The following is a 288,358-nucleotide window of genomic DNA, read 5'->3' as shown; positions in this document are numbered from 1 at the left end:
GGTAAAGGAGGAAGGCAGGGTGGGATCTGACAAATGTGGGGAGCTATTCATATCTCAAAGAGTGGTATCAAATGTGGTCTATGTATTTGTATCTCAAAGAGACTGTATCTTGAAAAAGACTATGTTTAGTAAGGTGTATATGAATGCACGTGGGCTTTCACATGTAAGGAGTTTCATTTAGGACAGAGTTCACCAGTCCAGACCCTGTAAATGCCATAAGTTTGCTAGAGCTTTCCCTCCTGTTTGGATGGGCAATAGCTGGATGCCTACTCAGGAAGGAAATAAGTCTATATTCTCAGTTGCCTTTGAACTGGCTTAATGCTGAGGCTGGTACTTAATAATTCCTAAATAAATAAATAATGAACTTATGCAGATGACTTCCAATGTTTCAAGTCAGGGCAACTTAGTAATGATTTCATTTGTGGCTAACCTCATCCCTGTGTGATCACTTTTTATTTTTCAACAGTGCTTCATGATTTTCAAGATGCTTTTACCATATATGAGCACATTTAACCCTTAAACTCCTGTGAAGTAGTTGGTGTTGTATTATCCCCATTTGACAGATGGAGAAACTGAGTCACATGGAGGTTAACTGACTTGGAAAGGACAAACATCTCCTTGACAAAAGAGTTGGGGTGAAATCAAAGTTTTCTGACCCCTGACCCAATTCTAAGGCATCCTAACAAAACCAGAATTAGAAATGCCTGGTCAGGGTTCTGTAGCAATGGGATCAATACAATGTAGTGTCTTTGTTTGTTTGTTTGTTTTAAAGAATCCATAGATTAAAAAAGAAATTGAGAACCATGTCTCTAGACTTCTCATACTCTTTGGGCCATGAAAAAAGCTGTGGGTAACTTTTTAGTCAAAAGTCACAAATATCAGAATCTCAGGGGTATTGCAAAAATACTATGAAAGTATCTGGAACCAGTATTTTGGTTGGCAGAAAGATCTAAGGTGCAAAGTTTGTGAAATAATAAAATTTCCATTTCCCATAATATATCTCCATACTCTGTGTCTCCTGTACCATCCCCACTCCCACCCCTTCCCCCTCTTCATTCCCTGCCCCACAGTTCTGTTTTTCCATTAATAAAGCTTTAGATCCTGTCAAAAATCTCAGCACTTTGGGTAGCCTGTGGTTAAATGAGCTTGAAGCCACCCTCCAGGGGCAGGGCCAGATGACAGCTGAGCACCCACTGGCTCATGGTTTGCCCCTCCCAGTTGTTTCTTCCTGGTAAAATGGCCTTGGTGTTTCATCCATCCAGAAGTGCCTGAAGTAGGGGCGTGTGGCTTGTGCAAGGCCTCTTCTGAACTTCCAAAGTTAAAGAAGATGAAAAGTTTGAATTGGGGGTTGCTAACTCCCAAGATACACAAGAGCTGTTTTCATGTTCTAGAAGGTTTTACAATTTCTCTCCCCTTCATCCCCACCCTTCCCCCATTTTTTCTATAACTAGCATGAACTGTTTCCCTGATACAAGTACAGTCATGTCTCTCTTATTGTTGCCGTTAATCACTTAAGCTCCCACCTGCTTATTAGCAATATGCCCAATATCTTCTTTTTGAAGCTTTAAGCTTCAAATGCCCAGGAATGCAGTTCCTTAATCTGTTTTGGAATGAGGGTGGGCAGCAGATTGCAAATTCACTCGATTAACCTACTATTGCAAAATCGTTCTGCAATTTCCAGGACGCCAGTTCTGCCCTCTGATACAGGGGTCCACATCTCTACACAGGTCTTGTCATTCTTCCAGGAAGAATTCCAATTGGTCTTTCTGGTTCCAGCATTTTAAAACCACAGACCACCTGGACCACTCCCTGAGCCTTGGGAGATAAGATCTATAGGTAGATCACAGTTTTAGGTGTTGTCTCCCAATTTTTACATCCCTAATTCTTGAGGCCAGCTAAACTCTAATTTTGTTATTCTTCCCCCATATTTATTTTGTTTCTTTTCTTCTAAATCTTTTAATGACTGTACTTCACATTTCCAAATTCTAATTCTTGGGTATTTTATCTTCCTATCAGCCTACAGCTGTTATCCTTTTTTGGAGCCCATTTCCTACTAGCTCCTGAATGTTGGTTTTCCTTTGCTCTGGTTTTTTAAAATCAAATTCTGAAGCTTCATACATCTAGCATCCCAAACACCATATATGTGAATTCCTTTACAGATTACAGTCTCCAGAGTCAGCTGTGCCCTATATGAAACCAAAAACAGTCCGACAAACTCATACTAAGAGGAAAAGTACAAAGCAGAAAAGCTGGACTTACACCCAGATCTTAGGAGAGTGTGTTAATGTGTCCATTTAAACTTAGCAATAATTTCCATTTCATTATGTTAAGAAGCAGCAGAGCACAGCAGAGAGGGCCTGGACATCATAAGCAATTGACTAGGGTTTGAAAATTCTGGCTGTTTGAACCCCTACCTCTATTGCTTAGTAACTGTAGGGACCCAGGGCCAGGGCCCCTCCCCTCCATAGTGAAAGTGAGTTATTTCTCATAGCTGCCTACTGCCTACTTGACCAGGACAGACATTAAAGGCCATCAAAACTCTCCAGGGTGGGAAGAGAATGTACAGATGGTATGGTAAACAAAACACTGAAACTCCCCTCCCCTGATCACCATTGATTACAAATATCCACACCCCTGTCACAAGACACTGCAGAAACTCTGTTCTCACACCCTATGGAATGCCTATGTCCCAACCCTTATAAACCACCCCTTGGCACCCCCTGCTCTTTGAAGAGTGATAATTCCATTTTCTGGCCAGTGGCCACAGGCAATAACTCTCTCCTATCTGTGAGTCCTATTAAACTCATGTCTAACTCCGTGCCTGGCATGTTCTTTGGTCTTGGGGCTGAGCTGGGTTGGAACACTGACTTTGAATTTGGGTAGCTTTCCTAATGATCAAATGGAAACAAGATAATCTATATCCCATCAGTTTGCTGTAAAGGTTAAATAGGATTACATATGTGAATTGCCTAGTATGATAACTGGCAAAAATGAAATGATTAATGTTATTTATTACTAGCTAATCTCAGAAATTTCCTATAGATTTATTGTTTCTGTTTCTTCTTTATAGTTCAATCTCTGTCCTTTTCCTTCCATGACAACAAACCAGATTTTTGCTTTTGGGGATTCCAGTATTACTAATTGTATTTTAATATATCCTATAAAGCCCAGCTTAAGATGTTAGAGCCAATCCTATTATTAACGTAACCGTATCTGGCTTTCCCCCAGAAAACCTAAGATTACCTTTCCTTCCAATTATTTTGTATACATGTAAATGTATTCGTTCCTTGTGGTATTTGAAAGAGAACATAGATTTTGCAAAGCAAAATGTTCCATTACTAAATACTCAAGTAACATAGAAAGATTTTATCATATGCTTGTCCAAGCTTGATGAGGAATAGGACATTTAAACAATTAGTTTAGTGTTTCATTTAGCCTTTCAAATTGTCTTTGACAATTTTCCAAAGGCAATTTAAAAAAAAATTCAACCAGGCCTTGCTTATCTCTCAGCTGCTTTCCCCTGGCTTTGCTGGCGCTCTCCTCGTGGAGCGGCAAGACGGCTGCCAGCAGGCCAGGTGGAGCCCCTTCTAGTTCCAAGTTCAGTGGAAAAGCAAGCATACCCCGTTCCTGGTTTTACAAGTTATTATAACTATTGAAAGGAGAATAGATGCCAGGCAAGCAGAGCAGAAAGAGTCTTCCACCAATATCTTACCAGAAAATTCTCGTAAAGGCAGAAAAGCAGCACATGGGTTTCGGGGTGAGTTGAGTTTTTAGTGTTTCCAATTAAAAGGACTCATCATTCCCCAAACCATGACTGTAATTTCTCTCCTCCAAGCCTTAGCCCACTCTCATATGTTAATGCCTCCTGCTTGTTAAAATCTTTCCCATGTAATGAAAGCATAAGTCACAAATGGCTTATAAGTATTTTTCCTTTCATCTGGACAGTGACTTTTCATCCACTCACAGCAGCTTCTTCTCTTTGGGAACAGCTTTTTAAATTACTTATAAATCTGCCAAACTATACTGTTTATAAATTAAAACAACAAAATATCATTTTCATCTGTCAAATTCACTAAGATTTTTAATGCTATTCCATAATAAAAGAGGCATTTTTAATCAGTAAGTAAGCAATAGCTTATTAAACCAATGGTGCTGGGTTATTTGTTAAATGATTTCAGAACAACAACAAAAAAAACCCATAAAATTAGATCTCTACCACACAACAAACTCCATAATAAATTACTAATAGTTTTAAAGAATTCATGTGAAAAAGGAAGCCATCGAGAATTAGGAGAAAATATAGATTAATAATTATTTGCTCTCAGGGTGGGGAAAGACTTCCTAAACATAACTCTAGTGATGGAAATTATACATAAAAGGATTCAGTTAATTGAACTAGAGAAAAAGTGATGTCCCATAGCCAAAAAGGTTTATTTATGACAAAATGAATGGAACAAAACATGCCTAACATAAATGTAATGAGTTGAAAATTTTTTGCATCAGGTTTACCCCAACCAAAAAAAAAAAAAAAAAAAAAAAAAAAAAAAAACTGTCAGAAGAGAAAGCAATATAATACTTTTTGAGAATTGCATCTGGCAGAGTATTGCAAGTCAGAAGTGCAGATTCTGAGCAATTTTAAAGACTCTGAGAAGAAGAGGAGTACTGAGGCAGCTAGGAGAGAGGATGTAGAGAGAGGGTAATAGTTTTAGCAGTTACCACAAGTGAAAAACTTTGGAAAGTGAAAGAAATATCTAAAGGAATTAGGCAACTTTTGGTGTAATATGCCTTGCAAAACTTTGGCATTGACCCATTAAGGAAATTTACAGTAAAGTGCTAATTTTTTTTCAAAGGTTTACAAGATTGGTTTTATTGGTTATGATATATTTTGGGTGTTTCTATATATGGCTAGTCAGAGGAAGGAGCCAGAGTAGCTGTTATACTATTTGTCCATTTATTAATATCCTTAAAAAAGTAGCATAAAAACAATTTTAAAAGGAAATGCCACTAACAATATAGGCAAATAATTTTAATAGATAATATAACTTTAAAAGAAAAATGTTTATAAACATGAAAAATTTGACCTTACTGGTTATCATAGACATGTAAAATTAAAATGGTCTTCAAGATGACATCCCATTTTTCTCTCCTAAAATCACCCCAGAACAAGGAAGATAAGAAAGACAAACTGTATATTCAGGGAAATTAGGAAATATGTATGACTCCAAAGTACAATGTGTTAAATCAAAATATGGAGGAATGACAGAGAGGGAGAGGGTCAAAGCAAAGAGGGAGATAAAAGTCAAGCAGCTCCAGTGACTATGTAACCAACAGAATCGGGGAATTTTTTAAGGTACCAGTAATGGTATGCTGGTAAATGTTTAATAAACAGTTCTCCAGGAAGAGAACTCTGTGTACGTGTGTGTGTGTGTGTGTGTGTGTGTTTGGTGGGGGGAGGATGGTGTTATACATGCATACATAAAAAAATTTTCCAGTATAAAGTATTGTAAAGGAATTGTAAATTATAGCACACAATTTACAAATAATAATAAAATATAGAACTACCTCTATTGAAAATCCCACATAGCCAGTTGGTGATTTCTGCCAGACTCATATCTTTATATCTAGTACCCAACCTATGGTTGCAATTAACAAATCAATATAATTCCAACCTGAAAGTTGATACTTTCATTTTTGTTAACAAGTAAGACAAAAGAGAAACAACAAAGGTATATTCTGGAACAGCATTTGTCAACGACACAAGTGACTTCTTTGCTGAATTGGGTAATAGTTTCCAAATACTGAAAGAACATTTCCTCAGTTTTTTATGTTATTCACAATGCAATGACTGAGAAACACGTTTTTAAGTTAAACCTGCATTACTAGCATTTCCTCCATCACTTCCTGAAGGCCAATAATCAACAAAATGTAAATCCAGCCCAGATTTGTAGTGTTTACTGATATCCATGAGGTACACTCTTCTCACCATGTCCAAGTTCAATCTACCATAATTAAGTCACTGAAGGCAGAGCTGGGAAGAGATGCTAAATACCACACCATTGTATAGGCTTTCCACATTCGCAGCACTTCTCATCACAATTTTATACGCATTTTACTTTCATTGCTTTTTAGCTATTAATCTTCCCAAATCCATAAGGGAAGAAAGTTCTTTTTTTCCCCCCTCTGCTGCTTTTTCTAGTGCCTAGAACAGTGCTTGACATATAGGAGGCATTCAATAAATATTTACTGCATGAAAAAAAGAAGGTGTTGAACTTACTGTGTGCCAGGCACTGTCTTAAGTGCTTTAAATATGCTAGGTTGAGTTAATCCTCACCACAGCCCTATGAGGTGATAATATTACTATCTCCACTTTACAGATAAAAACTAGGAAGTAACTTACCAAATCATACAACAAGGAAGTGGTGGAGCCAAGATTTAAACTCAAGCACCCTGGCTGCAGAGCTTGTGCTCTTTATCATCATAATTTCTCTGAGTTTATCAGAACTATGATGACAGCAAAGGGAAATCTCAGGATGACAGCTGTGTGACAGACCTGAAACAGTTCAGATTAAAGCAAGTAGACAGAGAGAAAATACTGGAACTCATAAATTATCTGATAGGTTTAACATTGTAGAAATTTTTAAAGGCATTTTACACAACTATTGGAAATTGTGCAAAGAAAGAATTACAAAGAAACTAAACAAATGATGAATGAGGCCATTATTAACTCCAGGAATCAAGTTAAATGAGAAAAGAAAGGTAATCATAGTATACTACTTGACTCAACAGTGAGCAATATTTACATAGTCATGATTATGAAAACAATAAATGTGGATTGAATTTTAAAAAATAATCATGCTCATCTTATATTGGAAAAGGAAGGGTAAGAAAGCAGAAATCTGTATCTACCTAATAGAAAGTCACTGGTCTTTTTAAAAAAATCACAACAAACAATATATTAAGAGAAATATGGAGGTATAAGAAAGAAGATGTTGGAAGTGATTGCCTCCAGTGGGGAGAGAAGACTACTGCTATTTTTGTCATATGTTATTTGGCACTCTCTGACTTGCTAATCCTGAACATGTATTATCTTGATTAAAAAATGAAATTAACTTAAAACAAGAGGTTAGATTTTTTTCTATAATATTGGCAAGATTCAAAACAACATTAATGTCAACAAAGACTTGTGAGGATGGGCACTCATATATTAACAGGTGATGCTGTCAGTTGGTATCTCTCTGGAAGAAAATTTGATATTTTGTGCCACACACTTTAAAAAATGTCACTTGACCCAGAATTTTAACTTACAAGAATGTATCCGAAGAAAAAACTTTAAGAACATCTTCAAAGATCTAGCCACTTTTTATTACAACAAAAATAAATAACACAAATATCCAATATTAGGGCACTACATTTAAAAATCATAACAGAGATGCATAAAGAAAAACCATGCAACTGTTAAATATTATATTATAATTATATTAACCTATAAAGATGTTTTCCATAGTAACAAAAAGTAAAAAGCTGTCAGCAAATTAGCAAAATGGTCCTGTTATGCTCCCTTCCCATAAAAACATATCATTAAAATGTTTTAAAATACATATAACTCATAGGTATTGCTGAGTGATGAGATTATGGGTGATTCATATTTATTTGTGCTCATCCCTATATTATAATTTTCTACAATGTGTATGATTTACTTGTGAAATTGTGTAATAAATTTCAGTGTTTAAAAAATCACACCTGAAACAAAACGTAACTTCTCATTAAAGACTCAAGGAGAATATTGAAAATAAATAAGAGTGTGTTACACACAAATGAGATCTGATGCAAAAACTAAGCCTCTTTGGTCTAAAATAACGGGTCAGAAGAAAATCAGCATTTGTAAAATCATAAAAAAATGTGGTTTATAAAGATTGTAGTTATAAAGTTGATATGAGTTGTTCACAACATCCAGAACTAAAAACTGAGTTTAACCTTAAAGCTTAAAACAAACCTTAAAACTAAGGTCTACAAAGACTTGGGAAGGTAAGAGAAATTATCTTGTCAGTGGGATTAGACTCAAAGAATCTATGTATCTCAAGAGATAGAATATTTAAAATGCCATGTTCCATGGTACTTAGAATATTAGATTCTAAAATGTTAACTCAACCTGGGATGCATTTCTTCAATTTTTTATATTCAAGGGCCTTGGTTTTGCATACTTGGAAGAGCTAGTTCTTGTATTTTGAAGATTTGTCTTAACTCATGGTGTTGTTTGCTTTGCTTCTTAGGCACCAGCAAAGCCCAAGTGTCTTACTCAACTGCTTCCCTACCACCACCTCCACCATCCCATCCGGCCAGCCAACCACCGTTGCCAGCATCTCACCCAACACAACTAGTCCCAAGCCTACCTCCCAGAAACATTAAGCCTTCTCTTGACCTAAAGTAAGCAAAAGATTATCTTGTCATTTCTTTATGTCTGCAGATTTTCAAACTATGTTTGTCTGAGTACTGGGGGGTACATGGTAAACTACTACCACAAATGTGGGGAGAAGGGCTGGCTGAGAAGGCAGCTCCCATACCCCTTTTAGTCTGAGCATCTTCTGTTTCTCTGTTTTATGTTGAGTTTCCCCATAAGATTTCATTTGAAGAAAGAAAGTTTCCACAGCTTTAAAAATGTTCTGAAGCTTTCTTCAGATCAGCAGGACCACCACCACCACCACTTCTTCCACCATCTCCATCATCATGGCTTCCGCCATCATTTCCACCACCCCAGTCACCACCATCACTCCCACCATCACCATTACCACCATTATCATCCCACTACCGCTACCACTACCACCACCACCACTATGGTTTACTGACTGCCTATGATGTATTAGGCACTTTATATATCTAATCCCTATAATGGTATTGAGTGGGTAGCATTATTATTTCATGGATTGAGGTCAAATAATTATTCCAAGATCATGCCAATCTGAATGAATGCCAATCTAACTCCACAGTAGACACATGCTCTTAATTACTATGATAAATAGCCTCCTTTAAATATAAAATACAGGTTTTCTCTCAACCTTCAGAACTTTTGTCTGGGGATTTAAAATCTAGGAAACTTTTAATTCATGCACACTTTAGTTAAAATTTTATCTTGGGTGGTACTTTTTAGAAATGTCAAAATTGTATGTATTGCTACACATGGGTTGTTTATCTAGGATTTACCAGAATAGCTGGTTGAGAACAAAGAAAGTGAAAGATGGTACAGGATGAAATGTCATTTAAGAGGAAATACTCAGGTAATGGCAGGGCATAGTCCTCATGGCAAGATTAACTAGATATCCTCTGTTCCTCTTTCAGAAATTGATTTACATGATTCTCTTTTACCACAAATAAATAATATCCATCCCAACGTAATTGGCTACAGTCTGTTTTCCTTCATTTCAATCCCTTCCTACAGTGATGCTCTTTACAGTAAAATACCAAATATCCATAATCCATATAATAGAAACTATTAACAAACATATCTGTTTGGCCATTCCTCTTAAATGCTTGATGATTACAAATTATAGCAGGATTGAAAACACACTTACCATGGATAGCCACCACTGTGTTTCATTTTAATGCACTTTCATGTGTGTTTAAAGGCAACAACTGGAAGGTGTTAGAGAAGCTTAGTGGTTATTATCTTAATAAATGGTCTGTTTTGTACATTTCTATTGACTGCACACCCTTCCATTGTACATTTCTATTGACTGCATACCCTTCCAAGCATTTGAATTTATGGGTCTTACTGTAAAGACTCTCATTTCCCATGATATCCAGTTACCAAATAAGAGTGCAAGCCATTTGTCTACTAACATGGAAGTTCTGAATAAATACTAGTTTAATTATAATAACTAATTAGTTAATATGTGCTCTAATGTATACTTGACCTACATAAATTATTTTCCTTTCACATGTATTAAATCCTTTTTCCTTATTCTCATCTTTTTCTAATTGGATAGATTGAACCCATTAGATTTTTACCTTACTACTTTAAATCTAATATGATCCTATTCCAGCTACTATCTTCAGTAAGGCATCTATGTCCAGGATAATCCTAGTGAGAAATTGTAATAAATGACTTGGAACATGAATTCCTGAAAATTTAAAAGATATGTAGGCTGGTAACTGTTTGGAAGAAGAAGTGGTGGAGAGGAGAAGTCTTGGGCTTTCTTCCTACAGGGTCAGAGGTCCCACATGTTTGTTCAAACACCAACATGTTTGATGATTCACTAGAAAGCCTCACTGGATTCAGCATACAGCTGTACTCATGGCTAAGATTTATTACAATGACGCAGTAAAGATATACAGGCAGATCATGAGGAAGAATGTTACAGTCAGAGTCTAGAGAAATTCATGCACAGACTAGCAGTGCTCTCTCGCTCCAGGCCTATGAGGAGACACACCGAGAGTGCTCCTTTCTCCAACTGTAAAAATGTAACTTATGTGTAGTTTCCTCTCAGGAAAACCCATTAAAGATTCAGCACCCAAGGTTTTTACTGGGGGCTGGTCATGTATGCACCCTCTGCCAAGCAACTCCCCAAATTCCAGACTTCTAGAAGGAAAGTAGGCATACACCACAAATCATATTATTTATACAAATAGTCCAGGCACAGTAAAACATCCTTATCAATTAGGTAACTTCTGATATCACAAAAGGACATTTTTAGTAGCCGAGTTCCCAGACCCCAGCCAAGGACCAAGCTTGCAAGGAACTTCTTCTAAAGACAGCAGCCTCAGACCTGCCATGTTAACTCTTTTCTGCAAACCTACTCCCTAGAATCCATTATGTCAAGGTGGGGAAACAAATTGAAGGAGGAAGAAAAGATCTCAGAAACAGTCCTATAACCAGCACTACTGCTTCATAAAAATGCTTGTCCATTTCCCAGAAGGCAAAGTTAAAAAGGCCTGCCAATCAGCCAGGCTCAAAATTCTTACTTGTGATATTGTTTTCATCAGAGATTAACAAAATCCACCAATAGTAATAAACTTCACCTCATCCCTGCCTCAATCTTATTAAGGACTCCTAATTAAAAAATCTTGGTTCATCTAAGAGTGACCAACTCCACAAAATGTGTACCCTTGGAAGAAGGGTGGTGAATACAAAGCCGTTATATTGCCTAGATAATCTACTGGTTGCATATGTAAAAGTTAATTATTAGATGGAGGGGATGGAAGGAATGAAAGCTAAGTGACTAGCTTGTTTTTTTCAAAAGTAAAATAAGCTAAATTTTTTTCAAAAGTGAGAATGTCATGTACAGTGAAAGACTTCCAAGCTCCCATCAGAGATCTCACGTAAATTCCAAAATAAAGAAATATCTGGGTTAGAAAATGTCCCCCCAGATAGAGGAAGCTAAATAAGAGGCATTGAGGAAATGAAAGTAAAATGGGTCTTGATATTTAGGCTCAAAGCTTCCCTTTCACAGGAAAGGGAACTTTATGGGGTGTTCTTTAGGTAGAATTGTAAAAGATAGAAGTGCTTCCCCTCTCTCAAAGCACAAATATGGATGTTTTCCAGGTCCCCCCTCTGCCTGCCTATAAATGTTCCTCCCCTCTCCAATCCTCTGGTCAAGATCTGATAGGTACTTTTTTTTACATTCATTCATTCAACTGATACTTAATTTTTTTATTAGAGCTGTTGTAGGTTTACAGAAAAATAATGCAAAAAGTACAGAGTTCCCATATACTCCCCTCCTCACAATACAATTTTCCATATTATAAACATTTTGCATTAATGTGGTATCTTTGTTACAATTGTTGAAACAATATTATTATAATTATATATTAACAATAATCCATAGTTCACATCAGGGTTCATTTTTGTGTGTTGTACAGTTCTACCTTGTTTTCTTTGTTTTTAGTATTTATTCTGGTAACATATATACAACCTAAAATTTCCCCTTTTAACCACATTCAAATATATGATTCAATTCAGGAGTGTTAATTACATTCACGATGGTGTGTTGCCATCACCACCACCCACTACCAAAGCTTTTCCAAAACCCCAAAGAGAAACCAGTTAAGCATTAGCAGGTACCAATTAAGCATTAACTTCCATTCCCTACCCCCAACCCTGTCCCCAGGTAACCAGTATGTACCAGACATTATAATAGGAGCCCAGGGAATATCAAATATTTATTGAAAAAAATAAAGATCCCTATCTTCATAAAGCAGGGGTTAAGAAACAAAAACAACAAAAATATTAAGTGGGCAAACAATACAGTATGTCAGGAAGTGTCATGTGCTATGGGACAAAATAGAGCAGAGTTAGGTGATGGGGTGTGTGGGGCAGGGAAGAGAACGGTGTGTTGCAGTTAAACACAGAGGTGATGGTAGCTCCCTTTATAGAAAGTGGTATTTGAGCAAAGACTAGAAGGATGTGAGGGAGTTATGCTTGCAGATATCTGGAGGAAGACTGTGCCAGGCAGACAGAACAGCTAGTATTAAAAAGGCTTGGTATGTTCAAGGACTAGGAAAGAGGTAACTGGAGCTGGAGTAGAGTGAGCAACAAGTGGAGCAGTAGGAAAAGAGCTAGCTCCTATTGGGCCTGCCGGGTCATGATAGAGGAGACTCTTACCCTAAGTGAAATGGGAACCACTGAAGGGGTTTGAGCAGAGCAGTGACATTATCTTAAGTTTTATAAGGATCACCTTAACAGCTATGCTGAGAAGAGACAGTAGATGGGCAAAGGTAGAAGCAGAGAAACCAGTTAGACAGATAGTGCAGAACTGCAGGCAAGATATGGAAGTGACTCTAACCAGGATGGTAGCAGTGGAGGTGGTGAGGAGTGTTTGGATTCTGGATATATATTAAAGGTGCAGACAATGGAATTTGGATCTTAGATATGAAAGAAAAAGCAGATCAAGGATGGCTCCAGGATTTTGGGTGTGAGCAACTACAAGGATGATGCTGCCATCTGCTGAAATGGAGGCTGAGGGTGAATAAATTTTGAGGGTGGGGAAGATCAGGAGGTCATGAGATTGTTAAGTTTGAGGAATCTCTTACACATCCAAGCAGAGATGTTGAGGAGGCAATTGGGTGGGTATGAGAGTCAAGAATTTAAGAGAAAGTCCTGGATGAAATATATAAATGTGATGAATATATAAAGTTATATAATTTAAATTCCACATTTAAAGCCATGAGACTGGTTGAGGTGGCCAAGGAAGTGAGTATACATAGAGAAGAAAAGAACTGAACCATGGGCCACCCAACTCTCCTAGACCAGAACTGGCATAGGACACCAAAATGGAACAACCAATAAAAGAGGGAAAAAAAAACAAAAGTGTGGTGTCCTGGGAGCCATGTAAAGCAAATGTTATTTAAGAGGAGGCAGTAATCAACTGTGCCAGATGCTGCTGAAGGACAAGTTGAGTGAGGACTGTGGAAGTCAGTTTGGGTGAAATTTCTGCCAAGTGGTGGGGATGAAAGCCTATTGGAATAGGTTTAAAAGCTCATGGAAAGAGGAATTGGAAAGAGCCAGTAAAGACAATTCTTTTAAAAAGAAAAGAGAAGCAAAGAAATGGGGCAGTAACTGTTGAGAAGTGGGCTCAAGAGAATTTTTTTTATATATGGAAGAATTAGCAGCACATTTGTATGCTGACAAGAACAATTCAGTAAAGAGGGAAAAATGATAATGGTGGAGAAAGAGAGAATTCCCAGAACCCAGTACTTGAACAACTGGGATCTAGTGCTCAGGTAAGGGATTGGCTTTCCAAGGAAATAAATGAGTAATGAGGTTCATAGTTCTCTGTGCCTATAGTCTCTGTATTGCTTAAGGCAAAAGAATGAATCTTTAATTGAGATCAAAGGAAGGAATTTCAGGTCTTTATCACTGGCAGCCTGTTCTGCCTGCTTACAAGTCTGTTCCCAAAAGTAAATTGTAATTATGTCATTCAGATCAGAATGTCTAAGAGTGTAAAAGACTGAAGACAAGGGGATTGGTGAGAATCAAAAATAATAAATAATTTTGAAAATAAAGCAGTTGAGGCCCAAGGTACATTGTATTTTATATTGTATTGTTTCTCCACCTAGTGGTCAGGAATCAATCAGTTACATTTTCTGCGATTTTACTCAGGCATTTGGGGAAGAACAGAAATGGGTCATAAGAGTATGTTTAGCCTTATTAATGTTGAAATCAACATCTTCAGTGTAACACACTTTTGGGTATCATTTATTGAAGTCTCTTATAATTTCAACAGTATAACTTTTCTTGTGAAACAGAATCAGTGGCTGAATATTTTGATATACAAAACAAATAAGCTTATTAAGACTAATGAGATGCGAAAAGTGAAATAAGAAGAAATAAGAAATAAAGGGAATGACTAAGGTTAGAAAAGGAAAGATTAAAAAGTTAATACAATGAGGTTCTTCATAGTTTAAGATATTTTTGGAAGTAAAACTGGAGGAAAGGTAAGAATTTACCATCATAGCTTTTTATCATTTAGAAATACTTAACATCATCTGGAATTTAAGACTTGCCATATCAGTAGTCCACTCCAGAGTGTGTTAGTCAGGGTTCTCCAGGGGAACAGAACCAACAGGAGATATGTGTGTCTGTGTATATACTGTGTAAATATTATGAGATTTAGTATAGGAATTGGCTTACATGGCTATGGGGATAGGCAAGTCCAAATGCCACAGGGCAGGCTGCAGGCTGGGAACTCCTATGAAGGTTTTATGTGAATTTCCCAGGAGAAGCTGGCTGGCTGAAGTAGAAAATGGAAATTATTCCTTCTGACTGCTGAAATAATCAGTTCTTCTTTTAAGGCCTTCAACTGATTGGAGAAGAATTCTGTACTTGTTGAGGGCAGTCTCCTTAGTTGATTGTAGATGTAATCAGCCATAGATGCAGTCAGCTTGATGATGATTTAAACCCATGAAATATCCTCACAGTAACAAACAGGCTTGCTTGACCAAACACTGGAACACCATAACCTAAGTTGACACATGAACTTAACCATCACACGGATCATCTTACTTAACTCCATTTGAAGTCAGTTTCAAAATTCCTGTTGGGTTAAATGCAGGAAGATATGTTCCAGAGAAAAAGCTACATGATTTCATGCTCAGTTGATAAGAACAGGTATAGAATCAAGTTTTATGTGTCATTTAAAGTCCCCCTTCCTTCTCAAAACACACACACACACACACACACACACACACACACACACACACACACCCTCTGATAATTAAAATCTAAATCATGAATAGCATATTAGGTATAAAGGTCAACAGCTTTACTTCTTTAAAAGTCAGGAAATAGAGCTCTAATAGCTTTCTAAAAATGGCAATCATAATATTAAATTAACTTCACTTTCCTATTTAATTCTGCATGGTAAAGCATAAAAACAAAGAAAACTTTGATGAAAGGACTATTTGAATGGACTTATTGTAACAACTGATAAGCTTCCTTTTCTTCTCCTTTACCCCTCCCTCTGCTCAGTTTTCTGTGACTTGGTGACTAGTTCCATTGTTTGGCTCTTAATCTCTTTATGAAGCTTTTCTCAATGCCTGGAATTTTTTTTTTCATTTTTTTTTTAAGCAACTGGTGACAGCTTGATATGGATTGATTCATGACATTTGTACCTATTTCTCTTCCCCGTTTTCCTCTTTTATTCTTCACTATCACTCTTATTCTTATCATTAATATTTGCTGAATATCTTTAACGCCATACATATGGTGAATTCAGACCTATATATCCTAACAGTCATTTATAAGTGTTAATGTTAGGTCTCTGGATACATGTGTGTATGCAAACATTGTCAGGAGGTAATAAATGCTTTGCATAAACATGCAGGCACACCCATATGAATGGGCTGTGCAGATGCCCTTCATTTGGCAAGTATTTGTTATTCATCCCAGTGTTTTAGAAAGTAAACTCTAAGCCCAGTGATCTTTTTGACTTAACATTCTTTTGCATTTGTGCACTTTGGTAACAAAAATCTAGTCTCTTGGAATTACTGGGACATGATTAATTAATTAATCATCAATCAAACGAAAATAAGGGCCTACTACCAGACGGGAATCATTCTAATAACTTTCTAAAAATGAAGGCATAATGTTAAATTAATTAACAAAGTATTAGTACCCTTCCTCAAGGGGGTTATAGTCTGATAGTGGGAAAAGAAACCTGCAAGCAGTTTCTCTATAATTATAAAGTAACACAGAATAATCACTATAATGAATTGGTATATGACATGTAGAAGCAGCTTTGTGGGCTTGAGGGAGTCAGGAGTGCATCACAGTGGAGGGAGGGTTAAAGAGAGTCTTTGAGAATAAGGAGGGCCACAAGCAAAGGGTGATGAGAGGGGAGAATTATTCCAGAACAGGGAAACTGCATGGACTAGGCATGGAGGAATAAGAAACCAGAAAGTGCTCAGGCAGGGTACAAAGCATTTCAGTATTAACGTATAAGAATATGATATAAGAAAAAGAAATACAGAAATAAATACCAAAAGGTAGAAAAATAGCCAGACAAGAACAGGGCTGGTCCTAAGAACCTTGTATGCCATAAGAAAGGGTACAGATTTATTCAGTAGACAGTCAGGGTGAGGATTTTGAAGTCTAAGGAGTGACCTGGGTGCAGAAATGACCACTTAATTCATGAAAATTTAAAATGCAAAGACCTAATTTAAGTGTTTAAATTCACATTATACAACTTGTTGTTCCATTTAAACATTAAGAAATAAATTTAGACATTTATTCTTATTTAAATATGAATAAACATTTTCTAGGGGGATCAGTGATTAACGATTGGACAGGTCAAGCTGTTCAAACTAAATTCTTTCATATCAACAGTTCTGTTTATAAATTTAGCTGGTTAAATTCCCTTAAGGGTTTTTCATTGCATATAATATTTAGTATACTGAATTTTTATTTTTAAGCATTTGAAATATCTGGTTGGACAAATCTCCCCAAGAATTAAAAAAAAAATCTCCCCAAGAATTCAAATGAGCTTTTTAATCCATTAAATTAAACTACATCCAGTTCTCTTAGACATTCTAATAGCATTTGCAATAGCTTTTTCTTATACTTTTTAAAAAGTGTATTTATTATGGAAAATTTCAGACATTTAAAAGGCAGGGAGAATAGTATAATGAGTCTCCAAGTCCCCTTCACCAGCTTCAAGTATAAACTCATGGCCAGTCTTGTTTCATCTATGCCCCATACCCCTTCCTGTTATATTAATTTGAAACAAATATCAAACAACCTGTAATTCCATCCATAAATATTTCAGTATGCATTCCTAAGAAAATAGGCTTTGTATATTAATGTAAAATATCAAATCAGTATTCAAATTTCCAATTGTCTCTTAAATTGTGTGTGGATGTTTTTTAAGTTTGCTTGAATCAAGATCCAAACAAAGTCGACACATCTTCATTGACTTATGCAGTTTGTAATTCTCTTTTAAACCATGTGTTCACCCTCCACCTCTTCTTTCATTTCTTGCAATTTATCTGTTAAATAAATCAAGCTTTTTGGAGCCTATAATTGCTTATAGGCTGGATTTTGCTGATTGCTTCCCTGTAATATAGCTGATGTGTTCCTTTCTGTTCTACATTTCCTGTAAGTTGGTAGTTGGAGGTAGAGGTGGCTTTATCAAATTTACTTCAAGTTTTTTGTTTATCTTTTTTGATAAGATGCCTTCTTAGATGATGCTGTATTCTTTTATCAGGAGCTCAAAATGTCTGGTTGACTCTCCTTTGGTGGTATCAGCAGCCATTGACAGTGTCTAGAGTCCTTACTTCTCAACTAAAATAAAAAAGTCTAACATTACAAATTTTAAGTTAGTTTGACAAGTCTAATCTGGACTTTCTAATATGACAAATCTCTTAAATATTACAAATGCTTAAAATACTGAACATACATACATTATTCCAATGGTTATGAAGCTTATTCCTCAAATTTTTGTCCCATGGGCCTGACTTCACCATTTCTGTAGTTAATTCTGAATCTTCCAAGGACTAAAAAGACCCATGAAGCAAATAAATGCCTAGTGATGACCAATCTAATGAACGGATTAACTGGGACTTTATGCTATCCTAAATAAAAGCCAATACATTAGATTTTTAAAATTTCAATTTGAAAAAGTGAGTTAAAAAAAAAAAAAGAAGATGGATTACCAGTCTCTGACCACATGTGGTTACCATCTCAGGTGGAGACTGAGACACATCTATCCAGAGCAGGTGTCCCTGAGCCACACAAGTACCCTCACAAGTCACTTCCAGCCCACACTCTTCAAACAGGGTTCGTTTTACAGCCAAATACCTCCTGGGTTCAATTAACACTCTTTCTTAATTCTTTAAGTGATTTGAGCATTGAACTTGAGAGTGACGTAATCATATTTTTGCCTTAGGAAGATCACTTTGGCAGCACAGTGGAGAAGGGATGGCAAGGCTGGGGAGGAGACGGGAGCATTTCTCATAATTAGAAGCTGGCACGATGGCTACTCCAAGAGTCCCCACTAGGGATGATGAAGTCCTGTTCTCACATCTAGGAGGAGAGAAGGGAGAGATGAACAGGGAGGTGAATTATAGGAGACATCAAATATGGGGAACTGCCAGAACTTGATGATAAATTTGATTTGGGGCTGAAGAAGAGTGAGAAATCAAGGATGATGTGATGCTCTGGCAGGCATGTGCATTGTGGCACCATTCATCATGTTAAGGAACCTAGCAGGGAGAGCAGGTGTAGGCTGGGATGAAAGATCAGCCTCAGTTTCTGAAATGTTGATACAGAATTAGCACAAGGAGGAGGTAGGATCAATGAGTGCACATTCAGAAGAAGAGGCCTGGGCTAGAGATTTCCACATGGAAGTCACAGGCATTAAGATAACATGTAAAGGTAGGTATATGAGACCACACAGGAACGAAGATAAAGTGGGGGAAAAAAAGAAACCCAACATCAGAATACAAATGAGCATTGTTATTTAAAGGAGAAGTAAAAGGAAAATAAACCCACAAGGGAAATTGTGGGATAGTGGCCAGAGAAACAAGAAGTGAACCAGGTGAGAACCCTCATGGAAACAAAGGAGACTTGAGAAGGGCAAAACTGTCAATATCATCAAAGGCCACAAAGCACGGGCTGAGAGGTGGCCAGGGGATTTGATAATTCAGAATTCTAAGAGTAGCTTCAACGAAGTCATGGAAAGATAAGCTAGACTGTGGTTAGTGAAGAAATGAGTAGGAAGAGAGGAGGTAGGATCAATGAGTGTAGATAATTTTTCTAGTTTGGCTGAGAAAAAGGATTATCTTCAGTAGAATGGAGAAGTGAGACATAAATAAAGAGAAGGGAGTGCTTGTTTTTGTTATGGATAAGGGTGACTCTGATTGAGGGGGTGTATTAGTTAGGGAAACAGAATCAAAAAGAGATATCTGTAAATATAAGATTTTATAAAAGTGTCTCACACAACTGTGGGGATACACGAGTCCAAATTCTGTAGGGCAGTCAGCAAACTGGCAACTCAATGAAGGTGTTCAATGAATTCCTCAAGAGAAGCTGACTAGCCAAAGAAGTGAAGGTCCTCTGTCTCTCTTCCTTAAAAGTCTTCAACTGATTAGATTAAATCCAGCTGATTGAATTCTCTCATTGCAGAAGACACGCCCTTCATTGATGTGATCAGTCACTGCTGCAGTCAATTGACTGATGATTTAATAAACCAGCCTTCTGGTTTATTAATCAGCCACAAATGTTCTTGCAGTTAGGACAGTGCTTGCTTGACCAGATACCTGGACATCAACACCTGGCCAAGTTGACACATAAACCTAACCATCACAGGGGGTTGTAGAGAAAGTAAAAGATCCAGGAGTGGGGAAAATTATAATGTAAACGTGATGACGATGATGCAGGGAATAAAAGGGATACTTGAAGAATAAGTGCAGATAAGTTTCTGGGTTAAGGTTGTATATTTCCTCAAGAGAGTTCACACCTAATAACTGCTGTTTTATCAATGAACTGCAAAACAAGGTCATCTGATTAGAGAGAGAAGGAGGGAGATAAGGGTTTTGAGGGAAGTGGTGATGGTTTTGAAGAACCACCAATAAGGATGATGCAAGAGGGGAGTGACTGGGAAAAAATGTGATGAAATGACAGAATATTGTTGAGGGTACAGTTGAGAATGGATAGCAAGTATTTGCAATGTCCAGAGTCAGTAAGGTTGGCAACTTTCTCCAGCTATTTCAATCAACCTAGTAATAGGAAAAGAAAGCATAGATATTGCATCAGTCATTAGGGATTTCTGGAGTCCAGGTATTGGTAATGCTGTTAGAGGCAGTTGACATGACACAGTTGGAAGGAAGCACCTTGGAGTCCAAGTCACAAAGTAATGGAAGTGAAGCCAGGTGGAAAACATCTTAAGAGGAAGGAGTCAAGGATTGGAACTAATTCTCTTTGGTGTAGACACCATAGAACCAATCAGATGCCTTCAGAATCCCAGAACTGATTTAGTGCAGTATTAACAGAAAACATATTATTCCCTTGAAGCAATAGATTAATGATATGTTTCCACTCTGAACTGATAGTGTTGTACTCAAGCTCCCCAATTCTCAAATTTTTGCAAATGTAGCAGCATAAATATAAGACTAAAGCCTAATCTAATGACTTATAAAATTTCAAATCAGAGCAAATATCAAAGAGGAAAGAAAAAAATTGAAATGATCCTTTTTTATTTTTAATTATATGAGCCTCTATTTGTTCCGTTTTCACCTTTTCTTCTTTCTTGTTTTCAGACACCCTGTAAATGAAGAAAATCAAAATGATGGCTCTGATGGTAAGGGATGTTTTATTTATTTTATTTTATTTATTTATGTATTACCTTAGCTGCAGAAGGTTGAGTTAACCATTCTCCTAGGTTCATGTACCAGCGATGACAATAAGTCATTTATCATCATTGGTCCATACAAAACCTCTCTCTTTTTTACTTATTTGTTTATTCCATCTTATCCTTAAGACCCACTCCCTTTCCTCTGCCCCCCTCCTCCATTATGGACAAACATGTTAATGTATTTAATACATATTTGTTTGTACATAATCTTTGCATACTGTTGTTTGTGTGCATATATTCTAATTTATATAAACAGTGTGTTATGAGTGAATCAGTGGTTATTTTTAACTCATCATAATGTGTTTTTTTAGTCCATCCATGTTGCTATGTGTACATTTAATCTGTTGCTTTTAACTGCTGTACAGTACTCCATGGTATGCCCCCACACTTCACTTGCCTCTGACTCACGGCCACCACAAATAACACGGCCATGTGTCTTCTTGTACATATCACTATGTGGACCTCTGAGAGACTTTCTTTAAGATACACATCTAGAGTGTCTGGTCATAAACCACGGTGTGCATATTCTGACTGAGTGGAACTAGAGTGTTCTCCAGAACAGCTGCATCTGCCAATCGTCCCATCAATACAGCATGAAGGTTCCAAGATGTCTACCTTTCACCAACTCATGGCATTCAACTTCCCAATGTCTTTTAAAGTTTAATACATATAAATATCTCATCTTAATTTCCAGATCTCTGCTTACTATTTCAGTTGAGCATCTCTTCTCTTCCTTGTCAGCCTTTGGAGTTTCCTCTTCTATAAATTGCGAGTCATCTCCTCTAACGATTTTTGTTTGAGGGTTGGTATCTTTTTTTTGGTTGACTTGCAGGAGTTCCGTATACATTTTAGATATTAATCCCTTGTCAATTTCAGATAGTGCAAGTACCTTCCCCCATTCTGTCCTCTGTCTATTAATCTAGACCATGCTGTCTATCCTTCATTGAACAGAAATTAATTTTGACATAATCAAATTCATTAATTTTTGCCTTGTAATTGATGCTTTTTAAGTTTTGTTTAAGAAATCCTTCCTGTCACTAGAAAACAAAAGTGTTCTCTTTTATTTTCTTCTATAAACTTTACCGTCTGTATTTAAGTCTTTGAGCCCTTTGTAGTGCACTTTTAAGAAGTTAGTAGGGATCGTATATGGAGCCAGTTTTCCCATTACTATTTGTTGAACCATCCATCCTTTTCTCATTCATTTATAATGCCACCTTCATACTCTAGTAACTTTTTATTTATGTGTATTATATGTGTATATGTATAAATATATATATATGTATGTATACATATGCATGTAATTGTGTGTATTTATCTCTAAGCTCTCTGCTCTATTTGTCTTTTCTTGTACCAACACCACAGTTCTTAGTATTATTGCTGTAGATTGTCTTATTATCTTATTATCTAGAAATTAGCTGATATTACCCTAAACTCTCAAGCAGTCAAGTATCCCTTTTTATAGAAAAAAAATCTTATTACCTTGATTTGTTTGATACATGAAATCAAATTTGGGGGACCAAATAGGTCAAAAAGACTGAACTAGTCATGATTTGCCACTAATACTTTTATTCCACACAAGCCCATAGAACCAAATATATGTGCTTTTCAAAAAGGGAATTAAGAGTGTCTTAATTATTTGTTGGTTTTTCCATGACTATGAAAGCCAATGGAAAAATTTCATAATTAAATTACAAGTATCAGAAAAGTCATAGTAATCTAAAGCCCATATTTTCTCTTGAAATATTGTAAAATTTCTATATTTTGATGGAGCATAATGTCCATTAGGTTCTGAACTGTTTTGAATAATGCCACATTACATCCAATAATCCTGTGTACTGCACTTAATTACAGTATATTGAAATTTTATTTTCTCTTTTTTTAATCCTTTAGGAGTTGGAAATCTAGATGAGGTCAGTTTTTTTTTTCAGTTTCCTCTCATATTACAATGCTGAAACTAGAATATTTAGCAATTATTGTGATTCACTTTCTGTTGGTATAAGCCAAATAAATGAAGATTCTTATGAGTAATGATGATATTTTTCCATTTGTAATCCTGTTGCATCTAAAAGACTTAAGACATTAGATACCAATTGTTATACTGACTCATAGTAATGTTGTAGTGCTAAACATAAACATAAGTCTGGCTACACGTCTGAATTATAAAGCAGGATAGAAAATGAAATGTTTTTGTGTGTCTTTCTCCATTCCATCTCTGAAGAGAAAAACATCATTTTAAACAAGCCAAATTTACATCACTTAAATTTATGCTTGTTTTACTAAGTATTTGATCAATGTAATATGTGCGTGCTACCTCTTTGAACTGATGATTTAATTTTAATACATTAGTTTAATACATTAATCATTCTCAACATTTATCTTGACAGGAACAAGACAGTGAAGGAGAAACATATGAAGACATGTATGAATTACATTTTTTACCATAATATTTTCCCCCTAAGATGAATATAATGTTTTGTATGAGGGGTACTGAATAAACAATACTGGGGGCGGGTGGGGGGCAAAAGCTTTATTTGTACAGATGACTGGGAGGTAATGATAACCTATATTTCAATACAAACAACAAAAGATTCTTTACTTACTGAAGGGATCTACAGAGAACTCTGTGTGAGAGGCCAGGTACGTTTAACCTATTAGATAAACCAAAGCAGGGAATCACAGAGCCAGGACTCTGTATTCCTTGCTCTTGGTGAGTTCTTGGGCAAATGAATTAATTTATCTGTGTTACGCCCTCCTCACCTGGGCAGTGCTATGAGAACTAATTTAATAAGGCACCAGATGTCAAAGCTTCAGCCTGTAAAGCAAGGGAATGTTAAAAATAGCTCTAATATGGGTTTCTAGGTAACCCAGGACCAAGAAATTTCTTGGAAAGTGAGTGAAGGCAGAAATGAACATGTTTTTATTCTTATTTTATCTTTTGTTGATCTCAGATAGCTTAATTTTCTCAACCCAGTTCTAGATCAACACAGTTCTCGATTGACCAAAAGTTTCTGAACCAAAGTTTGCATGTGCACATGTGCATGTCTGCGTACCTGTGAGAGAGAAAGAGAGACAGAGACAGAGACAGAGACAGAGGCAGAGAGACAGAGGGAGGGGTAGGGTAGGGGAAGAGGGAGATTGTCTATTCATGCAAAAAGAACGGGGCCTTTGCAGGCAGTGTCTCCCGCTTGCTGGCATAAGTTGTAAGGGTAAGTGGAACAATTGGAAAGTATCCTCAGCTGTGTGCTTCCCTCTGGTTTTAAGAACAATATTATATTCAGGAACTCTGGCATCTAAGTCCAGTACCTGGCCTTTTACTTCACCTGTACTTCTGTTGTGCCTAGAAACCTCTTTGGATAGTGATTCCCAACGTGTCTGTGCCTGCAGATGCTGAAACAACTTAACACTATTTTTTTTGTAGAGAAGCATCCAAAGAACAAGAGAAGAAAAGAGAAAAGGAGGAAAAGAAGAGATTAGAACTAGAGAAAAAGGAACAGAAGGAGAAAGAAAAGAAAGAACAAGAAATAAAGAAGAAATTTAAAGTAAGAGCTCGCTTGCTGCCAGGCGAAAGAATAATAGCTTTTTATAATTTTTACACAGAAGAAGGGGCACCATTCTTGAAACAGTACATGGTTGCAAAATTACTAAATCATTGTTTTCTAAAGAGTAGTGACCTCCATCACAGTCACCTTTTTGTCCAATATGCTTCCTTATCTGTTCACTAAAACTGTAATACAATAAAATCCAAATAAAATATAGCAGCTTATAATTAGTGGGTGTCCAGGAAATTTTGTGTTGATTGAATGAATAAACACTCAGTTATCCAAACCCATCTTGGTTCTCCAGCTTGCATAGGTCATATTAGTCTTATGCTATGAGCTTTGGACCACACACATAGATATCCTGTGGCATGTATTACAGTGGTGCAAGGGGCATAATGTCTAAGAATATGATTTATATGAGCTGCTTTGATTGCTAGCGTCTGGACCTGACTTACATTTTTGCCTTTGTTTTAAGCCTTTTGTAAATGCTGACTTCTGTTACCTGCTGTTTCTTATCCCTCCCTGTCTGCCTGGATTTCTGATCTGTGTTCTCTGATCTCTGCTAATTAATTATGTGGCTTCTTTTAATACCACTGCTAACACGACTCTCTCCCATGTGAATCTGTCTTGGTGTACCATCTTTGATGACACCAGCCCTCTGATGTGGGTCTGGCACATCAGAAACATTTAAGATGACTATCTGAACTACAAAACTATCCTTCACTTTAAAAAGCCCTGAAATATGTAATTCCCAGAGGCATTTAATATATGGGTTGAATTATAAAAATTCTATTTATATGTAACTACCCACTACACTTATTGTATTAAAATAACGGTTCAACAGCATGCACAGGAAAAAACCTAAAGCTTGGGTGAATTGGATAGACCTAGAGTCAAATTCCAACTACATATAAGACATGTGTGAGGTTGGACAGATTACTTAACTGCTCCGAGCCTCAGTTTCTCATTCCTTAAGGTGAGAATCAATGATACCTGTCCTGAAAGGCTGTTGGTGAGTTAAATAATATAATGCACATAAAACACTGTAACTACTGTAGGTTTTGATTAAATTTTGAAAAAACTTACTATATGTGAATGTTCTAGTTTGCTAATGCTGCCGGAATGCAAAACACCAGAGATGGATTGGCTTTTATAAAAAGGGGGTTTATTTGGCTATACAGTTACAGTCTTAAGGCCATAAAGTGTCCAAGGTAACACATCAGTAATCGGGTACCTTCACTGGAGGATGGCCAATGGCGTCCGGAAAACTTCTGTTAGCTGGGAAGGCACATGGCTGGCATCTGCTCCTAAGTTCTGGTTTCAAAATGGCTTTCTCCCAGGACGTTCCTCTCTAGCAAGCTTGCACCTCTTCAAAACGTCACTCACAGCTGCACTCCGTTCAGTCTCTTTGAGTCAGCACATTTATATGGCTCCACTGATCAAGGCCCACCCTGAATGGGTGGGGCCATGCCTCCATGGGAGTATCCCACCAGAGTCACCACCCACAGCTGGGTGGGGCACATTCCAAGCAAATCTAACCAGCACCAAAACGTCTGTCCCAGAAGACCACAATGATAATGGCATTTGGGGGACACAATACATTCAAACCGGCACAGTGAGTAAAATGTATGATTACTTATGAATATTAAAACATACTTTACTTCTGCAAAATTCATGACCACCCACATTCATATTTTTCATGTGGAAAATATGAAAATTAAATTCTTAAATGAAAACCTTTGTAACACTGTTTTATGAAGAGATTGTTTATAGTCTGGGAGGAATTATGTGAGGTTTTTTCTTTTGTTTCTTTTGGAGATATCAGTTTTGCATAATTTCATTCATTTATTGAAATAATACTTTTTAGTGAGGAAAAAAGTACTAGTTAGTTAGGGAAAAAGTAAGGAAATCATATCACTAAGTATGAACTCAAAAGTTTGTCAGGACCAGCACTTCCAAAACCATCTTCCTTCCACAAGATATTAAGAAATGCTGGGTAAAAAAATATTTTAAAAATATGAGAGCTATTAAATATCACTGTATTTCATTGATTTTAAGACAAACATTATTTTACAATGTAAAATTCTGAAATTAGGGTATATTTTACTGTCACTGGTATATCATAATTTAATTCAAACTGTTTTCTCTTTCTTAATGGTACATAATCAATGGTGTGTCTTCCAATTCATGAAATCTTAAATTCAATAAAATCAGGTAGACACTCTTCAAAAGTCACAATGCATATTTGCATATAAAAGATCTGAGAAATTCTAATGAAAAGACATCAATTTTATTTGTTTAACTCATTGTACCACATGGAATACTTTTTCCTTAGACTGCCTATTAATTCTGTGGATGAGAGTTTAGGATTCTTGGTCTAAACTAGATTATTCCCCTGGTGTCGAGAAGCTACCATTCAATTCGAGATATTAGTTTTAAAAGGCTCACATAACATTTGTTTGGCACTTTTTGATTTACAATCTACTTCAAAACTGCTATCTTGTTTGTATCAGGGAATGTCTGTTCCAAGTTTATAGATAAGTACCTCAAGGTTAAAAAAAAAGAAAATGACTTCCCTAAAAGCACACCCACCACCACCGCTATGCAACCTTCCCTTTACTATTTTAGGTGGGCAGAGAATTTATTATAACATTATTATTTACTATATAATAGGCACTTCCCTAAAAGCACACCCACCACCACCGCTATGCAACCCTCCCTTTACTATTTTAGGTGGGCAGAGAATTTATTATAACATTATTATTTACTATATAATAGGCTAGTAAAGGAAAAAACAACTCCATCTTCCAAGCAGACATGCATATCTCATAAAGGAGCATAACACCCAGCATGGATTCTGGTACGTAAGGGATATTCCATTAGCATACCTGCTTTAGCGGGTCTCTCAAAAAGTTCCCAGAATCAACAAATCACTGCTGCTCTCTCCTGAACCCCAAGCACAGGCTTACCTGTTCTCTGCTGGTCCTGTTTGACCTAAGTAATTTTTTCTAACCCAGAATAACCAGAACATTCACCAGAAATGACTTCTGCTCATCACCCTCAATTTCTAGCTCAAATCTGAGAATGTTGGAAATAGGCAGGTTGGCAAGATACGGACATATCTTTCAAAACCGCATTCTTTAAAGGGTTTCTGAATAGTAAAGAAACATGTCCGTGATTATTTTCTTACTCTTTGCAGCTAACGGGCCCTATTCAAGTCATCCATCAAGCAAAAGCTTGCTGTGATGTTAAAGGAGGAAAGAATGAACTAAGCTTCAAGCAAGGAGAGCAAATTGAAATCATCCGCATCACAGACAACCCTGAAGGAAAATGGTTGGGCAGAACAGCAAGGGGGTCATGTGAGTGCAAATTCCTCTATGACTTCAAATTATTTTCTTTTTGAGCTAATATTAAATTATACAATGTCTTCCAGAACTGTTCATAAGCATCAAGTTAGGACAATATTAGAGTGGACAAAGATAGGAAGATTTTACATAAGTATGATTCCATCTTCACCTCATCTGTGTTATCTTTTCAGTGGAGGGCAGTATAAATTTTTATATTTTTCCAAGGAGGAACAAGGAGCATTAGTCCCTTCATTTTTTTAAGAAGAAAAAAAAATGATTTGTGTGAATCACTTTGGACTCTTTGTTATGAAGACTCTAGGTTTAGACCAAACTGCACCAAGATAAGACTTTAGCAAAGTAAGCCAAGTTGGCAGGTGAAATCACTGCCTTCCCCTCTATGTGGGATCTGACACCCAGGGGAGTAAATCTCCCTGGCAACATGGAATATGACTCCCGGGGAGGAATCCAGACCCGTCATCATGGGATGGAGAACATTCTTGACCAAAAGGGGGATGTGAAAGGAAATGAAATAAGCTTCAGTGGCAGAGAGATTCCAAAAGGAGCCGAGAGGTCACTCTGGTGGGCACTGTTATGCACAATATAGTCAACCCTTTTTAGGTTCTAATGAATTGGAATAGCTAGCAATAAATACCTGAAACTATCAAAGTACAACCCAAAACCCTTGACTCCTGAAGACGATTGTATAAAAATGTAGCTTATGAGGGGTGACAATGTGATTGGGAAAGCCATATGGACCACGTTCCCCTTTGTCCAGTGTATGGATGGATGAGTAGAAAAATGGGGGAAAAAAAGGGCACCCAGTGTTCTTTTTTACTTTAATTGTTCTTTTTCACTTTAATTTTTATTCTTGTTATTTGTGTGTGTGTGGTAATGAAAATGTTCAAAAATTAATTTTGGTACCAACTATATAATGGTACTGTGAACAACTGAATGTAGGTTTTGTATCCCTGCATGGTATGTGAATATACCTCAATAAAATTGAATTTAAAAAAAGACTTTAGCAAAGGACAGTAAAACGTGTTTACATGGGAGGTCTATAAATCAGAATTGTAAGCAAATAAATAAAGAGAAGTTTTAAACAACAGATATGCAATCAGTATTTTATTTACAACATTAAAAAATCCAAACTACACTCACCTGAACATTAATCGTTCCTCTTTTGGTAGACGGTTATATTAAAACAACTGCTGTGCAAATTGACTATGACTCCTTGAGACGGAAAAAAACCTCTCTCGGTGCCATTTCATCAAGACCTGTTTTGGATGACCAAGAAGTGTATGACGACGTTGCAGAGCAGGATGATATTAGTGGGTATGTGTGAAAACAAATCATAAAACTGTCTCCTTGTCAGAGATTATGTATTTTAAGATCCTAGAATGCTACCTTCCATATCTCCTACTATTCTCTCTCAGACTAAATTACCATTTACAATAACCCCAGTATAGGTGAAAGATCATTTGAAACTTCATAGTCTTTTATTTTGCCTCTGGTTATGTGTATCAAATACTATTTGAAATATAATGGGACATTTGCCAGAACTCATCAAATGTGTTATCATTTCAATATACTGTTTTGAAATATTCATTATGATATGATTTGAATGTAGGGATATGCCTAAAGTAAACATGATTTGTAAAATATGACACATGAAGTATAAAATATAGTTTTCTTTGCTCCAAAATCTTTTAGTCTGAATGCATTTGTTGTTTTTAAAATATAGGAGAAAAAGAATACTTTGTACTATGATTCTACTTTGCTCTACAAAAGTAAAAACTCAATTCCTTATGTTGAAATCTGAACAAATATCATAGTTGTCATTCATTTCAGACTTATGGTTTTAAATAATTTGTCTAAAATCTTCTCTTCACAATCTAGTGAGAAATTGAACTCCTGTTCTTTCTACTGTCCCAAAAGCTCTGTCCTCCTCTATAATCCCTATCTTAGTACCTCCATGTCACTCTTGCTACCTCCTTCTCCATCCCAGCACAAACCAACCCACCCCCAACAGAGAAATTCATAACTGATTCAAACATTTTGCCTTAAACTCACCCATATTTCTTCTTCTTTACTGCTACCATCAAAAAATTTTAAAAAATGGGGGAAATCTTTGACATGTCCCCAATCTAATCTCTACCTGGCAGACACCATGTTCATCTAATTTAGTGATTCTCAGATATTCAGGTTGTCCCATATGACTCAATACATCAGTTTGACAAAGCCAAACTGCTCCAAACCCTATACCTGAGACACATTCATCCTGCTAGGATGTTGCAACAGTGTCAAATCTGGAATAAAAGTTTCAAAATATTTGCTTTCAATTTGTGTTCTAATCTTGTGGCAGATCAGTGGCAAATAGTTCATTGACTAAAAATGGTCCTTGGACATACTTCAAGACAAATTGACCTAAACTGAACATATCACTCTCCTTTTTTCTACAGTTTGCCATTGCACTGAGCATTAAAACCAAATTTTTGTCATGACCAATCAGGCTTGTCCTGATACTGCCAACTACCTCTCTAGCTTCACCTCCCACCTCTCCCCCATCATTTACTAAACTTCTGCATTTGCCTTTGCTGCTCCCTCATCCTGAAATGCTCTTCTTACCACTCTCCACCTAGCTAACTGATCCTTCAGATCTTAGCTTTCATGTAGCTCCACTGAGAAACCTTCGTCAATTTCTAATCTCAATCTGACCTTCCTATCATAAACCTAAAGTTTTCCTTTTTACATCACCACACCACAACCTATTTTTGTATACGTACTTGTAGGATCTGTGTATGTGTATGTGTGTGTGTTTTTCTTGATACATGTTTCCCACAAAATTGTAAACTACATAAAGTTATAGATGATGGCCATTTTGTTCAACAGTTATGTGTAGTATCTAGGATTCAGAGATAAATATTTATTGAATGAGTAAATGCATAAACAAACATTCAAATACAAAGTTAAACTACCATAGTTAATGATTTACTACTGTTTTAGACCAATATACCAAAATACCCAACCTCAAACTAAAGTTAGCAAAAATACTTGTAGTCATTTTTTAAATGACAAAAGATAAAAATGTAGAGATGTTATCAACAAAAGCCAAATATGGAATGGAGGAAATATTAGAGAGGTATACTTACTATCTTAGCCCAGTTTCCCTAGAAAACTGAGCCTGAGACCAATATATATATATTAACATATACATATATGCTAATATTATACGGGTTGGGGAGGGAGGGCTGTCAATCTCAGGGAAGCACAAGTGAAGGAAAAGGGGATTGAAGCAAGCAAGGAAGCAGAGCAAATTCAAGAGAGGATTCAAGTACTGAGTGCTGCAGCATTGTAACAGACACAGCTGATACTTGTTCCCAGGCCATTCCCAGAGAAGCCATATGAGCTATTGCACATCAAAACAGCCTTTCAGCCGGAGGAGGGGAGTAAGAGTTACCTACTGACTCCCTCTTATTCCCCATCTCTCAATGGAAGTGTGTCCTACAGAGAATCTTAAGACATGAGGTGAGGTGCTGTCAGGCCATGCTCACAAATGGCATGAGAATTGGAAGCAGCATCATGGGCCCTACTGGATGGGCAGGTGGAGCACCAAGATGACTTCTATACCCTTGATGTGAAAGTCAAAACCTCCCTGCTGAGGTCTACAAAAATGCCATTGGTGCCATGCAACCTTTCTGGAGAGTCATTAGTACAATAGACCAGAAAACTGTGACCAAACAAATCCAGGGAGATGCATAAAGAACACAATTATGGTAACGTGTCTTCTAGCCTGGTGTTTCTACATCTCTTTTCTCTGACAAATACTCTTCCAAGATATGCTCAAGTGTATGCTTTCTCTCTCTCTCACTCACTCTCTGTGTGTATGTATATATATATATATATATATATATATATATATATATATGTATATATATATGTATATATATTTTTTTCAATTATTAAAAGAAACTTGTGAAAGGCTGCATAGCTTGTTACTTTCAGTTTATATCATAATATTAAAGGTTTTGGAAAGACCTATAGTAGGGAAATTAAATTTTGTTTAACTTGGAATTTCCCAAATTTATTTGACCACAGAAGCTTTTTCCCAGTGACATATCATATGCATCACATGATTATCTTATAAGTCATCCCTGCTAAAACTTCTTAGGATTGACATTTCAAATGTTGGAAGATGCTGCTTTAGCTTTTAGCTTCTTTATGATGAAGTTGGTCAAGGCTTTTTGTTTGATTTGGTTTCATATTTAATGATTTGAGGAATGGGCCAGAGAGGGATGTTAAGTAGGATGAGGACTATCTGGTAGTCTAAGAATCCGACTTTCCATGTCCTGTCTCAATCCACCAGATTAACACGCACCACCCACCCAGCCCACCCCTGCCAAGAGTTATGGGAACACCCTCCTGGGGCAGAGGAACAGAACAAGGCTTCTTTTCTGGACAAGCTAAGAAATAAGACTAGCCCTCCTCTTCCCATGTACCTTCTCATCCCTTCCTTCCCTTCTAAGTCTTCAGCTTCCTTTCTCCGTTGCTTCTCTTTCATCTCTTTGTGCTAGCCCTGGTCTTCCTTTGTTCTTTCTTCTCCTTGCTTTTCCATTTCCCTTCCTTGTCTTTCCTTCTTCCTTTTAATACCTCCTTTTTCTGGGAAAGGCTCAATCCTCTCAAGCTGAGGAGAAAGAAGAAGGAAAATCTCCACTCCAGTTAAGAATCCTTCATTTTTCTATGCCCACTTTGTGGGATTTGGAAACCTACACTGTGATCCCAAAAAAACATGATCTGTGCTAGGTAGTCACCTGGGTAAATTGCACCTGCGTTCTTGATAATTCAAATTTAAAAGAAAGAATTTTTAATTACCAACTATTTTTAAAATGTAAAACCTACAAATTAGTATACATACAAAGCATATGAAGAATTAAATTTCCCTCTTGTGATCTTTTACTTCATATCATCAATTAAGATTTTTCATTGCTTTCTAACAGTTTCATCTCTCAAAATGAATTACAGCCTGCCATGTCTTCTTTCCATATTATGACCATAAATCATACAATACATATCAAAATATGTGATACATGCACTGGAGTTTGCAGATCATAAATTGGCCTTAATAAGAAGAAACACACTGACCTAGTGGGGTTCAGTAAATGCTTTTTTGGGGTCATTTCAAGTTCCAGTTCAGAATGTTCTGAATATGAGTACATCATACCAATTATATTGTCAATGTATATACTTTATGTTTATCTTTTACTTTTTAAAACACATTTATCTTATCTTGGGGTTAACCTTCCCCAGTTATAGTAATAAATACATATTTATACTGTTAAACATACTCAAGAAAAAAAATAAATTTACAAAAAAAGCATGATGTTCTTAAAATGAAGCGCTACTTAACTGTAATAGATGATAATTCCCCCAAACTAATACCATGACCTTTTTCCATTTTTTAAAACCCATGCTTACCACAACTCTAAAACACATGTTCTACATAGCAGAAAAAGAATCTATTTAATAAAAGGCTGGGGTTGGAGGAGGTATATGGTTTTAATGCTCACTATCTTAAAACAACTATAGTACCACAAAACTGAGTAGCGTTTATTCCTCTCTTGTGCATATTTTAATTAAAAAATTAAAGAATAGATTTTATCAACATAATTTCAACACAAGCGTTATTTTTGAAACTATAGCTATGTGGTAGAGAACGCATAACAGAACACGCTTTGTCATTAATAGAAAAGGAAAAGATGCAGAGTGTAGCCAGCGGCTCTCCCTGACATGAATGAGAAGAGGAAAAAGTCACCGTCCTCCTCTTCTCCTTCTTCCAGATGCCTCCTGGTTCCTGGCAATCTTCGCTTGCCCTTTTCTGACTGCCCTAGGGTAAGGGAGGCTGGCATGTTCTTCCAGCTCTGCGGGCAGATGGGAGCTTATACACAGGCGCTGACAGCTGTCCTTCCCTCCTTCCAGCTAAAACAACTTCTGTAATAAATATGAAAGCTTGAAGGAAACAAACCCTCATCTATATGAGCTTCCCAACCTTTTTCCTTCCATTTACCCCTTCCCCCACCCTCTCTTTTTCTCTCATGCCCTCTTCTCTTTGCCTTTCCTTCTCCTGCTGAAGATTTTCTATTCTAAACAGACCATTTTAAACAGAAGAATTGCTCTAGAAATGAAATAAACACGTGGCAGCTTTGCTCCCACTTATTATAACCCTGTTCTTTGGGAATTGTGAATGAGATTCTCCAAGATTAATTATATTTGCCAGAAGTGACAGCCAACCAGAATGCAACTGTTCACATAATTCTGACTGCTTGCTTCATGCTCAAAGGGAAGTGTCAGAAAAAATAAATGTAAAAATGGTATGGAACCAAGTAGAGAATATTGCAGAAACTTCTTCAAAACCCCATGCCTTATTTATATAAGAAGACATTTATAGCGTGTTTTCTACAAAGTTCCATTAGTAGCAGTACATTTTCTTTCTGAATTAACTGAAGCTCTGCACCGTATCACTATCTTTTAATCTGACTTTTAACATTACAGTTATATATGAGAATAAGAATTGTCCCATACAATTGTAATATCAGATTGAAAACAGTTGCTGGAAGATTATCCAAAGGATAAAATTGGGGGTGGTGATTAAAGTAGGACAACTAGGTGTAGTCAAAAGAACGTTATATGGGAAGGCAGGGCACTGGGATTCTTGTCTCAGCAAATCGATTAATTGGAAGTGAGCTTGGTCAAGTCATTTAATTTCTTAGAGTTTTGGTTTCTTTTTTGCAAAGTGAGAATTGGACTAGATAATTTCTGAGGTTTTTCCAGTTCTCATGGTCTGCAGTTCCTTCGCACGCACAGATCTCACATTTTATTGGGAGATAAGGACAAGAAAACAGAAAATTGCAATGTAAGTGCTAATATAGGGGAAATATAGAATGTTATGAAAGTAAGTAAGAAACACAAGCCATTTGGATTTAGAAAGTCAAGGGTCAGAGCATGTAAAAGCTCTATGAATATGTTTTCAATTATTAAAAGAAGTTCTCCCTTTAAGAATAATTTAATGCTACTGGACTAACAATAAGGTGCTGTGATTATAAATATTGAAAGAGAATTGAATTTAATGAAATGGTAACAGCTCTGTATGATTCCTGTAATAATACACTTTTTTTTTTAATTTAATTAGAGAAGTTGTAAGTTTATGGAAAAATCATGTAAAAAGTACAGCATTCCTATATACCACCCCACCCCCTAATTATTAACACTTTGTGTTAGTGTGGTACCTTTGTTAAAATTGATGAAAGAATATTATAATTGTGTTATTAACTGTAGTCAGTAGTTTACATTAGGGTGCATTTTTTCCCTCATATACCACCCTATTTTTAACTCCTTTCATTACTGCAGTACATTTGTTATAATTCATGAAAGAACATTTTTATAATTGTACTATCAACCATAGTCCATTGTCTGTAATAGAGTTCACTGTGTTGTGTAGTCTTATGTTTTATCTTTTTTTATTCTAACATATATATGACCTATGGAATGATGTAAATATGTATAATCTGAAAACTGCCTCACAGGAAAATGTTAGAAGCAAATAGTATATGTCACACTGGAATTAACTTGGCTCTTGTTTTTTCATGCCTTGTTACTACTGAGCCATTATAAGAAAATTAACTATTTTTCTTCCTCTTCCTAATAACTTTTAACTAGAATGTTATGTTGCTTTTGTATAACTGCTCAATATGTTCTTCTGTTCCTGATGGTTAAATAATTCATATAATAATTTGATTTGTCCTTTTTTTTTTTCTAGCCACAGTCAGAGTGGAAGTGGAGGTAAGCCTCACACTTTATTAGTAATTTCTCTACAAGGCCCAAAATTTTTATTTTACTAATGACTGACTAATTGATTTAGTTTTCAAATAATACAAGGGATCCTATTGTGTTGGATATAACACTGGTCTGAGAGCCATTGACCTGGATTCTAGCTCTGGCCATGCAGTAACATGAGAAAAGAAAGTCGCTTCTTTCTTCCAAAGTTTATTACGAGTCCTAAGGTGACCCCACTTCGGTGTGGCGAGGATGGTCTTGGTTTATGACTGTTGTCTGAGCCCAGTTATTGATAACATATCCCTTCATTTTCAAAAGTATCCTTGTTTGGAGGATAACTTTCATGGGCGTGTTGGCTGTGAGACCTAAAGGGGTCCTAGTTTTCTCAACAAAAAAAACGAGAGTTGAACAACTACCTTGCAGTGCTAATAGTCACATTTCAGGTTCATTTTACGTATCCTTGCACATGGAAGTTACTCAAAAAACACTTGTTAAATAAAATACTTATGAAATAGAAAGATCCTGAAGAGTATAGACTAACGAATCAAACAAGAAAGGATTTAACTTTAAGAATAGGTTTTTAAAAGTTCACCTCAATTTTTTCTGTTTTAGCTACCACAATTGCCTAGCCTACAGATTCACTTTTCATTTCTATAGCTTTTTGACAGTTATATCTAATCAGTATCTATTTCTGAATGTCTCTCCACTAATGAAACCTTTCTTATCACCTCCTCAATTCCTCTCTTTTTCCATAATTACTGAACTCTATTTAGTTTTACTTTTTCTTGTATTTCTTCCTCCATTCCTTTCATCTCAAAATCACATTACTTGTTATCATCACTCATTCCTTTATTATAACTTCGGCTCTGAGAATTTTTATAAGATGATCAACAAAGCAGTTAATTTACTGTCTATATGAGAGTAAGAAAATAAAGGTTTTTAAATTTAAATTGTTAATATAAAAGAAGAATGTTTTCTGCAGTTAAATAAGGAAGATTTATTAACAAAATGCAAGTGAACATTAAGTGAACAAATTACAAAATTAACAGAAGATTTTCTCCCCACCTATCCCACCCTGATCCAAATGAAGGGATATTTCCACCTCCACCAGAGGATATTTATGATGGGGTTGAAGAGGAAGATGCTGACGATGGGTAAGAATAACCAGTGAATTGCCTTTTTGCAAATTATTTTATATGCCAAAATTTAATTTTGATTTCCAGTTAGGATCAAAAGCAAGAAAATATTGTTCTTTATTACATTACAAAAATTCTTTGAATGTTTAATTAACAGTAGTAGTAAATCAGAAAGTGTAATTATATCACAATTAAAATGAAGTAGTATACTGTTTAGAACCTCAGAAATGTGTCAAAATAAGTGAAATGAAAAAGATTAAAAGTTACAGATGTTATAGATATTTTCCCCAAAACTTTTTCTAACCATTTATTTATCAATCAGTCATTTACTTTTTTACAGCAATCTCCAGAGAGTTGATCAGTTGCATGGCTATCCCTTGTATAACAATCATAATCATGATCAATGCAAATAAATTGAGACCATATGCTGTCTGTAAAAGAACAAGTATTGAATATATACTCCCTTGGATGTTATAATCTTTTGAAATGCATATTTGAAAACTTAAGATCTATTAATTACCTAAATAATAATAAAGTTAAATTGATGTTTAAAACTTAACCATGACTGACTTAGCTTCATATTTTAAGAATCAAGAGAAACCTCACTAAATAGAAAAAATGAGCTGTGTTCAAAGACTGTGATCTATACACTTAATAACACCATATAGTTGAATACAATGAGCAATTTACTGCTTGAATGTTGGATGCTATATAATTATTAAAAATCTGATTGTCAAGCCAGTGTCTTCACATATCACTGATTATTGCATTCTGATCAATGCCTGCATACTCCAAAGTTCCACATTACAGGTTGAAGAGAAGAGTAACTCATGGTCCTGGGGGATTTTGAAGATGTTAAAGGGAAAAGATGACAAAAAGAAAAGTATACAAGAGAAATCTAAAGTCTCTGAGTCAGACGATAATGAAGGTTCATCGTAAGAATCAGCCAACCAAATGCAGTGCACAATAACTACACTAATATCAATTTAATCAAATGCTACTAATATTTTATAACCAATAACCAAATTCTGTTAGGCTTAAACCATTTTAATGTTATTCTCCATTAATCATGCTAGTTTCATCCACGCTTCCATCCTTGAACTCGCACATTTACATAAGGAGAACCCAAAGTATTCAAAAATATCTCTTTCCACACAAACACACACATATGCAAACCCATGCACACACACATACCCTCACTCACACACTCATACACCTCATACACACACACACATGCTCACACAGACACATAGTCCATTTAGTAAGACTTTTTTAAATCTTTGCATTGCATCTAAAATCTCACAATTCCAGTGCCACATTTTATTATTAATATTTTATATTGACCACTCTTCAAAATATATATTCTCTTTTAAATATTAATTTTCTAGAAATAAAGTACACAATTTGAAATTTCTTTTATTTAAATATATTATAAAATCTCTGTAATTTTGTTTCACAATTGTGATACATTACTTATATTTGAATTATATATTTCTCTCATACTAAATTCATTCTAAACATATTAAGTTTGTCTAAATAAAAGTTCAGGCATAAATTTTCTCTTTCCATCACAAAAATAATTCTTTAGTATAAATTCCATACATACAAATTTGAAGGAAATTCTTACTGTTTTATATGTGCCCAATGGATTCACCATATTTAAATGATGTTAAGTCCACATGCCATTCTTAATTTTAAACACTTTTGTGAAGTATCCAAACAACACTCAATAACGAGTACACGTGAGATAATTATAAGAAAACATAAGAAATCTCTAGATGCAGTATTACTCAAATATAATCCTTACTTATATAGAAATAAAAACAGATTATATTTTCTGCTCCAGTTACATACCACCCAATTTTTGTTTTGGGTCATTTGAATTAATTTCCTTTCACTCACTAGTTTAACTGGCCATTTCTGTCCTGTGCGGCATTCTTCCATTGATACATATGTGTGTGAGATGTGTGTGTATATTTAAAAGCCATCGTTCAGAAAGTAATAAAAGCAGAGGTCTTTTTTTTCTATTGCAACTAAATGCCACCCAATCCTGATTTCAGATCACATGTATTAATAAGTTCTCACTCTCTAGTTTACATAGATATTCCTTTCTTATTCTCCAGTTTCCTGTGTCTGCATATGTATGTACAAATCTGAAAACATTGGTCCAATGGCTATTGAAAAAATAAACCTATTGAATATCTTGACTCAAATTTTTTGGCTATCTTTGGAGTTCAAAGAAAGCCTTGCTAAATTCCAAACTGATGAACAGAAACTGGAATTTAGTGGAGAAATGGAGGATGAGAAGGGAAAGAAGACAACAGATTAGCCTCTGTAAGCATCCAGGCTTACCTGTGATGTTTCTTCTAAACAAAGGCTTCAATTTCAATGTTCATATTGGTCTGATTATAATAACTGTGCTTTCACTTTCTTTCCAGTTTCCCTTCTCCTCCTAAACAATTTGGTAAGTAAAAACAAATTTCATATTTTGTATCTTATTTCTTACAGATGAGGTAGTGGGAAAGCATTGGATTTAGTCAAAATATGTGGATTATAGTTCTGACTCTGAAAATAATAAATTGTGTGACTTTGGGCAAGTTGCTTCACCTTGAGTGGCCACATTTCTTAACAGCAACATAGAGGGACGAGGGAAATAAAAATGACTGATGGTTAAACTCTTCCTCCAGGGGATGCTATAGAAGTAGCTATAAACTGGCTGGGATTGAGCCCCACCCCTCAAATCCCTCCACCCACTTCATTCAAATCACCTCCACCACTTTTCCAGCTTGATATACTGCTCTTCCTCAATGATTTCTGAAAACACACTAGATTATATGCCATCAAGTCCCTTCTGAATCTAAATATTTTTAATATATAATTTATATAGTTGGTAATTTTTTGCACTGTAACCCTATTTCTTATATGTACAATTTCTACTGGCTTATTTTTTGTCTCCACTGAGACAAACCTTAAGATTTTTCAAAAATTGACTATAAATAAAATAAAATCTAGTTTCCTAAAAATATTCAGGGGCTTTCAAAAAATTCATTTATTTTAATGTAGAAATATATTAAAATAGCAAAACAAACACAAAAATAGTCTATTCTTCCAGACTGTTTATCTAACATTGGAACTTTATTTTCAGTTATCAGTATGAAAATATGCATGAGACTAGTGCAAATGTATCAATACCTGTTGATGCTCATGTATGCTAATCTGTAATTTTCAAAAGGTATTCAAGAAACTCAGCCCCACGAAGAGTGGGTGTAAAATAGAACAAATGTAATCAGTTAGGTTAAAAATGTGCTTTTTTGTTTTAATTTTATTTTGTCCTCAGTGTGTTTTAAATGCATGTGCTTGGAATATTAATTTTTACCCTTCCAGAGACTGATGTTATGTCCTACTTTTTAAAATATTTTTAATGGATTTTTCTTATAGTTGAGCAAGTTTCATCCTATGAAATTAATTAACCTGGAATGGGAAGAGAATACAAACAGACATACATACATACATATAGAGAGATTTTTTTAAAGGAAATCAATGCTTTGCCACCATCAGAAAGCATTTAAACTTTCTATGATAAACATTCCTTAAACCATTTACACTTTCTGCACTCATCTCTTCAGCTTGCTCTGTGGAACAAATTAGGTACAGAGAAGAAGAGTTCTTCCTGATTTTATTAACAAGAAGTTTAGGAAAAGTAAACAGATTGGAAAACTCATTGAATTGCCACTTCTCCACCATTACTTATTCTCAACTTCAGTTTTTATCAGAAGTGTCTTATTAGTAGGAAATATTCTTTCCATTGGAAGATACTGTCACTCCTTATATCACTGTAAGGTAAAAGTTAATGACTAACAATCAGCAAGTAATAGAGAGTGATATAGAGATAGAAAGATATAGATATAGAAAGATAATAGATAGATGGTAGATAGATGATAGATAGATAGATAGATACATAGATAGATATTGATAGCTTTAGCACCCCAAGTCCCATAAGAGTCTTGTTCAGTAATGATTTGCTTGTCAGCAATCTGCTCTTCTGGCCATTCATTCCACCTGGGGATCTTCAGATAGTCATATACTGATTTTGCTGTTGTTGTTTTGTGCTTGGTTGGTTTGTTTGTTTTCAGAAAATGATAATTATATTCTTGGTCACTTTTTTTTATTTGTTTCATTTTGTTTTTTGGAGGAATTTAACATATACATCGAGGGAGATGACATATCTCCTCCTTTAAGGACAATGCTTCTAGGAAAAATTTACCCAGACACCAGGAAAACTCCTGCTGTTCTTGAAGCAATCTTTATATTAAAAGCACCATTGATACTAAAGACTATTTTAATAGGGAAAAAAAAAACATTGAATGTTCATATCAAAATCCAAACTAACTGTGTTTCAACATTTGAAAATTTGTCTTTTGTTAGATATGGGAGAAGAAGTTTATGATGATGTGGATGCCTCTGATTTTCCCGTCCCACCAGCAGAGATGAGGTAATCAGAATGTTTATATTAAAATGAAATAATGAAAATAAGACTGCTTAAGAAAATTCGACTGGAATAACAACCCAATTGGGTGCATATTTACTGTCTGCTCTCATGTTCACTGTTCTCCTCTCTGAAGCTCTCTTTCTTTCCGCATCCCCAGTTCTAAGGTCTTTGCCATGTTTGGTAATGGATAGCCCTGCCCCCCTCGGAGTATCCCCCACCCACCCCCCACCTCCAGTTCTGCTTCTTGTCTCTTGATTACCCTCTGCCCCGTGACTCACTACTAACTACATTCATTAACTCATTCATTTATTCATTCATTCACTTTGTAAATATATTTGAGAGCGTATTCCTGATTCATTTTGTCCTGATTTTATTTCTTTTCCCAAAACCTTTTTCTTTTGAATATGCCTCTTAATTTTATTTCTCAGCCCTCATTCACCCTGTTCAAGCCTCCTCCATGCTCTGTTTCCTTTATAGAAAAAAAAGAGGATTTGTTTTTAAAAAGACTTTAAGTTATATCCCCCTTTTCAAAGATTCCATTCAAATTTCAAAAGATAGAAAATAAAGCAAAAACCAGTCAACAGTGAATAGTGCTATTCTTTCAATTACCTAAGATTTCGATTGAATTTTAGGTTAAAATTGTATGAAAATCTATTAAGATAGGTATATACAAAAGAAGTACCTCTTGAAAATTCTTTTGAAATAGAAAATAACATGATAGGATGCTTTCTTGTACTCTAGTAATTACAAGATGATCTGATACATATTTGTATAAAAGTAAGAACAACTCTAGCTTTTTCAAGAAAAAAGAAAAGTGAGTAAAAAGATCCGTACTTGATTAAAGGATGAAAGTTACAAAACTTGAATATAGTAAGTAGTGTCCTCTGAGCAGTGCTGGTAAAATGTATGAATGAACTCTTCATTTTTTACCAGCATAGTTAAACTAATTTTACTGAACTAGAGAAAGCATCATTATCAAAGAACATGAAAGGAAAATATGCTGTCATTCATATAAGAAGATCAAGTTCTACTGGTAAAACAAACAAGAAAGATGAAAAAAGAAGAATTGTTCTAGTTTTTCACTTCCCCATAAAAGGAAAATCTAATCTTCAACATATCCTCAAATTTCAGTATTCTTTACCATCAAGAAGTTACTTTTTAAAGTTCTATCCCTAACAGTTTTTAAGTCACTTTTCTGTTTATATTACTGTAGAAATGCCATCACATTCTATAAAAACAGCTGATGAGGAGCCCATGGTCAAATATCAACCTCTTTCTTCAAGCAATTAATAGAGTGATTAAGATGGAGATTGAATATTAGCAATGTTCCTTAAGGAGTCCCTTCTTACAATATCTAAAATCTTACCTTTTACCTAATTTTTTTTTTCATTTAGCAACATTTACCACCATCTACCCTGCTCCATTTTAAGTATAATGTGTTCTTTAAAAAAAAGAAAAAGCTTTCTCTATGACATTGGCCAACCCCTTAATTATTTATCTTTAAAAATTAAAGGTTTTGAAAATATAGGAGATGAGGAATAGGTTGAATCATATAAAATTGATGATATTGCAAACATGTTTAAGCTACAACTCAGTGATTTTACTTAGTTTAACTTAATAGATAATCTCTATTTACTTCCATTTTTAACCCAGAATTTGTGTTCTTGTGAAGACTCTCTCCTGTATAATGAAATTTCATCATTTATTACACTGAATCATACTAGATTTCTAAGAAAAAGTTTTAATGGAAAACAATATTTAACAAAAATTCAATGTTATGAATTGTTTCATTTCATACTATATTTTTGAAATAAAGTGTCATTTATTTATGTGTTCTGCTATCCTAGCCAGGGAATCAATATTGGAAAGTCCAAGACAGAAGAAAAAGACCCTAAGAAGCTGAAAAAGCAGGAAAAAGAAGAAAAAGACTTCAGGAAAAAATTTAAAGTATGTCATATTTAAATATGATACAGAGTTCAGAACACTGATGATTGGCTCATCCAATTACTTTTTTTTAAGTCAATTTTGTTGAGATATATCCACATACCATACAGTCATCCAAAGTATACAATCAGTTCTTCACAGCACAATCATATAGTTGTGCATTCATCACCCCAATCTATTCTTGAACATTTTCCTTGTACCAGAAAAAGTGAAAATAAAAATAAAAGTAAAAGTAAAAAAGAACACCCAAATCTTCCCTCCTACCCTATTTTTCATTTAGTTTTTTGTCCCCATTTTTCTACTCATTCATCCATCCACAGGGAGTGTGATCCACAAAGCTTTTACAACCACACTGTCACCCCTTACAAGCTACATTGCTATACAATCGTCTTCAAGAGTCAAGGCTACTGGATTGCAGTTTGATAGTTTCAGGTGTTTACTTCTAGCTATTCCAGTGCATTAAAACCTAAAAAAGGCTGTCTATATAGTGCATAAGAATGCCCACCAGAGTGACCTCTCGACTCCATTTGGAATCTCTCAGCCACTGAAACTTTATTTCGTTTCATTTCACATCCCCCTTTTGGTCAAGAATGTTCTCAATGCCATAATATCAGGTCCAGATTCATCCCCAGGAGTCATATCCTGCATTGTCAGGGAGATTTACACACCTGGGAGACAGATCCCATGTAGGGGGGAGGATAATGAGATCACCTGCCAAGTGGCTTAGCTAGAGAGAGAGGGCCACATCTGAGCAACAAAGAGGGACTCAGGGGGAGTATCTTAGGCACAATTATAAGCAGGTTAGCCTCTCCTTTGCAGTAATGAGCTTCATAAGGGCAAGTCCCATGATAGAGGGCTGGGCACATCAAATCGCCAGTCCTCAATGTTTGTGAGAACATCAGCAACAAACCAGGTGAGGAAGCCCAACACCTCTGCATTTTCCCCCAGCTCCTCAGGGGGGCCCTGCATATGTATTTTTATTCTCTGTCCAAATAACTTTGGGAAGTGTCTCTATTTCACACTAACCTATGTAAACCTACCAGGTCTCATTTCCTATTAGAAGTCCCATGTAATTATGGTATTTGAACAAACTGTACAAGTTAAATTGTTTAGGAAATATAGATTTTACACCAATTAAACATCTCTTCCCTTGGTCTCACATGGAATTTGCAGTTTTAAAACACAGTCAGTATTGTCCTTTACCCTTTGGCCTGATTTGCCCTAGTCCTAACCACATCTGCTTCATTCATATCTCTAGTTGAAGTCCCGACTCTTTTTCAGGTTTTTAAACAGTTGCTATATGTGCTAATACTGACATTCATATCTGCTGAGCTCTAACTCTGAGTTTCAGGTGTCACACAGATACCCAAAGTTCCAGGGATTGATCAGGTTATATACAAAGGGTTCAGCATCTCAGAATCTGGAGATAGCCATTACAATTCAGGAACGGATGTGACTGCTGTAAGAGCTTACAGTCTAGGGACCGTTACAATAAGCATTCCCCTTCATCAATTATTTTTAATGTACATTTTTAAAGTATGAGTATCAATATTGCCATTTATCTTTTCCATCATCATTCTTCTATTTTCTACAAATTTAGTTTAGATTTAATTTATTCCTATAGCAAATTAAGCAAGTTGTCATACATATACAATAAGCATTCTGTGATAATAATCATCTAAAAATAGTTGTCCTTTAAGACTAGATAGGAAGGTAGTCTAAAAATAGTTGTTATATTAGCTTGGTGAGTTTATGAGTGACTTTCACCTCTCCAACTTTTCTTGAATGTACTTATGTTATCTATTGAAAATAATGAGCTATTTATTTAGCAAAGACCTTCTTAATAAATCTGTCAGCAAATGTATTACTGTGATGATATATATCAGCCAATAATTTAAATTCTTTTCTTTGTTTTTCTAGTATGATGGTGAAATTAGAGTCTTATATTCAACCAAAGTTGCACCTTCCTTAACTTCTAAAAAGTGGGGAACCAGGGATCTACAGCTGAAGCCTGGTGAATCTCTTGAAGTTATTCAAAACACAGATGATACAAAAGTTCTCTGCAGGAACGAAGATGGAAAATGTAAGTCAATCCTTACACTACATATATACAACCCTCCAGTATTTCTTAAGAGGCAAACAAGTTTAATGATTGCCACTGTTTTCATTAACTCTTTCACTCTTCGCTTTGTGCATTGTGGAAAACATTAAGAAACAAGAGATTTCACTGTGCTGACATCAGTATATCTTATTTAATCTCTTTTCATTTACTACATGTGTATATAAACTGTAGTGCCAGGGTAATGCCAAATTAGTGTTTCTCAAATTGCAGCTATTTGTAATTTCCACCAGCATCAGAAAACTCTTGAGCGCATACTAAAATTGCAGTTGCTTGGACCCATCCTTGACATGCTGAATCATGAGCTCAGGGAGTCAAGTGGAATCAAGCATAACTCCTTCCTTAGCTTGTTCTTATATACACTAAAGTTAATAAAGTAGTAAGTAGATCTTGTTCTGTACTGGTTTTGAAGTTATATAGCATATTTCACTCTTAGAATTTCCAGTTTCCCTACCTTGCATATTCACTTACTCCCATTTCCTATCTGAACACACTTAATGTGGCATACTATCCTAAAGAAATATGAGTCTTTGCCTTCTTTGACTTTATCAGCTATTAAAGCTGACAGATGGAAATATTTTTGTCAGTTTTTATAAGAAGTTTGTTTCATTTAATATCCATATGCTGTCCTATCTTTGGAATTGGATAGCCAAAATGGCTGTCCCAATATCAACTTGGTTAGTCTACAGGGAAAACATGGACCCTGAGTTGAATTGTAATAAAATGAAGGTGACTCAGGGTCAGGAACTGAAACAAAGTTTCAAAAATAAAGCACAGTGACTCAAGGGTAGAGAAAATGGATCTCCATGAATGTTATGGAGAAACTGTGATTAACTTTTAAAAGAGAAAACGGAACGTGGGAACAAAGGTTAAAAGTCAGGGGCGGTGTAGTATTAAGACTTAAAAACTCACTGAAGATAATTGGTAGACAGTGCTTAGGAGACAACAAAAAGAAGCCCATTCAGACTAGCATTTGGGGGGTCTACCCTAAGGAACAGCCCTAAATGTAGAAAAAATTATACATATTTAAAAGCCAACAAAATATGAAGTGCATTCATTAATAAAAATTGATTAAATAAATTATAATAAATATACTCAATGATGATGGTTGTAACTTAAGGAAATTCTCATGACATAATATTAAGAGAAATGTAGAAGGGGCACTTCCCAAACATGGGTTCATTGCTCAGTGTGGCCAATAGAAGTCACACCAAACCAGGTTGAAGAGGAAAAGAGGGTTTATTATTTACACCAGCAGGAGACAGGGGAAGTTTTCCCAAATATGCCTCCCCAAAGTGTTTCTTCAATTGGGTTTTATACTCAGGTTCAGAGACAAAGAGAGAGAATCATTTAATTAACATGCAGCAAGAGTGATAGACCAAAGGCTTATGTATATCTGGGAGGTTTGGGGAAATTGCCCAGTGATTCTTTAGTTGGCTAACCCCATTAGAGACAAAGGGAGTTAACCATTTCAGTTAACATGTAACAGGTTTGGAGAACTTCAGTTACTTAGTTATTTCCTGTTTTCTTCAGGAGCTAGGAGACACCTGTGAAAGGTGAAAACTTTACATTTACATATTGTTGCAGACTTTACAATTTCCTGCTTACTTACAGTTTTGGGTTATATTTTAAAAGTTACTGTTACAATTTTCCCCTTAAAACAATATTCATTTTCAATTTGGGGAATTGGTCCATTGTTTGTTCTGGCTGCTTCCTGCTGACAATTGGGGTGAAGTACTTAAGGGTGAAATTTCTGACTTATAACTTGTAGATATTGTCAATTCCCTTCAGGGGAGAGTGGATTATTGTTAGTCAGAGTTCTGGAAGATGAAAAGGGTTTTGCACATTTGAGTTATTATTTCAGTAGCTAGAAAGAAGAGGCATTAAATAGGACAAGAGTAGTTATAATGATTAGGAAGACTATAAGCACGGTTTGAGGAAGAGTCCGTAACCATGACCCTATTCCTGAAGATAGCCAACTGAATAGATCAGAAAAATTAGAATTATCGACTGGTGTACTCATAGTTAGAACTTGGTCATTTAGGTGTTTGATTAACTAAATTATAATAAATATATTCAATGATGAGGATTATAACTTAAGGAAATTCTCATGACAATGTAAAGAGAAATAAGAAGGCTACTTTATGGGGATAGGATTTAGAGACATGTTAAAAAAAATTAACTAAATAAAACATAGTAACCCAAAAGAAATTACACCAAAATGCTAATAGTGGCTAATTAGGGTGACAGACCTGTATGATATGTTTTATTTTTGCTACTTTCCACATTTCATATTTTTCACAATAGAGAATGGTCCTAGTGTAGTTGTCATATGATCCTCTCTCCAGTGGAGAAGTTTCAGACACATTTTGCCTTTGTCATGGTAGAAGAAACTCTTGCAATGCTGTCCTGAAACTCCTGTCCTTAGCAGCAAATCCTATCTACAGCAATGCTCCTCCAGCTTCAATGCGTATACACATACCCATGAGTATCTTGTTAAAACGTAAATTCCAATTTGGTAGGTCTGAGATGAGGTCTGAAATTTGCTTTGTTACCAAACTCCATTGTAACTGCTGCCACTGGTCCATGGAGTACACTCGGAGTAACAAGGTTGTAAGTGACCTCATCAGCAAACATGTATGGATGTACATGAGCAGGAATAGATATACCACCAGTAACAGAAACTCAGATAAAGGACTCCTACCTTCCTAGTAATCACTAGACCTTAAGAATATGGATGAGCAATAGCTCTAATCAGGACAATTTAACAATTTTCTGCTATTTCCTATTTGGATATCAATATTCTAAGTATTATTATGAATACTGGAGGGTCCTTGTCTTCTTCAAATTTATCATCTTTTTAAAATGAGATTTGGAAATATTTCATAAACGTCTGGTAGATTACAACTTCCATGTAAATTTTATCTTCTTTTACTGGTGAAATATCAACACACTTTATGATTTCCAAGCTCAATGATGATTAATTCAATTCTTAGATGGTTTTCAGGTCCATTTCAAAAAGGATGGAAACTAGACAACTATATTATATCCTTTGCACTTAGGTATTTGTTGTTCTGTTATTAGAAAACTTTGGGCTTGATTTTGTCTTAGTTTGGATGCCCTGAAAGCAGATCTTGAGATAAGGATGTGAATACAAGTTGTTTGTTTGGGAGGTGATTGCAGGAAGTACCTGCAGGCAAATGGAGAAGTGAGATAGGGAGGGGAAGGCAGTCAAGAAAGTCTTGTTGTTAAAAAAGTTACCTCTTGGCCCCACCGCAATCAAGATGACGGAGTGAGATGCTTCAGGGCTCTGTCACCCCATAGAAACTTTGAACAACCAGTAAGAACTGGCAGAAACATCTTTTTCAAAGCTCCATACAACAGTTAAAGGACTGCAGTAACAGGGCAAGCACTGAATCAAGGAAAAGGCTACTTAAAAGTGGTGAACTCTCATGATATCCCAGTTGGCACCTCCCTTACCACTCACTAGGACAGATTCCTTGTCCCAGTTCTGGAGGGAGCAGAGTAACCCTTTGCACATTCTGGGAGCATGTATGTCTGGTCCAATCTGTGAGGTGGTGGCCTGAGGGACTCATCACTCCTGACCTTGCCCTACATGTAGAAGGCAGCTCAACAAACTTTCCTACAAAATGCTGTAAGAGGGTAGTCAACAGTCTGCCTGGTGCAAAGGATTGCAGTCTGTAGGATTTACAGCATAGTTCCTGGATACATGAGGAAATTATTTCCTAGGAAAGAGGGGGCATTTGTATCTGTGTGAATGGGGGAATTCCTAGGGCCACTCACACACCTGCCTAAGAAAAGAGGCATATGCAGAAAGCACTGGGGACTATTTGGGATCATGGAAAAGTTTTGGTAATGGATGGTGATGATGGAAGCACAATACTGTGAACATAATTAACAGTACTGAGTTATATACTTGAATATAGTTAAAAGGGGAAATTTTAGGTTTTATATACGGTGCTAGAAATAAATTTTTAAAAAAATCCATGGAACTGCATAACACAAAAAGTGAACCCTAAGTTAAACCATGGACTAAAGTTAATAGTACAATTATAGAACTGTACTTTTGTCAATTGTAACAAATGTTTCACCTCACTGCAAGGTGTTAATAATAGAGTGGTTCTCCGGTTTGCTAATGCTGCCATTATGCAAAATACCAGAAATGGATTGGTTTATATAAAGGGGGTTTATTACGTTACACAATTACAGTCCAAAGGCCATGAAAATGTCCAAATTGAGGCATCAACAAGAGGATGCTTCACTGAAGAATGGCCAATGGCATCCAGAACACCTCTGGCAGCTGGAAAGGCACATGGCTGGCATCAGCTAGCGCTTTGCTCCAAGGTTGTGTTTCAAAATGGCTTTCTCCAAAATGTCTCTCTCAGCTTTTCTTGGTGAGTTTTGTCCTCTCTTAGCTTCTCCAGAGCAAACTCTGGGCTAGCATCTCAAAGGGTCAGCATCTCCAAATGTCCTTCTGTTTGCATCTCAAAGCATCTCTAAGCATCAGCAAGCATCTCTTGGGGCATTTTTTGTCCTGCTCTCTGTGTGAACTCCCTTTAAAGGAGTCCAGTAAACTAATCAAGACCTACCCTGAATGGGCGGGGTCAAATCTCCATGGAAACATGCAATCAAGAGGTTACACCCTAATCATAAAAATTAATAAATCTGCCCCCACAAGATTGCAGTAAAGAATATGGCTTTTGGAGGACATAATGTATCCAAACCGGCAAAGGTGGTATATGAGAGTCCTGTTATTTTATGCATGATTGTTCTATAACCCACAGCTTCCCTAATAGTACTTCTCCTGAAGTAAGAAGGGTGAGGGTATATGGAAGGGGTACCACAAGCATCTGCTACTGCCTTTCAGGTCAGGCATTATTCCAAGATTTAATGATCATATTTGGTTAATTTCATGTTTATTTTTCCAATCTTCCTATTTGTTCTTCCTTGGATCAGATCTTAGACATTCTTAATTTCCTTAATTTCTGATCCATTCCTCATATACCTTTATGGAACTTGGGGTGATTGCTACATGGGTTTATGGTGGCTTAGAGCTGTACACCCCAGAAAAACATGTACTTAAACGTTACCCATTCCTGTGAGTGTAAACCCATTGTAAATAGGACTTTTGATGACATTACTTCAGTTAAGGTGTGGCCCAACTTAATCAGGTTGGATATTAATTCTATTACTGGAGTCTTTTATAAGTAGAATGAAATTCAAACACACACACAGAGAGAGAGAAAGCCATGGGAAGAAGCAAGGAGAGGCCATCATGTACACTCCAGTGACAGAAAAGCCAAGGACAAAGGGTCACCAGCAACCAGCCCCAGAACACCACGGTCTTCTGAGAGAAAGCATCACCTGGATGATGCTTTGATTTTGGTCTTTTTCTAGCCTCAAAACTGTGAGCCAATAAATTCCCATTATTTAAGCCAATCCATTGTATGGATTTGTTTTAGCAGCAAGGAACTAAAATGGGGTTCAACCATTCCTCACCTAGATTATTGCAATAGCTTTTCAAATAACTTGTATCATGTCAGTAAGCCCCAGCTACCAATCCCAGTGAAGAGGGCTTACTGCTTGGAGGATGGCAAACATTTCTGCTCACTCCATGGACCCGTGGTGTCACGGTCGCCAAGGAAGACACCACACACAAGCACTGGTTGGTACAACACTTTATGGGGCATTGGTCTCCCATGGCCAATGGTTCCCTCTGTATGGCAAACCCAGGACCATGGTTTACACACACCCTGTTTATGTGGCAATATGGGAAAAGACCTCATTTTTGTTGTTTTGTTTTGTTTTATGACACACATTCTTAAAGAGCACAAAGAAGTTCATTGTTCACCAGAACAGGAAAGGATCATCCTATAAAGAAGGACCTGGGCTGAGCATGACCTTACTGCCTAGCCTTGGAATAAGGGAATGTTCCAAGTCCAAGGCTATGATTAGGGCAAGCCCAGGGAGGGGTGGTAGGTCATGCAATGGCTCCTACCCCAACAATATGTCTGTCTTTACTCTTTCTCTTGGCCAATCCACCCACCATATTGTTACCAAAATATTATTTTTTAAAACTCAGGAAGTCCTTAGTATAGCTTACAAAAGCCTATAAAACCCTTTATGATCCAACCCTACCCTCATTGACTGCTGTTTCCCCACCTGCAGCCGATGTTCCAGAAATACAAACTACTTACTTATCATTCCCTGAATAGATAATGCTATTTTACCCTCTTATACTATTTTATTTGATTTGGAATACCCGTAGTTGTCTATTAATAGCAATCAGTTGTCATCTAAAATTGGAAGTTCCCCCACTGTATCACAATTAATCTCTGGCTGCTCTGGCTGGCCACCCTATCACAATTAATCTCTCCGTAACTCTACTGTTCCAGTTTGTGAATGCTGCCGTTACGCAAAATTCCAGAAATGGATTGGCTTTTATAAAGGGGGTTTATTTGGGTACAAATTTACAGTCCTAAGGTCATAAAAGTGTCCAAACTAAGGCATCAACAAGAGGACACCTTCACTGAAGAATGGCCAATGGCATCCAGAACACCTCTGTTAGCTGGGAAGGCATGTGGCTGGCATTTGCTCCCAGGTTCTGGTTTCAAAATGGCTTTCTCCAAAATGTCTCTGGGCTTCTGGCTTCACTCCTGTCTCTCAGCAACTGTGCATCGTTGCTGCTTGCTCCCAGGGCGTTTCTCTCTCTAAGCATCTCGGGGTCCTCTCTTAGCTTCTCCAGGGCAAACTCCAGTCTTCATTTCTCAGCTTACAAACATCCTTGTGTCCGCATCTCCAAGTGTCTCCAAGCATCAGCAAGCATCTGAGTCTGTGTCGGCTCTTAGCTTCTTTCTTAAATACCCCAGTGAACTAATCAAGACCCACCCTGAATGGGCAGGGCCGCACATCCATAGACATAATTTAATCAAAGGTATTATGCACAGTTGAGTAAGTCACATCTCCTGGGAAACATTCAATCAAAAAGTCCCATCCTAATCAAAAGTCTAATAAGTCTGGCCCCACAAGATTGAATTAAAGAACGTGGTTTTCTGAGGGACATAATATATTCAAACCGGCCCATCCACTGAACTATCCTTTTGTCACTGTAATTGTCATTATTGTTTTACCAATCTATCACTCTTATTATACTCTGAGCTTAAGAGTAGCTTCAATGACATATTCTCAACATTGTATTCCCAGCACATTGTACAATGTCTAGCACCTTGGATAGAACTTGCTGTGTTGAATTTTACAATTTGGAAACTGAAGTTGGACAACCAGATGAAGTTTGACATGTATACACTCACAGGAAGTCTAGTAGTTAATTTAACTGGTTGGAAGACAGAAATTCTCAATCTTAGCCACAGCAATGTGGTTAGCTTGTTGTGTGTCATTGGGGACCCTCTAAATCTTTCAGTTCTTATTTCTGTATCTTCTGATTAGCACCAAAGACATTTGCAAGCCAATGTCATGGTGACCCCAACATTTTTCTTATCCTCCCTTCTTCTTTAATCCACCAAGGAAAAGAAAATACAGCTTACTTAAACCTAAAGCTGGTGATGATAGAAATGAATGGCTAAAGCATTAACAATAATCTCTTACCATTGTGAAGAGGGGGACAAGCCACTTTCACAGACAGTATCACATTTGATCAAAGCTCACCCACTGACTTGTGGAAGTGCACACCATGAAGGCATGGGAATCTTAAATATGTAATTCTGGCGCATCACCAAATGTTTAGAATTTCTCACTAACTTTTGTGCATATTCCACAACTCAGTGCCTCATAAGCTGTGAGTTTTCTCATGTCTCATTACTGGGGAAAAATTTCTACAAAGAGTGTGGAATGAGGCCAAAATCATCTCCATTTCAATTGGGCATCAGAGGAAGAGAGACTTTAGGTTGCTTTTATGAAGATTTTCCCAAATCCAATTGATCATTTATTTGCTTAAGTAATTTTTTTTATTTATAAGATGCTCACTGAAGAAATTTTTGAAAATTTAGAAATCTCACAATCACCCTGATTTAAAGCCCCAGAAATAATTACAGAGGAAGAGGAAAAGGAGGAAGAAAACTTTTTATAAAATTAGGGTAATTTATATTCAGTATTACAGATGGCATTTTTTTTTCTTTCTATTGTATTATGAACATTTTCCCTTGAAGTTGAGTATTATTTCACCCTAGGTAAATTTATATAATATGATTCTATTATTTTTAAACTGCATGAGAACAAATTGAGTAAATTTGACTTTATTTCTGGATTTGCTAAGAACAAATGAAATAATGAGGAAATTGTATGTTGTCATTTTTATTAAGTAAAAAATTGAAAATATTAGAACAAAGATAATTATAATTTTTCCAAAAACTACTTTTTATTTCCTTCGTGATTTCCCATTCACAACACCCTCCTGAAAGGTGAGTCATTAGTCGAGACACATCTGCAGGTTAGCAAAGATTTTGGGAAGAAATTAACTAGCACACATGGGGGATAGTTGCTAACATTCTTAACTAGCTCTACTCTTTCAAATATTTCAAAACATTTGTTTCAAGCCATTGTGTTCTGCTCCATGAATGTGAGGTTTCCAAATAATAATTTCATATTATCTTTGAGAAACCTGGTGCGCTGGCACGCACAATATTGTAGGGCTGACTAAATAAGGCAGCCATTTACATAGTACAGAACCATGATGCGCTTTTTGTTTATTTCATTTGTTTGTATTTTTCATGAACATTCCTTTTGATGGATTTACATGGAATATGTGAGCAAAGAGCATTTTCCTTCTGCAAAAAAAATTATTTCTAGGAACTATAGTTTACAGATAATATAAAAATTCATGGTAAGTAACTTGTTTTGACACTGCTGTGAATCTTGCTTTTAATTGATGAGATTTTAACAGAGATTTTTAAAAGTGTTAGACAGCAAAACCTATACTGTTTTAATACTATAAAAATTCTATATAATTGCAATTTATAGCTAATGAGCCCCAAATTATCACATCATTTCAGGGAACTAAAATAGAGCAGCATAGTCACATCCCACACCTCATCTCCTTGATACATATTACTTAAATAATATTCATAATAATTGATGTTTATGTAACACACACACACACACACACACACAAATCCTCACAGTGTTCAACAAAAGAAAAACCTGTTCCTTAGAACTTTTACAGGCAAGAATTGCAGGGAATGAAGCAAGGACTTAGAATCTAAAAGAATATGCTTTTATAATTAATTTTGTGAACTTGAGATAACCAAGATATATATCATGAATTATTAACTGACCATGTAAGGGACTGTTTTATAGTGTTTTATCTAGGTCACAAAATTTTTAGCACAATTTAATTTAAAAATTAGATTACCCAAAAGCATAGAAAAATAGTAAGACCTTTAATTTCCAAAAACGGTGATTATATTTTCTTTGTTTTTTTTTTAATTTCCTTTTTTTAATTTTTTATTTTTTCTTTATTAGAGAAGTTGTAGTGTACAGAACAATCATGCATAAAATACAGGATTCCCATATACCACCCCACCATCAATACCTTGCATTGATGTGGAACATTTGTTACAATTGATAATAGCCCATTTTTTAATGCAATTTTATTGAGATATACTCACATACATTAACAGAATGAAGGACAAAAACCACATGGTCATTTCAATTGATGCAGAAAAGACATTTGACAAAAAATCGTTTATTGACAAAAACACTTAGAACTCTAGGGATAGTAGGAAACTTCCTCTACATGATAAAGGGCGTATATGAAAAGCTGACAGCTAACATCCATCCTACTTAATGGTGAAAGACTGAAAGCTGTCCCTCCAAGATCAAGAGCAAGACAAAGATGCCAATGTCATCGCTGTTATTCAACATTGTATTGGAAGTTCTTTCCAGCGCTATTAAGCAAGAAAAAGAAATAAAGGCATCTGAATTGGAAAGGAAGAAATAAAAGTTCTCTTATTTGCAGATGATATGATCGTACTTACAGAAACTCCTGAGAAATCCACAACAAAGCCCCTAGAGCTAATAAGTGAATTCAGCAGGATGAATTCATCCACAGTATACAATCAGTGGCACATGGTATCATCTTATAGTTGTATGTTCATCACCACAGTCAATTTTCAAATGTTTTCATTACTCCAATATAAAGAAAAAATACTTAAAAATATACAAAAAAATTAAAGAAATAAAAAAGAACACCGAAACCATCCCATATCCCTTCTTCCCCCTAGTATTTATATATTTTTTGTCATTATTTTATTACTCATTTGCCCATACACTGGTTAAGGGAGTGTCAGTCACAAGGTTTTCACTATCAAACAGTCACACAATAAAAGCTATATAGTTATACAATTATCATCAAGAGTCAAGTCTACTGGATTACCATTCAACAGATATAAGTATTTCCTTCCATCTGATAATAGCCCATTTTTATAATTGTAGAATGAATTAAAGTCCATGGTGTAACAGAGTGTTCATTATTTGTGTAGTGTAGTTCCATGGATTTTTTTTAATTTTTTATTGTTACCATATATGCAATCTAACATTATCCCTTTTAATCATATTCAGATAAATATTTCCGTGCTAATTGCATTCACAATGTTGTACTACCATCACCATCATCCATTACCAAAACTTTTCCATTATTCTAAATAGGACCCTGTACATTTTAAGCCTTAACTTTCCATTCCCTATCTATCACCACCCTGTCCCCTGGTAACCTATATTCTAGACTATGACTCTATTCTAATAGTGAGATTGTACAATATTTGTACTTTTGTGTCTGGCTTACTCCATTCAACATGATGTCTTCAAGGCTCACCTGTGTTGTTGCAAGTATCAGGATTTCATTACCTTTTACTGCTGAATAATACTCCATTGTAAATAAGTACCACATTTTATTTATCTGTTCTTGATGGACACTTGGGTTGCTTCCATCTTTTGTCATGTGAATAATGCTGCTATGAACATCAGCGTAAAAATATCTGTTTGAGTCCCTGCTTCCATTCTTTTGGGTATATACCTAGTAGGGGGATTGCTGGATCATAATGGTAATTCTATTCTTAGCTTCTTGAGGAACCATCAAACTTCTTCCACAGCAGCAGTTATGGAACCATTATACCTTTATTGGATACGTGGTTTCCAAATATTTTCTCCCATTGCGTAAGTTGTTTTACTTTCATGATGAAGTCCTTTGAGGAACAAAAGTATTTAATTTTAATGAGGTACCACCTATCTATTTTTTCTTTAGTTGTGTGTGCTTTGGTGTGAAGTCTAAGAAATGATTGCTTAACACAAGATTATGATGATGCTTCTCTGCATTTTTTTCTAGGAGTTTGATAGTTCTAGCACTTATATTAAGGTCTTTGTCAGATCCACCTTGAGTTCATTTTTTTATATGATGTAAGATTGATGTCCTCCTCCTTCTTCTTCTTCTTCTTTTTTATTTTTTCAAATAGAGATCCAGTTTTCTCAGCACCAATTGTTGAAGAGACTTTTTTTTTCCAAGTGAGTATAGTCTTTGCCACCTTGTCAAAAGTCAGTTAGCCATAATTGTGAGTGTTGATTTCTAAGCTCTATATTCTATTCCGTTGGTCTATATGTCTGTCCTTGTGCCAGTACCATGCTGTTTTGATTACTATAGCTTTGTAATAAGTTTTTTTTTTTTAATTCAGTTTTATTGAAATATATTCACAAACCATACAGTCATCCATGGTATACAATCAACTGTTCACAGTATGATCATATAGTTATGCGTTCATCACCACAATCTATTTCTGAACATTTTCCTTACATCAGAAAGAATCAGAATAAGAATAAAAAATAAAAGTGAAAAGAGAATACCCAAACCATCCCCCCATCCCACCCTATTTGTCATTTAGTTTTTACTCCCATTTTTCTACTGATTTTTTTTTCAATCTTTTAACTTTGTTTATCAAAAAATTAAAAACAAACAGGCAAACAACAACCAAAAAAACCCCACAACATTTCAAACAAAGCAATGGATTAAGGAAAACAAATAACCTAAAATAATTACTTTGCTTCCAATATGTTCCTACCATACCCCAAGAAAATTAATAAACCATGTCCAAACAGAGGAGTAAGAAAAACAAATAATCTAAAATAACTACATTGCTTCGAACATGTTCCTACCATACCCCAAGAAAATTAACAACCCCTAAGAAAACAAAGGAATAAGAGAAAAAAAAACCTAAAATAACTCTATTGCTTCCAACATGATCTTACTATATCCAAGAAAGTTTATAAACCATAATCATTCCTGAGCATTCCCATAACATTGAGATTACCCTCCATAGTTTATCTGTTTTTATTAGATTATCATTCCCCCTCCACTAATTGGTATCTCTAGGTCCCCTACATTCTACAGTATAAAACATTGTATATTTTTCACAGAATTCACATTAGTGGTAACATACAATATGTCTCTTTTTGTGCCTGGCTTATTTTGCTCAGCATTATGTCTTCTTTTTTTTTTTTTTTTTTTAATCTTCATTTTATTGAGATATATTCATATACCACGCAGTCATACAAAACAAATCGTACTTTCGATTGTTCACAGTACCATTACATAGTTGTACATTCATCACCCAAATCAATCCCTGACACCTTCATTAGCACACACACAAGAATAACAAGAATAATAATTAGAATGAAAAAGAGCAATTGAAGTAAAAAAGAACACTGGGTACCTTTGTCTGTTTGTTTCCTTCCCCTATTTTTCTACTCATCCATCCATAAACTAGACAAAGTGGAGTGTGGTCCTTATGGCTTTCCCAATCCCATTGTCACCCCTCATAAGCTACATTTTTATACAACTGTCTTCGAGATTCATGGGTTCTGGGTTGTAGTTTGATAGTTTCAGGTATCCACCACCAGCTACCCCAATTCTTTAGAACCTAAAAAGGGTTGTCTAAAGTGTGCATAAGAGTGCCCACCAGAGTGACCTCTCGGCTCCTTTTGGATTCTCTCTGCCACTGAAGCTGATTTCATTTCCTTTCACATCCCCCTTTTGGTCAAGAAGATGTTCTCCGTCCCACGATGCCAGGTCTACATTCCTCCCCGGGAGTCATATTCCACGTTGCCAGGGAGATTCACTCCCCTGGGTGTCTGATCCCACGTAGGGGGGAGGGCAGTGATTTCACCTTTCAAGTTGGCTTAGCTAGAGAGACAGGGCCACATCTGAGCAACAAAGAGGCATTCAGGAGGAGGCTCTTAGGCACAACCATAGGGAGGCCTAGCCTCTCCTTTGCAGCAACCGTCTTCCCAAGGGTAAAACCTGTGGTAGAGGGCTCAACCCATCAAACCACCAGTCCCCTATGTCTGTGGTCATGTTAGCAACCATGGAGGTGGGGTAGGCGAATACCCCTGCACTCTCCACAGGCTCCCCAAGGGGGCACCGCATCTTTTTTTTTCCTTGTTTTTTTTTTTTTTTTAACTTTCCCTTCTTTTTTAAATCAACTGTATGAAAAAAAAGTTAAAAAGAAAACAAACATACAATAAAAGAACATTTTAAAGAGACCATAACAAGGGAGTAAGAAAAAGACAACTAACCTAAGATAACTGCTTAACTTCCAACATGTTCCTACTTTACCCCAAGAAAGTTACCTAATATAGCAACATTTCTGTGAACTTGCTCCTACTATATCCATCAGAAATAAACAGACCATAGTCATTCCTGGGCATCCCCAGAACGTTAAATAGCTTATCTGTTCTTCTTGGATTATTGTTCCCCCTTCCTTAATTGCTCTCTATTGCTAGTTCCCCTATATTCTACATTATAAGCCATTTGTTTTATATTTTTCAAAGTTCACATTAGTGGTAGCATATAATATTTCTCTTTTTGTGCCTGGCTTATTTCGCTTAGCATTATGTCTTCAAGGTTCATCCATGTTGTCATATGTTTCACGAGATCGTTCCTTCTTACTGCCGCGTAGTATTCCATCGTGTGTATATACCACATTTTATTTATCCACTCATCTGTTGAAGGACATTTGGATTGTTTCCATCTTTCGGCAATTGTGAATAATGCTGCTATGAACATTGGCGGGCAGATATCTGTTCGTGTCACTGCTTTCCGATCTTCCGGGTATATACTGAGAAGTGCAATCGCTGGGTCGAATGATAACTCTATATCTAGTTTTCTAAGGAACTGCCAGACTGACTTCCAGAGTGGCTGAACCATTATACAGTCCCACCAACAATGAATAAGAGTTCCAATTTCTCCACATCCCCTCCAGCATTTGTAGTTTCCTGTTTGTTTAATGGCAGCCATTCTAACCGGTGTTAGATGGTTATCTCATTGTGGTCTTAATTTGCATCTCTCTAATAGCTAGTGAAGCTGAACATTTTTTCATGTGTTTCTTGGCCATTTGTATTTCCTCTTCAGAGAACTGTCTTTTCATATCTTTTGCCCATTTTATAATTGGGCCGACTGTACTATTGTCATTGAGTTGTAGGATTTCTTTATATATGCAAGATATCAGTCTTTTGTCAGATACATGGTTTCCAAAAATTTTTTCCCATTGAGTTGGCTGCCTCTTTTTTTTTTTTTTTTAATCATCATTTTATTGAGATATATTCACATACCACGCAGTCATACAAAACAAATCGTACTTTCGATTGTTTACAGTACCATTACATAGTTGTACATTCATCACCTAAATCAATCCCTGACACCTTCATTAGCACACACACAAAAATAACAAGAATAATAATTAGAGTGAAAAAGAGCAATTGAAGTAAAAAAGAACACTGGGTACTTTTGTCTGTTTGTTTCCTTCCCCTACTTTTCTACACATCCATCCATAAACTAGACAAAGTGGAGTGTGGTCCTTATGGCTTTCCCAATCCCATTGTCACCCCTCATAAGCTACATTTTTATACAACTGTCTTCGAGATTCATGGGTTCTGGGTTGTAGTTTAATAGTTTCAGGTATCCACCACCAGCTACCCCAATTCTTTAGAACCTAAAAAGGGTTGTCTAAAGTGTGCGTAAGAGTGCCCACCAGAGTGATCTCTCGGCCCGTTTTGGAATCTCTCTGCCACTGAAGCTTATTTCATTTCCTTTCACATCCCCCTTTTGGTCAAGAAGATGTTCATCCCACGATGCCAGGTCTACATTCCTCCCCGGGAGTCATATTCCACGTTGCCAGGGAGATTCACTTCCCTGGGTGTCTGATCCCACGTAGGGGGGGGAGGGCAGTGATTTCACCTTTCAAGTTGGCTTAGAGTTGGCTGCCTCTTTACCTTTTTGAGAAATTCCTTTGAGGTGCAGAAACTTCTAAGCTTGAGGAGTTCCCATTTATCTATTTTCTCTTTTGTTGCTTGTGCTTTGGGTGTAAAGTCTAGGAAGTGGCCGCCTAATACAAGGTCTTGAAGATGTTTTCCTACATTATCTTCTAGGAATTTTATGGTACTTTCTTTTATATTGAGATCTTTGGTCTATTTTGAGTTAATTTTTCTGTAGGGGGTGAGGTAGGGGTCCTCTTTCATTCTTTTGGATATGGATATCCAACTCTCCCAGCCCCATTTGTTGAAAAGACCATTATGGCTCAGTTCGGTGACTTTGGGGGCCTTATCAAAGATCAGTCGGCCATAGATCTGAGGGTCTATCTCCGAATTCTCAATTCGATTCCATTTATCTATATGTCTATCTTTGTGCCAGTACCATGCTGTTTTGGTAACTGTGGCTTTATAATAAGCTTCAAAGTCAGGGAGTGTAAGTCCTCCCACTTCGTTTTTCTTTTTTAGAGTGTCTTTAGCAATTCGAGGCATCTTCCCTTTCCAAATAAATTTGATAACTAGCTTTTCCAAGTCTGCAAAGTAGGTTGTTGGAATTTTGATTGGGATTGCATTGAATCTGTAGATGAGTTTGGGTAGAATTGACATCTTAATGACATTTAGTCTTCCTATCCATGAACATGGAATATTTTTCCATCTTTTAAGGTCCCCTTCTATTTCTTTTAGTAGAGTTATGTAGTTTTCTTTGTATAGGTCTTTTATATCTTTGGTTAAGTTGAATCCTAGATACTTGATTTTTTTAGTTGCTATTGAAAATGGTATCTTTTTCTTGAGGGTCTCTTCAGTTTGTTCATTTCTAGCATATAGAAACATGACTGACTTATGTGCATTAACCTTGTATCCCGCTATTTTGCTAAATTTGTTTATTAGCTCTAGTAGCTATATCGTCGATTTCTCAGGGTTTTCTAGATATAAGATCATATCATCTGCAAACAATGACAGTTTTACTTTTTCTTTTCCAATTTGGATGCCTTTTATTTCTTTGTCTTGCCGGATTGCCCTGGCTAGCACTTCCAGCACAATGTTGAATAACAGTGGTGACAGCGGGCATCCTTGTCTTGTTCCTGATCTTATAGGGAAGGCTTTCAGTCTCTCTCCATTGAGTACTATGCTGGCTGTGGGTTTTTCATATATGCTCTTTATCATGTTGAGGAAGTTTCCTTAAATTCCTACCTTTTGAAGTGTTTTTATCAAAAAGGGATGTTGGATTTTGTCAAATGCTTTTTCAGCATCTATTGAGATGATCAATTGATTTTTCCCTTTTGACTTGTTAATGTGTTGTAATACATTGATTGATTTTCTTATGTTGAACCATCCTTGCATGCCTGGAATAAACCCCACTTGGTCATGGTGTATGATTTTTTTAATGTGTCTTTGGATTCGATTTGCAAGTATTTTGTTGAGGATTTTTGCATCTATATTCATTAGGGAGATTGGCCGGTAGTTTTCCTTTTTTGTAGCATCTTTGCCTGGTTTGGGTATTAGATTGATGTTAGCTTCATAAAATGAGTTAGGTAGTGTTCCATTTTCTTCAATGTTTTGAAAGAGTTTGAGTAAGATTGGTGTCAGTTCTTTCTGGAAAGTTTGGTAGAATTCCCCTGTGAAGCCATCTGGCCCTGGGCATTTATTTGTGGGAAGATTTTTGATGACTGATTGGATCTCTTTGCTTGTGATGGGTTGGTTGAGGTCTTCTATTTCTTCTCTGGTCAGTCTAGGTTGTTCATATGTTTCCAGGAAATTGTCCATTTCCTCTACATTATCCAGTTTGTTGCCATACAGTTGTTCATAATATCCTCTTATAATTTTTTTAATTTCTTCAGGATCTGCAGTTATGTCACCTTTTTCATTCATTATTTTGTTTATATGGGTCTTCTCTCTTTTTGATTTTGTCAGTCTAGCTAGGGGCTTGTCAATCTTGTTGATCTTCTCAAAGAACCTACTTTTGGTGATATTTATCCTCTCTATTGTTTTTTTGTTCTCCATGTCATTTATTTCTGCTTTAATCCTTGTTATTTCTTTTCTTCTACTTGGTTTAGGATTGGTTTGCTGTTCATTTTCTAGCTTCTTCAGTTGATCCATTAGTTCTTTGATTTTGGCTCTTTCTTCCTTTTTAATATATGCGTTTATTACTATAAATTTCCCCCTTAGCACTGCTTTTGCTGCATCCCATAGGTTTTGGTATGTTGTGTTCTCATTTTCATTCGTCTCTATATATTTAGCAATTTCTCTTGCTATTTCTTCTTTAACCCATTGATTGTTTAGGAGTGTGTTGTTTAACCTCCAGGTATTTGTGAATTTTCTAAGTCTCTGATGGTTATTGACTTCTAATTGTATTCCATTGTGGTCAGAGAATGTGCTTTGAATAATTTCAATCTTTTTAAATTTATTGAGGCTTGTTTTATGTCCCAGCATATGATCTATTCTGGAGAAAGTTCCATGAGCACTAGAAAAGTATGTGTATCCTGGTGATTTGGGATGTAATGTCCTGTATATGTCTGTTAAATCTAATTCATTTATCAGATTGTTTAGGTTTTCAATTTCCTTATTGGTCTTCTGTCTGGCTGATCTATCTATAGGAGAGAGTGATGTGTTGAAGTCTCCCACAATTATTGTGGAAACATCAATTGCTTCCTTTAGTTTTGCCAGTGTTTCTCTCATGTATTTTGTGGCACCTTGGTTGGGTGCATAGACATTTACGATTGTTATTTCTTCTTGCTGAATTGCCCCTTTTATTAGTACGTAGTGGCCTTCTTTGTCTCTCAAAACATCCCTGCATTTGAAGTCTATTTTATCTGAGATTAATATTGCTACACCTGCTTTCTTTTGGCTGTGGCTTGCATGAAATATTTTTTTCCATCCTTTCACTTTCAGTTTCTTTGTGTCCCTGTGTCTAAGATGAGTCTCTTGTATGCAACATATTGATGGTTCATTTTTTTTGATCCATTCTGCGAATCTATATCTTTTAATTGGGGAGTTTAATCCATTTACATTCAATGTTAAAACCGTGAAGGCATTTCTTGAATCGGCCATCTTATCCTTTGGTTTATGTTTGTCATATTTTTCCCCTCTGTCTATTAATATCCTTTATTGTACCCATACCGAATCTCTTTAGTACTGAACCTTTCTCCAAGTCTCTCTGTCCTTTCTTTGTTTCTCTGTCTGTATGGCTCCCTTTAGTATCTCCAGTAGGGCAGGTCTCTTGTTAGCAAATTCTCTCAGCATTTCTTTGTCTGTGAAAAATTTAAGCTCTCCCTCAAATTTGAAGGAGACCTTTGCTGAATAAAGTATTCTTGGCTGGAAATTTTTCTCACTCAGAATTTTAAATATATCGTGCCACTGCCTTCTTGCCTCCATGGTGGCTGCTGAGTAGTCACTACTTAGTCTTATGCTGTTTCCTTTGTATGTGGTGAATTGCTTTTCTCTTGCTGCTTTCAGAACTTGCTCCTTCTCTTCTGTGTTTGATAGTGTGATCAGTATATGTCTCAGAGTGAGTTTATTTGGATTTATTCTATTTGGAGTTCGCTGAGCATTTATGATTTGTGTATTTATGTTGTTTAGAAGATTTGGGAAGTTTTCCCCAACAATTTCTTTGAATACTCTTCCTAGACCTTTACCCTTTTCTTCCCCTTCTGGGACACCAATGAGTCTTATATTTGGACGTTTCATATTATCTGTCATATCCCTGAGGTCCATTTTGATTTTTTCAATTTTTTTCCCCATTCTTTCTTTTATGCTTTCATTTTCCATTCTGTCATCTTCGAGGTCACTGATTCATTGTTCAACTTCCTCTAGTCTTGTACTATGAGTGTCCAGAATCTTTTTAATTTGGTCAACAGTTTCTTTAATTTCCATAAGATCATCCATTTTTTTATTTAGTCTTGCAATGTCTTCTTTATGCTCTTCTAGGGTCTTCTTGATTTCCTTTATCTCCCGTACTATGGTCTCATTGTTCATCTTTAGTTCTTTGAGTAGCTGCTCTAGGTGCTGTGTCTCTTCTGGTCTTTTGATTTGGGTGCTTGGGCTTGGGTTATCCATATCGTCTGGTTTTTTCATATGCTTTATAATTTTCTGTTGTTTTTGGCCTCGTGGCATTTGCTGAACTTGATAGGGTTCTTTTAGGATTTGTAGACCAATTGAAGTCCTTATCTCTAATTTATCAGATCTACAGCTTCGTGGAGTACACTTTCTCTAACTAACCAGCAGGTGGCGTCCACGAGCCACCTGTTCTCCACAAGCCAGTTCTCCCCTGCTTAGCCTTTTTGGTGAGTGGGGGAGTAAGTCTTGTGGGGTCCAATTGGTGTACCAAGCTTGCGTGTGTAGTTGGTGTTGCCTGCCCTGTGTATGGGGCGTGTTTCTGGGCAGTCAGGGAGGGGGGGTGGCTCTAACAATCAAATCTCCCTGGTGATCCTAGAGTTTTAAAGCTGCTGCAATAGTCTAATCCTTCAGTTCAGTCCTGCCACAGTTTGTCTCTGCCACTGACCCACAAGTCCTTGGTATTGGCGTATGGCTCCTGAGACTTGCAAGTGGGCCCCTCTTCCAGGCCGTGCACCCCGGGTCCTCTGTTGAGGGATGACTGTGCTATGTCACAGGTGAGTGCCGTCCCCCCAGGGCAGTTCTGGGCTGCTGGGCTGTGTAGGGAGGCTCCCAGTCTGCTGAAATGATGGCTGAATGGGGCTTTGTTAATTCACACTGCTCTACCTTCCCAACTCTGGGACAATCAGCTGAGGTTGCAGGGAAGGTTAATGTCCACGCCCAGTTTTGTGGTGTGTGCCTGTTATTTGAAGCACTTCCGTCACACTGGGTTGTGTGGGGCAGTTCTGGGCTATGGGGCTGGCGATGGGCAGGAGTGTTTCCTGTCCACCAGGATGATGGCTGTGAGCAGACACCCCCCTTTTCTTGGGAAGTTGTGGTGTTTAGTGAATTTTCTCAGCCACTGGATTATTGCGTTTTGTCTCAGAGCTCTCCTAGTTCTGCTCTTGACTTGACCTGCCCAAATAGCAAGTCTTTGAAGCTTTCTGTATTGGGCTTCTTAGAGTAATTGTTTTAGAAAAAGAAAAAAGGATTAAAAAAAAAACAAACAAACAAAAAAAAAAACACGGGCCCTCCTCAGAGATCTAATGGGTTATTGAAATGCTAAGAGACAAAGCAACCAGGGCCATTAAGGAAAGGTCCACAGGGCAGAGAGATCAGCTTTTCTTCGGGATTTGCATATGCGCCTCAGGGCCCTTCCCCTTTCTATGTTCACCAGAACTCCAAAAATCCTCCTCTTTTATTTTGGAGTTTTTCGTGTTGTTTTTTTTCTATGCCTGTCTCCTCTCTGCTGGGCTGGCTGCTCTCAGATTCTCTGGTGTCTGGTCTCAGTCTATCTGTGGTTGGAGTTTGAATCAGTAGAATGAGTTTCCGATAAGGGCAGCCACTGCAGTTCTCCCTTCTCCTTCCCGGAGCTGACAGCCCCTCCTCCCCCGGGACTGAGCCTGGCTGGGAGGGGCGCGGGTCCCCTGGCCGCAAAAACTTACAGATTTCGCTGATCTCAGCAGTTCCACGTTTTCATGAGTGTTGTATGAAGTATGCCCAAAGTCAAATTGCTCTGTGGTGTCCAGTCCAAGCAGTTCCTGGCTTTCTACCTACTTTCCTGGAGGAGTAACTAAAACATACAGCTCACCAGTCTGCCATCTTGCCCCGCCTCCTGTAATAAGTTTTAAGATCAGGAAGGATGAGTCATGCAACTGCATTCTTCTTTTTCAAGGTGGCTTTAGCTATTTGGGACCCCTTACCCTTTGATATAAATTCAATGGGTGGCTTTTCCGTTTCTGCAAAGAAGGTTGTTGGAATTTCGATTGGGATTGCATTGAATCCATAAATTGCTTTGGGTAGTATTGACAGTTTAATTATATTTAGTTTTCAAATCCATGAACATTTATTTGTCTTCTTCAATTTCTTGTACCAATGTATTATAGTTCTCTGTGTACAAATCCTTTATATCTCTGGTCATACTTATTCCTAGATATATGATTCTTTTAGGTGCTCTTATGAATGAATTTTTTCTTGATTTTTTTATTTCAATTGTTTGTGTATAGAAACATTACTGATTTTAAGTACCCCACCACCCTGCTGAATTCACTTATTAGCTCTAGGGGCTTTGTTGTGGATTTTTCAGGAATTTCTGTATGATCATATCATCTCCAAATAAGAAAAGTTTTATTTCTTCCTTTCCAATTCAGATGCCTTTATTTCTTTTTCTTGCCTGATAGCTCTGGAAAGAACTTCCAATACAATGTTGAATAACAGTGGTGACATTGGCATCTTTGTCTTGCTCTTGATCTTGGAGGGACAGCTTTCAGTCTTTCACCATTAAGTAGGACGGATGTTAGCTGTCAGCTTTTCATATATGCCCTTTATCATGTAGAGGAAGTTTCCTTCTATCCCTAGAGTTCTAAGTGTTTTTATCAATAAACAGTGCTTTGTCAAATGTCTTTTCTGCATCAATTGAAATGACCATGTGGTTTTTTTCCTTCATTTTGTTGATGTGGTGTATTACATTGATTTTCTTATGTTGAACCAACCTTGCATGTGAGGGATAAACTCCACTTGATCATAGTGTATAATTCTTTTAATATGTAGTTGGATTCAGTTTGCTAGTATTTTGTTGAGGATCTTGGCATCTATATTCATAAGATATATTGGCCTATAGTTTTCTTTCCTTGTGTTATCTTTATCTTTGGTATGGGGGTGATGTTGGCCTCCTAGAATGAGTTAGAGAGTGTTCCCTCCTCTTCAATTTTTTGGAAGAATTTGAGCAGAATTGGAGTTTAGTCTTCTTGGAATGTTAGAATTCCCTTGTGAAGCCGTCTGGTCCTGGGCTTTTCTTTGTTAGGAGGTTTTTATTTCTGATTCAATCTGTTTACCAGTAATTGGTTTGTTGAGATCTCGTATTACTTCTTGAGTCAGTATATGTAATTTGTATATACTAAGAATTTGTCCATTTCATCTGGAATATCTAATTTATTGGCATGTAGTTGTTCATAGTATCCACTTATAGTGCTTTTTATTTCAGCAGTGTCAGTAGTAATGTCTCCCTTTTATTTCTGATTTTCATAATTTGTATTCTCTCTTTTGTTCCTTGTTAATGTAGCTAATGGTTTGTCAATTTTATTGATCTTTTCAAAGAACTAATTCTTGGTTCTGTTGATTCTATGTTTGTTTTCTATTTCATTTATCTCCATTCTAATCTTTTTTATTTCCTTCCTTCTGCTTGATTTGGATTAGTTAGCTCTTGTTTTTCTAGTTCTTCTAGTTTTTAGGTTAGATCTCTGATTTGAAATCTTTCTTTTTTAATGTAAGCATTTAGAGCTGTCAATTTCCCTCTCAGCACTGCCATTGCTGTCCCATAAATTTTGGTATCTTGTATTTTAATTTTCATTTGCCTCAAGGTATTTCTTAACTTTGCTTCTGATTTTCTCTTTAGCCCATTGGTTATTTAAGAATATGTTGTTTAATTTCCACATATTTGTGAATTTTCCATTTCTCCATCTGTTATTGATTTGATTTAGCATTAGTTGTTTAAATTCCTGTATCTCAATTGAAGTGTAAGTTTGTTCCTTTGACTGGACCATGACTTTGTTTTTCTTAGTGTAGGTTGTAGTTTTCTGTTGTCTAGGCATTTGGTTTCCTTGGTTACCCCAATCAGGTTTTCCAGACCAGAATGGGTTCAGGTCTCAGAAGGAGACAGTGGTGTCCGGCGCTCTCTCCGCCCCGCCTCGAGTCCTCGGTCGGCCGGCGATGGGGACCAGAGAGACAGGGGGAGAGAGGGCACGGACAGTATCTTACCCGGAGCACTTGTGATCACTCGGGACCCACAGTGGTGAAGCAGATAAACTTTTATTGGAACTAGGCAATCATCATCTTTACAGGTTCCACCCGGGACGAGGCGCCTCGGGGGAGAACAACCTCGATGCGGCCGTCAGGTACGGCTCCTTGTGGGCTGTCTCCCCGAGCTTTGCCCGGGAACTTTCTTATAAACCTTGCGTGTATCCAATGGGCTAACGCCACGCACACAAGCATGATTGGTGAATACAGCGGGTGGTTACATACATCAGAAGCTGGAAGCAGGATGTGGGCGCCATCTTGGCACCACTCGATGGGCGGGGGGGACTTTGGAGCAGGTTTACAGCGCATGCGCTATGCCCGTCCCGGGAGACGGCTCTCCACATCTCCCCCTTTATTATTTATATCGACCCAGTGTCCCCAGTGATGAGTGTGCTCCCGTGAACCCAGATGGCTCACAATTTGTTCCGGTGCTTTGGGGAGTCTGGACTAGGTCTCAGCCATTTAGCGGCGGAGCCTCTAGCACCGACCAGAATGCTCACCTCATATGGAGACAGGAGAGTCCGTGAGCTGGAAACAACATGACTCTCCCTGCAGTGCTTTGCCTTGCAACTGGGGGACAAAGGCGGGGGCAGGGATAGCATTAACCAGAGTCGGAGGCGTCACTAGGCGTCCCTATGCATTGGCTAGAGTCAAGTCTGGCCACAACTATGACTCTGCCTTAGGGACCTACCTGAGACAAAAATTATGACTGCTGGCGTCGCCCGTTATACCCGGGACATAGCTGCGCGCTTAGCTACAAACCTCGCTCCCGAGTGCCCCGCCCGAGGCGGCCAGGATGGGGTATGGCCATCAGAATGGTCGCTGTTGGGGGTATCAAAGGTGGAGGACATAGCCATCATAGTGGTAACACGGTACTGCCGCGCTTGCTAGCAAAGATTTAACAATGACTAATCCCACCAATAGTCCCACCATCAAGAGAATCCAATTAGTCAAATTGGGCCAAGAGAACCAAGAGGTGACTTGGTCCCACAGATTTTTTACAGTCTCGCCCAGTGTGGAAAGGTCGAAACTAACAGGCTTCAATTCCCTAATGTTCTCAAGTCCCTGAAGGCCGGAGGCTTGGTCCAATGGCCCAGGCCGTATATTCGTTGGCGTTTCTGACAGCTGCTCCCCGGCCTCCCCAGGTGATGCCACGGTTCCCACCAGTCTTTCCGGAACCCACACTGGTTGACGTCCTGGTTCCTGGGGAAAAACACAAACAGAGCCTCCGGCCCAGCCGAGCACCGGGTCAGGGCCTTTCCACTGTGACGTGGAGGGAGCGATATGGCCCTTAACAGTCTCCCATATAAGGACTAGAATCGGGTCCAAACAGACACCCGTTTGGCGCGCTCGGTCTATATCACGACCAAGTTTCATCCAAGAGGGCAGATTAAGGCTGCCAGAACAAGGAAACCAGGGGGCAAAAGTGGCCACATCATCAAGAAATCGCTGGAGAGAACTTCTCTTAATTGAGATACCCCGCTGTTTCAAAAAGGTCTTTAAGGGGGTTAATAGGGGTGAACTCCCAGACTGCCCCATGCTTGCAGTCGGCACTATCTCTTAATCACTCGGAGAGCTCTTCCGAGTCCCCGGGGCTACCTGAACGCCCACGGGCCCTAGTCCTCGTATGGAAAGGGGGTGCTTACCTTCTCGCGGTGATCAGTCGCGGAGGTCAAACCACGGATCCCGGGAGCACGTCTCCGTCGGGTCGAGGGGAACGCGAATGAGTTCCCCGTACGGGCCACCACTTGTCCGGCGCCTTCTCGCTCGGTCCCGCGCGTCCTGTCCTCGGCCGGCAAGGAGAACAGAGGGAAAGAGGGAGAGACGCAGACAAACTGACACTTGAGGTACGCAATGGCAGTGAATGCAAGCCTTTTACTGGAGCCAGGAAGAAAATTTTCTCTGTTACATATTCCACACGAGGCCCTATACCCCGTGGGAGAACAACCTCTATGCGGCCGTCAGGCACGGCTCCCTGTGGGCTGTCTCTCCGAGGCTAGCCCGGGTAATTTCTTATATACAATAGTCACAACCAATGTGCTGGCAGTACGCAAGCGTGTACAATAGGCTAGCAGCAACCGCTGCCTCATGCGTCATATGCGGAAGCAGGATACGGGCGCCATCTTGGCTCAAACGATGGGCGGGGGCTACTCTGGAGCAGGTCGCGGCGTGTCCACTAGGCCCTAACCCGGAAAGCGGCTCCCCACACAGTGGTATCAGGTTTCCCTCAGGGTGTATCTTAGAAGACTGGTACACCCTATGAGGCCTCAGGCCACTGTGCTTTTCTGCCCAGCAGGTGGCACTTGTCAGCCTGTCACCTCAGAGACTGGTGTAAGGAGGTGTGGCCCGTGGCTGTTTTCCCCCAGGCTCTGGGGTCTAGTTCTGATTGGAAGGCAGATAGTAGAGCTTGGCACCACCTCTTTCCTCTTAGGGAAGACACACCCCTGGGGAGATATCATTTGCATTTGAATAGTCTTTCAAACTCTGCTATCTCCACCCTTGTCTGGGTCAAAGCGCTGGGAACTGAAAATGGCTGAGGCTTTCTCCACTGAGCCAAAAAAGGGACAGAAACCCCCTTCAGGGCCATTCCACAGCCACCCTCAGTTTCACTTATTGGCCAGAGATAGCACCTGGTCTTCTGGGCTTCCCCTCCCTCCCAGAGAGGTCCTCCGGCTTTCCAAGTTCAGTCATCACCAAAAGCCGCTCTCTGCTTGTTGGGGATTTGTAGCTTGTATTGAGTAGTCAATATTTGTCAATTAAAACCTGTTAGAGCTGGGCTGAGGTATATTTGCTTGTTCAGAGAGTGCTGCTCTCTATCACAGCAAGGCTTTGCAGTTTGGGCTGCCAAGGGGGAAGGGACTCTCAGCTTGGGTCAGCAGTTTTTACTTACAGATTTTATGCAGCAATCTTGGGCATTCCTCCCAATCCAGGTTACTGTATGATGTATGGGGAGTCATGTTTCTCCCCCAGCAGTTATTCCAGATTTTTTACTATTTGTTCCTGGTTGTTTATTAGTTGTTCCAGGGGGACTAACTAACTTCTACTCCTCTCTATGCTGCCATCTTCTCACTGTCTCTCCCTCATTTTTGAAAAAGAATCTCACCAGACATAAAATTCTTGGCTCGCAGTTTTCTTTGGACACTTAAGTATTTCGACCCACTGCCTTCTTGCCTTCATTGTTTCTGATGAGAAATTGGCACAAAATCTAATTGGGACTCCCGTGTATGTAACATGTTGCTTTTCTCTTGCAGCTTTCAGAAATCTCTCCTTGTCCTTTGCATTGATAGTGTAATCAATATATGACAGGATGTATTTTTCTTCACGTTTATTCTCTTCGATGTTCTCTGAGTTTCTTGGATGTGCATATTCATGTCTTTTGCTAAGTTTAGGAAGTTCTCTGTCATTATTTCTTCGACTATGTCTTCTGCCCCTTTCTTTCTTCTCCTTTTTGGACTCCTATGATATGTATATTGGTGTGCTTGATGGTGTCCTGGAGGTGTCTAGGCTATTTTTGCTTTTAATATTTCTTTTTTCTTTCTGCTTCTCAGCCTGATTCATTTCAAGTGTCTTGCCTTCAGGTTCACTGATTCATTCTTCTACCAGCTCCAATCTGCTGTTGAAACCCTTCTGGGCATTTTCATTTCAGTTATTGTGGTCTTCAACTCCAGTAGTTCTGATTGGTTCCTTTTTAGAATTTCTACCTCTTTGCTTAGACTCTAATATTGCTCAGTCATAGCTTTCCTGATATCCTGTATATCTTTCTCTGTACTTTCCTTGATCTCTTTGAACATATTTAAGATCATTTTTTAAAGGCTTTGTTTCATATGTCCACATTCTAATCTTCTTTTTTGGTGTTTTCTGTTATTTTTATCCTTTCTTTGGATGGGCCATCATTTCTGGCTTCTTTGTTGGCCTTGTACTCTTTTGTTAGACACTGTACATTTTAGTATTTTAAAATGTCAACTCTGGGATTTACTCCATGGGATATCTGTTTCTTGGTTTTGTAACCAGCTGGTGATAAGCCAGAGATTTTCTTGAGCTTCAGCCCTCCTATCAGGAAGGTATGCCTAAGGTGAATGCCATGTGCAGGGTTTTCCCTATCTTTCTCATCTCTGTCTATCCTGGGCCTTTGCTTGTTAGCTTTTTTTGGAGTTCCTCTATTTATAGGAGTTTGGTTGTCCCCTCTGTTTCCCAGGAGACAGACCTCCCTTTCCCAGGTGCTTGAAGCTGGCAGACCTTTTTCCCAGACTGTCCACCTCTACAGTTTTTTATATTCCTTTCACTCTCTGAAGTTGCATCTGCCTGGAGGGCAAATTCTGGGAGAAGGGTGACCCTGGAGAGGACTTTCCCAAGTCCATCCTCCCCAGCCAAAACAGGGCCTGGGTCCCAGGAAGGTAGTGCAGACTCCGAAGTGCCATGGGGAAGGAATCAGCAAGGGCACCAAGAGGTTTCCAATGGTCCCCCAAAGCTGATCTTTCCTGGCCTACCCTGCAAATGCAGCCTCAGCTAATTGTCCCCCACACAGCTCTTAGGAAGCATTGTGTCTTTTTAAATCTTCACCACCTCCACCCTGTCCAGGGAGAATTGAAACAGTAGCTTCCACTGCCTTTGTCAGAGTGAATTATAACCACAGCTACCCTCAGAGCCAAGACCCAGCTATCCAAATTTGCTAATCCAAAACTGTGATCGGTGATCAGCCATTTCCACCCCTGTTCTTGGGTAACAGGACTTTTATGTCGCCTTCTGTTACCTACCAGTGAGCTAACCAGGAACTGGACCCCACAGTGGTTTGCTGGGAGACTGGGTGATGGGCGCCAATAGCTGCCACACGGAGACAGCAATTTACTATTCTTCACTATAATTTATCAGCTTTTTCCTCCTGCTCTTCCCTGGATGTTGTACAGTGTTCTTGTGGCCTATGGAGTTTCAAAATAGTTATTTCAGACAGTTTCTGCCTGTTTAATAGTTGTTCTGGTGGAAGGACTAAGTCCTAGATCTTCCTACTCCATCTTCCCCAGAAGTCCCAGGTATTTTCTCTCTGTTTTGAACCATATTTCTTTTAATCTTCTGAACATTTTGTTTAAAAAATAAAAATACATTTGATAGTAGTATAATTCCTGTCCCTGGACACATTTTACAATTTCGCATACATTTCTCTAATTTTTCTCTCTTCTCATCTTAGATCAGAGGCTTTACAAGGCCCTGACAACTTACAGTGAGATTGATTTCATTGTTAAAGGTTTCAGTACATATATTTCATTACTTTTTAATTATTTACATAAACATGAATATACTCTGGGAACGTTTAGTATTGTATCATTTTGTTTTCCAAATTGTTTTAAAAGAAAATCCAGAATGAAAACAGAACCACCAAATTTGGTTGATGGAGAAAAAAAAATTGTGACTATTATTATCTGTAGAGAATTGTTCAAGTTTTATTTTAGCCCCAATGATAGATACAGGTAGAAACAGATTTCAGTTATTTTGACCTTGACACAAAATCCGCAATTTGTTCTAAAAGCTTCTTAACTTCAGAGATTTTTCTCTTTCTAAAGACACAAGTAAAATTGAATTTGTTAGAGATGAACTTATTCCCCATTAAAAATTATGTTAAATTATGATTATACCTTAATTTAAGAAGAAAATCTGTGACCATGAAATGAATTGTATATCAAAGACTACCCAGGGATGATGGATATTAAGTTTTTTTCATGTTCTTACTTTAACAATTTTTGCTACCCTTACTTTAATTGAAATAAAAAGGAAGGTGTAACATGGTCCAATTACTCTTGCTCTGATTAAAATATTACTTTTATTATGCTTTTATCATTTTCACACATGCTTCATTACTTCTTTTTTACAAGAATTCAAAGATAACTATTCCCTTTCCAAATATTATGCTTATAACCAATTTTCATTAAAAAGTGGTGAACTTCTGGATAAAATATTTTGGTGGGGCTTTTTTGTACCCCGGAATATTTAAGGGAAAGACCATCTTTTAAAGTTTTAATCTACAATTTCAAATGTATGAACCTAACTTAAAAAAGAAAAACTTTTCATGTTAAATCAGTAACTATGAGACATCAATATGTTTAACTTTTTTATCTCTTGTATTACTCTTTACTTATGGGCTCTCTCTCTCTCTCTCTCTCTCTCTCTCTCTCTCTCTCTCACTATATATATATATATATATATAATTTTTAACATATTAACTGTAATTTAGAACCAAAACTAGATCTAGAGTTGTTACCAAAGTTCGTGGATTCTTTGCCTGATGCACTCAAATTACCAATTCCTGAGAAACAGGGGTTTCAAAGAGAGAAAGAGTTTATTGATAGGCATGAAGCAGGAGAACAGATGGCCTGTCTGTCCAAAATCTGTTTCCCCGAGCTGCAGTAATTCTGATAGCTTTATAGCATCAAAAGATGGGCAGGTTTTAGGATAATAAGTACAATGGCTCCAAATGATGTAATTAGATATGATCTAATTATTAAGCATGCACAGATTGATTATATGCTTAGACACAGAGTGTATGTAAGAAAATGGCGGCCTTAATATGATGATGAGTGGGATTTTTAGTATTATAATGAAGTATAGGTGACTTATAGGTTAAAGTTTAAGCTACTTCTCATGCCAGGTGGGCCCATTTTGGTTAGATTCAGCTTTGGTTATCAAGATAATTTTGGACTTGGGTAGGTTAGTTCTGGGCTGATCTAATACCCTTCATTAATAAATATTAGGAGCTGTCTTTAGTGACGTAAGACTTTAAAGTAGAAAAACTGGATCAATGGGTATGAATGAAGGTTAGTCACAAGGTTTTTATAATCACAAGGGCACAAGATAAAGGCTATACAGTCATCATCAAGGCAGCTGAATTACAGTTTAGAGATTTCAGTTATTTCCCTCTCTGTACTCTAATATGCTGGAAAATAGAAAGGAATATCTATATAATGATTCAGAAATCATAATCATCCCTTAAATCCTAACTTCTCTGTTATGGAGTGTATTTAGATCAACATATTGATTCAGTAAAAGCAATGATGTAGAGACTATACTGACAAGACAATAAATGATAGTAATCTCAAGCATACAACAGATTTTAAAAGCTAACACATAACTAACAATTCCAAATGTTGGTAATGTCAATTAGATGTTAGCAGATATTTTCTCAAGAAAAAATAGTTTATAATTTTCTTAGGAATATTTTGCACAATGCGGGACAAATAGAAAATGTTCAACATAAATCTTGGCTTCCTTGCATAACTAGGGAATTTCTAGAATTCCTGGTTAGTATTTTAATAATGCTTTTATGCCATGAAAGGCAGAAATTCAAACATTGCTTAGAATGCATGCACCCCCACACAGCCATTAGCACTCTGTCATCAAAAAGGGGAGTTGAACATAGTTCTGAGTCTGCACAATATAATGAAATTTCAAAGGGTGAGTCTTTGATCTAGTAGTATTTTAAATACCTATCAACTACCTTTTAAATGAGAGAAACTACATTCACTTAATTCTTCTTAAAACAAATTGGGTCATGTGGGTAATACCTTGAAGAAATAGATTAACATTTGAAAGAACCCGGTACATTACCTGCAGTAGCTTGGAGAAGAAAATAAATTTTTTTTTTCTTAAGGGGGGAAAAGAAGAACAATTGCAAAGGGAGTAAAAAGAGACATGCAGGAGAGCTAAAAGGGAGACTTGGAGAAGAGAGGAAGGAGAGAGAAATTGATATGAATAAAAGTGGGTGATATTCAGAGATTGATTTAATATCTTCATATTTCAATTTCTTAAAAGAAATATTAAAGAATTTTCAATCCTGCATTGTTAATAAAATTCCCTTTTTTCTTCACAGATGGTTATGTCCTTCGGAGTTATTTGGTGGACGAGTAAGTCCATTTCCTTCTGATACTACACTTATTAAAAAATTTTGTGCATTTCTTTAAGAAAGATTCCTGATATAGTTTAAATAATATAACTTATTGAACTATCATAAATAAGTTCTAAAACAACATGCTATATTAATATCAGTTTGATAGTATCTATAATACGGTTTACATTTTCATAAAGTGCCACTCTTAGATAGATAAGAAGCCCTTCACTTTAATAACTATACTATTTATAGTTTTATACATTCATTGGGCTCTCCCCTCAGCAGACACTGTTGACAGACAGATCAAACTACTAACACTTTCATTAATACTTTACATTTCACTTGCTGATGAATGCAGTTTGGTTGCTGATGAATGTAGTGTCTACACAGTAGGTGCTAATCTTTTCTGTTAACAATTTATAGTTTGGCTCATTGAGGGCTGTTTTCCATTCACACCAGGCATAGTAGAGTATTATGTTGCCTTTTTTTGGTAGGAGGCCAGAAAAAGATAGTAGTCAATGATTCTTCTGTTCTTATGAATAAGACATTCTGTCTGTCATAAATGAGACTGTCACAGTCTGGTACCAGTGAACCACTAGAGTCCCCCATGAAATGTTGTAAGATTCCTTTCCAGGTAAATTAGTGCCAGAAATGAGCTCCATTATCAGGTTAGTTTGCATGCCAATAAAAAGATTGACAGAATTCAGCATAATCAAAACATCAAGCAAGATTCACTATGTATCCTTAGACAACCTGACACCAATCAGGAAAAGACAGGTCAATGTTTTTAAGTGCTCTGTCAGCAGACTAGCAGTGAATTTAAAAAATCATCATCATCATAACAATGTTCATCATCATGAACTTATTAATAATGGTGGTAGGCATGGGACTTTTCAATAAGTTTTGTTCTAGGAAAGATACAAATTTCAAGGAAAGTACGTGTGGCAAATAATAGGGCATCATTATCACTGATTATTACTGGATGATTAAGAGACAATTTAGAAAGTCTACTCTCTAAGTAATTATTGTATCACTGTCTGTTGAAGAGGATACTTAACGTTTTTTGAATGAATGATGGAAAAATCTGTGCTTTTTTTATTTGTATCAGATTTCCATTGACCAAGGAGTCCCTCAATCTAGAAATAGCATCAAAACAGGAGACGTAGGGAGCTCACAGCATCTGGCATAGTTGACATCAATTTGAAGGGGCTTCTTCTGGTTCCACAATAAAAGCACAGAAAAAGTATAGGAATCAGAAGTGTGTCTGATCTAAGTGACAAAGCTGCTTTACGTTTCTGAACATTGAAATACTTTCTATCTTAATTATATCAATCTTTCCCCCATTAGATTATAAAATGCTTGAAATCAAAGCCTGTGTCTTACTCATATTTATGTCTCCTGGTACTTAGGAAGAACTCAGGTTGTTTGTTTAATAGAATATGTCACAGAGATGCAGGACAAGGCAAAACCTAAAATGTGTAAAAGTAGCCAACACTGCTATGATCACTGACTATAATCATAAATAATGTTTTTGGAATTATACAACATAAGAATCACCATAATAGCCACATCTTGGCTACTAATATTGTAATTAATATTTATATATTTTATAACTAATATTTATAAAATTATAATTAGAAACATGAAAATGATGCAGCTTTTTCCTATACCAACTATTACTGGATTTTATTCATCATTTGAGGTTCAAGTGAAAGTATAAAGCTACTATTAAAGGATGTAAAGAATTTATTATAGTTTTTGTATTAAGACACCCCCCCACCCCCAGTGGAGTGTTATGCTTCAACAAGCTTTCAGTTGGCTAATTTCAACACGTGATTCTTACCCAGTACATCTCCACATGTGCTGGCCCATGTTACTCTCTAAAGATGAGTAAGGCACTCTCCCTGCTCTTGAACTACATTTCAGTTTTTCTACATATATAATACTGAATAAATTATGGGGTTTTTTTGAAGACTTAAATCAGGGATTAGATTGAACCAATGGAAGAAGATATATAGAAAATACGAAATTTCTTTCACTTGTAAATGGATAGCATGTAACTTCTCACCCTTAAATGCCTTAATTGTGTTATATAAAATAATGCTATAATTCTTTTATTCTATATATTGCTTTAATGTTAAGAAGATATTTTCTTTAAAATAAATCATTTTCTATATTTACAGTGATGGAGAGATCTATGATGATATTGCTGATGGTAAGTCTCCTATGGCACCCACCAAAGAGAATAGTAACAGTTTTGAATAAAAAAAATATTAAAAATAGTTTGCTGGATTAATTGGAGACTTCAAAGTTGATCAACATTTAAATCTCTTGAAAAAATTAGGAAAAGTAAATTCCCTGGTATAGTAGAAATAAAAAACATTTTGACATAGGTCTGGAAATCAAGAAAGAATGTCTTAATTTGTTTTATTTGAAAACAGAAGTATAAAAATAGTTGGTGAATTTCTCATTGTTACCTGAATCTTAATAAGAATTTTTCTTTTATGCACATAAATATGTGTACTGGGCTAATAAATGGGTACTTATTTTGCAACCTATAGTACTGACTAGTATTCTCTGAGCATCGTATAGAATATTTCTAAATTATGATCCCAAAATTAAACTTAACTGAAATGAAGCAGAGCGTTAATCATGTTGCCTTCTCTTCTCCCTTTAAACTTGTGCTTCTTGCTGATATTTAATATTTTCACCCTCATTCGGAAGGTACTACCCAAAAATACATTTAATTAAATGCCAGATAAAATAAAATAGTCCTGGTTCTCATTTTAATAAAGAATAAATAAGTCCATACACTACTTTACTGAGCAGTGAGAGTTAAATATGTTACCTTCCATTTAAGTAGTTTGTCACAAAATGAAGCACTTCTACTTCTTTTATCCTGATACCAGATGAGTATGTAATCACATTTCCAACTTTGGAACACTTAAAAAGTATGTTTTCTATAACTATATTTAATTTTTTTTTCTTTCAGGTTGTATCTATGACAATGACTAGCACTCAGCTTTGGTCATTGTGCTGTGCTCATTAAATGAAGTCTGGGTTTTAATTGGCCTATTACTGTGTATCACAGAAAATGAATGCACAAAGAAGCTGCTTTCCATTTGTTATGAAATTCTGACTATCTCTATGCGGGCTTGAAATTTTGGACATAGAAAATGATCTCTCTGCTTAATCAGCATCTCAGAAGATTGCATCAATGAGATGTAAGAATTATTAAATCCCATTTATCTCAGTTACAATTATAAAGGCACATCTTCTGGACTATCCCTAGACAACTCTTCCTCCCCATCCCCCCAAAAGGAAATAATTTGGGAAGAAATAACTGTTCCATATAAAGAAATAAAAGGAAGAAAAATAAATATAAGGCAGGAAATTTTAATATTCTGTAAGAAGGAAAACTATAGTTTGCACCTCTAATCATGGTAGTATCTGATATTCTTTGCCATCCAAATTATTAATCTTTAAATGGTAGACCTATTTCATCTGCTGGTGGGTTAAATGTTTTCCATAATTAAGGTAACAGTAGACCTTTTGTATAAAGTTTATCCCTATTTGTTAATTAAGAATATACATTAATTATTCGATACAAATGTATGCATTTAGTATGCACATCTAAGATTAAAACTGTAGAAGAATCTAAAAAGTTTTCTTTTAGATTCATATGCTAACAGCTTAATTCTTCACTCTATTTAAAATACTTTTGTAATCAGACTAGATATGAATGAGAACTACCCTAAAATTACAAAGAATGGAAGAATGGACCTTGAAATTAATTACCTCGTATGGCACCTCTTTACTATAAAATCTCTTTTAAAGGCTTTTTCCCCCATTACCTGTACAGAACTTTTTTTGCCACTTTACTGGAAAGTTGGCCAACAGAAGGAATACAAATTAAACTAATTCCCCAAACAACCCAAAAACAGAATGTGAAGCACTTGGATTTCAAATGCTAAGAACACTAAACACCATGGTATGAAATTCAAAACCCAATACCCAGGAAAATAGCATATTAGGCAATTAATTTTTTCACAATATCCAAAATATAAGGTGAGCAAACCCTAATGCTGGCTCTGTTACTAACAGACTATGTTGTGATATTGGTAAATTATCCTCTCAGTTTCCTAATTTGTAAATTACAGGATTAGATTACGTCAGTTCCCCAACTTTTTTCACTACAAATGACCTCAAATTTTTATAATCCTCCTCCCACTCCAGTTCATGTTTCCAAGTCTTTTGTCTATCTTTTAAAATGCATTGATTAAATGTGATTAATGCATTACCCATGTTTTAACAGTGCAAAGGTCTTTTGGAGCTTTTGAAGAGTTGCCCCACTGAATTGAAAAAATTCCAAATAATTGTAAAGAAACTCAAAGCCTTCATATGGGTAAAGTGAGATTTTTATTAAGTGCTTTGAAATTTGAAATTAGCTTGTCAACTTCCACTGCTTAATTTATAGATATTTGGGGGTCTGTGGCCCCCAGATTAGAAGTCACTGATCTCAAAATCCCTCTCCCATTACAAAATATTTTGTTGCCTGTTTTTTCATAGGGTAAACCATATATGCCTGTATGATGAATTTCTTTTAATCTAGATGAAATTACATGATAAAGAAATATTCTTTGTTTGTTAAATTTGTTATCAAATATACACAATGCACTGACAGTCTATTTCCAGTATTTTTTTCTTCTGATTGAGACTATCATAGATTCAATTAGCATGTCAGTTTTCAAAATTCCAAATTAGATCAAGAGAAAATTTTAGAGTTTGGTTTATACACCAGGAAACAAACACATACATACCTATGAAAGATTTATGTAATAGATAATCATCTTAACACATAACATATGTTTGGAATATTAATTTTAATATCCTAAATATTATTTCTGTTATGGATTTAAGTATGGAACTTTGTCATGTGAAAAGAGCTACAAATAAAAAAATACCTTACGCAGATGACCTTGTCTCCTACTTCAAATAATTGAGGCTATCAATCTTTCCCTTAACTTGATCCCACATGCAAGAGTCTTTCTCAGTGCCCATCCTTACCTCTTTTTGCTTCAGTCTCAGAGGATAGGGTACTTCCTATTCAAGGGCAAACTTGCCACACCAGTGCACCTGATACTGTTGCCACCAGTTCTGCCATTGAAGTTGAGATGATCAAGTGCAGTTTCTTCAATTCCCTACAACCTTCCACCTTAACCCATATCAAGACACTATCCCAGAGAGTACACTGTCACTCCTCACATTAAAGCCCTTGACCCTATTTTTTTCCTGCCTTCTCTGGAGTCTTCCTCCACAATCCATTTCCCTCCCCTTCCTTTGTTTTCCCCTCTCTGTCTCTCCTTTCCCAGTCTCTTTCCCTTCCTCCCTCTCCTTTAACTTTAACTTCTACTGTAGTAGATTCCTTCCTCCAGGCTTGCAAATATTCTCAAGTCTTTCCTATCCAAAACACAAGACAAAACCTTGCCTTGAATCCAAATACCTCTCTAACTACAGCCCATTTCTATCTTTCTTTCTCATCCCATTGTCTTTAAATGGTAGGATACATCTGGTGGCCAAGAAAATATGCCTTACAGGCCTCCAACTATGGGGAATTCAATTGACCAAAGGCCTTAGCTGCTTGCAGAGCTCTAAAATCCATCACCATGTGTGCCAAGGCCTCACTTCCCACAGGCTTCTCCTAGCCAATTCTCAAGCTTGGCAGGGATGCTAAGGCAAGCCTCTTCCTGGACAGTAGAAAACACCTCAGGTGGCCAACTTTCATTTGAGAACTACCTGATAGCCTTGCTGAATCTTCCTTACCGTTCACAGCCCCCTTACCCTGGGATGCTTCCACCCAACCAGCCCTTCCTCTCTCCTTCAGTGGGGTCATTTCCTCTTACACATGTATTTTTCAAAATAAAATCTGATTTTCAGGGGATCTGAATTGAGCACAGTACAGCTGGAGACCTTGTAAAAATACACATTTTCCTCCTCGGATCAATTGAATCAGAATCTCTGGGGAAAGAATTTTGGAATCCATTTCTAATTAACTCTAAATGTTTGTGTAATGCTTAGCCAGATTTGAGAATCCTTGGCCCCTATTCTCCCTGTGTCACATTCTCAAGTTATATTCACTCTAACTTATTGCAATTTGGTCTCTGCTGCAATTGCTGTAAGGTTGTCTCTATGTGGATATACCACAAGAAACTAACTCATGGGATTCACAGTTAATCTCATCCTTTTTCTGCCTTAAATCAATTGTTCCTCCTGTAGATTCTATCTCCATTACATTTCTGTCTCGTATTTTCTCTCCTCATATCCAATGAAGCATCATTAAATGAAGTCCCAGAGAGTAAGGATTCTGTCTTATTTATGTTTATATCCCTATACTTTACATCGTATTTGACACCTAGAAGCCCTTCATTATATATTTGCTAATGAAAGAATCAATGATTGATGAGCCTGCGAATGTGTTAATTATCTGGACTGCCACTGTAATTTTTCCTTAATTACTGTTTCAAATGATAAGGAGTTAAGTAAATTGATGCCTGAAAATTTCCTATTGGTTTTATCAACATGAGTCATTGATGATCTTAAAAAGATTCATGGAAGCAATCAAGATGAAGCTGATTGCAGTGGTGTCACCAGTAGGGTTCTCTGGAAACAGAGGCTGAGATAGTTTGGGTATAAGGTGTCTATTAGGGATCAACATCTGTAAAAGGAAGGGGAGGAAGCAGAATTGAACAGAGAGAGAAATTGAACTGCAATGAAGGTCTGATAAAGCTTTAGTTAACCAAATGGGAACCCTGGAGTACAAGCTGCCTATCAGAGTGATTCCCCTTCAGGCCATAATGCCTAGACCTTTTTACTCCCACCTTGCTCATTACCATATGTGGACAACCCTGGAAAAGGCATGACCTTGTGCAAGATAACTCTGCAGTTGAAGCAGACCCTGAAGGGGCAGACAGCTGGAGGCTGTCTGCAGGCCACGCCCTCTCAGCTGGGCAGCAAGTCTTTGATATAAGTTTGGACAGCTTATATCCACAGATGGACTGACAGGTGACTGGGACATTGGACAACTGAAACAGACAATATGGACAACTCCTTCCAGAAATTTCCAAAAAACAAAGAACATGATGTAAGTGATAGCCAGATAGGAAAATAAAGTGAAGAAAAGTCTTCTGTATTGTATTTCTTTGGGGGAATTTGTTTGTTTTCTAAGACAGAAAAGACTCGAGTTTATTCAAAAGCTTATGGGAAGGATTCAGCCAAGACTGAAAGATAAAAAATATACGGGAGAGATAAGAGATAATCAAGGATCTAACTTTTGTGAGAAGATGGAAGCGTGGATAGATTGTAAAAACATTTGTAAATATTTTTGTTTTTTTAGAATGAAATATACATTCTAACAATTTCTTTTTAGAATGAAAAAATGCTAACAATTTCTTATTACATCTATGAAATGCTTGGCATGTTCTAGGCACATCAGGAGGGCTCAGATATCACCTATTTATTATTATTTTGTTATTATTATTATGACTAATTTTGAAATACCTGCTAATGCTGCCTAGATTATCACAATCAGATCACATACTGAAGGTTTATTTTAGTGACTATATACATCCTTGTTTTCTGCCTCCTACTTGAGAATACAGCTAAATTATGTCACCTTGAACAAGATTATAAAATTTGCTAAGACTCAGGCTATTAATTTATAAAATGTGAAAGTACCTACTTTATAGGGTTGTTATAAAATTTAGTTGAAACAATGTCTTAAGCATTTAGTACAGTGTCTGACTTATGTGAACAATTGTTATCATTACCCTGCTTGGTAGTTTGCTACTATACATTCTGAACGTGTCAACTCAGTGGAATTCTGTTGAGAGTTGTATTGTTTCAAAGATGACAAATTTGCTGTGAGTGCCTAATATTTGCCCTCTGATATATAAGAGTAATATAAAAACACTTAAGATGAAACACACAACTTAAAATTATAATAAATAAAAGCAGTATCTGAGCCAGGTCCAGTTCCTACAGTTGAATATTAGGCTTTGGTATGGCATATCTCTTTTACTTGGCATTTCCTGCAACTCTACGTTAAAAGGATAAAGTTGTCCTGGCTTTCATAATACAGGCAACGATTTTCTAATTTGTGGATAGTTTTCATTCTGTTTCCTTAAGGAAAATATTAGGCTGTATATGGGTTCTCCTAGTGAGGCTAGAATGGAGTCACCATCTTCAGTTTTAACTGCAAACATGGCAAAGTGATGGATGCTCCACAGATATCTCTCATCTCTGGGGGTTCATATGAGCTCAGCAATTCTTCTATAACTGTTTCCACAGAGAAATGAGTTAGAAGAGTTTTCCAGATGTCTAGAAAGCATATTTTAAACAATCTATTAATGGTCTTCCTGCTCAAATTTGGAAAATGGTTCAGTCAGAGATCTTGGGCTGCAAGCAACAGAAACAATGTATTGCCCTTGAGTAGATCAACCACAAATCAAAGTCCCTAGAGAGAGAACTCCATTGACTGTGCTTGAGTCATGTGCCTGGCCATGGGGTGGAGTAAGGGAGGATTCTAACCCTTCAGCTCCCATAGTGAAAGTCACCAGGAATTATCCTTGTAAACAAGACTACACTCAGTGGTGGAAAGATAATTTCCAAATACAAAAATCAGAGTGCTGAGGAGCAACCAAGATGATGGCATAGAGAAGCTAGTGGAAGTTAGTTAGTCCCCCTAGAACAACTAATAAACAACCAGGAATAGCTAGTAAATAATCTGGAATAATTGCTTGAGGACAACCATGACTGTCCACACATCATACACCAACCTGGATTGGGAAGAATGCCTGAGATCACAGCATAAAATCTGTAAGTAGAAACTGTGGACCCAAGCTGGGACCCCCCTCCCTCCATGGTAGCCTGAACTGCAAAGCCTCGCTGCAGTGGAAAGCAGCATTATCTGAATGAGAGAATATACCTCAGTCAAGCTTCAACTGGGGGTTTAATTAGCAAATGTGGAGTGCTCAATACAAGTTAAAAATCCCCAACAAGCAGACAGAGGCTTTTAGTGATGACTGACCTTGAAGAGACAGGGAACTTCTCTGTCCTTAGAAGGGGAGCCCAGAGGACCAGGTGTTGTCTCTGGCCAGTAGGTGAAATGGGTGGGGAGCATGGGCTGGCCCTGAAAGGGGGATTCCTGTCCCTTTTTTTCTCTCTCTCAACCCAAGCGGCTCAGTGGAGAAAGCCTCAGCCATTTTAAATTCACAGACAATGAATTCCAGACAAGGGTGGAGATAGCAGAGTCAGAGAGACAAAGAACCTATTTAAATGCAGATGATAACTCCCTAGGAGGTGTATCTTCTCTGAGAGGAAAGAGGTAGTGCCCAGCTCTACTACTGGCCTTCCATTCAGAACCAGACCCCAGAGCCAGGGGGAAAACAGCCAAAATGGAAACTAAGCAGACCGCACCTCCTTACACTAGTCAGGAGTGACAGGCTGACAGGCACCACCTGCTGGGCAGGTTAGGAAAAGCACAGTGGCTTGAGGCCTCACAGGGTGTATCAATCTTATAAGACACACCCCCAGGGAAACCTGATACTGAATATTGCCTCCTTCTGATACCTGAGATCCTTCTGGTCTGGGAAAACCTAACTGGGGTAACCAAGAAAACAAGATGCCTAGACAACAGAAAAGTATAATCTACACTAAGAAAAATGAAGTTATGGCCCAGTCAAAGGAACAAACTTGCACTTCAACTGAGATACAGGAATCGAAACAACTAATGCTAAATCAATTCAAAAAGTTTAGGGAAGATATGGCAAAAGAGATGAAGTGTATAATGAAACACTGGGGGAACATAAGATAGAAAATGAAAATGAAAGTTTGAAAAAACAACTGGCAGAATCTATGGAAATAAAAGGCACAACACAAGTGATGAATGAAACAATGGAGACATACAACAGCAGATCTCAAGAGGCGGAAGAAAACACTTAGGAACTGGAGAACAAGACACCCAAAATCCTACACACAAAAGAACACATAGGGAAAAGAATGGAAAAATATGAGCAATGTCTCAGGGAATTGAATGAAACATGAAATGCATGAATATACATGCCATGGGTGTCCCAGAAGGAGAAAAGAAGGGAAAAGGGACAGAAGCAATAATAGAGGAAATAATCAATGAAAATTTCCCATCTCTTATAAAAGACATAAAATTGCAGATCCAGGAAGCTCAGCATACCCCAAACAAAATAGATCTGAATAGGCCTACACCAAGACACTTAATAATCAGATTGTCAAACGTCAAAGACAAAGAGAATCAAGAAAGCAGCAAGAGAAAAGTGATCCATCACATACAAAGGAAGCTTGATAAGTCTATGTGTGGATTTCTCAATAGAAACCATGGAGGCAAGAAGGAAGTTGGGTGATATATTTAAGATACTGAAAGAGAAAAACCACCAACCAAGAATCCTGTATCTGACAAAACTGTCCTTCAAATACAAGGGAGAGTTTAAAATATTCTCTGATAAACAGACAATGACAGTTTGTGAACAAGATACCTGCTCTACAGGAAACACTAAAGGGAGGACTACAGACAGAAAGGAAAAGAAAGGAGTGAGAGGTTTGGAACACAATTTTGAGTGATGGTAGCACAGCAATGTAAGTACACTAAACAAAGGTGACTGTGAGTATGGTTGAAAGAGGAAGGTTAGGAGCATGTGGGACACCAGAAGGAAAGAGGAAAATAAAGACTGGGACTGTATAACTCAGTGAAACTTAGAGTGCTCAACAATTATGATAAACTGTACAAATATGTTTTTACATGAGGTAGAACAAATGAATGTCAACCTTCCAAGGTGTTAAAAATAGGGTGATATTGGAGGAAAAAATACAAACAATGCGAAGTAGAGACTATAATTAACAGAAACACTGTATTATGCTTCCTTTAATGTAACAAAGGCAATATACCAAAGCTAAATGCATATAAGAGGGGGACATAAGGGAGGGGTATGAGACTCTTGGTGTTGGTGATGTTGCCTGACTCTTTATTCTACTTTACTTAATGCTAACTTTCCTTTTGTTGTTTCCTATCTGCCATGTTTTTTTGTTTTTTTTTCCTCTCCCTTTCTTTTTCTTTTTGTTTTGTCTTTCCACCTTCTCTGACTCTTTCTCCTTTGTGGAAGAAATGGAGATGTCCTTATATAGATAGTGGTGATGCTGGTGAATACATAAATATGTGACTATACAGGGAACCATTGATTGTTTACTTAGGATGGAATGTATGGTGTGTGAACAAAACCATCTTAAAGAAATGGGTTGATGAAGAAATCTTGATGGCACTATATTGAGTGAAATAAATCAGACACATAAGGACAAATATTGCATGGTCTCACTGATATGAGCTAATTATAATATGTAAACTCATAGACATGAAATATAAATTACCAGCATATAGAACAAGAGTAAAGAATGAGGAGCGGTTGCTTATTATGAGCAGAATGTTCAACTAGGGTGAACTTAAATGTTTGGAAATGGACAGAGGTGTGGTAGCACATTGTGAGAATAACTAACAGTGCTGAATGGTGTGTGAATGTGGCAGAAAGGGGAACCTTAGAGTCATGTATGTCACCAGAAAGAAAGTTGGACTTTAAAAGATGGAATGTATAAAACAGTGAATCTTGTGGTCGGCAATGCCCATGATAAACTGTACAAATATTAGAAATCTCTTTCATGAATCAGAACAAATGTATGACACTATAACTAGAAGTTAATAATAGAGGGGCATATAGGGAAAAATCTACCTATTGCAAACTATATGCTACAGTAGTCATAGTATAACGTTCTTTCATCAACAGTAACAAGTGTACTATACCAGTATTAAGAATCAATAATTGAAGGGGGTGGTTAGGGGTATGGGAGGATTTGAGTTTCCTTTTTTTGTCTTTATTTCTTTTCTGGAATAGTGGAAATGTTCTAAAAATTGAAAAAACAAAGTAATTGTGGTGATGGATCCACAGCTGTATGATGGTACCACGGGCAATTGATTGTACACTTTGGATCTTTGGATAATTGTATGATATGTGAACAATATCAATAAAAAAATTTTTAAAAAATTTGCTATTGGGCAAAGGGAGCTTAACCTCATAAGTGAAGAAAAGAAGGTATATAAAAAAATAACCAAGGTATATTTTGTTTACATGTTGTGATAGATTGAATTATGTAGCCCAACAAAGAAATGTTCTTAATCTTAATCTGTGTGTGTGAACTCATTATAAATAGGACCTTGGGAAGATATAATTTTAGCTAAGATGTGGCCCAACTGATTTAGGGTGCACCCGAATCTGTATTACTGGAGTCCTTTATAAGCTAAAAATATTCAGACACAGTCAGTCAGAGAAAGACACAGAAGGGGGCCAAGGATGTCACTGTGTGACGAAGGCCTGCTATCACCAGGACACTACCCACCCCAAGAAAAAGCATGGCCTTGTGGATGCCTTCATTTGGGACTTCTGCTCTCTGTTTAAGTAAACCCATTATGTAGTATTTGTCATAGCAGCCTAGCAAATTAAGCCATATACTAAACACTTAGTAGTATTTCTCTTCTACAAAAAAAAATAAAATATGTTCTCTCTGTTTTCTTGAAGAATTTGGTCCACCATCCTTTCTCGCTTTTGATAGAGACATTGGTAGAGAAATGGTTCTGTCCTATAAGAAACACCATAGTGCCAACTTGGTTTCAAATGGCCACCAATATTTAGCCTTGATTTGGGGACACCATAGAGAATGCTAAAGATTGTGACAAACTGAAGAACATTAAGCTCTCTCTATAGGAGTGAGCTGTTAATTAAGCTGGATATCTTCTGTTTGGCCCTTCAAATCTCCAGCCTTCTCCATCCTGCCCCTTGCCCTTTAAGACTAGCTTTCATGGACTACATCAAAAGGCTTCCTTGACATCTACCTTCCAATTTCATTTGTCCAATAGGGAGAACTAACAGGAATTCAGAGGAATCAAGGGTGAAGTTTGGAATATTTATTCTTCCAGATTCCTTCCTTAAGGAGTGCCACAGGCTGGCTGTCTCCTTCACCCAAAGGTCAAGCTGCAGGATTGCTCCCTCTCCCTCGCTCCTTCAGGACTTTAGCATTCCCTGGAATTACCAACCCCAGGGTACTTCTGTTTGCCTTGTGGTTTCCCTACACACTGCCCACACATTTTTAAAAACTCCCTTTATTAAACCTTCCTCAAATTACCCAATTTGAGTTTGCCATTTGTTTCCCACCTGGGCCTTACTGATATATGATATATGACTCAACATCAATGGAAGATAAGCCCATTGTTGCCAGATTCTCCAATTTTTCAAGCAAAGTTGGATATGAAGTTTATTTATAGCCCCCTCCCTTTTTTTTTTTTACCCACTGTTGATTCAATTTTTCTTAAATACACTCTTCAGATCAAATACAGCATGCCCACTGGCCATAGCTGGCCCGTGCTGTCAGTTCGCAATCTCTGCCATTTATGAGAGAGAGTAAATCAGATGAAGCACTAGCCTGCCAGGGCCTCTGTGATGGAGATCTGCTCTTGTCATCCTCAAACCAGGAGCTGCTTTGTCTTTTCCTTGATCGAGGACAGTTGTCAAGGCTGCTCAAGAAGTGTTTTCTAATTTGAAAAAAACAGCATGACCCTGTAATTGTTAGTAGCCTTATCATTTAGCATCATCTATAGAAAACACAAATGAAACCATTACTTCTCAAAAAAAATTTTTTTGTACGAACAAAATTTATTTAATGTTTATGAGGGCCAGATTCCATCTCTGGAGGCAACATTGAGAGGTCCAAAAGAAATACATATATGTAAAATTTAGCATCTGAAATGTTGCAAATATCATGGCCTGGAACAAATAAAAGTTAAATGTGGCTTAGGACTTGCCCAACTGAAATATTCAATAGCTAATATAATCTGTTTGTGGTTACATTCTTATCAATAAAGAAGAGCAAAGAAGTATTTCCATGACCACTAATATCAGCCTTCTCATCTCAGTTCTTGGAAATAGGTACTTGAAATGTTACAATATCTTTCAAAAGCTTTGTGTAAAGTTGATGAATTTTTATTCAGGCATGTATACTGTATCTTTGTTTTCAACTTGTCTATCTCAACACATATGTCATCAGATATGGAAGCTTAACTCTCCATCACATCTCTAGATGGCAGTGTTGAAGGTAATCCTTTTTAAAGTTAGGAGGAAATTTAGGTTATTGTACTTTGATTAATATGATATGCTTGTCAGAGCTTCATCCTAAATAGCAGATGTGTTAAGAAAAGCACTAAAATGCTATTGCTGCCCACAAACCTTGGGGGATTATAGTTTTCTTTTGGTTTCTCATCTTTAATATGTATAAATCTAAAAGAGGTATACTCAGCTATGATGGTTACCTGACCTCAGAGATCTAAATAAATGTACAAGACTAGAAAACCAAAACCACAAAGTATTCAAGGGCATATAATGTTCTGTGCATTTGTATAGAAGCAGAAACAACAAAAGCCTCTCCTACTAATAACATAGCTCTAGAAGTACACATACCAGGGGGGTTTCTTAGGTTGGGTTCCCTAGGGGTAGTGCTTGAGGACAAGAATTCTTGTGGGAGAGATTTGTTGAGGAAAAGCTCTTAGGAGAAACTTGTATGAAGTGAGGATGCAGGGTAGGGCAGGAAAAGAAGTTGGCAATGACAAGGATTCAGCTGAAGCCCAGCTTCAGCTTGATTCCAGCGGAAGTTCCAGGCATGAATGGAAACTTTGAGTTAAATGGCGTTGAGGCAAGGGAGCAGGGCTTTTACACCCTGCTCTGTCCATCCTGTTCAGGTAGCCTTCCCTTCCCTCCCCCAATCAGCCAGGGATCTCTGGGCAAGATTGTTCTTTTGGGCCAAGAGTAAATCTCTGGAGAAAGGTGCAGCTGTGAGCTTTTAGCAGCCAACTCTCACAGCATCTGAGAGATGGGTGTACCAGCCAGTAAAGATTATCAGAAATGGCAGAAGTAAATTTTCTGCAGGGAGAGTGAGTCTCTCATAGAATAGACTAAAACCTTTCAGAACCAGGTTGGGTGAATAAGGTGAGTGAACAGCAGGACCTTATCCTTTTGTGAAAATAAGCTATGACTATAAAGTTTCTTTATAGTTTCTTGTTCATCATAAATCACTTCAGTATCTTTAGTATCTAAAGATAGATTTCATTGAACTTAAAATTTCTATTTATAATAATAGTATGTTTCCATTCTGTTCCCATCACTTTTTAAAAAAAACAATTTTATCATAAATAAAATCTTACAAATACATTTAAAGCTCCATGTGTACTTCATCCCAGTTGTATGTTAATCCATCCTGCCCTCCCTTCCAGGGAAAACCAGTATCCTGATTTGGTATTTATTATTTTCATTCATTTCTTGACATTTTCATTACCTAAGTGTGAATATCCCTAAAAAATATCAAGTATTTTGAACTTCTTGAAATTTGATATTACTTGTATTATACTGTATGTACTTTATTGCATCCTGCTTTTACCACTCATCATTATGTTTGGGAAAAGTATATCATTCTAATAGATGAATAAACCACGCATATTTCTATTTTTATATTGAAGTGCATGTTAGAGTGTTCTCAATGTTTTGCCCTCATAAACAGTGCCACTATGGTCATTCATATAGTAATTTCCTTGTGCACATGTGTGGATTTCATTATGGCTTATATCCAGGGGCAGAACTGCTAAATTGTAGACTATGCAATTTCTTTAAAGAAATTTAAAGACTTTAAAGATATTGCCAAATGGCTTTGTTTTTGAATATTATTTATGAAACTCTTACCTTCCCTACCTCATAAAAATATTCTCCTTTATTTTATTCTTAAAAATTTTAAATTTTTTTCTTTTCACTTTAAATTCTTTGAACCCACGTGAAAATACAGTTCTTTTTTTTCTCCCCAAGAAGATGGTTCCTCAAGATCATCTATTCACAGGTCCAATTCTCTCCACTAATATGCAAGGCCAACTTTTTATCATATACCAAGGTTCTCTCTGCTATGTTCCATTCTCTATTTATATAACCCTGGGCTGGTACCACACTCTCTTATTTATGATATTTTTGCACTATGTCTTAATGCCTAGCAGGGCAATCCTCCCACCTTGTTCACCTACTTCAAAAGTGTTTTGGCTATTTTGCCACACACATACAACTCTGGGTTCAAACTGATAATATTTCATGTAGGATTTTATGACTATGATCATAAGCTTAATCTACAGATCAGCTTGTGTCTCAACTGTCTTTGTCTAGTTTGAGTTTTAAGTTCAATAGAAACATTTTAGGAATGCTCCCTGTAATTTTATTTTTTGGAAAAAGTTTAGTAAGATTTGGACTACAAATATTTTTTTAAAGCTTTTACCTATAAAACCATCTGAGATAGGTATTGTTGTGGGTAGATTTTTAAGTACTGATCATTGAGTTTTTTTTTAATTAAATTCAGTTTTATTGAGATATATTCACATACCATACAATCATCTATGGTGTACAATCAACTGTTCACAGTATCATCATATAGTTATGCATCCATCACCCCAATCTATTTTCCCACCTCCCCTGATAACCTAATCCAACAACTTTAACATGCTGCCACATCGCTGTTTCTTTCCCTCCCTCCTTATCTATCATCCATCGTCTATTGCTGTCTTCTGAACATGAGAGCTAGCTGCACACACCCTTGCACAAACACTATAATTCACATATATGCTTCCCATGAATAAGAACATTCTTTTATGCAATCCCATTAAGCGCAGCTAAGAAGTACAAGAGATTCAACCATGATACAAAGCTTACATTCTTTATTTCCTTTTCCTTATGTCTCAACTGTGTCCCTTTGAGCCTCCTGTCCTCCATCCTCCAATCCCATCCAGGTTCATCCTTGGCATTCAATTGTCATCTATTTAGACTGTTTTTTTTTTTTCAATTGTGGACACATATATACAGCCTAAATCTTCCCATTCCACCCCCTCCCTAGACTTCCATTAGTGGGATTAATCACATTTAGAATGTTGTAATGCTCTTTCCCACCATCCATTACTAGAAATTTCCCTTCACCCCAAACAGCAACCCTACACTCATTTCTTAACTCCCCATTGCCCCTTCCCCCATTTCTCTTAACCCATACTCTACTTTTCATCTCTATGGTTATATTCTCTGATAATTTCTTTGTGTTTACTGTGGGGCTTAAAATTAACCTCTTAAATCCATGACAATCTTGTTTTTCTTTGATACCACCTTCATTTCGATAGGACACATAAACTATGTTCCTATACTCCTCCATTCCCCCACCTTTATATAGTTGTTTAAAATTACATATTTTACATTGAGTTCAAAACCACTGATCTGTCATTAGAGTTTGTATATTTTATATCATGTAGGAAGTAAATAGTGGAGTTACAGTTCAAAAATTATTGACTTCTATTTGTATTCCATTGTGGTTGGAGAATGTGCTTTGAGCATATTCAATTTTTTTTTTAATTTGTTGAGGCTTCTTTTATGTCCCAGCTTATGGTCCCTTCTGGAGAAAGATCTGTGATCACTAGAGAAAAATGAGTGTCCTGGTGATTTGGGATGTAAGGTACTATATATGTCTGTTAAAATTCTCTATATTTCTTTCTCCTTTCTTTGTTTCTCTGTTGGTAGGTCTCCCTTTAGAATCTGAAGTACAGCAGGTCTTTTATTGGTAAAGTCTCTCGGCTTTTGTTTGTCCGTGAAAAATTTAAGCTCTCCCTCAAAATTGAAGGAGAGTTTTTCTGGATAAACAATTCTTGGTTGGCAATTTTTCTCACTCAGAATTTTAAATATGTCATGCCACTGCCTTCTGGCCTCCATGGTGGCCGCTGAGTAGTCACAACTTAATCTTATGTTGTTTCCTTTGTATGTGGTGAATTGCTTTACTCTTGCTGCTTTCAGAACTTGCTCCTTCTCTTCAGTATTTGACAGTCTGATCAGAATATGTCTCAGAGTGAGTTTAATTGGATTTATTCTATTTGGAGTTTGCTGGGCATTTATGCTTTGTGTATTTATATTGTGTAGAAGGTTTGGGAAATTTTCCCCAACAATTTTTTTTGAATACTCTTTCTAGACCTTTACCCTTCTCTTCCCCTTCTGGGACATCAATGAGTCTTAAGTTTGGACGTTTTATTTTATCTATCGTATCCCTGAGATCCATTTTGATTTTTTTGATTTTTTTCTCCATTCTTTTTTTTGTTCTTTCATTTTCCGTTCTGTAGACTTCTAGGACACTGAGATGTTGTTCAACTTCTTCTAATTTTGTATTGTGAATGTCCAGTCTTTTCAATTTGGCCAACAGTTTCTTTTATTTCCATAAGATCTTCTATTTTTTTATTTACTCTTGCAATTTCTTCTTTATGCTCTTCTAGGGTCTTCTTTATGTCACTTATATCCTGGGCCATGGTCTTCCTTGTGTCCTTTTAATCCTTTGCCATGTTTTCATTCCTCAATTGTAGTTCTTTGATTAATTCTGCCAAGTACTGAGTCTCTTCTGATATCTTGATTTGTGTGTTTGGAGTTGGATTCTCCATATCATCTGATTTTATCATATGCATTAAGATTTTCTGTTGTTTTTGGCCTCTTGGCACTTGCTTTGCTTAATAGGGTTCTTTCAAGTTGTAAAAAAAAAAGATACCAATCTAATTTTTCAGAAACACAGTTTGGTGATGTACACTTTCTCTAACTAACCAGCAGATGGCGTCTGTGAGTCACCTATACCCCTCAAGTCAGTTCTCAACCTTGTTCCTGCAGTGTGTGGTGAAATGATTCTTGTGGGGTTCAGTTGGAGAACTCAGTTTGGGGTGTGTTGCTGGAGCCATCTGCCCCGAATGTGGGGCGTGTGTACAGGTGGCCAGGGAGGAAGGGCATCTTTAATATTCAAATCCCCCAGGTTCCCAGAGATTCAAGGCCACTGCAAGAGTCTAAGCCTTCATTTGATTTCAGCCCAGACCCTCTCTCTCACTGTCACACAAACCACCAGACTTGGTATAGTGTCCCTGGGTTCCCCGAGCGGGTCCCCCTCCCAGCCGCAATCCTCCAGGAGCTCTGCCGAGGGAATGCTGTGCTACGTCACAAGTGCACGCCGTCCCTCAAGGGAAGCCCCGGGCCGTCAGGCCGTGCAGGGGCACTCTCAGCCTGATGCAAAGATGGCCGAACGGGGCGTCTCAACCACCCCCCCTTGCACAGTTCCTCCTTCCCAGCTCCGGGACAACTGGAGGGGTTCTGGGCTGTGGGCACAGCCCCGGGCAGGAGTTTATCCAGCCCTCCGGGGAGCCAGCTGCGAGCTGTGGGGTTTCTTTCTGTTTCCGGCTTTCCCCTCTGTTCCCCCAGCCCTGAGGGTATCTGCAGCAGGCTGTCCTCCAGGCCAGACACCGAGAGGCCGGCCCAGCCCCCTCTTGCTGTGTTTTACTGTGTGGTTCCCACTCCCGCAACTGCAGCTGCTCCTGGGTTTTTCCCTTTTATTTTTTTTTTAAAAGAGCCAGTCCGTCTGCAAGCACCAAGCCCTGGTTTCCCCGCAATGCTGCACAGCTGCGGGTCTTCCAGCCAGCTTACTGACTCATTTCAGAATGCAGACTCCCAGTTTCACCAAGTATGTGGCCCCTGTGATACTAGCAGACCTCATCCAGCTGGCGCATCGCTGTAACTGGTATTCTGGGTCACTTTCTGGTTTTTATATAGCGTTTTTCATGGCAGTGTTTTTTTGCTCTGTCTCACCTTGCTGCCGTCTTAGTTTCTCCCTGATCATTGAGTTTTAATTTTAAATATATATGTTTATTCTAGTGTTCTGTTTGGTTACTTTTCAAATCCATCCGAGCTTTTTAATTGTTTGTTTTGTATTCATGTTTTTTATGACATCTTTTATTCTTTTAAACATTTTAACATAATCATTTCATTATTTGAAATTCTCAGGGGAAGTATCAACCTCTTTTGTGATTCTGCTGACTCTTGCTCACGTCTGGGTGTGACTTGTCTTTCGTGATTCCTGGGATACTTGGGATAAGGATGCATCTTTCCAGAGATGATTTATCTGTACATCTTTCAGGTCTCCCAAGTGTACCAATCCAGGACTTTAAAATAATATATTAACCTGGGAATTTCCCAGACTTTACAGGTAAGTGTAGATGTGGACTTTGAAACTGTGCAACATGTTTGAATTCTCAAGGGAGCCTCTCTTTCCCCACTCAGAATCTAAGATAAGGCAGACAGTTCTCTTTATCATGACCCTTTGCTAGAATGACAATTTATTCTACTTGTGAAGGTGAACATAGGTTTTATTTGTGAAGAAAGTCGCTGTTTCAGCTCCCCACCTTTGTGCAGGCCTCTATTCTTGCCTTATGTTCCCCAAACTAGCTTTAAAAAATACAACTGTCAATATTGTCAAAAAAAAAACCCTAGGAAATAATAGTGTTAGCATAAACTTAGCATTCTGGTTTCTGTTTTCCTCTTCTTTTTTTGGCCTCTCAGGATTTCCCTCACTTTCTCAGGAGGTTAATGATACATTTAAAGAAATGTTTATTTTCTCTTCTCCTGCATTTCTACATGTTTCATACATCGGAAGTTTTTTCAGTGTAAACTTCCCACCAAAGTGCTGGGTTCCAGAGACCCCAATATCATTCATTTATCCTTCAGGTACCTTTGTCATTACTATTTGGCACCGTGATTCTGAGTACATACCAGTATATTTTATCATATGAAATTAGACATTGTAAATATGATCATACAAATTTAAGAAGAGGAACAAGATTCCACCCTAGTCTTCTTGGTCACATTGTTTTGGTGTTTCCAGTCTTGTTTTTATTTTGTAAGCTAATTTTTAAATACTTTTCTATATAGCAGTGTCGCTTTGACAAAATTTTAAAGAATTAAAAAAAGGAAAGAAAAGACAGGAAATTTCTAATCAAATCAAGCCTGGCCATGAGTGTAAAATTATGAGAAAAATTATTTTACTTGTCAGAGACAGTCAAAAGACAGAATTCCAGCATAAGAACATAAGATGCTAATTGTGAGCTTTATGTACATATCAAAGGCTATGATATTTCTCTACTTACTTAAAGATGGATTAAATTTGAAAAAAAAATAGCATCCACATTTTTACAAGGCATTTTTACCTTTATTGTACTGTTAACATTTGAAAGAGAAGGTATTTAAAAAACTGTGTCATAATTTATCATAACATTATTTAGTCACCATTGAGTCAGTTTTTCTGAAAGTCTAAGTCAACCCCAACATCTTGTTTTGGTTGAAAATATGTTAAATTCATATGTTACATGTGGGGACTAATAACACCACTCTTTTTATGGTGTAAGGGATATCCTCAATTGCAGCAAACTGAAAAAGGTACAGCAGAGAATGGGTATAATGGCTAAAGATTTTTTTTTAATTCAATTTTATTGAGATATATTCACACACCATGCAGTCATACAAAGCATACATTCAGTTGTTCACAGTACCATTATATAGTTGTGTGTTCATCACCAAAATTAATTTTTGAACATTTTTATTACCACACACACAAAAATCATAAGAATAAAAATTAAAGTGAAAAAGAACAATTAAAGTAAAAAAGAACACTGGGTGCCTTTTTTTTTTAATATTCAAATTTTTTTTTAATTTTTTAACTTTTTTTATCTAAAAATTTAAAAACACACACACACTCACACACATTTCAAACAAAACAAAGCAAAGGATTAAGGAAAAAAAAAACCTAAAATGACTACTTTGCTTCCAACATGTTCCTACCATACCCCCCAAAAATTAACAAATCATAATCAAAGGCATAAGAAAAACCAAATAACCTAAAATAACTACATTAAAGCTAATTTTTACTGCAATAGCTTCTTTTCACTTTATCAAAAAATTAAAAAAAAAATTCAAACCAAACAAAGGAATAGGAAAAACAAAAAACCTAAAATAATTGCTCCCAACGTGTTCCTACCATACCCCAAGAAAATTAACAAACCATAATCATTGCTGAGCAGTCCCATAACAGTGAGATTACCCTCAATAGCTTATCTGTTCTTATTAGATTATCATTCCCCCTTCACTAGCTTCTGTCTGTCTCTAGGTCCCCCACATTCTACAATATAAAATATTTATTTTACACTTTTCACAGATCACATAAGTGGTGACATACAATATCTCTCCTTTTGTGCCTGGCTTATTTCACTCAGCATTATGTCTTCAAGGATCGTCCATGTTGTCATATGTTTCACGACCTTGTTCCTTTTTACTGCCACGTAGTATTCCATTGTGTGTATATATCACATTTTCTTTATCCACTCATCTGTTGAAGGGCATTTCTCTACTCATCCTGGACAAAGGACAAAGGGGAGTGTGGTTCACATGGCTTTCCCAATCACATTGTCACCCCTCATAAGCTATAGTTTTATACAATCATCCTCAAGATTCAGGGGTTCTGGGTTGTAGTTTGATAGTTTCAGGTATTTACTGCTAGCTATTCCAATTCATTAGAACCTTAAAAGTGTTGTCTATATTGTGCGTAAGAGTGCCCACCAGAGTGACTTCTCGGCTCCTTTTGGAATCTCTCTGCCACTGAAGCTTATTTCATTTCCTTTCACATCCCCTTTTTGGTCAAAAAGATGTTCTCCATCCCATGATGCTGGGTCTAGATTCCTGCCTGGGAGTCATATTCCACATTGCCAGGGAGATTCACTGCCCTCGGTGTCAGATCCCACGTAGAGGGGAGGGCAGTGATTTCACCTGCCAAAGTTGGCTTAGCTAGAGAGAGAGGGCCACATCTGAGCAACAAAGAGGCATTCGGGAGGAGGCTCTTAAGCACAATTACAGGGAGGCCTAGCCTCTCCTTTGCAGCAACAGTCTTTCCAAGGGCAAGTCCTGTGGTAGAGGGCTCAGCCCATCAAACCACCAGTCCCCTATGTCTGTGAGCACATCAGCAACCATCCAGGTGGGGAAGCCCAACACCCCTGCATTCTCCACCAGCTCCTCAGGGGGGGGCTCTGCATATTTTTTTTCATTTTTTTTTAATTAACTCTTTTTTTTAAATCAACTATTAACTATTTTAAAAAAATTTAAAAAAACATACAGTAAAAAGGCATTTCAAACAAACCATAACAAGGGAGTAAGAAAAAGGCAACTAACCTAAAATAACTACTTTACTTCCAATGTGTTCCTACTCTACCCCAAGAAAATAACCTAATATAGCAACATTTCTGTGAACTTGTCCCTACCATGCCCACCAGAAATTAATAGGAATAGTACGGTAGGGAGTGGTTTGTGCTTGGCTTCTTTCATTTAGCACAATGCTTTTGAGTTCATTTATGTTGTTGTGTTGTTATTACTGAATAGTACATTCCATGTTGATCCAATTTGTTTATCCTTTCTACAGTGATCTTTTGAAGAGCTTGAACTGGTACATTATTTATCTCAAGATTTACTTTGACACTTAATATCCAAACTGCATGACAGCATTTTTTCTTGTTCAAAAACACATTACAGTCAAATAGAAAATTAGACTAAAGGACATCTGAGGAGTAGCTATAATGGTTAACTTTGCATGTAGTAATGTTTCTTAAAGCACGGCCCCTGTACTGCCTATTTCAGAATCTCTTGGGGTACTTATCAAACATGCAGATTCCTGGGCCCTTCTCAGTCTCAGTAAGTTACACTCTTATTGGGGAAATCAGAATAACTTAAGGAGGTATCAGTACTACAGGTGATTCATCTCACCTTAGTGGGTGTGCATCCTAGTTCACAAACCCGGCTCAAGCGTTAGCCATCTACCATCTATTGTTCTCTCCACAGTGTCTACCGTTACCACAGGAGATTCAGTCCCACTGGAAAGTCAGCTCTGGAAATATTCCGCTGCTTCCAATTTATCCAGTGGAGCAATACAGCTTTCTTTTGTTTAGTGCTAGCATGGTATATCTTTTTCCATCCTTTTACTTTTGACCTATTTGTTTCTTTATGTGAAAAGGGTGTTTCTTGTAGATAGGTAACTGGTTCTTGCTCTTTTATCCAAACTGACAACCTCTGCCTTTAAATTGTGTTGTTTACCATTTGCATTTCATATGATTATTGATAGAGGTGGGTTTAAAATGCCACCTTGCTGTTTGATTTTCATTTGTTGCATCTGTTCTTTCTTCATCTTCTGCTTTTTTGGATTTTTTTTTATGATTCAATTTTACTCCTTTAATTGGCTTATTAGCTACAATGGCTAAAGATTTTGCTGCTTCAACTTTTAAAGCAATGTGTCTGAATTCTGTATCCCAGCCTACCAGGCAAATTAGAGGATACTTATAAAAACAGAGAAATTTTCTCCGGAAAACAATGTGTCTATCCATGCAGGAGAAAATTTATGGCATCCAGCCAATGTTCTCAAACTATAATGGGCATAATTATCACCTCTATGGTCTGATATTTTTGGCACGTAATCACCCAATCTCCCTTTTTATTAGCACCTTGTGCTGGATTATCTGTTTTCAACTTGGCAGTAGAGCCCTAGTGTGAAGCCTGCATGTGCAGTAAAGAGTTAACCTAGTAGGCCTGAGTCTGCTGTCCTTAGAAAAGCCTGCTTGCAAGGTTGGCCTCTGGCTGGTATCTGAAAACTTGGATTTGGAGAGAATTTCCATCATTTCCAGAACTCATAAGATTGGCTCACAGTGCCTAAACTGTGCAAACGATATAGTTAATGTTGAACAGATGCTTTCCTTCTAGGACACTGGAATTTTGGTACATGCTAGGCAGAGAGTACCTACATGACCATCTCCTAATAAAAACCCTGGGTAACAAAGTTTCTAATGAGCTTCCCTGCTAAGCAAATTTCACATGCATTGTCACAATAAATTTCTGGAAGAATTAAGCTTATCTTGTGTGGTTCCACTAGAAAGGACTCTTGGAAGCTTGCACCTGGTTTTGTCCCAGATTTTGTCCCATGTATCATTTCCTTTTGATGACTGTCTTCATATCTTTTACTAATTCATAGCCACAGTAAGACTATATGCTGAGTCCTGCGGGTCCTCCTAGGAAATCACAAAACCTGGGAGGGACTCCCAATAAGGGTTAGAGTTGGCCAATCAGGGAAATTGTGCAGCATTTGGGAGTCAAAAGCAAAGCAGACTGGAACATTGGGTATCTGTGTGACACCTGAAACTCAGAGCTAGAGCTCGGCAGATATGAATATCAGTATTTACACATACAGCAACTGTTGAAAAAAAAAAAAAAGCTGAAAAATAGCCCAGACTTCAATTAGAGATATGAGTGAAGCAGATCTGGTTAAGACTAGGGCAAATCAGGCCAAAGGGTAAAGGTAGGAACTGTGTGTTAAAACTTCAACTTCCATGTGAGACCAAGGGAAAGGATGTTTATTTGGTATAGGGTCTATATTTTCTAAACAATATAACTTCTTCAGTCAGCTTGTTTAAACATCACAATTACATGGAACTTTGAATAGGAAGTGAGATATGGTAGGTCTGTATAGGATAAAGTGAAATAGCAACACATCCCAAGGTAATTTGGGCAGAGAATAAAAACATATATTCGGTGTGCCCCTGAGGAGCTGGGGGAAAATGCGGAGATGTTGGACTTCCTCACCTGTATTGTTGCTGATGTTCTCACAAACATTGGGGACTGATGGCTTGATATGCTGAGCCCTCTGTCTTGGGGCTTGCCCCTATGAAGCTTGTTACTGCAAAGGAGAGGCTAAACCTGCTTATAATTGTGCTTAAAAGTCTCCCCCTGAGTGCCTCTTTGTTGCTCAGATGTGACCCTCTCTCTCTAACTAAACCACCTTGGCAGGTGATCTCACTGCCCTCCCCTCTACGTGGCACCTGATTCCCAAGGGTGTAAATCTCCCTGGCAATGCAGGATATGACTCCCGGGGGTGAATCTGGACGTGGCATTGTGGGATTGAGAACATCTTCTTGACTGAAAGGGGGAGGTGAAATGAAATGAAATAAATCTTCAGTGGCTGAGAGATTTCAAATGGAGTCGAGAGGTCACTCTGGTAGACATTCTTATGCACTACATAGTTAACACCTCTTAGGTTTTAATGTATTGGAATAGCTAGAAGGAAATACCTGAAACTACCAAACTCCAATGCAGTAGCCTTGACTCTTGAAGATGATTGTGTAACAATGTAGATTACAAGGGGTGACGGTGTGATTGTGAAAACTTTGTGCATCGCACTCCCTTTATCCAGTGTATGGATGGAAGAGTAGAAAAATGGGGACAACAACTAAACGAAAAATAATGTGGGATGGGGGGATGATTTGGGTGTTTTTTTTACTTTTATTTTTTATTCTAATTCTGATTCTTTCTGGTGTAAGGAAAATGTTTAGAAATAGATGCAGGTGATGAATGCACAACTATATGACGGTACTGTGAACAGTTGATTATACACAGTGGATGACTGTATGGTTGTGAATATATCTCAATAAAACTGAATTTTAAAAATAAGGAAAGCGGAGGTTATTATTCTCAGAAATCCATGGCAGTCAGTCATAGTGATGGGCAGATACAGAGATGCCCGGTGGATCCCAGATCATTCTTACTTTCTTCTCACTCTGAGGCCATCTCATCTTCTTGACTGCTGGCTGCACTGACCAATAGCAGCCCTAAGCCCACCATCATGCTCTTGGCTGTCAGCCTGAATAATGGCAGGTTCTACAGAGGCAATGGAAGAGTTCTCCATACTCATCAATGTGCTATCCTACTTGGAAGACAGATACACACAGTTTCTTGGACTTTTCCACTCTTGCATATCTACCTAACAGAAATGTATACATAAAAAGACATGTTCAGAATGTATATAAGAACATTATTTAGCTCCAGCTTAGCTGGAAATAGCTCAAAACTCAAAAACACACAAATGTTCATCAATAATAGAATGGATAAATCATCATACAAAGGAATTCTACATAACACTGAGAAGAATGAACAAAACTAAATGCAACAGTATAGATAAATCTCACAAACAAAAATGTTGAATGAAGGGGGCAGACAGAAAAGGGCATATATTGTATGACTGCATTTACAAAAATTCAATAATCAGCAGAACTAATCTCTGGCATTAGAAGTTGCTGTTTATCCTTGGAGGAAGGGTAATGACTGAAAGGAGAGATAGAGGAGACTCGTAATGTTCTGTTTCTTGACCTGAAGCTCGTTGTCTGGGCTTCCTCACTTTGTGAAAATTCATTGAGCTTGAAACATATGATTTGTGCACTTTTCTGCATATATGTTATAACCAATAGTACATTTAAAAAATCCTCTTCATGGCAAACAAAACCCTGTATTTTTTCCTCTGAAATATCTTTCAAGTTTCTCTCACTCTATCCTTTCTTGTGCTGCGGCCACAAAGGATTTTTTTAGCTCCTCCAACATTCCATGGTAACACCTGTCTCAAAGTTTTTTGTGCTATTCCTTTTTTTCTGGAATGCTCATTCCCCTCTACCAACCATGCACTTCATCTCCTCTTCACCTATTTATCGTTTGCTTATTATATTACAGCTCGGTATGATTCATTTATGCATCCATTCAACAAAGTTAAACACCTACCACATACCAGGCATTTTTCTATACACAAGGAATATAGCAGTGATCAATCATACAAAAACTTCTGCTGTCACTGAACTTACATATCAGTGAATGGAGACTGACAATAAACAAACTAGACATCACAATTTTAATAAGATAGACAGTGAAAACCTCACTGAGAATATGCCATTTGAACAAAGACCTGATGGGGTAAAGAAGGTGAGCCATGCAGATATCTAGGAGAAGAGAATTCCAGGCAGTGGGAACAGCAAGTACAAATGATTTAAAGTACCTGGCATATTTGAAGAACAGTAAGGAGGCCAGTGTGGCTAGGGTGGAGGTAACAGAGAAAAGAGTAGGAGGAGATGCAGAGAGAGGAGGGAGTGGGTGATGGGGGCAGATCATGCAGTGCCTTACAGACCATTACAAACACTTAGAATTTTATCTTGAATGAGATGGGAAGCCACTGGAGGAGTCTGAGCAGAGGAGTGACCTGATCTAATTTATATGCTAAAATAATTCCTCTGAATAAACTAAAGAGGAGAAAGGGTAGAAGTTGGACACCAGTAATATTCAAGGTGAGAAGACAATGGCCTGGACCAGGGTAGTAACAATGAGAAGTGGTCAGATTCTGGATTTGTTGACATTGGTTGTGAGATGTGAGAGAAAGAGAGGAGACAAGGATGATGCCAAGATTTTTGTTTTCAACAGCTGAAAGAATGGAGTTTCCGTTTATTGAAATGGGAAAATAATGATAGGTACAAGAGGTTTTTTTTGGAGGGGGGGAGGGAGGTGGAATTTGAAGAGCATTCTATGGAGACATCAGATAGATATAGAAGACAGGAATTCAGGAGGCAAAGGTACAGGCTAGAGATAGAAATTTGTGCGTTTTCAACATGTAAATGGCACTTAAAACCATAAGATCAGATGAAATTACCCTCCAAGTGAGTGTAAATAATGCATAGATCCTAGGGTTGAGCTCTGGGGCACTCCAGTGTTTAGAGGTCAGCCAAGAAGACTGAGATGGAGTAGTCAGTGAGGCAGGAGAACAACCAGGAGAGTGTGTTCATGCGGAAGCCAAGTGAAGAAGGAATTTTAGGAGGAGAGAGTGTTCAACAATGTCAAATGCTGCTGATGGTTCACAAAGAGAACTGAGAATCAGTCCCTTGGTGTGGCAATGTAGAAGCCACTGCTGACCTTGAAAAAAAGCAGGTTTGTTGGTAGTTAGATTGAAAGGCTTTGTTTTAGATTGGATATGTGCATTTTATTTCTAGGAGGGAAGGCAGAGTATGTGGGCACAGAAGAAATAAGGGATAGATAAGGTAGTGCAAGCTTGTGGAAATTTTCTTCTAATTACTTCTGTTTTTTCTCAGTACAGCATGAAGTGAAATCAGTAGCTGGGAATGAGAATGAGGTTTGAGGAGAGAGGGTATGAAATAGTTGTCTAAGAGAATTCAAAAATGAATGCCTGCATCAGTGATTTTGACCCATTGAAAAGCTTTGTGTAGATCCTGATATTTGATGAATCTCATTTTTAATGCTTTAAACCTAACAGAGAAAAGAGTATAGCTTCATTTAGAAATTCACCTCATGGTATACGTGGCCAGCAAAAAGAAAGAAGGAATGAAAAGAGACATCATTTTAAGGATATTTCCTGGACATTACAAACACCAATTCCACTTACATGCCAGTGTGCAGAATTTAGTCAATGATTACATCAAGCTGCAAGAGAGACTGGGTGGAGTATACCTAGCTAAATGTGGAGTCTACCTCAGAAAAATGGGAAAATAGATATAGGGGGAAATTAGTACCCTCTGCCAAAGATGTTATTAGAGTTCCCATCAAATATAAGGTAACCTGAGGAATAACATCTTAAATTACTAACTCAAACAATTCGTTAACATGAATCTTAGTATAATATAAGACTGACAACAAATGAATGAATTTGTTTCATTCTAAACAATACACTCATGTATAGAAAATGAAAAAGCAACTTTAATAGAAACAATCAAAACAATTGAAGGTTTTCTAGTGTGCAGTTCTATTAAATTTGGTTGGTTTTTATAAATTCATCAAGTACTGAGTCCTGTAATATCTTCAGTCCTAGGACTTCACAACCACATTTAAATCCCCTATATTCAGGCTGAGCATTGCTTGCTGTTTGTTCAGATAATTTAAAATATCTGAGCAATTTTTACAGAAAATTTTTAAAATTCAATAGTCAATAAATTGCTAAAAGAGAATCAAATACTAATTTTAAAAATCTCATAATTATGTCCAAAAACTGAAATATAAATTACCATTCATAGGAATACTACTGGAAGAAATATGAGAAAAGGAAAAAGCAAAAACACAATTTAGAAATTTACAATGTGGGGCCAGAAAAATTAATGCAGAATTTTAGATTCAATTTGTAAAAACAGAGTAGCAAAATTTTCTTCAAAATGTTAGGGAAAAAGAAGAATAGAGCCCCCACAGGTGCCATCCGCCGCCATCCGCCCTCTCTGCCCCCCCATCCCCAGGTGAGGGGGGTGAGTTCAGGAAGCAGAGACCCCGAGGAACCCATCAGGGTCACCATTTGCAGCGCAACATGGCAGGAGCTGGAGGAGGGAATGATATTCAGTGGTGTTTTTCTCAGGTGAAAGGAGCAGTAGATGATGATGTAGCAGAAGCAGATATAATTTCTACAGTAGAGTTCAATCATTCTGGAGAATTGCTGGCAACAGGAGATAAAGGTGGTAGAGTTGTCATCTTTCAACAGGAGCAGGAGCGCCTTTGACCTGAGGATCTCAAAGTGCTTTACAAACACTAATGAATTAATCCTCACAACACCCCAGTGAGAACAAAATCCAGGCTCATAGCAGAGGAGAATATAATGTTTACAGCACCTTTCAGAGCCATGAACCAGAGTTTGACTACTTGAAAAGTTTAGAAATAGAAGAGAAGATCAACAAAATTAGGTGGTTGCCCCAGAAAAATGCTGCTCAGTTTTTATTGTCTACCAATGATAAAACAATAAAATTATGGAAAATCAGTGAAAGGGACAAAAGACCAGAAGGGTATAACTTGAAAGAGGAAGATGGAAGGTATAGAGATCCTACTACAGTTACTACACTACGTGTACCAGTCTTTAGGCCCATGGATCTAATGGTTGAAGCCAGTCCAAGAAGAATATTTGCCAATGCTCATACATATCACATCAATTCTATTTCTATAAATAGTGATTATGAAACATATTTATCTGCAGATGATTTGCGGATTAATCTTTGGCATCTGGAAATTACAGACAGAAGTTTTAATATTGTGGATATCAAGCCTGCCAATATGGAAGAACTAACAGAGGTGATTACAGCAGCAGAATTCCATCCAAACAGCTGTAACACATTTGTATACAGCAGCAGTAAAGGAACTATTCGGTTATGTGACATGAGGGCATCTGCTCTCTGTGACAGACATTCTAAATTGTTTGAAGAACCTGAAGATCCCAGTAACAGGTCATTTTTTTCTGAAATCATCTCCTCTATTTCTGATGTAAAATTCAGCCATAGTGGTCGATATATGATGACTAGAGACTATTTGTCAGTCAAAATTTGGGACTTAAATATGGAAAACAGGCCTGTGGAAACCTATCAGGTTCATGAATACCTCAGAAGTAAACTTTGTTCACTGTATGAAAATGACTGCATATTTGACAAATTTGAATGTTGTTGGAATGGATCTGACAGTGTTGTTATGACTGGATCTTATAATAATTTCTTCAGAATGTTTGACAGGAACACGAAGCGAGACATAACCCTAGAAGCATCACGGGAAAATAATAAACCTCGCACGGTTTTGAAGCCACGCAAGGTCTGTGCAAGTGGCAAGCGAAAGAAAGATGAAATAAGTGTTGACAGCCTAGACTTCAACAAGAAAATACTTCATACAGCCTGGCACCCTAAGGAAAATATCATTGCTGTAGCAACCACAAACAATCTGTATATATTTCAAGACAAAGTGAATTAGGGTTGGCGTTCCCAGCAGAAGATCCCACTTCCTGCTTAGTTGAGATAGTTGAATCTAGTATTCGTACCTATAAAAGAGAGAGGTCCATTGTGGCACCCCTTTCCAGTGTTTAACAATGTGCCATCTGACAACACATTTTTATAGCTACATGGAGAAAGCTCTGTGGATTCATCACTCTGCTGTTCTCCATGTCTGCTAGCCATTTAGGTAAGGGTAGGGCACTTTTAATTTAAATGACTTCTTGCACCATCTTGCCTAATGGACTAGATTGGACTGTATCAACATTGATTTACTCCACTTTTTATGCCTTCCATTGTGATGACGTCAAACACAGTGAAAGCCTTCAGTCATGCTATGGGATTTAATTGTGTATCCTCATTACTGTATCATTTGTGGGGTACACCCTCCCCCCTTTTTAAATTAAATACAGCTCATTCTTACTGTGGCTTGTAGCATTCCTCCTCTCTGGCCTCCTGGACTCCTTCCATTCATCTCTCTTCCCCTTGCCTCTCCACCCAGTCTTGGTGGTGGTGTATTAAAAAAAAGAAAGCAAGCAAGCACACAAAATTAGTAGTCATTTTGGGGTCAGTGGTAAAGGGGGTATATGTTGCGAACAAATGTTTTTAATAACAGTTGGCTGTAATCACTCCTTGCCATGTCTGGCACTTGAAAATAAGGAAAAAAAAAAACTACTGAATAAAAGTGACAAAGAATGGAGAAAAAAAAAAAAAAAAAAGAAGAATAGAATGGTGTGATATTAGTTAAAATTAAATTTAAAATAAGTGACCAGCTTACTCTTGATTCCGTTATCAAAAAATAGAAGATTATGTAGTCCCCTTTCAAAAAATGATTATTGATTTGATTTAGTAAATTTTAAATATATAAATTCATTGTATTTATATCATAAAGGAAGCAAAACTCACTTACATAGCTTAATTTACATCCTTTTTTTCTTCAACCTAAACTATGAAGTAGAATTGAGTTCAAAAGATATGCAGTATGAACTGGTGCACAAGTTGGGGTAAAGACATAGTGGCTTAAACTCCTTTGATTTAAACCGAATTCAAATCTGTAAATAACTTAAAGAATTCGCTTTTTAAATTAAAGAGCCAGTTACTACTATTTTTGGAACTCAAAGAACTGGGAATGTACCTAATGGTCAGAAAAAGAACCCAATGAACTTAGACACAAGATTATCACCTGAGACTACAATGAAAACTTTTCCACATTGTGGATGAAATCCCTTCTCTGCAGAAGTTCTTGGTGGTTAGGATTTTGCCTGAATCAAAGCAGAAAGAGCTGGAGAAGAGTTTGTGATCTCAGGAGGGTTTGACTGAATGGAAAAGAAAGCAGTAACTTTACTAATAGAACTTATATATCGAAAAAAGAATTTGTTCATAGAGAAGGTAGTATTCACTGAAAATAGAAATGGGGGAGATTTAGCCTCTCAGCATCTGGTAATATTAAACAGCAAAGCTTCTGAGAAAAAGACAGCTCTCCACATGCAAACATTCTAATTATTATTGAAGTGGACTCTGCTATGGGGCAGAGATACTTAAATGGGGTTTTCCATGGGCTTCAATAAATTTCCCTCAAGATTATCCAACAGTACCTCTGACTCCATGCTGACCAAGTAACCTGGCTTCTCACTCAGTTTTCCAGGTATACACTGCATCTGGAAAGAGGGCATTGCAGAAAAATGGAAATAGTTTTTCAGTCACATCACTGTTATTCCATTTACAGATTGTTCTCTTGTTATACAGATGATCCTTATGAGAAAATGTTATAGTGGGATCTTCAGGGAATTCTAAAATTGGATCTGAAAATCACTGTCACCAACCTTGTAATGATTTTTTGTTCTTTGAAAGCTGGGAATACAACAGGCTGTGATTGTTTTAAAGCTGGCTAAGATACAGAGGGCTCCTCCCCTGTTGGGCAAGCAGTATGTCTGCACAAAAGGTGGCTAAAGACATAGCAAATCATCTTATTGAAGCACTTTGCTAAGGAATCCAGTTTACTTCCTTTTCTGGGATTGCTCTTTTTTTTAATATATTTCTTTGTAAGAAAATCAAATTTTAACAGCATTCATGAGGAACAGAATATGCCTAAACTAAAAACAATTAAAGATGTACATTGAAATCTCCCACCATGATGACTATCTAGTCAGTTTCTCCTTCAATTTCTATTACTTTTTGTTTTATATATTAAGACTACTCTATTAAATACATATGAATTTATAATTAAAATTTTTCCTTTTTTATTATTCTCAGAACTTTTCAATTTTTTTTGTTTCAATTATTTTTTTAAATCAGTCTATTTTGTCTGATATTAACACAGCTACATCAGCTCTCTTTTATCAAATATATAAGTTTTCATCTTTTAATTTTTAGCTTTCTCAGTCATAGTGTATGTCTTAGTTTGTCAGGCTGCTATGACAAATACTGCACAATGGGTTGGCTTAAACAACAAGAATTTATTGTCTCATGGTTTTAGAGGCTAGAAGGCTTGGGGTTCCTTGGCTTGCCTCCCTGTTTTCCATTCTTTCCATGGTGATACCGTTTCCTTTCTCTCTTCTTTTCTTGTTTCTAGCAACTTCTGGCTTCTGGCTCCTCCCTGTGGCTTTTTCTTTGTAAGGCCTCCAGTAGTCTGGATTAATGCCTACCCTGGTTCATTTCAGCCATACCTTCACTAAAAATAACATCTTCAAGAGATCCTATTTACAATGGGTTCACATCCATAGGAATGTGGATTAAAATGAAGAGCATGTCTAGACTGGGATTCATAATTCAATCCACCACAGTGTATCTCTAGTAAACAGCATATAGTTGTTGTTGTTTTTTTAATTAATCTAACCATATCAACTGGTGAGTCTACTTAATTTACATTAATGTACATATATTTGGACTTGTTTCCCATCTTACATTGCACTTTCTGTTTGTCAGGTTTCTTTCTATACTTCTTTATTCTCCTTTCTTGTCTTTACTGGAGACTAATTTATTTCTTCCCTTTTTTCTTTTTCTTTTTTTCCTTTTTTTTTTCTTTTTTCATTTTCTGCTTCACTCATGTTTTACACTATATTTCTCTTCTTTTAATAGTTATCCTTGCATTTTTTCTGCATACTAGACAAAGTTTAAAGTTAATCAGTAACCCCTTTTTATTAGTCAGGGTTCTCCAGAGAAACAGAAACAAGACCAACAGGACACACACACTCACACACACACACTCACACCACATACACACATATATGTGTAAATAGCATGAGATTTATTATTAGAGGAATTGACTCACACAACTGTGGAGATTGGCAAATCCAAATTCCATAATTCCAATGGATAGGCCACAAGTTGGGAACTCCAATGAAGGTTTCAATGAATTACCCAAGAGAAGCGGGCTAGCTAAAGTAGAGACAGAAATTCTTCCTCTGACTGTTGAAATCATCACTTCTCCCTTTAAGGCCTTCAACTGATTGGTTGAGACTTCTCTCATTGCTAAAGGCAATCTCCTTGACTATTGTAGATGCAATCAATCATAGATGCAACCAATGATTTAAATCCACAAAATTCCCTCACAGTAAAAATCAAACCAGTGCTTGCTTAATCAGCAACTGGACTCCATAACCTAGACAAGTTGACACATGATCTCAACCATCACACCTTGTCTTAAAACAAAATAAGATCTTTAAAACAATTTAACTAAGGTCACCTATTCCTAAATAACAAGCTATTATCATCCAGCATTTTATTTCTTTCCTTTTTTAATCCTCCAGATTAAAATATTATTATTTAGTGCAAACTATTTTTGTTTAAATTTGTCTACATGTTTTACCAATTGTTTGACATCCTTCTTTCTTGTATGCCAGACCATCCTTCCAAGGCCATTTTCTTCTTAAAGTACATATAAGGATGTTCCTTTAGTGAAGTCTTTTGGTGATAAATATTCCCAATTCTTATTTATCTAGAAATGTGTTTATATTTCCATATCATTTTAAGATAGTTTTTCTAGGTAAAAGTTTTTGGTTGACAGTTATTTTTGTTCAGCACTTTAAAAATACTGTTACTCTGACTTTTTTTTGAAGCACAAAAGTTTTTAATTTTGAAATCCAATTTATGTATTTTTTCCTTTTGTCACCTATGCTTTTAGTGTCTCATATAAGAAACCATTTCCTAACCCAAGAACATGAAGATTTATTCCTACATTTTCTTCCAAGAGTTTTATAGGTTTTGCCCTCACATTTAGGTCTATAATACATTTTGTATTAATTTTTGTAAATAGTCTGAGACAGGAATTCAACTTCATTCTTTTGTATGTAGATATCCAGTTTCTCAGTGCCATATATTGAAGACTATTCTTTGTTGCCTTGGCAGCCTTGTGATAAATCAATTGACCACAATTTTAAGGATTTATTTCTGGACACTCATTCTATTCCATTGACCTATATGTCTGTCCTTATGCCAGTGTTACACTGTCTTTATAACTATGTAGAAAAGTTTTTTTTTAACTTTAATCTTTTTTATTAAAATAACATAATTGAGGAACCATAGGACAATAACCTTATTTTTTTCAGATGCAATAAAAACAAAATTAAAACCCAAATCATCAAGAAAACCTATATTCTTGGCTTCCTTGCATATACACGATGTGACTGTAGAGACAAGGCTGGCTCTGCAGTCCCACCCTATTGGGGCAGCTCCTGGAAGACTAAATTCAGTGTGATGGAAGACTGCTCCCTGAAAGGAGGGCAGAGACTGGAAAAGACAGACCATTCACCTCATCTGGAAAACCATCCCAATGAACTGGAGACCTCACAGGCTGCACAAAAGAAATGAAGTATCCAAGAAGTTAAGTTCCATAGTACCAAAGCAGGTTCCTTCAGGAGGCCAGGGTCTCAACAGTCCTGGGGTGTTTGATGCATTAAACCAACACTCTCTTTGAAGCACAGTCCTTCTTGTGATTGCATTCCTCATAGGAACTTATTTCCAACGTCCATGTTCCCCACAACATCAGGCTGGATTGCCTGCTATCTTTACTTCCCCTTCCAAGTGTCTTTTTTTGGGGGTGGGGGGTGAGGGTGGAGCTTAACATGCTCATTTAGCCAGTAGCCAGGGCCCAAGATGATGTTTTGTCACCTGCATCCACTTGTGCATCTGGAGAAGGACTGGCTCATGAACATGGGGGGAGAGAAGAGGGATCAGGACGAACTAGCATTGCAAATGGCTTCCTTCTCCCAAGACCAGAAAGGGTAGAAAAGAAGGTCACATGAAGTTAAGGCCCTGTGAGTAGTCTAGGAGGTCCTTAGCAGCAGCTTCTCTTAAAATGATCTCTCTGCCCCATAGAAAGGGAGTGGAAAAGTGGTGCCTGCTGACTCTCCTTCCTCCCTGGAGGCCTGAGCGCAGGTGCAAAGTTCAACTAGAAGACAGGCAGTCTAGGGGATGTGGTCAATGTGCAGGCATTGATTCCCTCGGTGTGGGCCTCCCAATGCAGACATGGCTCAGAAACACTCTGGTTAACTTTCGGTAGAGTGTTGAAGCAGCCTGATGGAAGACAGAATCTGGGGGAAAAGTGGTCTTTCTTCCTTGACTTTCTTCACACAGTTGGACACATCGCTTTGGAGAAGTTCTTGTATAGCTTACTGAGATCTGGGGAGGCATACCTTTGGCCCACCATGATGATGATCTGATCCTGGTGAACTGTGAATAAGGAAGCTCCCCTGTCATCAGCTCATATAATACAATGCTATGGGAGTACACATCAGACTGGAAGCTGAATGGGTTAATGTCCTGCATTCAGATAACCTCTGGGGCCATCCGTCTGCTGAAAATCATTCCAGCATGACTTGACTGTGGCCAAACCAAAATCTCCAATTTTCACTGTCAGGCCTTCATGGAGAAATATATTGTTGGATTTCAAGTCTCTGTGGATGGTGTTCTTTGCATGTAGATAGTCATTCCCTGAGCCAACTGCCAGGCAATGTCAATTAGCTGAAACATCTGAAAATTGGTTTCCTGGACATGCTGGTGTTTGAAGAGGATGGTGTCCTCATACCACTTAGTCATGATTGCCAGGCTGTCCTTTGTCATATACCCCATGAAAAGGAGGATGTCTGTGGGTTGTGTTTTGCACAGGACAGTTACCTCATTCCTGAAGGCATGGAACTGCTCTGTTGTTCGGTTGACAATCTTTAAGATCTTAACAGCAACCTCTCCCTGCCACTTGCCCTTATAAACAGATCCAGTGAACCTGACCCAAACTAGGTCACTTCACTGGCTTCTCCACCCCGGTAATAGCTTGAATCTCTCTGTCCACTAGGACTGATTTTCTCCTGGATGCTGGTGCCCACCCTCTCTGTGCTGGCACAGGGGTTTTGTTGATCACAGGGCTGTGATCAGCCTACTGGGCTCAGGTTATTGCAGCTGCTGGACAGGACTAAAGGTGAGGTTGTCCACAGGTAGGGAGGTGCTGACCATGTGGACATTTAGGTGTGGATGTTTACCTCTGCCTCTGGGAGAGTAAATCCTCAGAGCGGGGGCTGGAGGTGTTGAAGGTGAAGGTGTGGGGTGTGGTGTATATGTGCTGGGAACTAACAGGCATTTGGGAAACAGACCCTCACATGTGACACATTTTTAAAGAAGGTAGTACTATCACTAATAGAATTTGGAAACAATAAGAGCTGCCTGATATTACTCCAGTCCATATACATAGTAGGTACTCTGGTGCTACAGTGCTCATGGAATTTGTAGCCACAAGTCTGATATTGAAACCCATTTGGAAGGCAAGCTTCAAGAAAATTTTCCAAGCAAAGTTGTGTATTGTGAGGGGAACATGACCCAGAAAACCTACTTGAATTTATTCTCCAAAGAAGCAGCATCAGTACTCCAATTTAAATATGATTTTTACCTTTGTGCTCCTGAAAGAGTCTGAACACTACGCAACACTATAGTTGAAGGCTCCTCACCTTGAACATGTTCATAAGGCAGTCAGGCAAGTTCATTCCTTTTCACATACTCACCACTAGATCTTATGGAAATAAAAGAAACTGTTGATTAAATTAACAAGATTCTGGATACTCATAGTACAAGACTAGAGAAAGCTGAACAATGACTCAGCAACCTGGAGTACAACAAAATGGAAAATGAAAGAACAAAAGAAAGAATGGGGAAAAAATTGAAAAAATCAAAATGGACCTCAGGGATATGATAGAGAAAAGAAAACATCCAAGTATAAGAATTTCTGATTCTGTTCATTGAATCAGAGAAATGGATATTGGAGAAATGGATATTGGACTTACCTCCCCACAAAAAACAACTATTCAACTGGACAAAATATACAAAACAACTGTTTATAGGCATTGGACAACAGATAGTGTGCTGCTGTGACCTTGATATAAAGGAAACAGACAAGGTGAGCTGCACATTCTCTTTGGCTTTCTGCCTATAACAACTTCCAAAATATAACACAAAACTGTGAAGCCCAAACAGAGAACAACAGTCTCACTGGATGGAAGAAAGAGAGATTGAAGTTCAGAGACAATGAGAGAATTGAAACTTGAGGGCAGAACACCAGGAAGGAGGAAGTTTTACAGGGTAGGAGCTCCAGAAATCCATCATGGATCCCCTTGATTATTTAGCTAAATGTTAAGCTAGGCAAGCACAGGGTGAGACTCTGCAAGGCTTGACAGAAAACAGCTCCTAGGATTTCTGAATTGAATGGAGATTCCAGAGGTTTCAGAGTCCCAACCAGCAAGAGAGACTTTGGTGAACACTCTGAGTAGTTGTTGCTACCTTTGCTTTAAATAGGAAAAGACAATTGTCTTTTAAAGTTATTAAGAAATAAAAAAAATCTTTTATAATTTAGTCACACTAAAGGTCTAGAAATAATATTCCAAGAAATTGTTGGGGAAAATTTCCCAAACCTACACAACATAAATACACAAAGCATAAATGCCCAGAGAACTCCAAATAGAATAAATCCAAAGAAAGCCACTCCAAGACATATTCTGATCAGACTGTCAAATACTGAAGAGAAGGAGCAAGTTCTGAAAGCAGCAAGAGGAAAGCAATTCACCACATACAAAGGAAACAACATAAGACTAAGTAGTGACTACTCAGCGGCCACCATGGAGGCGAGAAGGCAGTGGCATGACGTATTTAAAATTCTGAGAGAGAAAAATTTCCAACCAAGAATTCTTTATCCAGCAAAGCTCTCTTTCAAATTTGAGGGAGAACTTAAACTTTTCACAGACAAACAAATGCTGAGAGATTTCGCTAATAAAAGACCTACCCTACTTGAGATACTAAAGAGAGGCCTACCGACAGAGAAACAAAGAAGGGAGAGATGTGGAGAAAGATTCTGTAATAGTAGATGAAAATGCATTTTTTAAAGCCATATAGTGACCATTGAATATAAGTTTGGCTTTATTATCATCACAGTCATCATAAGACACAACCCTATATTAAATTATTTTTAATTCCATCTTTCAGAGAGGAATAAACAGACATTGCAGAATGGTGACATTATGAAGGAGAAAACATGCTTGGTATTACATCCTATTCCATGCTATCATTTCTTTCACTCTATTTCAAATGGATAACTCAGGTTAATGTTATGGCATTCTTTCTGAAACACTAGAAGTCAGAAGATGAAGATATTTGCCTCACTTTTCTGACTTGCTGATTGTAAATGTGGTCATCTCACTTAACTTGTGTGATGACTCTTAGTTTCCTAATTGATAAAACAGGCATTAGACTAAGAATAATTAAAAACTATTAAATTTAAGCCTGAAAATATAGACTTCTTTTGAAAATCCAAAGGAATACTCATACTTTTTGAGAGTATTGAAAAATGTGTATTCTCAATTACGTTTTATTGGTTGATGTAGATTAGATGCCATTGTCTGCAGATAGGCATAGGATATATAGAGCAAAGGCATATAGGGAGCAGTGTTGGTGAAAATGTCTATTTATATATAGAGAGACATCTATTATTGTAGTCATTGAACTACTAAATTTAAGTGGCAATTATTAACTTCTATTTAATACACTAAAACAAAAGAACATTAATTGTGGACCCAAGATTTGCTATTTATTGCAAAGTTAATGGAAAATACTGAACCATTTTAGCTTCTGCGTTCAGATAGAAGGTCTGGCAAAAAAAAAAAAATCTATTTACTCTCTGATCTCTAAGCTTGTATGGTTTACAGTGAGAATTCCTATAAACAGAACAAAATTATCTCAATGCATTTAGTTCCTTGGTTCAGATAAAAATAATTTGAATAGCAGGGATTATGTGTAGGCATGTTTTTAAATATACAAAGGAGGAAGGAGGGGAAGTATTGATCTGTATTCAGATTTACTGTGCAACCTGTGTATGATGAGAATAGTGCAACAATATCCTCATCTGTAAAATTTATAACACAGCCACTATTTTGTGATATCAAATAAGATAACTATAAATATCTGAAAATTAAATACTATTCTGAAACTTTAAAAAAAATAGAGAGCCATATAGGGAAAAAATACACCTATTGCAAACTAGTTACAGTTAGTAGTATTTTAACATTCTTTCATCAACTGTAACAAATGTACTATACCAATACTATGAGTCAACAATGGAGAGGGATAGTTAGGGGTATGGGAGAATTTGAGTTTCCTTTTTTTTGTCTGTATTTCTTTTCTGGAGTAATGAAAATGTTCTAAAATTTGAAAAAAAATTAATTGTGGTGATGGATGCACAGCTGTATGATGGTACCGTGGGCAACTGATTGTACACTTTGGATCTTTGGATAATTGTATGGTATATGAACAATCTCAATAAGTAAAAAATTTTAAAATTAAAAGAAAAAGAATACATCATCAAATCCAGGGTCATGCATTTTTAAGTTTATGTCTTCAATCCATTTTGAGTTAATTTTTGTATGTGGCTTGATGTACGGTTACAACCTTTTTTGCATGTGGTTATCCAGTTGCTCATGCACTATCGTAAAAACTATCCTTTTCCAATTGAATGGTCATAACACCTTGTCAAAAAGTAATTGACCATGATGAATAAGTTTGTTTCTGGACACAAAATTCTATTAATCTCTAAATCTATCTTCATGTCAATACCACACTCTTTAGATTACTGCAGATTTGGAGTAAATTTTGTCTTTTGGAAGTGTGACATCTCAAACTTTGTGCTTTTTAAGATTGATTTGGCTATTTGTGGACACCTGGTATTCCATGTGAACTTCACAGTCAGCTTATCCATTTCTGTAAAAAAAAAAACAGCAGTTCAAATTTGGAAAGAGATTGCATCATAGATTGCTTTGGGGTATAATGACATTCTTAATAAAATTAAGTCTTATGATTCATGATTATCAGATATTTTTCCAGTTATTAAATATTTATTTTTTCCAACAATATTTTGTAGTTTTCAGTGTAGAATCTTGCATCTCCTTTGTAAAATTTATTCTTAAGTATTTTATCCACTTCGAAACAATGTTATTGGGATTTTTTCTCGTTTTCACTTTTGGATTTTTGTTCCTATTATAAGGAAATAAAACTGATTTTTTTATATGTTAAAACAACAACAACAACAACAACAACAAATCATTTCATACAAAGCTCTTTTATAGTGTTTCTGATCATTGATGTCTGAAGTCATTGGGGTATAATTCTGTTGATTGTGCTTTCTACTGATTCTTACTCATGGAAAATTTTTTCATATGAGTTTGATGTTCTTTGTATGTGAGTTTTTATGTTTGATCTTAATTTGTGAAGATTATTGGAGCTGATATTGTGCATGCTTTTGTCCAGAGAGAGTTTGCAGCTGCTTATCCTGAAAGCCAGGGGGTGCTACCAACCTGGGTCCACTTTAGTACGGTTTCAGAATCTTTGGCTGAATGCAAGAGCCTCGTGTTCTACTTTTCTGCCTTGTGATAGTAGCTTAGTCTTCCGATTTCAGTTATATTTCTGGCATTAGCTCTTTGGGTAGCTCTTTTTCTGTTTTCTGTTTGCTTTCTGTTTCCTGCCCTGATTTCAGGGCACTGTATTTGTTGTTGCTGTTGTTTGACAGAGAATTTTAGAGATTTTCTAATAACAATAACAACAACAAAAACAGGGAAAAAAGAGAACTAATGATATTTATTATACAGATTAACACTGGAGCTGTCATTTGGTCAGGAGACTAAGTTGGCATGAAGCATATTTGGTATCCTGAGGGAAGACTGGGGGTTCTGCAAGATTGGGGATTCACAACACTCCCCAGGATTTCTTTCCATTTTGGTATACAACCATAAAAAATGTTGAGTTAAGTGGATTTAATGAGTGTATTATAAGCTACACCTCACAAAATGGACATGTGGCTTAAAAAGAATCTTAAAAAGAAACTTTGCAGTTAATACAAATAATGAAAGCACAAGCACAAGATTTTAAAATATGGTAGAGGTTATATTTCTACTCCTGATAGTAGCATATCAGACTCATTATAAGGAAAAAGTAATGTCACAATGTTAGCCACAATTTTTAGAAATTGAAATTATTATGAAGATTATATGAAATATGAATTTATGTACATTTTGCTTAACTATTAACTTACTCTATTATCATTTTTGAGATGTTAGCTAATGATAGTAGAAAGGTAGCTGATTAGCAAAATATTTAAAATATAAGCATTCAGAACATGAAGACAATTTTCTGTAAGTTTTTCAGTGATGTTAGAAGTCATGCAATATTGAACACCTTACTTTCCGCAAAGATTTCTTTTTAGCCAAAAAACAAAAAGGCATATTTCATTTGATAAGCTAGTGGTATTTCCTGTTATGATTAAAAAAAACAAAAAACGGCTGAATAAAAAAACACAAGGAAAACAATTTGTTGACAAACTAAAATGCAGTCTCATTGCCAACCATGAAAGACAAAGGGAAAAAAAAAAAAGCTGAAGATTAGAAGAAAAAGGCATTTGAACAAACAGGCAACATGGAAGCTTTGCTGTGCAGTTGGATGGAAGCATAGATGTTTCTACACTTGTTTCAGCTTATGGTGTTTGTCAATTCTGTTTAGTAACAAAATACACAAATCACTACTATTTTTCTGTGCCACCCAAGTAAAGATATACCAAAGAATGTGTGTCCTTGCTCGTAAACAACTTCTGTAATAAAAGCAATGTTTTATGAAAAACTGATGAAGCAGTTGTTATAACTGCAATTTTAAAAAGGAATTTGAGCAGAAGTATGGATGGAAATAGGAGTGCATGTGATAATTTTGTATAAAGGACACCTTTATAACTTTAAAATAGTTTAATTTCCACATACTTTGAAATGAGGAGAGTAACTACAAAAATCTTTTGTACCATACAGATGCTTGATATTTATTTAGTGGCAACATTTTGTTTCCATGATGACAGGTGGCTTCTTGTAGCATGCTTCTTTTTTAAAAATTAAATCTAATCTTTCCTTTTAAGGTATAATGATAACCAAGAGAGTTACTACTTTTCAAAAGAAATTTGTGCTAGGAAGAGAGCGTTTAAAAAACAGAAATTTTGAAATGTTTCCACAGTTTTGTGATTTTTTCCTAAAAACAATTAAAAATATAAATGTGTCACCTATAAAACCTTTCATATCTACACACTTAAATTTCATGCAAACAGAATTTTTTCATTTATTTAAAAATCTTCCAGATAAAGTGTCTCAGTGGGTTTTGAAACCATTTGTTAAAAATTCGTAAATGCTACATTTCCAGTTTACAAGGAAAACTGACAATAGGGAAGATGGACATTTACTTGCCAAATTAGGTAAAAGGCCTTTTTTTAATTGATTGGTGGAACTGAAAAAAGAGTGTTAGGATTTAGAAACTGCAGTCAATAGAGTAGTTCTTCCATTTTTAACTTTGTATTTTGTGAGCTATCAGCTACTAAAACCCAATATCCAAATAAACTCTTCTTAAAACTAGACCACTGAATTGCTATTTCACAAATTATTTAACAAAAAATTTAAAAATAATGAAGTATTCAGTCCTATTGCTTTTATTTCTACCATTAATAAAGTAAAATTAAAAATTATTTTTAACCATTTTAATTTAATCTTCATGTTGTATGTTTCGCTTTACAAAGAAAGTAAATATACATGTATTGCGGTACATGCTCAAATGTTCTTTTTTTAGTAATGAGATATACAAACAAGTTTGATAGGTCCATTGCTTAGCAGATTATTAAAATCAAATGTTTATAATTGTAGTTTAGGATCGCCCCCCCTCAAAAAAAAAATCCCTAAAATACTTTTCCTAAAAAAAAATATATTGCACAAGTAATACAAATTTGTTTTAGAATAATTAACACAAGAAAAAGAAGTATAAAAAGCACTCATTGTTAAAATTTTAGTGCATACCTTTGATGATTTCACTTTTTGGATATTTATGTATCTTCCTTTTTCACAAACATAGGTTTATTCTTCATTTAAAATTGTATTCATAGAAGACATTTATACCTTACAGAATTAAAAAAAAAATTTAAAAGAAGTTTTGGGGAAGAAATTAAAATTTAAAAGAACTATACCAGAAGGCTACTTTCTGCTGTAATCAAGGCTAAACCTTCATAATCAACCCTGTGTAGGATTTTAACATTATAATTTAGTCCATTGACTGTCATTTCAATGACCTTTATCTAGATCTTAAATGTGTGGTTTAACTATGAAGAGAAGTTACCAAGAAATAGATGACCAAATTCTGTGGTTTTCAACTTGCTTTATCTTCATGTGGCCTAAATAACAAAGCTGATAAATTAAAGGGAACTAAGATTTTGGCAAGGCTTTTGTTTCTGTTCAACATTACAACTGCATCTGAAACTGATATAACATGGTTTAAAATGTAGACTTATTAACTGTGTCCAACAACAAAGAGAATAGAACCCAGAGAGTGACCACCAATAGAATCATTATATCTTTGAACTCAAACAATTTATCTTTTAAAGATGTGATCTTGGATCCAATTTCATATAACCTTTTTTTTTTTCAATGACTAATACTATGAGAAAAACATTCATTGACACTGCAAATGAAACCTAGTTGGGAAATGATAACTAAGAACAGGAAGTAATGTTCTCAATGACCAGATGAGACTCAAAATGACTCGGAAAATTGGAGAAGTAGTAAGAAGCAAAAAAAAAAAAAAAAAAAAAAAAAAAAAAGTGGGCTAAAATAAACAAGTTTCAAAAAGAGGAATGGCTGACTAGTGACAGTAACACAGAAAGTAACAAGTAACAAGCTGACTAGGATCAATAATGTAGTGCTATTGTTTAAAAGCAAACACAAACATTGTGAATTGTATTCTTTACTAAAAGAAATGTCTGCTAAACTCCTGCTTTCTAGTTGGGCATCATTCCCGAACACTAAGGACCTGTTCTTTTTACTCTGAGAACAAATGGGAAGAACTTACCCACTCAAATGACTGACATAGTTAACAGAGGAAAATCTAGTTTCAATGCAAGACTGAAGTAAGAAGGTATTTTTCTCCTCGAAGAGATGAAGTAAATCAATAAAGGAGTAATTGAATAAATAGGAACATACAATTATAAAGCTGAAAACCTATTGGATTCAGGCTCTCTTGTACCTCAAGTACTTTAATAAAAAAGTGGATCAGTTGTACTCCACTTTTCTGAAAGACTGAAAGAGAAAATGAATTTGAATTTTTTGGAAACGAGTTAATTTAGAATAGATAGACATAAAAAGATAAAAAGGGCTGATAGAAAATTGTAACAATTGTAGGAATCTGGTAGAATTTCCATGGATGGATATCCATTTTTCTTTTTAAATGGTGAAATGTGATTCGTGGAGAGAAAAAACACAAAGTTTTTAATGTTCTGGCCAGATCTCAAGTTTTACGATTTTTGCTTTAGGCAGTAACTAGAATGATTTGCACAAGTACTTAAAAGCTATAGAAGAGGGAGCAAGTTTGTTGTTACTAAAACTACTACTGGTAATGTCAGGAGACATATCTTTGAAGTATGGTAATTGTGTTGTATCCTTAAATTTAAGTGTATATGAACTGCAGATATCTGAATGCAGGATAGGAATATATACACAGAGGGTAGTATCCTAAGGAAGCAGGGATCCTATTTTATTTTCCTGATGATGCCACTCTATGCTGCTTTTATTTTTCTTTTTTAAACTTTTATTTTACAAGTGATACATATTAATTATAGAACACTTCAAAGGTAGAGATGAGCAAACAACTAGAAACATACGTGTTAATTCCACAATTGGGGGAGCGCTATAATTTCTCAGACATTTTAGTACACACATATAAAATTGAATTTTATAAAATATATGTATTTTGAACGTTTATAAAACAGAAACTTATATCTTTGTAATCTCTTACTTGATTTAAGATCATGAACAGTATTTCCTACCAGATCTACATCATTTTTAATGGCTGCCAAAATTTATGTAAACAATCCCACACCCTTGGTCATTTAAGTATTTCCAATTTTCCACTATTATAAACAACTGCAATACGAATCTCCAACATTGCTTTTTAAAGCAAGAAAAGCATTGGAACAAGGAAGGAATCCAGGGCGTTTACTCATCCAGCATGTATTTATTGATCACGTGCTGGGAGCTGGGAAAAGAGAGGTGGTTAAAGCAATATCTCCACTTCAATTAACTTCCAGTTTCATGGAGTAGAAAGAGAGGAATTCCTATTGAGGACTAGAAGGCAAGAAAATGCCTCTTTTAAAAGTGAGTACAGTTTAAGAGAAAGTTGCGGGTTCATGGGCCAATTGCATATGTATTAGGTAGCTAAAGCATTTTCTAGAATTAAATAACCTTACAGTTAACAATTGTTAGGTTTATGTATAAAACTATTAATCCACAGCCACAGTAGCGACTGCTACAGGAGCTACACAGACAGAAAACCCGGGCACACTCCTCGGCAGCCTTTCTCTTAGGTTTTAGGAAGAGAGGAAACACCCTTCCCCGGCCTCCTGGCGCTAGCGCGCGCCCGCCAAACAATCCCACCGCCTGGGACGACCACTCTCAACTCCAGCTTCTTCGCCACTGTCTCACGCCCTAAGCCAGGCGGTCAAAAACAAAACCTCCATCCAATCATTCCGACTTGGAGAAGCCCTAAGTGTGGTTTTGAATGTCAAGGGCAAGACTGCTTAACACGGTGGTCAGAGGGAAGGTGGAAAACAAACTTCGTTACGTGTTAACTTCGTTAGAGGAAAGTGACTTTTCGGGAGGGATTTAAGTGAGGTTAAAACTGTGCAGCAGCACTTTTGATAAAAATCGTTTTATCTGAAGAACAAGGAGGCGGGGCCGTCTGGCCCAGGCTTGAAGGCAACAGAGTACGGCAGGATGCTTTCAGCAGGTGGCCAGCCGGCTGCATCCCGGCCTCCTCCACCCCTGCTCGCCTCAGTTTTGACCGTAAGGTTTCCGCGGCGGCTGGAGGGGAAGTATTTTCCACGCAGCAAATTCGCATCAATGGGATTCCCCTCGTGGGAAAGGCCCCCCCCCTCCTCTCGGCAGAAGCACCCGCGGAGTGCCGGCCTGCCACAGCGCTCTCCTCGTCCCGGGTGGGCGCAGCGAGCTCCGCAGAGACCCGGGGCGAGCCGCCACCCTGAGAAGCGCCGCCGAGGAGAGGGCGGGGGAGACGCCGCTGGGGCCCGGAGAGGGCGGGCGCGGCGCGCGGGGAGGGGAAGGGGTTCTCGCGCGATTGGGCGAGGTTTCCGGTGTTGTGACTGAAACCCGTCAATATGGCGGCGATCGGCCGCGGCCGCTCGCTGAAGAACCTCCGAATACGAGGTAAGCTTGCTGCAGCCCTCAGCCCCCACCCTTCGGCGCCCACCACCCCTGGCACTTGCTTCCCCCTGGCCCTGGGTGGGGGGAGCGAGCCGGGGCGCTTGCCGGATCCAGGGCTGCCGCCGCTGGCCTGCGAGCGGATCCTAACTGGGGCTGTGTTTCTGTGTTTCTCGCAGGGCGGAATGACAGCGGCGAGGAGAATGTCCCGCTGGATCTGACCCGAGGTAAGTCGGGGCCCCCCGGGTGCCCGCGAGGGCGTGCTGTTGGGGAGGAGCCGGGGTCGGGGGCAGGGGGCAGGGCAGGGGCGGGCCCGGCATGGGACCCGCGGGTGCGGGGGCAGAGCCGGAGCCGGAGCCCGGCCTGCGAGTCTGCCGGAACCGAGCCCCGGCCTCCTCGCCGGACCCGTCCCCATCCCCCTTCTCTGTGCCGCTTCCCTCGCCTTCCTCCTGGCCTCGGGAGCTGCGGGTGTTGGGAGCATCGAGAGGGACTCGGCGGCCGGCGACCCCCTGGATTCGCTGAACCCCCCCGGAGCATTTTACCCCTATCCCGGAGCTCGTATATCTGAATCCTGGGGGCGGCCGAAGGGAGGTAAAGGCTGTTATTTAGGTTGCAAGAGGATGTCTGAGAGAAGAGCGACCACATCCTGCCTGCCCGTCCACCGGAGCAGCAGCTGGACCTGCTCAGTGCTTGCTAACTGCGCGACTGCTTTTCTCTTTGCCCCACCGCCTTGGGGGACCCGCAGCGTTGATAACTCTGTAGTGAGACCTAGAGCCGATCCTCGCTGCTAAGTGTATAAACTGTATTCCCTTCTCCTTCCTTTTCTCGGGCCGCGGGGACAGTAGTTGGCAAAGACTGCCCCCTTACCCTGCTGCAGGTTCATTGTTTACCTTCTGCAGTGGAGATGGGTTTGTTTACACCTTCTGAACTGGGTAAACCCCGGTTATATATTTAAGGGCCTAATCCTGCTAAGAGCGAGTATTTCTTTTATCAGTCGACCTATTGGAGTTTATTTGGCAATGTCTCGTTGACGATTTACTAATATACAAGGTTTTTCTTTTCCGCAGTAAATTCTTTGGTATACTGATTCCAACGAAGTCATTTTTCATATCTACCATAGCTTAGGGTAACCTGATTCATTGAAGGTATAGAATCACTTTCCTTTTTGAGATCTGAAAAAACACCTTAGGAAGTTAGAAAAAAAAAGTTGTAAACATTTTATATAAAATAAAAATTTTGTTTTTTTACCCTACGTTGTACTTGACATGATTACAATTACAGAATTTGTTAGTTGTGGGCTTATTGTTGAGGCTCATCTCTGTATTTAAAGAATAATACATTCTCTTTAATTTTATTTTGTGTATCATAGATTACTCTTAGAAACTGGAAGATTAGTTTCTTTGAGCCACGAGAGTGCATTTCTCTAACAATATTTTGTTCTGAAAGTTTGAAGACTTAGGTTTCTGTAAACATATATCTTTTACAGGCAGAAGAGTTTCTAAAATACAACATCATAGGGTTTAAATAATAGAAATGGCAATTAATTATATCACCAGTGCACTAAATCAGAACATTTTTTTTCAGCAATAGGTTTTGAGAATTAGTGTAGATGTAAAGCTTTTGACTTTTATACAACAGTTTGGGAACTTGATTGTATATGAAAAATACGTGTAAAATATATGTAGGAAAAGATTTCCTTGAAACTTCCTAACAAAATGAACATAATTTCCACAGAGCAGAAACTTGGCAATTCAGTCCTGTAACAGATGTAGTTTATTAGTGATTTAATTTATCTATGAACATATGTTTTTTAGATGAAAGTGCAGAGAGCACTTATTAGATAGATCTTAAGTCTAATTTGTGCATTAAAAACCTGCTTAAATGTAGTGCTGAAAATAAGTAACAGTTGTGCTTTAGGTTGAGTTTGCTAAGGTTTTATGTATAGTGATTTCTCTGGTTGGTGCCAGAATTTGGGTTGTACGAGAATATGGTTGTATAAAATTATAAAACAAAATTAGAGTATCAAATTTGATGATACAGTTAGTTTGCTGCAGTTTCACTTAAGTACAGAGACAACTCTGTATTTTTACTGTTTAAAATGGTATAATACTTTAAGCATTTAGTAAACTTCTGCTATGTCCATAGGCGTTTCCAGGGTAATACAAACTGCAGAAAATCCTGTTTCTATTTGCCCTGACAATATCTACTTCAGTTTGGAATGAAATATACACAGCCAATTGAAACTGATGGCAAAAGCAATGTACAGTTAAGAGTGACAGGTATATGAGGACTGTATTCCTAAATCCTAAGGAAGTTTAGAATTTAAAAGGTAATCTGAATTAGATTCATTATATAGTGATACTATTGTTTAAACAAACTGTTACTCTGACAGACATTTGATTGTTAAAAGAAGGCATGTGGATCTAACATGAAGAAAGTTCGTGAGAAATTAAGCTTTGGTAATAACGTTGAGAAATGAGGGGCAGTCTGGGTTACAGCTACAGGGCAGCAGTTTGTGGATTAGATTACAATATGTAATGATGATTTGGCTTACCTTGCAAAATTGAGGTCTAGGAGAGTTTTCTTTGGTTTTGGTACTAAAGCTTCGTGCTAAGGTGCTGATACTGAAATACAGTTTTAGTGCTGTGGCTCATACATAATGTGCCTCAGTTAAACATTGTTGATTGAAACCTTTTGACCTAGTTTGAGAACTTCATTGTAATAGATTATACAGTCATCTTATTGGTGAATGTTGCTTTCATTTTTGTTCAGACTACTTAATTTGTGAAACTCCCTGAAATTTGCTGTTGATACCATTATTCTATTTTGCATTCCACATCGGTTTTGAAATCCAAATGCTTCCCTTAGCCACTTTCACTGCTAGGATAGAACATTTTTTATCATTCTGCTAATGTATTTCTTCCTGATACTGAATAACTTGCCCTCCTAGTATAGTTAAATTGTCTTGTTCAAGGTAAAGCCCCAGAACATGGACATGTCTGTATTCACATTCATAATGATCAAAGTATAATTTTTACAAAATATTATTTTTGAGTTTTGCATGTTTTGGTTATCCAGCTCTTTACTTTGCTATGTGAGGAAAAAAAAGTTGACTGCCTTGATGTTTAACACTTAGAAAAATAGGACAGTTATCTAAATGATGCAGTTGAATACTAGCTTTTTGTTTTCTCTTTTCTTCTAGTTAGATTACTCATGTTGTTTCGTTGCTCACTTCAGGTAGACAGAACAAATACTGACTGGATGCATGTTACATACCAGATGCTGAAGTAGGTGCTCAAGTAGTAAAAGGAGAAAGGTGTTACCCTTTCTTTAAGACATAAAGAAGTGATTGCAATACGGAACAGTAAACAAAGTAATCAAACTGTATGAGGAAGAGAATTAGCCCAGAGGAGAAAGTGATTAACTGTCTAGTAGATAAAGAATCAGAGAAAGCAACACAATTTCTGAGCTGCTAAAACAAATACCATACAATGGGTTGGCTTAAACAATGGGGAATTTATTGGTTCATGGATTTGAGGCTAGGAAAATCCAAAATCAAGGTGTCAGCAAAGCCATGTGTTTTCTCGGAAGACTGTGGCATTCTGGGGCTGGCTACTGGAGATCCTTGGTGCTTGGCTATTCTGTCACATGACAGTGCAAATGGCAGCATCTTCTCCTTTTTCTTCTAGTCCCATTGACTTCCAGCTTCTGGATGCTCTCTGTGTCCAATTTACTTATAAGAACTCCAGCCATATTGGATTAAGGCCTCATTCAGTTTGGGCACATCTTCAAAAGTCCTATTTACAAATGGGTTCACACCCACAGTACCAGGGGTTGGGACCTGAACATGCTTTTTGTGGGGGACATGATTCATTCCCCATCTTCTCATAAGAATGTTGTGGACATTATGGGAGGAAGTGTGGGCTCTCTAGGTAGTAATCTCACTTTTGGAAAGGGAAAGTTAGGTAGAGGAACTGCCTAGGAGGCTACTGATAGGACAGTAGTGGTGGCTACAGAAGTGAAGTAGAATATATATTGGAAGGGAAGAGTCATCTAATATGCTTTCTTCATATTCCCCATACTCTACTCTAGAAAAGTTTTATTTCTTTATTAAGAAGGTAGGGGTTGTCCAATGTGAATTCCCTCTTTTTCTCCCCATTATATTTGACTTATTTCTATCTTCTCTTCCTCTGAGTCAGAGAATAGAGTATCTCTATTCCTTTCTAAAGGTAACTTATCCATTTTGTGATTCTAATATTGTTTCCTCTTAAGATTCTTTCTACAACTAAGATGATCTTTTCTTTATTTCTTCTTTCCACTGCTGGCTCAGTTTTTTCATGTTTAGCAAGCATTTATTTTGTCCTTTATAAGAACCAGAAGCTGTGCTAGTCATGGGACGAAGATGGGAGATGTGGGGGAGATAGAGACAAATATAACAAAACAATTCTTTTTCTGTAGGCGCCACAAAATAGTTTATGCTTGTTGCACAACTTCATTCCTTAACTACTCTAATCTTGTAAGCACACCCCTGCCCTGCATACTGAAACCAGTTTCTTCAAGGAAGTTAGTAACCTCATGCAAAAATCATTGGCATATTTAAGTTCCCCGTTCTTCTATTAGTACTAATACTGTATTAATAGTTTTGTGCCAGCCACTAATATGTGTTATCTATTATTTCTGTTTTACAGTTGAGGAAATAAGCTTTGAAATTTTAGGGACTGAAACTGAGAAAAATAATTAATTTAGCTGGGGTCAAACCGCTAGTGAGTCCCTGTGGATCATTCTCTTGTAACCATTACACTGTTGCTCTTCTTGTAATTCTTCCTGCACTTGACTTTTGTGACCTAGTCTTTTGATTCTTTTCTTACCTCTCATACTACTCCTTGTCTGAGTTCCTTAAGCAAGCAAGCTCTAAGATTTTGTTCTTGATTTTTTCTCTTACTGATGCTACAACCCTGGGCAGCCTTTCCACTTGCATGGCTTCAAAGATCCATGAATTCAGATGCTTACTATAATTACGTTTTTAATCAGGCTTTTTCTTCTAAGCATGCAGAACAGTTTGGCATACATGTCTGGTAATCATCTCAAAATCATGGTGGGTAAAACTTTGTACCCCCAAACTTTCTCTCCTTTGTTCGCTTTCCAGGTACCCCTACTATACTTTGTTATTTAAGCTAGGAATTTCACTGCTTAACCTCTTTGTTCTGGCCACGTTCTTCTTATTTACCTCCAAAATATCTGTTGAATCCATTTCCTCCTTCTCTTCTTCACTGATCTAGTTCAGGCCCTCATTTTCTCATTTGGTTGATGGTAAACTCTCGCTTATGTTTTCTTACCTTTTTTCCAGTCCCTCTGCTGTATGGCTGTCAGGATTATTTTCTTGAAATCTGGATCTGATTTTGTTATTCCCTTAAATGAGAAACAAAACAGAGCAAAAAAAAACCCAAAAAAACAAACCAAAACAAAATAAAGCACGCACACATGTTACAGGTACAGTTTTGCTCATAAAATAATTCCAAACTTCTTAACTTGGCTTTCAAGGCTTTTTATGGTTTATTTCTGCATTATTTTTTTCTGCTCTACTATAGCCATACTATTTTCAATATATCTCTCTCTCTACATTGTTCATTTGTGTAATATACGACCTCCCTTCATTACACAAACTGCTTCTCAAAGAGGTTTGGGGAGAATTTGCTATCTCAACACCCACCACCCCCGGACCTTTCTGCCAATTCCTGGTCTGTCTATTTGGAGAGTCTTTTATGCCCCTGATGAGAAACATTGCTTTAGTCAAACATGACTTTTCTATTCTTTGAACAGGGCATGCAGTTTCATATTTACTTGACTTTGCGTAAGTTTTTCCCTCTGCCTAGAATTCCATTTCCAATACTCTATTTAAGAAATTCTAATTCTGTAAGGCCTAGGTCACATACCACTCTGGAAGTGCTTCCTTACATACCAGTGGGAAATGATTGCTTTCTTGTCTACTTCCCTACGTCTTTATTCCTTTCTAAATAGCGCGTATCATTGCCCTATTTTAGGCTTTTATCTAGTTCCTCTCTCCTTACTAGACCTTAAGTTTCTTGAGGGCAGGAATTCTTTTTATTCATTTTTAACATTTCCCTTAGCATCTGTCATTTAATAATCATTGAAACATTTATTAAAGAATTGGGAGAACGTAGTAGTATAATGTTAAGGAATATAGAAATAAAAGATCGTTTTAAGCTTCCAGTCCTGAGGTACAACAGGATTGATGGCACAGTGAAATATGGAAGTTGTTTTGGGAGGAATGATAATGAGTTCAGTTTTTACTGTTGAATTTCAGGTGATTGACATTGCCAGAGATGTACAAGCAGATTCTGGACTGGAGGTTTAATAATAGTTCGAAACTTGTGATCTGTGAGCTTTCTGATAGAAAGTGAGAGAGGGAAGGATGTAAATGGAGAAAGAGCTAAAGATTTGGGTGTTAGAGGATAAGATGACAAGGATATATGTGGTAAGGTATGAATCAATAAGAAGAAAGGGACCAAAAGAGGAGAATAAATTAGGAAGATTATGATCTCTGAAGCCATGAGTAGAGTTTTGGGTTGAAGTAGTTGCAAGACTGTAACAAAAGAAATCAAGCAGTGAGATTGGGGGGTGGAGAACTCAGTTCTAGTCTTCTTTAATCTGAGGATGATCTTGGCATGCTAAACCTTTCTGGGCTCCAGTTTCCTCATCTCTGCAATGTATAATTCTTTATATTTGTAGCACTTTCACTTTTCTTCTTTGTGATTTGCTGATATCACAGTATTCCTGGAATATTGAAAGTTAAAGAGAAAGCTTTTATAGTCTTGTTAAATCACTGTGAGAAGTATTTCCATAAACAGTAATAAATACAAGTAAGAGTGGTGGTATTTCATAGCGCTTTAAATGTAAATTACAGTCAACTCTCAGTTTCCTTTTAAGAGATCTTCTGCAGTGACTTGCTGCCTCCCCCTCCCAGGTCTCAGGCTACTGAAATAGGTCTGTGAAAACACAGTGGGATGAGTGAATGGTTTGCATGCCTCTGACTATCGCCAAGCTAAATACAGCCCACTCTCAGTTACCTGCACGAAAAAAGTGAATGGGAGTCATAAATGTACAATTTAAATATCATATTTATATGTGGTTTGGGAAGATTTTATGTTCTTCATCTTGCCCCAGCAGTAGATTGCTGTATCTTTTGTGTTTTATTTCAGTTATTGGTAGCAATTTTTATTTCCTAAGCAAATACTATTAGAACAGTGCAATAAAGTAAAACGACTTAAAATATTCTTAGGTAAGCCACATACGGATAATTGAGAGTTGACTGTTAATGCTTTTTGGATCATCCATTGTTTTGTGTTATCTGTACTTTTTGGTTAGGGTGGCTAGGTTAAAACTGAATGACTACTTAAAAATTATGCCTCTACAATGAATGTAATTATGAAATTATATAGATGCCAAATTCAATTGAAAGTAATTATGTAAAACTGTCTAAATTTATTATTCACATGTCCAAATTAATAGGGTTGAAAGAGAGGGTAAGTACATTTTAAAAATTTCTCTTATAAAGTAACCTAACTAGAGAGGTTACATAAATTGAGCAATGTACCTGGTAATGATGACATTTATATAAAATATAATAAAAATGAGGATATGTTGATGCTTCAAATATATCCTATTTAAGAAGTCAATTGAGTTTAGTAAGAAATGTCAATGAGATTTTTGTAACCTTAATTACCTGGATTTCAACGAATCTGGCTTCTTAATTTCTTTGCCATTTGTTACTCCAGTATGTGGAAGGATTTGGATTTGTAGTGGCTTTCTTAATGTTAGTCAGTCTATTTTTGATGAGTGTATTACATAGTCAGGTTAGTAAGTGCTGTCATGAAGACATAATTCTTGGCTTCAAGGGCATAATATACTTGTATCAGATTGTAGTATAAGACAGTAATATTTAAAGTACCTGCCAGTTATCTTAATAAAGGGATAAAAATGCTGGAGGAATTCAGAGAAAAAAAAAAAGGCAAATAGGTGAAGAATGACGTAGGGGAAGACCTCATAGAAGAGATGACCTGTGAGACCTTTGAATAAGAGGGTAGCGTTTGAATAGGTAGTGCTCTGAGCCAGTTTTTTTAGAAGTCATAACTTAATTTTGTGAACTAATATATTCCTGCTATTATTTAGCACTTGGGAATAATGTTGAGAGAAAGTTGAGATTCTTATGGAGATACATCCCTTAATTATTGAGGAGCTGATTCTGTTTCAAACTTGGGCTCTTCTGACCTTTGAAGGTAGTGCTGGACCAGACTGAGAGTTTGTAGGCATATTGTGAAGTAATCATTTCTATATTGTGGGTTTGAAGTATATAAATGCCTGGCTGCATTCCAAACCCAAGCATAAATTGTTTTCTTCTTCCATTATTTTGTAGTATCTCTTCCTCTTCTCCCCTTTATGAATACTGTTATTGGAGGGTAGTATGCATGTTCAAAGGGCTTTGTAAATTTATCATCAAATTTATTTCTATTTGTATGCAGTCTGGATAAATAAAAATTATAGGTGGGGTGGATAGTGTTTTTGTTATTCTCCATGCTAGTATGATCATAGTTTCTGATTACAAAATTTAAATATGTGGCCCAACAGTGAGACAGAATATTTGAAATTAAGAGTATCCTGGAAAGCGTAGAATGTTTCATTGCTAAATTCAAATACTCTTCCTGGCCCTCTAGTGATTGGATAAAAGGATAAACAGTATTTGGGAAGTTATTGCTGTATTAGAGCATCAAAACAGGACTTGAATTGCCATTTGCAGGGATTTTATTAACCTTGATCTGAATCCAGCGTAATTTCATGTGTTTCTTGTAATGAATAAAGAGTGAAGAGGCACGGAAGTTGTAAGCAGATTGCCAAGTAGTTTACTTTTAGTTACTGAGAAGGAGCAGCTTGCCAGATAAAAGTGCAATTAACTGTTTTAAATGTGTACAAATAGATGTTTTTATCAGTAGTGTCATACTTGGACGAGTCACGTCTTAAAATAGTACTGCTAATTATTTCCGTGTTTAGTGTTCATCCCTCATGTACTAAAACTTGTAATTGCCCTGTATTTTTCACTCGCAATTCTGTATAATGCACTCCCTAACCTTTACCACACAACCATCACCACCCCCCCCCCCACCCCCCAAGGAGGGAAGAAAAAATTCTGAGAGAAATAAAGTTGCAGGAAGAGAGAGAAGACTCCAGTGTTTGGAAACACATTTTGAGGTAGTTGAGCTGTGAATTCTAACATTTAGTTATTTGGCAGTTCTCTGTGTATGACCAGGTGGTAAGTGGAATATTACGGAACTTTGAATTCAGCACATGGATTGTAGAGAAGACATTTTAAAGCATGTCTATTAGATGTGATATGATATGATAGTATAAAATCACGATATTGGGATGTTTGCATACAAATAGCGATTTCTACCTATGCCTTGTGGTTTTATTATAGGCTATAATTTCTAGTATTATATTGAATGTCATAACTTGGTACAAAGTAGCTCAGATTAATTCTTATGTTATAAGGTGTTATATATCATATAAGAATATTTCTTACGTCAGATTTTATAGCTATATTTTTGAAGTTAGGTTTTAGATTAGCATAGCCTTAAAAAATCTTAAAATCACTTTGTATGTTTTAATAAGAACCTTAAAATTGTCTTTTTCTTCTTCCTCATGGTAGAATTCAGTATTAATGTATTCAGTTTTCAACATTGTTTTGCATATGTAAATATATATTATCTATTTAACTAAAAATGGAATAATTTAAAAAGATTCTGGCTGTTCTTCAAAAGAGAGTAAAAAGGAGATGATTAAGAGATTTATTTAAACTGTTACAGTTGTCTTTTACTGTTGCTTCTAACAGTTATTTTGTTTTATTAAAAATTTAGACTTCAATTTTGATGCATGAGTAGAATATGGTTAAATCAAGAGATATAGGGCTTGAATGAGGGCATGAAACATTTTGCTGAGGGAGAAACAATAAGGATATAGAATTTTAGGATAGTAATGTATGAGGGTCTTGAAAACAATACAGCGATATTAGAGCCTCTTTTCTTGTTAATGTTAAAATACCTGGTATAGTGAAAAAGCAGCAAAATTTTTTTTTTATTTTTTATAGAAGGATAACAGATCAAAAAACAAGTTTGTTGTAAATGTACAATTCTATGGATTTTGAGAAATTTAACACATTGGATAACCAGACTGAGATCAAGATTCTGAAAGTTGCAATACCCTAGAATCCCTCATTCTGCCTCCTTTGAGTCACTACTTTCTCCACTAATTATATCTATATTGTAAAAGTACCATAGAGAAAAATATATAGTGCCACTAAATGTTCATCTGGCATATTTGAATAAGAGTGGAATTGGAGATGGTATGTGTGTATAGGAAATATTATATTTATTTTATGCGTATTTGGATGATAGTCTAGAAATCATTTTATCTGCCCTTCCATTAAAGTAGGATCTACAATATCTGACAGGTGTCATCTTCTACGCAAACCTTCCATTAATGAGTAGCTTACTTACACAAGGTTGTCTGTTTCTTTGTTGAACAGCAGATAGTTACTGAAATTATTATATCAAATTAGCCAATAATCTAAAAAATGAATAAATTTCACTGATTGGTTCTATTTCTTTCCTTTGAAACAATTCTTTCATTCTTTTGTTTGATAAGTATTTGCAAATAAGAAGTAATAGGCATATCCAGGTTGGCCAGTGCTGCATGCTATTAGAGAGAGGTTCTTAACAACCTTTTCCTCTTGTCACGTAGGTCAATCACTAAGCATTTATTCAGCACCATTATGTGTCCAAAATTAGTTTGGTTGCTAGGTGCTTGAGACATGGTCTTTGATTACAAGGAATAGCAGCAGCGGCAGCAGCAGCTACCATATTTTGAACCATATTATATGTCAGGGACTGTGCTAAAAACATTTAATAAATTTTCTAATTTAGTCTTCCTACATACCTAGAAAATACATATTAATATCCCTATGTAACTCATGAGGGCAGTGACTAAAGGAGTATTTTCTGTATTGTAAGAGTGTTGATTTGGAATTCTCAGAAAGAAAACCAGAAACTGAGCTCCAAAATATAAATTTTAAGTATTTTGGATAAATTATTTCTAGAACTATTACATATTTCCTTCCTTTTTTAAGAAGAATGTACCAACTATATTTGAACTTTTTCTTTTTGGCTAGGGTCATCGTTCTGAATATTATTGTTCTGGGTAGGAGGACAATTTATTCCTACCTTGTGTAACACTGGATTAATCTTCCTTTTGAGTCTTGTGTGCTGCTTCATTGTTCTCATTTTACATTGCAATTATTGTTCTTATATTTAGCAATCCTTTAATTTTTGTTTTCACTTATTGTGCTATAGGATGGAAACTTGATAATTGGACTTAATATTATATGTAAAATAAGGATAAATAGGTTATGACTATGAGTTTTAAAGGGCCCTCTTGTGAATAATGTATATCCCCTTTTGTGAATAAACTTGGTGGTGATATCTAATTTGAATTTTTTAGTGTCATTTTTGGAGCGTTTATGTTTGCATCCTGATTGTTTTCCAGATAGCTAATTGTCTACAAAGCATAGTTCAAGGCAGGTAAGGTGTGACATGATATAGAGTTGGTACATATGTATATCATACAGATAGTAGGATTATATGAAGACAGGTAATAAGGTACAAAATATGACTAATATTAACAAAGTAGCATCTAATAATGCCCTGATTGCATGAAACAGAGACAGCCTGCCTCTGTAGCCAAGAACATGGGTTTTGCAGCTAGACAGATCTGGGTTTGAATCAAGACTGTCTCTTAAAGTTTATGACTTTGGAGTCATAAAATTACTCTTTCTGAGCATGTTTCTTCATCTCTGTTGGGAATAACACTTATTTGAGAAGTGAATGAGATGTTTATAAAATACTTATAATTCTTGGCACATAGAAATAAGTCGATGATAGATGTTCTTATTTTTATGGCAAAAGAAACAGAAAGATGAGGAAAGGGAGAGATCAGTGTGAACTGGAAAAAATCATAGAAAGGGGGGCATTTTTCAACTTTGATGCATGGGTAGAATATGGTTAAATCAAGAGATATAGGGCTTGAATGAAGGCATGAAACATTTTGCTGAGGGAGAAACAATAAGGATATAGAATTTTAGGATAGTAATGTATGAGGGTCTTGAAAACGATACAGCGATATTAGAGCCTCTTTTCTTGTTACATGTTAAAATACCTGGTATAGTGAAAAAGCAGTAAAATTTTTTAAAAAAATTTTTTATGGAAGGATAATAGATCAAAAAACAAGTTTGTTGTAAATGTACAATTCTATGAATTTTGAGAAATTTAACACATTGGATAACCAGACTGAGATCAAGATTCTGAAAGTTGCAACACCCTAGAATCCCTCATTCTGCCTCCTTTGAGTCACTACTTTCTCCACTAAGGTAGCCACTATGCTGACTTCCAACACCATATATTAGTTTTATTTGTTTTTTGACCTTTATATAATGTACTCATACAGTACATACTATTTTTTATCACCCATAGTGTTGTATATAGCATTAAAGTTATTTTAATCAAGTCTGCTAATGTATTTCAGGTATGTCATGATATGGATGGATTCTTTCCTTTTGATGAACAGTGAATTTATGTGGGTGAATACAGTTGGGAATAATTGCAGTAATATGTTTTCTTTAAACATTTTAAATCATTTTCTGACTACCTCCGTCTATTGCCTCTTTAGATTAACCATTTTCATTTAATAGGTTTTACCCAGTTAACATATCTAGAAAGGTGAATTTTTTTCTTTCTTTTTTTTTTTTTCTTCTTGAATGACTGTTTAAATAAAAATACATATAGAGAATCAGATTACTACAAAGTTCAAAGCTTTGGTTTAGAAAGAAAGTTAGAAAAACTATAATTCCAGTCCATAAGAGCTTTGTTGGGGCCTAATTAAATTGGTGAGATGATTACTACAGAGAAAAAAGGAGGTTAATAAACATTATTTAGTTTATATGTTAATGTGGAAATAGCAGTATGTTGTTTATGTGTTAGATTTACAACATGTATTTATAAATGTTTATCAAAATTGAAGAGTTGTTCGAGTACAAAATAAAGATGCTTCTCTTTGAAAGAACATACATATTTAAATGTCTGTCTTGTCCATGTCTCCCTTTTCTAAAAAAGAGCTGTAAAGGAACCATTATAATCTATGTTATCAGCTCCAGGTTTCATTTCCTTTCATGAGGAAGTCATGAAGTTATGTGACTTATTTTCTAATATATAGGTTAAAACTTCATGAGACTAAGTGAGGGTGCCTATAATCTTATTAACACATTGAAACAATCTCTATGATTATTTCTCTTTCCCTTTGTTTTTCTCAATTTGCTTATTGGTTTCTGTTTCTCTTTTTCTATTATTAGAATTTTTTCCCATACCTCTTTTCTTTTTTTAAATGCAATTTTATTGAAATATATTCACATACCATACAGTCATCCAAAGTGTACAACAGTTGTTCACAGGATCATCATATAGTTGTGTATTCATCACCACAATGATTGAACATTTTCATTATGCCAAAATATAAAAATAAGAATAAAAATAAAAGTAAAAAAGAACACTCAAAACATCCTATACCCCCTTCCCCCATTATTCATTTGCTTTCTGTCCCCATTTTTGTACTCATTTGTCCATATACTGGGTAAAGGAACCATGAGCCATAAGGTTTTCACAGTCACACGAGGTCATACTTATAATTGAGGGTGACTCTCAGGAGCAATTATAAGTAGGCTTAGCCTCTCCTTTGCAGTAACAAGCTTTATAAGGCAGGCCCCAAGATCGAGGGCTGAGTCTACTATACTGGTTGTTCCCAGTGCTTGCGAGAATGTCAGGAATTCCCCAGGTGGGGAAGTTTTATATTTCCATTTTTTTCCCCACTCCCTCAAGCGGGCTTTGCAAATACTTTTTATTCTCTGTCCAAATTACTCGGGGATGTATTGGGCTTCACACTCTCCTGTACAAACCAACCAGATCGCACTTCCTGTTCAAGGTTCCATGTAATTATGGTGTTTGAGTGGACCATCCAAGTTAAATTATATAGTGTGGTACAGAAAGTATAGATTTTGTACCAAATAAACATCTTTTCCTTTGGTCCCACACAGAAGCTGAAGTTTTAAAACATAGTTAATATCATCCTCTGCCCTTTCGTCTGATCTACCGCAGTCTCAACCAAGTCCACTTCTTTCATATCTCCAATTGAAGTCTGATCTCCTTTTCAGCCTCTTTAAGAGTTGCTGCATGGGGCAATGCCGACCCTCATAGCTGCCAAACTCTGGCTCTGAGTCCCAGGTGCCACACAGGCACCCGAAGTTTCAGAGACTGACTAAGTCATACAAAAACAGCTCAGCATCTCAGAATTTAGAAATAACTGTTGCAACTCTTGAATAGATGTGACTGCTGTAAGAGCTTACCATCTAGGAACCTTTGCATAAGTCTTCCCCTGATGACCCGTGCTCCCAGATTCAATTCTCAAGAGTTTTCACATTATTGTTAGTCCGTATTAGTGAGGTGTTGTAATGTTTGTCTTTTATTTCTGGCTTATATTTCATTCAACCTACTGTCCTCAAGGTCCACTGACCTAGTTGCATAACTCATAACTTCATTCCTTCTTGCCGCTACCCACTATTGCATTGTATGTATACACCACATTCACCATTCGGTTTATCAGTCATTGTACCCTTAGGCCACCTCCATCTATTGTAGATTATGAATACTGCCACCACAAATACCAGTGTGCAAATGTCCACTCGTGTCCCCGCTCTCAGTTCTTCCAAGTATATGACCAGTAATAGTGTTGCAAGACCATATGGCAGCCCCATACTTAGCTTCCTATTGAACCACTACACTGCCCTCCAGATGGACTGCACCATTCTTCTTCCCCACCAACAGTGAATAGGTACCTCCCTCTCCACATTTTCTCCAGCACTTGTATCCCTTTGTTTATTTTTCAAAAAGTTTTATTCAAACACCATTCACCCCATCCTCAGTAAACAATCAGTGATTACCCATATAATCACATAGTTATGCATTTACCACCATGAACTATATGGGGACATTTCCATTTCTTCTGCAGTGAAACTGGAAGAGGAGAAAAATAAATGAAGAATAAAAAAACATAGAAGAAAAAAATAAAATAGAATACAGTGAAAGGTCATACAACAACGACACCAGCAATCCCATACCACTCCCTTCCTTGTATCCCCCTCTTATAGACATTTAGCTTTGGTATATTGCCTTTGTTACAATTAATGGAAGCATATTACAATGTTACTGTTAACTATAGACTTTAGTTTGCATTGATTGTATTTTTTTCCCCATACCCTATGTTTTCAACACCTTGCAATGGTGACATTCATTTGTTCTCCCTCATGCAAAAACATTCTTATGTTAGTATACTTAATCACCATCGTTGACTACTTCAGGCTCCGTTAAGTTACATGGTCCCAGTTTTTATCCTCTTTCTTTCTGGTATCACATATGCCCCTAGCCTTTCTTTTTTACCCATATTCATACTCATCTTTGTTCAGAGTACTTTTGATATTGTTCTACCATCACAGAGTATTGTGCTATCTATTTCTGGATCTATACAGTCAATCCTGTTGAGCATTCTGTACTCCTTCAGCATCAGATGCCTGATCTCTATCATCTTTCTATCTCCTGATAAACTGTGTTCTCAGTACAACTTCCAAGTTTCACTCATTAATGTTAGTTCATATTACTGAGACCATATACTATTTGTCCTTTTGTTTCTGGCTAATTTCACTTGACATAATGTCTGCTGTCTACCATTTTGTCTTTTGGATTTTATGTCATATCTTATTTTTATTTTTTTCTCTTTTTATCCTTACTGATAGTCTTCATTTTTATGCTCTTCTCTGAACCTCTTTCCTGTCTTTTCCTATCTGCCTGTAGTGCTCCCTTTAGTATTTCTTGTAGAGCAGGTATCTTGTTCACAAATTCTCTCAGTGTCTGTTTGTCTGAAAATATTTTAAACTCTCCCTCATTTTTGAAGGACTGTTTTGCTGTATATAGAATTCTTGTTTGGCAGTTTTTCAGTATCTTAATATATCACATTACTGCCTTTTTGCCTCCATGGTTTCTACTGAGAAATTCGCACATAATCTTATTGAGCTTCCCTTGTTTGTGATGGATCACTTTTCTCTTGCTGCTTTCAGAATGCTCTTTGTCTTTGACATTTGATAATCTGATTATTAAGTGTCTTGGAGTAGGTCTATTTGGATCTTTTCTGTTTGGGGTATGCTGTGCTTCTTGGTTCTGAAACTTTATGTCTTTCATAAGAGATGGGAAATTTTCAGTGATTATTTTCTCTATAATTGTTTCTGTCCCTTTTCTCTTCTTCTGGGATGCCCATGACACGTATATTCAGGGACTTCATGTTGTCATTCAGTTTCCTGAGACGTTGCTCGTATTTTTCCATTCTTTTCCCTATCCTTTTATGTATAGGATTTCAGATGTCCTGTCCTCCATCTCACTGATCCTTTCTTCTGCCTTTCCAAGTCTGCTGTTGTATGTCTCCATTGTGTTTTTCATCTCTTCTTTTGTGCCTTTCATTCCCATAAGTTCTGCCATTTGTTTTTTCAGGCTTATGAATTCTTGGTGGTCACGCAGTGACTTCTTTATATCCTTCATCTCTTTTGCCACATTTTCCTTCAGCTCATTGACTTGGTTTAGAAGATTTATTTGAACGTCTTTAATTAGTTGTTTCAACTCCTGTATCTCATTTGAAGTATAAGTTTGTTCCTTTGACTGGGCCATAACTTCGTTTTTCCTAGTGTGACTCGTAGTTTTTTGTTGTCTAGGCATCTGGTTCCCTTGATTACCCCAGTCAGATTTTCCCAGACCAGACAGGCCCAGGTCTCAGGAGGGGGGTGTAATCAGTATCAGGTTTCCCTGAGGATGAGACCCAGGAAGTTGTCTGTGCTTTTCTTGTCCTCCCCAGCAGTGGCTCTTGTCATCTCACAGCTCCCCACTAATATAAAGACATGTGGTACCTTTAATTCTCAGTAGACCCTGTCCTATCCAGGGGCCGAGTGTTTTTTTTTTTCCCCCAGGAATTGGGTTTTGAATTCTCTGAGGAAGGGTAGCCTCTTGATCTGCTCCCCCCTCCCCCCCTTTCTTAGGGAAGATACATCATTTAGGGAATTATCTCCTTCACCTGATGTCTTCCTTTGTCTCTCTGACCCTTTTAACTCCACCCTTGCCTGGATCAGAGCTGACAATTAAATGCCTGAGGCTTTCTCTAATGAGCTACTTAGAATGAGAGGAAAAAAAAGAAAAAAGAAAGAAATCCCCTTTTCAGAGCCAGTTCCAAGCCCCCCATTTTTGCTAGTTGACCGGAGTTGGTACCTGTTTCTATGTGCCCATTTTCTTGGGGCACAGCCATTTTTCAGTATTTTGAGCTCAGCTGTCTGCAAAAGCTTCTGTTTTCATTTATTTATTGCTGTTACTTTTTTTCTGTCACTCTCACCTCCTCTCTGCCTGGAGAGACCTCAGGGTTCCTTTCCTGCTTGCTCCGGGCTTATCTGTGCTCGCAGCTTGTATTCAGTAGTCCATATTCATTAACCAAAACTGCCATTGGAGCTTTGTTGAGTTACTTTCCCTTGCTCCTAGTAGACTCTTCTTTTTTCCACAGGGAAGTGTTCCAACTCAGCCTGCCATGCCATGTGGGAGGGATGCCAGCTCTGCAGTTTGGGGGGGTTTACTTACAGTTCTATCCTGTGATCTCAGCCATTCCACCCTTTCCAGACTGGTGTATGATGTGTGTCCAGTCATGGAAGTCCCCCAACAGTTGTTCCAGACTATTTACTAGTTGTTCCTGGTTATTTACTAGTTGCTCTCGAGGACTAACTAAATTCTACACCTCCCTATGCTGCCATTTTGCCCCACCTCCTCTTATCTTTAATAGGATGTTCTATAGAAATGGAGTATATTTTTATTTTTCTGTACTTGATGGTGTTTATGTTCCCTAATTTAAATTAAATTTCAATTGTCTGTTAAAGGCTTTTTTTAAAAGTTAATCTCAGTTGATTTTTTCCACTGAGAGTTGGTGATGTTTTTTTTTTTGTTTGTTTTTTTAATTACTTTTATTTAAAAATTTCTAAAATTTACAAACATTTTATACCCACCAAGCGGCAGCTTCCTCCTCCTAGTGACTTCTAATCTACTTTCTGTTTTTACATATTTGCTGTTTCTAGTTATTTCACACAAGTGAAATGATACAGTATTTGTCGTTATATTGCTTGCTTATTTCATTCATGGTTCATCCATGTTGCATGATGTCTTAGAACTCCATTCCTTCTTACGGCCTAATAATATTCCATTGCATATATACCACATTTTGTTTATCTGTTTATCTGTTAATGGACGCTTCATTTGTTTGCATATTTTGACTATTGTAAATGATGCTACTATGAGCGTTGGTGTACATGTATCTGCTTGAATCGCTGTTCTCAGTTTTTTTGAGGGTATACCCAGGATATACCCAGTAATGAAATTGCTGGGTCTTATGGTAATTCCATATTTAACTTTTAGAGGAATTGCCATACTACTTTCCACAATGGCTACACCATTTTACATTCTTACCAACAGTACACAAGGTTACAGTTTCTCTGCATTCCCTTCTGACACTTCTTTACCATTTTTTAAATAATAGCCTTCCTAGTTTGTATAAAGTGGTATCTCATTGTGGGTTTGATTTCCATTTCCCCAAAGACTAATATGTTGAGTAGCTTTTCATGTGCTTATTTATCATTTATATATCCTCTTTGGAAAAATGTCTGTTCAGCTCCTTTGTCCATGTTTTAGTTGGGTTGTTTGTCTTTTGTTCGTTGAGGTGTGAGAGTTCTTTATATATTTAGGATATAAAACTCTTATCAGATATATGACTTATAACTATTTTCTTCCATTTGAGGTTGTTTTTTCACTTTCTTGATAATGTTCTTTGATGAACAAAAATTTTAAGTTTTGAAGAAGTAGAATTTATCTATTATTTCTTTTGATGCTTATACTTTTGGTGTCATATGAATCCAATGTCTTGAAGACTTGTCCCTATGTTATCTTCTAATAGTTTCATGGTTTTACCTGTTACATTTAGGTATAATCCATTTTGAATTAATTTTTATATATGGTATGATGTATCTAGTTTCTTTTGCATGTGGGTATCCAGTTTTCCCAGCACCATTTATTGAAGGAGTATTCTTTGCCTATTGCATGTACTTGCCACCCTTGTAGAATATCAATTTTCCATAGATGTGTGGGTCTATTTCTGGACTTCCAGTTCCATTAGTCTATATGTTTATCCTTGTGCCAGTACCAAACTGTTTTGACTACTGTAGCTTTGTAGTAACTTGAAATTAAGGATTGTGAGTCCCCCATTTTGTTCTTCTCTTTGAAAATTATTTTAATTCTTCAGGGCCCCTTGCAATTCCATATAAATTTTAGGTTTGACTTTTGCATTTCTGAAGGAGATACTCTTGGAATTTTGATAGGTATTGTGTTGAGTCTATAGATTGCTTTGGTATTATTTACATCTTAACAATATTAAGTCTTCTAATCCATGAACATGGGATTCCTTGCAGTTTAGTTAGGTATTCTTTAGTTTCTTTCAGCAGTTTTGTTTCAGTGTGCTGTCTTTTCACCTCCTTGGTTAAAATTATTTCTAGATTTTTATCCTTTTAGATGCTATTGTAAATGGTTTTTTAATTTCCTCTTTGGGTCCTCCAAAGCTAGTAAATAGAAATGCAATTAACTTTTGTGTATTGATTTTATACCCTAAAACTTTGCTGGAGTTTATTCATTTATTTGTTTATTAGCTTTAGTAGATTTTTTTTTTTTTTTTTTTTGGTGAATTCCTTTAGGTTTTCTATATATTGGGTCATGTCATCTGTTAAGAGATGTGGTTTGACTTCTTTCTTTTCAATTTGGATGCCTCTTTTTTTTTTTCAATTAAAGAAATTGTAGGTTTACTGAAAAGTTTTGCAAAAATATAGAATGCTTCGTGAATTTGTGTGTCATCCTTGTGCAAGGGCCATGCTAATCTTCTCATATTATTCCAGTTTTAATATATGTGCTGCAGAAGTGAGCACTAATTTGGATACCTTTTATTTCTTTTTCTTACCTAATTGCTCCGGCTAATTTCTAGTACCACATTGAATAGCAGTGGTAAAACAGACATCCTTGCCTTATTCCTTGATTTGAGGGGGAAAACTTTCATCTTTCACTATTGAGTATGATGTTGGCTGTGGGTTTTTCACAAGTGGCTTTTATCATGTTGAGAAAGTTCCTTTTTCTTCCTGGTTTTCTCAGTGTTTTTATTAAGAAAGGATGATGGATTTTTGTCAGATTGTCTTTTCTGTGTCAAAATTATCATTTGTTTCTTTCCCCCTTCATTTCAGTAATATGATCTATTTCACTGATTGATTTTCATATGTTGAGCCACCTTTGCATTCCTTGGATAAATCCCACTTGGTCATGGTGTATAATACTTTTAATATGCTTTTGTATTTAGTTTGCTTATAAACTAAAGGATTTTTGCATCTGTATTCAGAAGGAAAATTGGCGTATAATTTTCTTGTGCTTTTTCAGTGTTTCAGTATATTACTGGACTCAGAATGAATTAAGTGTTTCAGTGTTTCTTCCTCTTGAGTTTTGAAAGAGTTTGAGATGCATTAGTGCTAATTCTTTAAATATTTGATATAATTTACTAGTGAAGCCATCTGGTCCTGGACTTTACTTTGATGGAATGTGTTTTGGTTTGCTAAACTGCCGGAATGCAATATACCAGAAATGGGCTGACTTTTTTAGTGGGGATTTGTTAGGTTGTAAATTTACAGTTCTAAGGCCATGAAAAGGTCCAAATTAAGGCATCAAGAGGAAGATACCTTCTCTGAGGAAAGGCTGCTGGCATCTGGGGTTCCTCTGTCAAATGGGAAGACACATGGTGATGTCTGCTGGATTTCTCTCCTGGGTTCTGGTTTCAGTGGCTCTCGCTAGATATCTCTAGCTGTTTCCTTCTGAGCATCATTGGGTCCTCTCTTAGCTTCTCCAGGGTAAACTGGATTTCATCTCTTAGCTTCTTTCAGCTCTGTGAGTTTCATTTTTCTTTTGTCCTCTCATAAAGGACTCCAGAAAGGAGATTAAGACCCACCTTGAATGGGCTGGTTCACATCTCCATGGAAACAACCTAATCAAAAGGTCCCACCCATAATATGTATGCATCCATGGAATGGATCCTGGGGTATATGAAAGCTCCAAACCACCACAGGATGTTTTTGATTATTGATTCAACTTCTCGTTATACATCTGTTGAGACCTTCTTTTTCTTTTTTCTTTTTTTTAAATTTTATTTTGAAATAAATTCAAACTTACAGGAACAGTTACAAAAACAATACAAACCCCATACACAGAACTCCAGTATACCCCGACTCCCGCCCCGATACCCCTGTCCATCAACTTTAACATCATGTCACACCACCATTTTTCTTTCCCTCCCTGCCTCCCTCCCTCCCTCCCAATCATCCATCATCTATTGCTCTGTCTTCTGAACATGAGAGCAAGCTGCACATATCCTTGAACAACCAATATGATTCACATATACATTTCCCATGAAAAAGAACATTCTTTTATGCAATCCCATTAAGCACAGGTAAGAAGTTCAAGAAATCCAACGTTGATACAAAGCTTACATTCTATATTTCCTGTTTTTTTTGTGTCCCTTTGAGCTTCTTCTCCTCCGTCCTCAGATCCCATCCAGGATCATCCTTGGCATTTAATTGTCATTATCTGTTTAGACTGTCTTTTTTTTTTTTTTTTCAATTGTGGAAACATATATACAAACTAAAGCTTCCCATTCCACCTCCTCCCTAGCATTCCATTAGTGGGATTAATCACATTTAGAATGTTGCAATGCTATCACCTTCCCATCTATTACTAGAAATTTCCCTTCACCCCAAACAGAAACCCTACACTCATTTCTTAACTTCCCATTGCCCCTTCCCCCACTTCTGGTAACCCATACTCTACTTTTCATCTCTATGGTCATATTCTCTGATACTTTCTTTGTGTTTACCGTGGGGCTTAAATTTAACCTCTTTAATCTATAACAATCTTGTTTTTCTTTGATACCAACTTAACTTCAATGGGACACATAAACTATGTTCCTATATTCCTCCATTCCCCCACCTTTGTGTAGTTCTTGTCAAAAATTACATATTTTACATGGAGTCCAAAACCACTGATTTATCATTACAGTTTATGTATTTTAGATCCTGTAGGAAGTAAATAGTGGAGTTAGAAATCAAAAATACAGTAGTATTGGTATTTATATTTACCATGTAATCTTTACTGGAAATCTTTATTTCTTCATGTGGTTTCAGTCAATTGTTTAGTGTCCCTTCCTTTCAGCCTGCACAATTCCCTTTAGCATTTCTTATAGGACTGATCTACTGGTGATGAAGTCCCTCAGCTTTTGATTATCCAGGAATGTTTTCATCTCCCCCTCATTTTTACCCTCCAGTTGTTTGTGACTTTTCTAAGTCTCTCATGGTTGCTGACTTCTATTTGTATTCCATTGTGGTCAGAGAATGTGCTTTGAATAAATTCAATTTTTTAAAAAATTTATTGAGACTTGTTTTATGTCCCAGCATATGGTCTATTCTGGAGAAAGATCCGTGATCACTATAGAAGAATGTGTGTTCTGGTGATTTGGGATGTAATGTTCTATATATGTCTGTTAAATTTCTCTATATCTCTCTCTCCTTTGTTTATCTGTCGGTAGGGCTACTTTTAGTATCTGAAGTATGGTAGGTCTTTTATTAGCAAAATCTCTCAGCATTTGTTTGTATAGTCATGGTTTTCATCAGATTTGGGGAGTTTTGGGCCATTATTTCTTTAAATGTTTTTCTGTCCCTTTGTCTTTCTCTTCTTCTCCTAGCCATCCTATGACACATATATTGGTTTGCTTGATGGTTTCTCACGGGTTCCTCAGCCTCTGTTCATTGTTCTGATGTTTTTCATTCTGTTCCTCAGACTGCATAATTTCAATCATCTTATCTTCAAGTTTTCTGATCTTCTGTCTGCTCCAGCTTGCTTTTAAACCCTTTTATTAAAGTTTTCACTTTATTTCTTAAACTTTTAAGCTGTGGAATTTGTTTGATTCCTCTATAATTTCTAACTTATTGAAATTTTCTTTTTTTCTTAATTTCCTCTAGTTTGTCCATGCTTTCCTTTATTTCATTGATCCTTTTTAAGAGAGTACATCTAAGATCTTTTATTATTAATTCCAATGATTGGGTTTTCTCTGGGATAGTTTCTGTCAAATCCTTTCTTCCTGTGACTGGGCCATAGTTTCCTTTCTCCTTATATCTTTGTAATTTTGGGGTTGAGGACTGGACATTCTGCATATTATATTGTAGTCATTCTGGAAACCTACTCCCATTTTTCAGTCCTCAGGAATTTCTAATTTTTACATTTCAAGGGGCGACCATCTGTTTTTGAGTTTTCCTCAGGGATCTGTCAGACAAAAAGAAAAAAAAAAGGAAAGAAAAGAAATGAAAGACAAGCAAGCAAAATAAAAGAAGGTGCACTGCCCTCTTCAAGTCTTCTTATAGATGCGATTGGGAAGCTGGAAGCTGGAATTGATGTTTTGGTAGGAAAAGATTTCCATCTCATAATGATTCTCCCCAAGAATTTAGAACTATTTCATAGTAAATTGGTTAACTATTTGAAAGCAGTTGTCATCAAGTGCTTAGCATAGATTTATAGGATAAAGAAAATTTTATTTATTTCAGCATTCAAAGACAATACAGTAAATGTGGAACAAATTATGAAAAAATATTGAATTATGCCAGAGGTGAAGAACTTTATGATGAATTTCATTTTCTAAATGATGATAATTTAAAACATTACTATTCAATTTATTTTAAAGATTTTTAAAAATGTTTAAAACTTACATGCATATATATTCTTTTGAAGTTTGGGAAACAATGAATTTGAAATTCCCTGATGATGGAAACATTTAATAACCTTGAAAGATCCTTGCTGATTATGAGTATACAGTATTTAGTTTATTGAGCTGATTTAAACTGATTATGGATTATTAGCTACCAAAATAATACCTGTTTTTAGTGGCATAGTTCGAGTGATTGCTTATGTGAGTCCATTAAGACTGACAAAATGCAGTGAGTCTATATTTTTAGCCATGTTTTTCAGTATTGTATTACTTACTGCTTTTGCATACTGGCACATCATTTTGTTCAACTGTATTAAATAACTTGTCCTAGAACAGAGCTGAAGTAGTATGTATTGTAAACTGGGCTATCTAACATGATCAGAACTTGGTCTAAAATGACATTTTGATTATTAAAACATTACCAAATTTGAAGCGTCTATCAAATAATGTGGTGGTATAGCAGACATTCCAGGAATTATTTATTTCTAAGTAAATGTTTGCTTTTGAGCAGTTTCCTTGGAAGATTATGTACTTGTTCCAGTGATGTTACCACTGTTTAAAACATTTAAAAAATTCTGCTTCTGAAAATTGCTGAAGGTTATAATATAGTCCTTTAAATATGCTGTTTGGTTTGTCGTTTGGGAATGAATTGGAGTTTGGGAAATGTCAAATGTAAAATGAAATCAAATTGGGGGAATTCAGTGATTCATTAATTTATTCACTCAATTTGAAAAGAATTTATTGAATACTTGCTGTAGTCTAACATTGTATTAAGTATTGGAATGTTGTGCTTAACAAGTTAGATAATTTTATTTTTTTAAACTACTAGCAATATGTGATTACTACCATTATAGTCTAGTCCCTGGCTACCTTTGCAATCACTCTCATTTCCTGGCTCTTCCTTTTCAGTTTGTTTGATGAAATGGCTTCCTTTCTATGCATTCCTAATCATAGTCTCTTTTCAGGACCCTTGCACCTCAGTTACCTTCTATCTGGATTATTCTCCACCCAGTAATCGTATGGCTTGCTCCTTTGCTTCATTTAACAGTCTGTTCAAATGTCACCTTATAAGTGAGGCCCTCGCTGATAATTCTACCTAAAGTAGTTCTCATCTCCTTCACTTTCTGTCTTTTATGTTGCTTTTTCTTCCTTAGCCCTTGTCACTACCGACATTACAGTATATATTTATTTTTTTTGTTTTCCTAGAACGTTAGTTTCATGAGGACAGGTATTTTGTTTTGTTAACCGTTGTATCCCCAGTGTCTTGAATAGCCCTGGAACATTGTATGTGTTAGATAAGTACATGTTGACTGAATAAATGACATCAAATTTGTGTTTTAGCTTACAGGCTCCAGACCAGTTTTTTCATTGCTTACTCAATATCTTAACCATGTGGTCAAGCACATCAAACTTTCTATGTTTTGAACTTACTAATTATCCTATTATTCGAAAAATCTTTGTATTTCCCATCTGAGTTAAGAGCAGTACTTTAATTGGGCCAAATCAGAAACCCGGGAGACATCCTAGCCTCCTTCTTTGTCCTTATTTCACACATCAAATTTGTGACCAGATGGTAATGATTTTATCTCTGAAATACTATGAAATCTGTTTTTTCAATTTCTGATGCTATGTACTTATTCAGACCCCTAGTTCCTTTTCCTGAATGATTGCATTGGCTTCATAACTTCTCTGCTTCCCCAGTCTCCTCTCTTCACTGTAATCGACAATAAGTTTTCCGTGAAGTAAATCTTAACTTCCCTACCAGGTTGAACATCTTCCTTCTTTGGACTTCTATAGTATATTACATACTTATTTTCTTATAATATTCATATAATTTCTGCCTTCCTCAGTCACCACTGATCAATGTTGATTAACCTTTACTGGGTGCTGGGTACTGTTTTGCTGCTGATACTATGGTAAAAAGATTGAGTCCCTGCCCTTGAGGAGCTTTTATTCTATTGGGAAAAATACACACAATAAACATGTGAACAAAAAATTTTAGGTACTGATAAATGCTCTGAGTAATGTACAATTGGGTATGTGAAAGAGAATTGATCAGTGGTTAGTAGGTCAGAGAAAGCTTCTCTGAGGTGGTGATACTTAGTTGACAAGAGGCTGATGAGTAGGCAGCCATTTGAAGATACAGGGGGAAAAGTCTTCCAAGTAGAAGGAAGGAACATCTAGTACAAAGCCTCTGGGATAGGAAAGAGCCAATATGGAAAATGAGAGGGCAAGTGGAGGAATATATCAGACTGGTAAGCAAGTAATAACTGGACAGTGGTACACTTGCAAGGAGAAGCCATTGTAGGGCTTTAAGCAAGGGACTGATGGGATCTGATTATTCCTTAGAAAGATCACTCTGACTGCTAAATGGATAATGGACTGTAGACCCTGGAGCAGACTGTGTGTGGTATATGTCACTAAATCAATGTTAATTGAATGAATAAGTAAATGAATTAATACCTTTCACTTTGGTCACAAGGAAGGCAAGGTTATCTAGTTTGAATCACTTGAGACTCAAGTCTCATGGTTTTAAGAAAGCAGGACAGCCTACATTGTAGAAATTATGATTGTATTAAAATTTTACTTTTAAAGTTATGTGTGAATAACCCTAATTACTTTAATATTTTGAGTACCAAAAAAAAGCTTGAATTATCATTAATTTTAATGACAGTTCCTACTTCGTCACTATGGATGGAAATGCCGTATTCATTCATTCATTCATTTATTGAGTGTTTACCATAGGCAGAGTATTCTGCCAGGTTCTCTGGCATTTCAAGGGTGAGGTTACAAGATAAATCGCACCTTGTTCTTAATGGAACTTTCAGTTAGTTGCTGGTCCTTAAAACAATGTAGACTGAATGGATAGTTAAGTTAGACAGATAAATCAGGAAGCCCAGAAGGGAATTATTAGCCTAATGTAATCTCAGTAAAAAAAAAAAAAAGATTCTGTTCATTTGATTTACTTTCCTGATGCTGCTGCTTTATGCTTTTATTTAGATGTATCTATCCTTGGGAATGTGGAGTAATAGGGACAATAGGAGAACGGGTGAAGTTAATGTTACCTTTGTTTTCTTTCGTATTTGAAAAATTCTGAATTTGAGCTCTTCTAAATTTACCTTCCTTGGTGAAAAGAAACTTTTTGGATCCTGTGAATGTAAGTTGAATATTTATAAGTCAGTTATGTAGCAAATAACAATAAAAGCTGTGGTAAAATTCTTATTCTTTTATATCTTTATTTCTTCCCATCTTTATGTGTTGATTTTTCCCCCTCTTGAACAGTATGATTTTGTCCTCCTGCCAACATCCGTGGACTGTGAATACTTTGGAAACAGTTGTTTTCCTTGAATCTTAAGTAGAACGGTTCATAGGAATTTACCTTATTTTTCAACTTTTATTAATTTTTTAGGTTTGTTTGTACATATCCACTTTTTAAATAAATGAAGTCTCTGCAATCTGGTCTCTTATCATTTAGACTTTCAGCCAGTTGTTAAAGCTAAAAATCTTTATTGTTCTTTATTTCTGCTTTCTAATTCTGTGTCTGAACATTTATTCATCTAACATATATTTATTTTTATGTGCCAGACAGTGTGCTAGGATTTTTTTTTGTGGGAATCATAGCATAAACATGTTTGTATCTTCGGTAAAGTAAAACCATCTACTTCAGGGCTGGCAGATACTGTGTGCTTTTGTGGCAAGGTCACTCAGCACTCACAGCACACTTTTCCCTGAGCTACACTGGTACTTCCTAATCCTGCTCAGTGTAGCAGTCCCAGAAGCATTACAATTGACACTAAGAGTTGAAACCTATTTTGCCGTAACAAGTACAATTGAAGGATATCTTGGTTTCTGTTTGTTGATTGAGGGATGATTTGCACTTTTATAAAATAGATGAGGGCAACAACTATTCATTTAACTGTGTTTTTTGTTGTTGTTGTTAGCATTTCCCAGATAAAATGTTGTTGGTTAAGTCATTTGGGGCATTGTAATAGTCTAAAATAATAAAAAATAAGTGAAAGGTTATGAAAATTTTGGACTAGTGATTTGCCTTTAAAACATGATGGAAACTGTACTTTCTGTATGAATTTTTTGTAAACCTACAACTGCTCTAATAAAAATGAAAAAGAAAAAGTAAGACGTGGCCTATATGTGGTTCTTATTTGATATTTATCCCTTGATCTATACCGAGCATTCTTCGTTAGCCAAGCTTTGTACTAAAGAAGGGCTTCATAGAGTTATGAAATAGTGTCATTGAAGATTTCTGGTGTGTAATCTTAAAGCTGAAGCTGTATAAGCACTTAGAGCTTATAGTTTGCAGAAACTTTAGAGTAAGATTTTGAAAAAAGGAAGAGATGCAGTAAGACTTTGAAAACAGGAAGAGATTTCTCTTTGTACTAAAGCTGGATCAGCTGTTAATGTACTTTGAGGAGGCTTATGACAATATTAAGAGGACTATTTGAGAGAAACTAGTCGGTAATCCCCCATTCACTAGTTTTATTGTATGTTCTTATGCACGTGCACACGTAAAATAGGAATTGCAAATTATGTAAAAACCTCACTATTTTGGATCTCGGTAATTTGTACAGGTCTGGATTAACTACAGTTTACCTTTGCAATACTGTGAAAAGATTTTTAAATTATATCAAGTCTAAATATTTTACTTTAAAAACATTAGCTTATCATTCCTTATTTCTTGAAAACATACATTCCTGAAGATTACTGTGGGAAAAAAACTGACTTTGTAGTAGGGAAGATCTAGATTCAGATTCTTTCTCCAAAACTTGCAGAGAAATATCAGGCATGCTGTTTAATTTTCTAGGCCCATTTTCTCATTGTGGGAATGGATATAATATCGCCCATCTTAGAAGTTCATTATGAGTATTAGATGAAAAAATTTGTTCAATGACCCTAGCATGGTATCTGGCAAACAGTTAGGTGAAAACACAGTAAATATTAGTTTCTTCTTCTTCTTCCTATTATTAACATTTGCCCTCTTTCCTGTCCTTGCTCCTTTAAAAAGTATATTAAGCAGCAGTTTTTAACTTAATTTAATATGCTGCATATGTAGCAAATAATAACATTGCCATCTAGAATTACTCTTTCAAATTCATTAATTCATCCTGTCCTTTTCTTCTCTGAATTACCGAGCTTTTTTGTTTGTCTGTTTTGTTTGTTTTGGGAAAGTGTTAGGTGACTTTTTTTTTCGCAGTTGTGTTTGGTGTTTACTTCATGAACAGTAAAGAATATAACTATGGAATGCCAATATTGGTTATGTATTCCTCAAAATATAATTTTGAAGAAAATCATAATTTTAGTAACAATTGAAATTAAACTTTTTTTCTTACAGTAAACGGTGCTGTGAGACATGCAGTCAGCATGATTTATGTTGGACATCAACACAGTTGAAAGAGCAATGGACTATATAGAAGTTTGGAAAACAGGTTTTAATTCTGGATCTGCCACAAAGGTCTTAGTGATCTTGGAGAAATTAACCTCTCCAAGCTTTAGTTTCCAAACCGAAGAAAACCAAGTAGATTTGAGTTAACTCATTTTCTAAGATCTAACGTCTCTTAAAAAGTGTGAATCTTTGATTTTAAAGTATGTAATAAAAATGTTTCCATTAGAAATTTTGGACAGATAGGCAGCAAATCTTCATTATAGATATTCCTGTTTCTTTTTTCCACCTGTCCTTTTACTTTTTAAATTTAAATTAAAAAACTTGGATAATATTTGACCAAGACTGCTAAAAAGAAGTTGAGAGTGAAATTAAAAAATAATAGAAGAAATTTATATAGATGCATCAGAAGATATTAAGAAAAATACAAAAAAAAATAGATGAAATAGATTTCCTGACATGAATAGGTTTTTCCCCTAGGCTGGATAAGTTAGCCTATCAGCCAGTTGATTGATCAGAATTCATAACTTCTCACTGAGAACAAATAGAATATTTGGGGTTATTGGAGCTCTTTGAGAAAGGATACCAAGAATGTGACTTAAGAAGGAAGGACAGATGGACAGACGGATACTAAGAATGTGACTTAAGAAGGTAGGAAGAAAGAAGGAACACTGTAATTCAGGTTTCTAACTACTATATAAGATTGCATTTATTTATTTTTGCTCTGTACACACATGCTTTATTACTAACTCATATTTTAATGAAAATAATGGAGAACATATTCTTTATTTTTCCATTATCCTCCTATCTTTCATGATAGATTGAACTGGGAAGTATTATTGTACTTCTGACATAGTTGAGAATTTTTCATTCTTTTTAACTACTTTTTTTTTTTTTTTTCTTTTTTACCATATGTTTAGTTTTCTATACTGATGTTGGTAACCACTCTTTCTCAATCTGGTTTTGCCACAAACATATCAAGCATAATATGCATAGTGTATTTACCTTTTTGGTCCTATTCTCATTTTAAAAAAAAACAACAAAAATATAAAGTATATGTTTTCCTTTTTTTTTTCCCAACAGAACATCCTGAGCATGTATATTAGTATATGTAGGTTTACTTTACAATTTTCAACTGCTGATTAGTGGCCATTATAAGGAATAATAATGAAGGCTAAAAGCTGCAAAGTGATAGTACTGTGTAAGAGAGATGCCAGTGACAGCACTGGTGGTGGAAAGGTCTGTATAAAACAAATGCTAGATGTAATTCAGTGTTGAATTTGCTGCGTAATATTTAGCTTTTATACATAATATATTACAGACTTTTAAAAATGTGAAAATTGCTGTTAATATGAGTATGAAAATTTCTTTTCCCCACTGAAATAATTGTTTTGGATAAGTTTTTTTTTTTTTTTTTTTAAATGTAATGTTTCTTAGGAATACAAGTATGGTAGAGGAGAACTATTTTCAATTACTTTCTTTTCTACATCAGGATTTTCCCTCCAAGTATTGTAAAAGGGGCTGTTCAGAAATGTAAGTATAGCTATTGAAAGTTGCGCATAATCTCATCTCCCAGCAATAAATCTTTTAACAGTTTGGTATATATACTTTGAACTTTTAAAAAACGGTTTGAAATTTTTTCATTTGAAATTTTTTGATACATAGAGAGGAATATGTGTAATATATATGAAAGTTTTAGAAGAGATATAATAAAACACATAAAGCTACCACCCAGACTTAAAAAATATAAAACCATTGGTGTCTCCTCGGTGCCTCTGCCCTAACCTATCCTTTTTTTTTCCCCTAGCTATTGAGAGGGTTAGTGAAGTCCTAGTTTTGGCTTTACTGTCAACTCCCATAACTAGGCAAGTCTGAGTGGAGGTAGGCCCAGAGTGGCAATTCAGAACAGAGTGGCTCCGGTGTTAATTAAGAAATCAGTAATCTTACCTGCCACATTGAGTGTCACCCAGGCTTCTCTAGGTTGATGGTCAGATGTGAAGTCAGTAGAGCCATAAGATGACCTTGGGCATCTTCAGTCCTCTTTACTTGCTGCGAGCAGGGGCAGGAGAAGCTCCCCTTCAGAAGACTCCCCTTCGGGAGATGGTGCAGTTCCTGGCCCGGTGTCTGGGCTCTTAGGGCAAGGCCCCGGTAGGTCCTGAGATCAAGGGTTGTCTCGAGGTTTCTGGCAGTCTCTCTGCCAGTGGCTCTCTGACCCAGTTGAAGCAAGGCTCTTGAGGCTTGGAGTCACGATTCAGGTGACTTTGAGGGGGCAGGGTGCCTTTTAACAGTGACTGCAATAAGTTGAGCCTGTTCTCTGGTTTTTTGCTTACCTCTCTTTGCTTTCTTCTCCTCTTCCTCCACCTTGTCTTGATTGCTAAAGGCAGAAAAAGGCAGAGTTTCTAATTGGTCATTAGGGGGAGTTTGAGGGCTCATGGAGAGCTTTTGTAGCTTTCTGTAAATGTCAGGAGCAGACTGGCTGATGAAATGATTGCCCAGCAAAATCTGACCTTCCTGGGAATCCAGACGTATATTAGTATACCTTTTTGGGCTTCCACTAACCTCCCCTAGAACAAGGCTAGGTTTTCCTCTTTTTCCTGAGTGATCTCCTTTAGCTTATTACAACTAACCGGCTTGGTGGTACATTTTCCCATGCCTTTTAGCAAACAGGTTTTAAAAGGGAATCTGACCTGGTTTGGATCTATTATGTCCCCGAGAAAAGCCATATTCTTTTAATCCAATCTTGTGGGTGCAGACTTGGTTCAGGTGGGACCTTTTGAATGGGTTGTTTCCATGGAGATGTGACCGACCCAATTGTGGGTGAGATCTTTTTACTGGATTATTTCCATGAAGATCTGACCCTGCCCATTCAGGGTGGGTCTTAATTAGATCACTGGAGCCCTTTAAGACAGCCCATGAAGAGAAGGAGCTCAGAGAATCTGAGAGAGACATTTTAGAGAGAAGCTAAGATATGTAATCCAGAGTTTGCCCTGGGAGAAGCCAAGTGCCAACAGAGATGCAGACAGAAAGATGTTTGGAGATGCTAAGCTAAGAGATGAAGCCCAGAGTTTGCCCCAGAGAAGCTAGGAGAGGACTCCCAGATGCTTAGAGAGAAATGCCCTGGGAGCAGCAAGCAGAGAGATGAGAGAAGCTAAGAGAGACAGAAGTCCAGAGACATTTTGAAACCAGAACCCAGGAGCCACTAGCCACATGCTTCCCAGCTGATGAAGGTGTTCTGGAAGCCATTGGCTTTTCTTCAGTGAAGGTATCCTCTTGTTGATGCCTTAGTTTGGACACTTTTATGGCTTTAGAACTGTTAATTTTGTAACCTAATTAAATCCCCTTTATGAAAGCCAATTCATTTCTGGTATTTTACATAACAGCAGCTTTAGCAAACTGGAACAGGATCATTAAGAAAATCTTCTGTAATGGAAATTGAGACATGGGCATAATACAAGTGACAAGTTCTCAGGTTCTTGCCTTGATAAAGAGCTATAAAATTCCTGGCTACTTTACCTTACATTTACAGACTGGAGTATGGTATTGTAACCAACAGAGCCATTGAAGGGCTGTGCTTCCTCCATCTTTTAGCTTATACTGACTGTTGGTATTTCCCATTTTCTCTGGAAAAGGGAATAGAGAGGGGCTTACGGACACAGGTCAGGGTCTTGAACCTCGCCCTTGCCCTAAAGAATTGCAAGACAATGTTCTTGAGGAGTTGGGGAATCAAACTCCATACTTCCCTGAGCGATGCCCAAACCTATGCTTTTGGGGAGTTTCCAAACATAGGTTAGACTTTAACCCTGCCCTTGCCAGGAAGGGTTAGTTGGAGAATCAAACCCCGTACTTTCTGAGAGCTGCCTGGGCCTGTGCTTCCGGGGGGTTCTCAAACACAGGTCAGGGACTTAAACCCCACCCTTCCCTGGAAGAATTCCAGGAGAATGCTCTCAAGGAGTTGGGGACTCAAACCCCGTAACTCAGAGACTTAAACCCCGTACAACCTCTCTGCTATCTGAATGCCTTGGGAACACAGGGAGTAAAGTTGCCAGGTGTTCCAGGGACACCTTTGTTCTCTAGTTTCCTGTTTCTTTAGGCATAAAAAGCGAGCATGCTGTAGAAACAGTGAAGCTTTATATTCAACAACAATTGATCTCAATAGAGACTAAATGATACAACACTTTGTTTGGTACAAGAATCCTTAGCCCAGAATCCTGTATTCTATAAACATCTGGGCATAGGGTATTTCTGACTACTTTCCCTGCCTTTTACAGACTGGAGGATGGTATTGTATTTGAGAGTCCCAATGGAGGGCTATGCTTCCCCCCATCTGTTAGCTTATACTGACTATTGGCAATTCCCATTTTCTCTAGAAAAGGAAAAAGAGGTGCCTCACTAGTGCCAGTGTGACCACTTGATGTTTCCTTCTCTGCCGGCCCAATCTCTTGGGAACACGGGGTGTAAAGTCACTGGGTATCCGTGGGACACCTTTCCTGAGAGATGTCTGGACCTTTACTTCCAGGGGGTTTCCTGGGCCTTGCCCGGAAGAATTCCAGGACACTGCTCTTGAGTAGACCTTCCTTTCTGCTGGCCCAATCTCTTGGGAACACGGGGAGTAAAGTCATCAGTCATCCCTGGGATGTGTCGCTGGGTGTCCCCAGGATGTTCCTCCCTGGGAGATATCTATACCTATGCTCCTGAGGTGGGGGGTGCTTGCCCCACATGAGAGAAGCCTAGGACAGTGCTCCCAGGAATACCTTTGTCTTCTAAGTTTCCTGTTGCCTGAGGGCTAAAAAGTGAGCATGCTCTAGAAGAAGGGAAGTTTTATATTTGGCTGCAGTGGGTCTCAATAGAGACTAAATGATCAAGACCTGGAGGGGAGACACTTCCATTGGAAAATGCTCAATTCCCAAGAGCATAGACCAGAGGTGACTCCCTAGCATGTCAAAGACAACACCTTGTTTAGTACAAGAATCCTTAGCCCAGAATCCTCTGTTAAAAAAATGGAATGTCCCAGAAGGCATGTAAAGCCAGACAGGAGAAAAAGGGAGACTCATGGAGGCAAGGGTGAGGTCCTCTGTTGAAGAGGAGAAAAGAACAGATCCAGCAGGAGGAAGGTCTGGGTCCTCAGAGGGGAGGAAAGGAGAGAGTATGGGGAAGTCTCCAAGAAGCGAGGGGAATGGGGAGAAAGACGGGGGATTTGATTTGGCTTCCGTTAGACTCTGCTCAACGGGGGGAGAAGCCCCCAGTCAGGTCTCAAGGGCAGTATCATCCATTGCTCTGAGTCTCCTTGAGTCTGCATGGCATGGAGATGCGCTCCTGCCAACTTCAAGGAGGGAGCTGGAGAACTCAGAGTAGACCGAGATTATGTCCTGGAGAAGCCAGATCAGAGTCCTTAGATTGTTCTCAGAGGGGAGGAAAGGAGAGAGTATGGGGAAGCCTCAGAGAACTGAGGAGTGAAGAGAGAAGGAAAGTGACAGCATGAAGCCAAGCTTCCCTGTCAGTAACCATGACTTATCAGTCCAGATGGTCGGAGAGAAAGTGACAGCATGTAGCCAAGCTTCCCTGTCAATAACCATGACTTACCAGTCCAGATGGTCGGAGAGAAGTGTCCCCTGGTCTGGCTTGCCAAAATTTGTTGCTTGCGTTGGGCTTTTAGGTGCTTGGCCATGCCGCGAGAAAGAATTCAAGGGCACTGCAGGTGCAAAGTTTTGTTAAGAATACATGTGAGAGTACATGCAGGCACTCTCACAAGAAAAGAGAGGTGAGAGGCAAGAGGACTCCAACTTATCCTTTTAATTCCCTTGAGTAATTATTATCTGGAATAAAAAAAAATTCCCTTGCTTTTCTTTTATAGTTTTATTATACATATATTTGGATCTATAAAGATTGTATTGATGTTTGCTTGTTTTTGATCTTTATAAAAATGGTATACTCTCAGTTCTAACTTGCTTTTTTTACATTTAATACTGTTTTTCTAAGTTTTAAACATGTTGATGCATTAACTCCAGTTTGTTCATTTTCTTTATTCTAAAACAGTGCTGTCCAATTGAACTTTCTACAATAATAGAAATGTTTTATATCTGTCCTGTCCAGTATGGTAGTTACTAGCCATGTGCTGTTGAGCAGTTGAAATGTGGCTAGTGAGGAATTGATTTGTAATTTTAATTTTTTCTGATTTAAGTTTAAGTAGCCACATTAATATTAAATAGTCATTAGGCAATTCCACTGTAGAAATATACCACAATTTATTTATCCATTCTTTTGATCATGGGCATATGGATTGTTTGTAGTTTCTTGCTATCATCAATAATGATTTTATACACAGTCTTTTGCATGAATCCTGGTACTTATGTGTAAGTTTTTCTGGGTTACATAGTGTGTAGAATTACCAATTATATTACATATATATGTTTGTATATGCATATATGTTTATTCCTAAGTGGTTATACTACTTTATCTTCATAGTAGCAATATGTAGGAGTTACTGTGATCTGCTTTTGTCAACACTTGGGATTATTAGATTTTTATTTTAAATAGTTTGTTATGAAAAATTTCAAACATACACAGAAGTAGACACAAAAGTATAGTGAACTCCTATGTAAAACCCTTCCCTACTTCAACAATTATAAACGTTATAGGGCCATTTTATGAATAGTATTCTAAACTTATTAAAACTTACTCTAAATTTAAACAGTTGTTAATGTTTTACCATATCTTCATTTATGTATACATCTTTTTTTTCTTTTTTTGCTTTCTCTCCCCTTTTGGATGATTTTAAAGCAAATCCTAGATAGCATATTATTTCATTTGTAAATACATCATTATATATCGGCAAGGGATAACGACTTGAAAAACATATAACCACAGTACTATTAATACAACTCAGTAAATTGACAGTAATTTCTTTATATCATCTAATATTCAGTTAGTGTTCAAATTTTTCTAGTTGCCTTACAGATGTCTTTTTCAATCACAATCCATACAAGGTCCGCACACTGAATTCTGTTGATATATGGCTTAATTTGTTTTTTTTTTTTTAAGAAATAAATTTGTTTTACTTTAATTGAGGGCCTTTTTTTTGGAAATCTACATAATACTCATTCCATAAACTTTGATATGAAATTGTCATAGTAGTCTTTGGACTGTATCCTTATTGATGTCTTTTTTTTTTTTAATTTTATTTTGAAACAAATTCAAAGTTATAGGAACAGTTGCAAAAACAATGCAAACCCCATACATGGAAATCCAGCATACCCTGACCCCCCTCCCCCAATACCCTGATCCACCAACTTTAACATGCTGTCACACTGCCGTTTCTTTCCCTCCCTCCCTCCCTCCCTCCGTCCCTATGTATCATCCATCATCTATTGCTCTGTTTTCTGAACATATGAGAGCAAGCTGCACACATCCTTAAACAAACACTATAATTCACATACACAATTCCCATGAACAAGAACATTCTTTTATTCAATCCCATTAAGCACAGCTAAGAAGTTCAAGAAATTCAACATTGATAACAAAGTTTACATTCTATATTTCCTTTTTTTTTTCCTTATGTCTCAACTGTGTCCCTTTGAGCCTCCTGTCCTCCATCTTCAGATCCCATCCAGGATCATCCTTGGCATTCAATTGTCATCTATTTAGACTTTTTTTTTTTTTTTTTTCCAATTGTGGAAACATATATACAGCCTAAATCTTCCTCTTCTAACCTGTCCCTAGCATTCCATTAGTGGGATTGATCACATTTGGAATGTTGCAATGCCATCACCTTCCCACCATCCGTTACTAGAAATTTCCCTTCACCCCAAACAGAAACCCTACACTCATTTCTTAACTCCCCATTGCCCCTTCCCCCACTTCTCATAACCCATACTCTACTTTTCATCTCTATGGTCATATTCTCTTATAATTTCTTTGTGTTTACTGTGGGGCTTAAAATTAACCTCTTAAATCCATAACAATCTTATTTTTCTTTGATACCAACTTAACTTCAATAGGACACGTAAACTATGTTCCTATACTCCTCCATTCCCCCACCTTTATATAGTTCTTGTCAAAAATTACATATTTTACATTGAGTCCCAAACCACTGATTTGTCACTAGAGTTTGTGTATTTTCTATCATGTAGGAAGTAAATAGTGGAGTTACACGTCAAAAATTATTGACTTCTATTTGTATTCCATTGTGGTCAGAGAATGTGCTTTGAATATATTCAATTTTTTTTCTTTTTAATTTATTGAGGCTTGTTGTATGTCCCAGCATATGGTCTATTCTGGAGAAAGATCCATGATCACTAGAGAAAAATGTGTGTCCTGGTGATTTGGGATGTAAGGTTCTATATATGTCTGTTAAAATTCTCTATTTCTCTCTCTCCTTTCTTTGTCTGTTGGTAGGGCTCCCTTTAGTATCTGAAGTAGGGCAGGTCTTTTATTGGCAAAATCACTCAGCATTTGTTTGTCTGTGAAAAATTTAAGCTCTCCCTCAAATCTGAAGGAGAGTTTTGCTGGATAAAGTATTCTTGGCTGGAAATTTTTCTCTCTCAGAATTTTAGATATGTCATGCCACTGCCTTCTCACCTCCATGGTGGCTGCTGAGTAGTCACTACTTAGTCTTATGTTGTTTCCTTTGTATATGGTGAATTGCTTTTCTCTTGCTGCTTTCAGAACTTGCTCCTTCTCTTCACTATTTGACAGTCTGATCAGAATATGTCTTGGAGTGGGTTTATTTGGATTTATTCTATTTGGAGTTTGCTGGGCATTTATGCTTTGTGTATTGATATTGTGTAGAAGGTTTGGGAAGTTTTCCCTGACAATTTCTTTGACTACTCTTTCTAGATCTTCACCCTTCTCTTCCCCTTCTGGGATACCAATGAGTCTTAAATTTGGATGTTTTATTTTATCTATCATATCCCTGAGATCCATTTTGATTTTTTTGATTTTTTTCTCCATTCTTTCTTTTGTTCTTTCATTTTCTGTTCTGTGGTCCTCTAGGATTCTGAGTTGTTGTTCAGCTTCCTCTAATCTTGTATTATGAGTATCCAGAGTCTTTTTAATTTGGCCAACAGTTTCTTTCATTTCTATAAGATCTTCTATTCTTTAATTTACTCTTGCAATTTCTTCTTTATGCTCTTCTAGGGTCTTCTTTATGTCCTTTATATCCTGTGCCATGTTCTTCTTCATGTCCTTTATTTCCTGTGTCATGCTCTCATTCTTTGATTGTAGTCCTTTGATTAATTGCTCCAAGTACTGTGTCTCTTCTGATGTTTTGATTTGGGTGTTTGGGATTGGGTTCTGCATATCATCTGGTTTTATCATATGCTCTTAAGATTTTCTGTTGTTTTTGGCCTCTTGGCATTTGCTTTGCTTGATAGGGTTCTTTCAGGTTGTAAAAAATACCAATCTAATTTTTCCGATCTGCAACTTAGTGGCGTACACTTTCTCTAACTAACCAGCAGATGGCGTCTGCAAGTCACCTGTTCCCCTCAAGTCAGTTCTCCCCAACTTTGTCTTTGTGGTGTGTGGGGAAATGATTCTTGTGGGGTTCAATTGGTGCACTCAGTTTGGGTGTGTTGTTGCTGCTGCTGTCCGCCTTGAATGTGGGGCGTGTGTCTGGGTGGTTAGGGAGGCAGGGCAGCTTTAATAATCAAACCTCCCAGGTGTTCCCGGAGATTCAAGGCTGTTGCAAAAGTCTAAGCCTTCTTTTCAGTTTTGCCCCAGATTTTCTCTGCCGCTGACCCACAATTCCCCGGCATTGACGTAACTTCCCTGGGTTTTCCGAGCGGGCCCCCCTTCTCAGCTGTGATCTTCCAGGACCTCTGCTGGGGGCAGGCCATGCTATGTCACAAGTGCGCGCCGTCCCTCAAGGGAAGCCCCGGGCCACCGGGCCATGCAGGGGTGCTCCCAGCCTGATGCAAAGATGGCTCAATGGGGCGTCTCAACCCCCCCCCCTCCTTTCGCACAGCTCCGCCTTCCCAGCTCCAGGACAACTAGCTCTGTATGCACCCAAGGCCACTGTCCATGGCTGATATTGTGGCGTGTGTGCGGTGCTGTGGGATATACTCCCCGTCACACAGCCAATATTGTGGCATGTGCTTGGTGCCCTGAGATACACTCCCCATCACACTGGGTTTCCTGGTGTGGCTCTTGGCTGTGGGTACGGCCCCGGGCAGGAGTGTCTTCGGCCCGCCAGGGAGCCGGCTGCAAGCGGTGCAGTTTCTTTCTCCTTTTGGCTCTCCCCTCTGCCCCCCGACCCTGAGGGAATTAGCAGCAATGTATCCTCCACGCCAGACACCAAGAGATTGGCACAGCCCGCTCCTGCCGTGCTTCACTGTGTGGTTCTCACTGTCGTAACTGCAGCTGCTCCTGGGTTTTTTTTTTTTTTTTTTTTTTTTTTTTTTTAAAAAGAACTAGTCTGTCTCGAAACGCCAACCCCCGGTTTCCCCACACTGCAGCACAGCTGTGAACTTTCAGCCGGGTTACTCGTTTCAGAATGCAGACTCCCGGTTTCACCAAGTGCATGGTCCCTGTGGTTTTAGCAGACCTTGTCCAGCTGGTGCATCGCTGAAACTGGTGTTCTGGGTCACTTTCTGGTTTTTATCTAGTATTTTTCACGGAGGTGTTTTTTTTTTTTTTTCCCTGTCTCACCTAGCTGCCATCTTAGGTTCTCGCTTCTTAATTTGTTTTTAATCTGTAATGGTCTCCACTGCAACCACCATTTATTTGCTGAAGAAAGTAGGTGGTTTACCTGTAGAATTTCTTACTTTCTGGATTTAGTTGATTGCGTCTTCATGTTATAATGTGTTTCCATTAAACAGGAGGCTCTAGAGGCTTGATCAGATTCAACTTTATTTTTATTTGATTGTTTTGGCACGAATACTTGGAAAGTGTTTGACTTCTTAAGTTTGGTTGTTCTATTGGGTAAAAGTTGTTTTTTATCATGGCCTTATTTGGTTGTCTCTGATTACTAATCTTTTAAGAGTTTATGGAGCATTTATTATTTTTTTCTGTAAAATGCCTGTTCGTATATTTTGCCCATTTTTAAATTGGGTTGGTTTTTCTTCTATTAAAAAAATTCTTTATATAAATTCTGGATACTAACAACTTTTTACATGTACTGAAATTATCTTTTCCTAGTTTATGGGTTGTCTTCATTTTTCCCAATGAATAAAAATTTTTAATATTTATGTGGTCAAATTTATGAATTTTTATGGGTAGAATTTTTTGGTGTTTAGGAAATCTTTTACAGAGATATTCTTTTCCTTTTTCTTCTTAAAATTAGAATTTTAGTTGTGAGTCTTTTGTTTGGTTCGAATGATTTTTGTTTGGTTAGAATCAGAGGTATAATTTTATTTATTTTTTCATACGGATGCCCCTAAATCCCAGTACCATTTATTTTCATAATCTATACTTTCTTCACTGATTTGCAATACCAGCGCTGACCTAAGCCGAGTCTAATTTTTGTATTTCTAATTATATATATGGTAGAGATACTTTCCATACATATAACAAATCTAATTATTGGGCCCTGTTCTGTTCTATTGGTCTATTTGTTTTTCCCTGTGTCAGTAATATACTATCATTATTACTGTAATTTTATAAAATGTCTTGGTTTTTATAGGACCAGGTTACCTATTCTTTTCTGTTAATTTCACAGTTATTTAGGCCCTTAGCTCTTCCACATAAATTGCAAAAATGTCTTTTCAAATTCCACAAATTCCACAATAAAAACCTTTTATTGATTGGATTTGCTTTTCTATGAATTGATTGTGATATTCAATACTTCTGACCATGAACATTCTCTCTCTCTCTTATTTTGGTTTTCTTTATTTCTTTTGATGATATTTTGTAATTTTCTCCCTAAAAGTCTTGCACTTTTCCTTCCTTCCTCTTTTCTTTTTTTCTGTCTTTCTTTTTTTTTCAAAGATTTATTCCTGGGTACTTTGTACTTTTTGTCCTTATTGCAAATTGTGTGAGTGTGTGTGTGTGTGTGTGACAGAGAGAATGTTTTATATAATCAAATTTTATCTTTGTTGCTGGTTTATATTCAGCAATCTTGCCAAACTTTTGTTTTGTTCTAATAATTTGTAGATTATTTTAGGATTGAGGATACTCATAGGTGAATAATGATAGTTTGAGTCTCCCATTCAATTTTCAAAGCTTTTTTTTTTTTTTTTTTTTTTTTTTTTAACTTACTGTCCTCATCTTACTTCATTGTTTATGACATCTGGTAGCGGTGAATTGTGTTATATGGTTGGTGTGAAGGTTAAGAGAGATTGCCTATGTAAAAACTTTAGCACAGTATTGTAGGCTCTCAATATGTATTAATAATTACCATATTGTGTTAGTGGGTGGTATTTGTTTTGTAATATAAGATATTCTTATTTTAAGATTATAAAGAATGAATAGTGTAAGAACTTAATCTAAACTTGTTAAATACAGTGTTCTAGTTTGCTAATGCTGCCAATGCAAAACACTAGAAATGGGTTGGCTTTTATAAAAGGGGGTTTATTTGGTTACACAGTTACAGTCTTGAGGCTGTAAAGTGCCCATCAACAAAGGGTACCTTCACTGGAGAAAGGCCATTGGCATCTGGAAAACCTCTGTTGGCTGGGAAGGCATGTGGCTGGCATCTGCTTGCTCCAAGGTCAAAATGGAATTTTCCAAAATGTCTGCATCAGCTTCCAACGGCTGTCTTCAAAATGTCTGTCTCAGCTCCAGCTTGCTGTGAGCTCCATCTGTCTGAGCATATATAGTGTTCCAGTAAACTAAACAAGGCCCACGCTGAATGGGCAGGACCACGCCTCCATGGAAATTATCCAGTCAGAGTTATCAACAGTTGGGTGAGTCACATCTCCGTGGACACTAAGCCAATAGGTTCCAACCCAATCCACAGTAATACGTCTGCCCCCACAGGAATGCATTAAAGAGTATGGCTTTTTCTGGGGGACATAATATATCCAAAGTGGCACAAGTGGTTTCTATACCTTTCATGTCTCTACCTCAGTTTTTTAGCATATGGACTAAAGTTTTAAAAAAAAGCTGTTGAATATCCTTTTCTGATAATTCTAGTATCTATGTTAATTCTGTGTTGGTTTCAATTGATTGAGTTTTCTGCTCAGTGTGAGTCATGTTTTCCTGCTTATTTGTATGCCTGGTAAGTTTTGACTGGACTGTAAATTTTGCCTTGAGGGTGCTTTATATTTTTCCTATTCCTATAAGGCTTTTTGAGCGTTGTTCTGGGACGGTTTGGTTAATTGGAAACAGTTGGAATATTTCAAGTTTTGCTTTCAGGATTTGTTAGCTGGGATCATTTTTTTTTTTTCAATCTGACTTTTTTGGGAAAAGGCATTGTTCCCTGTCATGTGTAAGTGAGAGTACTCTTCCTTCTTTTGAGTGGTTCTTTCCCTAGCCTTGGGCAATTTTCTCACATGCATGCCCTGATCAGTACTTTAGTGAATACATGAAGAATCCACTTTCCCAAGATCTCTGAAATTCTCTCTTCTACACAACTCTCTCTTCTCCAGGACTTGTTTGTCTCCCAGACTCCAAGTTCTGTTTCTTCAACAAGGGAGAGTTATAGGTTCCACCTAAGTTCCACTTCCCAGCACCACAGCCTGGAAACTCTGTCAAGACATTAACCTGGGACAATTGTAGGACACCTTGTTTGTTTCTCATCTCTCAGGGATTGTTGTTCTTCATTGCCTAATATCCAGTGTCTTGAAAACAGTTTTGGTGTCTGTTACTATGTTGTAGCTGAAAGTAAAAGTTATGATGTTGAAATTTAAGAGTTAGTAGTTAAGTAATTCCAGTTGTTGACACCCAGAGTTAGACCAGAGATGTTAGTGGAGTAGAAAGTCATTGGATGAGTCATCCACATGGACTTTAAATCACCTAAGTACATGGTGGGATTTGGGGTGGAGAGTAAGACTTTAAGCCAGGGGCAAAAGTTGTAAAGTTTTGATACTGCATGTTTTATGTGTTTGGTTAGGAAAATATTCTTTTAAATTTATGTTTGTCTTTTCTTCCAGAACCTTCTGATAACTTAAGGGAGATTCTCCAAAATGTGGCCAGATTGCAGGGAGTATCAAATATGAGAAAGTTAGGCCATCTGAATAACTTTACTAAGGTAAGTAAATTCGAATCTTTATTAATATTACCATCCAAAATTCTTGGTTCCATAACCATCAGTAACAAAAAATTTGTACATGTTCTTTCAGTGTTAGTACTTTCCTTTGCTTCTTTTCCTGGACTTTGTAATATGATTTTAATTTAAAAGTACATTTGAATAATAAAAGTATTACATGATTGTGTAGAAAATTTGGTAGGTTCAAAAGAGAGAAAAATCACTGAGAAGTCCATAATTTAGTCTTAACTATTATTTATATAATGATATAGTTCTTTTGCCTTTTTTCTACTCATTTTTACTTGATAATGTACAATAAAAATGTTTGTATATAAGTACGTATGTGTGTCATATTTTATAGACATAACCACAATTACCAGAGAAATATTAGAACTTTCTCTTCCTACTTATGATGCTCTTATTCCCACTATCTGAATCTAAATTAGAACTCAAGATAAATATGGGGTCTTGATCACAAATAAATATTGACTTGATCTTTAATAGCAGCCAAGAATTCCCATGGATTGGTCTGTTGTTGGGTCTGGTGATTCTGGATGGACAACTCTTGGGGACACTAAAATGCCTTTTGTTTTAGGTGATTCTGAAAGTAGAAACAGAATGGATCTTTTGAGATAAGGAAGTTCTCTTTTTCTTCTTTTCAGTTCATTATCTATAAATGTTCTACATTTTTTTTATATAGACCAAATATTTTTTTAATTCAGTTTTATTGAGATATATTCACATACCATACAGTCATTCATGGTGTATAATCAACTGTTCATAGTACCATCCTATAGTTGTGCGTTCTTCAACCCAATCTATTTTTGAACATTTTTCTTAACACCAGAATCAGAATCAGAATAAAAAATAAAAATAAAAAAAGAACACCCAAATCACCCTGCCCCCCAATCCCACTCTATTTTTCATTTAGGTTTTGTCCCCTTTTTTTTACTCATCCATCCATACACTGGATAAAGGGAGTACAATCCACAGGGTTTTCACAATCACACTGTCACCCCTTGTAAGCTACATTGTTATACAGTCGTCTTCAAAAGTCAAGGCTACTGGGTTGGAGTTTGGTAGTTTCAGGTGTTTACTTCTAGCTATTCCAATATATTAAAACCTAAAAAGTGTTATCTGTGTAGTGTGTAAGAATGTCCACCAGAGTGACCTCTTGACTCCATTTGAAATCTCTCAGCCGCTGAAGCTTTATTTCATTTCGCATCCCCCTTTTGGTCAAGAAGATATTCTCAGTCCCACGATGCCGGGTCCAGATTCATCCCCAGGAGTCATATCCTGCATTGCCAGGGAGATTTATACCCCTGGGAGTCAGGTGCCACATAGAGGGGAGGGCAGCAAGATCACCCGCCAAGGTGGCTTAGTTAGAGAGAGAGGGCCACATCTGAGCAACAAAGAGGCACTCCGGGGGAGACTCTTAGGCACAATTATAAACAGGTTTAGCCTCTCCTTGTTCTGCTACATTTTTAATGTAAGAATAATTGTATGTTTGAACCCCTTGCTTCTCAGTGACACCCACACCAGCAGCATTGTCATCACCTCGGAGCTTGTTTGAAATGCAGTTTTAGTCTAGTCCCACCCCAGACCTGCTAAATCAAAACCTACATTTTAATAAAGACTTTTGTATGAATTTGTGAGTATAACATTTGAGAGGCACTGTTTTGATCATTCCAAAATGCTTAACTAGTTGCTTTCTAGTAGTTGGAGAGTGGTGTGAATTTGGTTTTATTTCACAGAAATAAGAGGATAGCTTATAGTCACTGTGTAACAAAATTATTTACTTAGTGTAGTATTGTACAATAACTATAAAATAGGCTGTTCTTTTTTTTTACTAGTGAAGCAAGTTCATATGCATTTATTTTTCCTTAGTGAAGTTTTGAAGTATTCCAGCATTTATTTATATATAAGGGATGAGAAAATATGGAGGGAGGGATTTTTTTAAAATAACTTTCAAAAACATTAAGTAGGAGCTTGAGAAGAGACTTTAAAAATTATGCCTATTTATGTTTTTATTTTTATGAATGTAAATCTTCAACTACCTTTCTTCATTGTGCTGGCAAAATAATATCAAGTCTTTAAAACCTGAAGTTGTTCCAAGGTTACAAATTGTACCTTTTGTACTCCCTTCTATTAAATTTTCTAGTTTCATTTCATCGTTCTTTACTCAACTCAAATAAACCAAACCATTTCCCTGGTTTTAATTGTTATAAACAATTTTAATAGAGCTGTTTTTCCTGTTTGAACTCATTGCTGTCATTGTCAAATTTGGACACCTAGGCATCTACTAACATTTCTGTTTGCAACTAGGATTTTGAAATTTGGTGATGGGTTTAAGAATGGCACTGATTTCTGATCGTATCACTCTGGCACAGCAGGGGTCCTAAAACAGTCTTGAAAATCTAGAGCATTGCTGTCCAGTAGAAATATAATGTGAGCCACTAAGTAATTTTAAGTTTTCTAGTAGCCACATTTGAAAAGTAAAAAGAAACAGGTAAAATTAATTTTAACATACTTTAATCTAATATATCCAATTATATAATATAATTAATATAAAATATTAATGAAAGGTTTTACATTTTTTATACTAAATCTTTGAAATCAGGTATGTATTTTATACTTACAGTACATCTCATTAATTTCTAGTGCCACATTTCCAGTGCTCATAGTCACCTGTGGCTAGAGGCCGTGATATCGGACAGTGCAGGTATAGAACTGTTTAGAATAGGAATGGTTAACTCCATTTCTAGGAATCTGGTACATACACCTCTCTCCCTTGTCTGTCCTCCATTTATTTCTGTCTAGGTCCCAGGCTCTCTTGGTTAATGTCAATTTCTCTTTCTCTCTCCTTCTTCCCTTCTTCCATTTCCTTTTTTCTCTGTCTCTGAATTTCTCCTACAGTATTTCACTGTTACTCTCTCCACTTAGTCTCTCCCTGTTGATTTGTGCTCTCCCACTCTCTTTTGTTCTTGTCTGCTCTCCCTTTCATCTCCTCTCTCTCCTTCCTTTGCCCTTCCATCTCCTCTTTTTCCATCCCTCCTTCCTTCATTCCTACCTTCTTTCTACTTAATTTCTCTCCTTCCTCTCTCTTCTCCCCACCTGTTCCTTTCTCCCTTTCTTTCTTTTCTCCTTTTTCCTTTCTCACTTTTCCTCTTCCTGCTCCTCAGACCTTCAGCTCTTCAGTCTTTCTGTGTTCCCTCCTTTATCTCTGATCTTCTTACTCCCCTTCCTTATTTGCTCTTTTTCTTATTTTTCTTGTCAGAAAAATCTGACAAAAGAGCTGTCTCTCTTGGTTCTGACCTGATAACCTTCTTTTCTGACAGCCTATGAAGGTACATTGCTAGTATTTTAGAGACTCGGTGTTTCCAGAATAACTTGTAGTAGTACCCTCCTTGGCCCTTATCTTTCAACTTATCTCTTGTGCTTGCAGATGCTATTTTTAATTGTTTTCATAGTCTTGTGTTTTTTGGCTTGCTGCTCCAGGTTTTTTTTACTTCTTCCATATCTTCCCTTGGCGGCTTTTATATTTCTTCACACACACAGAAAGCAATTTGCAAATATTTATGAAATGATCTGCAGTACTTACTGTCTCTAAAGTTTACAGGATCATTTTCTTTAATCTCTTGGAAATAACACTTTGATTTCAAAGTTACCTTTTAATATTATGATTACCTTATTTTTTCATTAGAACTAGACTGGGTCTTGAAATAATAGCCCTCATCTTCCTTCCCATAGCAAAAATTTTAAAACTAATAATAGCAAATGATTATTGAGCACTTATGTGGCAGGCACTGATAGTGAGTATAACATATAATCATCTAACTGAAATATCCCCATTTTATAAATAAGGAAACTGAGGAGTAGAATGGTTTAGTAAATTGCTTAAAGTCACATAGTTGATAAGTGATGTAGCCATTATCTGAACTGAGGCAGTTGGACTCTAAAGAGCCTCTGTTTCCAACCACTGTATTTTACTGCCTCATGCATGGTGTTGTACGTAGGGAATTTGATTTTTAAAGTTTGTTTTTGTTTCCTTTAGTGCTATATATAAGCATATATCACATACAAATTACTGTATATCTTTATAAGTTGTTTTATGTTATATAGCTCAGTATCAGAACTTCTTGTTTAGTAGATAGCTTCAAAAGTAGGCAACACTTTACCTTATATTTATAATGTGCAGCCATTTCTGTGATTACATACAGTACAGATCAGAAATAGTCTACTAATTTCACAGCCTTTTTTTAATTAAGCGAGTTTTCCATATCAAGTGCAAAAGACCAACACTGTGATGCCTATAGTTGCTAAAGAATCTTTGCAGTGATTGAGCTGTATATTTTAACATAACTGAATAAAAGAATTCGAAGTTATATTCCATCTGCTCTTTTAAACATAGAATGTCAAATATAATTTAACCATTTCTTCATGGATTAGAATTATCCTAATATCTGTTATCTCACTTTAACAAATTGATTTTCAGGGTACCTCTTGTGTAGAATGATTTATCTCTGTAATGAAGGTCTTAGACTTCTGTGCTTTTCCTTTTTTGTTTGTTTGTTTTAAGATATCCTTTCTTTGTAATTTTCATGTTTCCTTCTAGTCTTGGGGCCATCTTTTTTTTTTTTTTTTTTTAATCTTCATTTTATTGACATATATTCACATACCACACAGTCATACAAAACAAATTGTACATTCGATTGTTCACAGTACCATTACATAGTTGTACATTCATCACCTAAATCAATCCCTGACACCTTCATTAGCACACACACAAAAATAACAAGAATAATAATTAAAGTGAAAAAGAGCAATTGAAGTAAAAAAGAACACTGGGTACCTTTGTTTGTTTGTTTCCTTCCCCTATTTTTCTACTCATCCATCCATAAACTAGACAAAGTGGAGTGTGGTCCTTATGGCTTTCCCAATCCCATTGTCACTCCTCATAAGCTAAATTTTTATACAGTTGTCTTCAAGATTCATGGGTTCTGGGTTGTAGTTTGATAGTTTCAGGTATCCACCACCAACTGCCCCAATTCTTTAGAACCTAAAAAGGGTTGTCTAAATTGTGCGTAAGAGTGCCCACCAGAGTGACCTCTCGGCTCCTTTTGGAATCTCTCTGCCACTGAAGCTTATTTCATTTCCTTTCACATCCCCCTTTTGATCAAGAAGATGTTCTCCGTCCCACAATGCCAGGTCTACATTCCTCCCCGGGAGTCATATTTCACGTTGTCAGGGACATTCACTCCCCTGGGTGTCTGATCCCACGTAGCGGGGAGGGCAGTGATTTCACCTTTCAAGTTGGCTTGGGGCCATCTTATAACAGTTCTTTCATTTGCTGTTCTAAATCACTTAAGGATTTAAAAACCAGACAGCCAAACTTTTTAGAATTTGTTTGAGATAAGAGGAACTAAGCCCGGAGTAGGCGCCTGAGTAGCTGTCCTATGAGTAAAAGCACATGAACTTTGGTTTGATAAAATCTATTTTGGCTGCTTAGTGATGTAGTGGGAAAAGCATGAGCAGGGGTTTGAAGCCTAGCTGTGACCCTAACAAGGCAGTCTTGGGCAGATTTCTGTCTTTAGAGATAGTCTTGTTGCCTTTGGAGTCAAGGTCCTAGTAAAGTGCCTGGCATATGGTATGTGTGCTGTAACAGAACCTTTCAACCTGGGATTTGTTTGTTTGCTTTTGCTAACTTTTCTAGTTTTTCAGCTGACTCTATGTAGGTGAGACTGCTTAATTTGAGTTGTAGGTAGATAAGCTGTTACTATAAATCAGGATCTATTACTATGTTGGGCCAGATAATTCATTGTTGTGGGAGCTGTCCTATGCATTGTATGATGTTTAGGAGCATCCCCAGCCTCTACCCACTGGATACCAGTAGCACCACCTCCAATGCTGCAGGTGTGACAAGCAAAAATGTCTTCAGACTTTGGCAAATTTCCCTGGAAGACAAAATCACCCCCAGTTGAAAAATACTGCTATAAATAAATGTCTACAGCTTTTATTACAAATTTTCTCCAAATGCCTAGCACACAGTCAGTACTTAATGAATTTAATCATAATGTTATGTCTTTGAATTCCATTTTTGTCAATGAACTGTGTTTATAAATGTGTGGAGAGCTGGTACTACCTATAAAAACTGCAAGTTTATTTTCTTATAGAGTAAAATTTAGATATTCACAGAAATCTCTAAAAGCTTCATAGGATAAGAAAATAGGAAAAATAATTTTGATACTAGGAGAGCAGTCGAGTTGGTTGACCACCTTCCTCTCTGTTACCAAAACAGTTTATGTATATGTATACTCAATTTAATCTATTCTCTTATTGTTTTTTGTTGTGGGTTACTATCTTATTAAACTGAGTCTGTTAAACACAAGAAATATATAGTATTTATTTTGTACTTTTTTATCCCTCTCTGCCAAAAACCTGGCATACAACAGATGCTTAATTAATAGTAGTATTGTATTAGATTGGGAAGATTTTGCATTTTAAATATGAGTTTTTATTTTTACTAACATTTATTTTGTTATTAAGTGTAAACCTAGCTGTTAGGGTTAAGTTAACTTAGCATCAGTGGGGGTTAAAACATCGTATATGGTGAACTTCTCAAAACTCCTTTTAAGCTATAAAGAGAAGGAGCTAGTGATGTGATCCTATGACCATGTGAATGACACACACCCATGCTTACCTTCTGACATCATTTCACTAGATAAAGTATTATGTATAACAGACTGCTGATGAAAGTCTTAGTATTCTATTTTTAAAACTGACATGCTTATAATCAAAAGACCAACTTTTTAAAAGATGAAAATATTTCAGCCATTTTGCACTCTAAAAGTTTTTTTTCCTATGTTTAATCTAATAAGAAATCTTTACTTCATTCTATTTTTAAAAACTTTAAAACTAGTATAAACTAATACAAAAAATTAAAGCAGTACAGAGGTATTTACGGTTAAAAGTGAAAGTCTTCCCTCACATACCCTACCTATCCTCCTCCTCAACCTGACCAAAAAATTCCATTCTCCAGAGGTAACCATGAGCAGTTATTTATATCCTTTTATGTATATGTACATATACATATAAATCATAAATTTATATGTATATGTATGTGTGTGTGTGTGCACATGTCTGTATTTCATTGAGTTGTGAGAATTAAACAAGCTAAAAATAATATCCTTATTATAAGTAATCAGTTTATTTGCCATATATTATATACATAAGGTTTTTTTAAAAACATAAATTATTTCATGATCATGATCAAAGATATGTAAGTATATATATGTAATATTTATACTTGCTCTTTTCCCCATACTGATATATCATGGAATGCATTTATTTTCTATACGTATAGATCTGCTTTCTCTTTTATAGTTGCATATAGTATGTAGGGGGATATATATATTTATGAATATATGCATATATATATACACACAGATACATATATATACCTATGCATGCATACATATATCATAATTTCTGTAATCACTCTACCTTGAAAAATGTCTTTTCAAATTTTCTTGCTTTTTAAAACAATGCAATAGTAATGCTTTTTTTGTACATTTTGTACAGAACAGAATTTTCGAAGTGTGATTACTTTGCCAAGAACATTTGTACTTTTATTTTAATTCCTTGTTTTAAATTGCCCTCTGAAAAGACTGCCATGGAATTCTAATCTCTGTGATGAGATTTTGTTAAGTTTGGGTTATTCTATCTTGTTTATTTAGGATAATTATTCATTTAACCTGCAGAGCAGTAGTAAAATGGGAATAGCATTAATACTGCCCTATTTTAACTGACATTTTTTACTTTTAAAAAATTGGTAAGTTTTAATAAGCATTTGAGACAAATTGCCTGAAATGTAATACAATTCTATTTTAACTTGCTGCGGTAGAGGCAGAAGAGCCCAGGGCTCCAATGTCCTGACAGGGGTACTATGGGTGTCCTATGCTCCCAGTCCCACATCCCAGCCCTGCTGCAGCCTGTGTAGCTGTTCCTGCATGTGGATAGTGCATGTGTGGTTTGGGGCTTGGATCTGCACTGCCCACAGCCTGTCTCTTCTGGTACTTCTGGTATAATAAAGATCTATGCTCCCCCCCATATATGTATTATATATGTAATATTTCTGAAAGTAAAAAATTTAATACTTTTTAATATTTATTATTTGTGCAAGATAGCCGTATGGATTAATTATAACGAATAAATTGATACACTGGTGATAGATGTCGATTTTCATAGGCAAAATAGACCAATGACATGTTATCAAAACCTTTACACCATTTTAAAACAAAATATTGTGTAATATTATTTCTCTTCCTTATATAAAAAATAAATTTAATTTTGGGCTTCAATGATGATATTGAATGCTTAAGTTGGTTTATAAATGGCAGAATCGTAATTCAGTGTAGCTTGTATAAAAACGAAATTATTTCCCTACATAATTAAGAAGACCAAATGTTGGGTCTTAATTTCAGGCAAAATAACCCAGGGTTGAAAATGTGTCAATAGGATTCTGTCTCTCCATTTCGTAGCTCTGCTTTCTTTTATGTTAGCTTCATTCTCAAACAAAAACTTTCCTTACGACTAAGAAGTCTTTAGTCTTACAGCCTTTAGTCTTAAAAGGAAATGGCAGCCTTCATTTTAGCATCTTGTACATGAACTCTGATCCTGTTTGGTCACATTCAGCTAAGCATTGTGACTGATAGTCAATTAAAGTACCACATGAGGTTAAGATGACAGAAGCTCAGTGGTAAGTGTGGTGTCTAAAAACTTAGCATTCGTGTTAACGTTCTCCAGGGAAATAGAACCAACATATATATATATATATATATATGTAATGTAAACATTATAATATTTATTATAGAAACTGGCTCATGTGACTATGGAGATTGGCGAGTCCAAATTCCATAGGGTAAGCTGCAAGCTGTGAAACCCTAATGAAGGTTTTCGATGAATTCTCCAGGAGAAGCTGGCTGACTGAAGTAGAGATGGAAATTCTTTCTGATTGCTGAAATCATCTGTTCTTCCTTTAAGGCCTTTAACTGACTGGATGAGACTTCTCTCATTGCTGAAGGCAATCTCCTTTGTTGATTGTAGATGTAATCAGCCATAGATGGAATACACTGACTAATAATTTAAATCCATCTACAAAATACTCTCACAATAAGAAATCAGGCCAGTGCTCTCTTGACCAGACAACCAGAAACCATGATCTAGCCGAGTTGACACATGAACTTAACCATCACAGTCTATCCCTTATCAACTCGTCACACATACACATCTCCTTAAATCATACTTAATCTCTGAATAAAAGCCGTAACAGTCATTTTGGCCTAACAGAACTCAGCTGTCCTGTGTACAATTGGAAATGCAATAACTTTTTCCAGAGAAGAGAGAGCAAGTCCTTTGGTAACAGTCACTCTTAAATTTGTTATTCTGTAACTTAAATACTATGACATAAAGTTAATGCAACTTAGGTACTATGATAAGGAGATAAGATAGGGAAGAAAGCAGAGTTATTTGCTTTATGTGTATGTGCAGACATATTCATAACAAAACAAGGGAGAAATAGTCATAACCATTCCAGTCTTCATTTCTGTAACTGGTCACATTGCTGTAGCTCATATTTATAACTGCTTTCTTCCACCATTCCATATTCATTTTACCCTCAACAGACATCTCAGCTGGTCGTGGTTCTTTGCCTGGGGGGGTAACCCAAACCTTCTCCTGAAGTTTCTGGGCCATTAGTAGCCTTACCTGGATTGAGTATTGCAGTTTTTTCTTTTGACTTTAATCACAGGGCATGGCAGTAGTAAGACACCCTAAGAGATCTCCTGTATTTCAGAAAGACTCTTCATTACCTCCATTGTGTAGTAGCTGCCCTGTGACCCCTAGATAATCAGGCTCAGATCACTCCAGCAAGTACAATAATTCCCTTCTATGCTTGTTAATTTGGAGTTTTGAGGATTAGAAAGTGGCCAGGTGGCAGTCTTAACTTGGAGTTTGATGGAATCATTGTATCTTCTGGTGGAAACATTCATCCTTTTGTAACTAGACCACAGACAGCAGAGCTTAAGGTTGTGGAGACAAGAAACAAAAAATTTTCTGGTAAATCACTGTGGGTATTAGTGAGTGATGACACTGCCATTTCCACCCCTTGATTCCTGGACCCATGAATCCTGGCTATGGGAGAAATAGCACCACAGAGTGGATGCTGATTTAGAGCATATACTGCCCTGGAGAACATTGTCCCAGCCCTGAAAGGCATTGCTACCCTGTTGGCACCGTAATTGAGTCTTCAAAAGGCTATTCCACCATTCTTTCAATCCAGCTGCTTCAGCATGTTGGGGAGCATGGTAAAATCAGTGAATTCCATGAGCATGTGCCCATTCCTGCACTTCATTTACCATGAAGTGGGCTCTTTGATCAGAAGTAATTTTATGTGGAATACCATGACAGTGACTGAGGCATTCTGTAATGCCAGAGTTGCTAATTTCAGCAGAAGGATTGTGTGCAGGGAAGGCAAACTTGCATCCATAGTATTTCTGTATTCCAGTTAGAACAAAATGCTGCCCCTTCTGTGATGGAAGTGGTCCAGGGTAGTCAGCCTGCCACCGGGTAGCAGGCTGATCACTGTGGGGAATGGTGCCATATCGGGATCATTGTTGGTCTGCTGCTGGCGGATTGGGCACTCAGCAGTGGCTGTAGTCAGATCAACCGTGGAAAGTGGTATTCCATGTTGCTGAGCCCATGCATAACCTCCATCTCTATCACCATGACCACTTTGTTCATGAGTCCATTAAGCAGTGACAGGAATGGCTGGGGAAAGAGGCCAACTGGTATCCACAGAAAAGGTCATCCTGTCCGCTTGATTATTAAAATTTTCCTCTGCTGAGGTAACCCTCTGATGATATCCTTCAGCTGACTGGCTGAAGTAGAGACGGAGATTCTTTTCTCTGACTATTGAAATCTTCTGTTCTTCCTTTAAGAACTTCAACTGATTGGATGATAAATTTTCTCATCCCTGAAGGCAGTCTCCTTTGTTGATTGTAACTGTAATCAGCCATAGATACAATCAACTTACTGTTAATTTAAATCCATGAAATATCCTCACAGTAATAATGAGTCTAGTGCTTACTTGGCCAACCACTGGACACCATAACCTAGCCAAGTTGACACCTGAACTTAACCATCACAATACTTTAGGTAATTGTTATAATAACCAATTTTTATATTCGAGATAGCTTTAATGATTTCTAAACATTGTGACTTGTTCTTTTTTTTTAATTCATTTTATTGGGATATATTCACATACCATGCAGTCATACAAAAGAAAGCGTGCATTCATTTGATCACAGTACCACCACATAGTTGTGCATTCATCACCAAAATCAATCCCTGACACCTTCATTACCACACCTACAAAAATAACAATGATAAAAATTAAAGTGAAAAAGAGCAAATAAAGTAAAAACACTGGGTGCATTTTTTGTTTGTTTGTTTTCTTCCATCCCCCATTTTTCTACTCATCCATCCATAAACTAGACAAAGGGGAGTGTGGTCCATATGGCTTTCCCAATCACATTGTCACCCCTCAAAAGCTACATTTTTATACATTCGTCTTCAAGATTCATGGGTTCTGGGTTGTAGTTTGATAGTTTCAGGTTTTTACTGCTAGCTACTCCAATTCACTAGAACCTAAAAAGGATTGTCTATATTGTGTGTAAGAGTGCCCACCAGAGTGACCTCTTGGCTCCTTTTGAAATCTCTCTGCCACTGATGCTTATTTCATTTAATTTCACATCCCCTTTTTGGTCAAGAAGAAGTTCTCCATTCCACGATGCTGGGTCTAGATTCCTCCTCAGTAGTCATATTCCACGTTACCAGGGACATTCACTCCCCTGGATGTCTGATCCCACGTGGGGGGAGGGCAGGAATTTCACCTGCCAAGTTGGCTTAGCTAGAGAGAGAGGGCCGCATCTGAGCAACAAAGAGGCATTCCAGAGGAGGCTCTTAGGCACAATTATAGGGAGGCCTAGCCTCTCCTTTGCAGCAACAGTCTTCCCAAGGGCAAGTCCTGTGGTAGAGGGCTCAGCCCATCAAACCACCAGTCCCCTGTGTCTGTGAGCACATCAGCAACCATCGAGGTGGGGAAGCCCAATACCCCTGCATTCTCCAGCAGATCCTCAAGGGGGCTCTGCATATTTTTTTCATTTTTTTTTAATTCTTTTTTTTTCTTTTTTAATCAACTATATAAAAAAAAATTAAAAAAAAAAGCCATTTAAAACAAACCATAACAAGGGAGTAAGAAATAGACAACTACCCTATGGTAACTACTTTACTTCCACCATGTTTCTACTCTACCCCAAGAAAATAACCTAATATAGCAAAATTTCTGTGAACTTGTTCCTACCATACCCATCCAAAATTAACAGACCATAGTCATTCCTGGGCATTGCCAGAACATTAAATTTACCCACAATAGCTTATCTGTTCTTATTGGGTTATCATTCCCCTCTCCTTAATTGCTCTCTATCACTAGTTACCCTACATTCTACATTATAAACCATTTGTTTTACATTTTTCAATGTTCACATTAGTGGTAGCGTATAATATTTCTCTTTTTGTGCCTCGCTTATTTCGCTCAGCATTGTGTCTTCAAGGTTCATCCATGCTGTCATATGTTTCATGGCATTGTTCCTTCTTACTGCTGCGTAGTATTCCATTGTGTGTATATACCACATTTATTTATCCACTCATCTTGATAATGTTGAAAGACATTTGGGTTTTTTCTGTTTCTTGGCAATTGTGAATAATGCTGCTGTGAACATTGGCATGCAAATATCTGTTCGTGTCACTGCTTTCAGATCTTCTCGTGTGTATACTGAGAAGTGCAATTGCTGTATCGAAGGGTAACTCTGTATCTAGTTTTCAAGGAACTGCCAGACTGACTTCCAGAGTGGCTGAACCATTATACAGTCCCACCAACAATGGATAAGAGTTCCAATTTCTCTGCATCCTCTCCAGCATTTGTAGTTTCCTGTTTGTTTAATGGCAGCCATTCTAATTGGTGTGAGATGGTATCTCATTGTGGTCTTAATTTGCATCTCTTTAATACCTAGGGAAGCTGAACATTGTTCCATGTGTTTCCTGACCATTTGTATTTCCTCTTCAGAGAACTGTCTTTTCGTATCTTTTGCCCATTTTATAATTGGGCTGTCTGTACTATTGTCATTGAGTTGTAGGATTTCTTTATATATGCAGAATATCAGTCTTTTGTCAGATACATGGTTTCCAAAAATTTTTTTCCCATTGAGTTGGCTGGCTCTACCTTTTTGAGAAATTCCTTTGAGGTACAGAAACTTCTAAGCTTTAGGAGTTCCCATTTATCTATTTTTTCTTTTGTTGCTTGTGCTTTAGGTGTAAAGTCTAGGAAGTAGCCACCTAATACGAGGTCTTGAAGATGTTTCCCTACATTATCTTCTAGGAGTTTTATGGTACTGACTTTTATATTGAGATCTTTGATCCACTTTGAGTTAATCTTTGTGTAGGGTGTGAGGTAGGGGTCCTCTTCCATTCCTTTGGATATGGATATCTAACTCTCCCAGCCCTATTTGTTGAAAAGACTGTTATGTTCCAGTTCAGTGGCTTTGAGGGTCTTATCAAAAATCAGTTGGCCGTAGATCTGGGGGTCTGTCTCCGAATTCTCAATTCTATTCCATTGATCAATATGTCTATCTTTGTGCCAGTGCCATGCTGTTTTGACAACTGTGACTTTATAATAAGCTTCAAAGTCAGGGAGTGGATGTCCTCCCACTTCGTTTTTCTATTTTAGAGTGTCTTTAGCAATTTGAGGCATCTTCCCTTTCCAAATAAATTTGATTACTAGCTTTTCCAAGTCTGCAAACTAGGTTGTTGGAATTTTGATTGGGATTGCATTGAATCTGTAGATGAGTTTGGGTAGAACTGACATCTTAATGACATTTAGCCTTCCTATCCATGAACATGGAATATTTTTCCATCTTTTTAAGGTCCCCTTCTATTTCTTTTAAGTAGAGTTATGTAGTTTTCTTTGTATAGGTCTTTTACATCTTTGGTTAAGTTTATTCCTAGGTACTTGATTTTTTTAGTTGCTATTGAAAATCGTATCTTTTTCTTGAGTGTCTCTTCAGTTTTTTCATTTCTAGCATATGGAAACATTAGTGACTTATGTGCATTAACCTTGTATCCCACTACTTGGCTAAATTTGTTTATTTGCTCTAGTAGCTGTATCATTGATTTCTCAGGGTTTTCCAGATATAAGATCATATCTGCAAACAATGACAGTTTTACTTCTTCCTTTCCAATTTGGATGCCTTTTATTTCTTTGTCTTGCCGGATTGCCCTGGCTAGCACTTCCAGCACAAAGTTGAGTAACAGTGGTGACAGTGGGCACCCTTGTCTTGTTCCTGATCTTAGAGGGAAGGCTTTCAGTCTCTCACCATTGAGTACTGTGCTGGCTGTGGGTTTTTCATATATGGTCTTTATCATATTGAGGAAGTTTCCTTCAATTCCTGCCTTTTGAAGTGTTTTCATCAAAAAGGGAGGTTGGATTTTGTCGAATGCTTTTTCAGCATCTATTGAGATGATCATTTGATTTTTCTCTTTTGATTAGTTAATGTGTTGTAATACATTGATTGATTGTCTTATGTTGAACCATCCTTGTATGCCTGGAATGAACCCCACTTGGTCATGGTGTATGATTTTTTTTAATGTGTCTTTGGATTTGATTTGCAAGTAGTCTGTTGAGGATTTTTGCATCTATATTCATTAGGGAGATAGGCCTGTAGTTTTCCTTTTTTGAAGCATCTTTGCCTAGTTTTGGTATTAGATTGATGTTAGCTTCATAAAATGAGTTTGGTAGTGTTCCATTTTCTTCGATGTTTTGAAAGACTTTAAGTAAGATTGGTGTGAGTTCTTTTTGGAAAGTTTGGTAGAATTACCCTATGAAGCCATCTGGCCCTGGGCAATTATTTGTGGGAAGCTTTTTGATGACTGACTGGATCTCTTTGCATGTGATGGGTTGGTTGAGGTCTTCTGTTTCTTCTCTGGTCAGTCTAGGTTGTTATATGTTTCCAGGAAATTGTCCATTTCTTCTACATTATCCAGTTTATTGGCATACAGTTGTTCATAGTATCCTCTTATAATTTCTTCGGGATCTGCAGTAATGTCACCTTTCTCATTCATTATTTTGTTTATATGGGTCTTTTCTCTTTTGCTTTTGTCAGTCTAGCTAGGGGCTTGTCAATCTTGTTGATCTTCTCGAAGAATCAACTTTTGGTGTTCTTTATCCTATTTTTTTTGTTCTCTATGTCATTTATTTCTGCTTTAATCCTTGTTATTTCTTTTCTTCTACTTGGTTTAGGATTGGTTTGCTGTTCATTTTCTAGCTTCTTCAGTTGATCTATTAGTTCTTTGATTTTGGCTCTTTCTTCCTTTTTAATATATGCGTTTAGTGCTATAAATTTCCCCCAGTACTGTTTTTGCTGCACCCCATAGGTTTTCGTATGTTGTGTTTTCATTTTCATTTGTCTCTGTATATTTAGCAGTTTCTCCCGCTATTTCTTCTTTAATCCACTAATTGTTTAGGAGCATGTTGTTTAACCTCCAGGTATTTGTGAATTTTCTAAATCTCTGATACTTATTGACTTCTAATTGTATTCCATTGTGGTCAGAGAATGTGCTTTGAATAATTTCAATTTTTTTAAATTTATTGAGCCTTGTTTTATGTCCCAGCATATGATCTATTCTGGAGAAGGTTACGTGAGCACTAAAGAATGTGTATCCTGTTGATTTTGGATGTAATGTTCTATATATATATATGTTAAATCCAATTCATTTATCAGATTTTTTAGGTTTTCCATTTCCTTATTGGTCTTCTGTCTGGTTTACCTATCTATAGGAGAGAGTGATGTGTTGAAGTCTCCCACAATTTTGTGGAAACAGCAGTTGCTTCCTTTAGTTTTGCCTGTGTTAGTCTCATGTATTTAGTGGCACCTTGACTGGGTGCATAAACATTTCTGATTGTTATTTCTTCTTGTTGAATTGCCCCTTTTGTTAGTATGTAGTGGCCTTCTTTGTCTCTCATAACATCCTTGCATTTTATTTTTTATTTTTTTTTATTAATGAGAATTTATTTGAACAATTTACAGTTCACGAATTTAGGAACATCCAAACAAATGTGGAAGGGCTCTCCAACCAGGGAAGTGGGATATTGGGTAAGGAGGAACAGGGCAAATGGGGAAAGAAATGAAGAAATGACTTAATTGGCAGATATTGAAGTTTCTGTTTTACATATGGAGGTTTTGCAAAGTCGGGAGCAGATACACAGTTATTAGTATAGTTACTTGTCCATTCTTGCTTCAGTTTGCTAAAACTACCAGAATGCAATATACCAGAAATGGGTTGGCTTTTGACAATGGGGAATTATTAAGTTACAAGTTACAGTTCAAAGGCCATGAAAATGTCCAAATGAAGGCATCAGTAAGAGGATACCTTCTCTGAAGAAAGAAAGACTGCTGGCATCCTGGGTCCTCTGTCAGATAGCAAGGCTCATACTGGCATGCTGGTACTTTGTTTCTGGGTTTCATCATTGATTTTAGCTTCTGATTCCAGCAGTGGCTTTCCCTCCGAGCATCTGTGGGTACTCTTGGCAACTCTGGGCATTTCTCTTTCTTCTGTCTTCTTTCTTCTTTCTTCTTCTCTCTTTCTCTTTCCTTTCTCCCCCCCTCCCCATATTTCTACCTTTTATCCTTTCATAAAGGACTTCAGTAAAGGATTAAGACCCATCTTGAATGGGCTGGGTCACATCTCAATTGAAACAACCTTATCAAAATTCCCACCCATAATTGGTCTGCCCCCACAGGGATGGATTCAAAGAACATGGTGTTTTCTGGGGTACAGGACAGCTTCAAACCAGCAGAATTTGGATAAGCTATCTCTACTGGTTCCAAACTGGTTTATTACCAGATGTTGCTTATCTACAATTCTGTAGGGTTTATTCCATGGTTTCATTTGCTTGGACACTCATGCAGATCAATTATTTTGTCTTCTGGAAAATCCTTTCTCAGAAAAGTGTCCCTCCAGCAATGCCCAATGCAGATAGCCATTTTACTTTATTTAATATTCCACCTTTTTGTCATTTTCCAATGGTCTCATTGGAAACTTGACCAAAACACTCCAGTCACCACCATTGATTTTTTTTTTTTTTTTTTTCCTTAACAGACGGTTGAGTGGGCTCAGTCATTTGTTTCGTTCCCTTTTCTTTTTCACTTTTCACGTTTGTTTCCCCTTTTCAGTAGCAGTAACTTTCACTGGTTTGCTGTTCAATTACATTTGAGACCCTTGGGGTGAGGTTACTTACTCTATTGAGTACATTACAGGCATAGCCCTGTCTCTGAGTCAGAGTGTCTGTTGTTTTTGTTTTTAGTCTCCATTCACTAGAAACAGCACCATTTCAATCACATTTTTTTTGATTACCTATCTTAAGAGGAAACATCTGTCCTGAGAGAGAGAAGGAATTTGAACAGAACCTTGAAACACAGTTTTTACAACAAGAAATAAAAATATATAGAATGACAATCACAATTAAAAATATAAACCTAAAGTATACTAGTTGTCCCTGTGTTCCATTAAATCAAGAATCTAGGTAAGAATAGGTCTGAAATATTTAAACTTACTGATACCATGAGAAATCTTAACTTGGTCCTCTAAAATATTTAGGCTATTTGTCATTATGCCAGAATAATTAACATAAAAGCAACATTGCCTACGGGCAGTCCAGGTATCTAGAGCCCATCTGTTTTGCAAGACTATTGATGTTAAGTTGACATCTTCAGCCAGGAGGGCCTGAAGAACATTGAAGGTGGTGATAAAGCTCTATTTTATAACTTCAGATATATTTATAACTGCTCAGCCCAGGCCATATGTTGCTAGGGAAGGTGTGATGGTGTTCTTGAAAGACTAGAACTCTGTATTATGGTAAGTTATGGGATTGGGGTTATTAGCCATCTTTTGTCAGTTGGAGGTCTAACGTTCAAAAGATCCCGGGTTTGCTATCTGACTGGCATTTAGGGTAGATAATACATGAAAGATCATAGGATCCAGTCCAATATACAGGTAGGTAAACCTATGCAGTGATCTACTTTTTACAAAGGGGATGCCAAGTAGCTCAATGAACAGAAGTAGAATCAGATAATCCACAGGAGTGTGCTGTAGTTTTCCATTGAAACACAAAATTTTCTCTACATTCACCATCCTTTTGATTAAAGTTTCGATCATAAAACAAGGCCAGTTTAATTAGATTTGGTTTGAATTATTTACTTAGGTACAACAAGAATGGTGATTTACCATATTGGCTTTTTTCAGTTTGTACTGCTGAAGTTTCATGAGGAGCATCAGATTGGGCTATTAGAAGTCTCATGAGGCTAAGAAGTCAAGCCAAGAAGATGATAACCACAATCCATCTTCAGTAGCTATGCAGTTGGATGAATTCCTCTTCTTGAGGTCCCCAAGTTGTCACATGGCCCATATGCCTGCCAGTAAATAACCTTCGTTACTCATTTTTAAGGCTGGGAACCCTGGAGCCAGGTATCAGGCAAGTTTTTCAGCAGGATTTTGTTAGCCTTGGCTCCATGAAGTCAACTATAGTTCCTTAAAAGTCTCTGGCCAAGTCTGATTAAGGGAGCATCATTCTCAAACGTAACATTCCGGTCAAAGGCCTGTTTATATAACCAGTGTTTCCAAATATGTCCTGTTAATAGGGAGGACAGATTCTTATGAACATATGCAAATTATTATATTGCTATAAAATTAATCAACAAGGGTTTCTGACTTCTAGAGGAGTCAGGCAAGGAGGGGAAGATAAATATTTTATGTATTATAGGTAATTTAAGGGAAAAGAGTAAGAGATCCCTTCTGTCTAGGATAGAGAACATTAGAATATCGGTAATAATCTAAACAAAACCTATAATGATTCTTTATCAGTTCATTCAGTCCTAGGTATTTAGTCCTTGTTATGCTCGATGTTATATTAGCAATCTCATGAACCCATTAGCTTCTTCACTAGAATTCTGGAGATCTTGAGTCAGTCTAGTAGTATAATCTCAAAGTATTTAAGCAATGTCATTAGAAGCCTGCTCCCCAGGATACCTGGTATAGTCTTTTCCATGGGTCTCTCGGACATTCCCATATGTTGAAGATGAAACACGCTGGCCTGTCTTTTCAGGGATGTGTTTTCAGGGATTCATCAGGATAAAAATTATCTTCAGGAGCTGTGAGAGAAGCAGAGAGCACAAAGGAGCTCAGTGGGTACTTTTACCTGGTCTTCTCACTACTTCTGGGGGCCACTGGGAGTCCCCTTTAGATTTCCACTCTGGCACCAAAAAGTTTTGAGGCTGAAAAAAATGTCATCATCAAGGATATGCTTTTGTCCAGAAGATTGGCTGCTGGTAATCTGTGATTCCTTTGCCACATGGCAAGGCTCATGGTGGCATCTGCTGATCTGTTCCTTCTCTTCTAGGTTTCCTGGCTTTTAGTTTCTTGCTTCCCTAGCTTTCTCCAACATCCTTGAATTTAAAGTCTGTTTTATCTGAGATTAATATTGCTACTTCTGCTTTCTTTTGGCTGTAGCTTGCCTGAAATATTTTTTTCCGTACTTTCAATTTCTTTGTGTCCCTGTGTCTAAGATTAGTCTCCTGTATGCAGCATATTGATGGTTTATTTATTTTTTGATCCATTCTGCCAATCTATATCTTTTAATTAGCGAGTTAAATCCATTTACATTCAACGTTATTACTGTGAAGGCTTTTCTTGAATCAGCCATCTTATACTTTGATTTATGTTTATCAGATATATTTTTTCCCTCTCTCTCTTAATGTCCTTTCACATACCCATACTGAATCTCTTTAGTACTGAACGTTTCTCCATGTCTCTCTCCTTCCTTCGTTTCTTTGTCGGTAGGGCTCCCTTTAATATCTCAAGTAGGGCAGGTCTCTTCTTAGCAAAATCTCTCAGCATTTGTTTGCCTGTGAAAAATTTAAGCTCCCCCTCAAATTTGAAGGAGAGCTTTGCTGGATAAAGAATTCTTGGTTGGCAATTTTTCCCTCTGAGAATTTTAAATTTGTCATGCCACTGCCTTCTTGCCTCCATGGTGGCTTCTGAGTAGTCATTACTTAGTCTTATGCTGTTTCGTTTGTATGTGGTGAATTGCTTTTCTCTTGCTGCTGCTCTTCTGTATTTGACAGTGTGATCAGAATATGTCTTGGAGTGGGTTTATTTGGATTTATTCTATTTGGAGTTCTCTGGGCATTTATGATTTGTGTATTTGAGGTGTTTAGAAGATATGGGAAGTTTTCCCCAACAATTTCTTTTAATACTCTTCCTAGACCTTTACCCTTTTCTTCCCCTTCTGGAACACCAATGAGCCTTATATTTGGATGTTTTATTTTATCTATCGTATCCCTGAGATCCATTTGGATTTTTTCGATTTTTTTCCCCATTCTTTCTTTTGTTCTTTCATTTTCAATTCTGTTGTCCTCCAGGTCACTGATTTGCTATTCAGCTTCCTCTAGTCTTGTACTGAGTATCCAGAATCTTGTTAATTTAGTCAACAGTTTCTTTTATTTCCATAAGATCATCTATTTTTTTTATTTACTCTTGCAATTTCTTCTTTATGCTCTTCTAGGGTCTTCTTCATGTCCTTTATATCCTGTGCCATACTCTTCTTCATGTCCTTTATATCCTGTGCCATTGTCTCGTTATTCATCTTCACTTCTTTGATTAATTGCTCCAAGTACTGTGTCTCTTCTGATCTTTTGATTTGGGTGCTTGGGCTTGGGTTATCCATGTCATCTGGTTTTTTCATATGCTTTAAAAGTCTCTGTTGTTTTTGGCCTCTTGACATTTGCTTGACTTGATTGGGTTCTTTTAGGATTTGTAGACTGATTAAAACCCTTAACTCAAATTTGTCAGATCTGCAGCTTCGTGGAGTACACTTTCTCTAACTAACCAGCAGGTGGCGTCCGTGAGCCACCTATTCCCCTCAAGCCAGTTCTCCTCCACCTTGTCTTTGTGGTGAGTGGGGGAGTGAGTCTTGTGGGGTCCAGTTGGTGCACCAAGCTTGTGTGTGTAGTTGGTGTTTCCTGCCCTGCATATGGGGTGTGTGTCTGAGCGGTTAGGGAGGGAGGGCAGCTTTAATAGTCAAATCTCTCAGGTGTTCCTGGAGATTTAAAGCTGTTGCAATAGTCTAATCCTTCAGTTCAGTCTTGCCATAGTTTGTCTCTGCTACTGACCCACAAGTCCTTGGTATTGGCATATGGTCCCTGGGACTCGCAAGTGGGTCCCTATTCCAAGCCGTGCACTCCTAGGTCGTCTGTTGAGGGATGACTGTGCTATGTCACAGGTGAGTGCCGTCCCCCCAGGGCAGTTCTGGGCTGCAGGGCTGTGTAGGGGCATTCTCAGTCTGCTGAAGGGATGGCTGAATGGGGTGTGTTAATTTCCCCCTTTTCACACAGCTCTGCCTTCCCAACTCTGGGACAATTAGCTGAGGGTGCGGGAAAAGCTGATGTCTACGCTTGATTTTGTGGTGTGTGCGTGTGTTGTTGGAGACACTTTCTGTCACACTGGGTTGTTTGGGGCAGCTCTGGGCTATGGTGCTGGCACCAGGCAGGAGCACTCCCTGCCCACCAGGAAGATGGCTGTAAGGGGACACCCCCCTTTTCTTGGGAAGTTGTGGTGTTTAGCGAATTTTCTCAGCCACTGGACTTAATTGCCTTATGTCTCAGAGCTCCCTTAGCTCTGCTGTTGTCTGGGCCCATATTGCAAGTCTTTGAGGCTTTCTGTAATGGGCTTCTTAGGGTAAATTTTTTAGAAAAAAGAGAAAAAGATAAAAAAGAAAAAAAGGAAGGGTCCTCGCAGATCTAATGGGCTATTGAAATGCTAAGAGCCAAGGAGATTAGGGCCATTAAGGAACTGTCAAGGAAGCAGAAAAACCCGCTGTTCAGACAAAGAAACTCATCTTCTGGATTGCATATGAGCCTGACTCTGCCTGAGCCCTGCCCTTTTCTGTTCTATGTTCACCAGAACTCCAAAAATGCTCCGCTTTTATTTTTGGGTTTTCCTTGCTGTTTTTGCTATCCCTAGCTCCTCTCCACTGGGCTGACTGCTCCCGGGTTCTCCGATGTCTGGTCTCAGTCTATCTATGTTTGGAGTTTGGATCAGTAGAATGAGTTTCAGATAAGAGTCGCACCTGCAGTTCTCCCTCCTTGTTCCCAGCATGGACAGCCCCTCCTCCCACGGGACTGAGCCTGGCAGGGAGGGGCACAGGTCCCCTGGCCGTGAAAACTTACAGATTTTGCTTATCTCAGCAGTTCCATGTGTTCATCAGTGTTGTATGAAGTATGCCCAAAGTCAAATTGCTGTGCGGTGTCAGGTCCATGCAGTTCCTGGCTTTCTACCTACTGCCCTGGAAGAGTAACTAAAACCTACACCTCACCACTCCGCCATCTTTGTGACTTGTTCTTCATGTACATAATAAGTGTATGTGATAGGGCAGACAGTATATTTTTACCGCTATGATTGCAATAGTGGTGAGGAAACTGCTATATAATGGTTGAAAGTTAATGAGCAATTCAGTCAATAAGAAACTGCTACCTAATGATTGAAAATTAATTAATTCAATCAGTAGTAGATGCAGGATCAGATTACAGTTTTAAAATATACCAGTTCAGTGTAGTTTTTGTTCTTTCTGCCACTTTTTTCCTAGAATAAGAGTTAGAGGGTTTGAGTTGTCTTCGTGGATTTGGTTATTTCACGTAGGTGATGACTGGTGAGGTAAGTTTGTCAGTCACCTGAAGAATTTTGAATTAAAATAATTTATCCCTATTGTTAATATTTTGAAATTTGTGATACATGAACTCCTGTTGGTGAAAAGTAGAATATTTCCTTGTTAATCTGAAATTCCTAATTCTATCAGTGTCTTCTCTTATTTCTTATTCCTGATACGTGTGAATTATTTACACATAGAAAATTCAGTCTGTGCTTGGGAGTATTCTAATTCAAACGGGATCCTTTCATTTGAGACACTGAAATGCTGGAAATAATCTGAAAACAGTATTTAAATACCATTGTAAGCATAGCTCTATCATCTATTATTACCAGAAAATAAGCACTGAAAATGACAAATATGTCAAGTGTCTATCATTGTTACTATTTTTAGTAATCACCTATGATTTTCCAGGTTCCAACTTATTGAACATTTTTCTCAGAAACTTTTCTTGCAGATGAAATTGTGCATTGTTATTAGATGGCAGAAAATACACTCCCTTTCAAATGCTTCTCAAATTGTATATTTTGGGGGAATCATATTAATAACCTTGATTTTTTTTTTTTACTCTACCTTTTCATCAAAAATGCTATCTCTAGCAAATATAAAATGATGACCATTCATATTTCTGTGGTCTGAGAAGGTGGATAATTTGGAAACTGTGTTTCGCTGAGTCTGTAGTTTTCTACAAGGTTGGCTGGCAAATGTGAAAGAGAGAGTACAGGCAAAGAGAACCAAATTGACATTTAGCAGAGAAGCCAACCCCTTTTTTATCCCCTGCAATTTTATTGAGATATATTCGCACACCATACAGTCATCCGCAATGCACCATCAGTTCACAGTATCATCATATAGTTGTGCATTCATCACCACAACCAATGTTTGAATATTTTTATTACTCCAAAAATAAATAAATAAATAAATAAATAAATAAAAGTAAAAATAAGATCACCCAAACCATCCCATACCTCCCCCCATACCCTCCTATTATTCATTTATTTTTTTGTCCCCATTTTTCTGTCCATACATTGGATAAAGGGAGTGTGAGCCATACAGTTTTTACAATCACATGGTCATACTGTATATGTTATATGATTATCTTCAAGAATCAAGACTACTGGGTTGCAGTTCACCAGTTTCAGGTATTTCCTTCTAGCTATTCTAATACCCTAAAGACTAAAAAGGGATATCTATATAATACATAAGAATAACCTCCAGAATGACCTCTTGACTCCATTTGAAATCTCCCAGCCACTGAAACTTTATTTTGTTTCATTTTGCTTCCCCCTTTTGGTTAAGAAGGCTTTCTCAATCCCACAATGCTGGGTCCAGGCTCATCCCTGGGACTCATGTTCCACTTTAACAGACAGATTTGCACCCCTGGGAGTTGTGTCCCATGTAGCAGGGCGGGCATTGAGTCTACCTGCCAAGGTGGCTTACAGAGAGAGAGAAGCCAACCCTTGATAGGCTAAGACTTTTTGTAGTTTATTTCTAGGATTTCAAAATATTTTATTTTAAAACCAATTAATACTACAACAGAAAAATGGAAATTGTACCTTTTTAGAATTGAGTTGATAAATAATTCATAGTTTTAGGGAAGTAACATTTTCTTACTTTAAAAGCACAATATTTATTATGTTGATATAAACAAATTCTAAGCTTCACTTTTCTATTAACTTTAAGAATTAGCATATGTCCAGGGTCTAAGTAATCATAAAATCAGGATAAGCAGAATCTATTTTTTTTTTATTAATTTACAGTACTATAATGATAATGCTAATAATCTGAAATAGCTGGGGAATCCCAAATAAATACTAAATTATTTTTATTAGTGATGAGTACAGTTTTAATTTTTTGAAATTCACTATGTATAATGTGTTTTTAGTTAGCTAGAATATGTACTTCAGCTGAACTGTTAAACCCAGTGGTTCTGGAGAAAATAATAAAAATACAAATGATAAGTAAATAAATAGCTAATTCACTTCCTTATTTTATGTGTGTATAGTCATAGTGTGGTCCTCCACATTCTTGATCCATACAATTTTGAGGCTGGAAAAATGAAATCAGATGGCAATGTTTAGTTGCTTTTTACTTCTAGCTCTTTTCTTTTTTTTCTGAGTACATAATTTTAAAACAAAGTTGTGATAAAATTTTTCACAGTGGACTCAGGGCTCAGACAGGTTTGGTTCAGTTTCTGGGGGCACTTTTTTTAACTCTGTGGTCTTGAGAAGTCAGATTAGCATCTCTAAGCCTCAGTTGTCTTCATTTATAAGATATTATCTACTTTCTAAGGTTGAGAAGATTAAGTCAATACATGTTACTTCTGTTAGTATGTACTTTTTCTTTCTTTTTTTTAAATTTTATTTTGAAATAAATTCAAAGTTGTAGGAACAGTTGCAAAAACAATACAAACCCCATACACAGAAGAACTCCAGCATACCCTGACCCCCCTCCCCCGATACCCTGATCCACCAACTTTAACATGTCACACTGCCATTTCTTTCTTTCCCTCCCTCCCTATCATCCATCGTCTATTGCTCTGTCTTCTGAACATATGAGAGCAGGCTGCACACATCTTTGAACAAACACTATAATTCATACACAATTCCCATGAACAAGAACATTCTTTTATGCAATCCCATTAAGCGCAGCTAAGAAGTTAAAGAAATTCAACATCTATACAAAGCTTACATTCTATATTTCCTTTTTTTTTTTTTCCTTATGTCTCAGCTGTGTCCCTTTGAGCCTTCTGTCCTCCATCCTCAGATCCCATCCAAGATCATCCTTGGCATTCAATTGTCATCTATTTAGACTGTCTTTTTTTTTTTTGTTTTTCAATTATGGAAACATATATACAGTCTAAATCTTCCCATTCCACCCCCTCCCTAGCATTTCATTAGTGGGATTAATCACATTTAGAATGTTGTAATGCCATCACCTTCCCACCTTCCTTTACTAGAAATTTCCCTTCACCTCAGACAGCAACCCTACACTCATTTCTTAACTCCCCATTGCCCCTACCCCCACTTCTGATAACCCATACTCTACTTTTCTTCTCTATGGTCATATTCTCTTATAATTTCTTTGTGTTTACTGTGGGGCTTAAATTTAACCTCTTAAATCCATAACAATCTTATTTTTCTTTGATACCAACTTAACTTCAATAGGACATGTAAACTATGTTGCTATATGCCTCCATTCCCCCACATTTATATAGTTCTTGTCAAAAATTACATATTTTACATTGAGTCCAAAACCACTGATTTGTCATTTGAGTTTGTGTATTTTATATCATGTAGGAAGTAAATAGTGGAGTTACAAATCAAAAATTATTGACTACTACTTGTATTCCATTGTGGTCAGAGAATGTGCTTTGAATATATTCAATTTTTTTTTTTTTTTTGTATTTATTGAGGCTTGTTGTATGTCCCAGCATATGGTCTATTCTGGAGAAAGATCCGTGATCACTAGAGAAAAATGTGTGTCCTGGTGATTTGGGATGTAAGGTTCTATATATGTCTGTTAAAATTCTCTATATCTCTCTCTCCTTTCTTTGTTTCTCTGTCGGTAGGACTCCCTTTAGTATCTGAAGTAGGGCAGGTCTTTTATTGGCAAAATCTCTCAGCATTTGTTTATCTCTGAAAAATTTAAGCTTTCCCTCAAATTTGAAGGAGAGTTTTGCTGGATAAAGTATTCTTGGTTGGAAATTTTTCTCTCTCAGAATTTTAAATATGTCATGCCATTCTGCCTTCTCGCCTCCGTGGTGGCCGCTGAGTAGTCACTGCTTAGTCTTAATGTTGTTTCCTTTGTATGTGGTGAATTTCTTTTGTCTTGCTGCTTTCGGAACTTGCTCCTTCTCTTCAGTATTTGAGAGTCTGATCAGGGTATGTCTTGGAGTGGGTTTATTTGGATTTATTCTATTTGGAGTTCACTGGGCATTTATGCTTTGTGTATTTATATTGTGTAGAAGGTTTGGGAAGTTTTCCCCAACAATTTGTTTGAATACTCTTTCTAGACCTTTACCCTTCTCTTCCCCTTCTGGGATACCAATGAGTCTTAAATTTGGATGTTTTATTTTATCTATCCTATCCCTGAGATCCATTTTGATTTTTTTCTCCATTCTTTCTTTTGTTCTTTCATTTTCTGTTCTGTGGTGCTCTAGGACTCTGAGTTGTTGTTCAGCTTCCTCTAATCTTGTATTATGAGTATCCAGAGTCTTTTTAATTTGGCCAACAGTTTTTTTTATTTCCACAAGATCTTCTATTTTTTTAATTTACTCTTGCAATTTCTTCTTTATGCTCTTCTAGGGTCTTCTTTATGTCCTTTATATCCTGTGCCATGCTCTCATTCTTTGATTGTAGTCCTTCGATTAATTGCTCCAAGTACTGTGTCTCTACTGATATTTTGATTTGGGTGTTCGGGATTGGGTTCTGCATATCATCTGGTTTTATCATATGCTTTAAAATTTTCTGTTGTTTTTGGCCTCTTGGCATTTGCTTTGCTTGATAGGGTTCTTTCAAGTTGTAAAAAATACAACTTGTGGGGTGTGTGTCTGGGTGGTTAGGGAGGCAGGGCAGCTTTAATAATCAAACCTCCCAAGTGTTCCCGGAGATTCAAGGCTGTTGCAAGAGTCTAAGCCTTCATTCCAGTTTTGCCCCAGATTTTCTCTGCCGCTGACCCACAAGTTGCCGGCATTGATGTAGGGTCCCTGGGTTTTCCATGCGGGCTCCCCTTCTCAGCTGTGATCTTTCAGGACCTCTGCTGAGGGAAGGCTGTGCTATGTCACAAGTGTGCGCCGTCCCTCAAGGGAAGCCCTGGGCCACCGGGCCGTGCAGGGGGGCTCCCAGCCTGATGCAAAGACGGCTGAATGGGTCGTCTCAACCCCCCGCTTTTCACACAGCTCCACCTTCCCAGCTCTGGGACAACTAGCTGTGTGTGCACCCAAGGCCACTGTCCACGGCCAATAGTGTGGTGTGTGCGCGGTGACCTGGGATACGCTCCCCGTCACACTGGGTTTCCTGGCGTGGCTCTGGGCTATGGGTATGGCCCCAGAGAGAAGTGTCTCCAGCCCGCCGGGGAGCCAACTGCATGCAGCGTGGTTTCTTTCTCCTTTCGCCTCTCCCCTCTGCACCCTGGCCCTGAGGGAATCGGCAGCAGTCTGTCCTCCATGCCAGACACCAAGAGGTTGGCACAGCCCGCTCCTGCCATGTTTCACTGCATGGTTCTCACCGTTGTAACTGCAGCCACTCATGGGTTTTTTTTTTTTTTTTTTAAAAGAACTAGTCCATCTCCAATTGCCAACCCCCGATTTCCCCACACTGCGGCATGGCTGCGGGGCTTTCAGCCGGCTTACTCGTTTCAGAATGCAGGCTCCTGGTTTCACCAAGTGCATGGTCCCTATGGTTTTAGCAGACCTTGTCCAGCTGGTACATCACTGAAACTGGTGTTCTGGGTCACTTTCTGGTTTTTATCTAGTATTTTTCATGGAGGTGTTTTTTTGCCCTGTCTCGCCTAGCTGCAATCTTAGGTTCTCCTTGGTATGTACTTTTTACGAATACTATGTGTATAACCTTTCCAGATTACGTAATACAAATTCACTGCAAACATTTATAAAATACAGAAAGGCACAAAAAAGAAAATAGATCTCATTCTGCTTTGTCATTCAGTTAGTTTTGATGTATCTTTTTAGAAAATGTTTATCTTTTAGAATCTTCCGCGTTAACAGTATTAAATATTATATTCATAATATTAAATGGCTTCTAAGTTTTCTCCTTCATGTACTTTTTTTCCCAATTCTTTACTATTGCAAATAATGTCATAAACATCTTGTACTTTGAATCCACTTTACATTTTAGATTATTTTATTAATGTGTATAGTAGAACTGCTGAGTCAGAGTATGTTAATTTTTCTGATCCTGCTGCATTTTTCCAATTTGTATTACAAAGTATTTTCAGTTCGCAATTAAGTCAGCAGTGTTTTTTTTTTAAATTCAGTTTTATTGAAATATATTCACATACCATATAGTCATCCATGGTGTACAATCAACTGTTCACAGTATGATCATATAGTTACGCGTTCATCACCACAATCTATTTCTGAACATTTCCCTTACATCAGAAAGAATCAGAATAAGAATAAAAAATAAAAGTGAAAAACGAACACCCAAACCATAACCCCCATCCCACCCTATTTGTCATTTAGTTTTTATCCCCATTTTTCTACTCATCCATCCATACACTAGATAAAGGGGGTGTGATCCACAAGGTTTTCAGAATCACACTGTCGCCCCTTGTAATCTACATTATTATATAATTGTCTTCAGGAGTCCAGACTGCTGGGTTGGAGTTTGGTAGTTTTAGGTATCTAGTTCTAGCTGTTCCAATACATTAAAACCTAAGAGGTGTTATCTATATAGTGCATAAGAATGTCCATCAGAGTGACCTCTCGACTCCATTTGAAATCTCTCAACCACTGAAACTGTTTGTCTCATTTTGCATCCCCCTTTTGGTCAAGAAGATACTCTTAGTCCCATGATGCCGGGTCCAGATTCATCCCCAGGAGTCATATTCTGCATTGTCAGGGAGATTTACACCCCTGGGAGTCGGGTCCCACGTAGGAGGGAGGGCAGTGAGTTTACTTGTTAAGGTGGCTCAGTTAGAGTGAGAGAGGGCCACATCTGAGCAACAAAGAGGCACTCAGGGGGAGACTCTTAGGCACAGTTATGTGCAAGTTCAGCCTCTCCTTTGTAGTAATGAGCTTCATAAGGGCAAGTCCCATGATCGAGAGCTCAGCACATCAAACTGCCAGTCCCAATGTTTGTGACAACATCAACACCAGTCCAGGTGAGGAAGTCCAACACTTCTGCACCTTCCCCCAGATCCTCGGGGCTGGGGTGGGGGAGGCTGTAAATATATTTTTTATTATCTGCTCAAATTACTTTGGAATGTGTCACTATTTCACTCTTACATATACTAACCTACCGTACCTTAGTTCCTGTTCAAAGTTCTGTGTAATTGTGGTGTTGGAACAAACCGACTGTAGTTGTACTGTTTAGAAAATATAGATCCTGTGCCAAACAGACATCTCTTCCTTTGATCTCATATGGAAGTTGAAGTTTTTAAACACAGTCAGTTTCAACCTTTACCCTTTGGCCCGGTTTGCCCTAGTCTTAACCAGACCTGCTTCATTCATATCACTAATTGAAGTCTGGGCTCTTTTTCAGCCTTTTTTTTTTTTTTTTAACAGTGGCTGTCTGCACTAATACTGGCATTCATATTTGCCGAGCTCTAGCTCTGAGTTTCAGGTGTCTCAGAGACACGCATTGTTCCAGAGACCAATCAGGTTATATACTAAGGGATCAAAATCTCAAAGTTTAGAGGTAAGCATTACAATTCAGGAATAGAGTTAACTGCTGTAAGAGCTTACAATCTAGGGACTATTAAAATAATTATGTCCATGTTAGGCTATTTTCTAAGATTCAATTCTGAGTTTACACATTGTAGTTAGTCCATATTGGTGAGGCTTTAAAGTGTTTGCTTTTATTTCTGGTGTAATTCACTCAAATACTGTGTACAGGATCCATTCACCTCGTTGTGTGTCTCACAGCTTCACTCCTTCTCATAGTTGCTCGATGTTCCACTGTATGCATACACCACAGTACACCATTCCGTTCTTCAATTTGTATTACAAAGTATTTTCAGTTCGCAGTTAAGTCAGCAGTGTGTTTTTAATGGGTGCTGTACTTAAAAAAACAACTTGCTGATTTATAAAGTTATTTCAAAATGGCATTTTTCAATTTATTTGATCCAGATTTTAGGAAACATTAATATATGTCATGTTACTTATTAAGTTTACTTCTAGAGTAGGTTCCTTGTCCATTTTTTTTTTAACTACTTTTTTTTTCCTAGGTACTGAGCAGCACCCAAATTATTTGAACCTTTTAAGTATAAAGGCCTTAACGTTTTGCTGCCATATTTGTTGTATTTTTGGTTAATGTGCTATTTAACTTTTAATTTTAGATATATGATTGTTTTTAGAAGTATGAAAATTTATTTCTCTTGTTTCAAAACTTGGGTTTTAAATTACTATTTTAAGTCTATATGTAAACAAAAATTGTCATCATTCTCAGTTTTTGCAATTTTTTGCAATAAAACTGAGTAAAAATAACAATTTTTGCAGTCTTTGAAAATCTAAAGCCTCTTTGTTTATTATATTTCAGAATTTTAAGGGTTTTGTAGGAATATCAGAACAACGATTTTGGACAAAGGCTTGTGAAGAAAAACTTTTAAGATTGTTTTGCCTATGTACCTATATGCACAGCATTTTACTGCCACATAAGTTAGTAATTTGTAGTCTCCTTCCCTACCATGAGAAAGTTAGAATATTTGAGAGTAGCAACTCTGCTCTTATCCCCCACCCTATTCTGTTTGGAACAAATCTGGTCCCATTTCCCCAACACCAAATGAAAAATGTACAAAGATCCTACAAATAGGATCTTTTCAAAGATCCTACAAATAGGATTGTGGACTTACATTGTTAGCATTGGTTTATATAATATCGTGCCATTTGAAATACATTCTTAGAGTCAATTCCTTTCATGGAGACAGATGTGATAGTCACTTTAGTTGGTTTATTTTGAAAGGTTAAGATTTTCATAAGCTCACTGAGGAAGTTGAGACTTTTAGAGACCATTGTAGTCTTCAGTGTTAATTAAATGATGGACCTTCTCTTTGGTCCATTTCACTTAGGGATGAGAAATAGCTTGAGATACTTCTATGTAACTTTTAGGCAAGAGTCAATTTCCAAAATTCAGACCTAGATTAAAACATTATTTAGTCATCCAAGTGGGATATAGTCGGTATTATCAGACTAGTGCTTACAATGAAAACATTGTTTTAAGGCAGCAGGGAATTGCAGAGGGAATAAAAAATGCTTAATCCAAAGCTTCAGAGAAGGGAGAATCTGTAGAGGTGAGCTTACTTCTGAGACATGTTTTCTCTAGGGACGTTTGCTGATTTGGAGTATGTGCAGAAAGCTGATGGTTAAAGCTCTAGACTTGAATATTGTTGCTGAAGACAGAACACCAACATAGAGCTTTTTGGATGGAGACCTATGAGATTCTGCCATCAGTAACTTGTTGAATCCTGGGACCACATAGGATAGAAAACTAAAAGCCTAAGCAGAAAGGCTTTAAAAACCAGGGTGGAGCTTGTGGTGTTTTTGCAAGACAAAAATTAGATTTATTCTCCTGGGACAAGGCCCTTGAACAGCAGACTTTCAGTTGAAATCTTCGAGGGCAAGGAGAAACCAGAGGTAGAATGAGTTTTGTCAGGGCAGAAAGTTAACCTAGACTCAGTGGCCTAATAGAGAGGGGTTCAACCCTCTCTGGAAAACAATATCAAACTTATCTGGAATCTTTGCCAGTTTTTTATACAGCCAAAGATTATAGGACCCACCAAAAGACAGAACTATGTGACTAGTTTGAGGGCACAGCCCTTTAGACTGCTAAATCTGCCCAAGACTTCTGAACCAACTACAAGGAGTTAGGGTCCAACCTACAAACTTAGAGAAAAGAGTTCATATAAGACCATCCTCCCTTTTGACAACAGTTGTATGTTTGGGGATTTCCAAAGCTACCCTAAGGTGCAACAGATTACTGAAAGGACTCAGCACTTGCTAAAAGCTTTTATACTCATGGTTATGATTTGTTATAGGGAAAGGATACAGATCGAAACCAGCAAAGGAAAGAGACTACAGTGGACAGAGTCTGGGAGAGTTACAAATCCAAAGTTTCTGTTGTCCTCCAGATATATTACCCTCCCAGAATACATATGTGACAATTGGCATAGATTATTGCCAACCAGAGACGCTCACCCAAGCTTTTGTGTTCAGAATTTGTTATGGAGTTTAATAGCATAGGCATGATTGGTTGATTGCCCATGTGGTTAATTCCAAGTTATCTGATGCTTGTGACCCAAAGCCCCACCCTAAGTCACATGGTTGGTCTTTCTGGCATGGCCAGCTCCCATCCTAAAACTGTTTGGTGTGGCCCGCTCCATCCTAAATTCTGGTGTGGCTAGCCCCTTCCCTAAACAAATACACTTCTATTAGGTCATGACAGATTATTTTCTGGAAGCCAAGGGCAAGGGTCAGACCACTCTTTGGGCAAGGTGAAATTATTTACTCCTCAAGAACAAAAGAGAAACCATAATAGAAACAGAGCCAGTGATGATCCAGATCGTGCAGGTCTATGACAAAATGTGTTCAAGGAAATTAAGTAAATATGGGGAAAATAGTTGAACAAGAAGATTTTCATTAGAATATTGCAATGTCTAAAAAAACTGAGTGGAAATTCTAGAAGGGAAAAATGTAATACATAAAGTTAAATATTGGATTAATAGAAGATTAAACATATCAGAAGACAGATCAATAGAAAATACCCAGCTGAAGGAATGAGATAAAAGAGAATGGAAAAAAAACAAAAAAACAAAAAAAAGAACTGAACTACCAGGAGAAAAAAGAGAATTTGGCAGTAGCAATTTTGAAAAGTTAATGTTCCAGAATGTTCCAAATCCCTAAGCATGCTAGATACAAAGAAAACCACACCTGGACACATCATGCTGAAAACCAAATACAAACTGAGAAATCTTCAAAGGAGCCTGGGCAAAAAGACATGACCTTCAAGGGAGCCAATGATAGGACTGACAGTTTACTTCTCGAAAGAAACAATGGAAGCTGTCTTGAGGCTAATGGAAGAAAATGGCAGCTAACTAGAATTCTATATCTAGCGAAAATATTTTTCAGAAATAAAAGTGAAATAAAGTTGTTTCCAGGAAAACAAAAACCAAGAGAATCATGGGCTAAAATTCAACAAATAAAACACCAAAATATGAGTCAGCAACAACCAACTACAACAAACTAAGAGTTCTTCAGGTGGAAAGAAAAAAATCCTTTTAAGGAACCACTAGACATGAAGAAATGAAGAAAGGAATGAAAAATAATGAAAAGAGTAAATATGTGTGTAATGTAAACTATTATTGGTGAAATACTGACTAAAAAAAGTATTAACAGTAATGTCTTATAATGCTTAAATGATAGGTAGAAAATTGTTCATAACAACAATAAAATGAAAGGTGAGAGGAGTAAATAAAGCGTTCTAAGAGTCTAGCATTATTGAGGATGTGGTAAAGTAATAATTTCTGTTAGAGTGTAATAAATCAAGAATGCATATTGTGATCTATTTGGTAACTATGAAGAATAATTTTCAAATATTAAAATTGTTGAGGGAGAAATGGAATAATATAACAATAATTGATTAAACTAAAGAAGACAAGAAAGGAGAGGTAAAGAAACCTAAAATCAGTATGTGAAATAAAAAACAGTAAGATGATAGATATAAATCTGCCTATTTGAATAGCAGAAACATGTTTTTCAAAATCATATTTGTAACTTTGTACATGAAATATATATAAATATGTATATGAAATGTAAAAAAATCATATTAAAGGGTTATACCTCATTTTACAATCTAATAGTATAATTTATATAAATAGACAAAAAATTCACAATACATACACACATTTGTTTTATTTTCTGGCAGCTTCTTTGTGATATTGGCCACAGTGAAGAAAAATTGGGTTTTAACTATGAAGATATCATAATTTGGTAAGTGTGATTCTATCCCCTCCCCATTAATTTCCCATATTTTAATAATTTTAATTTTAGAAATTTTAAATTAGAAATAGGATAAGGTAGCACCTCATATTTGATTTTTTTAGCAACAGGTGTTTGAAATCAGAATCTTCAGTAGTTTTATTTGTTGGCATGTGGGTCTTAGTCATATTTTATAATTAATAGATACAAAGAACCAAAGCTAATGTTGAAAAATGGACTTCTGTGATTTAAACTTCAAAATTAAAACTGCAATTCACAGACTAATGGTTCTCATATTATTCCTAGGAGCAAGAGGAATCTATACAATTATTCCTAGGCCTTACTTAAGAGAAAAGCACCACCATATACATGACATTGTATAGTTTTTCATATTAATCTTTGCTACTCTTAAGAATTGAAATTGATGTACGTGGTCTGTACCTGCTAACATTATAATATAAATATTTTTATTTATGGGTTTAAACTACTGATTCTTTAGGAGGGGTAGAAACAGGTGGGCAGATAGAGGGGCATAGATTTGAAGTAGATATGGTATAGCTTGAAAAGGACATTAATTTCCTATTGCTTAGATAAAGTAAACCACAAAAAGTAGAACAAAACTCAGCAGTGTTTTCTTGATTGATGAGAATGCACCAAGGAAGCAGGGATTAAAAAAAAAAAAATGACACTTGTGAAGTTCCGTAGCTTAGTGTGAATGAGATTTATATGTGTAAAATGCAATTAGATTGAATTAACCATGCAAGACTTCAGGTTTTGCATATTTCAGCTGTTGAAGAATTTGGTACTATAATTTTATGTGTATTCGAAAGCCATTCAGCAAAACTTCTTTTTGTTTTTATATAGTTTGCGGTTAGCTTTGTTAAATGAAGCAAAAGAAGTGCGAGCAGCAGGGCTACGAGCTCTCCGATATCTTATCCAAGACTCCAGTATTCTGCAGAAGGTGCTAAAATTGAAAGTGGACTATTTAATAGCCAGGTAATTTTCCTAGATTTGTTCATGTTTTATGCATTTTTAAAATTTAATACACATACTATAAAGTGTATAAATTTTCAGTGTAAAGCTTGATGGATTTATGTGTACATGTCTGCCTATCAGTCAGTCAGATCGATCCATAAATATATACCCAAACGCACTCATGTAAGCTACAATCTAGAACAAGATAGAACATTTTCAGCACCCTAGGAAATCTCCCTTCTGTACCCAATGAGTAGTAAACAGTATTCTGCCTTTTCTCATCTTAGTCTAGTTATTCCTGTTATTGAGCATCATATATTAGAAGTATACAGTAATTCTTTTCTTTCCTCAGTATTATCTGTGAGATTCATCCATGTTGATTGTTCTTTTTTATTGCTTTGTTGTATTTCATTTTACAAATAGAGTACATTTATGATTCCCTTCTGTTGGTGAATATCTGGGTTGTTTACAGTGTTTGGCAGTTTGAAGAAAGCTGCTCTGAGCATTCTTGTACAAGTCTGTTGATGGACATATGCACTCATTTCTTTTGGGTATATATGTAGGAGTGGAATTGCTGGATCATAAGGTATGTGTATGTTTAGCTTTAGTAGAAGCTGCCAAACAGTTTACCCAACTGATTGTGCCAATTTATACTCCTACTAACAGTGCATGAGAGTTCTAGTTGCTCCACATCATCATCAGCACTTGCTCTTTTCAGTGGTGTTGTGGGCTCATATTCTGTTTTTAATTTGCATTTCCCTCATGAGCACCTTTCATATGCTTGCTGATTGCTTGGATTTCTGGATATCCTTTGTGTTTTTTGCCCATTTATAAATTGTATCATTTCTTTTAATGTGCAGAAACTCTTGAGGTCTTCTGATTATGAGTCCCTTCAGGTATATATATTTAGGATAACATCTCCAAGTCTGCCTTGCCTTTTTACACTGTTAATGAGTCTTTGATGAACGAAAGCTCTTAATCAATGAAATCCAGTTTACCAGGCATTCATTTTATAGTTAGCATGTTTAGTTTCTTGGGAAGATACTGTCCTATGTTTTCTTCCAAATATTTTATTCTTTTACCAGTTAAGTCTTTGATCCATCTGGATTTGAATGTTGTATAAGGTATGAAGTAGGTAACAAGTCATTATTCATTTTTATCTTTATGGATAGCCAATAAAGATTAGCATCATTTATTGGAAAAATTTTCCTTTCATGTCTAAAACTCAGTGTCACCTTTGTTGTAAATCAAGTAACTGTTAAGTATGGTTCTGTTTTTGGGTCCTCTGTTCTCTTCAGTGGGTTGGTCTGTCTTTACTCCAGTTTCTCACTATTTTAATTATTGTAGCTTTACAGTAAATCTTGATAACTGTTAGAGTGAGTCCTCCAACTTTTCTTCAAGATTCTCTTAGATATTCTGGTTTTATTTCCATATAAATTTTAGAATTAGGTTGTCCATTTTCACAAAACTTGTCATTTCAGTAGGAATTGCATGGAAACTCTTGATTATTTTGTGGTTAATTGACATCTTAATGGTATTAAATCTTCCCAAACCTGTATTTATTCAGGACTTTAATTTCTCTCAAGAATATCTAGTTTGCTTTGTAGAGATCTTGCACATATTTGTTAGATTTAATCTGATATCTTTGTGATAGTATTAATATAATTAAAATTTTATTTTCTATTTTTTTGCTACTAGTATATAAAAAAAAAGACTAGTTTTTTAAGTGTATACTGACCTCTTATATAGCAGCCTGCTAAAATTCACTCCTTAATTCTAATTGTTTGTAGATTTTTTTGATTTTCAGTGTACGTAAGCATTAATTGCAGATGATGACTCTTTTATTTCTTCCTTTCCAGGCCTTATATCTGTTATTCTTTCTTTCTTTCTTTTTTTTTTTTTTTTTGCCTTATTGTACTTGTTAGGCTCTTCATTACAGTGTTGAGTAGAAATGGCAATAAAGGACAGCTTTTTTGCCCTGAACTCTGGTGGAAAATACTGAGTATTTCTCCATTATGTATGATACTTGCTTTAAGCTTTTAATAGATTTTCTTTATCATATTAAGGATGTCCCCTTCTATTCCTAGCTTGCATTCCTGGCATAAACACCACTTGTTTATGATGTCTTGTCCTTTAAATATAACTAAATTTTAAAAGAACAAGACATATTACTGCATTTTTGCAGTTATGTTCACAAGAGATATTGGCCTTTAGTTTTCCTTTCAGGTAGTATCTATGTTTGGTTTTGGTATTGAGAGTATGTTTGCTTTATAAAATTAACAGAGAAGTATTGCCCTCTTTTTATATTTTCTAGAAGAATTTATGTAAGATTGGTATTATATTTTTCCCTATATGACTAGTAGAATTCAGTAGTGACAATGTCTGGGCCTAGAGTTCCCTTTTATAGAAAGTTTTAGACTTAAGGACTCAATTTTTTAAAAAGACACTATTCATATTCTGCTTCTATTTGTGTCAGCTTTTACTTGTAAATTTTGCAGCTCTACATTCATATTTAGAATTGCTAAACCTTCATATTGGGTTAATCCTTTTATAAGTATGAAATGTCTCTCTTTATCCCTAGTGATACTTCTTTTATGAGTGTTCATGTTATCTGATTTTAATATAGCTGCACTATCTTTCTCTTGATTACTATGTGCATGATGTATCTTTTCCCATCTTTTTACATTCTCTCTTTTTTGTCCTTACAGTTAAAGTTTGTCCCCTGTAAACATACGGATTTTTTTGTTGTTTTAAATCTAGTTTGGCTATCTTTGTCTTGTAATTGGAATATTTAGTCTCTTTATATCTAGTGGTTTATTATATTCATGGTTTTTGGACTGTCTAATATAATTATACTCGCACACACATTGTATGTGTTTATGAATTTGTCATCTTGTTATTTCTTTTCTTATATTTTAGTTTATTTGCTCTTGTGTTTTCTTTGTGACATCTATTCTTTGTCTCCTTTTTTCCCTTTTGAATTAATAAAGAATTTTTTCCCTTCTCTATTAGTATCTTGATTATAAAGTCTTTTCTTTTAGTACTTGCCCCAGACATTACAATGTGTATCCTTGATTTATTGAAATCTAGCACTTTTATTACAACCAGAACAATGCAAGAAACTTACTGCAATTTAACTATATCTTCTTCCCTTTGCCTTTTGTGCTCTTTTTATATATTTTACTTTTACTTACATTTTGAAACACCACAAGATAGTCCTGTTATTGTTTCAAACTGGAACTGTTTATATTTAACTACATTATTTATCTGTTCCCGTGGTCTTTCTTGCTGCATTTCCATACTTTCATCTTGAATCACTTTCGTTATGCCTGATGAAGTTCCTTTACCATTTCTTATAATGTAGGTTTACTGGAAGTGAATTCCCTCATCTTTTAAACACAATGTAAATGCCTTTATTTTGCCTTCATAATTGAAGGCTGTTTTCCCCACCAGTTATTTTCTTCTAAGCCTTTAAGTAAGTTATTTTCTTCTGGCTTTTTTTCTTTTTTTCCTGTTGAACAATGAGTAGTTTATCTTTCTTTTGCTTCTTTGCAAGTAATGTGTCTTTTTACCTCTGACAACTTAAACGTTTTTTTTTTTCTGTCTTTGCTTTTCTGCTTTTGGATTTTCATTTGCCTAGGTGTGGCTTTTGTTTTTTTGTTTTTTTTTTATTACACAAACACACAAACACATTGGCATTTATAGAACTTCTTGAAGCTGTAGTTTGATTTTGCACCAGTCTTTGAAAATTATTGACAATATTTTTGCATGTGTTTCTGTTATATTCTATTCTATCCTTCTGGGATTCCAACTATATTCATGTTGGATCTTTTCACTGCCTCTCCTGACTCTGACTCCCTTAAATGTATTTTTCAGCCTTTTTTTTTTCTTTGAAATCAGTGGATGTTAATGTGGGTAATTTCTACTCTTCTGCTTTTTTCTAATTCTCTAGGATTTCTATTGTCAATTTCTTTTCTTGATTTTGGGTACCTTAGCCCTTTGCTAGTTGTTTTTTAAAACCATGCCTCATACTATCTGGTCAGTTGTGAACGTTGTAAATTCAAAATTGTTGAAACTCTGGATCATGTTATTTTTCTCCTAAGAGAGTTAAGTTTTATTCTGGAGTGGTGACTTTTCACATCGATTCTGCTAAAACTTGATTTTAGCATTGCCTTTGCTCCTAGGAAGTGGCTATTTGGAATCTCAAGTGAAAGTGGGAGTTTTTAGCAGAACTTTGTCACATTGGCCAGCATGAGCCCTAGCCTGTTTCTTAGAGTATTCCATACCTGCTGAAGTTTTTGCTCTGCTCCTTAGCTTCTCAGCAGCAGCTTTCTCCTTGTTTTTTTGGAGTCTAACTCTGCTTTTGTACAATATTGAATTTGGCAAATACACATGCGAGGAGATTGAATGCAAAGTTTTGTTCACTTCCTTGTGTTTTCTCTACTTTGGGATTTTTCCCTTAAGTCCTAGTTGCTTTGGCTACCCTGAACGTCAGCCTCTCTTGCCAGTCAATTTGGACTAATGCTTTCTGCTAGGACTCTATTTCTGTAATGCTAGGAATCGGCAAATTCCCCCAAGGAAAGAGCCTGGGTTCTTATGTTTTTCTTTTCAGGGATTGTTCTCCATTGTCCTTTTAACAGTTGTTTTATAAAGTGTTTTGTTCAGCCTTTATAGTTGTTTTTGGCTGGAGGGTTGGTCTAATCCAAGCCTCTCTGTCATGGCCAGAAATGGAATTCTATTTCTGCTTACTTTTTAATAAAATTGCCTGAGACTAATTGTATCAGTTAGAAGAATGCTTTTTGAATAGCAGACTTTCTATCTATAAAGTATTAATTTAGAATTGCTAACTGCCTAAACATAAATAGAAATGAATTATGCTACCATATAGATCAGAGACTTTAGAAATTGAATAATTTAGTAAATTTTATGAGGAAGTATCAGTTAAGTGATATTTAATCAATTTTTTAAGTGAATTCAGATTTCAAATTCTGTTTAGGTAAAATAGAACTGTAGTGGATAATGCATAAGACTTTTAGCTTTGCCATAATTTATAAATTTTAGGCACTAGTTACAACTACCTTAAACTGAAACATAGGCTTCAAATATTTACCCTTTACAATTTTTATAAAATATCTGTGAATTTTATCTGTAGGTGAATATTTTTTTCCAATAGACTTCTTGTATTTAATTCTGTAAGTATGCTTATAGTTTTTTTTGTATAAATAGAAGTAATTCTGTAAATTAATTTTGATACTGTTTTTTCCTGCAGTTTTAAATGTTTTTATTTATTTATTTATTTATTTTATTTTTGTAACAAGCATTTACCACTAGAAGATAGATATGTTAGCTAAATAAATATTTGCTGGTACTGAAAAAGCGTACATATTATAGTTTTAGAATACCATATTGATAGTACAAAGATGGGTCTAATCTTATGAAACTTTATCCAAAAAAAGTTGTTTAATAGGATTTTTATCAATAATTAGTATTTTGTGTTTTTTTTTAGGTGCATTGACATACAGCAGAGCAACGAGGTAGAGAGGACACAAGCACTTCGGTTAGTCAGAAAGGTATGTTACGTATCTGAGTAAAGGCAAATTAATGGGTTTTGTAAAAGATTTTGCATTTTTAGATTATAGACTTTTGTGAAACCTTTATATCAGAATTTCAAAGACTGAATTCATTTTAAACATTTTTATTTTGCTAAAGTTATAAATAACTTAAATAGATTTATTAAACTTTAAGGTAGATATAAGTTTTTGTGTAATTATTCTGTGATTGGGTATAACTAGGACAGTATTTCGTTAAAAATGTTCATTGTAAAGAATAGTTATTCCTGCAGTAGACATGTAAATGTAGTTACTGCTTTGATAAGTTATTGGAGAAAGAGAATTACTTCTTCCCCTCCCTAATTTTTCTTTTAATTATATGCATGGAGTTAATACTGATTGAAAGAGGATTACTTCTTCCCCACCGTAATCTTTCTCGTAATTGTATTCATGGAGTTAATACTGTTTAAATGGATGTCATAAAGAGTTACAAGTTGGTGGTTTTCAAGATAAATTTGGGTACAGTCCATTTGGCAGTAGCAGTAAACAGTTCAGGCCATTGTGTAGAATATGAGGTTACAGTCTACACTAGGCAAGAGAGGGTATTGAGGATAATCTATAATGCTTCTCAAGAGAGACTGTTAAAGAATGCTTTTTTAATTCCTTAATGGCAGAGTAATAGCATGAACTGGCAGTATACTTAACTGGGATATAACCTGAGTGATATAAATACAATGTTTCATCTTAAACATTCGTATGAATCCTGCAGTCTGTGTTTTAAAGTAAAGATAATCTAAAATTTTTTAACAGTTAAAAATTTTAGCTCTTCTTCTTCTTCCCCACCTTGGAATTCAATAAATGCTCCAGAATGATGGTCTGTTGAGTTTGTATATAAACTAGGTTCCTTTTTTCTCCTTTACCACCAGTTGTCTAGTTTGCAGTTAATAATAGTACCCACAGGTACTCCTAGTAAGAAATAAGAAGTAAAAGGATGAGTTAAATCTTAAAAGAAGTTTGCAGTTCTAGTAAGAATGATATTGCAGATAGATTAGGAAACATTTAATAGGTTAGCTGTTTTATTGGGACCATCATTTGACTTATCAAATATAAATTTAAAAATTAGGATTATGGTTTTTGCTTTTATTCATACAATACTTTTTACCACCATGACTGAGAATTTCAGATAAGAAAGCAAAATTTGTTTCTAAGGAGCCTCAAACTTTTTGATTTCAGGATCCTTTTATATTGGTAAAAATTACAGAGTTCCCCAAAGAGCTTTTGTTTATTTGGGTTTGTTCTGTCAGTACTTATCATATTAGGATTAAAATGTGAAATTTAAAGAAAATTATTAATATATTAAATATAATAGTAAATCCACTAATGTAAACATAATTTTTTTTTCTGCGAATTTTTTTTCATGCAAAAAGAAAACTACTAAGCAGAGTGGCATTGTTTTTTATTTTTGCAAGTCTCTTTAATGTCTGTTTTGATAGAAGATGGCTAGATTTCATATTTGTTTCTTCAGTCTGTTATTATAGCACATGTAATGAAGCCTCTTGATAACTTCAGAATAATCTTACAAGAGAATGAGAGTGAAAAAGACAACTAATATCTCTGTTTTAGTTTCCTTATTGCTAAAGCAAATACCATACAACAGGTTGCCTTAAATGACGGGTATTTATTGGCACATGGTTGTGAGGATAGAAGGAGTCCAAAATCAAGGCGTCTTCAAAGCAATGCTTTCTCCCGGAAGACTGACATCTGGGCTGCCAGCAGTCATTGGTCCTCGGCTTTTCTGTTGTGGCTTCTCCCTTCTCCTCCATTGACTTCCAGGTTCTGGCTCCTTCCTCTGGCCTTCTCTCTCTCTGTGACCTTCCCTATAAGGCCTTCAGTAATAGGATTAAGACCCATCCCAACTCAGCTGGGCTACAACTTAACTGAAGTAACCTCATCAAAAGGTCCCATTTATAAGAGTTCGTATCCATAGGAATGGACCAAGTCTAAGAACATGTTTTTCTGGGATACATAGCTCCAAACCACTGTATTTTGTGTTATTATAATAATAATTTTAACTTTGCCGAATCTCTGAAAATATCCCAAGGACTGTCAGTTTCCTAGACCACATTTTGAGAGTTGCTGCCCTAGAAATTGCTTTTAGAAGAAAGCACAACTCCAAGGGGATTAAAACAATTAAATTTAGCCTCTTTGGATTAATTAGTAAACACTTTTAGTTTTGTGAAATGTCTTTAAGAAGTTAAAATTTAATTTATAAAACAGCCCAGTAAACATAAACAGACCTTGAAAATAATTTAATAGAACTGTAATAAAAATGTCATTCTTTTATCTTCTGAAGTGCGTAGTAATTTAAAGCAGCTATCGTTTGAAATCCAAGAGCAGGAAAATTGCTTCTACTTTGTGGTATGATAGGCTCAACTTGTGATGAGTGCTGGTGCTGGGTTCTTCCTTGATTTAGTTAAAAAGGATTGAATTAAAGGGAAAGCACACTTGCTTTGTGATCAGTGGCTACTGTTATAATTTCATTAATCCTTTTAGTAACCAGAGCACACATTTCTATTTTTTCCCAACAACTTCATGGCAACTTGAAATAGTAGATTAATGTTTAATTTTATAAATGGTAGGTCACTCTTTTGTTTTTGCATGTAATTCAAAATGTTTTAAAATTTTCTATAGAAGTATTATATTTTAAAAGAAACACAAAATCATTTGTCACTTTAGGATAATTTGCCTTTATGACTAATTTAAGGAATATCCATGTCACTTTTCCTTCTCTTCCACCCTTATTCATTTGGAAGGTATTTTCTTTTGTTTCTTTGTTTTACAGTGTCTCTTTTTTTTTCCCCTCCCCCCACCCCTTCTTCAATCCAGGTGATTCTTCCTGGTTTTTGTCTTTCTCTCTTTCAAAGGTGGTGGTACTCCCACTAGTCAGATGTTGCTACTCTTCTCTAAAGATAAATTTATCCTAAAGATATCTAAAATAAAGATATCCTTCATTCTAAATTTATTTAAGCCATCACTTTCTTCATATCATTTCTTTATTATGTAATAAAGGATTAATAATGTCACAAAATTTCTACAGTTGAAAGAGATTCATTTGGGGAAATCACTTGCCCTTGTTACACAGTTGGTGGCAAAGCCAGAGCTAGAACCCAGTTTTCCAAATTTCCAAACCTGCGTTAACTCCACAGTTCTTTTAGTATTAAGTTGCCTAGCTTGTCATTCAGACTGTTTTTGGTCTGAAAACTATTTCTGTCTGACCTATCTTATTAAATCACCATGTGTGTACACATACTACCCACCAGCACTACCATGATCATTACTTCCTTCCAACTCATTTCATTTCTGTCCCTTTCCAACATCTTATAGACTCAGTCTACTCATCCTGTAGACTCATCTTAATTTCAGATACTCCCCTTAGAGAACTCAGTGCTTCCCTAATTCCTTTATATTGGTTCCACAAGTTTATTACTTGTACATGTTCTTTAATTTGTTTCATCTGTGTCTTTTCTATCATGCTCAAAAAGATGATTAAACTTTTTTTTTTATTTTAATAGAGGCTACACTTCATGACTTTTCCCTCATTAAATATTTCATTGATTTGTGAGAAAACAATTCTCTGATTTGCACAGAATTTGTTTCTTTGCATAAATTTCCCTGGAAAATAAGAGTGATATGTTTTGTAATATTTTAAATTTCACGTAGCCTTTCAATAGAACATCTGTTGAAATTAAGTGCGTGCTTATTAAATACTTAAGATTCATATAGTAGAGGTTTATGCTTGAAATTCTAGAAATCATCTTGTCCTACACATACTCATTTTACAAATGAGGAAACTAGGCACAGAGATTATTGATTTGGCTAAATAGCATAGTTTATTAATGGAAGATTGAGCCCTAAAAGCCAATTTGCTTGATTTCCTAGCCAGCTTTTTTCTGCGTATATTATATACATTTTACTCTTTTTGGAATTTTTCTTCTCAGTTTTGATAAGGAGCACAATAATTATACTTGCAGGTATTAAGATACAAATTAGTATCTTAAGAGGTTAGAATTTTCTCACCCAGGTAAGATCAGCTTCCTATCACCCCACCTCAACCCCCAGTTTTTGATTAATGAAAAATACTGATTTATAAACAGATGTGAAAGCTTTTGTAACTTCCACTGGTTGTGGAACTGTATTACACAATTTCAATTGGATTTTTAATAGGACTTACACCTCGTAAATTGACATAAACCAACTACAATTACTCTAGCCAAAACAGAGCTTTGCTTTGACCAGTAAGATTTAGCTGTTTATCTTTCATTTATTTATATGCATCATGTAATTATTTTACATTATATTTCTTAGTTTTCCAACAAGTTTATAAATCCAGTGACATCCAGGATGGGTCAGTTATTCCCAATATTTTAGAACCTGTTATTTTGAAATACTTCATCTAGCAAATAGTCTATATTTATTAACTCTAGTAATTCGCTACCTTTTTTGTTTCCTTTGTATTATCCAAATTCAGCATTTATTCTGTTTTCAATATTCCAAATGTTAATGACAGACCTTTTATTTAATTTGGTATTCAGCCAGAGATTTATCACCAGATACATGCTCTGTTTATCAGGATTTTTGGAATATTGAAAATAAATATGGATTATAAATATTCCTTTGGGTATAGCAAGAATTGACTGGTGATGGGGGTAAGGTTAAAAATGTGGAGATCATTAGAGGTCTATTGCAGTTGTCAACATGAGAGAGAATGGGGACCCAAATCAATGAATTTGAAGAGGGGTGAGGATAAAGATGTTAATGAGATAAATTTGTTGGACTTGGTAATGATTGTATGTGAGAAAGGTATTGGGAATGTAATAGTACTATAGTATTTGCTGGTTGTCACCACTGACTGCTTTGTGGACAGACTGAAAAGTTGTGTAAGGTATTGTTCTTATTCTAGAGGAACTTCGAATCTCAGAAACATTGTCTTGTTGGTCAATTTATATTCTGAACTGTTAAAAAAATTTAATACATGCTTCTATAGTAATGATTGTTACCACTTGTATCAGTTTTTAGTTATATTAATCTTTTGAAATGACTGTAGGAAAGCTTTAGATTAAAATGGATCTTGAAATACTCTATGGTTTTAAATACCTAGTTTTGAACAAAATAATTTTAAAAAAGGTATTATGAAGTAACTAACTGCTTTTTTTGATTCCTTCCTGTTATAGATGATTACTGTGAATGCTTCCTTGTTTCCTAGTTCTGTAACAAATTCATTAATAGCAGTTGGAAATGATGGACTTCAAGAAAGAGACAGAATGGTTCGAGCATGCATTGCTATTATCTGTGAACTAGGTCAGAATCTTTTTCAAGTAGCACAAATGTACTATTTTGGAAAGAGTATTTAACATTTCTTAACACCTTTAATACATGACTTCTTTAGTTATTGGTACAAAGATATGAAAAGGTAGGGCATTTTTGATAGGGAAGTAGAGCAGTGATTTATTTTAACAAATAATTTCAAAGTGACGTTAAAATTCTATAAATTTTAAAATTTTACTCATCATGAAATTTAGAGGAATTGACCAAATTCCAGGAATTAGATTCAAGTGTCTTGGAATCTGGATCTCAGAATTAATTAACCACACTTATCCTGATGTGGGTTAAAAACAAAAACAACCATCACATAAAAAAAAAACTAAATTTTAAATGCAAAAGATTAAAGAGTTAATTGGGGAAAAAATGTAGTTTGGGGAAAAGGAGTTTTGAATTATCAAAAGAAAGCACATAGTGATTTTAACAGCTACTGATTTTACTATAAAGAGGCAAAACACAAGCAGTGCCAGAACAAACAAGGAAAAAATAAATGTAACAAAGATGACAGATAATTAGCATACACAAATCATTAGTAAAGCAGGTGATTCCCAAAGAAATGCATGGCTAATAAACATATTAAAAATGTATAAATTCACTTATAATCAAATAAAAATAATTTTAAATGACAAGAAAAGAAAATGTTTTTCTCCACTAAAAGTAGAAATGGTGTAGATCACATTCCCTCTTAATATAATAAAAAATAAATTAATAACAAGTTTAATGAAACAAAAATAGAACCAAATCCTACCACTGAGGATGTAAATGTATTGTCCACAGTACCTATTGATCCAGAGACAAAATCAGAAATGTAATTAAGGAAATTTAGAAAATAATGAAAAAAACATTGACTACATGCCAATGTATGTACTGTGTACCCAGAGTTAACTTTACATCATAAAATGGGTTTATAATTAAGCACAAAATCATGAAAGTAAGTAAATGATCCAGTCTAACTCAAGAAATAGAAAAAAGGAAGGGGAAAAAAAATCAAAGGTAAGCTGAAGGAAATAATAAAATTAAGAATTATAATTAATTAGAGAGCAAGGTAGATAATTAAGCTATGTTGCTTGGAAGAATAAAAACAATGAAATGCATAAATGTTTGGAAAGCTCAAATGTAAGAAAAAGAAAAGATTAATGTAGAAATGAGGAAGAGAATATATTAGGACAGTTTTAAAAATTATATGATAGTATTTTACATATATTTGAAAATCTCATTGAAATGAATGTTTTCTTTTGATTTTTTCACGAAAAGCTGTAATTTCCAAGTGACTTAAAAGTAGAAAATCTGATAGGTCAAAAACCAGAAGTAATTAAAAGCGTTGTTGAAATAATTGCCTCTAAAGTGACTCTTCCAGGTAGTTTTATCTTAAACTAAATCTTTCAAGAAACAGATGACTCTCATATTGTATAATCTGTTCCAAAGCATTAAAAAGATGGAAACCTACCAATTTCTTCTATGAAACTAGCATTTGATTTACATATATATACACCTACATGCATACACAGAAAATTTGAAAAATTAGAAGACAGACCATTTATCTCAAAGCAGCACTCAATCTTATTCTTAATGGCCGGAGCTTTACAAGTAGCACATTATTTTGACTCTAAATCGGCACTGTTTTAGAACTTTTAGCCAGGTTAGGAAGGCAAAATAATGTAAGAAGTTTTCATAAGGGAAAGGAGAAAATAATACTTTGCAGATGATATCTTGTATCTAGAAAAATCTGAATCAGCAATCAACTGTAAAACAGAACTTAATAAGTAGTTTCAGTACAGTGGAAATGTAAAAATAGATTTATTTTGTGTTTCTTCAGTAGTCAGTAAATATAATGAAAAACATGATAGTATTTCCAAAGTAGAAAAAAAAAAACTGTGTACAATAAATAAACTTAATAAGAAATGTGTATGACTTGTGTATGTGTGTTTTGGGAGAGTATTTTTGACTTTTGGACTTATCGAATTGATTGTCAAGAAGGCAAAACTATTCTATGAGATAGAAATCGGACTGAGATTGCCTGTGTGATTAAGGGGCGCTGAATAGAAAGTAGTGTGAGAGAACTTTCCAGGATTATGAAAATTGTATATCTTGATTAGGGTATTAGTTAAAAAGTACAGACATTGGTCAAAATTCACTGACTTGTATGTGTATTTGTGCATTGTACTGTATGTAATTATTACCTGAGTTTAGAAAAAATAGGAGAAACCTAATTCTAAAATTCAGTTGGAAGAATAGAGAACCAACCACAAAAACATTTTTGAAAAACAATAAATATTCTCAGATATTAAAAAAAAAACTAGCAAACTAGGTTATTAAGAGACACTATAATGAAAAGAATCAAGAGTTGCAGACCTTATATTCAGAAAAGTTTAGTATTCCAGAAAATCAGTTTGTGAATCATGCTGGGGTAATTGATTAAACATTCAAAAAGAAAATTGAGTTCATCATCTTAAGCCACACTTAGTTTCCTGAAGATGACAACTGAATGTAAATCATGAACTCATTTAAAACACATGCATACATGCATACACATAAAGAAAATACCTGATCTTTTTGGTATAAGAGGAGTTTTAAACTTAAAGTTATCATTATATTAAAATGTGTGTGTATCATAAAAATAAAAAAATGAAACATTTTCAACAAAAGTTAAACTGCTAGTAAAAGATTTGAGACAGATAAAGGGCTCTTATCTCCACTGCTGTAGGAACTCCCTGCAGCCATAGGAAAAGAAAAACCATTTCAGTAAAATATGGACAAGGTATACCAAAAGACAAGTCAGAGACACAAAATAATCAGGTTTTAGAAAGTGTAGTCAGTTACTCATTAGCTATATTTTATCCACATGCCCTTTAAATGTTTATCTAGAAATTTGTCAAGTCAGAAAGAAACAGCATTAAAACTTAAAATGCAGATTTCTGATGACTTTTGATTAATTCCCCCCAATATAATATATAAAGTTTTTTGTCTTTTATTTTAGCACTTCAGAATCCAGAGGTGGTGGCCCTTCGAGGTGGACTAAATACCATCTTGAAAAATGTTATCGATTGCCAATTAAGTCGAATAAATGAGGCACTCATTACTACAATTTTGCACCTCCTTAATCATCCAAAGACCCGACAGTATGTACGAGCTGATGTAGAATTAGAGGTAGGAACTTTATATTCCTTTCTAGTTTTAAAATATGACTTTAAATACTTGCTCTAACTTTCAAATTCTAAAATTAATAGATGTAGCACTGTTTAATTTTCAAATTAAATTAACCGAGACTGACTTATTCCTAGCAATATTTTATAGTTCCTTGAGTTTGGATTAAATTGAAAAAAATATTCTCAAGCATATATCATTAGTGGTGTATAAAGATTATTTTTGTATTATCTATGAAAAGTTTGCTAACAAATTAGAGTACAAGTAAGGTTACAATAAGACATTTATCTGTTTAAGACCATTTATTTTTTTAACCACTTTAGTAAATTAATTGTGTGTGCATGGCTCCTGCTATTCTACACTATTTATTCATTAAACCAGGCTAAAATTCTCAATACTGAGTAAGTACTTTCTTAACAACTAATTACCATATCCATTTAAAATTGAATACATATTTTCTTTTTAAAATACTCTATCATTTAAAATTTTCACTAGTTCAGACAGCATTTTTTACAGTTAGTATAAAATAATAAGGCCATTATATTCTCTTCTTTATAAGAAATTGTGTAGTGAAGGTTGGAATAGAACTATTTATCACACTAAATTCTCAGCTTATTTGTATGAATGTATTTGTTGTTTATTGCAGAGATCATTCAGGGTAAGTTTAAATCAAGGATTTCTTTGTGTTTAGATATGAAATTATACAAGATATAAAAGTTTTATTGTTCCCTAATTTGTCTTTCTAAATCATTTTGTGAAACTTGTCTTAAATGTTAAAGGTCTGGTTTTATTAGGGTTATGAGAAACATTTGAGATTATAAAATTGAAATTAGCCTGTATCATTAATTAACAGAATTAAGTACATTATTCTCCTTAATAAGTGATTTCAAGTACATTATTCCTAGATGACCTCTGGAAATAAACTGCATTTTTGATATTTTACAATATGTGTTTAGCTTTTATTTCCCTTTATCATGTAGAAAAATCTTTAAAATTGGGGGTGTGATTATAATAACTAATATCTTTGGTTATATCGTATTCTACCACAAACATTGGCTCTTTTTTTCCCTTAAGAAGTTCTCCAGAATAGCATAGTGATTGAGAGCATAGATTTTGGGATGTACAGGTCTGGGTTTGGTTTATTATTCTATAACCTAGAATAACTTTATGACATTGGGCGAGTTACTTAGCCTCTCTTGGACTCCTTTTCTTCATAGGTAAAATAGGTCATTGTTCTTACTCAAAGAATTGTTTGAAGATTAAATGCTATCATCATCATCACCATCATCAAAATAGAAGTAGTGGTAATAGTGGCTAACACTTCTGTAAAGCAATGTTATAGAAGGAAGCAGAATTGAAGGAGGCAATATTCCAGGTGCTTTTGCGTATATTCTTTCTATTCTAAATAAAATTTTTTACTCTGTTCCTGGTTCATAATAAATATTCAATAAATGCTGGATGCTTTGATTATTATTCCCCCCCCACTTGTCTAGATATACTACATTTTATTTATCCATTGAACAATTGATGGATGGTGCTATGAACATTCATTTACAAGTTGTTTTTTTTTTTAAGCATATGTAGTCTTTTCTTTTTTTAATTCAGTATTATTGAGATATATTCACATAACATACAATCATCCACAGAGTACAATCAATTGTTGACAGTTTCATCATATATAGTTGGGCATTCATCATCCCTACCAATATTTGAACAATTTCCTTACTCCAAAAAGAATAAAAATAAAAATAAAAATAAAAGTAAAAAAGGAGCACCCAAAGCATTCCATCCCCCCCATCCCATTCTATTTTTCATTTAGTTTTGTCCCTATTTTTCTACTCATCTGCCCATACACTGGATAAAGGGGGTGTGAGCTACAAGGTCTTCATAATCACACAGTCATACCATGTGAGCTACATAGTTAAGCAGTCATCTTCAAGAATCAAGGCTACTGGGTTGCAGTTTGACAGTTTCAGGTATTTCCTTCTAGCTATTCCAAAACACTAAAAACTTAAAAGGAATGTCTATGTAACGCATAAGAATGCCCTCCAGAGTGACCTCTCAAATCCATATGAAATCTCTTAGCCACTGAAACTTAAAAATTTTGTTTCATTTCACTTTCCCCTTTTGGTCAATAAGATTTTCTCAATCCCACAATGGCAGGTCCAGGCTCATCCCCAGGAGTCATGTACCAGGTTGCCAAGGAGATTTCCCCCTCCCCAGGAGTCATGTGCCACATAGTGGGGAGGGCAGTGAGTTCACCTGCCAAGTAAGCTTAGAGAGGTGGGGTGCACATTTGAGCAACAAAGAGGTTCTCTGGGGGAGACTGTTAGGCACAATTATAAGTAGGCTTAGCCTCTTCATAAGGTCAAGCCCCAAGATTGAGGGCTCATCGTACTAAATTGTTAGTCCTCAATGTTTGTGGCAATAGCCTTGATTATTATTTCATCATCATCATCATCTTCTACTTCATCATAGTCTGCTGTTAAGAAAATATTTTCCTCGTTTTTATTAGTTAATCATTCAAATCAATTTTATTTTCATTCTAAATCAGTAGTTTGATTTTCTCTTCTACATACAAAGAAATTACTTTCAGGCCCAAAACCAGGCTTCTATTTCTACCAAATTTGTTGTGTTTTGACTTCAGAGGTGCAAAATGAGGATTTAATAAAATAATGTTTTTAGGATAGACAGTGTATAGGTGTTGTAAGTTAATTGTAATTTTTTAAATAATATTTTTTTAGAAAAACATGTTCTTTGATTTCTACTTCTGAGTAGAATTGATGGAATAGTTCATAACATCTTTTTTTTGGAAAACCACAAAAGGTATAATTATGAGAATCTTTTGTGTAAAGGGTTATAGAGATGTGACAGCAATAAGGACCAAAGGGAGTGAAATTCTAGAGTAGGAAGCCTCTTTGAGAGTTGTGCTGAAGATCTACAGCTCCCCTTGGAGGCAGTTGCAGATTCTAGGCACAGATGAGACTGAGGATATGGCCTGTAGCCGGGTAGAATGCTAGAGCATTTGACAGTCAGTTGCACATGGAGTGACAAACCTAAAAATGTGAATAATCCCTAGAACAGTCTGCTTTAGCCCCTTCAGACATCTTCTGAATTAAGCTATGCAAGGCAGTAGCTACTATGCCAAAATCTCAAAAAAGCATAGTGGAATATGTCACAGTCTCCATGCATAGGAGACAAAGCCTTCTAGGAAGAAAGGCCTGGGCAAAAAATTGAAACTAGGGAGTAGTGAATTTGCACTGATTATCTGCAACTGCTTTTTTTCCTCTGGCCACTTGCTGATCAGTACACAGCAGCTGAGAATCCAGGTAGGCCTTTGCTACAATCACAAAAACCAGAAGAGTTTTTAGTAGTTGTATGGTGCTAAAGTGACAAAATTAGATATTTTATAGCTGATCTCCTTTTCATGACATTTCCAAAATTTTGAAACTCTGCTGAGTGGATAAATAAAGATCCAAGTATAAAACTTAAAAAATATGTAGAAAAAAGCCCAGTTTGCCAAGGAGAAAAATATTTGCTAAGCTTTCCAAGGAAAGTACTGGAGGGCTATACTTAAGGAATGTAGGTGAATGAACGTTATACTCAGTCTCATCAAAATTGCAACTTAGGACTAGTTGGCATAGAAGCTCTCTGGAGGATTTAAGTTTCTGAAAAATAAACTTAGTGTGTGAAACTTTTATAGAGACTCAGATAGGGACCCTAGTATTCTTTAGGGTGTTCAGGACTATTGTTGACTTGGGCTTACCATACAGTGGCCATTTGGCATATCTAGCTGAAGCTTTCATAGGAGTAATCTCCAGGATAGCCTCTCGACTCTATTTGAAATCTCTTAGCCACAGAACATCAAACGGATGTGTCCCCCTTTCCCATTATGTCGACACCCCTTTTCAACATGAACAGGTTAGGGTGGTCACTGCCTAGACATCCCTGAAGATCGAGAAAGTGATTAAACTAGAGGAAGGGGTAGCAACAGACAAGATAGAATTTAACAAAGGTTTATGAATACTGAATCTCTATATAATTTTCTTTTTTTTAGTTGCTAGGATATTAGAATAGCTAGAAGGAAAGAACTGAGGTGGTAGAACTGTAACCCGTACATTCTTTGAAATTTGCTCTATAGCTACTTGTTAAATTGTAATTTGGAAGCTATCAGCTTTTTGTGTATGTATTTCATGTAAGGAAATAACTGAAACTATGGTACTATAACCCATAATATTCTTTGAAATTTCCTGTGCAATTGCTTGCTGAATCGTACTTGGAAAGTTATCACCTTTTTGCATATGTTATATTTCACAATAAAGAAATAGCTGAAACTATGGAACTGTAGCCCATAACATTCTTTGAAATTTGCCCTCTAACTGCTTGTTAAATTGCACTTGGAAAGTTATCACTTTTATGTATATATGTTATATTCCACAATAAAAAAATGAAAAAAAAATGCAGTTTAGCCTTAGCATAACTCAGTTTCAGGAAAATTCTGTCTATCAGATGAAAGGCTGAAACATTTCTGGTGGAAGGATAAGATAATTTGGACACTTTAAAAATGCACGTCTGACATTCTATCAAAAATTTTTAGTCATGGCAGAACCATATAGATGAAAACGCAAAAGAAAAAAAATGAACTAGAAACAGACCTACAGGTGATCCAGATATTGCAGTTAGAGTAAGAAGACTCTAAAACAAATGTGATTAATTTGTTCAGGAAATGGAGGAAGAGAGGAAGAAAATAGAAGAAACAATGGGGAATGTCACCAGAAAATTGGAATATATAGTTTTAAAAATCAAATGGAAATTCTAGTTCTGAAAATTATAGAATCTGAAATTCAAAACTCAGTGAAATAAATATTTTAACTTGGACAAGAAGATATAATAAATAAAATGAAAGAAAGGTCAATAAAAATATCCAGTATGAAGCACAGAGGGTAAAAAAAGAAAGGAAATAAACAGAAAAGAGAACAAAGGATAAAACATACTTGTTATTGCAGTCTTCGGAAAAGAGAAAGAAAATTGGGGACTCAAATATCCAAAAGGACAATGGCCAAAATTTTGTTTCTAAGACTGATGAGACTTGATGTTCACAAAACTCAGAAAACTCCAAACAAGCTAATACAAGGAAAACAATACCTGGGTATAACATGTTAAGATTGCTGAAAACCAAGACAAAGAAAAATCTTAATAACAGCTTGAGAAAAAAAAGTATATTACTTTCAAGGGAGCAAGTCTATCAGCTGATTTCTAAACAGAAAGAAAATAGAGACCAGGACAATAGAATGGTATCTTTTAAGAAAGAAAATAACAGCCAGATCTCCCAGAGAAAACATCCCTCATAAAGGTAAAAGGACCCGTGGTTGACCAAGATGACAATGTAAGATGTTCTAGGGTACCATTCCACCATAGAATCTTTGAATAACAAAACCTGGCAGAGCCGTCTTCCTCAGATCTCTGGAAAACAGAGTAACTGAAGAAGTAACTGGGTGAGTGATAAATCAAGAAAACATAGCTTTAAAAATAGTAGGAGACACTCTTGGTACCATTGCCATTCATTCCAGGATCTCCTTTTGGTGTGGTGTGGGTCACTGGCCCTGATCCTGGAGGGAGCAGAGTAACCCCTTTGTGCATACTGTGATGCCTGTATGCCAGTGCCAATCTGTCAGGTGCCAGCATGAAAGACTGAAGCAGTCTTTCCCTCCTAGAACTTGCCCTGCAGGAAGAAGCAACTGTGCACAGCTAAATCAGTGTAAAAAAACAATTAAATCAATGTGGCCTGGAGCAAAACATTACCTGCTTTAAGTATACAATACTGTACTTGGGAAGGGGAGAGAGGGGCAATTTGAATTCCTCTTAACAGAGGGATTTCTAAGACCACAAACAAGCATAAGCTCAGGATAATATTCAGGTTCAGGAAAAAAAAAAAAAAACAACCAGAAAGGATTGTGCGCTTCAACTTTCACCTCAGTATGATATTCTTTTTTTTTTTTTAATGTTCATTTTATTGAGATATATTCGCATACCACACAGTCATACAAAACAAATCGTACATTCGATTGTTCACAGTACCTTTACATAGTTGTACATTCATAACCTAAATCAATCCTTGACACCTTCATTAGCACACACACAAAAATAACAAGAATAATAATTAAATTTAAAAAGAGCAATTAAAGTAAAAAATAACACTGGGTACCATTGTCTGTCTGTTTCCTTCCTTCCCCTATTTTTCTACTCATCCATCCATCAACTAGACAAAGGGGAGTGTGGTCCTTATGGCTTTCCCAATCCCATTGTCACCCCTCATAAGCTACATTTTTATACAATTGTCTTCAAGATTCATGGGTTCTGGGTTGTAGTTTGATAGTTTCAGGTATCTACCACCAGCTAGCCCAATTCTTTAGAACCTAAAAAGGGTTGTCTAAATTGTACGTAAGAGTGCCCACCAGAGTGACCTCTCGGCTCCTTTTGGAATCTCTCTGCCACTGAAGCTTGTTTCATTTCCTTTCACATCCCCCTTTTGGTCAGGAAGATGTTCTCCATCCCACGATGCCGGGTCTACATTCCTCCCCAGGAGTCATATTCCACGTTGCCAGGGAGATTCACTCCCCTGGGTGTCTGATCCCACGTAGGGGGGAGGGCAATGATTTCACCTTTCAAGTTGGCTTAGCTAGAGAGAGAGGGCCACATCTGAGCAGCAAAGAGGCATTCAGGAGGACGCTTTCAGGCACAATTATAGGGAGGCCTAGCCTCTCCTTCGCAGCAACAGTCTTCCCAAGGGTAAATCCTGTGGTAGAGGGCTCAGCCCATCAAACCACCAGTGCCCTATGTCTGTGGTCATGTTAGCAACCACTGAGGTGGGGTAGGCCAATACCCCTGCATTCTCCACAAGCTCCTCAAGGGGGCTCTACATGTTTTTTTCCTTGTTTTTTTTTTTTTTTTTTTTTTAACTTTTTTTTTTTACGTCAACTGTATGAAAAATAAAAAAATAAAAAAAAATAATTAAGGAAAAAAAACATACAATAAAAGAACATTTCAAAGAGACCATAACAAGGGAATAAGAAAAAGACAACTAATCTAAGATAACTACTTTACTTCCAACATGTTCCTGCTCTACCCCAAGAAAGTTACCTAATATATCAGCATTTCTGTGAACTTGTTCCTACTATACCCATCAGAAATTAACAGACCATAGTCATTCCTGGGCATTCCCACAACGTTAAATTTACCCATGATAGCTTATCTGTTCTTCTTGGATTATTGTTCCCCCTTCCTTAATTGCTCTCTATTGCTAGTTCCCCTACATTCGACATTATACACCATTTGTTTTACATTTTTCAAAGTTCACATTAGTGGTAGCATATAATATTTGTCCTTTTGTGCCTGGCTTATTTCGCTCAGCATTATGTCTTCAAGGTTCATCAATGTTGTCATATGTTTCATGAGATTGTTCCTTACTGCCGTGTAGTATTCCATCATGTGTATATACCACATTTTATTTATCCACTCATCTGTTGAAGGACATTTGGGTTGTTTCCATCTCTTGACAATTCTGAATAATGCTGCTGTGAACATTGGCGTGCAGATATCTGTTCGTGTCACTGCTTTCTGATCTTCCGGGTATATAGCGAGAAGTGCAATCGCTGGATCGAACGGTAACTCTGTATCTAGTTTTCCAAGGAACTGCCACACTGACTTCCAGAGTGGCTGAACCATTATACAGTCCCACTAACAATGAATGAGAGTTCCAATTTCTCCACGTTCCCTCCAGCATTTGTAGTTTCCTGTTTGTTTAATGGCAGCCATTCTAATCGGTGTGAGATGGTATCTCATTGTGGTCTTAATTTGCATCTCTCTAATAGCTAGTGAAGCTGAACATTTTTTCATGTGTTTCTTGGCCATTTGTATTTCCTCTTCAGAGAACAGTCTTTTCATATCTTTTGCCCATTTTATAATTGGGCTGTCTGTACCATTGTCACTGAGTTGTAGGATTTCTTTATATATGCAAGATATCAGTCTTTTGTCAGATACATGGTTTCCAAAAATTTTTTCCCATTGAGTTGGCTGCCTCTTTACCTTTTTGAGAAATTCCTTTGAGGTACAGAAACTTCTAAGCTTTAGGAGTTCCCATTTATCTATTTTTTCTTTTGTTGCTTGTGCTTTGGATGTAAAGTCTAGGAAGTGGCCGCCTAATACAAGGTCTTGAAGATGTTTTCCTACATTATCTTCTATGAGTTTTATGATACTTTCTTTTATATTGAAATCTTTGGTCCACTTTGAGTTAATTTTTGTGTAGGGTGCGAGGTAGAGATCCTCTTTCATTCTTTTGGATATGGATATCCAACTCTCCCAGCCCCATTTGTTGAAAAGACCATTATGACCCAGTTCAGTGACTTTGGGGGCCTTATCAAAGATCAGTCGGCCATAGATCTGGGGGTCTATCTCCGAATTCTCAATTCGATTCCATTGATCTATATGTCTATCTTTGTGCCAGTACCATGCTGTTTTGACAGCTGCGACTTTATAATAAGCTTCAAAGTCAGGGAGTGTAAGTCCTCCCACTTCGTTTTTCTTTTTTAGAGTGTCTTTAGCAATTCGAGGCATCTTCTCTTTCCAAATAAATTTGATAACTAGCTTTTCCAAGTCTGCAAAGTAGGCTGTTGGAATTTTGATTGGGATTGCATTGAACCTGTAGATGAGTTTGGGTAGAATTGACATCTTAATGACATTTAGCCTTCCTATCCATGAACATGGAATATTTTTCCATCTTTTAAGGTCCCCTTCTATTTCTTTTAGTAGAATTATGTAGTTTTCTTTGTATAGGTCTTTTACATCTTTGGTTAAGTTTATTCCTAGGTACGTGATTTTTTTAGTTGCTATTGAAAATGGTATCTTTTTCTTGAGTGTCTCTTCAGTTTGTTCATTTCTAGCATATAGAAACATTACTTACTTACGTGCATTAATCTTGTATCCCGCTACTTTGCTAAATTTGTTTATTAGCTCTAATAGCTGTATCGTCAATTTCTCAGGGTTTTCCAGATATAAGATCATATCATCTGCAAACAATGACAGTTTTACTTCTTCTTTTCCAATTTGGATGCCTTTTATTTCTTTGTCTTGCCGGATTGCCCTGGCTAGCACTTCCAGCACAATGTTGAATAACAGTGGTGACAGCGGGCATCCTTGTCTTGTTCCTGATCTTAGAGGGAAGGCTTTCAGTCTCTCACCATTGAGTACTATGCTGGCTGTGGTCTTTCATATATGGTCTTTATCATATTGAGGAAGTTTCCTCCAATTCTTACCTTTTGAAGTGTTTTTATCAAAAACGGATGTTGGATTTTGTCACATGCTTTTTCAGCATCTATTGAGATGATCATTTGATTTTTCCCTTTTGAATTGTTAATGTGTTGTAATACATTGATTGATTTTCTTTTGTTGAACCATCCTTGCATGCCTGGAATGAACCCCACTTGGTCGTGGTGTACAATGTTTTTAATGTGTCTTTGGATTCAATTTGCAAGTATTTTGTTGAGGATTTTTGCATCTATATTCATTAGGGAGATTGGCCGGTAGTTTTCCTTTTTTGTAGCATCTTTGCCTGGTTTTGGTATTAGATTGATGTTAGCTTCATAAAATGAGTTAGGTAGTGTTCCATTTTCTTCAATGTTTTGAAAGAGTTTAAGTAAGATTGGTGTCAGTTCTTTCTGGAAAGTTTGGTAGAATTCCCCTGTGAAGCTATCTGGCCCTGGGCATTTATTTGTGGGAAGATTTTTAATGACTGATTGGATCTCTTTGCTTGTGATGGGTTAGTTGAGGTCTTCTATTTCTTCTCTGATCAGTCTAGGTTGTTCATATGTTTCCAGGAAATTGTCCATTTCCTCTACATTATCCAGTTTGTTGCCATACAGTTGTTCATAGTATCCTCTTATAATTTTTTTAATTTCTTCGGGATCTGCAGTTATGTCACCTTTTTCATTCATTATTTTGTTTATATGGGTCTTCTCTCTTTTTGATTTTGTCAGTCTAGCTAGGGGCTTGTCAATCTTGTTGATGTTCTCAAAGAACCAACTTTTGGTGATATTTGTCCTCTGTATTGTTTTTTTGTTCTCTATGTCATTTATTTCTGCTTTAATCCTTGTTATTTCTTTTCTTCTACTTGGTTTAGGATTGGTTTGCTGTTCATTTTCTGTCTTCTTCAGTTGATCCATTAGTTCTTTGATTTTGGCTCTTTCTTGCTGTTTAATATATGCGTTTAGTGCTATAAATTTCCCCCTCGGTACTGCTTTTGCTGCATCACATAGGTTTTGGTGTATTGTGTTCTCATTTTCATTCGTCTCTATATATTTAGCAATTTCTCCTGCTATTTCTTCTTTAACTCACTGATTGTTCAGGAGCATGTTGTTTAACCTCCAGGTATTTGTGAATTTTCTAAGTCTCTGATGGTTATTGATTTCTAATTGTATTCCATTGTGGTCAGAGAATGTGCTTTGAATAATTTCAATCTTTTTAAATTTATTGAGCCTTGTTTTATGTCCCAGCATATGATCTATTCTGGAGAAAGTTCCGTGAGCACCAGAGAAGTCTGTAAATCCTGGTGATTTGGGATGTAATGTTCTATATATGTCTGTTAAATCTAATTCATTTATCAGATTGTTTAGGTTTTCAATTTCCTTATTGGTCTTCTGTCTGGTTGATCTATCTATAGGAGAGAGTGATGTGTTGAAGTCTCCCACAATTATTGTGTAAACAGCAGTTGCTTCCTGTAGTTTTGCCAGTGGTTTCTCTCATGTATTTTGTGGCACCTTGATTGGGTGCATAAACATTTATGATTGTTATTTCTTCTTGTTGAATTGCCCCTTTTATTAGTATGTAGTGGCTTTCTTTGTCTCTCAAAACATCCCTGCATTTAAAGTCTGTTTTATCTGAGATTAATATTGCTACACCTGCTTTCTTTTGGCTGTAGCTTGCAGGAAATATTTTTTTCCATCCTTTTACTTTCAGTTTCTTTGTGTCCCTGTGTCTAAGATGCATCTCTTTTATGCAACATATTGATGGTTCATTTTTTTAATCCATTCTGCGAATCTATATCTTTTAATTGGGGAGTTTAATCCATTTACGTTCAACATTATAACCGTGAAGGCATTTCTTGAATCAGCCATCTTATCCTTTGGTTTATGTTTGTCATATATATATTTTCCCCTCTCTCTATTAATATCCTTTAATGTACCCATACCGAATCTCTTTAGTACTGAACCTTTCTCCAAGTCTCTCTCTCCTTTCTTTGTTTCTCTGTCTGTAGGGCTCCGTTTAGTTTCTCCAGGAGGGCAGGTCTCTTGTTAGCAAATTCTCTCAGCATTTGTTTGTCTGTGAAAAATTTAAGCTCTCCCTCAAATTTGAAGGAGAGTTTTGCTCGATAAAGTATTCTTGGTTGGAAATTTTTCTCACTCAGAATTTTAAATATATCATGCCACTGCCTTCTTGCCTCCATGGTGGCTGCTGAGTAGTCACTACTTAGTCTTATGCTGTTTCCTTTCTTTGTGGTGAATTGCTTTTCTCTTGCTGCTTTCAGAACTTACTCCTTCTCTTCTGTGTTTGACAGTGTGATCAGAATATGTCTTGGAGTGGGTTTATTGGATTTATTCTATTTGGAGTTTGCTGGACATTTATGATTTGTGTATTTATGTTGTTTAGAAGATTTGGGAAGTTTTCCCCAACAATTTCTTTGAATACTCTTCCTAGACCTTTACCCTTCTCTTCCCCTTCTGCAATACCAATGAGTCTTATATTCGGATGTTTTATATTATCTATTATATCCCTGAGGTCCGTTTTGATTGTTTCAATTTTTTTCCCCATTCTTTCTTTTGTGCTTTCATTTTCCATTCTCTCGTCTTCCAGGTCACTGATTCGTTGTTCAGCTTCCTCTAGTCTTGTACTGTGAGTATCCAGAATCCTTTAATTTGGTCAACAGTTTCTTTAATTTCAATAAGATCATCTATTTTTTTATTTAGTCTTGCAATGTCTTCTTTATGCTCTTCTTGGGTCTTCTTGATATCCTTTGTATCCCATTCTATGGTCTCATTGTTCGTCTTTAGTTCTTTGATTAGTTGCTCTAGGTACTGTGTGTCTTCTAATCTTTTGATTTTTGTTCTTGGGCTTGGTTTATCTGTATCGGCTGTTTTTTTCATATGCTTTATAATTTTCTGTTGTTTTTGGCCTCTTGGCATTTCCTTAACTTGATAGGGTTCTCTTAGGATTTGTAGACCAATTGAAGTCCGTATCTCTAATTTGTCAGATCTGCAGCTTTGTGGAGTACACTTTCTCTAACTAACTAGCAGGTGGCGTCCACAAGCCACCTGTTCTCCACAAGCCAGTTCTCCACTGCTTTGCCTTTGTGGGGAGTGGGGGAGTGAGTCTTGTGGGGTCCAATTGGTGTAGCAAGGTTGCGTGTGTAGTTGGTGTTGCCCGCCGTGTGTATGAGGTGTGTGTCTGCGTGGTCAGGGAGGGGGAGTGGCTCTAACAATCAAATCTCCCTCGTGTTCCTAGAGTTTTAAAGCTGCTGCAATAGTCTAATCCTTCAGTTCAGTCCTGCCACAGTTTGTCTCTGCCACTGACCCACAAGTCCTTGGTATTGGCGTATGGCTCCTGAGACTTGTGAGTGGGTCCCTCTTCCAGGCTGTGCACCGCCTGGTCCTCTGTTGAGGGATGACTGTGCTATGTCACAGGTGAGTGCCGTCCCCCCAGGGCGGTTCTGATCTGCTGGGCTGTGTAGGGAGGCTACAAGTCTGCTGAAATGATGGCTGAATGGGGCTTTGTTAATTCACACTGCTCCACCTTCCCAACTCTGGGACAACCAGTGGAGGTTGCAGGGAAGGCTAATGTCCACACCCAGTTTTGTGGTGTGTGTGTGTTATTTGAAGCACTTCCGTCATACTGGGGTGTCTGGGACAGGTCTGGGCTATGGGGCTGGCGACGGGCAGGAGTGTTTCCTGTCCACCAGGATGATGGCTATGAGCGGACACCCCCCTTTTCTTCGGAAGTTGTGGTGTTTAGTGAATTTTCTCAGCCACTGGATTATTGGCTTTTGTCTCAGAGCTCTCTTAGTTCTGCTCTTGTCTTGACCTGCCCAAATTGCAAGTCTTTGAGGCTTTCTGTATTGGGCTTCTTAGAGTAATTGTTTTAGAAACAGAAAAAAAAAAAGATAAAAAAAAAAAAAAAGCCCTCCTTGCAGATCTAATGGGTTTTTGAAATGCTAAGAGACAAAGCAATTAGGGCCATTAAGGAAAGATCCAGGGGGCAGAGAGATCAGTTTTTCTTCAGGATTTACATATGAGCCTCAGGGCCTGAGCTCTGCATTTCCCCTTTCTATGTTCACCAGAACTCCTAAAATCCTCCACTTTTATTTTGAAGTTTTTCTTGCTGTTTTTTGCTATGCCTTTCTCCTCTCTGCTGGGCTGGCTGCTCTCAAGATTCTCTGGTGTCTGGTCTCAGTCTATCTGTGGTTGGAGTTTGGATCAGTAGAATGAGTTTCCGATAAGAGCTGCCACTGCAGTTCTCCCTTCTCCTTCCCAGTGCTGACGGCCCCTCCTCCCATGGGACTGAGCCTGGCAGGGAGGGGCGCGGGTCCCCTGGCGGCAAAAGCTTACAGATTTCACTGATCTCAATTTGACATGTTCATGAGTGTTGTATGAAGTACGCCCAAAGTCAAATTGCTCTGTGGTGTCCAGTCCATGCAGTGCCTGGCTTTCTACCCACTTTCCTGGAGGAGTAACTAAAACATACAGCTCACCAATCCGCCATCTTGCCCCGCCTCTTGATATTCTTAATAGGAGAGCTGAACTCAGAAGGAAAGCACCAGCCAATGTAGAGCCAATTTGCAAAGACAGTGAAAGATGTTTTTTGCTTTGGCTTGTTTTTTTTTGGAGATTTCTGTCATATCACTAGCTGGACACAAACTTAAATAATAGATTAGGAAGTAAATCCCAGTTAACACTTCAAAATATTAAAATGTACAAAATACAACAAAAGATTAAAAGGCAAATGAGGAAGCAGGAAACGATGGTCCATCCAAAGGAACAAGATAAAAATCCAAAAACCATCAATAAAGAAAACCAGACTTTGAACATAACAGACAGACTTTTAAAAAATGATGTTCAGTATGCTTAAGGAGATAAAGGAAAACACAGAGAAAGAAGTAAAGAATATCAGGAAAACAATGAATAAACAATACGATAAACACATTAAAGACATAGAAATTTTTAAAAAGAGCCAATCAGAAATGTTGGAGTTAAAGATCACAGTAACTGAAATGAAAAAATTCCCTAGAGCATTTTAGCACAGATTGGAGTTGCTAAAGAAAGAATCATTGAATTCAAAGACAGAATAACTGAAATGATTCAGGCTGAGGAGCAGAAAGAAAACAGAATGATAAAGATGTTCAGAGAGTCAGAGACCTGTGGGATACCATCAAGTGCAACAATACATGCATTAAGGAAGTCCCAGTAAGAGAAGAAAGAGAAGAGAAGAGGTAATATTCAAAGAAATAATGGCAGAAAACTTCACAAATTTAATGAAAAACATGAATATGCACATTCAAGAAGCCCAACAAATCCCAAAAATGATACATTTGAGGAGAAACACACCCAGACACGTAGTAATCAAACGGGTAAATGTGAAGGACCGGAAGAGAGTTATGAAAGGTGCAGGAGAATAAAGAGTGTTATGTACAAGGGAGTTCCAATAAGATTAAGTGCTGATTTCTTACCGGAAACCATAGAGATAAGAAGCCCATGGGATGAAATATTTAAAATCCCGAAAGAAAACAATGGCCAGCCAGGAATTTTATATCTGGCTAGACTGCATTTCAAAAATGGGGGTGAGATTAAGACATTCGCAGATATGCAAAAGCTGAGGGAGTTCTTCCCCATTAGACCTTCCCCACAAGCAGTGCTAAAGGGAGTTCTTCAGACTGGAAGGAAAGGACACTAGACTAGTGAATTGGAGTGGCATAAAGAAATAAAGGCTGCTGATAAAGGTAATCGTTTGGGTAACTATAAATGCCAGAAGTACTATTGTACTTTTTGGTATGTACTTAACTCCACTCTTTACTCATTACATGTCCTACAATGTAAATTCATAAAAAGTACTGATTTTGGATAAACAATGTTTAAAAATAGAATTTGAATCAACTACAACATAAAGGTGGGGGATGGAAGGGGATAGGAATAGTTCATGTGTATGCTATTGAAGTTAAATTGGTATCAAATCAAATGTAATTGCTACAGATTTAGGATGTTAAATTTAAGCCCTATGGTAACCACAAAGAAAATATCTGAAAAATATATAAAGAAGTGAGAAGGTACCAAAAGGAGTACACTTTCAAGTAAATGTGAATGTAGTAAATCAAGTAAATGTGAATGTAGACATTAATGAAAGAATTAAGGGACATAAAAGGTATAAGACTTAGAAGGACTCAATAGCAAAATGGAAGCAGAAAGTCCTGCATTATCAGTGGTTACTTTAAATGTAAATGGCTTAAATTCTCCAGTCAAGAGGCAGAGATTGGTACAATGGATAAAAAAGCATGACCCAACTTATAGGTTGTTTACAAGAGATGCACCTTAAATTTAAAGACACAAGTAGTTTGAAATGAAATGGATAGAAAAAATATACTATGCAAACAGTAACCAAAGATAGCTGAGGCTATACTAATAATATCACACAAAATGGACTGTGAGTCAAAATTTGTTACAAGGGATGAGGAAGGTCACTATATACTGATCAAGGGATTAATTCAGTAGAACAAGAAGACATAGCAATTATATATGTACTTAATAGTAGAGCCTCAAAATATATGAAGCAAATATTGACAGATTTGAAGGGAGAAATAGACCTTTTTACATTAATAGTAGGAGACTTCAGTACACTACTTTCAATAATGAATAGAACATCTAAATGGAATATTAGTAAGGAAATAGAAACTTGAATGATACTATAAGCCATGTAGAACTAAGAGACATGTAGAACACTCCATTCAGTGGCAGAATACACATTCCTCTGTAGTGCACGAGTCATTCTCCAGGATCAACAGTATATTAGTCATAAAACAAGTCTCAATAAATTTAAAAATGTTGAAATCATACAATAGATTTTCATACATGTATAGTTATAATATAATCTATCATTTGTAACAAAGTTTCCATACTAATGCCAAGTGTTATTAATAAAATGGAAAACTACAGGTGTGAGGGATGATATATGGAAACACTGTTTTCTGCATGATATTTTTGTAAACCTGTAACTTCTCTAATAAAATAAAAAAGGACAAAAGAAAAGACCTGAGGGAATTAAAAATAAAAAACCTACTCTTTTTTGTATTGCTTGCTTTTATATCATTGGGACACTAAAGCAGCCCAAGGTGAGGCCACCATGGGGAGGAACTGAGCCCTTTTGTTAATAACCAGCATCTTGTGGGTGAGCCATCTATTGGAAGCAGATCGTCTAGCTCCTCAAGAGATTGCAGCCATGGTTGATATTTTGACTGACCTTATGAGATATTCTGAGTCAAGTCCATACAACTGAGCTTCTCATAGATTTCTGACTCAGAGAAATTGTGAGATGAAACATGTTTATTGTTTTAAGGAGGGGGGGGGCAGACACAAGAAAGGACTAAAGGGAGCCTTAGAAGAGAAATAAGAAAATATAAGGAGCAATATAATGTATCAGAAAATGTGAATATGAGTAAATATAAGAGAATACTGACTGTTAAAAGCAATAGTAGTAATTTCTTATGTATTGAGAATTAAAATTCGTATCCACAGTAATGCAGTATGCAAGGAGGGAAGGGTTAGAGATACAGTAGTTCTAAAGATCTAAAAGAGAGTACATTTAGCAAGATTGCTGACTACAAGGACAAAATACAAAATTAAATTTCTTTATAACCCTAACAAAAAGGAGGATGAAATTTATAAAATGAAACCATTTAAATAATGTTCTAAACAGGCTAAACTTAATCATGTGTAGGTCAGGATAGTGGTTATCTTGGGGTAGGTAGTGATATCAAGGGGATAATAAGGGGACTGATAATTCGTTCTCTTCCTGTGGTGCTGGTTGCACAAGTGTGTTTAGTTTGAGAAAATCCATTGACTTTTACATTCATGATTTGTGCACTGTTTGTTTTTTGTTTTTTTTTTTTTTGCTGCTCAGAGCCAAGCTCCTGAGATGCCCAGTGTTGACCCAGGGGTGCTCCAGGTGGGAGGTGGGGTGGGGGCTTACCCATGAGGTGGGCGTAGTTGAGCAGAAGTGAGAAATCCACAGAGCAGTGCAGGGCAGGGCTGCGTGCCAGCTCCTGGGAGCCATTCACTCCCTGGCTCTGTCCTGACCTCATGGGCTGGGCAGGTACGTCCAGGCTGAGTTTCCTGGCCAGCCTACCTCTTTTTTATGTATTTACTGGTTTTCTTTCTTTTTTTTTAATAATTAAAAACTTTATCAAAAAATTAAAAAAAAATTCAAATATAACAAAACAGAGGAATAAGAAAAACAAAAATCCTAAAATAACTACTTTGCTTCCAGTATGCTCCTAACATACCCCAAGAAAATTAATGAACAATTTTCATTCCTGAGCATTCGCATATCATTAAGATTACCCTCAATATCCTATCTGTTCTTACTAGATTATCGTTCCTCCTTCACTAGTTGCTGTCTATCTCTAGGTTCCCTATATTCTACAATATAAGACACTTGTTTTATGTTTTTCACAAAGTTCACATTTGCAGTATCATACAATATCTGTCCTTTTGTATCTGACTTATTTCATTCAACATTATGTCCTCAAGGTTCATCTGTGTTGTCATATGCTTCATGTGCACTGTTTTTTAAGTTATATTTCATTTAAAAGTTGTTAGTAAATTCAATTTATACATTAAAAAATCACTCAACATACTCCTTCCTCTGTTTTTTTTTTTGTAGAAATAAGTCTCTCAGACAATACACCCAATTAAAGATGTAGAGAAATCAAATTAATTTAACTTGTTATAGGAAGAATAATTTTCTTAATAAGGTTGTCTCTTCTTTTTTTATTAGCGAATTTTAGCACCCTATACTGATTTTCACTACAGGCATAGTCCAGATACAGCTGAAGGACAGCTCAAGTAAGTACCATTTGTTTCTAATTCATGAGGGATGTGTCTGTTGACATTAAAGCTTTTAGATTTGCCTGATTGCATGTAGACCCAGTGAAATGTGAGTTTAAGGAGATTTCCTTTTTCATGGAATTTCTCTTAAAATATTTAGCTGTGGTTTTAAAATATTCAATTTTTTGGAAAAAATGGGAAACTTAAAAGTTTTAGAATTAATTTCTCATTTAAAAAATGTAAGAGGCTACAGTAGAACTGTAGAACTGTAGATCTTTCAATTGTTTCTCGATTGTATGTTTTTAGCATAATTAACATTAAGGGACCCAATGATGGAATTAACAATTGGGGAATAGAATGAAGCTGTGCATTAGTAAGTTGAGTAAGCAGGATTTTGAGAGTAAAGTTTACAGGGAAATAAATGGAAATAGAGAAAAGACTATTTTCTAGGAATAAGGAACCATAATTTTCTGAGCCTTCTTAGAGAGAAAAAGCACATGTTCACTGTGTATTCAAAGATAACTTTATCATTAAAATGATTCAGGGATTATGATAATGTACTATCTACGAAGATTTTACAAGCAAAGCAGTTCTGATAAATATGCCATAAGGTGTTTTTTTAGTAGGATTGTTCAATTGTAGTCATACTCACTTATTTTGATAGATTGTACATATTTTTAAATTCCTCACTAAGTTTTGCAATCATCTTGAACAGGGGAGTATTTTTGTTTCTTCATTTTTCTCATGAGTTGAAAATAGGAGCCCCATGTTTTCAGTCATGTTCATCCCTTTGTACTTAGTATCATGCCCTGGGCTAAGAAATGGAAAGAGATCACCTCTGTTTATTACTTCACAAAGCTTTATTCCTTTTAGTAATTAAAATTATGAATTGGTATTCATAAGCCCCTTTCTCTTCATATCCCGATGAGATTTGTATATTCTCTTTATTGATGGGGAGTGTGTGCCTTTTTTTTGTTGTTGCTGAACAAGTTGTCACAAAATAGCAACTTAAAACAACTCTTGTATCAGCTCACACTTCTATGGGTCAGAAGTCGAGCATAACTTTTATCTGGAGGTTATGGTGAAGAATTTATTTCCAAGCTCATCCAGGTTGTTGGTAGAATTCATGTCCCTGAAGTTCCTGTTTCCTTGCTGGCTGCCAGCCAGGGACTAATCTCAGCTTCTAGAGACTGACCTCATTCATTGGCACATGACTCCTACTTCAAAGGCAGCAACATTGCCTGGAATCCTTCTCATGCTTTGAATCATTGATTTCCTCTTTAGCCACCAGCTAGAGAAAGTTCTCCCATTAGATCAAACCTACCAAGATGATCTCCTTATCTTCAGGTCAGCTGGGCCATATAATCATGACAGTGATATTTCATCATGTTCACAGTTACAGGGATTAGGTCATAGAGTCTGGAGGGAAGGCAGTTTTACAGTTCTGCCTACCAGAGTGACCAAGAGATGATCCCAAATACCGAGTTGAGGGGAAAAAGTACCTTCCACCGAAATCCTTCTTTTCCCATTTGGTTCTGCACTTTACTTCCTATTTTGGAGTATGGCCAGATGAGGGTACATCAAGGCCAGAGAATAGGGAAATGAGTGCTTCAAAAAATATTACAAATTTATATCTGATAAGGTAGAGAATGAATTGCCGGGCAACTAAAATAAGTATAACATCAAGGCCAGAGAATAGGGAAATGAGTGCTTCAAAAAATATTACAAATTTATATCTGATAAGGTAGAGAATGAATTGCCAGGCAACTAAAATAAGTATAGCACTAACATTTTTGAGAAGGAGCACTAAAAGCTCCATGTCTTAGGTGTTTGGTTCTCACTTCTCCCCACCCCCCCTTTTTTGATGTCTATTATATTTTCATTTTGACTGGTGCTACAGAGCTTAGTCTTATTTTTTACTAGCTTCTCATGCATTTGTAGACTATCTGATTGTACACTATCTAATTTGATTTTCTGTCATTGCTCCTTGGACCCCTTCTGCTGTTTTTGCTTTCCCAGTTTTCTAGATTTCTGTACCCTCACAAACAGTAATAATTTTATAAGGGAATGAAAAATGGTGGTACAGATGGACAATTGACAGGGTAGAGATGCTGGTTGGGTTGGCATAAAAACTAGAAGATTGCTAACAAATATTGGAACAGCTGTAAGCCACACATGGAAATTGTTTAACAAATATAAATAGCTGTTATTTAATTAATTGTTATAACTATCACATGGAAAGGAATAAGTGAGACGCTTGGATACACAGTTGTCAAGGAAGAAAGTAATTAGTGATATTAATAATAGCTAGTTATTTAAAAGCATTTTATTGAATACATGGGTTGTTAAATTTGTTTAGAAATGCTTAAATAAGTTTGGGCAATGATTTTGAAGTAAAGAGAAATGTACATGGTAATTGTGAGGTTTATGTGATAATATTCTTTGTAAAGGGCAACCTTGGAACAGAGATGCTTATTAACAGACTAGAGTTCTCTTATGCTCAATTAAAGATATTAATGAGCCATCTAAGAATAGTTTGCAGAAAGAGCAGGGAACATAGGAGGAAAGAAAAGCAGAATTTGTAACTTATTTTTAGCCATGTTAAATTTTATTAGGGGTCAGTATATAGTTTGGTAATTTGCTTTGGGGTAGATTGGATCTTTATTATTTTTTTAAGGCAGTTTTATTGAGAAATATACACACACAATACAGTGCATCCAAAGTATGAAATCAGTGGTCCACAGTATTATCACATAGTTTTGCATTCATGACTACAATCATATTTATTTTACATCTTGTTTTAATTTCCTGTGTAAACATTTAAATATTAACTAATGGTAGCTCTTATTCTGATACAGGACTAGGGAAAACTTTACTTTTTTATTTAACATTGTATTTCTTTGGTTTTTTCCCTTCTTTTACCAGAGAAGACAGAGAGGCACGATTTCTAGCCAGTAAAATGGGAATCATAGCAACATTCCGGTCATGGGCGGGTAAGTTATTCTATACTGCTTAAATCATCTAAAAGAGAGAAAAACTTGACTATTTTTATTAAATGTTGAATTATCATCGCGTCATCTAATATATAAGTTGAACTTACCTTAATTTATTTGTTATTATTAGAGTCAAAGTGATTTGTACAAAAATTACTAAAATATGAAAAAAATTGTGATAATAAAAAGGAAACAGCTATATTATACTCAATATACATATATTTGTTGAGTATTTGAAAATCATTGTGCTAATGATTACCTGAGCAATTAAAAAAATTAAAATGATCTATACAAAAAATAAAACCTAACTTTTTTTTTTTAGCTGTATGTGTCTCTGAATTCAGTTACCTGCAAATATGTAGTAATAGCATAAATGTCAGATAAGCAAGATAGGCCATTAATGTTTCCAAATTACTTGAAAATAGTGATTATGTATATTTTCTCCTTTTGTGGAATAAGAAGCAAACAGTTTTCTTTAGATAATACCAACACTAAACTTTTTTTTGTTTTGTTTTGTTTTTTATTTTAATGCCTGCCTTCTTCCTTCTTGACTTTGCAGAATAGTTAAAGGATAATATAGCAAGTAAGCGGAGTAAGAAAATTTGAACATTTCTGTGTACCTAGGTAGCTCTAAGATACAGATATCTTTTCTATGCAAATGGCTATCCCAGCCATAGACTTTGCCCCTAGTCAGTGTATTTCCAGGGACTTTCTCTCGCTTCTTAGCACCTTGGTGAAAACCCCTGTCTTGCTATGCTTCATGACTGCATATTTCCCCAGCCTTCGTGGACAATGGCAGGATTCCATGAGGGCCAAGCCTTCACACGTCCCATTCATTTTTCACCAGCCTCCCTCAGCCCCCACTCTTTCAACATAGAAACTTAGTCCTCCTGCCAAGCTTAACCATCATTGCCCTTACCTCAGAACTCTAGTATTGCTTTGTTTTTTGTGGCTACAGCCATCACCCTTAACCATGCCTCAACTTCCTTGCCATTAGAACAGTTTGTTGTGCCAAAAAAAATTCTATCCTGCTTTAGCTACCAATACAGCCTAGCATCTATCTTCTCATTCTTCTTGTTTCCAGAGTCTGCTATGCTTGTCACTGTGTCTTTCATCTCTGCCACTCTCTTTCTTTGCTGCTCTTAAACTTTCTTTCCACTGCTCTTCAACTTCTCCTGGACCCTTAAGCACTGATCCGTCATTAGAAACTTAGAAGGTTGGGAGTCTTCCACCCTCCTATTGAATTAAGAGAAATATTGGCATTACAAGTTAGAATTTTGAAGACATTTTTTCCCACATAATTTCCTAAATAGTGTTTACATTATGTCACACTGTTTATGAATTTAACGTGTGTACTTGTAACATTATTTCTATGATGTATTTCAAATTCCGAATATCTGATCGACAAATGAGCTTTTAAAACATAATTTCTGCATGAGTTTCAGCAGCCTGTGTTCTGTTTGTACAGAGTATGCTCTGTCAAGTCTATGTCTTAAACTGTAGTCTTTCAAATTCCCAAAACATCAATGTTTGAAAAATATGTTTTGATTGATTTAAGCAAATACATCTACCTATTGTTTTATTTTGAATTTTGAACCTAAATTCAGAAAGAAAATAATGGATTACTCAAATATATGTGCTTAGCTAGAAGTAACGGAATTTCAGAGTCCTATATGATATTTTAAAAGAATGTCTCCCAACACTTTATCAAAAATTTGAAACACAAAAAACTTGAAAAACCTATAAAATGCACACCCATATACTCCCACCACCTAGATTTTGCTATATTTGCTTTAATACATATCTCTCCATTTGTATATCCGTCCCTATATGTGTTCATTGTCCATCTTATGTTATTCTAATGCAATTAAAAGTAAGTTGTAGACGTCACTATGCTTCACTCATAAACATTTCAGCATGTGCGTGATTAAATAAAGTTCAATTTTGTTAACAGTTCTTTTTTCTTTTTCTTTTTGAGGAAAAACTTACATATAATAAAATACACAAATCATGAATCTACTATTTGATGAGTTTTGATAGATTCTTATACCCAAGTAACCCAAACCCCTATCAAGATATAGAACATTATCATCACACCAGAAAATTCCTTCATGCCCTTTCGAGCTAATCCCTACCCCATTCTCCCAGGAAGCAACTACTGCTCTGATTTTTTTCATTGTAGATCAGTTTTGCCTGTTGTAGAACTTTACATAAGTGGAATCCTACAATATGTACACTTTTGGGTAAGGTTTTTCATTCAACATAATGATTTTGACATTCATTCATGTTGTTGTATGTATCAGTAATGTGGACCTTTTAATTGCTGAGTAGTATTCCATGGGTGCACATACCACAGTTCGTTTTGTCCTCCTCCTGGTAGTGAACACCTGAGCTGTTTCCAGTTTTGACTGTTCTAAAGTAAAACTGTGAGCCCTTTTGTACAAGCCTATTTGTGGATATGAACTTTCATTTCTCTTAGGTAAATAATCATGTGAATTATTGGGTCATAGGGTGGGTGAATGTTTAGTTTTATAATAAACTGTCAGACTTTTTTCTAAAATACTTGTACTATTTTATACTCCCACCAATGGTGAGCACCAGCTGCTCTTCATTCTCATCAGCATTTGGTGTTGTCAGTTGTTAATTTTAGCCATTCTAGGGTAGGTGTGTGGTAGTGTTTCATTGTGTATTAATTTTTATTTCCCTGATCTCTAATGGTGTTGAACACCCTTTATGTGTTTATTGGCTCATCATATGTCTTCTTTTGTGATGTATGATTTTAATACATTTAAAATTATCTGTCAGCTCTCTAAATTAGAAATTTTTGATCCATGTAATTTATTTAGAGGCCTGTTGGTGATACTCTTTTGTGCATTCATTAAATTGTAGACTTAAACTTACAGAAGATAAATGCCAAGCAAAATTTTCTCCTTTAGGCTGAGGGAACCTTAAACAAGGAAGACATACCATTGTCTTAATTTCTCCAGTGTTCTTCTTATTCCTAGAGAATCATTCATCAATAAATGGGGAACTATTAGGCAGCCAGATTCATGAACTTCAATTCAGTTCTTATGTATGAAACAGTAATAGATGAAGAAATTTAAATTATAAAATTATGATATTAAATCTCTAATAACTAGGGAAATAGAGAATATCTAAAATATACTGTCAATTGTGATAGCCAAATAGTATAATAGTATAATTTTAGCCTGGAAAAAAGGCATGGATTTTATATTATGGATATATTACTATACTAATTTTTTTTTAAATTGCAGTCAGTGATTTTTTTTTTCTTTTTATCCTCTTTAGGTATTATTAATTTATGTAAACCTGGAAATTCTGGAATCCAGTCTTTAATTGGGGTACTTTGCATACCAAATATGGAAATACGGGTAGGTATTCTTAACTGACAGAATAAATTTGTAAAAAAAATTAGTATAAAAATTATTTCAAGTCATGCTTTTTCCTTATGAATTTTTAATCTTCTTATGGAACTTCTAAAATATACATGAATAAATATTTACTACTTAAAGCTTAATATGAATCATTTGAAATGCTACTATTTGGAATAATAACTATTAAAATTGGATTAGAAAGTCCAAAATTAATTATGCTTCATTCCTTAAGCCTTTTACTCAAATTTGTTTTTATTACGCAAGCATTTTCATTATAAAAGATTCAAACAGTACAGAAATACATTTAGCAAAACAGTGAATATGGTATTTATGCATCTTATGCTCTCTAAGTTGTTTTTCATAATGTTATGAATTTTTATTTTTGAAATGATGGTTTTGATTAAAACTGAGTTATTGATGTTTATATGCTTTTTTATTAGATATATTCCTAAATCTGTTAGTGTGTAGGAATTTGTATTAAACAAATACAGCTAAAACAAATTGAATTTGGAGACTAAAAAAAAACACAAAAAACTTTTCACAGGGCTCTTCCCTTTTCCCTCAGATATTTTTGTTTGTTTTTATTTTGTTCCTCCTCTTTTTTTGTTTCTTCTTTATATAAACCAAACCTACACTTGGAATGAAATTGTTAGCCAGGGGCACCTTCCTTAAAATATGATATGAAAAGCATTTAGATCATGGGAATGGGAAGATATCATTATAGATCAGAAGATCTATAAGCAGGAAATGAAGATTGGGGCACTTCAGTTGATTTCTTACTCTGCAGCCTGGTGGGTAAAAATCACGGCCTTTGAAGGCTAGCTCACTAAGGTTTGACTCCTGGTTTTATTATTTATTTCTCTGTGACCTTGGACAAATTATTTTTAACCTTTAAATCTGTTTCTTCTTGTGTTCAATGGGCATAATGAAAGATTTGTTGAAAATATTAAATGAGGCATATAGTATGCATTCCGTAGTTATCCCTTCTCTAATATAGGCCTGATATAATAGTTTATCAAAATATAGTAGTTCTGTTTTTATCATTTTATTTATTGTTAATAGGTCATTTTATAAATCCTTTTATAAAAGGAAGATTTATTTCATAAAAATAAGTGAACTATATTTGTTATTATAGCGAGGTCTGCTTGAAGTGCTTTATGATATATTTCGTCTTCCTTTACCTGTTGTGACTGAAGAGTTCATAGAAGCACTGCTCAGTGTAGGTAAGTATTGAAATACATTTGTATCTATTCATATATTTTAATTTTTAAAGTTACTTGACTAATAGAGACAGAATCCCTAAAAGGAAAAATACTAAACTAAATATTGAACATCAGCTTCTTTTCTAATAAATGTGGCATGAAATTAATAAGTTTAAAATTTAAAAAGAAAATTTAACTTCTTTATCACCTTAGCTCTTAAAAATGAGCAGTGAGATAAAAAAAGATGTGTCAAAGAAGAAAGAGAAGAGACAAATAAGAATGATAAAAAAAATGTGTGTAATTCCCAGATTAGGTTTTCTAACTCTTATTTTAGTCAAATGTCCCCTAAGTTTCAAAATGAAGGAAGTTAGATTAGTGTATGTTTATGTAAATAGTTTTGGGGAAATCGCTTTTTAAGTTCTTTACAGCCTGACAACCCATGTTGGTATACCGATCGAACTGTTTCAGGGATGTACAATATTCATCTAACTACTGATTTTACCGTTTTAGATCCAGGTAGATTCCAAGACAGTTGGAGGCTTTCAGATGGCTTCGTAGCAGCTGAGGCAAAAACTATTCTTCCTCATCGTGCCAGATCTAGGTAGAATTTAGATACAAAAATATTTCCAATTATTACAATTACTTGTTTTATGTATTGCCAAATTTAGGAAAATCTTATTTAAACTGTTTCTGTGCTTTCTTTCTTTCCAGGCCAGACCTCATGGATAATTATTTGGCACTGATACTTTCTGCATTTATTCGTAATGGACTTTTAGAGGTGAGACTTATAAACCTTATTTTATTTATTTTCTCTAACAAAATTAGTTCAAAGCAACAAAATAACATTTTCTTTTGATTTTTAAAGGGTTTGGTTGAAGTAATAACAAACAGTGATGACCATATTTCAGTTAGAGCTACCATCCTTTTAGGAGAGCTTTTACATATGGTAAGTTAAGCAGCTTATGATTTTATGTTTGATATCTTCAGTGTTTTGATTTAGAAAACAGGTTATATTAATAGTGTTGCTTTGAATTATCTCAGAAATAAATTTGCGTCTTTTAGTGAATGCTTATCTTTGCATCACAAAGAGCCTTTCATGCCTCATAGCCCTCTATCTACCTTCCTACTTATCTATATATAGAGGTAGGTTTGGGTGCTGGTTTTATATATGCAACAAATATAGAATTTTAAAAATAATGAATTTTCACTTTGATAGTGAAATTTTTCACTCTTCACAGACTTCCTACCTAAAAAAGCAAAAAGTAACAAAACTATAGGTGTTATTTCAACCAGTTAGGAATGGAATGGATATATGGCAGCCAGTGCCTGAATTTTAATAAGCTTTGTACAGAAATTCTAAATATAATTGTCTTGTTTGAACACAGTCTTTACTGTACACATTGTGTTTGAAGTTTGGAGGGTGGGAATCCTTTTTTTTTTTTTAATGCCATGATTTTATGATATCATTAACTTCTGGAAACCAGGAACTAAGAAAGTTATCTGACCATTCAACAGTCCCAGTAAATCTAACAATAGGGGAACTCTGTTTGCAAGATAGAAATCCATATTTTTAGGTCACCTACTAATTAATAAAATACTAAATAAAAAGAACCACTTTAAACCAGGTAAGGGACAACTATGTCACCTCTTTTGAAATTATGTTATGGCTTACCCTTTTTGAGAGAGTGCTTTGTTATTGTTGTTGTTTCTGTTCCCTCTCGCCCATCTTTTATTTTTTTTTCACATAGCAGCTGGGCTGTGTGAAGGCAGAGATTTAAACAGGGTTTAATGATAATTGTCATTTTTGTCAATGAATTATTTAGCCACTGTCTCTGTTCTCCTTCAGCCCATCTGTGAAAGAATGCAGTAGTGGCTTTAGGCATTCAGGTCTGATTATTTTTACTTTTAGTTCTCATGATATTATTTCAAGTAAAGATAACCCTATTCAGAATTATTTGCTTTTATATGTAGCAGTCTCTGTTTTATAAATTACATCCTTTTCTCTCTCCCCATACATCAAGAATTCTTTAATTCTCATGAAATACAAAAGCTGATCATTTTGAATATAGTATTAGTTCATTGCTTCTTATTCTTGTATATTCTGGCTTCTACATTTCATTAATTTACTTATCCTCATTGGGTTGTGGGATTTTTCTTTTTGGAAAATAGGAGGTAAGTTTCTTGTTTTAAAGATTGTTGATATATGAGATAAACCTGTGTGAGAAGATGTTTTTTAAAACTTAAGTGAACTCGTAAGTTATGATATTATAGTATTGGTAGATAATCCTTTTAGGTTATTCAAGAATTGAGTTTAACTGGTACCACTTAAAAATCACAATCGGATACCTGATTGTGAAGGTAGATAAGGTAAAAATTATAATAAGTATCTGTTGGGGGAAATAAGTCAATTTCATGGGTAAAACCTCTATTCAGAGTCTTTAGTTATCATGAATATAGTATCATCTGTATATAATCCATAAAAAATATTTGTATTTCTAAAAACTCTTATAAAATGTTATATTTCATTTTAGGCAAACACAATTCTTCCTCATTCACATAGCCATCATTTGCACTGCTTGCCAACTCTAATGAATATGGCTGCATCCTTTGATATCCCTAAGGAAAAACGACTGTAAGTGTCAGAGCTCCATCAATGCTTATGCTTGTATATTGATACATTAAATATATATTGATATATTAAATATATCTACTAAAATACTCTTCTCTTTTTTTCTAAGAGGAATATATATAAATTATGCTTGGAAATTCTTTTAGGGAAGCCTTATAGAGAGGAAAAATTCATAGTTTTCAAAATATTTAGTCATTTCTGTTTTAGGCTACAAAGTGTTATAAAATAGTAAAATCTCATTTTCCTAACATGTTTCTGAACAAGGACGTAGACTTTCTGCCAGATCACTAAAATGTTGATTGAGGTTTTTTGGAATATTTTATGTTTTTAGCACAATTTTGGCTTTTATTATGTGTCTATGAATTATTTCAAAATAACAAAGTACAAAGACAATATATTGTCTTATATTTGCGATTAAAATCATTGAAATTTAGTAACCTGTACTCGCAACATAGAAGTAAGCTGAACTTTTAGTGCTGAAGGAGATATTGCAAACATAAAGTTTATAAACAAAGGTATGATAACTGTCGCTCTGCTGGAATTCCAGTGCTAACAAATATAAAAAATAAGGATGGGGGAATTCAATTGGAAAATTCTAGTAGGAATCTTTTTGATTTGGTAAAGATTGTGTCTAGACTACAGATACTGTATTTTTTCCCCATTTGGATCAGAAAAATCTATATATATGGGTCACAAGTTTTTCCTTGATACAGTTTGTGAAATGTAGTTTGTTAGCTATTCAGAACTGTAGACTTTTGTTAACAATTATAATACATTCTCTAATGTATTATAAGTCGGTTTTGTTAATACAAAAATACAATATGGACTTCACTATAAAAATATTTTGTTTATTAATTTTAATATGCAATGAAAATATTAACACACTGAAATTGTGTTATAAACTGAGGACATTGTGACCATCTCAATTCTGACTGTAGGCTTACATCAGTAATAGTAGCTCTCAGCTTTTATTTTAGTAGTTTCTTGATGTAAAAGGTACTCTCCCAAAGCCTGGTAGTCCTTAACTCTGGGTCATTATGGCCAAGAATTTCAAGATTCATCAGGAATCAAAATTACGTCCAAAATTCCAGTGATAGTAGTACTCTTAGAATAATCTTTTTTCAGCTCAGTAAACTCTCTTTACTGGTAGAATACATACTTGTCCATTAGCATATCCCAAGGTTTTTAAATTCAAAATCTTACTCGTTTTTAGCAGAGGTTCTGAAGGTTAGACGTAATCACTACAAATTCTTCAAAACTGCACTTTTATGCACCACAACCAAGGAATTAAATGTAATTTTGGAAAAGATACCATTTACAGTTGCAGATCAATAGGGAAAATGGAGATTGTTCATTATTTGATAATCATTGATTATCCATATGGGTGGGAAATAACATTGTAGCCCATCCTCAGACCATAAAATCAATTTCAGGTTGATTAAGGAGTTAAATGTGAAAAACAAAGTTTTAAAACTATTATAGCAGAATATATAGGAGTCTAGGTTTATGACCTGGTAGAAAGAGTTCTTAAAACCAGTATCCAAAAATTGTCCATCATAGAAGAAAAGATTTGTAAGTACATGTTTAGTTGAGTCTAAATAATTAGTGTTTCTTCATAGAAATCAGAAATATTCTTAATTTTCTTTGTGGCTTCAAGTTTGATTAAATAATTCACTTTTTTAAAATTAACCGTCTCTACCTTTGAATTTATTTAAGCTTTAATAGAATAATTTATCAAAGTAATATCTAAAATTATTCTAGTCTGGCTACACTATTACTTGATTTTTTTTTTCTCATTAGGCGAGCCAGTGCAGCCTTAAACTGCTTAAAACGCTTCCATGAAATGAAGAAACGAGGACCTAAGCCTTATAGCCTTCATTTAGATCACATTATTCAGAAAGCAATTGCAACACACCAGAAACGGGATCAGTATCTGCGAGTTCAGAAAGATATATTTGTTCTTAAGGTATTGACATGAAATCATGATTTTTAACTTACGCAGTTTTCTAAATTGCAACCACTGCATTTTAGCATACATGTACTTGCTCAGATTTGCAATTTTATTCATGTGTGTGCATTTTTAATGGCTTCCAAGTTTTACAGTTAACCTAGTTTAGAGCTATGTTTTGATTAACTTTTTAATGCTAAAATCCTTGATGTTCTATCCTTAAATGGAAAATCTTTTTTTGTTGTTTTTAAAGTTTGAACTTAGTATACTGATATAAGAATAATTTGCCTTAGTTTTCCTTAATACTTTCTGTTGATGTTAGGATACAGAAGAAGCTCTCTTAATGAACCTTAGAGATAGCCAAGTCCTTCAACATAAAGAAAATCTTGAATGGAATTGGAATCTCATTGGGACCATTCTTAAGGTATGACAGGATACTTTCATTGATTGTCTTCATTTTGAAATAATTGTCTCCCTCAGTGTTTGGGAATTGATAAATACATATATAACATATTATGTTTTTCTAGTGGCCAAATGTAAACCTAAGAAACTATAAAGATGAACAGTTACACAGGTATGTAAGAACTATTTTGTATTTAAATTTAAAGAACTTAGAGTTGAATTATGTCATGCCTGATGCCTACCAAAATTAATCATTAGTGTTTTAAAGTAAAGCTCAATAATATATAAATACATTGTTATATATAGTCTTTTTTTATAACCAAAATACACAGGCTATTTCTTATTCTAGTTATTTACATTCTGGTTTTATTTTTGGAACAGATTGAGTGTTTGAGATCAAACTTTTTCAAATTGTAGTATTGTCAACTGTGTAGTAGTCTCAGACCTAGTACATGAGGGTGACATAATAAGAACAGAGTGTTTCCTTCCCAAAATAGATGGGTGTTTTAAATATACTATTTTTATATCCACTAACATCTGGCTTTGGAGGGCTATCCATTCATTCTTCCTTTTCTTTACCCTCCTCCAACATTTACCGAGTTGATGTTCTCTACATCTTTTATAAAACATGCTAATTCTCATAGCCTATGCTTCGACTGCTAGACTCTTCACTAGTATGTCCACACATTTTTACTGCTTCTGAATGTAAACTAACCAACCACCAGTACTGATCACATTGGATAAGAGGGCCTTACTTTATGTTTTAGAAGTTCATGTGATTAACAGTTATTTGATTGTATTCATGATATTTAACATAATAGCTATATCAAGTTTTAAGATGGCATAAAAAAAATAATGTACCTTGAGAACTTCATATTCTCTGAGAACAGAGAAGAAGATGCCCCACTTCCTAAAACTGGACCTGGTGCCTCTAATGCATCAGATTGTAATGCATGAAGTTGAATTGGACTAAATTAAATGGAAGCTTAGAACATAATGTTGAAAATTATAACTTTAAAAAATCATAAATTATGTCTATTGTGTCGTAAATTCAGTTGCCTAAATTTTATCTGCAGCTTTTATGCCTGGCCTTTGCCTAATTGTGAAATACTGAAATACTGAAATCATAGGGTAGAAACATTTGTTCAAAGCCATGGGGCAAAGTTTTGCATAGAATACAATAAAAGAAAATTTATGTCCAGCTGGCTTCCACATATTTTCCATCTTTATCTTCTAGCTATATTGTATCTCTACTTTTCCACTATTTTCTCAGGCATTTCACCATAAAATTCTTATTCCACAAAGGTATATTTTACAATGAAAAATTTTTTTCTGTTATTTTTTGTTTGTTTTTAAAATTTATCAAAGGCATTTCTTGCCATTTACCCCAATGGTTCAGACCCAAACATATTCTAAGTTTTATTATATCATAAGCTATGATTAAGATTCTAAAATAATTGTTCATTTTCTAACGTTGTTGCTGATTTTATTTTGATCTTAGGTTTGTACGAAGACTACTTTATTTTTACAAGCCCAGTAGTAAATTATATGCCAACCTGGATCTGGATTTTGCCAAGTCCAAGCAGCTCACAGTTGTAGGTTGCCAGTTTACAGAATTTCTTCTTGAGTCTGAAGAGGTAAGTACACTGAGTATTTTCTAGGGCACTTGTTTTTTATTTTGTAACCCACTGTTTTGCTTGTATTTAGGAATATGTATAAGCTATATTTAGAAACAGGGAAATAAGTGCAGACCTAGGTTTGAATTCTAGCTAGTTTTATGACTTTGGGCAAGTTTTTTGCCCTCTAGAAGACCTACTTTACTCTTCTGCAAAATGGAAAATAATACCATCTTCATGCAGCATTGTGTTGAATGGGATTTAAAACAATAGGTACTCAGTGATTTATATCTATTATTAGCAACTTCATCATCATCATTAGAGATTTTCCACTTGACTGAAGTCACTTTTTCTAAGTAAAGGCATTAAATGTTTTTCCATCAGAAGTTCAATCTATTTGCTTTTAGGATGGTCAAGGATACTTAGAAGATCTAGTAAAGGATATTGTTCAGTGGCTCAATGCCTCGTCTGGAATGAAACCTGAGAGAAGTCTTCAGAATAATGGTTTATTGACTACCCTTAGTCAACACTACTTTTTATTTATTGGTACACTTTCTTGCCACCCCCATGGAGTCAAAATGCTGGAAAAATGCAATGTATTCCAATGGTGAGCATCCATAGATTCTGTTTTCAGTATATACCTAAACTTTATTTTTAATGTGATCAGAAATGGTATGCTTTTTAGTCTGTGTACATGTGTTTGAAAAATTTTATTAAAAGACAAAAAATCAGATTTAATTAGAACTCTTGTGATGCTTTGCTACCCTTTTTTATGTAATACTTGTCATTAAATGCTTTCAGAAATGCCTTGTTTATATCAGGAATTAATATGTATTTGTTGAATTCATAAATTAATGTGGTAATTTCTAATAATAGTCATTATTTTAATTCTGTTTTTAGTCTCCTTAACCTTTGTTCCTTGAAAAACCAAGATCACTTGCTGAAACTGACAGTTTCTAGTTTGGACTATAGCAGAGATGGATTGGCTAGAGTCATACTTTCCAAAATCCTAACTGCAGCCACTGATGTGAGTATAGCATAGACAATTGAACCAATTAATGCAATATTTTATAGATTTCAGCTAGAAAATTAAATATGAATTTAAGAATATGTGATGGAATTGGGTTGCATTAAAATTTTAGTTCCTCCAAGGTACTCCATATGGTACCCATATTTTTATACAAAGATGAAGAGCCAGCTAGATAGAAAGGGAAGTATATCTTTATTTTTACATAGCACTACAAAAACTGTTCATATCAGGGGCTAGACCATCAATTTCAGACTTTCTGTCCTTTTAAAGTAGCAAGAATTATCCCCAAAGAAAATCGAATAGGCTATCCATAATGAAGTGGGTTTTTTGTTTTGGTTTTTTTGTGTGTGTTTTTTGGGGGGTAATGTTTTCATTTATTCTTGTAGGCCTGCAGGTTGTATGCAACAAAACATTTAAGGGTATTATTGAGAGCTAATGTTGAATTCTTCAGTAATTGGGGAATTGAGTTACTGGTGACCCAGCTACATGATAAAAACAAAACAATTTCTTCTGAAGCTCTCGATATCCTCGATGAAGCATGTGAAGACAAGGTGAAGGTTCATTTTTTACAACAAAATACTTAAACATGAATTTTTATGAAATTCACTTTTAATACAGTTATGCAAAATTATACTGTTTATAATATGAGCATTGTAGAAACAAAGAATTTGCTATCTTTTGTGATTGTTAATTTGCTTAATAATCTGTTCTTTTAGGCCAATCTTCATGCACTTATTCAGATGAAGCCAGCTTTATCCCACCTTGGAGACAAGGGCTTACTTCTCCTCCTCAGGTAAATTTTAAGTAAATTTTTCTTGTAATTTATTTTCTATTGTATTCTCTCTGGCAGTGTATATAAATTGAATTCAAATCTGAATAGCAAGCACCCTAAAGAATTTACTCTTTGATATCTGAAATGGGCCTATTTTAGAACTTTGAGCTCTTATCTTTTCATTGCTTTCCTAAATGTTTCTTTTTATATCTGTATGTCCTCATGTGGTTCAAAACATTTTCTTAATTGTGATTGGATTCTCAAATTATGAAAATTTATTTGTGATTAAAGGTCAGATTATAGTTGATTTTTTGATATTAGGGAGCTATTCCAGAAGTGTTTCAGCTCCTTAAACATTTTTTAGACTTAATGTTAAACTATTGCTTGTTTTAATTTACAGATTTCTCTCCATTCCAAAAGGGTTTTCCTATCTGAATGAAAGGGGTTATGTAGCAAAACAGCTGGAAAAATGGCACAAGGTAACTTATTGAATAAGGTTCAGTTTGTAGTTTTTTATATCATCAAAGTTTTGAAACTAATTAGGTTAAATATTTAAACATTCATATGAAGTCAAGTTCTAAATTCTGTGTAATTCCTAGTATTTATAATATTTTATCCATTAAAAAAAAACTAGTTTTTTTTATTATAGTGAACTGTTGACTTTGTATACATTCTGTTGAAATTTTGCTTGTAATTTAATTGATATTATATACTAGTTTAATTTGTTAACTCTTCTTTTATTCTTGGGTTCGTTTTATAGTCTGCACCATTGCGTGAACACTTTTAAGCTACAATTAAAATTATTTTGCTAAATGATGGAAGATTAAAAAACTATTCTCCCTAAGCTCATATAATCATCTAATTAAAGATCATTTTTATGTTTCTTTACCGAAATCTGAGAATAAACTTCTTGCTGTCAAGAATAAACTTCTTGATGTCAAGTAAACTTCTTACTAGGGGAACCTAGGAAGAAGGGGTAGGTTGAAGGTTTTACATAGCTTTCTAGCTTTTCTTAAGCTGGTCATCACTGTGGCTTGCTTATTGATTGATTGATTTTTGTTTTTTTGTTTTTTTTTTTGAGGCATTTTGCATTGCCAGGTCATCTTTGAGGCCTGTGTTCAAAATAATTCATGTCCAATGCAAATGCTAAAGGATTTTTAGATTTTTTTAATGTTTCAAATCATTTATACAGCTGTTTCTCCTCCTTTGTTTAAATAATTATAAATTATATTATTGTTCGTATTAAGCCAGATTAAAAAGAGATTTTCATTTTTGAAAAATACTGTAATTTTAAAGTATACACCTTCAGGCATGGAATCTCTGAGTAGTTTGTGAAATGGAGAACTGAGAAGATGTGATAGTTTTTTTTTCCTAAATAGAAGATATTTAAACCAATCACTGTAATTGACTTGATTGTCTTAGTATACAAATTATAATATCAGGAAATTGCTTAGCACCTGTGATGCCGTGCTTTCATGTAGTTGGCACAAAGCATAAGTGCTATAACAAAGACATATATAGTATATAAGGGAGCACAAAGGAAGGATTAATGGTTCTGCATTAGAGATCAGCAAAAGGAATGTAGGATAGGCTCAGTAGAGGGTGTGGTATTTGAGGTGGGTGTTGAATTAGAAGAATGGTATTCAAAAAAGAGAGAGTAGAATAAATCTCTATAGATTATTAAAATTGTACAGGTTTGTGTAGAAAGCCCTATTCCATGGTAGTTGGGGCTAGGATAAGTGGCAAGAGGAGCTGGAATAGTAAGTTAGAGCTGAATTGTTGAAGGCTTGTAAGCACATTATATCATACCAAAAGGTATAAATTTTATAGGTATAGGGGAACTACTGTAAGTTTTAAAGGTGAGCACAGTCAGAGCTGAGCTTTAGGAAGGTATTGGTTGCAATGTTGAATTGGAAGTTTGATCATCGAAGGGAAATTCTAAGAATGTTGAGACCAGTTTGGAAACAAGAGTGGATGAGGGCCTGAACTTCATCAGTGATGGTGAGGTTGGATAGGCAGGAATACATTTTCTGGGCATTTTTGAAATAAGAAAGACAAGATTATGGGCTGATTGGATGCAGTGAATGAGGAATCCAAAATGATTTTTAAGGTTTGTGATTTGAATGACTATATATAATGAATCACCATTAAGAGATTGTGATTTTAAAAAGTGCTTTGCAGGATGAAGATAATGAATTTTTAATATGTCAAATGGGTGTTGCCTGTGGGGTGACCCAGTGATGGTATCCAGGAAATTTTTGGAAGTGTGGGTCTGTAGACTGAAGATGGCAGTTTGGGAGTCATCAGTGTATAGTAGTTGAAACCTGAAATGAGTCATATTAGCAGGGAAAATATAAAGAACATAAAAGAAGAGAAGACTGAAAATTGCTCCCTAGAAACCACTCTGATTTAATGAGGGGAAGCAAAGGACACTGAAGAAAAAAATTATCAGAGAATGGTGTCACTTCAGGACGATTCAGGAAGGAAGGAGTGGCCAGTGTTACTGATTGGAGAAGTCACATTAGATAAACACTAGAAAATAGGGTGTTAAATTTGGCAGTTAGGTTGCTGGTGAATTTTGCTAGATTAGTTTCAGGAGAAAGGCGTATAAAAGCAGAAGCTGAATTGCAGTTACATGTGGTTAGGTGGTAAATGGGAGGTGAAAAATAAATACAATGTAGTCTACTCTCTCAAATTAATTAGAGAAAGGGAGAAAGGAAGGGAACTAATATATTGATTGCTTAGCATTGAACTCAGTGATTTTCTTGTATTATCTTATTTAATCCTCATAACAACCCTATGAAATATATTTTATTATTGCTATTTTGCAAATGAAAAAGTTGAGATTGAGAGGAGTAAACTAAGTTATCCCACGTCACAGAACTTGAAAGTAGCAGGCCAGGGTACTTTGATTCCAAAGCCTGTGCTCTTTCCATAGCGTTTGATTTTCTCCCCAGTAGCTTGTGGTACACCAAGATGAATGGAGACTGTTTTTGTTCTTTCTTTTTTGTGTGTGAATGTTATTTTTGTTTTTAAGAAGGGAGTAGGTTAGAATATATGAGACAAGGGAAAGAGCTATTGAAGGGGCAACTAACAATACAAGTGAGGATATAGTTGATGAAATGAATTCTTGGCAAGGGAGAGGAATATATCAAAAGTACAGATGAATAAATTAAATTAGTCTTAAGACATAAAGATAGCTCCTCCAGTGAAAAAAGTAGAAGATTCCTTGCAGAAGTATGTAAATCAGTTTGAAGATAGGAGGAAAGAAATCTTCTCTTTCTACTGTTTATCTCTCAGCTAACCCAGAGAGCTGGCTCTTAAAGGCAGTTCTGAAGTTACTAGTCTGGTTACACAGTACACATTAAGTATCCTGTTGGTGCTGCTGTGACCACAAAAGTGGATATCACAAGTAATAGAGTGTCTAAGACAGATTGCCTCTTGTTTTTCTAGACTCCAGATGACCACTGTTTTCCAGTACTTTCTACCAATTATATTGATTGGTTTCAGAAATTTTGGTAAAATGCAAATTCTTTCCTCTTTCTAATTGCTATTAATTATTCTGTTTGGACAGTATACCTGAGATTGGTTTATACCAGGATTCGGCATACTGGCCCTCGAGCCAAATCTAACCCACCACTTATTTTTGTATGGCCCACTAAGAATGGTTTTCACATTTTTAAATGGTTGAGAAAAAAATCAAAAGAAGAATAATATTTTTAGACGCATGAAAATCATATTTCAGTGTTCATAAATAAAGTTTTATTGAAATACAGCCATACTTTGTTTATTGTCTGTGGTTGCTTTCTCTCTACAGTGGCAGAGTTGAGTAGTTGTGAAAGAGTATGGCCTACAAAACCTACAGTATTTACTATCAGGCTCTTTACAGAAAAAGTTTGCCTGACCCTGGTATAAGTGTTAATTCTGTAGATATTCGACTGGAGAAGAAGGAAAGAGACCTATTATAATAAATATATGGACAAATACTTAATATATATTCATGACTCAGACCCTTGTAGATAAATCAGTGTAACACCATCACATAATTATGATGGCAGTTGGTTATTACCTTTGATCTTCTGAATCATAGATTCCTTTGCCAATTGTGACTATAGTAGTTGGATTGTTTTTCAAAGTATTTTACTTTACAATTGCTTTTGTACTTCTTTGATGTTTTAATTTTCTCTAATTGTTATTGTGTGGATGTGTGTGTTTTTGAACAACTACACTCAGAAGAGTATAAAAGAAGTAACTGTTCTTTCTCACTGCTATACCTTTTGGTTTGTCCTGGGTGGTCATTTCTCCCTGCCCCTAAATGAAATGTTGGACAGATCTTAAAGCTTTTCTTATTAGCTAGTAAACAATTGGTCTCTTTTTCAAAGTAATAAAACATTCAGGTCAGTGTAATATTAAAATTCCAGTCTCATTCAGTTTCAAAAGGTCCCCCAGCCAAGGCCTGATACAGACTTAAAGACCTATAGTTGAAAGAAGGATATGGTCAATTTCATCACTCTCTGGTGTGTATTCTCCTTCTCATTTACTAGCTGCAGTTTTGGGTCTCTCCATGTTTGGAGCAGAAGGTGGGAGGGGGTGAGGGCTCAGGGAACAGTCTTATTCAATTAGTAAAATTGTTATCTGGGGTTATTAGCTTTGAGTGTGTGAGATTTCAAATGTTGATTCTTTTGCTTGAGTGTTACCTTCATGGATTCCTCAAAGACCTCACCACTGGGGATCTCTCATTTGCAATTCTCTTGACAAGGGCAATGGCTTCTCTGGCTGCCTAATTAAAATGCCTCCTGGTAGTTAAAGGTCCTCAGTGGGGTCTCCTTGCTTCTCCAGGCATGTCCTTTTGGGCCCAATCCTCAAGACAATCCACATCTGTTTCATTAGAAAATCAGGCCATTTCGCATTCATAACTCCCCACCCCTTTGCTAGTGTTTTCCAAATCAGTGCCTCTGGTCAAAATATTAACTGGGCAGTCGGTACCACATGAGTATAACTATTCCTATAGAAAGCTCAAAACACCTACACTAATTTTACTTTTTACTGAGATTTTCATGTATGGAGGAAAGTATGTTGGGGGTGATAGTAGTAATAATAATGATATAATGATGTTCCAGTTTGCTAAAACTGCTGAAATGCAATACACTAGAAATGGATTGGCTTTTTCAATGAGGACTTATTAATTTATAAATTTACAATTCTAAGGCCATGAAAATGTCCCAATTAAGGCATTAACAGGTAGATACCTTCTCTGAGGAAAGGCTCATGGCATCTGAGGTTCCTCTGTCACATGGGAAGGCACATGGCTGACTTCTGAACCTTCTCTCTCGGGTTTAGCTTCTGGTTTCAGTGGCTTTCACCAAAATGTCTCAGGGCTTTTGTCTCAGCTGCTGTGGGTCCTTGCTTGCTTCTCCCAGGGGCAAACTCTGGATTACATACCTGAGCTTCTCTTTAAGTGTCTGTCAGTTTTGAGTGCTCTGTCTCTCTCTGAGCTGTAAGGATTCCAGTAAACTAATTAAGACTCATCTTGAATGGGCGGGGTCACATCTCCATGGAAAAACTAATCAAAAGATCCCACCTACAGTAAGTCTGCACCCACAAGATTGGATTAAAAGAGCATGGCTTTTCTGGGGCACATAACTGTTTGAAACTGGCACAAGTGATGATAGTATAATTAAAACTCTTGTAACTATTGCAGAGTTAAATGTGGAACCTCAAGGAAAAGCAGGAAAAGTAAGTTTTTAGAGGCTATATGTAAGGAGTTAAAGTAACACACTAAATGCATGTAGTCTAAAACATGTAAAGAAAAAAACAAGTCTCCCTATGCCCCTTTTCTGTCTTTTCTGAAGGTGATGTCTGTGAACATTTTCTTTTGTGTACATTCAGAAGTGTTCTGTGCATCTATAAGTACATATTCTTTATTTAAAAATACAAATGAGTTCATTCCATTTACAACTATATGTAACTTTTTCATTTCATAATATAACTGTGAGATCTTTTCAGAGCAGTACGTTTAGATCTACTTCATTTTATTTAATGGCTGCAGAGTAGCACATTATATGATGTACCTTAGTTTATTTAACCTTTTCTATATTGATGAATATTGATATTTTCAACTTCTTAGTTTTGTAAACAGTGGTTTTGCTGGGTGTTCTTTCCTTACTTGTACATCTTGGATAAATTTCTAAAAACATAATTGCTGAATTTAAAAGTATATGTGAGTTTAAATTTTTGATGCTGTTAAAATTGCTCTCCAAAGAGGTTACATTAGTTCCTTCTGGCAGTTCAAGATGGATGTCTTTTGCAATAAAGATGGCAGTGTGATTGACTCTTCAGCTGAAAGCATTTAACTTGAAGATTTTCAAGTCTTAGTAGGAAACATTTTTTACATTTGACCTTATTTAAATCAGAGGGGTAAATATTATTTCTTATGAAAAGGTTCTAAAATGATAGAACAGTTAATTTCATTTTTAAAGTTTCTAGTGAATATCTTAAGGGTTTACTGTTAACCTTTTTTTTTGTTTTTAAGTTGGGAAGGAGATTCAAATAAGATGAGAAATAATATTTTTTACTCACTTTTTTGGACCCCAATAATTTAACAGAAGATGGGATAGAAAATTTAAGCAGAAAGCTTTTGGGTAGAATAGAATATTGGCATTCGTAATATCTTGTCTACTTTTCCAAAAATTTTCTTAATTTCATGAGTTGTTCGTTTTTCTCATACAGCTTTCAAGATTTGCTAAGTACCTGACATTAGTAAATATCATTAAGCAGTATTGTTAAATGATGCTATATAAAATTAAAACAATATTGTCTTCTAGGAATATAATTCAAAATATGTTGACTTGATTGAAGAACAACTTAATGAAGCACTTACTACTTATCGGAAGCCTATTGATGGTGATAACTATGTTCGTCGGAGTAACCAAAGGTAGAGTCCACCTAATGGAACAATTTATTGCTAGTCCTCAAAAATCAAATTTAAAGTCAGTTTATAATAAATCATTATTTTCTAAAATTTTCTGAATCTTTAAATGTTCCATTTCTTACACTGGCATAGGAAAAATCTTCTCAAAAGATTGCTCAAAATTTCCATTGATAAACATTGAGATATACTCTATACTTTTAACCCCATCTACCTTTCTAGCCCTAGCACTCTTACCAGTACTCTGAGACCAGCAAGCTATTATTTTTTTCAGAGAAATCCTTATCCCCATTTTCATACTTTCATTTATTCTGGAGAATTATATCTAATTTTATTTATCTGGTACATTATTAATAGTGTTTTAATTAGCATATTTAAAGGAGCAAATAGGTATATCAGATCATCTTTATTATTACTAGATTACAGCGTCCTCATGTCTACTTGCCTGTACATCTTTATGGACAACTGGTACATCACAAAACAGGCTGTCATTTGTTGGAAGTGCAGGTAAAAACATAATTTGGTTATTTTAAATAGCTGTGATAGTAAAAAGAATTCTTAATATTGCTAAAAAATATTATCTTGCAAAATCTTCTTAAAAACGTTAAAGTTAATAGCATAATTGTTTTTACTTAAAAACGTTAAAGTTAATAGCATAATTGTTTTTAAAGTCATCTATCTTGTAATTGTCTTAAGTATTCTTTGTTTGTAATCCTTAGAAATATTACTTGCTTGTATGCGTTTCTCTTATATATAAACATGTGACCTTTTGCATAACTAACTTGTTATGTAGAGTAAATAACCCAGAGAAGTTCCAAGTTCTTTCCTATGTAGTTTATTGGGAAGGTTCACTTCTTGGTAAACAACATACTGAAAAATGGAGTTTCTTTCTTCCTCTTGTTGGGAAGTTAAACTGACTGATAAAGATTCAGTTCTCCTTGATGAGCAACAAAGTGTATTTTGCTGTTTGTTAGTGCCTCACTATTCTCATACTTCGTGTAATGTAATCGCTTACACAAGCAATTATTTTTTAGTATGGTGTGTACTCTGAATTTATGGCTGTGACTAAGTCTTACAAATAAGTGTGTTCAGTGACTATAACCTTTTTCGTATTTTAGAAAAATAGCTATAGAAATTTTGCATGAGTTTCTGAACAATAATAATCTGTTTACTTTCTTTTTGTATCAGTGTTCATCTCAGGATCACAATGTCTTTCATAACTGTATTCTAGTTTTATATGTTCTTATGTCTATGAAGACTATTGCGGAAGGTATCTTTGTATAAATGCTCTAAAAGAACTTCAGGAAATATTTAAATAATTTGCTTAGTGTTATTACCTAATACAATCTGGTAAAATCTAAGCACTGTTTTATCATTTTCTATTTAAAAGAAGTAATGATAATTATGGCTAACATTTTTGTAACACTAATACCCAGGCACTTTGTTAACCACTTTATAGGTAATAATTCACTGAATCATTGAACCTTATGAGACCAGTGCTATTATTATCCCTGTTTTAGAAATTAGGAAATTGAGGTATGGGGCAGTTAAGGAACTTGCTGAAGGCCACACAGCGAGTAAGTGGTAACTCTAGAGCATGAACTCAGAACCCATGCTCTAAAAATTATTTTAGAATTTTAAATATGCAAAAATAACTGAACTCAAATGTTAAATAGATTTCAAGAAGAAAAAAGAAAATGATGTTAAAAACATACTATATTATTACTTATGAAGTATTTTTTTCCTTCTCTACAGAATATTATTACAGAACTCTGTCACAACATTCGTACACCAGATTTGGATAAATGGGAAGAAATTAAAAAATTGAAAGCATCCCTTTGGGCCTTGGTTTGTAATAAACACTTAAATAAGATCTTCATAATTTTTAAGATTTTCTTTTTGATTTTCCCCATTAATGTTTAAATAAATAAAAATTGTTTTATTTGGAACTTGTTCTTATATTAGGGTTCCTAGACTGGAATTGTTCCTGCAATTTAAATATTATTTTTATGCCAAAGAATAGATGGTTTTGCTATTAGTTTTTATGGTTTCAGTTTTCTTGCTAAGATAAATGGAACATTAATTAATTCCTAATGTTCCTTACTGAAATTTTCGTTCTTTACAATTTTCTCCCTTATAAATGGGCTTAAGCTTGTTGGTTTGTTTGCTTTTTAGTAACTTCCCAAATCTCTTGGAAGAGTTACTCTTATAAATATATTTGATATAAATGATTTTATTTTTATTTCAGGGAAATATTGGCTCATCAAATTGGGGTCTCAATTTGCTACAGGAAGAAAATGTAATTCCAGATATATTAAAACTTGCAAAACATTGTGAGGTTCTTTCCATCAGAGGGTATGTCATTTAACTCAGAAATCTTTCTGATGTGTATCTTGTTAACCACAAATGGATGTGAGAGGAGAGTATTTTATGACTCAGTGTAGTCCAGCTTTGTAGTCTAGCATAACTATTAATTCATTGAAAGTCTGAATGATGTAACATTTTTTAATGCAGTAATAGATATTTTAAGGAACTCTTGTTTAAGGTTGTCATTCCTTTTTTATTATTATAATATTGAAATTTATCTTTCAAATAAACAGAAATGTGGTATCTAGGTGTGTATGCGCTAAATAGTCCAAATATTGCAAATTTATGCCAGTAAAGTTAACAGATGTCTTTTGCTTTAAGGTGTTCTTTTTATTTCACTGTATTTATTATTTTTATTAGAAGGGTTTTCATGTTATTTATTGCTGCTCATTTACTCCTAATTGGTTTTAATACATTATTTTTCCACATGCTAAATGATTTTTAATGGATTTTACAGAAAATTCAAATATGTATATAACAAATTAATTATTCTGTGGTTGCTTTAGAAATTCCAACTTGAAATTATAAACTGTTGTTATTACACCTTTTACAAACAGGACCTGTGTATATGTGCTTGGACTCATAGCCAAAACCAAACAAGGCTGTGATATTCTAAAATGTCACAACTGGGATGCAGTGAGGCACAGTCGCAGACATCTGTGGCCAGTGGTTCCAGATGATGTGGAGCAACTCTGTAATGAGCTGTCATCTATCCCAAGCACCCTAAGTTTGAATTCGGAGTCAACTAGCTCCAGACATAATAGTGAAAGTGAATCTGCACCATCAAGTGAGTATTGTGACAGGTTCATATAAACAGCCAAAATGAACATTTGTAGTTATAATTTCGAATTTTTAATGTATTTGTTATATTCCTAATTTTATTTTTTCTGAGATAATTATTTGGTAGTACTAGCTTCTTGGAGAGTGCTTATTTTTTCACAACAGAGAGCATAGCCACCAGCCTGCATTCTTCTCTACCTTTGCTTTCTAAATAGCTTTTGGGGGGAGAACCTAAGATGGCGGCTAGGTGAGACAGGGCGAAAAAACACCTCCTTGAAAAATACTAGATAAAAACCAGAAAGTGACCTAGAACACCAGTTTCAGTGATGCACCAGCTGGACAAGGTCTGCTAAAACCACAGGGACCATGTACTTGGTGAAACCGGGAGTCTGCATTCTGAAATGAGTGAGTAAGCTGGCTGAAAGTCCCGCGGCCGCGCTGTGGTGTGGGGAAACCAGGGGTTGGCATTTGGAGACGGACTAGTTCTTTAAAAAAAAAAAGAAAAACACAGGAGCAGCTGCAGTTACGATGGTAAGAACCACGCAGTGAAGCATGGCAGGAGTGGGCTGTGCCAACCTCTCGGTGTCTGGCATGGAGGATAGACTGCTGCTGATTCCCTCAGGGCCAGGGGTAAAGGGGAGAGCCAAAAGGAGAAAGAAACTGCGCTGCTTGCAGCCAGCTCCCCAGCGGGCTGGAGACACTCCTGCCCGGGGCCGTACACAGAGCCATGCCAGAAAACCCAGTGTGACGGGGAGTGTATCCCACGGCACCACGCACACACCACAATATTGGCCGTGGATGGTGGCCTTGGGTGCATGCACAGCTAGCTGTCCTGGAGCTGGGAAGGCGGAGCTGTGTGAAAAGCGGGGGATTGAGACGACCCATTCAGCCATCTTTGCATAAGGCCGGGAGCGCCCCTGCACGGCCCGGCGGCCTGGGGCTTCCCTTGAGGGACAGCGTGCACTTGTGACGTAGCACGGCCTTCCTTCAGCAGAGGTCCTGGAAGATCACAGCTGAGAAGGGGGGCCCGCTCGGAAAACCCAGGGAAGCTACGTCAGTGCCAGGGAATTGTGGGTCAGCGGCAGAGAAAATCTGGGGCAAAACTGAAAAGAAGGCTTAGACTTTTGCAACAGCCTTGAATCTCCAGGAACACCTGGGAGGTTTGATTATTAAAGCTGCCCTGCCTCCCTAACCACCCAGACACGCCCCACATTCAAGGCGGACAGCAGCAACAACACACCCAAACTGAGTGCACCAATTGAACCCCACAAGAATCATTTCCCCACACACCACAAAGACAAAGTTGGGGAGAACTGACTTGAGGGGAACAGGTGACTTGCAGACGCCATCTGCTGGTTAGTTAGAGAAAGTGTACGCCACCAAGTTGCAGATCGGAAAAATTAGATTGGTATTTTTTACAACCTGAAAGAACCCTATCAAGCAAAGCAAATGCCAAGAGGCCAAAAACAACAGAAAATCTTAGAGCATATGATAAAACCAGATGATATGCAGAACCCAATCCCAAACACCCAAATCAAAATATCAGAAGAGACACAGTACTTGGAGCAATTAATCAAAGGACTGCAATCAAAGAATGAGAGCATGACACAGGAAATAAAGGACATGAAGAAGAACATGGCACAGGATATAAAGGACATAAAGAAGACCCTAGAAGAGCATAAAGAAGAAATTGCAAGAGTAAATTAAAAAATAGAAGATCTTATGGAAATGAAAGAAACTGTTGGCCAAATTAAAAAGACTCTGGATACTCATAATACAAGATTAGAGGAAGCTGAACAACAACTCAGAATCCTAGAGGACCACAGAACAGAAAATGAAAGAACAAAAGAAAGAATGGAGAAAAAAATCAAAAAAATCAAAATGGATCTCAGGGATATAATAGATAAAATAAAACATCCAAATTTAAGACTCATTGGTATCCCAGAAGGGGAAGAGAAGGGTAAAGATCTAGAAAGAGTAGTCAAAGAAATTGTCGGGGAAAACTTCCCAAACCTTCTACACAATATCAATACACAAAGCATAAATGCCCAGCAAACTCCAAATAGAATAAATCCAAATAAACCCACTCCAAGACATATTCTGATCAGACTGTCAAATACTGAAGAGAAGGAGCAAGTTCTGAAAGCAGCAAGAGAAAAGCAATTCACCATATACAAAGGAAACAACATAAGACTAAGTAGTGACTACTCAGCAGCCACCATGGAGGTGAGAAGGCAGTGGCATGACATATTTAAAATTCTGAGAGAGAAAAATTTCCAGCCAAGAATACTTTGTCCAGCAAAACTCTCCTTCAGATTTGAGGGAGAGCTGAAATTTTTCACAGACAAACAAATGCTGAGCGATTTTGCCAATAAAAGACCTGCTCTACTTCAGATACTAAATGGAGCCCTACCAACAGACAAAGAAAGGAGAGAGAGAAATAGAGAATTTTAACAGACATATATAGAACCTTACATCCCATATCACCAGGACACACATTTTTCTCTAGTGATCATGGATCTTTCTCCAGAATAGACCATATGCTAGGACATACAACAAGGCTCAATAAATTAAAAAGAAAAAAAAATTGAATATATTCAAAGCACATTCTCTGACCACAATGGAATACAAATAGAAGTCAATAATTTTTGACGTGTAACTCCACTATTTACTTCCTACATGATAGAAAATACACAAACTCTAGTGACAAATCAGAGGTTTTGGACTCAATGTAAAATATGTAATTTTGAAAAGAACTATATAAAGGTGGGGGAATGGAGGAGTATAGGAATATAGTTCACTTGTCCTATTGAAGTTAAGTTGGTATCAAAGAAAAACAAGATTGTTATGGATTTAAGAGGTTAATTTTAAGCCCCACAGTAAACACAAAGAAATTATCAGAGAATATGACCATAGAGATGAATAGTGGAGTGTTGGTTATGAGAAGTGGGGGAAGGGGCAATGGGGAGTCAAGAAATGAGTGTAGGGTTGCTGTTTGGGGTGAAGGGAAGTTTCTAGTAGTGGATGGTGGGAAGGTGACAGCATTACAACATTCTAAATGTGATTAATCCCACTAATGAAATGCTAGGGAGGGGGTGGAATGGGAAGATTTAAGCTTTATATATGTTTCCACAATTGAAGAAAAAAAAAGTCTAAATAGATGACAATTGAATGCCAAGGATGATCCTGGATGGGATCTGAGGATGGAGGACAGGAGGCTCAAAGGGACACAGCTGAGACATAAGGGGGAAAAAAAAAAAAAAGAAAAAAAGGAAATATAGAATGTAAGCTTTGTATCAATGTTGAATTTCTTGAACTTCTTAGCTGCGCTTATTGGGATTGCATAAAAGAATGTTCTTGTTCATGGGAATTGTATATGTGAATTATAGTGTTTGTTCAAGGATGTGTGCTGCTTGCTCTCGTATGTTCAGAAGACAGAGCAATAGATGAAGGATGATAGGGAGGGAGGGAAAGAGAAATGGCTGTGTGACAGCATGTTAAAGTTGGTGGATCCGGGTATCAGGGGAGGGGGGTCAGGGTATGCTGGAGTTCTGTGTATGGGGTTTGTATTGTTTTTCCAACTGCTCCTATAACTTATTTCAAAATAAAATTAAAAAAATAAATAAATAAATAGCTAATGGATAATCTTACATGCAGACTTATATAATAAGCCATGCACTGGGAGAACCATTTCCCCTTTTTTTGATTGTCAGAAAAGAGATAAGTCTAATTAGTAAATGTTTATTCATCTACCTTCTTCATTTTACTTATTTTTCAGAGGTGTAGAGATTGTTGAACAATAATATATTTGTTAAGGGATATTATTTTCACTTCTTTTTGAGAGAAATGCTAAATTTTAAAAGTTAATTAAATAGTGAAATTAAATTTATGTATAAAATGATTTGTGGTTTTAAGTCCTATGCTATTAGGTGTACAAAATTTATAACATAATCCTTCATTTTAAGAAGATAGTGCAATATTTATTAAACCATATCTCATCAAATCTAAGATACCGTGAATTATAGGGTGCCATCAATATTTTATGTACCACTAAGAAAGAAAAAGAAATGCTGCCTGTTAAACTGGGATACACTAATTTCCAGATGATTCCTGATTTAAGAGATGAATGTGGAAAATGTGCATCTTAGATTTGACAAAATATGGAAATACAATGTAGTATACAAATTTATTTAGGATTTTATTTTGTTCTCTTTCAAAATATATTTGAAGTGATTATGATTATTTATCAGAGAAGCCAGAAAAAAATAAAGTACTTTAGATATCAGTAGGTACCTGTGTTGAATGTTCTATTAGAATTGAGCACTGAATTTAGATGAGCTTCATAGTACCTAAAGCACAATGGGAAATAAATGTAGTTGATGTAAGCATGAATTTAAAAGAATGTGATTTGTTTCTCTGTAAGTATGTTTTGTTTAGATTTGGGACTTCAGTTAACTACCAGGAATCTGTATCAACCTATATAATTTGGCCCATAGACTACTTTTCAGAGCTGTCAAGACTAATGCCAAATAATGACTATTATTCAGAAGCTTGCATTTTTCCTAAATATTTTCTCAAAGTAGTTGTGAGGCATAAATGGAATATCTGTGCCTGAAACGTGTTGTTTTCTCATATAATTTATTGAGTTGGAAAAAAAAAAGCATTTTTAAAGTTCAACAAAAACTAATGTTATCTGTCAGTAGAATAATAAGCAGTGATTTTGAGTGTCAACTCTAATGTCTAGTGGGCCTAAATTTGAATTGCAGTACTGCCATTTAGTCTTTGGCATCAATATTTCCCTTTAGATGAAATCCACATCAAGTAGGGAATCAAAGAGCCATGCCCCCCAGGCTGTCCTTACGTATGACCAATCAAGTGAGCATTCATGATCAGATCTCCCTTTGCCTTTAATTTTATCCCAAGTTTTTGAAGATTGTAGAACAATCAAAAGATACTTCATGTTAACTGTGCCATAATGAGTTCTGTAGTTTTTCTTTGGAAATAACAAGAGGTCCTTATAATGATAATTTCACACTTTATTCAGTGCAAACTCTGGGTTTTAATGAAGCTCTTTTGTGGCATAGTATTTTAAACCTTTATTTCTGAAATTTCTTTTTTGCAGATGACTATTGAAATTTTTTTTCCTGAGATGTGATCTGTCACTAACAGTTCTCATGATTTTGTCATTTTTTTTTACGTACTTTTATTAATTGACCCTTCAATCACAGGTATGTTCATAATGGAGGATGACCGGTTTGGCAGCAGCTCTACAAGTACATTTTTTCTTGACATCAATGAAGATGCAGAGCCAGCATTTTATGAACGACCTGGACCTATAAAGGATAAAAATTCATTTCCTTTCTTTGCTTCCAGTAAACTTGTGAAGAATCGTATCTTGAATTCACTAACTTTGCCTAATAAGAAACATCGTAGTAGCAGTGATCCAAAAGGAGCGAAACTGTCATCTGAAAATAAGACAAGCAACAGACGAATCAGAACACTTACAGAGCCATCCAGTGTTGACTTTAATCATAGTGATGATTTCACACCCATATCCACAGTTCAGAAAACATTACAATTAGAAACTTCATTTGTTGGGAATAAGCACATTGAAGACACTGGTAGCACTCCAAGTATTGGAGAGAATGACTTAAAATTCACTAAGAGTCTTGGTACAGAGAATCACAGAGAAAACACAAGCCGAGAGAGATTAGTTGTAGAGAGTTCAACAAGCTCACACATGAAGATACGTAGTCAAAGTTTTAATACAGACACTACAACAAGTGGCATAAGTTCAATGAGCTCAAGTCCTTCACGAGAGACAGTAGGTGTTGATGCTACAACCATGGACACAGACTGTGGAAGTATGAGTACTGTGGTAAGTACTAAAACTGTTAAGACAAGCCACTATTTGATGCCACAGTCTAACCATCTGTCTCTCTCCAAATCAAACTCAGTGTCCCTGGTGCCTCCAGGTTCTTCTCATACACTTCCTAGAAGAGCACAGTCCCTTAAAGCACCCTCTATTGCTACAATTAAAAGTCTAGCAGATTGTAACTTTAGTTACACAAGTTCTAGAGATGCCTTTGGCTACGCTACACTGAAAAGATTACAGCAACAAAGAATGCATCCATCCTTATCTCATTCTGAAGCTTTGGCATCTCCAGCAAAAGATGTGCTGTTTACTGATACAATCACCATGAAGGCCAGCAGCTTTGAGTCAAGGTTAACACCAAGCAGGTGAGAAAATGTACTTTTAAAAGTGAACGATAATAGTTGCATTTTAGATTTAAATGGAAAACAATACCCGGGTTTTTCATCTACATAAGCCTCAGAACTGACTTAATATAATTGTTTACTATGGTAGGTTATAAGCTCCTAGTTACCCGATATGATTTGAAATTGATTCTTGCAGCTGCGAGGGGGGAAAAAGAAACTCCTTTAGGCCCTGAAAATAAACATACATGCTTTGCAAAGACACACAAGTCACAAGCTTTTTTTTATTTATTTCTCGCTTCTGCAAGGATCGATTTTAAAAAGAAGCATGTCGGGGGAATCAGGAGCTTAAGACCTACAATAACAAACAACCTTTTCAGGTAGGTCAATTTAAGGCCCAAAAGTTGACCCCTGTTTTTTTGTGTTTTTTAAGATAACTGAAAATTTCAGTAAATTGTTTTCAGTTTGTTTTAAGAAGCTGTGATTATTAAATAGGACTGTAATAAGCACTACATGAATTATTTGACCCTCGGGATTCAGCAGCAAGTTTCCCTACACTCAAGGATATTTAGGGGATTTTTATGCTGTATTTAAATAATTAAGATTTTACTTTCAAAAGATATGCAATGTTAAATTTGATTGTTGGAAAGATTTCTGTACCTATAATTTGTTTATTGGACCAGATACTTCTTTCTAAACAAGCTTTCCTTAGTTTTAGATTATTCATTTACATTTTAACATATGGATTAATACACCTCAAGTACTTAGGATAGTGCCTGGCACGTATTAAGCACTCAGTAAAGTTGGATACTATCATCATCATTATCATTATTGGTAGTTATTTTTTAATGCAATCCTTCTGGCTGTTTAAGATAACATAATATTAAGTATAAGAACTCCATAAATTATGAAGTAATTTCTTATCTGCATGGGACTTATCAGCTTTGTCACCCTTATAAATGCAGAACAAAGCCAGGCAAACCTCTCAGCAGCTCACCATTAAAAACCTATGCAGTAAAGTTCATGAATTTTATCCAAAGGGAGTCCCTCTAGCCCACATTCAGAGCTGTTGGTATTTATTTTAACAAGCTTGGATCAGGTTTCCAGGCCTATAGAGGCAACAAATTAGAAGCTTCTGCTGGTAAGCACATTGCAACAGGAAAGGACAGCTAATAGCATTGGTAAGCAAGGGAGGAAACTTAAATACTGCATAGTGTTTGAGAACTCAGAGACCACAGCAGTCTGGTACCATTCATCAAGGGCAGTGAGTAGTCTAGCATACCTAAATAAGCAGTAAGAGTACCACTACTTGAGAGCCTAGTCCAATAACCAGAGTTCCATTAATTCTGAACCATCCAGTTAGGTTAATTATATCTTTTTGAAGAGGGAAGGAAGAGTTTAATATGCTTTAGAATCATTTCTGTACAAATTTGATTATAGCATGGATAAAAAATTGGGGTGCTTAAAGATTCATAGGGATAAACCTGAAAAGATGCTATCTCAAATCACTTACTCTCTAATCATTCTGGATTCTTAGGATCTTATTTTCTGTATTCTTTGTTCGAATAGGAGAAGGATACTTGAAAATTTTACTTCTGGAGGTTTGCTAAATTATTGGTGTTATAAAGGATGAATAGAAGTTTTTAACTTCTCAGGGGAAAACAAACCAAAAAAAAGGCAGTTGTTCTAGTTTGCTAATGCTGCAGAATGCAAAACACCAGAGATGGATAAGCTTTTATAAAATGGGGGTTTATTTCACTACACAATTACAGTCTTAAGGCCACAAAGCATCCAAGGTAACACCTCAGCAGTCGGGTACCTTAACCGGAGGACGGCCAGTGGTGTCCGGAAAACCTGTTAGCTAGGAAGGCAGCTGGCGTCTGCTCCAAAGCTCCGGCCTCAAAACGGCTTTCTCCCAGGACATTCCTTTCTAGCAAGCTTGCTTCTCTTCAAAACATCACTCCCAGCTGCACTCTCTTTCTTCCCCCCAGTCAGCTCATTTATATAGCTCCACCGATAAGGGCCCACCCTGAATGGGCGGGGCCACGCCTCCATGAGAACATCTCATCAGAATCATTGCCCACAGCTGGGTGGGGTACAGTCCAAGCAAATCCAACCATCACCAGAACGCCTGCCCCACACAAGACCACAAAGATAATGGCATTTGGGGGACACAATACACTCAAACCGGCACAGCAGTATAGAAAAGCAGGTACTGCTTGTGCAAAGTCATGGAGGCATAACAAAACTTCACGTTCATCAGATCTGTCATTGATTCTTCAAAACTTAGGGCCTACTGTGTTCAAGATTCCATGAGGAAAACATTGAGTATGTCAGCATTAATTTTCTTGTTCCTTTTTCTGTCCCTTGGTTAGTTCTGAAAAAAAGGAACATGATAGAAGATAACTACAAATTTACTGTAAAGTAGTGGTTTGGAATTCTGGCTAAGATTTTTTTTTCCCCCTGTAAAATTGAAATAGTATGTGTACTGATTTCTGTGTATAATGGATAGCATGAATCCACCAATCTTAAAAATTGTATCTCGGATATTTCCTTTCGAATCTTGAGTTCTGTTGCTGGTGCTGAGTGAATGAATTTTGACAAAATCTTCTGGGTCTCAGTTGCCTCATCTAGTAGAGATTGGACTAGATTAGTTGCTGTTTAAACAGAAACACTTTTTTCGGAAAAGTTCTATGGAAGCCTGATATGTAGAATAGACAAAAATGCAGCTCCTGTGGTTGAAGTGGGGATTGGGAAGGAGGAATAATTCAATAATTCTACCCCCACCTACCCCCCATTCCAGTAGTCTTTGAAGAGTTTTATGGAGTTAGAGAGGTATGATGGAGTACCATTTGAAAACCACTGACCTACTTGATTTCTAAGGTCTCCGCAAACACTGAAGAAAGGAAAAAAAAATTTTTTTTAAATCAGAAACGTTTAATTAGCTTTTTAAAATTGATGCCATATCATTGTAAGCATTAGAATTATAGTAGCCTAGATATTCATGATGAAAATTGCCTAAGCTCCTTGTATCACAAATTCCCAAATGCATTTCACAAATTGAAAATACAGTTTTCCAGGCCATTGGTAATGTTCCACTGTCTAAATTAGTTGACTTTAGATGAGTTCATTCAAATTCTTAATATAACAGGTGAGTAAGTGGTATTCTCAATGAATGAATATTGAGAATTCCTTAGAATAACAGGTGGTATTCTCAATGAGGAGGTATTTGGTATTCTCACCAGTGATGTAGGTAGTAGTGTGTTCTCCAGTTATAAAAGTGCACTACATGTATAGGCCTTCCTGGTCACTCTCAATGTGACCTTTCCTGCCGGAGTCTTTTTCTTGAATCTTCTTATTTTCAGGAACTGAAATAAATATGCTTTTGTTTTATGTAAACATGAAAGATGAGCATTTTAGTTTCATGAAATAGAATGTAGGTGTTGTTTTTGCTATGGTAATCTTAATTGGTACCATTTATGAAGCATTTATTTTGTTTTAGAAAATAATTTGCTTCAATATCAGGCTACATTAATACATTTCAAATGACTTGGTTTTTCAAATAGCAGTATACTTAAAATATAGAACCTTGCAGAGTACCTTGTATGTACAAAGGATATCCCAGATATTTTATCATGTAGATATTTTAGCATGTCTATTGCCTGAATAAGAATCCATATGTAAGAAGTTGTAGCTTCTGGAAATAATCAGTATACCATATTTATTATGGAATCATTAGTAAGGTGTGCATTGAAGAAATATCAGTGCTTCATACAAGAATATTTCTTATATTTATTTATAAATGAAATCATTCTTGCTATTTTGTGGCTGTCTTCTGTTACGTGAATCTTAAGTTGATAACAAAAGCATTAAAGTAATCACTACTTAATGAGATTTGAGTGGTTAACCTTATTTTCATAAATGTAACATTCAACAGACATGTCCTTAGTTATATGATAGCAAACCTAACCATCTCAGATAATTGTAAAGGTAGTCCTTGGACCATTCCTCTGACTTCTGAGATCAGTTTCTTTTATTACTTCTACAAGTAAGATGTTAGCATCCTATTAAAGGTAGCTTAAAATCCCTTCTGATCTTAAAATTCCATTAACAGAAAATTGAATTGCCCACATTTTCACCTTTACTTGAGAGATCTTAACAGTTATTTTTGGTAACAGTCAACATTATTGATGACCTTTGGTATATCAATTTATAATAGCTAAGTATTATATGTTCCCAGTAAACAAGATGGCACTGCTTAATACTTGACTAGCTACTTGTCTTTTATGAAGGTAAGCCATAATTTCTTTATATGATTACTATTACAAGTCAATAAACTAATGCAGTTTTTTTATGGAATTATAGGTTCATGAAAGCTTTAAGTTATGCTTCGTTAGATAAAGAAGATTTATTAAGTCCTATTAATCAAAACACCCTGCAGCGATCCTCCTCAGTGAGGTCCATGGTGTCCAGTGCTGCATACGGTAGCTCAGATGACTATATTGGTCTTGCTCTTCCAGTAGACATCAATGATATATTCCAGGTATCATCATAAATTTTCCTATGAATTGGTTTCTTGGTTTTTCATATTTTGTAACTGCTTACTAGAAATTTTAAATAGAGTGAATCCTAATTTTGGGGAAGGTGATTTTTTAAGGCAGTTTATTTAAAGGAATTTTAAGATGAAAATTATTTCACCTTTCTCAATTCTTCTGTACTCTTTTATTTAGTATCTCCATGTCCCCAGAACATTATCTGTCCCACTTTTCCTATGCTGACTCCATATCACATTTCATTTCTTTATCAATGTATTCTCTGTAGAAATATAGTAAATTCCTAATCTTGTTTTTTAATCACTTTTGACTTATTCCTTGCTTGATCCTTGATCCTGTTTATCTCATACAGGGCGGCCACAGATGGTGCCCAGCCATGCAAGGTGACCCTAATCCCATGAAACACCCACAAATTTCTAAATGATATATAGTACCAAAGAATACACATTTACTCAGAAGCGTAAAGGCTTTTTCGATAAATACTAAAATAATTATTTTAATATCCTTTTACCTCACCAAGAATATGATAAAGACTTCTAAGGTTATTTTGCCAAGTTTTGATAATTTAACCTTCTCCAGTAAACTTTTCATTGTAGGTTTATCTGCTATAAGAAGCCAATTTAGATTATACTTCATTTAATATTGCTAATATTCATAAAGTGGACTTCTTTTTATAGCAGGATTTACCATGATTTATGTCTATTTTAGGTACAAGATATTCCCTATTTTCAGACAAAAAACATATCTCCACATGATGATCGAGCTGCAAGAATGTTAGCCCATGATGCAGGAGGTAATGTGTGGTCTTCGTTCCATGAGATTTCTCTTTACATTGGAAAAAGAAAAGATTCAAAGTTCTATGTATTAGAAAAACACTAGAAATTCAGATACAACCATGTTTGGGCCAACTTAAAAAATTATACCAAGATAATTGTTTGAGTCAACCTAAAATTAAACTACAATAAATGTTTGTGGAGGACTTATGAAGGACTTAAGGTGTGTTTTTCTACTATGTGACCTGTCTCTGAAGAAATCAGTTGTTTCAGTTTAAAAAATATGATACATGAAACATTTGTGACATTAATCCTCACATATCTAAGACACAACTGTTTGGGTTGAGGAGAGGGATTAAAAAAGTACTTAGAAATTATATGACCTCTTACTGTGAATTTTATTATTTTAATGAATATATACATTTAAGCATGGGTTCATAGCTTCATAATCTTGATGATTATTTTTAATAGGTACATTATGCTCAGAATTATTACTTTAGACATATATAGAGGATAATTGAAACAATGCCTTAATTATACTATTTCCCATTTTTTAAGACCCCTTATTAAATTTAATATAAACAAATCTGCTGATTTTAGTTATTTTCATAATTTAAAGCAAATTATTCGTTTTTCTCCCCAGTTAAGAATAGATTTTGAACCATAAAAAGCTCTGGTTTTCTTCCCTAATGTCTCTCCTTTAAAATTTCACATAGGTTAAGGCACCTTGAAAGAAGTATCATTCTACTATATCGGATTGTGTTTTATATTTACTATGTGCAGGTCTTCCATCTGGAACTGGAGGTCTTGTAAAAAACTCTTTTCACTTGCTGCGACAGCAGATGAGTCTTACGGAAATAATGAATTCAATCCATTCAGATGCTTCTTTGTTTTTAGAAAGTACAGAAGACACCGGACTACAGGAGCATACAGATGATAACTGCCTTTATTGTGTCTGTATCGAAATTCTGGGTTTCCAGCCCAGTAACCAGCTAAGTGCAATATGTAGTCATTCAGGTGAGTGATTATGTCTTTCGGGTTGAATCCTCCTGAATTTGAATCTGCTCCATTCACAAGTAATCCATTAGCAATATTGCTTATCCCCTCTTAGTCCATTTTCACTACCTCAGCCTTAGTTTAATCATTCAGCATCACCCAATTGGAGTGTTTGTGTTTCAGTCACCAGTTTGGGTCCCTTCCAATTCATCTTTCCTACTATTGCCTGGGATTAATCTATTTTCATTTCTTTATCAGCTGTTTGTGCTTAGCATACAGGACTCTGATCTCTCCAGTCTCCAAATTATAATTGACACACCATTACTACTGACTTGTAGTTTTTGAACCAACTGTGCTCTTTTTCATGATTCTAGGCATGAAAAGCATATTTTCTCTGTTACTTCATCCTTGCTCATCCCTTTCCCACACACCCATGCCAGCTCACAAGCTCACACACACACAAGTCCACCTTATCTTAAGTGTCAGGAATATCTTAATCTGTGAAGCTTTTCTCTGACTCTCTAAGTTGAGTGTTGACACTCTTCCTCTTTGCTCTCATTGCTTTTTGTACATAGATTTCTTGTGATAGTTAAGGTAATTATTGCTTGGTTACTTGTTTCTCTTCCAGTCAGTAAGCTCCTTCAGGGCATGGTCCATCATATCCTTTCAGTGTTATGTTTCTAATACCTAGCCATATTGCTTTGCATAGTAGGTACTCAGTATGTACTTGGTGAGTACATAAAATAGAACCAGATTCAGCTTTTTTATATGAATAAACAAGAAGCACGTAGTAGCAATTTAAAGTTAGTGTGTGGGTGTATATATATATTATGTATATATGATATATATATGTTAAAGTGTTACCATAGATATCTTTTTCAGTGAATATAAGTTACCCATCCTCAGAAAATCCTAGTGATGATCAGATTCTCTGATTCACTTTACCAAATTCCTCCTGATATTCTAATTCAGAGCTTCCTATCAATGGTTCCTTGTCCCTGTGGGGCCTAAGTTTTACAAACCCCTAGACTAGCCACAGTGACTAGCCCTGTCCAGGGACCTGGTGTACTGTCATTATTTTCATTTTCTGTAGTGAAAAAAGTTTGGGAAAGTATTGTTCTAATGCATTACACACAGTAGAGAAGATCCTCTTTTAAGTTACTTGCTTTATATGTCGCTCATGATGTTTTTAGTACCTGTGAGTTCTGTTTCTTAATTTACTCAAATTCAACAAATACTTATAAAGCACTCACTATGCAGCTTTACTATACTGTTTTCCACTTACTTAACCAGAAACAGGAAACCACCCCCCTAATTATCTAGTCAAAAGGCAATCACAACTAGTTTTAATTCGTTTATGACCTGTAGCTGGTAGAGTGGTCAAGCAGAGTATTCTAAAGTTTCGGACTTGTGAGAGACACTGTGCAGGTTTGGAGAGGCTCTCCTCACAGCACAGCCATCATAGGCCCCCAAGCTTGTTATTCTAGTGATGAGAGGTGTTAAATTGACGAGAGCAGGGTCGGTACAGTTTACCCATCTTAGAGATGTGAAGCAGGAGAGGCTAATTGTTGAAAAGTCACTGAACTCTAATCATTCATGCACTCTACATATATTACGTACCTACTGTGGGCCAGGCATCATAGTAGATGCTGGAAAAACAACTGTGGGCAGTAAAAAAAGACACTGTTCCTGTGCCTTTTGAGCTGTAGTCCAGTGGGGAAAGAAATACATTGATTGATTGACTATTCAAATATACCACAATTGTAACAAGTGCCATCAAGGATAGGTACAGCATACTGGCATAGAAATTTGAACATGTAGGCAGGTCAAGGTAGAGATATCTGAGAAATTATTGTTGAATTGTAGTATAAATGATGAGCAGAAGCTTACTAGCTGAAGATGGGAGTCTAGAGAATTGTAGACAGGGAACAGTGTGAGCAAATGTCCCCCTATGTGAGCAAGCATGGGAAGTAGAAGGGATTAAAGGACACCTCCGTGAATGGAGCTCAGAATGCAAGAAGGTACAAGATGAATCTAGAGAGATAAGCAGAAACCATGCTCTTCAGAGCCCTTGCTACTCAAACTGTGGTCAGTGGGCCAGCAACATCAGCATCACCTAGGAGCTTGTTAAAAAGATGAACTCTCAAGCTCTACCCCATGATGACAGAATCAGAATCTGCATTTTAACAAGACTCCCAGGTTATTCTTAAACACAGTAAAGTTTGAGAAGCACTACTTTGGGCTCTGGTAAGGATGTTGTATATCAGGAAGAAGACATCCTTATCTTCCATGACAGATAACACAAAAATAGTTTCTTTGCTATTGGAGCCATGATCATTGTAAAGGATGGCAGGAGTTGAACACAGATTTTTATTCTCTAAAACTTCCAGTCTGGTGGTGGCGGTGGTGGTGGGGGGGCAGAGGGGGGTCAGAAAATGTTAAAGCTCACAGGAAAGACCATTCAAATAGGGTATATAGTAACATATTTTATTCTGTGTTCTCACGCTGTCAGAGACACTCATAAATTGTGATTCTTGTGTGTAAGGGAAAAGATTTTCCTTTCGAAATTTAATATTACATTTCTTTTGGGTCTTATTTATACATACCACCAAATTCCCCCTAGTGTAGTTGAAATAAGTTTATGGACTAGTTAACCAACTTTTGGCAGGAAACTTAATGAGTGTTTTAAACCATCCTTCTCTGAAAGATGGAGCATCAGCAAAAAAAAAAAAAAAAGAAAAAGAAAAACCAACTATAAAAGGTGATGGCAAGAGGATCAGTTTGAATGTTTAGACTATTAAATTGACAGTTTGTGAGAATTATGTAGAAACCAAAATAGACAGTGGTGGTTTTCAAAATTTTAGCTTTAGAATCCATGTTCCAATCAAAATCTATACAAAAGACCTATGGTATACAGATAAGGGTGTTAGGGGAAGGGTGAGGTGGAGCCCCATTCACTTGGCCTTCTCCTGGCCGAAGTGGTAACCTTTAAAGTGGTCCCTGGAAATGCTAGGGCTTAGGAAACACTGAAGACTACAGGGGTAAATAGTATAGCAGAGCGGTGAGCTTTGGAATAAAGACGACTTAGTATTAAGTTCAAGCTGTTTCACTTAGTTGTTTGTTCTTGAGCAAGTTACCCAATCTTGCTGAACTTTTGTTTTTGTTTAAATCTCTAAGTGGGAATAATGATACCTACCTTATGATTTCTTTTGATGTTTAATAACATGCAAGATTAGCATTCGGTAACCTCTCAGTAAATGGTAACTCATAGTAAATTGTTTATGTTAGAAATATTATTCTCATAAATTCTGATCACTCAGTTATGGCACTCTCACTGTGCTTCTAAGAAAAATCTCCTTGCTCACTTCCTTTTACATTTCCCAGTGCCCAGGTGAATTGGTTATTTGGTGGTTATGTATATTAGAGATAGAGCTCCTCAGAGAAATTCTTAATTTTTCCAGAACAATTGTTTCAGCATTTCCCCTAAGCTATTTTGGGACTTGTTGCTTTGTGGTAGGAAAATTTAGCTTATGATTTTTCTGAGTTAGCCCAGATGATTCTTTCCCAGATACGGTAGTATTTGTTTGGAGCTGGCCTTTTGCTGAGCCACATGGAGTAAAGAAAGCATCTAATCTCTTTTGTTTAGGGTCTGGTATGTCCTAGGCTTCTTGTCTCCATTTTTTAATTAAAAATAAAGCTAAGCTAGAATATTATTAATTAAAAGAGAAAAAACAATAAAAGCAAATACTTCAGTTAAGAAACTGAACTTCAGCCATATACATAAAGCGCTTTAGTTTATGGACAAAACTCGAGCCAAATTAAAAACAATCTTGAAAAAAAAATGTTCTGAGTGAAAGTGTGCCTAAGGTTCATTGCATGGAGTGCTTCTTAAGAGAGAACGGAAAATAAAAGTTCCTAAAGGTAAATATCCTCAATCTTTTATGCAAAGTTTTGTGTTAAGCTGAATCATAGACATCTTCAGTGTATAAGAAAAGGTAGACCTGTGAGCTGTTCGTTTCCCCAATTCCAAGATTTTTTTGGTTTCCTTATCCTGCCAGTTTATAGTGCCCATATTCTGCCCACATGTTCTCTGAAGTCTCCTTTCAACGTATGTAATTATTTCTTTTTTTTTTTTTTTAGTTTTTATTGATGTGGTTTAGCATGTTTTTCCCCCCAAATACCCCGTGTAGTAAGAACCTTCTGTTATCATTACACTTAAAATGCTGTTTCACATCTCCCAATGGGATAAACTATTTTTGGAACCTGTTTTAGCTAGAAGAATGCTTTTTTTTTTTTTTTTTTAATGAAAATGATTGGCACCTTTAGAAGTCAGATATGATTTGAACAGGTTAGAAATGTTAGAAATCACTGGTTGAAGGTGAGGCTGAAATAAACTAATTCATATATAACTTTTCAGAAACATGTCAATTGAGAAAAATACAATTTTCACTGTAATTTGTGCCAGAATGTTTTGTCATTTCTCCTAGGTAGCTCATCAATTGAGACTCAGATAACATATTCACCTCTTATTTGGTTATTTAATATTACTGAAGAAAGCTACGTGAAAAATTGTTTTTGAACACCTCAAAATCAATGTGTAATTTAAGTAGCATTTTTAAGTTCCTGACAGATATATAATTTCCTTAATAATAGAAATTTCAGGACTATACTAAATTTATAGCTCTTCTTTCCAAAGACCTGAAGCATTTTCTGCTTAGTATTATTTATATAGTAATCTTAGAAAGTGCTTAGAGCTGAGATGAAATGAAATCAAGATAGGGAGAGGTAGTGCATTTTGACATGGGTCTAATTTCCTGGGCCTTTAAAAATACAGCTTTTTCCCCCTCCACTCTGACAATGTGTTGTAGTGGACAGAGCACTGGGCTAGTTATTAAGAAAACCTAAGGTCTTGTCCTTCTACTGAGTGTGTGTCGTCTCTCTCTGAATCTGTTTTCTTTCATAAAATGAAAGCTTTAACTAATTTCCAAGATTTCTTACAACATTAAGATTGTGTGATTTTATGGGATGTCCAATGTTACTTTCTAAAAGGATAACCAAAGACTTCTTGATTTCCATTTGCTCTAGTCATTGGGTGACTTGGTATAAGTGCTTAGGAAATTTTTAAATTAAAAAAAAAAATTTAATGTCACTTGATTTCAAAATCCCTTCTAGGATTACCTTAAAAATTCATGGGTAGTATATAAATTTAATACTAAGGAATGAACTGAACTTTAGATAAGGCAATGAAGTGTTATTCTTATAGTGGTACTTATTAAATGAGGTACAAAGCAAGTCATCGAATAATGCGAATAGTATAATCCCACTAATACATGCACAAGAAAAAGAAAATATAAAATAGTAAAGGATCTGAAATTTTATATCTCAAAATTTTAACAGTATTTACTTATGGGGAGGGGAATTTAGGTGGGGATGGGAGGAATGGGAGAGGGGTTAGATAAAAAGTTGCCTTCATTTTTTTCTATGTACATCTTTAATTGATTTTTTTGAATAATCACATATTCATATATTACTTTTGTAATTTAAGAAAATAAGGTCTAATTTATAAATGTCTTAATAGTTCAGCAGATTTCACTATCTGAGCAATCACTATCTGAATAGTCTGAATCTGCTTTGAAAATCTTCATTTTGGAAAGTAATTGTTGAAAACTGGAAAGAAATTATAAGGAATCATCTCCTCTATATAGTGCAAGTACAGGAATTAAGCCATTATTGTACTTTAATGAAAGTAATTTTTTTTTTCTCAAGATCTTCAAGACATTCCATATTCTGATTGGTGTGAGCAGACTATCCATAATCCCTTAGAAGTGGTTCCCTCTAAGTTTTCAGGGATTTCTGGATGCAGTGATGGAGTATCTCAAGAAGGCTCAGCCAGCAGCACCAAAAGCACAGAATTGCTACTGGGTGAGTTTTCAGATTCAAATCTAAGCACTGTTAATACAACTATACTTAGATTTTTCTCATAAATACTATAGATTAAAATTGTCTGAAAACTATGACAAGTCAGTTTTAGTGAGGCATATTCAGCAGACTCTTAGTTGCCTGATTTTATTAGAAAGAATTTTGCTCCCAGCGTGATGGCAAGTTATGTACAGTTTAACTCAGTGTTAGATATTTAACTAGTGAAGTTTAAAAACAAATTCCATGAGTCAGAATTATTTTCTATTGTAATATATATAAAATATTTAACTTCACACTGAAATATTTTTTTCAGGTGTTAAAACAATTCCAGATGATACACCAATGTGCCGTATACTCCTTCGAAAAGAAGTTCTAAGATTAGTCATTAACTTGAGTAGTTCAGTTTCAACTAAGTGTCATGAAACTGGGCTTCTAACGTGAGTAAACTATGTGCCTGAGTGCTGTTTATTGTTAGTTTCTGCTTTATGGTGAAAAAGATATTTGAAATACTTAAAAAGTTAAATTAATCAGCTTACATCAGTGGTTCTCAATTATATACCCATGAAAGGCTAAATTTTCTTCAGAAATGTAAGTCAGAACAACATATGGCAACAGATTGAATACAGAAGAAGGTATGAGAATTCATCTATCTCCTATTAAACCAGACTTTAAAGAAATCTGAAAAATGTAAAGCAAAATCATTCTGTTCCTTTGTTTTTGTTTTGGAAAATAGTTATTTTTTCCTTAAAATATTTTTTATTTATATTACCATATAATGGGTATTTTTTTAATGAATTAATAAATATTTTAAAATTTTCTCCATTTTATCAAATATGGCAATTATCAATTGCTATAACCCACAAAATATAAGCTTTTTGGGTCGTCAATAATTTTTAAGAAAGTAAAGTCCTAAGACCAAAAAGTTAGAGGAAACCTGGTTTATTTAAAACAAATGGTATTTTCTTGGTTTAGTTGTTTTCCTTTTTCCTTCTTTCTCTTTTTAAAATTTGCAGAATTTTTATCATTTTTCTAAATCTCAGCCACATGATAAAAGGAAATTCAGACCAAATCTTCAACATCTTTGATTTGCACTATTTGGAACAGTATTTCTCAAAAGAAATGCACCTTAGGTCTCCTGTGGGGCTTTAAAAAAATAATAATGCAGATGCCAGCACCCCGCTACAAGGTTCCTGGCCTGAAGCTCTAGGTGTGGGGCCTTAACTTGTCTATTCCCTCCACTGTAACCCCACAGCTGATTCTGAATTGTAATCCTAACTAACCTCAATTCTATTTTTAAACTTAATTTTTAATATATTTGGGTCATTCTAGGTTGATAATAAATTTTGCAATTCCTCATGCCCATAAAAAAGAATATTCCTACTTTCCAGTAAACATTCAAGTTTTGAAATTTTAAAAGACCCACAACTTAAAATATCTAATTTAAGTGTGAAGTAGGAATCCTTAATATTTTATATTCTTGTGCCTTCACCTCATATAAAGTTTAATCAATATCTGGAGGAAAAGCTATTTTTAAAAGTAAGTGGTACTTTGGAGGAAAAATAGGTAAACCATGATTACAATTTTTATCACATAATAGTCTTTTCTTTGATTTTAGAATTAAGGAGAAGTATCCTCAAACATTTGACGACATATGCCTTTACTCCGAGGTTTCCCATTTGCTGTCACACTGCACATTTAGACTTCCATGTCGGAGGTTCATACAAGAATTATTTCAAGATGTACAGTTTTTACAAGTAAGTAGATTTGTACTTCTGAAATATGTCTTCTAAGATTAATTCTGCGTTTGAACTGACAGATTATATCCATTTATGTGCTCAAGAGTCATTAGCAGTTTACCACTTCTTTCCTAGATGCATGAAGAAGCAGAGGCTGTGTTGGCAATACCACCAAAGCAAACTACAGTTGATACATCTGCTGAATCCTGACCTCATATTTATGATGTATATAGATACACACTATATATATTCGTATTTGTGGATTTCCTAAAAGCCTCAGAAAATGCTGACTGGGCAGCAAAGACAGGAGTATCTTCTGTACACTGTTCCAGCGATTACTGGTACATGAACAGTTGGAACTGCTGACTTCCCTAACCAAAACAACTTCCTTCTCACCCCTATTGAGCCCTTTGGGAGGTTCAGTGTTCATTACCACAGTTTTGTGAGTTTTAGTTACCATTGTATGCAAGAGCCAAGCACTGAATACCTACATAGGTTTTCTTTTCTTTTTTTTTTTTTTTCATTTTAAGAGCATAATGACAGTGGAACAATGATAGGATATACAGAAGCACCCTTCACACAATTACTTCTGAATTCTTTTTTTTAGGGTAAATATAAAGATGCCTTGTTTGTTCACTAATTTGTGGAAACTAGGAATTGTGTCTCTAAGGCTGCATCCTGTTACCACAGTGGGGTATGCTGTAACTGCTGGTTATTAGAGGGGGAACTTTGGCCCTTCCACATTTTTCTTAATGTTTGTAACACTACTTCGGAGGTTTGTAACCTCAAAGCGAAAGAAGAGCCTCAAAAACCCGAGACTTATATAAGTTATTTTTATGTTATTAGAATTGCATAAAGATTCTTATCTGTTTTCTGTCTCTTCAACTTTGTTGCAATGTATTATTGTAGGCTATTTGAACCCACTAAGGTTTTTCACTACAGTTCCTGATTAGAATCAGAAAATCATTTTATAATTCAGGTGAAATTCGATGTAGAATTCATATTTTTCAGTGGACTTTGGTTTTCATTGACTTACCATATTATTGTCTTAAATGGGAACTTGAACAACCACTATAATTTAGACCCCAAAGCAAAAGAAAGCATTAAATAACCCTTGGAATCTCCTGAGGAAAAGATAAGTTTGTCTACAATCATTCCATGGGAAAAGAAAAGCCATATTTCCTTTTAAAAAATCATTAATAAAACTGATTATTAAGATTAAAAATTGTAGTGAAAAGCCTTAAGTACCAAATTTTAAAGCAGCAGTGACTTATTTTAATAATAGTGTTCTTGTTTTGCACAAATTAAATGCAGTGATAGATGAGTTTATGAATTACAGTAATTGCCTTTATCACATTTGTGAAAGTGTTAAGTTGATGAGGGCAAGGATTTTTTTTTTTTTTGTCATTGTTTATTTGTTTAACTTGTGTATGTCTAAAGATATTTGGAAATCTTTACAGGAATTAAACATATATGCAAATTTGTATATAAAATAGCATGGCCATCATCATTAGAATGCTTGTAAATGAAAGGTTTATCTTTTTGAAATCTATATATAAATAGTAAAAATCCAGCTGGACTGATTAGGACTCTTTTTTAATTCATTTGTGTATACCATTTTTTACAATTAGACATCAGCTTTGACATAGTCATAGCACATTGATAAATATTTTCCCACATTGCTGGTATTTTTTTGTAATGGGTTTGTTCTTTGAGATCTCTGTAAAGAACCCTAGGAACTAGAAATTCTAAGTCACAGAGAGACTTTTTTTTTTTTTTTTTTTTTTTTCTAATTTACTGGCACTGAAAGTTCCTGTTGGGGTGAAGCATTTTATCTCACTTCATAACACCTCTTTGACTGCACTTCAGTGAATTGTTCTTACGTGCACTGTGTAGCAATTTACATTGTAACAAAGCAGATAAGGGCTGTAAGCTGCTGCTTATGTTAAAAAGTGGCTCTTCAGATTTTTTCTCACAAAAGCCAATTAAAGATAAAACAAATAATATTTTTAAATTTTAATTTATCATTGAACCCACATGTTTATTTAAATGTCAACAGTACTTCTAAGAATGTTGCCTGTGTCACCTTGGTCTTTGGTCTTGGATAATTAAACTGCCTTTCCAGAGAACCAAATGTCAGAGATACTAGACCAAATAGTGGTTAAAAACTCCAAAGGAAGTAATGTAGTAATCTTATTCATAATGGGATTAACATATTTAAGACATTCATTTTAAACACTACCTCAGTTAATATAGAGTATAAAATCTGTGGTTTAATCCCTTTAAAGTTAGACCAGTAATTAGTTTTTGTCACGTATCTGCAGCCTCATCCCCACACTCCCACCCCTGGTCAGCCTTCCTGAAATTAAGGCTTAGTTATTAGCCTGAACAGTTTTTGACTGTTACTTTGAAAGACATTTATACTCATCATATCTGCCTATTGCACTTAGTTTGGGGAGACAGAGCTTTGTGTGGTTATTAGTAAATGAAGAAAATAAAATATCTACACTTAAATTTATAGTACTATTTGGTTTATCCTTGGTTTCACTGACAGGTCTAATCGTTTTCTTTGAGTACTTGTTTATATAAAAGTAGACTTTTATGAAAAATGCTCACATGCAGTGCCAAGTGATTAATTTATATGTTTAAAAATATTAAATTATAGCAGAAAAGGTTAGGAATGGTGTCAGTGGTAATAGAAATAATTGAAAATTTTTCTACAAATAATAATAATACCAGACTATAGAATACCAAAATAATGTTAATACTGTAGTTTTTCAAGATTTTAGAATTAACCTTAGTCCATATAAATTTGTATTATTGGTAATTGAATAATTTGAAAGAATTTGGGCAATTGTGCTGGTTGTAAACTGTGAATTTCTAATTGTAAAGTGAATTGTCATTTCTAATTGAAATTGTTTTTAAGAACAGATTTCCACTTCACATACTAAGTAAATACTGATAAATAAGGAAATTAGAAATTTAGTATTTGTAGAATATGGTCTAAAATGTCTTATGCTTTTATTTCCTGTTTATGCGTAGAGAGATTGAAGGGGGAAAAAGTTTGTTCTTCCTAATTAAAGTTTTTCTAATAAAAATTGGTAGCACAAGGACATTCTGTAAGTCAGTGACTTTAAAAGAGGCTCTTTGGAGGTATATACATTATTATATTAGTTATTCTGACATAATGTGTACATAATGTGAAATGGAGGCTTTAATAGTCTTCAGCTCTTATCCAAAGCTTGAGATAATTAAAGCTGAGTTTTCAGAGCATGTCACAATGGCAAGAGTATTCAACAATGAAGTGTCCATGCTTACTTAGATTTGTCTGCTGCTATTTGTATAAAATTTTATTTCGTTACATTCAGAGGATGCCTTTTATCCCCACATTAAAGCACAGATCATTAAGCAATAAAAAACCAATCAGATGTTCTGTTTTTCAAATTATAACTACAGTTATTTTTGCATAGTAAGAGTGAGGTGCTAATTTTGTGTGAGATGAGCTTTGTAAGCTACCTTGGGAAATTTCCTTTGGAGGTAAGGTTTTTTTCCCCGTTGGTCCTATGCTTCCAGTTTTGTCTCAAATTCACAATCCATGGAAATATGGGAAAAATAAAAGGTAAACTTTATTGAGAGAGACTTTTTTATGAAAAGAGATGATTGAAATGAGTGAACATTTCAGATTTTCCAAAATGTAAGTTGGGAAAGGTCTTCATTGTCTCCCCATTCACAGAATATAGTTACTATCTTAATTTAACTTCAGTGAGAATTTCATTATAAAAGCATACCAGTGAAATTAAATAGCAATGCATATCAAAGAATACCTAAATCTATGAGATTCTTTCTAGAAGCATGGTTTGGTTTTGTTTTGTTTTTTGTTTTCCTTCAGTTCCAGGTTCCCAGGGTATTTTTCATTCATGGTAGGCTTAATATGACTTACACAAACTCTTCTTTTTTTCCCTTCCCCTCTGGAGTATTTTCATAATATAGGTGGATAGCTATGCCACAAGCATGCACAAATTGCACATTTTGTTTGATTTTCTTTATAAAATATTTACTTTGAAAAATATAATTTATGCCAAAAAAAGCATACCTTACAATGTTGCCACTAAATAGGCTGTTTCAGCACAAAATGCAAAGTCTTGGGGTGGGATGGTTTAAAAAATTTCATAGATACAGTTGAAAAATATTCCATTACTGGCGTATCTGAAATCTTAAAGCTGCATTGTAAAGCAAAATGTCTAAATTAGTTCTAAAAAGTGGTAAGGGATTTGTGAAAAAAGAACTGACTTATTGCTCCCTGCCCACATGATTTTCTTCTTTTATTTAGTAATACGCTGCTACATATTTGGAGGTTCTGGTGTTTGTAGGTCACTGAACAGACATTGAAATCTGATTTATATTGTATAACTGTAACATAGAAAGAAAAAGTATTTATATATTTTCTGTAAGACTATTTCATTGAGTTGTGTATAATTTAAATAAGATTTGTCCCCAAATGGTTTTGCTCACCTTGATTTTTTTTGTGGTTTTATTGTTTTTGTATAATGTGTACAGTTTATGTCAAGGGCATTAAAAGCCTCCTGAAGCATAACTTTATCAAAGGGATACATTGTTAATAAAATGGACTTAAAATTCTTAAAATTGTGTTGTTGTTTGAAAATTTGAAACACCTATCCAGTGGTCATATGGCCTTGATTTTGAATCATGTACCACTGACGTTGATACCTGCCCAGTTAAGGTGACTTTTAGGCGGTTCAGTATCACATCTGGGGGCTGTTCCAAATGTTTTAGAATAACTGTTTTCACTTTCTTAAACATTCTTCACAATTTAACCAAACATCTTTACAGTAGTTTTTTTTTTTTTAATTCAATTCATTTCTATAAAGAGTTTGGAAAAATGGATCTATCTTTAGACTAGAACAGCCTGAATTTTTTGAAGAATAACATACAAAGCAAGTAATGATGATGATGACCATGGTGGCTTGTCTATGGGAAGTATTTGATTTCTCATGCAGTAACTAATCTGACCAAATAGATTAATCTAAGGCTATCTACTATCAGAAGAAAATATTACAAGGGAAATTACCAAGCCTGGAGAGTAAAATTCATTGTCAAAGCTAGAGTCTGTTATAGTTGATTAAATTTGGTAACATGTTTCACATTAAGAGATTTGTTGATTCAGATAATTTAGACTTCACATTTCTGTATATCATTTTTCCCATTGACTTCTATATATATTCCACAAAAATATGGTTGACTCCAAAATAAACTTTAAAAAGCACATTTTGTAGTCATTATGCAGCCAGTCTTTGAAAAAAGTCATAATATAGCTGAACTTTAAAAAAGTTATTTCATTTTTAAATATATTTGATATATAAATATACTCAGAAATAAGGTACAATATTTCTGCATTGACATTGAAAAAAGGAAAAGATATATTAAAACTTACTATAAAATTATATATTACAAAGATTTGTCTTAAAGGACTAAGACAATTACATTTTCTTAGTCCTTTAAATGCTCTACATCTATCTGTACATTATGTTGTAAACATGATTTTAACTGCTATTACTGAAGGGTTTTTATCTTCTGTGGTATTTCTTCCAGAGTTTTACAAGTTCTGCTTTATGCAAAGTGCTTAATATCTCTTGTAAGTTCTTTGAGATGAAAGCCAGCTATCTTTTCACAGAGATCTTAGAAGAAATATTAAATATGAAGTCTAATTCACCTGGATCCTTAAAATAAGAATACATTTGAGTAGTTAATCAGGTTCACTACTGTTAGTATGGAGTAGGTGGTAGAATGCCAAACACTTGAAGCATGGTCCATGACTCGTGTGAGAAAGTTCCTACTCCCAGCCCTTGCTGAATCATCGCTGGCCCTGCCCCCAGCTGAGGACCATTCCACAGGCCAATGGAGTATTCAGAAGTCATTAATGACAGTGCTGTCCACCATCAAAATATCCTGATATTCCTAAGGAGTTTTTAGTAATTTGGTTTTAGTTGACTATGTTAGAAAAAAATTAGAGTCCATTTAGAGAAAAACAAGTATTTACAGATGAAATGATTTGCTTCAAAATATAAGGAGGGGGTGTGGATGGGGCTGAATCAGCCAAGAAT

At 36.1% G+C, this 288,358-nt stretch overlaps 3 protein-coding genes, 1 non-coding gene and 1 pseudogene across 14 annotated transcripts in view; 3 read left to right on the top strand and 2 right to left on the bottom strand.

The window, feature by feature from the left end:
• The window catches only part of FYB1 (FYN binding protein 1), a 203,536-nt gene extending 118,397 nt beyond the window's left edge, over positions 1-85,139 (top strand). For 3 of the 6 annotated variants that reach the window (XM_037798838.1, XM_037798839.1, XM_037798840.1), the window contains exons 3-19: positions 8,271-8,424; positions 20,746-20,786; positions 22,731-22,750; positions 23,225-23,259; positions 24,259-24,379; positions 27,579-27,738; positions 28,914-29,058; positions 35,537-35,559; positions 36,644-36,707; positions 37,487-37,624; positions 39,128-39,153; positions 41,115-41,181; positions 43,026-43,125; positions 45,043-45,205; positions 76,311-76,344; positions 78,512-78,543; positions 79,321-85,139. In XM_037798838.1, the coding sequence (XP_037654766.1) occupies positions 8,271-8,424; positions 20,746-20,786; positions 22,731-22,750; positions 23,225-23,259; positions 24,259-24,379; positions 27,579-27,738; positions 28,914-29,058; positions 35,537-35,559; positions 36,644-36,707; positions 37,487-37,624; positions 39,128-39,153; positions 41,115-41,181; positions 43,026-43,125; positions 45,043-45,205; positions 76,311-76,344; positions 78,512-78,543; positions 79,321-79,343 (1,346 nt within the window). In that variant the 3' untranslated portion in view covers positions 79,344-85,139. The remainder of the gene's footprint in view (positions 1-8,270; positions 8,425-20,745; positions 20,787-22,730; positions 22,751-23,224; positions 23,260-24,258; positions 24,380-27,578; positions 27,739-28,913; positions 29,059-35,536; positions 35,560-36,643; positions 36,708-37,486; positions 37,625-39,127; positions 39,154-41,114; positions 41,182-43,025; positions 43,126-45,042; positions 45,206-76,310; positions 76,345-78,511; positions 78,544-79,320) is intronic. The other 3 variants (XM_037798836.1, XM_037798837.1, XM_037798841.1) reach the window with 2 other exon arrangements.
• A 21,254-nt stretch (positions 85,140-106,393) lies between these two features.
• On the top strand, positions 106,394-108,336 carry LOC119506129 (serine/threonine-protein phosphatase 2A 55 kDa regulatory subunit B alpha isoform). Its single transcript, XM_037799039.1, has 2 exons — positions 106,394-106,685; positions 106,757-108,336. The coding sequence occupies exons 1-2, from the start codon at positions 106,509-106,511 to the stop codon at positions 107,921-107,923; spliced, it is 1,344 nt and encodes a 447-aa protein (XP_037654967.1). The 5' UTR covers positions 106,394-106,508; the 3' UTR covers positions 107,924-108,336.
• A 4,993-nt stretch (positions 108,337-113,329) lies between these two features.
• Positions 113,330-114,884, bottom strand: LOC119506040 (annotated as a pseudogene).
• A 9,749-nt stretch (positions 114,885-124,633) lies between these two features.
• Positions 124,634-286,880, top strand: RICTOR (RPTOR independent companion of MTOR complex 2). 6 transcript variants are annotated; one of them, XM_037799500.1, is made up of 39 exons: positions 124,634-124,691; positions 124,865-124,912; positions 168,180-168,277; positions 202,745-202,809; positions 203,662-203,793; positions 209,279-209,342; positions 214,553-214,679; positions 217,678-217,847; positions 235,932-235,999; positions 238,907-238,974; positions 242,284-242,366; positions 243,505-243,592; positions 244,082-244,172; positions 244,283-244,349; positions 244,437-244,517; positions 246,103-246,203; positions 248,001-248,166; positions 248,471-248,572; positions 248,676-248,722; positions 250,052-250,187; positions 250,574-250,773; positions 251,067-251,193; positions 251,583-251,747; positions 251,913-251,989; positions 252,369-252,447; positions 258,793-258,902; positions 259,316-259,403; positions 260,652-260,744; positions 261,145-261,251; positions 261,821-262,050; positions 267,272-268,283; positions 268,568-268,639; positions 272,625-272,802; positions 273,521-273,605; positions 274,483-274,602; positions 280,348-280,503; positions 280,814-280,937; positions 282,116-282,254; positions 282,372-286,880. In XM_037799500.1, the coding sequence occupies exons 1-39, from the start codon at positions 124,643-124,645 to the stop codon at positions 282,444-282,446; spliced, it is 5,088 nt and encodes a 1,695-aa protein (XP_037655428.1). In that variant the 5' UTR covers positions 124,634-124,642; the 3' UTR covers positions 282,447-286,880. The 6 variants fall into 6 exon arrangements, with proteins under 6 accessions (XP_037655428.1, XP_037655426.1, XP_037655429.1 ...); XM_037799498.1 differs by having other exon boundaries at positions 274,369-274,602; XM_037799501.1 differs by lacking the exon at positions 268,568-268,639.
• LOC119506601 lies at positions 144,792-144,897 on the bottom strand. The gene has a single exon (XR_005211015.1). It is a non-coding gene; the product is annotated as a U6 spliceosomal RNA (small nuclear RNA).
• Positions 286,881-288,358: the final 1,478 nt, after the last annotated feature.

This window comes from Choloepus didactylus, chromosome 11 (assembly GCF_015220235.1).
Source record: "Choloepus didactylus isolate mChoDid1 chromosome 11, mChoDid1.pri, whole genome shotgun sequence".
Lineage (NCBI taxonomy): Eukaryota > Metazoa > Chordata > Mammalia > Pilosa > Megalonychidae > Choloepus > Choloepus didactylus.
Note: the sequence above shows the minus strand (reverse complement) of the source record. Positions and strands in the feature narration are given on the sequence as shown.

What these genes read in the sequence shown, in the direction of transcription:
- RICTOR (XM_037799498.1), top strand. Translation starts at nt 124,643, where the DNA reads ATGGCGGCGATCGGCCGCGGCCGCTCGCTGAAGAACCTCCGAATACGA. An exon ending in AGCTGGAAAAATGGCACAAG is followed by an intron (nt 252,448 to 258,792) that starts GTAACTTATTGA and finishes ATTGTCTTCTAG; the next exon opens with GAATATAATTCAAAATATGT. An exon ending in GTCATTTGTTGGAAGTGCAG is followed by an intron (nt 259,404 to 260,651) that starts GTAAAAACATAA and finishes CCTTCTCTACAG; the next exon opens with AATATTATTACAGAACTCTG.
- LOC119506129 (XM_037799039.1), top strand. Translation starts at nt 106,509, where the DNA reads ATGGCAGGAGCTGGAGGAGGGAATGATATTCAGTGGTGTTTTTCTCAG. An exon ending in TCATCTTTCAACAGGAGCAG is followed by an intron (nt 106,686 to 106,756) that starts GAGCGCCTTTGA and finishes CAACACCCCAGT; the next exon opens with GAGAACAAAATCCAGGCTCA.